The sequence below is a fragment of the Dromaius novaehollandiae genome, chromosome 2 (assembly GCF_036370855.1).
Source record: "Dromaius novaehollandiae isolate bDroNov1 chromosome 2, bDroNov1.hap1, whole genome shotgun sequence".
Classification (NCBI taxonomy): Eukaryota; Metazoa; Chordata; class Aves; order Casuariiformes; family Dromaiidae; genus Dromaius; species Dromaius novaehollandiae.
Window position 1 is genome coordinate 97,684,427 of NC_088099.1, and position 243,793 is coordinate 97,928,219.

At 41.1% G+C, this 243,793-nt stretch overlaps 5 protein-coding genes and 1 long non-coding RNA gene across 15 annotated transcripts; 3 read left to right on the plus strand and 3 right to left on the minus strand.

Annotated features, from left to right (window-relative positions):
* Positions 1 to 60,910: 60,910 nt before the first annotated feature.
* RNF144B (ring finger protein 144B) lies at positions 60,911 to 157,649 on the minus strand. 3 transcript variants are annotated; one of them, XM_064506977.1, is made up of 8 exons: positions 154,973 to 157,637; positions 102,330 to 102,518; positions 87,529 to 87,633; positions 78,684 to 78,744; positions 72,015 to 72,219; positions 70,725 to 70,869; positions 68,903 to 68,992; positions 60,911 to 68,701 (listed from the first exon to the last, which is right to left on the minus strand). In XM_064506977.1, exons 1-8 carry the CDS (start codon positions 155,381 to 155,383, stop codon positions 68,561 to 68,563), a joined length of 1,347 nt encoding a protein of 448 aa, XP_064363047.1. In that variant the 5' UTR covers positions 155,384 to 157,637; the 3' UTR covers positions 60,911 to 68,560. The 3 variants fall into 3 exon arrangements, with proteins under 3 accessions (XP_064363047.1, XP_025969131.1, XP_064363048.1); XM_026113346.2 differs by lacking the exon at positions 154,973 to 157,637 and adding an exon at positions 119,905 to 120,296; XM_064506978.1 differs by lacking the exon at positions 87,529 to 87,633 and having other exon boundaries at positions 154,973 to 157,649.
* Positions 145,183 to 154,963, minus strand: LOC112991068 (uncharacterized). The gene is made up of 4 exons (XR_010387816.1): positions 154,634 to 154,963; positions 146,144 to 146,224; positions 145,742 to 145,854; positions 145,183 to 145,277 (listed from the first exon to the last, which is right to left on the minus strand). It is a non-coding gene; the product is annotated as an uncharacterized LOC112991068 (long non-coding RNA).
* Positions 157,650 to 160,121: 2,472 nt separating the features above from the next.
* Positions 160,122 to 182,117, plus strand: DEK (DEK proto-oncogene). Of its 3 annotated transcripts, none has more exons than XM_064506979.1 (11): positions 160,122 to 160,357; positions 162,208 to 162,354; positions 163,933 to 164,034; positions 164,515 to 164,624; positions 168,292 to 168,386; positions 171,139 to 171,259; positions 172,422 to 172,604; positions 175,609 to 175,741; positions 177,967 to 178,115; positions 179,416 to 179,484; positions 181,456 to 182,117. In XM_064506979.1, the coding sequence occupies exons 2-11, from the start codon at positions 162,219 to 162,221 to the stop codon at positions 181,564 to 181,566; spliced, it is 1,209 nt and encodes a 402-aa protein (XP_064363049.1). In that variant the 5' UTR covers positions 160,122 to 160,357; positions 162,208 to 162,218; the 3' UTR covers positions 181,567 to 182,117. The 3 variants fall into 3 exon arrangements, with proteins under 3 accessions (XP_064363049.1, XP_025969049.1, XP_064363050.1); XM_026113264.2 differs by having other exon boundaries at positions 160,123 to 160,357; positions 180,438 to 182,117; XM_064506980.1 differs by lacking the exon at positions 160,122 to 160,357 and adding an exon at positions 160,588 to 160,718.
* A 4,171-nt stretch (positions 182,118 to 186,288) lies between these two features.
* Positions 186,289 to 215,656, minus strand: KDM1B (lysine demethylase 1B). Of its 4 annotated transcripts, XM_064506975.1 has the most exons (23): positions 215,386 to 215,656; positions 215,170 to 215,235; positions 214,668 to 214,719; positions 212,418 to 212,520; positions 211,483 to 211,607; positions 209,561 to 209,650; positions 208,638 to 208,749; positions 207,725 to 207,841; positions 206,842 to 206,880; positions 205,548 to 205,752; positions 204,168 to 204,352; positions 203,076 to 203,252; positions 202,145 to 202,219; positions 200,806 to 200,943; positions 199,186 to 199,357; positions 198,033 to 198,160; positions 196,412 to 196,543; positions 195,644 to 195,718; positions 194,648 to 194,764; positions 193,518 to 193,643; positions 191,926 to 192,048; positions 189,807 to 189,959; positions 186,289 to 189,166 (listed from the first exon to the last, which is right to left on the minus strand). In XM_064506975.1, the coding sequence occupies exons 1-23, from the start codon at positions 215,639 to 215,641 to the stop codon at positions 189,083 to 189,085; spliced, it is 2,850 nt and encodes a 949-aa protein (XP_064363045.1). In that variant the 5' UTR covers positions 215,642 to 215,656; the 3' UTR covers positions 186,289 to 189,082. The 4 variants fall into 4 exon arrangements, with proteins under 4 accessions (XP_064363045.1, XP_025968526.1, XP_025968552.1 ...); XM_026112741.2 differs by lacking the exon at positions 214,668 to 214,719 and having other exon boundaries at positions 215,386 to 215,454; XM_026112767.2 differs by lacking the exons at positions 214,668 to 214,719; positions 215,170 to 215,235 and having other exon boundaries at positions 215,386 to 215,451.
* On the plus strand, positions 215,501 to 226,423 carry TPMT (thiopurine S-methyltransferase). Of its 3 annotated transcripts, none has more exons than XM_026112779.2 (10): positions 215,501 to 215,632; positions 215,958 to 216,118; positions 216,867 to 216,959; positions 217,935 to 218,067; positions 218,306 to 218,358; positions 222,446 to 222,520; positions 223,276 to 223,361; positions 224,387 to 224,431; positions 225,236 to 225,321; positions 225,657 to 226,423. In XM_026112779.2, exons 2-10 carry the CDS (start codon positions 215,979 to 215,981, stop codon positions 225,657 to 225,659), a joined length of 714 nt encoding a protein of 237 aa, XP_025968564.1. In that variant the 5' UTR covers positions 215,501 to 215,632; positions 215,958 to 215,978; the 3' UTR covers positions 225,660 to 226,423. The 3 variants fall into 3 exon arrangements, with proteins under 3 accessions (XP_025968564.1, XP_025968581.1, XP_064363051.1); XM_026112796.2 differs by having other exon boundaries at positions 225,660 to 226,423; XM_064506981.1 differs by lacking the exon at positions 215,501 to 215,632 and having other exon boundaries at positions 216,044 to 216,214; positions 216,867 to 216,937; positions 225,660 to 226,423.
* Positions 226,424 to 226,889: 466 nt separating this feature from the next.
* On the plus strand, positions 226,890 to 230,205 carry NHLRC1 (NHL repeat containing E3 ubiquitin protein ligase 1). The gene has a single exon (XM_026113419.2). It carries the CDS (start codon positions 227,298 to 227,300, stop codon positions 228,447 to 228,449), a length of 1,152 nt encoding a protein of 383 aa, XP_025969204.2. The 5' UTR covers positions 226,890 to 227,297; the 3' UTR covers positions 228,450 to 230,205.
* Positions 230,206 to 243,793: the final 13,588 nt, after the last annotated feature.

Here is a 243,793-nt window from a genome sequence, read left to right on the forward strand (position 1 = left end):
TGACTCTACAAATTGCTAAGCATTCTCTAGGCTTACTGCATTTACAATTTCCCCTGCCCATGCTCCAATCTCAAAAAGACCCAGGGTGCTTCTTCCCTCATACTCATCCTGCGCTCCTCCTACCCCCCACAAACGCCTTTGTTTATTACCAGATGACTCACCATTTGTTTATACATTATTTACTGCCAGACATCTCCCAAATAAATGCCTGAAACAGGACATCCACTGAATCCATGTACAGCGGGTGGAATAAGCACTGAAGTTCAGATTGCTGCATGCCATCATAAACCACTCACATAATTACTTTGTGGGAGGATTTTCATTTTATCAGACTAGCGAGACCAACAAAAGTAACATTACACAGGCATCCATCTCCTTGGATCTATATGCATTAGAAAAGCACTGTCACATTGGAGAGCTGCTGTTGAGTGAGTGTTAAGGTGAAAATGTGTATCAGTGTGACACATCACAGCCTCCAGATATTGAGAAAGACATTTCAATAAGGTCACATGTCTAGCACCAGGAGACATGCAGCTCCTTGCAACTCTTAGAAATGACCCAATGCCTGAAACAGACAGCCATTTCGGGGAGACTGACATGATATGATTTTATGCCCTGTATTAAAACACAGCTTCCCCAACTCAGGAGGGCTGAGAATTGAACTCAATTCTATTTCCACATATCTTCTGCTGAAGTCATTGCATAGAAGTGTAGGAGCATTCACTGAAAAACAGTGAGTCAAGTCTTATTCAGAAATGAACACACGAGTGGAACAAAGCATGGGTAACTTGCAAGGCACTTAGACTACCATACTTGTAGATTAAAAATATGAAAGAAGCATAGGAGACATGTAATGTGACTGTGCAAATATCTGGCCCATGTAAACCCAAGTTCTCATTGCTGCTGTCATCCTTCCAAATGTTATTATGTCTTCTCAGAATTAAACTGTAAAATACTCTGAGAGGGGAACATTTCCTACTTTGGTCTTACACAGCATCTAGCAGCACGAGACCCAAGCCCCAGTGCTACCAAAATATAAACAATGTCTTGAACATTTCTGTTGGGTACATGTTTTATTGCTATTGTTCTTGTTCAGCCTAAAGCAGGGGACACCCAGACGAAAACAAGATGACAGCTCTGAAAATTTGGAGCTTTTGATTCTCCAGCCGCTTGCACTGGCCTCACTGTGCTGCTTCCCACGGCATCATTCCCATTTACCAGGATGCAACACAAGGGCTGAACCTCTCAGTTTCACCAGCCACCACTCATATACTCAGGGCCACTTTCTCTTCCCACAGGTAAACATCTTTAGTATTTAGCAAAACTATATGCATACAATGCTTGCCATACTGTTCACACAGGAAATCAAAACTGTTTATTTTTGTAACAGGCAAATTGTGGGCTAATTTATACAGATGTATTTATTCAGTGACTCATTAACAGTAAGTATCAAGAACCTAATTTACTGCAACATCAGCCCACAGATTGTGGTAAATTATGTTACACAGAGAAGCAGGACCCACGTCTGTCAGAACTGACTTCTAAGTTGAGGTTTATTTTTAGCACCATTTTACAGCCAGCTTTCTCCAGCAGGATGGCTTCTGTTGGTATTCTCAGCCAATGGTGCCCTACTGATCTCCAGGTCTTTTTTTAATTTATTGAATTATTCTACAATTTTTCATATGAACAAATGGAAGTGGCATATAGGGTCCGAGTGCTTTCAAAAGCATCTCAATAGAATGATGCCAATAATCCTCTGTCAAACCAAAAAAACATTGGTGGGGTGGGAGGAGGAAGGGAAATATTCTAGTTTGATCCAAAACGGTTTTAAAAGTTAGGTTTACTTTGCACAGTAAACAAATGCAAACCAATATTTTCTTCAACTCCAATTAAAAATATTTTTCTTTAAGGCGTTTGTAAAACAGAAGATAAGGGTCAAAAACCCTCTAGAGAAGTGACTGTTCTCCTCTCACTCAATGGTTCAGTGGTCAGACTATTCACCCTGGAGACAAAAACTACAGAGTCAAGAGGTTTCATGTACATTGCCACATCTTGGTGGAGTGTCCCGAGAAGTGAACTAGGAAGTAAAAGGTGATCCACAGTGATCAGTCTAACCTGGAAAAAAATATTTTTTCCAGCTGAAATTATTTAGGGGAGGGAAAAGAAGGAGAAAGACAAAAAGCCCAGCTCTGATCGCAACATGAACACTCAGAAATGAAAGTCCCTAAAATGAGCAGTCCCTCCCAAAGTCTTCTTACTATTCCAGAACAACATCTCTTGGCTTGGTCAAATGCTCCAAGAGTTTTAAAACAATGTGTGTGTGTGTTTTGAATGCTGGGTTTTTCCTCTTGTCCTCTCTTGTCAGATTTACACATATGAACTTCAGTAGATGTATTCATTTATTGCTTGCACTTAAATTTATCCACAGAACATAAATGATTAATAAATATCCATGAAGAAGACTTCTGTATCAGTCAGATCAAAATTAATAAAACTGATCAAGTATCTAGGTGGGTGTTCCACATGCTTTGATTTTAACATTATCATAGTTCATACTCTTCTGAATATGTTTTAATGTATTTTGAATGTGTTGTGAAATGCTTTTGTGGTCTCTTGCCACTGCACCCTGGTGAAAAACGCCCCCTGGTTAAAAGTGTTCAAATAAATTACTAAATCCAGCATGAAGGAAGAAAGCAGAAATTGGGGAGGAGGAGAAATCAGTGTGAGGAGAGAATATATTCTTAGACACAAACTCGCTTGCATAATACTTTGTTCAATAGATCCTATTTTTCTTTAGTACTGAGGGAAGAGGCTTTTTGCAGATTAGAGCATTTTGAGCATTTGATGGAAGGCAGGGAAAGTTTATTTATAAACAGAACTGCAAAGGAACAATAGGCACTAACATCTGTAGTCACTTGTGAGTTATGTTTCTGTCAGCCTAAGAATATGAATTATTTCTGTGCAGACCGTCTAGTTCATCACCAAGTCCAGGTCAATGAAAGTAAGAGCCCCCCTGCACTACCATTATTTGTCTTCAAGACTAACCCCATAAAAGACAATGATTTTTTTTTTTTTGACGACAGACATATTGTATTTCTGAAGAGCTTTTAAATCATGAAAAAAATCATTTCCTCTCTAACCCTTCTTTTTATCTCCACAGAAGGTATAAAACAGTGCTCCACCTGCTAACACTCACAGACCAATAACTTAAATTTTTGGCACTTATTTATAGGCTGAATAGATCTATCCACACCTGCTTTTCCCTTAATTAGTTGACTATCTAAAGGCTGCAGAGTGTATGCTGCCAGCTTCCTGTACTAATAGGAAGATCATTTAGGACTGATATAAGAGCATTAAATAAGTAAATAAATCTCCTACAGAAAGAGTATCAAGGAAAACATTAACACAAAGTGGAGAAAATTAACAAAAAGTAAGAGGTGATGACAAGGTTAATTATCTCTGCCGCCCTCTTCCCCCCCACCCCTTTTTTTAAATCAAGCTGAGAAACATTTAAACCTATTAAGGTCTATAGGGTGATAAATAAGCAGTGCAAGGCCCTGATCCAGTGTCATTACACTACTTCCAAGGAGCTTTGGATGACTGCTGAGGAGATGAAATCTTTAGCCTCCTCCCACTACACATCTTAGAAAAAGAGCTATTGTGGTGGTAGGAGTCAAACTATTATTAGATTAGCTATTAGCCAGAGTGAACAAAATGCTTAAGAGAGATTTACTTTCCATAGTGCTATCAGCTGAGTTGCTGGAAGAGTAGGCGTTTAAAGACTAAAATGACAGGAACATTGTAAGCACCTAAACAGGCAGGGAATGTTTTTCAAATAATACACTTGGGTCTTATTTTGCCAGGCTTGTAACATAGGAACAGTATTGCAAATATATATCTCCTCCTTAGCTAGCGCGTATCCTTACAAAAAAGTTAGTCTTTCATCCCCAGACATGGACCATGTCCACTACTGGAGTCCAGGCAACACCCTGTTGGACTTGCACCCAACCCATTTCAAATGATAGATCTGGCTTCAAACAAATGCTGTAAGTTACACAGAAGACAGTGATTTTCTACAGTGCTCTGCAGTTTTTAAGTTCTTGCCTTAACACATAGGGTACAGCACCCAGCACAAGGAGATCCTCATCCTTGTTATATCCTCTAGACTTTGTCGTAATTACGAAGTCTGGTCCTGCCGCTGCTCAGCCCTTTCAAAGTTTTATTTTTAGGAGAGTAGCTCCAATAAAGCACTCAAGTTTTATTGCTTCCAAGGCTCAAAGAAAAAAATGCCTTGTGGTATATGTTAGGACAGGAGGAAAGAAAAACTGTATAATTAAATACCTAAGGATGAAATAGAACAAGTAGGAGAGTAAGAATTAATTACTCATCTGAGAGTTTGCTTTGACCTACAATTCTGCAGTCACACCTATTTTACTATTATGTTTCAATAACCCATTTTGTTCTGCTCTAAGGCTCAGACCTGTGATATTACATTAGATGAATTTCCCACGTTGTTCTTTTCTGTTTGGGAAGTGGTATAATTATAGCGACTGATTTCAAGAGCAATAGTTTGAAAATGTTGCCTGAGGCGTACCAAAGTTCCATGACTTGTTAATAAGTCACTTCTCTCCCAGGGGCTTTTTTTAGCTGTTTCTTGAAATAACGTTAGTGCTTCATTGCAACAATTTCCTAATATTGTGGGTATGCTGAGAACCAAGAATACAAAGTGATATATTGAGTGTATTTATTGTACTGGAATGCCAGTTTCATTCTCATTAAGGTTGAGAAACCCCTCCTGTTAAGAGGTAGATCCTTCAGAGCAGTCTAAAATCTCCATCTCCTCAGACTACTTATGATTTTGCTGTGCGTCAAAAGGGCTTGTTTGTCATGCAAAGTTGGGGTCAAGATGTCTCTCCAAAACACACTACCCCTACCTCTCCAAGGAAGCAGTGCCGTAGTTGCTATCAAAAGCTTATGGCAGGCCAAGCCATTGCATACTGAGTGGCTTGCAGTCCTCGTCTGTGTAAAGGCTGACCAGGATGGCCTCCAAGCAGGAGTGAGCTGGGCATCATGGTCCCTGCATGGAGCCAGGAAAGTCCAGCCCCCTCTCACCTGCCAAAAAGTGTTTTAACACATCTTGCATCTATCTGCAAGTGCCTCTAGCTCGCTCAAAATCTGAACTCCAGGGGGGCTCCAGCCCCAGAGGGGTTTCAGGTCCTTGTGCAGACCCGGAGTCCCAGTTCTTCATCTTGTGCTGCATCAACACAGGAGCCAGAGTTCAAGTCCTGGGTCTGTTCCAAGAACCAGACTTATAAAAGAAAAATCACAGGGGCTTCTAAGGTATTAAAGTCCTAATGGCATGGGAGAGGGACCACACCAAAGATAAGGGCAAGGATTACACTTTGCCCAAAACATAGAGGAAAAAAGGGGAGACTCATCAACCCACCATCATAATCTTCAGGCTGTTACAGCCACCACAAGAGAAAATACTGAAGACTTGGAGACGCAGACCACATAATTGAATTCTCTTCCTCTTCTGCTAGCCTACAAATATTTCGAAACACAGCTATAACTTCCATTCTACTGTAACAACATTTATTTTGTTACACAAAGAAAGAATACAGCCACTTAATCATAGAACGCTGTTTTCCTCTTTAGTGAAATATGTCTCAAGTAAGAACCTACATGTTAATTTCAACTGCTTAAGTCATCACTATTTTCAACAACAACAAAAAATTCTATTACTATTGAACAAACCTAGGAAATTCACTGACAGATATCTTTGTTATCCAAAAGTCTGGGTTGTCTAGTAATACTTAATGCTCTGGATAAGCAATCCTTTGGAAATAAGAAAATTCAGCTGTATGGTATACATAAATATAACCTTCCCCTGGCCTCAATTCACCTATAACACATTTTCTTGTAGACAATAAGGAAAGGGAAAGGCTTAGGACTACTGTGGGACAGCATCTAACACCTTTCTTTTGCAAATGCTAACTGAGCTGTAGGTGCACTGTACTGCACAGAAGCTGTGCACACCTACTGCTTGCTCAGATGCATAGCCTATAGCAGCATCTCAGCCCATCAGGAAACTCATGAGCTAATATTATCTTATGTCTTGCTGCCATCAAATCTCCGTTGCTAGATTTTGTGTCCTTGTTACAACCCAGTGCTGAAATGAAGTTCCTGAATTCTCCCAGGGACATACGTAACATTTTCCTCTGTACACATAGACATAGAGCTATGCGCATTCAGCATCTCCTCTCTCCCACCCCCAAATTTTTTCATATTGTATTCCAAGCTCTCCCAAACTCCAGTTAATCCTCCCACTGTTCAATACTGCTGCAGCTAATACAGTGACTGCAGCTGTAGTGGTTGCAGATAGTTCCCGGTGAGCCTTGCCAGCTCCAGGGGGACAGAGGAGGTTTTATTCGCATGTATCTTGATTCTCTGCTTCCTGGATTTGAATTTTCCACTTGGAAAGGTCTCTGCTACAACTGGGTTAACTCTACATTAATAGGGATTTTTTTGTCAAAACTCTTAGAGCTTCTTTGTGTTAAGATAGTTATAATAACCTTCAAAGATTTGATTTGGTGTTTTTAGCTCCTCACGTTGCATAACATTTCTAGAAGCAAACTGAGATCTGTAAAGCAAATTACAAAGTCCAAGTACTGGCAATGGTCTAAGCTAATACAAAAAGCTATAGATGTGATTTGACTGATGCAGACATCTCTTTACAACCAAACACAACTCCACAGTTCCACAGGATGCAGCGTCCCTTTAGTAGGGACAGGGGAGGAGGTTCTGTAGCTCCTTGGACAGCAGGAGTGTCACAGGCTCATCGTTGTTCGTGGGCAAACTTTCAATTTCTACTAGGAAAATCCTAGTCACTTAAAGAAACAGCAATGACAGTGCAGCATGTTTGAAAGTCCCGCCAGGGCTTGTGCTCCAAAGTACCTCAGTGTTGTTCCCTCTTCCTTCCTCCCCAGATACCCCCACAAAAACAGCTCTCTATGTATCTGAAACAAGTGTCTCCCTCCTCCTCTCTGGCCTCAGGGGCAGCCCCCAGATACAACCCAATCAGAGGGGATGGTGAAGTCCACCTCAGCTTCACGGCACCTTCCCCAAGAGCAGCCCCTTGGAGCCGAGGGGACAAGTTGCTTCCCATGTGCCACCAGCCACCACCATCCCTGGCCCTGTTGTTTGCCGGGATCGCACAGGACTTGTAGTCGCACAAGTTGAACCCATGACGAGCTGCTCCATGCTGTACAAGCCCTATCTGATGTACAGCATTGTCACTTTTTATCCTCTCAGCCTAGGTCATCGCATGTCCAACATCTAGAATGAGTGTCTAAGGGCCTGGTTCACTGCCTCCTTCAGTCTCCAGGATATACATCCACACAGTGTGCACAATCAGTGTCTTCTTAAACGTTATGCCAAACCAGAAAATTAGGACTTTATGCTGGTGGTTTTGCATAATTTAAGGGTTCTCCCTCACAGCCCCAAACATTATACAAATGTAAACCCCCTCAGCACCAAAGACAGTAGTGAACCAGGTCCTGCAGCCTTTCCTTTTCATCTTTTTTTTGGCTGTAGAACATTATATAACATGCAAAGCAGTAAAACATATGGCCCCATCATTCCTACAGAGATGAGTATAGACTGCCAGATGCCCCGGCTAACCCTGCAACAGCTACCGGCCACATAAAGGGAATGAGCCCATTGGAAAGCTTGCAGCATGCTATTCCTAGCCCTAGCCCCAGCCATGAGAAATGGCGAGACACCCTGCTCCCCCAGCCTCCCTGGCTGCCCTTTTCCTCGCTGTTGTGCTAGTTCACTAACTCTCCAGTCACATAATGAAACTTTCTTCCCATGTAACCCTGCATATCCTATGTACATACAAATACCCTAGAGGGTATTTATAAATTTCCACCTAGAGGAAAGGCTAACCTGACATGGCAGCAATTTGACCAGACTGGGATGTTTGATCTCAACATAGCACAGCCTCACCAAAGCTATTATATGTGAAGTACGCTCACCCACACACATACAGTAACTTTATGCTGACTGCTTTGCGGAGGCTTAAAGATAATCCTAGCTTGAAGTCACCTATAGTATATATTAAAGCTTGGACTCAGTTCTCCTTTGTCATCATGTAAGGACATGACAGCCTTCACTAGACCAGAGGCTAAATGATGTAGACAGGGTAGTTCATATTGACCTTGATCAGAGGTTGCTCATTCAGCAGCATAGGAGCAGGTCACAACTGGGCCAAGCTGCCATTTCTCCAGGATGACCCAGTTGTTTCGTGTACCGTGGGGTACATGTATTTCTTCTTGTTTGTTTCTTTCTTAAACATCACTGGGAAAAAATCCTTTATCTATTACAAGATGACAATTGATAGACTTGATGAACCCTTTTGAATAAATAGGCAGGAGCAAAAGCTATTTTTCTTAGGGGAAAAAAAAAATCTCCCACATCCTCTGTTTCCTACCCTATCCTACCTCAATACAACTTGGATTTTAATTCCTCAACTAAAGTGCTCAGCTTCTGCATTCCATACAAAAGTTCTTAAGTAGAGACCTCTTTTTATCTATTCCTACAGCTGCTTCTTGCAATTACATTAGCTATCTATTTATTTTCCTGCTTGGAAGAGAGGGAAAAAAAAAGATAGTCAAACCAAGCAACTCACCATTATGTGTCTTAAAGTGTATATACACTTTTCCTTAAAGCTCTGCAAATTCTACAAAGCTTCATCCCCTTCTTCCCTTAATAAGGCTCATTTTAAAGGGCACCAATATTCCCAAGGAAATGGTGCCTTCTTCTCTTACTGCACTAGAAAATGCATTTCAAACATAAACAAGCTAGCAGCAACCATATCTTTGTTTGGCAAATGGAGTAGTCTCATCACTTAGTCGTGTTCGTAGCAACACACAAAGGAGTACTCGGTAGCCAGGGGTAATAGCTGATCCCATAATCTGGCACTAACACTTAGAAAGATTAATTACCCTATTAAGATCTTAGACACTACTAAGAAAATCTTTGTATAAACCTTTTAACTCACAACAAATGCAGCATATTTGGTGCCATCAGTTTGTTGCACAATAAAGGTTCTCACCCTCCCACACTTGTTCAGTTTTGTCTCTGTCTCCGGTACTATATAAACACACACACACGTGCTCACACATAGCCTCCCCCCCCTCCTCCCCCCCCCCCCCCCAAATACAAAGGAATAAAGTACAAGTATGTTTGGAGCAGATAAAGTAAAAACTCCTTCTGTCCCCAAATTGACTGCCTGAGAGATTAAGCAGTAAGAGCAGACACTCACTGATTCAAAGGCTGCTGCTGTGTCAGAAGCCAGAGGCACCTAAGCAGATTCAGGTTGTAATCCCTACACAAATTATATGTCCAAAAATATGAGGAGGGTTAAATTATTAAAGCATGTGATCAAAGACACCTTCTAAAGTACATCGTTACTGATTAGCGCCATCAGATGCCAATGCAAAATAGCTCGTCACCTTGGCATGGCCTCCCACTTCCACACTATCTCATTCTCTCACTCTATTCTTCTCTGCCACGTCGTCGCCAGCAAGAAAAGCCGCAACAGTGTGAACAGACCAAGATAAAGCAAACGTGAGTCATCCAGCAATGTTGAAGATCACAATTATTGCCCTGGCTACCAATAAGGTGATTGCATATGATTAACATCTCATACAAGATAGAAATGCGCGCTTCCGGCACAGCCTGCAGGGAAGTAGATGGGTGCTCTCCTAGAATAAAGGCAAGTGGGAGGAATAACGCTCTACCTGGACCACACTTCCTTTATTCATATCCGGGGGCAAAGCGCCAGGCTTTTTGCTCGGGAACAACTTGGACTTCAAGTCAAAGATATGGTTAAGCATCTCACAGTCCTTTTCCAGGCGAGGGACACTCCTCAGAAGAACGTTCTAAAATCTTTGATACTTCTGTCTTGTAAAGGTTTCCTCTTACAGGGGATAGAAGGAACATCATCTTCCCTAGAGCCTATACGTAGAGGGCATCAACAGTACTTTTATATGGCCAAAAAACTGCCGATGCTACAAAGATCCCATCTGCTTTGATGTGTCCCCTCTGAATGCTTGTTGCCTGAGCTTACTATTTTGATTTCAAATTTTATCTGAAAAGCTGACCTTGGGAATGTACCAGTAAGCTAAAAAATAACATACACATCCCAAAACATTGTTTTCCTATTGGTCATCGCAGCCTTTCTTGACAATTGCTGGGTCCAAATTCTCTTTGCCTCCATTTTTTTGTTGTTGAGGATGATTTCATCCATCAAAGGCTAATGTGGAAAGGCAAGTGGCCGTTGCTACTGGTACCCGGGAACATCCAGTGCAGCTACATCTCTTCACTGGGAGCCTGTCTGAACAGCTCTTGTTGTTTACATCAGGCAGCAGCCACACAAGTAGCTGCTGCTTTGCAAATCAGACCCTGATGCCTGAGCAGAGCTCACCACATTTCCAACACTTTATCCATAAACACCCTCAGTAGGATATAACCGAGCCGAGTTGTGCAATCACGTTGCTTAGCCCTTGTTCATATAAGCAGTCAGTGACATTATTTGTACAAGCCTACTCTGAGGATGACCAGTTTCTTCCTCCCTGACATCTGGTAGCTTTTGTGCTACTCAGTGGCTAGGACAGAGCGCAGTAACTCTAATATCTTCCACTGCCTATCCAGGTCCCTTTCAGTGCCTTATGGCCTGCACTGCTCCTGTCGCAGTGATTATGGAGACAGCAGTTGTGCTGTAATTAGGATCCTCATGGGCCAGCCAATCTGAATTAGCAGCAGAGGCCAGCTGCTCCACTGCCAGCAAGATCTTTTTGGCACACCTTCCTCTTCGTCACTCTTTCCCTCCTAGAATCCATCCTGTCTTCCAGATCACTGGCAATCCTCAGTTAGGCTTTCGTTGAAGAAAATTGCCTCTTTTTCACTGCAGAACCTAAGCTGCTTGCTCAAATCTTTAAAAAGCACCACCTGTGCTTGGTGTGGATGCTTGAGAGCAAAGCTGCATGGGGAGCAGATCTTCCCATCCTCTGTCACCTCTGCTGCCTGCCCCTGGTCGAATGCTACAGATGCCTGGGGCTTCCCTGAGGAGGGCTGAAACCCCAAAGCACTACCCCACACTGCTAGACACCGTCATATCTCACTTCTGCAGCAGCTTCCTGCTGCTGCCACCCTTGGATATGCATGTTTCTTTTAGTGTCAAGAAACAGGGCTGGCAGTGTCTTCTGTATGACTGTACTCTTATCTTTTTCCCTTCCTGATATGATCCAGGCAATTACAAATGGGACTACCTCTCCAAGTTACACTTTGAGAAGCTCTCACTAGGGTTTCATCTTTTCAGATTTGATGTTCTGCAGCATGTCACTTTTCACTTTTGATTTGTTACCATTTCTTTGTTTTCCCTCTGTTCACACTTGAGCAATAGGCAAGCCATGGTCATGTGTATTCCTGGTCAGTCTTACTTCCTTTTATTATTGAGTTATTTACACATTATAATGAATTGTCTTGTTTTTTTCTTTAATTTTAAACATTCTTTAACAAAAAAAAAAAAATCCACTGTCATCCCTCAAAAGCAACAGACTCCCAAGAGGTGGCAGTGTCTGTGCCTACAGTGCTATGAGGCCATCGTGCTGTGTGACCATGGCCATCATATGAGAACCTAGAACAGAGATATGCCCTTGGTTTTCTTACAGAGCCAATAGCTCATTCTGAGATACCTGTTTTTGCCTTTCCGTATTTTGCAAAGGAGGTGACTAAGCAGACTAAGCAAAAGACACTATGGCTAGTTTGTGCCTTTCTGGTGAAGAAAGCTGAGCTTAACTTGCTTCATAAAGCCAAGTTTAAGGGTAATTGGTAAATAGTTACAAGGTTTTATGAAAGTAAAGGAGGTTCTGAAGGTGTGAAAGGTCTAGTACTTCCCATAGAAGCTAGCTAGATTAATCTTTATATTCCAGATCCTAAGTTAAAATTATTATTATCTTTCTCCTAAATTAATTGTAAAATAGATAGCATAGATGCTTTAAAAGATAAAAAGCATCTATGGTGCACTGCACCAACAATATCCATGAGTTAAAATTTCCATCACCATTTCTTTTTGTTAAATTTCCATTTTTCTTATATGCGTTAGTGAGTCAAAACAGTCCTTCCTTTGATTATACTAGAAATTCTTCATTTTAGAATGATTTCATTTATTTAGCCAAACTAAACTGGCCACATCACAGATTATGAAGCTACATAAGATATAAGAACTGATAGGTACAATATTTTGAAGGGGAATATATCTGGGGAAATAATGCACATATTTCCTCTCAGTGCAGGATGCAAATGTACCAAGGATGGAATTTAGTGTGCACCATTCACTACATGATACATATTAAATTCTCTGTCTTTTACCTGCTAATTTAGTTACCACAGTGTTGGGATGGGACTTCATAGCCACTACATTGTAATTTCGCTTCCCACAAAAATTATCCAAGAGAACCTGGCTAGAACTTGATGATGGCCCTGAAGATGTCCAAAGTTTGCCTTGCTCTTATGGTCCACCTGCTTCAACATATATGGGGGAAAATTCAGAGCTTCCCAAAGTACAGCTCTGAGACTGATCTTAGCAACCTACAAAGATACATACAAACAGTGATTTGGAACTATTAAAGAAAAAAGAAAAAAAAAAGGAGGGGAGGGAAAAGGGGGAGGGAGTGGGGGGGAGAGAAAACCCACCTACCAGGTTTTTACCAGTTCCTCATAAAAATACCAAAAGACTATTTTGCTGTCTTGCCTGAAGTGGATGTTAGAGATGATAGAAAAGCAGCACAAAGGGGTGCTAATTCCATGTAGTTTCCCTCCCTCTAGTGATGGAAACAGAGACTGCAGTTCACTTTCCATGTGCTTGAAGAAGACAAGAGGAGGCAATAGGGAAACCCCGTGCAGCAAAAAAGTTATTTCATCTTGCATTATGCTAGAGGAGGAGGCTGACTTTTCAGATCAACGTCCAGACCCAAGCACACGAAGTGTGTGCTAGGGGACCACTACATCCAGAGACTGGCAACTCAGAAGCCCAGTTATCCCATTTGCTCTTGCAAAGGAATCCCCTTTGCAAAGATTTAGGGTCAGAGTTGTTAGCTCTGACCCAAGACACGCAAAAGCACGTCTCATTACACAGACAAGAACAAAACAGGATGATATGTGCGAATCGCACTGGCTCTTTCATTGCATTTTGTCTGGTTTTAATGATTGCAGAACTCATAAAAGAGCATGTGTCTTTGCGACACCACTTGGCAAGGCTTTTCAAATATTTACAAAATGTATTTGGTATCCCCTGCTAATAATAGCCCAATAGGTCCCCAGATAGAGTGCTAGAGACTGAAGCACTCTTGTTCTGGCTGTTATTTCACAGCCTTGCTTCACAACGCTGAAAGACTTCTCAGTTCTTGTAAAAGGGTAAAAGACGACGAGGAAACAGATTGCAGAGGTTCCCGAGGCTGTTATTTTAGGAAACACTGCTTCAGCCGTGAAACCGCACACTTTCCCCAAACCAAAGTTGTGTGAGGTCTCTGATCCTTACTTGCTTTTTTGCAGCTTACTTGTTAAAACTAAGAACAAAAAACATTAAAAGCAAATAAGCTAGCTGGAAAGCTTTCTCGAGCTTGCTTTTCTGTAGAGAAAAGTATTGTGACTTTGACCATCCTGCACTTCTAACACAAGATGCCAAAAAAACAAGCAAACAAAATCACAGATTCAAATACCTCCATCCTTGGAGATGAGCTACGCAACTAATGTCTACTTATACAATGGGCAAAACCCAACCCTCACCCATAGCCACAGGTCAATCCCAAATTTCACAGGGCTCATGGAGAAGAGCAAAGGCCTACCTGTCTCTTATGCTGTGGGCCCTGAAGTCCCTGCTGCACTAGGGAAAGGAAGTCAACAGTGTAAATCCTCTATGAAATCCCTGCGGGACAAGGGTGGGGTTCCACTTTGTGCCAAATGCAGGCCTCGTGTGGGGCTCCCATCCCACCTAACATCACCCAGAAGTCACAGCTCTGGGGGCTCCAGAGCTCGCTGCAATGCCCAGATGCACCCCGACATGCAGAATCAACAAAATCCAAACTCCAACAGGGCTGATTTGCCCCATTTTCACTCTTCATTGCTATGGGTTAAAGTTAGAGATGGGTCAAGCCTGCCCAAGCTCTGGGCCTTGCTTGAAGTAACAGAGCAGTTACCCATGCAAATAGGATCCAAGGCTGGGGCTGTATGATCCCTTTCTTTAAGCAACATTCAGTCCTACTCAATCTCAGTTTGACTCCAACATGCAATTAAATGTTGTCCTAAGTGGAAACGCTCTTCTCAGTTGGGCTCCAAACTGCAGTTTTCCTGAAGTACTTTGTAGGAGCAACAAGCTGAAGAGAGCTGCTGCGGTCAGGCACCATGCCAAAGGCACCACCACCAAAACCCTACCCTCTGGTGCAGCCCCATGGCAAACAGGTAGGCCCCAGCATGAGTTGGCAAGAGAAAGTTTCTCATCCAATGTGCCTGCTTTTGGGAGGAGGGAAGAAGGGAGAGGCAGGAGTCACCACTGTGTGTTGGTACCAGAAATATTAATAGCAGTGCTCAGCAGTAGTGGGGGAGCCCTTTGGGGCACATCTGGGACTCTAGGAAATTTGGACTGGGGCCAGCCCCAAAGAACTCATGTCTCTCTCTGATTTTCAAGAGTGCCACAGCACTGATTCCAAAGATGCAAATTTACTTTGCATGAAAGTCTTTCATGGAATCGTAACAGCAAGGAGATTCAGTATGTGTGGGCACACATATTCCTTTGGTGGTCCATAAAAGCAAAAATGCTTCATTACCTAGGATCCCCCAAGTAGGACAAGCTTCAGAAACTGCCCAGAAACCCATCATACTACATTTGTTATCCCCTGCATTACAGCGCTGTCTCAAGTTGAGGCCAGAGTTCTTTGAGACAGAGATGTGTCTGCCAAAAAGTCTCTAAAGGAAAATCCACAATAGCCATGGGTTTGTGCCCTTCCTTAGGTCACAGTAAATAGCACAAAGGGAAGGGGGAATACTTCCAAACAAGTCTAAAAAATTCCTTTAGCAGCCAAAGCATATGCAACATTGACACCAAAAAGAAGCAGAGATGCACGTGCCAATTAAAGGAAAAGGATTTCTAGGAATAGCTTAGTTTTCTGAATACCTCAAAAATTAATTTGAAGAACAGAAAACATATGGAGGATGACCCTAGGCACATGTGGATGTTTCCAGGAGGTATTCAAGGACACAGCAAGGTAGTTTTTGCAACTGCAGATCACCTCAGATGGGTGTAGGGTACATCCGTATTAGTCCAGTGATGTCTCTGCACACTGTCTTAATTCAATGTGATGATGTAGTGTTGCATAAGCAGAGATCATGCAGGGACGTTCAAGTCTCATCCCATCCCCACTCACCCCCGACCTTCCTGCCCACCCAGACCAGCACTGGCAGCCCCACACATAGCACGGAGCAGCTCTGGCCATCAGCTCTGTTGTCCTCTAGTCAGCTGAGCTGGGTCTTGGTTGATTTGATTCACATGCATTGTAAGCCCTGTCCCACTATATCCTATGGTAACTATTTACTGTGGGCTGTTTGCCCAAAGCTGTGACTCCCAAAGCTTCTGCTGGTGGCTCCTGTTATCCAGGATTGCTCAGCCACCACAACCCCTCAAGACCTTAGCACTTAGAGGGAACAAAACCAAAGGCCCACCCACCATCTGTGTAATAAGTGACATGCCTGCATCTGCATCTGCCTCTGCATTGGCCAAACCGAGTCTCTGAGGATGCTCCAAGGGTACCACCATAAAGCCAAGTGGCTGCCACGTTAGGGGCTGGAAACCCCAGGGCCTCCAGGCCATGCCTATGGAGGCACTGCACCCCTCCTCTTCCCCACCTCGCTGTGGTCCGAGCCATAGGCAGCCAAAGACAGTGCACTCCACATGCTTTTGGATGAGTTGATCTTCGCTTTCTACTCCCAAATTGAAGAGAGGAAAAAATAATAATAATAGGAAGAAGGCAGAAGTAGCCTCATGCCTCATTTTAGCTCAGCTCTCCTTGTGGTAACAAGCACACGTACAAGTGTGAAGGTAAATGCGTGGGGCAGATAGCAGCTGGAAAACACACTGACGTGCCTGTGGGTTTCTATATTTTCACTTTGCAATGGTTAAAGCATTACTTAACAATATTATTTTATCACAGCAGTGTTTGACAAACCAAGAGCCATTCCTGGTTACTAGATACGGTCATTTTCTACACAGATACTGTGATTTGTCCTTCAGAAAACTTCACAGCCTTGTCATGAATCTCTATGATTTACAGTACCTGCTGCTAGCTAGAGCTCACAGATGGAGTGCCAGTGCTCCAGACTGACAGTATGCAGCCAGTAACACTGAGTGGGGATGTGTCACCTCTATAAAGGTTGAAAATAGGACAAAAATATCAAAGAACAGAATAAACTTCTAGGAGAGGCTATTTTAGTGTTCTAATATGAACATTCAGGCTTAATTTGGTATTTTACATCAGGCCAATTAGACACCCACAAAATGACACAAGACTGGTTTGCCATCAATGAGCATTTGGGGTTCATAATTTTTCCCATCAGTACAGTCAATCATTTGTTTTTTCATTGTCAACTTTTGGATATTTTTCGGGGGGGGGGGGAGAGGAGGGGTTAGGGAATATTATCTTAATGAGAAATTAATTAAAACACCATCAAGAGACCCTGATATAGCACCCAGAGTTGCTCAACCAGGTTACTCACCATTTTCAAACACCTGAATTTCAAATTATCTACTGCAATCAAAACAGTTACCTTTGCATAACTAGGAGAGAAAAGACTTTCCTAGATTTTAGAAATACGGATTTTTTTTTGTTATATTATCAGCATTTCCAGGGAAAGAAAAATATTGATAAAATTGATTGTGGGATTAACTCATTACATTTAGTTGTTCAACAAGGGCATACAGTGCTCAGAAGGGTGGTAATTGGGCATCAGTGCAAGTCTCTGCTACAGCTGTTCTGTAAGCCAGCACTTCTCTGCTTGTAGCACAGACTGGAAGGGGCTGCATTCCTGTCTGTCATGAGTAGATCACTTTAAAGGTGATAAGAATGTTTTGACTCTTTCATCACTCTTTAAAAATGTTTCTTAAGCATTAAAAGCAACGGAACATTTAGTTTTGAATTTTCCTCCTCTGTCCAGCCAAGACTATTGTCATCAAGGATGCCAGAAACATCACATAGGTAAAAAGAGAGAGAATCACTAACTAAGGAAAACCACACCTTATAATCCCTGTACCTGTAATATGACTATCAAGGAAAGCCAGCCCTCCTAGGAGTCTAAGCCACTTCCAGCAGGCTTCCCGACACACATTAGGAGATATGGACATTAAGAAATGATGAAAAGTTTTCAGTAGCCTCTCACTTGGGGAGAGGAGGGACTCACAAGATGATACATGCAGGTGGTCATTTTATGGACCATAAACCGCAGAAAAGGAGAATTGAAGAGGCTGCGGTAAGTTTGGAGAGACACTAGGGAAGGGCACTGTGTTGCCCCAGTGGGGAAATACAGAAGCTCCTCAAGCCAAGACCTCCTCACCACCACCTCTGCACACACCTGCCTGTGTGTGCCTGGTATGGAGCAGAGCCATGACATTTTCCAGTGATAACTTAAAATGGCACCTCTAGTATTTTAACATGCTTACACTTTTTTAATTGATAGTCATACAAACAAGTAACAGCACGACAAAATAGATGGGGGGGGAAACGAACAAAACAACACGCTCCCCCAAAAAACACCCCACACTGTGCACACAGCCACAGGAGAGGAGGCCACAGATGGAAGTGCCCACGCAGACTGGAGGTACAGTGGAAGATCCCAGTTTCTTCTCCCTTGTTGATTTTATTTAGAAATGGTCAGTTTAAAAGGAAAACACAAACTGCTAAGGAGAAAATTTTCTTATTTTGTACATGATCTTTCTTTGGGAGGTTTCAGGTTTTTCCTATGAAACCTCCTGGTTCGTGCTTCCATTTCCCTCAAATACAACCATCTCCATGACTCTTCAAAACTAAAAGGATTTAAGTTCCTATGAAGAGAGTAGGGAAGGGGAAGTTCAGCTTTAGCTTAGCTTTGACATTAATAACCTGAGCCCTGGAGAGGAAGCCCCTGTGTTCAGGCCTCTCAGCCAAGGTCCGAATACGACAGGGCGCCGTGGCACTCTTGTCTCCATCACAGCGTACCCGTGCGCTAACATCATTCAGCAAGCCTAGAGGCAGAGCAGTAATTTAGAAGCATATTAGTGGTCAGGACAGGCAGATCATTATCCTATCTTGATCAGGAGCTGTTTAATAAGCCAAACTGCCCAGCCTGCACCAATACCCAGCCTTTCCAGCAGTCGAGCTCCAGCTTTCCCTCTGTGTTGACCAAGGGGCAGTCAGGGCACTGCTCAAGGACATCTACCGACTGCTTGGCGTGTGGCAAGGATCACGCTGTTACATGAGCAGTGCATCCAGACAACAACTTCCATAGCACTGGAAAGACAGATTAATGACAAGTGACAGATGTGCTGACAAGTGGTGGACAAATTTATTCACTTTATCAGTTGCGTGACATTATCATCTGGCAGTCCCCACTCCAGATCCACCTTGCCATCTGATCTGACCCACCCTCCATCTGTGCTAGGGGTTGCACAACTGACACAGTAGAAGACCAGTCTTTTTCCCAAGGAATTTCTCTCTCTCTCTCTCCCTCTCTCTGTCTGTCTGTCTGTCTGTCTCTCACACACACACACACACACACACACAGAGTAAGAAACCTACTGCTGGCACCTGGGTTACAAAATCCTGTTTTTAAGACAACTAGCTGGAATTGAAAAGAGGAAGAGGAGGGAAAAAAAAAAGACAGAGAGAGACAAGAGAAAAAAAAAAAGACAGCTGTCTTGTAAACTGAAGAGCTAATTTTCTGCCTTGTCCTTTAGGAGAAGAATGCCTTCTTTGATTATAACCTAAGCAGATTTATGAGAGTGAGGTGCCCACTGCTACCACATACAGCTGTGCATCTCATGTATTAAGTCACAAAGCGCTTGAACAGGCTGTGGAGAGGGCAGAGGGGAACCACTTATTTTATCTAGCAAAGAAGGAGACTGAGCTTTTGCCAGTCAAGAGCTGGAACCAGCCACCCATTTGGCCTGTGACAAACCAGGTGCAGACAGCTGACTTGGGAGCACGTTGTCAAACTCATGCCAAGGGGATGAGCCAGTGCTGGTGCCAGGTTTGGTTCCCATGGATCTCTGGTCCAACAGGAGGTCAGAGAGGCAGCAAACTTCAGTTTGCACCTTCAGGAGGAGGAGGTTCAGGGGATGGAAGGGGTCAGCAAGGGCTCAGTGAGAGGGGGGCAACTTGAAGGAGCTCTGCATCCTAAAGAGACCTTAGAGCAGCACAATTTCCCTAGGAAGCAGGTAGCTTTTCTTTTTGTGACCTATTTCCCAAAAAATAAAAAAACAAGTAAGTTAAGCGGTGTCCTGGTGTCATCGTTTTCTATTCTTCTTACACCTTTGGCTTCTCAATTCCAATCTTTTCTTTAAGAAAAAAAAAAAGCCTTGGAGCTACTATCACATGTTTTTTAATGGCAGAAGCTTTTTGCAGGAGACCAACAGATCAGTCAAGCACGAGACTAGCCGTTTTTGTGACTCCCATTAACAGCCTTCTTGCCCTGAAAAGCCTTCATTGTGCTCTTTCCAGGCAGCAGCCGATGCAAAATTCCAGCATCTGACAAACCCAAAAGGATGGGTGGCTGGAGGGGAAAGGGGAAGAGAAGGGTGACCCTCCTAAATAATTTTTACAAAGTGACTCATCCTTTCACTGACAACATTCACATCTCCGCTCCTGCCAGCTGGGCAGCTGCTCTGGCCATGTGAACAGTAAGGGAATGTTTTGTTCCAAAGATGGGAAAAGGGGGTGGGGGGAAAAAAACCCTTCTGTGTGCATGTGAGTGTATATATGTGTAATTGCTGTATGATTTCAGCTATTTTGACCTAATAAGAGTTACTACATTAGTCACCAGTCTTGGTACGAACAGATGGATTTGTAAGAACTTAAAACAGACAAGAAAAGAAAGGAGGAAAATAAAAAAAGTGATGAGACATGCTACAGACCCTAGGGCAAAAGAATGTCCCTTCTGTCAGAGGTAGGGCGCTCCCGTGAAAAGGGGCCTGTGACCTGTCCACACTGCATGCGGCATCCAGGGGCACATCTCAGGCCTGCAGCACACCACCCTTATTCTGACTGGTGGTTTTCTGCCTTCATGCACTAAGGTGCCAGACAGGTTGAACCAGGAGACCATGGTCTTCTTTCAGACAACCAGAATTAACTGCTCTGCTTGCACTGAAAAAGTTTCTCTTAGGAAGGAAAAGCACAGCCATTAGAAACCGTTAGATAATGGTTTCTTTAAAAACCTCAGCATTATTGTTGCATCACAGTATCAGAGTCCCCAGGTCTTCATCGTAAACCTGCAGTCCAAGTCAGTAAGGCTTGCTTGGAGCACAAACTGCTGCTTTTTGTTCAGAGGGCATATCTGGTGCCTGGCTGATCAGAAAAGGCATGGGAAGGCATCAAAGCAGTTTCCCTTTCCTACCCTCCGAAGTCTCCAGATCAGCCAAACATGAGCCCCAGATGCACAGGATTAAGCCTACCATTAGAAAAGAAGGCTCAGAAAGTTACATTAGAAATGTCATTCACACCCCACTTCCCACAGCCAATATTTATTTTCCCAAATTGGAGCAGGCAGGCTTTACTGCCATCATACATGGAAATTTCTCCACTAAAACATTTCTTAGCCTCCCACTCTTCTTTCTTCCTCCATATTGTGCCTCATGCTTTTCCCTCCAGACACCACCTTTTTGCACAGGTCTCTACTGGCTCCATTGCCAATGGGGCAAGACACCTCTCCTGTGTACATGTCTGGCACCAGCAACCCTGCACAAATAATGTGTTTGCAACCAAAGACCTCCACCCAAGCCAACAGGAAAGTTCTCGTTGGCTTCCACCTTGGCATACCAATTCCCACATCCCTCCTCTCAAGCCACTACCCCCCTCCACCTTCCATGCCCCTTTTTGCTCTTCCCCTGCCAGCTCCACATCCTTTGTTCAGCCAGTCCCACATACCTGTATCACAGCATTTACCAGAGTATAAATACAGCCCTTCCTGCACAGGGTTGAGAGCAGAGCAGGAAAGCACAGAAGAGGAATCAATTGAAACAGGTAAGAGGCACAGGCACCACAACTGCTTTTGTCTGTGGTGATCCCATTTCCAAAAAACGTAGGAACACCAACAACAGCCCTGAACATCTACCCAAACCCCCACTCAGCAAGCAGAGGGAAAGGGAGGGAAAAAGGCTTCTTGTGCTAACACACAGATCTGAACTTCTGTCACGGTGTCCCAACGCACAGAAAACTTGTAAGAACCTGCCCAAGCACTTACATTTTCATTTTGAAATAAAAGGAACGAATTTGGGAGCATAAAGGTTTTAAATTGTTGATTGCAAGATTTGCATGTAGCCAGAGTATTGTTTTCTTCTCCTGACTCCCTGGGTAGCAAAACAGAAAAATTATATGTAATTAAAACAGAAACAGTATCAATTAGCTGTGATTCTCTGAGCTGGGGAAGAGTAAACCAATGAGGAAAGACTGTTCTTATCCTCTGGCAGCCTCATCACATCAAGATTATTCTGAAGATATCTTAAATCCACTTTAGCATAAACTGCACCAACAATATTTAAGAGACAAAAGTGCAGGTGGAGGGTTATTTACCAACCAGCGTAATACTCGATCAAACATATCCTGATGAATTAGCTTGATTGCCAATACTTGAGCTCATTTCATTAACGTTACATCCTTGTCCTTCCTGAACCCTATTGTCCCAGATGTTTAAAGTCTAATCCAGATAGGAGCAGGCTTATCTTCTACCTCTATGGAAAGTGCCCTTCGCTTCATCACTTTTTTTTTTTTTTTATTGAGTACATAAAAGACACCCAAGAAAGAAGAGCAAAAGTTAACAAATTACTACATCTAATCACCTGCAAAACTCAGGCACTTAAATAATGACATAGATTCCACAAAGACATTGCCTATATAATTCTCATCAAGTAGAAGTCTTTCTATTTCACAATAATGATTGTAATTCTGACATAGAGGAGTGTTTTATTCCATCTGAAAAATACTTAGTTTCGATATATGCTTATTTTCTCCTCTGTGATACTAAGTGAGAAATTGCATCAGTTAAATCTATCCATTGATTCACTGTAAAAACAGCTTGCTTGTCATTATTTCTTAAGAATAGTATACTATTGAACATACAAATCAGCAGACAGAAGTATAACATTCTTGCTTTACATTAAGATTTCGTACGAGGATTTGGACTTCCACCTAAACCTGATGCAGGTAGATATTTCTTTCACAAGAAGAATTCCCTACATGCTCAAAGTGAAGCAGATGGTTAAATCCTTTGTTGGGCAAATCCTACTTCTTGACTCAGCCCTTCATGATTGTTGCCATTCATCAAAACATCACCTAGCGCATCATTCATTCATCTCGTGCATACCATTTAGTTCAACACTGAAGGGACTAAAGCAGAAGTATATACAGAACACTTTTGACAAAAAAGAAAAAAAAAGACCCATGCAAAACAAAACAAAAAGATCACACCATCCACAACAACCACCATGCAACTGTATTGAATAGTCACCATTTGACAGTTCAGATCTTTTATTTGAGTCTCTAGCTTCCAAAAAAGGAGAGTGACCTAGCTGACTCAGCAGACTGATAGCTTCATGTATAGTTTTCACTGAGTTTCAAAATGTAGGTTATTGTAACCATGGACTTGCACAGGGTTTGCCCTATACAGCAGTGCTGATTTGTTTTATTTCGCAGGGCCCACGGTGCTATGAAGAACCACTTCTTCCTGCCACAAGGGTGGTTCATTTTGTTTTGTTTTACTGGTCATTTTAGCTTGATATTAACAAGCCTCATCTAAATTCCTTGTGAACAAATGAGCAAAAAAACCTGTTCCTCTAAACTCTGGGTATAATCTGCTGCTGTCCTGCTGCTAGCTTGGGGGCTCGTGGCTGTGTCAGCTGCGCATCTCGGGGCAGAAGGGAAACATGGCCGCAGGATGCCGAGAGGAACCATTATCTGCACTCAGGTTGGCCGAGTACTGTGAGTCCTGTCTGTCCTCCACCATGTCACGGTCAGGATGTGCCACCTCCGTACCACCCGTCAATGCCCTTTCAAACTACTTGCTGAGTGGTTATTTATGAATAATTCTCTTAGTGCTGACACACTTTATAAGTTGGCTGCAGATAATCAAAAAATAGGGGAAAAATACAATTGCAACTAGAATAATTCATTGCTAATTATTCTCTCAGGTCTAAGAGAGCTGCTGACCTTCTCAATACATGTCTTTTAGTTAAAAGAGTACAAACAGATGCTGACCGTCATCAGAGGAGCACTGATCTATTTCCTGAGGAAACACAAGTGAGAGCATAAAGATATGACCAAACATATCCCAGCCAGTCACACATAGTCATTGAGAGCATTTTCAGAAGTGTTTGCTAACCTCCGATGTTTCATACCGGGGCGGGGTTTCACACATCAGAAAATTCAAGTGCACTGGTCCTGGAGCCAGGCAACTGAAAAGAACAGAGGACATAAAATGAGTGGGTGTTTCAGATAGTTTCAGCCAGTTTGTACGTGTTATTTGTCAAGACAACTTCTGGACCATAGTTACTCATCATTTGCATCAAATTTTAAACCAGGGACAGCAAAAAGCGCTGCTTTGAAATGTGACACCACACATCACAATTTAATGAGGCCTCTAGGGCTTCGTGGAACATAGCCTCGTCCCCCTGCACATATATACTACTCGCACAGTGAATCAGAACCGAGAGCATCTTGCAAAGCACCCCAGAGCTTTATTTAAAGGAAAAACTATGATTTGTCAAAGACACTACAGCTCCCTGGAAGGAACAAGATAGTCTTTTCTGAGTATTTGTGCTTGTGGAGACTTAAAGATCCTTGTCAGGAGTGGAAAATGGAATCTTTCTATTTTTTTAATCCTGAACAGCTAGTCATTTTAACGGTGAGATTCCATCAAAATCATTTTTTCTTGACCCGAAAGGGTATATACATATACCCTCTGACAGAAGTGAAAAGCAGTTAAGTCGGTATAGATACTCCATTCAACACGCTCCTGATCAGAGATGCCAACATTACATAAAGAAGGGTATTCATAGCATCTTCTTAGAGCAATTTTAGCCATCCAGCTTAGACATTATTCACTGCACCTAAACTCAAAAACCTAGGTTTCCTCTTCAGTCTGTGGAGCAAGGGAGACCGACTATGGCCAGCTCTGGCTGCCTCCACCAGGCTAGGCTAGATGAGGACCATTGCTCCCCCATCAAGCACCTTCTGGGAAATGAGTTAGTGAGTGCTGTGCGACTGACCTCATACAAGTAAACCCATCCTCATGCTTTACCATGCATTTCAGTTCCTAGCTAACAGGAGCAGGATTAAGTGCTCAGTGTAACCCTGAAAGCACAACAGGGGCTAAAATGATGGAATTGTTGCATACTCTTTTACCTCCAGGCTTTGGTGAAGAAAGAACAGCAATTGCAGTGATGAAGTTCAGATTTTACCCTTAAAAAAGGAACTGACCAAAATGCCTTAGCGCTAATCCAGGTCTCTTTTTCCTTCAGAGGCTTATCAGATCTGTACGCACAGCTCTTAGCTTTACATTGGTGCAGACTCAGGGGAAATACTTATAAACCTAAATGATGAAAACACATGAGAGCATGTTGCCTTTTTCCAAATTCTGTCTTTGGATTCTGTTCTCTCTTTTCATATGCAAGTAATTTTATTTAAGGTTTTTTTTAAAAAATGGGGGGGGGGAGAAAACAAAAAAGGAAAAATCATTAATCACAGAATAGAGACAGCATGTAGTCTTTTCCACTGTTATGGACACAACCTCATTTATTTATGGGTTCTACATGTATGATATTTATATAAACCACAGGAACTGCCTCTTTGTCCAAGTGCAGACAAAATACAGCAGTTACTTGTAGCACCTCATTGTGAAAGATGGTACCTTCTCCTAAGTATCAGGCAGTTCCATTTTACTCACACAGTGCTGTTTTAGGAATTTTTAAAGACTGACTCAAGAGCCTACGCTGCCACTTATGTGTCCCAAGCAGAGAGCTGGAAGGACTCACAGCATTGCCAAGTCTGACAGCTCCTGTGATGGCAGGAAACTAAACTGCTGAATTGCCTTTTTCCAGTCATCCAGATGCACTTCATGTCCCGTACTGCAAAGGAAGGCAAACAAAGCCATTCAAGTCTTCAGCATCCTGATCACACATATCATTTTGACTGAGCAGCAAGCAATACAAAACCAGCCATACCATCAGAGTACAGATCCCCCAGCCACAGCTTTGCCACAAAGGACAGCTAGCAAGGACTTTCACAGGTCAAAAAAGCCAAAACAGGAGAACATGTCCTAGAAATTACACAAGAGAAAAATCCTTCCTAGCAAGCAATCAGGGTGAAGCTCAAGACCTGTTCTGCAGCCTGATGTCCTGAAAGGGATCACAGCACTGCCATCACGTCTGGGGAAACCCTTATTTCCTGAAGGCCCACAAAGATACGGATGAACGAAGGGATCCTTCCCAGCAGCAATCAGTATGTCCGCACGTAACCTCACAAAAGGAAGTGGTGGGGGGGAAGAGAAAGAAATACACTTTATTTTTAAAAGCTGCAAGTGAAGCTCTTTTCTATTGAGCTGCTCTTGTATTTGTGCATTAGCCTTATTCACACATGCAGGAAACTCTCTCTGTCTCTTATCAACAATAAACTCATCTAACTTCAAATCCCTGCCGTTAGTTTTTCCACAGAAGCAGCTCTGGAAAAAGTATCTACATTTTCCAAATATAAGTATCTATACAGAGCAATCAAGTCATTCCTCAACCTGTTTTTGATACACTGAATGCATTAAACACCTTGCACCTCACAAGCACTTTTTCTTACACTCTTGTCATCTTCTAGCTTTTCTTTAGATTTTCTTTGAATACCAGAACTGATTCTCCTAATAGTTCAGAGATGGACTATACTCTTTCCAGTGTGAGCTTAGACAGCAGTCTTAAGTACAAAAAAAGGGAACATCAAGAAGAAAGAAGTTACTTTTCCTGCAGGTATAGTATGCATAAGACTATTTGCCTCTTTCTAAAACAAAAACTCTTTTACGTTGTAAGCATAGATTGTCATCTACTTTCTCAGGTTATTAGATTGCATTTGGCTGGATTCAACCTCTAAGGCTGGAGTGGGAGGCAGAAGGAATAGCAGAATTAAAAGCACAGATCACCTGGGCAGCCCAAGTAAGCAGAGCATACTTTGAATGCCTGTCAGCAAGACAATGGTGAATTGAATCGGGGAGGAAAAGTTTACTCAAAAGCATTAGAATGAAATCAGTGTAGCTTGCACCTCTTCAAGGAAAGCAACTAAACACTTGAGTTGAAAATAGAGGACAGAGACATGCAAACAAAACAAGTTTCCCCATTTAAAAAAATAATAATTTCTCACAAGACCGTAACTTCATTTATTCCTGACCATTAGCAGAAGAAGATACTAGAGACAGAGAAAGCATAAAGCAAGAAGAGAACAAGGCAACCTACTACTGCTTTTCCTAAATCTAAGGGCAAAACTAAAGCTCCTTTAAAAACAATCACTTACCTAGGACTTTTCCCAGAAACACTCTCTATGCACAGAAGCATCCTACTTCATGCAGGTAACAGCAATGAAGATCCCATTACAAGTACCTGTCTTCCTCACTGCAGACTTCTGTGATCATAAAATCATTAGTTTCTGGATGCAGTGTGCTTTATCTTTTGAGACTATTCACTTTTACTTCATCTTAAAACTCTGCTTCCTTTTGTTACCTTTAATGCTCTGTTTGCATATTCCACATTGTTTACAGAGCCAGCTGAAAAGTTCTTGGGAGAGAAGGCTAAATTTCACTTTTGTGTTGCCATAAATGTTATCTATTGTACCTGGAGAAGCAAAATCCAACTCTTCCAACATTAGAAGAGAAGACTTAGGAGTTTTGAGGAAGCTGGGACTGATAAGTGAGGTTTGGGATTGCAGATAGGAAATGCAGTCTGTCTTTTGCAGGAGGGGAGAGTGGAGAGCAGAGAATAAGTGAAGGTTTCAGAGGGTAGGATGAGAGCCAGGGGTTAAGAGGGGCCAAGCTTCCTGTAGGGGACCAGAAAGGACAACCTTCTGTAGAGGTCCTTCTGTCTTCTCCCAGTCTGTCCCAATTGGAGATCCCTCCCAGCCATTTCCCTAGTCTTTCATCCAGCCCCTTTGCGACTAGTGTCCTTGCTCCCATTCCTTTCCCTCTCATTCCTCTCCATGTGCCCTATAGACTGCTAGAACAGAGAAAGCTCACAGGGTAGCCTGAAGTCCTGGAGATCAGCATTTGTCCATCTTAGTGGCGCAGTGACCTCGACATGTTCCCACCTTCTCACCATGGTAGCGGTGGTGGCCAAGAGCTGGGCAAGGGCAAGGGAGGGGCAAGCTTCTCATTTGGTATGGGCAAGGCAGGCAGGCAGGCAGCCACAGAAACCTGGTTCCTTTTGATAAGATTTTCTTGCAGGTTTTGAGGTTTGGTTCGTTATGGAGGAGGAGGGAGAAGTGGCTTAAGACAAAAAGGCTGGATTTCCTGGATTTGGAAAAAGAAAGATACTGTGAGCCCTATAAGGCATGCCACACTTCTTCCTGCATCTGAAAAGCGCATGGTGAGGACCTCCAGCCACAAACACCACACACTGAACCTGGGTGCTGCTACTGCAATAGCAATGGCACTGCACAGCGAGGGAGGAAGGCAGGTACCACGCAGGCATGGCAGCGCTGCCAGCCAGCTACTGCATGCTGATGCTGCTGGATGCTGCTCTCTCTATTAATAGGGCAACAGCTTCCTGCTCCTGCAAGACTTGGAGATGTTGTGGAATAAAATCAGCTTTTCCGGAGACTGATGAAAATAGAAATCCAAGCTGCCTAAATCTGCAATGGAAATTTCAATCAACATCACGTTTTTATATAAAATGTGAACTCTATTCTGGTCCAAAATGAATTGATTAAAGAAATCTGATATACAAATAGTTTTTTTGGTCAGCTATTAGCTAGCTCCAGTGGAAACATACAATTACTATAAAATTAGCATTGATCCTCAGAGATCCCAGGCTCTTACTTATTTAAAGAGTATGCCAAAGATACCAGCAATCAGAGCAGTGCACAGCACAGAGAAAATAAAGAAGCACTAGAAATTCATACAGGTAGAAACTCTGTCTTCCCACTCCAGCCGTTTCCGACTGGCACACATGTGTCTCCCAAAGAGTTAATGTTCAATTGACCAATAAAGTGTGACTGATTCATTGATAACACAGAGCGTGCGGCACTGCCTTTGGGAAAGGAAGAAGCTCTCTTGAGAGACAAGCAAGGCAATTGTTTGCTTTCTCTCATGTTCGCAGAGTGCCCTGCGGTAACCCTTGTGCTCTGAAATACTCATATTGGTTATTTCGAAGTTGGGTGCAGAGCTGTGCTTTCCCATGGCTGCCACTAATGACTTGCAGCTGTTGCTAATCTGTGCCTCTGATTTCCTTTGATTACTATGTGTATTGATGCCTGTGGTAAATAGGCATCTGCCAGGTGCCAGCACAATCAGGGGGAAAATATAAAAAGTTCCCTGTTTCAAATTCAATGTGACATTGTGCTTGTTGAGAAGTGGCCATTTAACTATTTAAGGGGAACAGTTTCCTGGGCTCTTTGCTGGCCTCCTAGCTACGGAGGAGATTCTTGGGCATTTTGGTGACCGCAATTCCCCTGTTCCCTCTCCCGAGCCTCATCTGTGAGGAAATAGCTACAGGGAGAAGCTGGCAGCTAAGGGGAATGCCCTGGCCACATGCCATCCTGCAACGGGCACCATTTTAGTGACACAAGTTTGGCTCTGCTTTCCATGAGAGCAAAGGCTCTGCAAGGCAACCTGTCACCCAAGGCACAGTGTGATGGTGCCACTTTCTTGGCCCCCTTGAGTAGAGCCGGCTGCTGGGAGCACCCAGTTTTGTTCCTGGGCACACAGGCAGCACTTTGCTCCTGCGTTGTGCCGTGCTGAAAGACTACAGAGCACCTCCGCTCACAGTCCCAGTATAAAAAGACTGAAGCAGCAGCAGCTTCCCACAGTCCATTAGAAAAATATCTGTCATGCTGGAAACCAAGGCTAATATTAGATTTTCCAGAAGGAAGCATAAGGGCTCACAATAAGGACAGAAACATCCCTAGAAGAGTTTCCCCAGTAGGCCTCTGCAGCGTGACCTGTTACCAGCATTCGTTGTTAAGAGCTCTCATTTTGCTTCAGCCCCAGAGCCCCTCCAAGCATTTTCTGTAGGCATCTCTCATCCCCCAGCATCACAGCCAGCTGAAGATGCCATGCAGCTGCTCCTCACTTCCATCCATCATCCTTCCTCCTGGTAGCAGGTAATTATTTCCAGATGTTAATTTTCCAAGACTATCACACCTGACCCACATTGTTTGCCTTTCATTTGCACCTCATGCACTAGAAATAAATAAATAAAACAAAGCCTCAGAGATGAGCTGGTTATATGCAACTGCCAAAGAAAGGAGCAATCTGCCTGCTCCAAAGGCTGCTTTTGCAGTTTGTTTCCTCAGTTTGCGTGGGTCATTACGCATTTACATGTCAGGCAGTGGTTAACGGGCAGTAGTGTGCATGTGCAGATGTCCACGTCACTCACCTGTTTTGCCTCCCTATATTCCGATCCTGCTTCCCTATATGCTGCAAGTTGCCCCAGGCCTGGGAGGGAAGCACAGCAAAGGATATAGGCACCTTGCTCCTAGTAATGCTGAAGGAGAATCTCAGGCAGCCAAAAGATTTTACTTGCACTAAATACGGATTAGGCTTGGTCTAATCCGTATTAGAAAATAAGGGGTGCTCAGTTTAGAAGAGGCCAGTGAGGTTTCAAGTGAAAAGCCACAGGATATGTAACTGCAACAGCTATGTTCTCTGGAGCAGAGTTATAGTTGTATGTTAACATTTGAGATCTCCTTCCCATCAAGAAAAAAAGAATGCTGACAATCCAAGTCAGATATCCAAATATCCCTGAAGCAACCAGGGGAAAAAAAAAAAGTCATACAATATTATCATTTGAATTAAGTCTTGTGGAAATTGGTAGCTCTAACTTCTTTTCAGATTCCTGCAAGAATTAAGCTAAGCATACTCATCTTCCTAAAAGAATATAAACATAAGATGCCTTAGAAATTAAAGTGAAGTGTGCTCAGGTAAAAGGGGAAAAGCTGGACTCTGTTTCAAAGTGCAAAGATGACAGAAGGAGTTGCAGACAAGTTGATTCAGGTGCAGAGGGATACACAAATATATCATGTGAAGTACCCTGGTATGCAGCCTTCATGAGGAGTATGGAGAATGGGGGTTTTAAGCCAGGGTACAAGCTACAGGAGATAGGGATTTTGAATGAAGATACTGTCTCCTCAATGTTTGATTGCTGTTGAGTTCAGGAAAATAGAATGTTATACATGGGAGGTACAATCTGATATTATTTGAGTACCTGAGTCTTTCTTCTATCAGTCTTTCTTCCTAGCTGGAATAATCTTAAAGACCTCAATTTTTGGTTTGGGTCATTACATTACATTTAGCCTACCTGGCAAGACCAGGCTGATTTCCACAATTGTCATTGGATGAGAGAAGGTGAAAAGTCCTGTTACCACAAAAGTCCCTCTCAATGTTCCCCATTTCCCCTCTTTTTAGTGCTTCCCCAATGTCAGCAGGCTGCTGCTAATTGGTGCCTAGAGCACCTCCATGCACTGGCACCGCTCATGGCAACAACACACTGAAAAAACACTGAATATAGAGCAGAGCCTCAAAACCTCAGCCAAGGAATAGATCGTGCCCCTTTGCTTTTAAATAACACTGAAACTCCAGTCCTGTTCTGGGCTATAAAGTAAGTCCCTGCACACTCTCAACTTGGGGGAAAAAAGGACATTTGGAAAGAACAGCAGAACGCAGTTCATGGCACTTTCCAACTGGCATGTTTCAGTTCACTTCAGAAAGTTGCATACCCTTGCTCAGATGTGGCTGGGGACTAAAGGGGGCAGGAAGGTTTTACATTTCCCGGCTGAGACTCCCAGAGGTTTTGCCAAGTACTTAGTAAGTTATTTAGAAGGAAAACAAGAACCCCAACTGGGCTTCTCTTTTGTTTAGGTCCTGCTCCGGGCTCGGGTACCTGAGCTGGCAGCTGCATTTCTCTTTAATGGCATAAGGGAGAAGGGACATTGATGCTGCCATCCCTGCTGGCATATCCTGTTTCAGTAAACGCGCATCTTGTAACTAGGCTGAGTTAGTCAGCGCTGTGTTTTCCAAGGGAAAGAAAAAAGATTTGAACTTTGGCTTGAAAAACCCACCGGAAACTAGCCATTGCCTAGAACGTAGCTGAACCGTTGAGGCTGGCTTTCATCACAGCGAGGTTTCCGAGGGGAAAGCATTCAGTGGATTGGGAGCAAGGAGTTTGCTCACAATTTACAGTTTTGGAGGCCAGGTTTCTGCAGCCCTGAAACATGTGCGTGCCACCCATCCTGCTCGAAACCTATTTGCAGCCTGACACCTCCTTTACTGGGGCCATGTCTCTGTTCCCAGCTCTACATCCAAGCAGCAGGGTACGAGGGTGCCAGAGGAGCAGCTGAACCCTGGAGGAGGAGAGTGGGCTCCCCAGCCACCCCTTCACACGCTGGCAGCAGGGCGCGCGGGAGGCTGCAGGGCTGAAGACGGGCCGAGCCGAGGCTCCAGCCTCCCGCCCGACGTGCCTGGTGCTAATGTCCAGGGGAGAGGACCTGCACCGGGGAAGGCTTGTGGAGCGTGTCTCCCTCCTCGTCACTATCGCAAGGGACAAGATGGGACCAGCTGATGACTCAGTCTGTCCCTGCTTTCTAAACGTGTTCGTGTGGTTACAATCTGCCGCTTGAGTATTGCTTCATCTAGCAGGCACACCGGGCAAGGAGCACAGCAGAGCTGGCCAGCACATCAGGTCCTGGTGACACTAACAACTCCTTTTCAGGCTGCCACATGCAATTACCTGGCGGAGCCTGCAAGTCCGGCATGCTGGACAGATGCGCTCTTCGGCTTGCCACTCTAATCTCTTCCCACCTTACCTAGGGACAGTTATAAAGATAAGAGGGAGGCTGGAAACTGTTACTGTATCAAAGCAGATCTGTTGTACCCACATTTTGTGCAGTTCTATTGTATTCTCCTGTGCTTGCTCTCTATTTTTAAAATCTAAGCTAGGAAAAATAAATTACTCTTGACCTGAGAGTGAAAAAGAGTTTTCTTTCATACTGGCATCTTAACTTTATCTGATAATGAGACTCCAGTAATTTCCTTGAGTTTCAGCTGCAGCAGGTATTGAAACACTGAAATCTTTCTTCCCTGATTAATGGTATTAGGCTTCTAGGGAACATTGGCACTGCCACCGAAGCAATGTTCCAGCCGCGGGGGACATCAGTAATTCACAGGTAATCCTAAGCTCACCTGCGTCCTTGCTTCCTCCCCAGGTACCATCTCACCCAATATTTTTTAGGCCACTAGCACTGCAGGAGAACGTAACTTCCTAAATGTTAAAACTGGCTTGAACCTTATAAGATCTTGAAAAGAATAAATTTCCAAGATCAGTGTTCTTGTTTTCCAGGGTTTCAAATCCTTGAGGATCATAGTTTTAAGACTTTCTTTGCAACCAGGAGAGGATTTTTTTTTAACTTCTTTTTCAGATGGAAGCTGAGATTTCCATATAGTCACACGATTTCAGGAACCAAGCCTAGCAGAAGATTTCCAAATATTGACCAAACCAATGGTAAAATCACACAAGTGAGCGGCACTGTTATTCTTTGTCCCCTGAAGCTGCAGGCTGAATCTGTAAGAGCGACTCTGTGCAGCGCTCCCTCAGGGAGTCGGACTTGCGCTGAAGGCTCTGCCTTTTTTGCACCACTCCTGTGCCACTTGGCCAATTCCTGAAATGCTCTGTGGTTAACGCTTTCCCCTCATCTGAATGTTCCCTGTATGAAGCAGGACCACTGATCACTGCCATCTTCAAAAATAGCCCTGGCGAGCCGGGATAGGGAGAGTTTCTTGCGTGAGGCTGCTGAGAGCTCCTTGGGGAGCCCTTGGAGGGCAGCCTGGCTGCCAGCTGAGGAGTTGCAGCATGCTTGTTCTCCCTCAGTGTTTCCAGCTCTACCTTTACGTTACCGGGAGAGGAATGCCTTCCCAGCCCACGATCCAAAGCACATGAAAAGTCAATGTGAGCCCTTCTATCAACTTCAACAGGCTTTTGATCAGCCCGTTAGGCTTCTGGTCAAACATCTAACATCTGTGTCATCCTTGTACAAGTGTATCTGCATATGAGGCTGTAGCTGCATACAGATTGTGTTAAGAGTCCTCATCATTTTTAATTACATAGACTCCATGTCTTCTCCAACAAGTTTTCGGGTAACATATCAAAGCTAGCAATGAGCAAACTGTAAAAGGTTTGGTTACAAAGTTGTCTAACAATTCCAAGAGCCGAGACTTCTATTTTGCAGTGAATACTCACCCTGCAGAAAGTGACCCAGCTACTCTCCAGCCATGTTTGCAGACAGGAGACCATAGTCAGTCACATGCAGAAGCAGGCACGTTTTTAACAGAGAAGTGGAAGTTGCATAACTGATACTTACTATGACGGTAATGGGTAGCTATGTTATAGAAAGAATAATCTAGACCCTTTGATGATATTTTTGAAAAATTGCTAGTAATTTTGGTGCCCAATTGGAAATAAGTGCCAGCTTCCAAAGGATGCTGAATAGCTCTTCTCCAGCAACAAGATCCCTCCTCAATTCCAGGGGCTAGACATCAAAAAAAAAAAAAAAAAAAAAAAAAAAAGGCAACCCAAAATTTACCAATTGCTTGGCTGCAGGATGCCATAAACATGTTCTTTTTCAGCCCTGAAGTAACTTTCTGAGATGAAGCTGTGGGAAAAAAATCCATAAGTTTTTGTTCTATTTCCAAATGCTACATGTATCATTTTTGCTGATGCTCATGGACATGCTGCTCCCAATGTCTGTGCAGCCTTCAGTAACAGGTCATGAAGTTAACCTCAAGTCTGTGACAACTGCCTGTCTGCCAACAGCAGACGTCAGTTACACACACTTGTATATAAACCTACTATTTGGGTATTAAATAAGCTTTCAAAAATAGTTTAAGTAAATTAGTTCCTGACATGCTGCACATCTTGAGCTTTCCATTTGTGGCCTTTCATTCATAAGTGATCATCCACAGTGTGAAAAGAAGCACACTTCACTCTAATTAGGGAGGAGCTAATTATCCTCCATCAATTAGATCCTACAACACTTATCTGTAAACAGTTGCTGGAAAGGTACATAACAGATTAGTGACTGAAGACCTAATTAATAAGGAATAATGAGCTCCTTCCTGCATGAGGTGAAGGAAACGTGCTCTCACTCTTTGAAAAGGCCCAGTGGTAATAGCCATAAAGCTGACCAGAAATGTGGCAGGAGTCATTTCATACATACTAGTTTTCTAATTTTTATATTTAATTTGCAGTGTTTGCTTTACTGACTTAGCTGAGCAGTAATGCCGTGTCACTCTCCATCCTGCTGACTTGATTGTGCCTTCCTGGCAAGTAGGCACAGAAATGCAAAACCTATCCTAAGGGGAGAAGAAATTTTGAATGCTTTATGGTGAGCAGCGACCACAGAAAAAAATACAGATACCACAAAGGACTCTCTCTTCTAGGTCTACTTTGCTGCTAATTCAGTGGATTTCTCCCCATTCTGTCTTCAGGGCACACAGACATCAGCTGACCTTTGTTGCATTTGTAAAAGTTTTCATGCACAGAAAGATCTATTAGTGCTGTGTTTCCTCCTCTTCACTTCTCCAGGCTACAAAGACTTCTTCCTCTGGGTCAACGTTTCCGAGCCTTGCCTAGCCTTCTAAGCCTTGTCTCACCCTGTTCTTATTGCCATCTTTTGTCTCTATCTGTCTTAAAATGTGGTTTCCATAAAACTCTTTACACCACCAAAGACCTAGCAGTGCAGGGTAGAGAGGAATACTTCTCTTCCATGTTCTACCAGAGTAAGAAGTAACTCTTTTAGGACAGAATCCATGTTTCTGATTTAGCCTGAGGTGAGAGCAAAGTGAGCCCCACACTGCCTAAGGTCATATCATTCTTTTCAGTTTATCATACTATTTGTTCAAACACCCAGTGAATTAATGAAAGAAATGGAGATATGGATAGAGAAAAAACATCTGAAGGACCCCAAAAAGCGTCTTCCGGGGTGATAGAGAAACGCAGGTCACTTCTCTCTGAATACAGCTACTTCCAGACCCAACCAGTGATGATTTCCACACGGACCACAATTGCTAGCTGATTATAAGACATTTCCAAGAGTATGACTCAAGACAGTTTATACACATTCACTGCTTTCCCCTTGACCATTTGAATGACTATCCCATCAGAGAAGGGAATTGAACTGCTTCAATATGATTTGTTTGTGACGAACCCACGTTGGCTGTTTTTTTAACTACTTTTTAAATCTTCTTGGTACTTACAAGAAAGACTGTTAAATAATTTGTTCAAGCATCTTCCCAGGCATTGATATTAGGCAAACTGGTTAAACATTTCCATGGTCTTCTTTCTCCACTTTTTTAGAGATAGGTGTCATGCTGATTTATCATCAGACCTCTGAGATCACTGAAGTGAATTTCTTCTTCAACTTATTCTGCTGATCTGAATATAAACAACTTCTGTAGCTTTTACTTGATTTTGACCAGATAGATATTTTCTTCTAATAACTGAAGCAAGAAAGTGTTGAAATTTTCAGCCCTTATGCATCACCTGCTCTTTGTACTTTTTCATTAAGTTATAGATGTATATTTTCTTCAGTGTATTTGTAGAAAAGTTGTATCCTAGGCCTCTTCCTAATTGGTTTTGCATGTTATTTTTTTCTCATTGTACCTCAGCATGGTTTTACTGTTTTGTTGTAGTCACTGTCAGTAATGTGTATCACATAATTCCCTTTGATTTCTATGTCTTGGCTCCTGATGCAACTACATTCTGCTCTCCTGCTCGGTTTCCTATCTTTCTTTCACATCAGGATAGTTTACCATTCTGCTTTTGTTAACAGCAGTTTCAATAACAGAGAGTTCATTTATCTTCAGGATTATCTTCCCAGAAGACTCACATTTACCTGCTTCCCAAGCTTGTTGACATCTGCTTTTTGAAGTTCATTACCCTTTTTCTGCTGCTTTCACTCCTTTCTTTTCTCAGAACAGCAATTCTATTGTTCCATGGTTGCTTTCACTCCAAATACCTTCTACTTTCAGTTTATCTCTGTCCATTCCTCTCTTGCAGAGGCAAATGTTAAAACAGATACTGCTTTGAGATTATTAAAACTATAATTCCTGTGCTTGCAGAAACAGGGAAGATGAGCAGACATGCAAAAGCATGGAAGGATAGTCAAGCTCTGGTGTTCAGGCACCAATATGTCTTTGTTACGGACAGCTGTTACCCTCCATCCAGTGGAAGAAACACATGTCAGTTTGTGGTAAGGGGAAACCCAAATCCTGGAATCCTTTAATAATTCTTAAGTTTATCAGCTATTTAGTTAAAAATACCTGGAAACATGTATTTTATATATCAATAAATTGTATCAATCAATAATCATACAAAATTTGTCCTCGCCCAGATCAAACAAAATTGTACCCTCTTCAATTCTATTTAAAACCTTTGAAAAGTTAGGGAAATAAATTATTCTTGAACATTCATTGGCTGAGGCTGCACAGGAGGAAAATGGAGCAACAACAACAACAAAAAACTCTCAGACGTCCAACCCCAGGAAAATACCCTGTTAGTAAGTAGCCTTCTCCTGTTACTTCAAGAATCTCAACGAATGATCACAAGAGTACAGATGAACACATAGTTTCTAAGGCTGCCTGGGCCCAGACTATTTAGAGCTTTATACAGCGCTAATTGTGTATGGTACGAGGTGCCAGGATGCAAAGACATGTTCTGGCTAGGAGGAGAGAGGGAATGGAAGGGCTTCAGTGCAGCTGCTAGGCAAAACAGGTTCCAGTGAGCTGTTCCAGTGCATTATTCCAGCGTATACAGTCATTATACAGGCAAACAGTTCTTGAGAAATGTGTAACTCTGCACATGCATCTACTACACCAGTGTGTATCCTGGAAGGGGCAAAATGGAGGGATCAATAACGATTTAATGCACACAAAAGTCATATACTGAAGCTTCCGAGTGGTTTTTGGAGGAAGGAATGTAAGAAAGAGCACTGTTAATTTTCTGGAAACTTTGAAAGGACCAAATTTAGAAAGAAAGAGAGGAAATGGAGGGAAAATGTGCTGCTTCTCAACATAGTGATCTGTTTCTTTTGCTGAGTATGAGCAAGGCCTCAGCTGGAGTACAATTCTCCAGTTTTGCACATCACACCCCAGGGAAGATAAGAACTAACAGGAAAGTGTTTAGCAGAGAACTGCAGGAACAATCAGAGGTCTAGAAGGCATTGCTTATGAGAAAAAACAGATTAAACAATGCCAGGTTTTTAGAGGAGAGAAGACTGAAAGCAGTGAAAAGTGTTTGCAAAAAATAGATTTTTTTCAAAGAAATAATCTGTTTTTCATGTCCAGGAAAAGGAACAGTGGTACTGCAGCACCACGCCCGTGAGAAAAATTCAGGTTAAACAATAGGAGTGGGATTAGTATGATAAAACACAGGTGTCTACACTGTAGGCATCTTCTGCTGAGCAAGTCAATATCAGTACAGCCAGTGAAGATTAGGGTGAAGATTCATTTTATGCTTCATAGATGACTACAGATGAATTTCACTGTCAGCTCTGCTGAATGCAGAGACTAGGTATCCACTGACTATCACGGGAGCCTGCACAACTAGTTCAGAGTGAGCAAGAAGTTGGCTGAGACGAATCCCACCACAGGAGGAACTACCCAGTGAGGGGAGTTAGTGTAGGAACAGACTGCCTGGGGAAAGCAGTGGGATCTTCACCCCTTTGAAGAGTGGTTAGACAAGCCTCTGGCAGGAAAGGCCCTGGAGAAGCCAACCCTTCTTTGGGGCAAGCAAAGAACAGTAGGTGACCTTGTGAGGTCTGTTCCAGGCCTCCTCTTCTACATTGCAATCAATAAACAGGGTCGGTCATTTAAGGTGGAAGATTTATATTCTCTGCCCAGTGCTCTGCAGCTACTCTGCTCCTTTGAAAAGTTGCTCACATTTGTTCATTGTCAGTGACTACTGCAGCAGGATTGCTTTTCTACAGATTCACAGACCCATGCAAAATATGGGCAGCTTTGCCAAGAATATAATGACCTGTATTTGTCACCATCAGTGTACCAAGAATCTCTTAACTTCATTTCAAGCAAGCAGCCACTCACCATGCCAGCAGCAGTAGCAAAATGTATGATTGAGTTGAAATAAAACTTCTGACTTGCCTCACTTGCAGTTAGAGAGCCAGGACAGGTAGCCCACAAATGCTGTTCAGAGCATATGGCTGGCAGGCAGCAGCACAGCCAAAGAGTGATGAGAGATGCCTGCATTAACTTACAGTCCCTTCTTAAGCTGTATTTTAGGAATATAGCCTCAGTCTGCAGCGTCTGAGACAGGCTGTGCCTCATCTGGTCCATGCGGAAGAGAAATGCTGATGGGTAGAAAAAGGAAAAGTCTTTGTGGCTGGTCTCCTGAGGAAGCAAAATGTATGTGAAGGGAAGGGAGATGCAATGCTATGACACAATCTAAGCATGTATGATGCCCTAGCAGGCAGGGGGGGCATTGCACCACTACAGCAGACAAGCAGCAGATCAATGCAAAAGTCATGACATTTATTCACGTCATCCCTACCAGACACCAAAAAGTGCTGCAGAGAAAATGCAGGAAGGATTCCCAAAAGGGAGAAGAAGAAAAGTTTGGGTCCATGGAGGAAGTTTCATTCCAGGTAGCAGAGACCAGCACTGCAGCGATTTCTAGTGCTACAGTTAGACGGCACAAGGCACTCGGGACTTCTTGGGACTCTCATTTAACTGGGAATCAGGCAAAGGTGTTAACAGGGCTTGAAATACTTTTATACCAAAAGAATGCCCATGTGTGTCAAGTTGAGGGTGGCATTTATGAAGCTTCTCAGTAATAAGACAGGTAAACATAAAGTGATTATAAATATCTATATATTTAATATAAATATATATAATATATAGTTATGATAGCAACCTGTTTTAGGACACAAAGTGGAGAATCCAGAAAACACCACCAAGGGGGTTAGGATTACTGCTTTAGGAATTTGTCCCCCTTTCCTTGCCAAAAGAACTACTGGATCAGGGACAAACCTGATGGTAAACAACCATTACCTTCTGCCTCCAGGGCACTGGAAGAAAAGGGGGATTAGAAGTGCAAAATCATTCTCGTGTGTATGAAAGCGAGTGTTCCTTCAGACCTATAAAGAGTCAGGGAAGAAGTCACAAAGCCTTGACTAAATATTATCGTCAATATAGGAATTCTGATGTTTAAAAGGACCTGTAGGGCACCATGATCCAGTAAACAGAGAGAAGCTGGTCCCTTGCCACCAAGCAGAAGAGTGAATCAGTGTGCACAAATCACCGCAGATGCCGCTGGGTGATCTTTGCATTGCATGAATGCTCTGGCACGAATTAAATCGACCACAGCATTAACAACCTACACAGTGAGGTCTATTCTCTTTCTGCATCTATCCACCACTAGAGGTCATAGCGTACCTCTCCCTCTAGAGAAGGTCGCCCTCAGTTACCCTGCCAGTTACCGCACATGACAAAAAATTGCATACTTTTAAATCAAACTTTCTGCCTGGGGAGTTCCAACCCAAATGATAATAAATGACATGCAGAAACTTTCAGGGTGTGATTTGCCTTTCTTAGCATCCAATGCTCAGCATGGGGGTTTTAGGTTTTACACACAAAGATGCTCCCTTTAGCAATCTAGCTTGGGTTTCTTATCCAAGTTATATCCTCTGCCATCCTTTCAAGACAAAGCTAGGGTGTTTAATGTTTTACTCATCCACTTAATTCAAGCAATTTCAGTGGATTATAGTTTACCCATGTGCTTACATATGTGCACACATCCTCCAAAGCATGCACACAGAATTTTCTGCGTACCATGCAAGTAATGTAAAGCATTTTCTTGAGTATTTTTCGTTAGTTTTACATTGAATTTTGAAGTTTTTATTTCAGTCCTAACCCCACTGGTTGTGAAGCTGTTCTGAACATTTGACATTCACTTGGTTCCCAACATGAGGAAAAGCTGTTAATGGACTTTCCTATTTAAGGTAGTCTTATTCTCTTTTTTTTCCCCCTCTCCCATGCTTCTCTGCCCCAAACAGGACTTCACTAAGGTCAGCATTTGATTTTTTGCAGGGGGAGGTGGGGATCATTAAAGGCTGGTGATCATCTTGATGTCTTCAGCCATATCATAGGAGGTAGAGGGCAGGCGCTTGTTGAGCATGACCTCTGCCAGCGTCTATTCCCTAGGTCCTTATTCTAAGCAAATGGCAAAAAGTAACAAGGAAAAGCTCTGGAAATTTGAAGTACTGGGATGCTTTGGTAATTGCTAGGAAGATATGGCAAACATTGGAATTTGACATCATCAGCATTTAAGACTTGTGAACCATCAGTTAATAAACTTTGGTTAGGTGCTACTGCTCTTGTCAAAATACAGGGATACCTTTTCCGGGCACTCAGAGTAGCTGACTCCAACCTCCTGTATCACACAGGCTATTGACTATCATGTCCTGAGCCCAGTTATTTATGGTTGACCTATATCATTGCTTTAGTTTGGGCATCTCGTCTTGATCTGATGACTCCAAATGATGGAGAATTCACCATGTTCCCCATTCCAGCAGTTAAATACCCTTCCTGTTAGAAATTGCACCCTGTTTCTCATTCAGACACGCAGCACATGTGTGTGTAGTATTTGGGTAGTGCCCCATGAGAAGCAGTCTTTTCTACTTTGTAACTCACAATCATTAAACCTGCCAGGTGGTGTATGCCCAGGGTTTGGTATCTGTGGGATAGATTTCTACAGACTACCCCACTGGGAGTATCCAAAGGTTAAGATCCTCTCTTTGCAGTGACTCAGTCTTCAGTCATGGCCAGTCACTCCACCAGGGCTGAGGATACAGTCGGCTGGCCTATAGTGCCTGAAGACAAGTCTCCAGAAATAAACTCTGGATGTGGACGTTTCATCAAACTGCTCTAGACTGGGACTAAGGCTGGCAAGTTGGTGCAAGCACTCCCAAAGGAGTGAAGGAGCTGCCCAGGAGCACCCGTGCTGCCTGTGGGAGCCGGGGCCGGCCCGGCCGGCAGCAGGCTCTGCCCCTCCCCGCGTGCCGCAGCACGCCGAGATCAGCCCTGCAGAGCGGGCACAGAGCCCAAAAGCTTCCGGGAGCAGCTCCCATGCTTCCCACTGGAAGAAAATCATGGCAAAACGGGAATTCGTCATACTAGAAAGGGCTTTATTAGTTACGTGGTGCCCTGCTGTGTGCCAGGGAAGGGAAAGGTCAGCCCATGTGCAGGCAGCAGGGGTGAAAATGCAAAGCGCAGCAAAGTAGGACAGCTGCTCACCTTGTGGAAGCACGCTGCTCTTTGGAGAAAGCACACCAGCAGCACCAGTTTTAATGTGACTTTCACCATCCAAGAGAAGTCTGCAAACCTCCAGGAGCTTTTTGACTTTGCGTCTCTTCGACTTTGTACCTCCCTAGTGTTCAAAACGCACAGCAAACCTGTCATGGCAAAAGATAGATTCACCTTCAGAGAGAGGAAGGTGCCGCTGCCTTCTTATTAGGCCATCTGATCCATGAGCAGCCCTGGCTCCAGACTCCCATTTCCACCAAAGTGCTCTCCCAGCTCCCTTAGGTCACACAAACATCACTGGCGTGCATTAAAACAAACCTCCAAACTCCAATGAAGGGGACTATCATCATGAGTTCATGGGAAATAGTCTTTAAAACATTATAGATGGATAAACAGACAAACACCACCACCTTTAAGACCATAGCGCATTTGTTCTCTTTTTAACAAGAGATCATTAACCTTGTTTTAAAAATACACAGGTTGGAGTGCAGTAGTTTGAGCATTATATTCCTTTTTGGCTTCACACACTGCCCTTGGTGACAGCAGTTTACATCCTATCAAAGATTTAAGCTCTTCTGGGATTATGGCAAGGTTTTCATAATGGTTGAAAGCAGGGGTCACTCCAAGTAATTACTGCTGCTGCCCCCAAGGACAGAAGAAGCAGAAATGATTTATCACCATTGGCACCACCGCTCCCACAGGTGCCAGGCTATGAGAGAGAGACACCGAAGCAGCAGTAATGGGATACCTGCAGTGTTTCTAGGTCTCTTGCTCTCACCAGCTACAGTTCTCATAGTGGGGCTCCCTGGGAAGCTTCAGGCTAGGAAAGGGACAAAGAAAAAGGACACTTAAAGAAAAGTGGTATTGCAGTAGTCCATTTCCATCCCTGCTGTTGAAACCCGCCATTTGGAGGTAGGCGTGAAGACTGCTAGGTGCTAACATGATGCAAAAATGATAGTTTTACTGCGGATATTTAGTGATATAGCCCAAAGGTTTGCTTATCTGTATCATGTCTGTTGTGGAATGAAGAGGCCACAGCAGTGGCACACATGAAGAAGCCCAAGTAAACTTTTCAGAAATGGTCTCAAGGTTAAAAAAAAAAAAGAAAAAAACTCTTCATCGTGTCACTATTTCAGAATTAATAAATGGATTCCCAAGATTATGGTGAAATCTTGGCCTATTCAAAACCCATAGGACTTTCTCCCTTTGATTTCTAGAAAACTTCATGGATCACCAATTGGAAGTTTGGAAAGAGTCCAGTTTTAAAAACTAAGATGAACTAGAATCCTGTTAATTTCTTAGAGCTGGGAGGGCTGAAAAATCTCTGATCACAATGACATATACTGACACAGTTGACCAATGCTCCGTTTGTCCAAATCTTTAGTCTTCTCTACACATTATATAGAGAAAAACAATCATATGGCTAATAGACAGTTGTTGCTAGGTGAGCCTTAAACTATTGAAAGCTTTGAAATGAAAAGGCCTTTCTCCCTTTCTAATGAGATCACTGCTGTTTAAACAGTACTCACTCAGCAAAGTTTTTATCAGGTGCTTTTTGCAGTGTCAGTATGGACATTGCAAGGACATAATTATAAAGAAACACAGCAAAAAAGTCGAAGCAAACCCACTCTGACCTGGAGCAGTAATACTACAGAGAAAAAAAAGGCCGTTCTAATTTTGTCTCTACTTTGGAAATAACCTTGTTTAATGACAAATATGCTTCATGAGTAATTGCCCGCTGAAATCTCTCTATAATGCCCAAACTCCCCATAGTTATTTTGGAGAAGATAAGAAAAATAGAAAGATGACAATATTTTAGAATTATTTCACTGCTGCTTAATTCTAGAAGCCTAGTAGTCCTGTTTGCAGCCGGACACTGACAGCCAGGTGTTTTTTGTCTTTTTTGCTTACCCCTGGAAGTCACTAGATGGCAGCAAGAAACTACACTTTGAAGCCTAACGGGCTGGCTCCTACCTGGGGGGCCTCAAGCCCCCTCTACTCGGGAAACTCATCCTTTGGGACACGGCTGCTACATGCTCTGGTCCAGCAGCCTTACAAGCCAAACAACATCCTTCGTGCATGCCAAGTTCAAGTAGATCGGCCCCCAAAACCTCGTAACCAAGGCAAACATGGCTGCTGCGGCAGGCCAGAGGGTCAGCTCCCTTCCCGAGTGTCTCTTTCTGCCTTCCTTCATCCCATTTCGCTTTCCCAGCGATGGCAGGAGGTGTGCGTACAGGCAGCGGGGAAGGCGTGAGCTGGAAAAGCTCTTCAGCCATCTGCATCTCCCCCCCATCCCGCACCTCCACTTGGTCACCTCCTGCAGGAAATGCCACCTCAGATGGTCTTTCTGCCATCAACACCTGGCAGTTTGGGTAGCCATTTTTTCCAGGCTGTGTGCAGAAACAGCAGGGGTCATATGTGCCCAATGTGAAACCTCCGACAGGGTGCTTTGCTCTGCGTTCGGTGGCCTATCCTCAGTCTCCAGCAGTCCCTCCTCGGTGGGCTGTGCATTTGCACCTGAGTTTTGTGTTGCCGCCCCAACCCAGACCCCTTCCCAAGGTGCCTCCTGCCCTCCCCTCCGCCCACAGTCCCAGCCTTCACCTGCTTTCTCCATTTCTCCTTCCCCTCCGACTGGACTGTTTTCTCCCAGCACTAATTTTAGATGGCCTTTTGGGGAGTTTTCCCCACACATTCACTGGCCCTCAAGGTTTTACTCTTCTTGTTGAGCCCACAGGACTTTATTTTTTCTTACTAGCCTTTCTTTTACCTTATCCTCTCTATTATAGCCACTTTTTCCCTCTTCTGTCCTTCTGCTGATTTGCATCACAGAATTTCCCCCACTTACTTGCTCGAGGTCAGCCCTGCACCCGGACACAGCTCAGGAGAGGCCCTTGCCGAGGGGACCTGCCCGAGCTGCCCTGCCGCACCAGGGGAGGCCGAAGGACAGCCCCAAATTGGCACAAGCCACTTACTTTATTTCACTCCACTTTCAGTGTTTGTTTAGACACAGAAGATGCCTTTTGTGATCTGAAAGACCATGTATTATGCAACGTTTTCCCATACGATATCGTGTTACTGTTCTCTTTTAAAGAGGCACAAAGGTTACCTCAATGCAGCGAGCCTCCCCATACGTCCGGCCCGTGGTAACACGCTGTGTACATCCTATCCAGGCGCATAAATAGCAACAAGGGCTAGGCATTTAAAATTGATAGCAATGAACTGGATATAAACTCTCCTGTGCTATAAGAGTTAGGGGAGCGAGGCTGCCCATAGACCCATTTTCCCAAGCTCCAATTCCTGTGTGCAAGCACCAGGCTGTGCCACGCACGACAACCGCTGGGCACTTCACATGCCTCTCGAGGCAACAACAACCTCCTGCCCAGCTTCAGAGCTTATTTTAAGGGCTTCCAGCTCTGCCCGAGAGAAGACAAGGGGGTATATTGGGGTACAGCATGAACTTTCATGCTCTGTTTTTTATGCTGCCTGTAAAGTAATCAGGATGGGATAGAAGGGAGGTGAACCTTTGGCCTACAGCAGTACTCAGGTTCATGCCATGCAATATAAAACACATATCATCTGTGGTCACTTTGGCAAGCCGCCTGCCTCCTCCTTGTCATTTCTGTGTTCCAGTAAAAACTAGAGCAGGAAAGGCAAGCAAGGAGAGTGCAGAAACATGGCCAAGGACGTTGGTCACAAGAAGAGGGGTGCCGAGCTGGGCGATGGCCTGCATGGAGCAGCTAAGCGGGAAGGGAAAGTCAGGCAGGAGGAGCTAGATAACCGAGTAGGGATTTGGATGAGGTATGGTCAAATGAAAAGAATACTGAGGGTGACAGAGAAGGAGAGGCAAACACATGGGGCAGTTTTGTTGATGTACAGGGGAGAGAGGACAAGCATTTGTGCAGAAGAAAGAAAGAAAGAACATGCCTGCAAGATGGCTTATGCAGACCACTGGTGCCATCTCTAAGCCTGTAAATGACTTTGAGCCAGGCTTCCCTGAGGAAGGAGACTGGTTTTACATTCCCAGGACTTTTAGCAGGTCAGTGTTAGCTCTTCTTTTTCATATCTATGGTTTTTGAGCCTCTCACATAGACTCAGACTGACCTACTGGATGGCAAGGACTTAAATAAATAAATAAATAAAATATATAATTTTTTTTTTTAGGTTAGAGTCTTAAGTAATCACATGCCTCCAGAGCTGCGGCTTCAAAAAACCTAATCATCTTATATTGCAACACAAAAATTGCTAGAGTCAGCCATACCAGAACGTAACCTCATTCCCAGCAGCCTGCCGGCCTGTCCATTGTAACACCTGTACCTGTGGCACGCAGCCTGTCACTGGCACACGGGCTCTCTAGCTCGGGTCCTGCATCCTCCCACTTGTGAGGACGAAAACTAGCATGGCTTCATTACTATCTCAAGAGAGGTATTAACTCTCCTGCATAAGCTACACTAGGATTGCAAAACAAACTGTCAGTTGTCTGGAAATGGCAAGCCAAGATTGCTTGCTCTGATTTAACCATGTCATATATCGCGTGCATGTGTGTAGAGTCAGCAGTCCCAGATGTTGGCCTAGTAAAATCATCCCATTTTGGTCCTATATGGTTTTCAGACGTACATATGGCTTCAAGAGCTCTCCCATGTCTCCAAAACTTTCCCAATATTGCCCAACTACAACTGGAAATGCCCTGTTCCCTGCAATCCTGGGCTACAGATGCTGTGCCAGGCCCACCCCACCATCCTGGTGTCACACTCCTGCCCAGGCAGAGGACTGCTCACACAGAAAAACCCAGAAAAGCTGAGCATCCTTCTCTCCGATAGCTCTTGCATGGCAACCAGAGTGCGGCCTGAAACCTGCTAGCTAGCTTCCTGTACTCAGCCACTGAAAGTAAATAAAAAACACACCAACGGTAGCTGTTCCCCCAGTTTAATACCCATAATACCCACCTTGCAAATCCTTCACTGACAAAAGGAGAGATGATGAACACCTCTTAGCAGAGGAAGGATGTTATCTGATGTACAACCAAAGCTCAAATTACGATTCCCTTTTGATGTCTGATATATCTTGCATTATGTGCACCTAGTCCCCCTTTTCTGTGCTCTCCTCTCCCCAATACCCAACTCCTGACATTTATGCCGGGACCCCAAGTTCGAGGAAACCCTGCAGCTCATCTTCCCCCTGCTCTGAGGAACCAGCACCTGCTGTTGCAGGAACTGACATCCTCAGCCAGCAGCCTTTTGCAGCAAGGACACACCTGGCCAGGACTAGAGACTTAGTGGGGGGATTTGGCATCTCTGAGCCGTTTCGGAGTCCCATTCCTAGAGCAGGTGGTAGGTCTGTGAGAGCTGGCAATGCTGCCGACAGGCTAAAACTTTCAGAGGTCATTCTGCTAGACCCATGCTTTTTACCTGACAACTGCACAGCCATGGCCAGCAACCCTTTGCTCCCTCATTCCCTTCTTTTCTCACATTGCCCAATTCCTTTTCATCATTGCCCTGGGTTTCTAAGGATGAAAAAAATGACATAGATAAAGCAAAAATAGGAAGAGACTCCTTTTGTGCTGTCTATAAGTGCTTCTCCCTCCTTTCCCTCCTCTCTAAGGTTGCTTTCTCCCTCTCTGTTAAAGTTTCTCCTTCAACACATACCCTAGTGATTTTGATGGTGCCCTCAGTCCCAGTTAGTCTGCTATTTATATGGCTCGCTGGGGCATTTCCAGATGATCATGTCCAGCGAGAAGCCCCCTTACCTCTTGGGTTGTGATTTCACCCATCCAGTTTCTTCCTAACGCTTAACCTAGCCTGCTGCAGCACAGGCCTGCTGATATTTGCACTGAATTTGCTAGCAACAAGTAAGCCTCGGCCACCGCAAGCCTTCCTTTCCAATCCAATGGCAGGCCCAGGGAGCCCTCACAGACAGGAGAAGGGAGTCACCAGCATTTCCAGGCCCATCAGAGCCTTCTCTAACAAGAAAATTATTCAGGTTTTTGGCAGGGAAAGGATAACATCCAACCAGAACCAGGGCCAACCCAGAGATAAATAGGTATTAGTTTTCTGAAGGGCTGAGTACAAGCTACCTTCATCAGCTTCATTTAGCAACTGCTGGGGAGGTCAGGCCCCAGCTCTCACTGCGGCAGCTGTTCCTCCGATTACAGACCACACAGGCAGATCTGGCTGTAAAACAGTGCTTGCCTGAAACCCCCAGGTTAAGTCTCTGCTCTGCGCTTCATGGAGGACAACTGCCAGCAGAGAGGCAAGATCATTAGCGATTCCCCTTAATCCTGTGCCTTGCCATCACCATGCAGCCTGCAGAAGGGGGAAAGAAGCAAAGAAAAGCCCCCCAAAGAGCCCCCTAATGCAGCATGGAGATCAAGGTTATTTCAAAACTTGTAACAGGTCTGTTCCTGCAGGTAGTAGTGGAAGTTTCTCCCCCACTCCAGAGAAATGGCTGAAACATTTCAGAGCCATCCTTTAATTCCAGTTGAAAGGAATGAACTCTGCTTTGCTTCTGCAGAGCCTCACACATTGCAGCTGAAGTGATCCACAGGTGCCCAGCAATAAATTTGTTATCTCCACTGATGGAAAGTCATATCACCCCAGCAACTTAAACCATGTTTAAACATACCAGATATTGAAGGATTTGGAGACTGTAACATATTTGCATTGGCTGAATTTACTCCCCATCTCCCAAGAACCACCCCTGTAATGCAGTTGGTGAGGGGAGTGAACGTTTAACTTAGCCATACAGTAAGTTGGTGTTTTTTACCCCATCGCTTCAGTCAAAGGGGAGCTTGCTGTGACTGAATCGACATATGGCCAAACCTCGTAAGTTCATGCCTTTTCCATTTCTGCAATTGCTGAAGGCCTGGGTGGCCTTTGCTGCTTTCGAATGGTGAGCCACTTTGCTGCTTGCTGGTGGCTCACACAGCCACCACCCCCTTCTACACCTCTCTCCCCACCTGCCCACAGCGAAGAGCTGACATCTGGCAAGCCCCATTGGCCAGGCAGCGAGCCCCAGCACCACCATCTCCCAGCACGTGGGCCAGCTGGAGAGTCTCCCAGCATGGGCAGGCCTCAAATGCCCTTCAAACCCGCATAAAGACCTACACACTCAGTGCAGATAGCCTCTAGACATGTCAAAATGTGTGATCGTGATGGGACCACACCTTCCAGGAAGGGTTGTCCTACTTTTTGGAGCAGGAACTTGGCTCCAGCTGACATCTCAGCTCCACCCTCCCTCCTGGCCATGCACACAGCATTTTCAGGAGCAGGGAGGAGCAGAGGAGGAGAGCAGGGTGGGACGGGGATGTTAACCCAGCTTCCCGTAATCCATAAAGGATTCAAAACACATGATATTCAAGCCAGGGTCCAGCAAGTCTTGTTTTGTGGAAAGAGTTCAGTGGCGAGGGGTCAGCTCTGGGAAACTGCATCCAACTGAAGCCTCCATATGGGAGGCTTCTGACTGAAAACTCCCCTTGAGAGGTTATAGAAGGACAAAGAGATTAGATATCGATTCCCAAGACCACCAAAATCATACTGCTGTGTCAGCACAAGGCTCTTCATTCCCTCATTGTGCTGGATCCAGAGTGCAAAAGGGAAAGGCCAGTGCAGTGCAGGCCCCGGAGACCTCCCTCGATCGCAGGGCAGCGGACACCCTACACACCACCCCTCTCAGGGGCAAGCTATGATTAGGTGTCATCTTCCGACACCCAGCTCAATGACATTTGCAGATCTCCATCGGGAATACACATGGTGACCTCTATTGCCCACCTGTCCCCGAGCCACTGCTCTGCAACGCTTGCCTCTCCCACCACTTTACTTTTTTGTCCCTTCCACCTCTGATGCCCAGAAACGCTTGTTTCCTCCAGGAGCAGAAACAAGTCTACAGACGTCCATGCAGCAGCTCTTTCTCAGCAGAGACTGAGCAACATCCAGGGAAGATCAACTAAATCACCTTGTGAAATCAGGTTGCCACAACTTCACATCATGCACACTGTGCATCCGATGGTGCCCACAGATTTATTGCGTTGCACTTGTGTCATATACAACAACAAAAAAATGGCAGACTGCCTCATCAGATGCAGTATTTGGCTTTTCTTTTTCTTTCCTCGCTTGGACTTGTACGTCTTTCCGTGACTGCTTTCCTGAAGTATGTAGTGTGAATGAGATGCAGCAAAAAACAGAGCAAATGCTTTTAAGCAAAATCCTATTTAAAAATAAATAATCTGTTTGCTTTTAGTACAACAGCATCCACTTTCTAAAACAGATCTTCTTGGGAAAGAAGCTATAATATATGCTGCATTATGCAGTCCACAGGATATAAAGGAGACTTTCTTCTCTCTCTGTCCTCCCAGGCTCTGGGAATACTGCAATCTAATGACACTACTGTTAGACCCACAATCTAGTGCCAGGTTTACAGAAACTTGGCACTTTGAATATGCATAATCCAGTAAAAAAAAGGCAGGAGAAAGAGGGAGGGCAGAACTTCAGACAAAACGGTTCAGTCATTTCTGAGAATGAGTGCTGGAGAAAAACATGATTTGCAGAGATGAAAAAAGCCTTTGGTGATACTTATTGAAAAGGTTTATCTCCTTCAAGCTCCGGATCACATCAGTGGGTTGGGATGCATCAGTGGGTTGCCGGACCACACTCCAAACCCCCCTGTACAGCTGTTTGCACCATCATACAGGTCCCCTCACAACCCAGGGAAGAAAGCCCTCCTAGTGCCCCAATCCTGACATTTCCTGACAAAGCTATTGAAATTTCAGCCTTCGTATTCTCCGAGCAAAGTAATATCCTTCGTAGTGCCAGTGCCTTACCCTCGCTCTGCCTCTTCAGCCCTTGAACAGTTGCTGTATGTTTCAGTCTTGCGTATGCTGAAATGTAATAACTTCTGGGAAGAAACTAGTCGTCTCAGTTGTTGAGATCACAAAAGGCACATAAATAAATAAACAGATAATGACAATTGCATTAAAAAAATTATGACTGTAAAATGATAATCTATAAATAATGGTCTTTATAATAACACCTCGGTTGCCAGACCTGTAAGTAGTCCTGGCTATCATCGGCACTAGTACTTCACTTACGACAATGACAATTACAAGCATATATTGTTCTGTCCTTATTTCTCTGCATATGGATGTGTGTGGGAGGGGAAATAAAACCATTTTCCACCAGCCAAGGCAGACTATCAGCTTCTGCTTAACACCTTATGGAAGTCCTCAGAGCACATTTGATACAAAACCCTTAGTCTAACAAGGACTTGCCTTCCCTAAGGACAAAGTGGGATCCTGGGGTATTTTGCTGGTGCTGCAGGTGGGCTGCAGATGTCCCCCCACTACCAGGGGCCTGTGTCCAGGTGTCCTGGGGTGGGGGCACACACTTCCCAGCCAGGTACCACCACAGCACAGCCAAGATGCTCATGCTCTGCTCTTCCCCTTGCCCTCCCACCTGCCCAGTGCCAGGACCTGCTGGAGCCACCTAGCGCACAGACAGGGAGCAGAGCAGATCATTATTTATTGCTTATATAGCAAAGTCACCATAAGACTTTCTTTTGATTTTAACTGGAAGGCGAGATGCAGCCGTGCATCAGCAGGGTCCATAATGCCTCGGCACTGCCCAGATACAGCCACACCATGATGGGGCAGGGAGGGCAGCACGCCACCGCCGCAGACTGCATCGGCGCAGACAAGGGTGCTGGAGGGAGCGTACACAGCCATGCTCCTTGGCAGCCGCCCTATTGCGCTGCTCTCCCTTAGGCTTGCTCTCCTACCAAGGGTGGCACGTGGGCATAAGCCTGGCACATTCTTTAGTGGTGGCACTGGGAAATACATGAGGGCTCAACGTGAGGCACAACCCCAGACCTAAGCCAGAGGCAGCCCAAACCCAGGCCACAATGGGGAAGTGTGACCAAAATGCTTGAAGTGATCACGAGTGCCAACAGGAGTTTAGATTTAGGATTTTGCTTTTCATTAGCCAAAACACATGCTTGATTCTTGCTGAATTACCCCCTGTTGTTTACATACATTCTCTCTGTCTTTGAATTATTATTATTGATCCCATATGCTTCAGCTCTGGCAGCTGAACTGAGTCATTTTATCAAAATTAGTGTAAAAAAATTATTCTTAAATATTATTTCCATAATGTTTTCCACACATGCATTTGCCTTTCTCTACTGTAAGCATGTTTAAAGTCTTTTTCCCCTTTCTGCACTCAGGTTTGTGTTCTTCTTCAACCCATTGCCCTATACAAGTTTTCCATGTGCTCTTATCTAGCAAGAAAGCCTTTTATTCATTCCCATTTAACAAGAGTACTCAGAAAGGAGTCTATGCATTTTTTTGGAGCTGTCCATGCCTTTCAGTTTCTAACGCATTTTGGCAGCAAATGAGATCAAGAAGAATAAAAATACCAAAGGATAACCCAAAAGATGAAATCATTGTGGCTCCACCCTTTAAGTGGATTTCACAGCCTGGAGCTGCCCCAGGGCCTGGGGCTCCTGCACACGTCCCGCTCCCCACGGTGCCTCCGCACTTCCCATCTGGGGACCAGTCCTACTTGGGGGAGCGGTCCAGGCCCCGTGATGCAGATGGGGTTGCCACTGAATTCACTGGGACCATGATCAACCACATTTATGTGAATGCTCAGAGAAGCCCATGGGGACACACTTCAAAGCAGCATTTCACAATTTTTGTTTTTTCCTTTTTTGAAGCAACCTAAAGGCTACAGAAGCTCTTTGAAAAGTATCCCATGTCTGTGTTGTGTCATGCTTTCACATCCTGCTGACTATATACGTCACTTCCTCCTTCCTCACTGACTTTGTTTCCTTAGCTGTATGTATGGGACTGGCTCTGTGGGCTCTTCTACCTCCCCCCAGCAGGGTGGGGGTTGTTTCTTTGGTTTTTTTTTTTTTTTTTTTTTATTATTATTATTAACTATACTCATTTCATAAGCCATATTCCAACGTCTTACAGACATCCACTGGGCCACAGTTCAGGGAACACCGTTTTCAATATAATGTCCTACTGCCTGATATATAGTACAAGAATAGTGTGAAGCCCAGTCACCTAAATTAGAAGTATTTTCCAAGGCAATCACATCCTTCCTCTGTTTGAAAACCTTTCTTTATTTCACTCTACTAATGGCATTTCTTTATGGACAATCATTAGTAGGGTGAAAAAGTGCTCTCGCTTCAGGTTATCTGGATTTCTGTAGGACAAAGAAATGACCCAAGCAAAATTTGGTAACCACTATGCTTCCCTTAGCATCAAGCCTGGCCAGAAGAGAGTAAAGGAGCCTATGCTTCCAGGGGGCTGTGGGACAGGTGAGGTGCACAGCCCAACAGGGCAGCCCTCAGGTGTCCTCTTGCAGAGGGGGCTCACACAGCACAGCTTTGGCAAAATGGCCTGGATAACAGGAGCTGTTAGGATGAGCATGCGGGTGTAACAGAGGGTGCAAATGGACACCGAAAGGGTGTTTGTTTGCCCAAAATCGATAATGCTGAAGTGGAAGACAACCATCAGCCAAACTAAACAGTAGCCAGGGAGTGGTGTGGAGGTTTTTGAAGGAAAGAGTCAGCTTGAAAATAAGAGTAAAGGGAGGGAGGGTGCATGTGCATTAGCAAATGGTGGCGAGCAGCATGGGTGCACATGGAGCTGGAGCACCCATATCTCCTTGGGAGGGGTGGGCAAACAGGGGAACCTGCACTCACAGGAGAGGGAGTGCAGGACTGTATCCCCTGTTTGAGCCTGCGTGGGGAGGGGTTATACGTCGTTAGTAAATCACTTTGAGCCCTATTTGGTTTTCAGCTATGTTAACTGAGCGGGTTTACCCTGCAACATTCATTCTTTTAGGCTTCCTGTGGGGCTTTGGAAGGGCTCAGAGGAGAGGGACATGCCCTGGGGTCCCACCAGAAACTGCTAGGAAACAGCTTTTAGCAGCGCTCTTATGGGCATGATAGCTCCTGGGAACAGCAGTAGTCAGGCATCCCCACAGCTCCCAGGCCCCCCCCTCCTCACCCAGCACCTTGCTGGGTACACAGTCTGTGAAAAACAACCCTACATGCCCCATTTGGGCTCCCTCCCACCCTCAGCCCAGGTTTCAAGAGCTGAGTGGGACGACACCAGAAGGCAGCTCCTGAGGCAGGGACACTCCAGCTAACCACTGCAAGGTGACCGGCTGACTCCTCTGTGCCACCATCCAAGTTCGGCCGCTCTCAGACAGCCCATCAGGAGCCAAGTTTTTTGGTGCCCCAGACACCATGCAGTGCCCCATGAGCTGCAGTGCACAAGGCCACCCAGGAGCCTGACCACAGGCAGGGAAGGCAGCCTAGCACTCAGAGGGAGCTGAGCTGAGTTTCCTGGAGCCCAGGACACTGGGAAAAGCTAGCCATGACCTTCCTGGTGCCTGGGGGTTGTGCATCTTCCCAGGTGACCTCCGCAACCTCAGACCCTTCTCACCCTTTTCCTTCACCACCAGCAAGCTGCCTGCCCAGCAGTTGCTCCTTGCAAAAGCCATAGCATGTTGGAGGCTGGGCACAGCACCCCACAAAAGCATCAATGCAACAGCAGGAACACACACATCCCACGTGAGGATTAGGGGCCAGGTCACCTGCTGAGCCTCCACCCCTGTGCTTAAGGAGGCAGTCCTCAGAGAGCTTATTTCCAAATTGCTCTCATTTTAAGCACACAGCTAGTTTTACTGGCTAATCTAGGTGTGATTAGGGCTTGGCTGAAAGGATTTGCTTGTATGCAGGGGGAAGAAGTGAAAGGAGCAATCGTGTAACAAAGGTCTCCTTTCGGTTCGCCATGGGAGGCCCCTGTCCCATTGCCATACAAGTGATAAATGAGGCCCAGCTGAGCTCCCAAGCAACAGCACAGCCGCGCAAGGAAGGCAAATTTATAACCTCTCACAGTGCTCAGGCAGAGTGGCTCTCTAGAGTAGCTGGGCTGGATGCCAAATTCAAATAATCTTGAACTACTGCAAATTGTAGTCTCTCCCCCAGCTGGCATTTTGCCAGTCCTGTTTGTGCTGGAGCTCAGTGCTCCCCTGTCCTTGACTGGCCTCCCACCATGTCCGAGGGCACGACAGTACACACACAGCTCGGTACCAGCTTGGGAAGTGGGGAAGAGGTGCATTTCTTTTCTCCTCCACAAACCTTACATGCTGAACCATAACATTACACTTCATTTTGGGGGCCTGCATAAATGCATCAAGACTGCAAATTGAGCAGATTGATTCTAGGAGGTACAAATAAGAGCACCCCATCCATTCATGTCAGGTGTGTATGATGTTAAACCTGCTCCCAAAAAGCAGTGATTAGACTTTAAAGCTGAAGTGGAAGCACGGAAGCAGCAGATAAGGTAAAATATCAGGAGAAAAGTCTGAATAAAGATGATGGTGTCACCAAAGCTTGGATGCAAGTTAGACATCCTGGACTTTGAAGGTGCCTTAGCCAAGCACCGCTGCAGTGCACCTGCACTCAAACAGCCCGACCACAGAACAGGCGCTTTTATCTACAACTGTGCGAACAGCTCTACCCCTTCTGTGGGGAGAACGAACAAAAAGAAAAACCATACGGCACTGAAATCTGGGTGAAGGAGTTGACTTCAGTGAAGAAGATACTCACCCACCTCTGTCCAAAAGGAGATGACTTTTGAAATATCGGACTTCTCTTAATGGCTGGAATTAGTAAGATTGCCTTATTGACGAGGTGGATTTTAAACAGGACCTCTTTAGCTAACCAGTGGGCAGAGTGTTTTCTTTTCAAAAGCTGCATGTGATACAGACTGAAACCCTAGATTAGAGAACTTGGAAAACACATCTATGCAGTTCTGCTCTTCTGAGTCATGGGACCTGCCCATAACAAGTGCAGCTATTTGGGGCCCACAATGTGTAAACTCAGAAGGGTGAGAAGGTCGGAAATAGGTGAAAAGAGTCAGGAGGGGCAGATTTTCTGGGGGTGGGGGGGTCAATTTGATAACACCAAGGGGATAACTGAGCTTTCCCCTTTTAATACAGAAAGAGAGAGAAGAGACAGAGAAAAGAGAGAGAGAGAAGAGAGAAAGAAGAGAAAAGGAAGCAACATCCAACCCCCCCACCCCCAGCTTCCCCCTCCTGCTCTGGGAATCTTGGGCACCCAATGCATTAATTTACAAGGACAATGGCTACATATAGCACTACAGCAACATGAGCTATTTGTTTAGACATTTCAAAGCTGATTCCAAAAAGAATAACTTTATCACAGGAAACCATTACTATAGAAAACCACTTACCATAGGAAACACCATTATACAATTTCCGGAGAGAAAGGTAAAGACTTTCCTGTGGCCCACCTCCCCAACCCTCCCCACTGCATACCAGCCTCTTCCCGCAGCAGAAAGCCCCAGACCACATCCACCGCGGGGACTGGGGTGGGGGGAACACAGCCCAGAAGCAGGGCCGGTTGGTTTAAACCAGCACCAACCCACAGCTCTCAGAAGTGCTCAGAGGTTTGCCAGGCCACTGCAGTGGCATCAGCCCCTGCTGTGTTTCCTCGCACAGCTAGGAAGGAATTCAAGCCACGCTGCATCCCAGAGCATTCCTGTTATCACTTATATGATGATGTCCCCAAGGAGCCACAGATTGCCACCTCGCTGGCTGTATCCAAACTTACAGATGATGCTCCAGGAGGCCTCAGGTCTCTTACATTTTAGGGGTTCATATTCTTGACCTGAGCAAAGTCAGAAGTTTCCTTTCCATTCTGATTATGTTAAAAAAAAAAAAGAAAGAATTAATGAAAAAAATGCCATTGGCACTATGAAAATCGCACTATAAAACTACATACTTAGTTTAATTTGGTAGTGAAAGCATTGTCAAGTTTATGCAGCTGAAAAACCACTAGGAACACCATCCCTTGCAGGCAATAGCTAAACATGCAAAATATTAAGCCAGCAAAGCTGAGTCAACACCACCAAACACCACCAGACGAATTCCCCTCACCCTGCCGTGCTGAGGGCAGAGCAATAGAGCTTAGTCGAGCCACTGCTGAAAGGTCCCACCTCAGCCTCCCAAGCAAGCAGACACATAGTTCTACATAGACAAATAGTCCCTTCCTCTTTCCAGTCACATATCTCACTGCAGCATATTTACCCTTCCACCCAGGGTTTCCAAGGGGACTAAACAAAAAACCTCCAATGAGAACATATACAGTTAAGGAAAAACAACAGTTTCCCAGAAGACACTCACTCAAGCCACCCTCAAAGTCCCAAACTACTTTCTCTAATACCTGGACATCTACTCTTAGGCACCTTTACAAGACAGAGCCCTTCTTAAACAGCCTCGCCTGCTAGTCCCAGTCTTACATCCAACCAAGTAATGGGGTGCTTAAATATATTCACAAAGGAAAAGCCAATGACTCCTAAGGCAGCTGCCCCACACACTTACTTCCAGGACGAGCTGCAGCAGGAGCAGCAGATGGAGGTGCCAGGAGTCTCTTGCCTGCAGTGAAAGGCAGCAGCACAGAACACTACAGGTCCATGCGCTCACCTCAATTTAAATTCAGTATGCTGGCCAAGACCCCAAAAATTCCATTACTGGCTAACTGATCAATCTTCAAGGCTTTCTCGAAGTCTGACACTTTGACATTTGCATAGATCTCACAAAAATGAAATTGCCAAACTACAAACTGTGCCTGCTGATGGGCTGTGCTAATAAGAGCATTAAGAATGATTTTTGGTTTCTTTACTTCATGGTAGTACTAAGGACAAATCAAGTAAATTTTGCAGCCTGAGAAAGATCAAGGATTCTCTTGCTCAGAGGCTTCACTATACCCCTGTTGGGGAAACCCTCTGCAGCCTCAGTCTGTAAAGTCAGAGTTCATGCAATTTTCACTTTTTGGATAAAATATAGGCATATCTTTAGGCAGATGTAAACACTGGACTGTCACACACAAGTTTTGCTACCTCATGGGTATTCCAGCACAGCCACTTACTTTAAAATGCACCTATTTTAATTGCTAGCCCTGTTAAGGTTCAATTTGGGGAAAAGAATGACAAGAAGGGCTTTTTTGTTGTTGTTGTTGCATATCACAGTAAAGATTGGCAGCCTCGAGTTTGCAGGTTGGACACCTGTGAAACTCAGTGTGTCAGTGACTGGAGATGAAGCTCACTGCATAGGTGTTAACAAGCATCACGCCAAGCTCCATGGCAAGAAGCTTAGCCAGAGCGGTCCTGTATGAGAAGTAAAGCTGGTAACAAATGGAAAGTGTTTCCTATGAAAAGTGTGACTTTAGGTTGTTGGGTTTTCTGTTTTGGATTTTTTTTTTCAATTCTGGGATATCCCGGGGAAACACAAGGACTTTTATTGCTATTTTCAGTGCTTTCTACTTTCCAAAATCTAAAATGTTTTCAGATTGGAAGGGCTGTAGAGCTTGAAAGAGAAAGGAGTCCTCTGGCAGGCATCAGGCTCAAAGGTCCCTCAAAAATGTAATTGCAAGGGCTCGTCTGCCTGGGGAATCAAATACCCCATCACTAGGGAATAAAAACACAGCTGCTCAACACCATAAGCCACATTAACCACAACTACCTTTGCCACGTAACCGAGACATCGGAGATGGGGGCATAGGTGTATTAGGTGTCCTCTACATAGGGAAGAGGAGGCACCTCCAACAGGCAGTTCATCACCTTGTAGAGGGGCTCCTGTCTCTCCCCATTGGCTGCCATGGGAACCTACGGTGACCTGTTTCCTCACTCCGACCCCACATGTCGGGTGGGATGAATCCAGACCTTAATGCCCACTTTGAGCATAGATAAAGCCGCCCACCGTGAGAGCGCTCTCCAAGGACATCAGCAGAGAGGGCTGCAGGGGAGTGAACACCCCAACAAGGAGTCACGAGCACCAGGAAGTGTGACAGAGCAATTATAGGGTAGACAGGCATCACCCATAGGGTCATGCTGGCTCAAAACACCGACCCACTCATTGAGAGACCAAAGGAGGTGTTTTACGAGAATGACATGGGTGATGCTTGTCAAACCACAGAGACTTAGTGGGCTGAAGATAATGTTTAAGTTGCATGTTGTGGGTGTGGGTGGGTGGCTGGCTGTTATAAAAACACAAGTTAGGAAGGTGAATGATATCTTTTGTAACCTCCAGAGGTGGGAGGTGTTTAAAATCCAGAGTTATGATCATAAATAACCATGATATAAGAGGTTTTGTTTGAAAAAAAACTGGCCTTCATAACAAGGTCAGGAACTAGAAAAAAACTGCATGTGGAAGCTGTGATCAAATCAAATTTGAAGCCATTAACTGTTTTTTTGAAAGTTTGTCAGAAGATGTCTAGATTGGCAGGAGTAATTGTGAATGCCAGTACCCCGTGCACATTAAGTAAGTTAATTTAATGTGTTAACTAGTTCCCATTTCTACTGAAGAACAAGTGCAGATAGAAGAGGGTACAACTACACAGGAGTTGTGGGGCATCTGAAATTTCTAGTTCACTGAAAATTGCTCAAAAATGTCAACTTTTTATTGGAACAGGGTTTTTTTTCTTTTTTTTCTTTTTTTCTAAGTTTCCAGGTGAGGATCCAGCAGTTCACTCATCTACCAAGTCAGAAGCCACATCTTTTGCCCACCAGTCAGCAGCTGGTAGACTGGCAGGGTACCAGGCATGTTGGCTGCTAACAGCTGGCTTCCATCACAAATTTGACAGAATAGACATATTCCCACCACAGCTTTGGTTCCTCTAAATCAGCAAGATCCTCTGATGGAAAACTGCTCTGCTGGAAACATTCAGTCTGCTGCAATATGTCGTGTATGTTACTGTAAGGACTGATGTGTTGTGACTGGTTTGTTGCACATTCAAAGAACAAAAATAGAACATTGGCTGTAAAAAAGTAAATTAATAAAATGACTGTGTTTAAATAAAATAGCATTAATGCTGAATTTACTCTGGACAAACTGGTAGGGAAAAATGTACAGGCCTGACCTGAAATCTTGGGGTAAGATAAACACCTGCTGCATCCTGTGGGAAACTCAGAATGCAGCCAAGATTGGACATTTGAATTGAGGGAAACCTCAAATTTCTAGCAAGTCTCTAAGCAAAAGATGCTGCTACTAACATAGATAAATCGTAGGAGGCACACCAAGAGTATGGTGACAATGTGGCGAAGGCAATGTGCAGGTGAAATAGCCTTCTTAGCTCTTCTCCTCAACGCACACCCCAAAAACATGCCCTCAAAGCCAAAACTCTCAAGATCTTTCAGATAATATATTGAGGTGAAAAGAACCACAGATGACATGTTGGATTTTCAAGGGCTGTGTCACCCAGGTGGAAAATCTTCTGATGCTGAGTAATCGTTGCTAAGTTAGAAATATTTAGTAATAAACATTGCTCTAATATTTGGTGCTTAAAAACATAGCTGTGATTGTCTCTCATAAGCACTTTAGGGTAGGGGTATGGGAGAGAACAACGAAGCACGTATACCCAATGTTACACGGCTGGGTTTCATTATATCTCTTGGAAATGCAGAACACAAGGGCTAATTCTGCTGCAAAGACAAGCAGGGTTGGAGAAGCAAAAGAAGAGAAAGGGAGCTTTGAACCAGCAGACGTTTTCTTAATTCGGCCTCCCACAGATCCCCCACAGCCTGGAGTAGCTCAGGCTCCTCCGTGTTGTTCCCAGTATGCCCCAGTTCCTGGCCACACTCTCCACCAGGCTGTGAGGAGCCAGAGCATATGGTAATCCTGCACCCTACCCACAGAGAGAAAACAGCAACATTGCTACGGTTTCAGCATGCCACTGAACCCACATACGGGAACTAAACCAGAACTTGTCCCACTCTCTTTAATGGGTCTTCATGAATCTCTGAGGCTCTTATGTAACCCAGAGGAGTTACTGCATATAGTTTGATTTCATTTATTTTTTAAGAAAGCATTTAAGATTCAATATTCTGATTCTACCTCTTCTATCCTCTTTTGTCCTCAAAATTCCTGTTAAGCACCCCAGATGCACTTAAGTTGTTTCCATAACATCTTTTACCAAATGTTCATAGAATCTGTTCAAAGGCAGTAAATTGAGAATTGCAACAAAATGAGGCAAATGTCTTTACACGAAATTTTTAATGTTGCACATACTGCATTTTATAACATCAGAAGAAAAAAAACCCAAAGTAAACCTCAAAGACACAAAATAAATATATACTTTTATGACTATATGCAGAGAGAGTGCAAAAAACTGCATCTGTAAAACGTTTAAATGTTGAATCATACAACAAAAATTTACAAAAGCACTTATTTCTTTATACATGTCAGCTTTCTTTTAAAACACAAAAATATTTTAATGAATCTTACAAAGATCAAACCCTTTTGCCCTTCACCAGTATTAAAGTGGTGAAGAAAGTCTATTACCTGGAGGAAAAGAAAAAACCCAGATAAACAAAATGTAAGCCTAAACAGATACCAAGGAAACAATATTTAGACACTGAAGAGGAGTTTAGCACTGTGCATGGCAGCGCAGGAGTCAAATCCTCCTAGGCCATGAAGGCTGGTCCTCTGAAGAGGAGTTTTCTTCCTCCCATTGAGACAAACTCTTCTTTACCATGGCGTTCACCCAGCACAATACTGATGTGCCCTGTTTCCTGCTTTTACCAAACCACTGCTTTATTTCAAGCACTGTTGCATTGTAAAGTAACATATCACGTCCAAGTAGGAGCCCTTAAAGCAACAAGAGCTGGGAGCATTAGCACTGCAAATAGCCTAGCTAAACTCAGCACCGCTTGCAGTGAGCAGTCAGGTACCTGCCTCAGACCGCGTAGCACAGGGGTCCAGGACTGGCACCTATTCAGGTTAGTGTTTCGAACTGCACTTCGGTATCAGATCTGGACACTTTAAATTATACTTTTTTTTTTTTAATAAACATGTTTTTTCAGAAATACGTTACACTGTGGCAGTAGGAGTTTTCCCAAGGTAAGTGACATGCTTGGCACCCGTGATGCCAATAAAACCGTGTGGTATCTAATAGTCCTGTCTTTCCTCCTAGACTTGTACATCAGGCAAAATGATGTTTAAACCAGCTGAGTTGCAAGTAACTGGTTTGAACTGAGGTTTCTCGGAAACCGAGACAGGCCAGTAGAGCAGACTGGAAAATGAAAGGAACAGAGATTTGCTGTGGGAGTCAGGGAGTTTTGGGGGCGGGTATAGAAAGGACCAGCTAGAGAAAGGACTTGCCACGCTTGTGCCTGGGATTTCCCTGACGAGACCCTGGGTGAAGCACAGGCACAGCGAGACGGTACAGTGACACAGTATGGCAAAGCTCCAGCCCCACTCGGTTCGTGCCACACAGCTGATGGCACTTGTGAAGCCATTTTGAGCAGTCCCATGGGCCCCACATCTCCTGCACTTGCCCTGGCTAGCCATAAAGCACAGGCAGGTTCCTGAAATTTAGGCAGCTCACTGCACATGTGCTGTAGCATTGCACATTCAACCTGTCTGGGATCTCCCGGCACATGGCCACCAGAAGCTGCTGCTTCTGTTTGGACATCCAGAAGGCACAGACAAATGACCAAACTCCTTAACTCTCAGCCAGGAGAGAAAAAAAAAAAAAAAAACCTCTTGGGCAGAAGAGAAAAGGGATGGGGAAAGAACGTGGTCATGTCCTCTTTAAAGCTGCGGGACCATGTCAACCAGCATCATCCTGTATAGCCCAAACTGTGACAGTCAATAAAATTCACTGATAAAGAAATTACTTTTTCCTAACAATAGAAATTTGCCTGGTTCAAAAAAATGACTTGGGAGATCATAACAAAACACACTGAGCTAACTAAAAATATATAGTTGTAAACATCTACTGTGGACTGCACCAAATATTGGGAATTTACCTTACAAAGTACACAAGGACCATCTCCACAGAAAGCAAAAGAGGAAGGGTTTCCATTATGGACGCAATTGAAGTAAATATATTACATGATAAAAGGAAAATATACTTCAAAATTAGTATTTCATAATTACAAATTATAAATTATAGATGAATTATATAAATTATAATCATAAATTATAAAAATGCATTGGTTGCAAATAAATGAGTTTAGGGCCACAAAATAGATATTTGGGTTTCCTGTTCAACAAAACCATTAAGCATTTACTTCATTACTAACTGGAGGACAAATACAAATTTGACTGAAGTTTTCTGGAATTTTAGCAATAAGTTCACCTTCCTGCAGACTGCAGAAGAATCAACTCTCCCTGTTGTATGAGCGGTAAATTTTCTCATCTTTATCATAAGCCACATAAATTAGGGTCTAATCCTACATATTTACACAAGAGAGACAGCTCACAAATATTCTACAGCTAACACAATCTGTTAAACTGCTTTATGTACTTCTAAAACTATCTTATTGTATAAGTATACCCTAGCAAGTTTCAGGGGAATTGAGTCCCTAAAATGTGAAACTGTGCAACAGAATCTTTTTTGATTTATATAATAAAAATACATATACAGGATGTAGATTTTTTTTCCAGCGTGTTTCCAAAAAGTCTACTCACCAGTAGAAGCATCGCTCATGTGAAGTCCAAAAGCTGTAGGGATCCTTTGCCTGAGAGCTTCAGCAAAGCAGTCCTTATTTAGGTATTCTAAGACAGCATCTTAAGTCTGAATAAGGTTTTCAGAACAAGTCAAGTTTGATATTTCTATCTTTGGTCATTATCTCAGCATCAAATTTCTTATTAAAACCTATGAGAAAACTGTTGCAAGGTTTTTATCCTCACATAAAGAAATACACTAATTTCACTCTAAAAATCTTTGGCCTGAGATAGGGGATGAAGACTACCATCTTAAAAAGGAATTTGTCTGAGAAAGGTAAGAGAGATGGGAGAAGGAGCTTACAGTGCAAAACAGATTTCAAATTTTTAAAGTAGCAGGCACTACAACACAACCACTTACTGTGGTATCAGAGAACAGAGCAGCCAAAAGGTGGTTTCACTGTTCATTTGTGGAAGTGGAGTTGATTTTTGTCCACTTGCATATCTTCAGACAAATCAGAAGATAATATCCAGTTTCTCCTTATTTATTCAAGTAAAATCTACATACATTTTAAACTTATCTTTGGACTTCTTTATCTTATGCTATGTTCCTGGACAGTTAATAGTACATAGAATTTAACATCATTTAAGTACGGTAGTAACATTAATTACTGTAACCCCTCTTGCCCTTCTATGAGGTAAGAAACCCCATGCACCATTAATAAATAATGAATTACTGAGCTGCAGCATTGGCTATCTCCTACAGTTCTAGAATAAATATTGAAGAGAACGATTTATGCTATAGTGTGAGAACTATTTACTTTTTATTAACAGGTGGCTTGCAAACAGGTATTATCATCTTCATTTTAACATGAGGACCTGAGGAGCAAGGAGTTGGATCCTCAGCTGCATTTGACACAGCTCCAGTGACTGTGAGGAAATTACAGTGAGATATCTGGCCACTGAGATACGTGGCCAGCTGCAGCGCAGATCCAGTTTTCCTACACAGGCCTCTAACTTTAGGATCTGATCTTTTGACATCTAGAGCCTAACTCACAGAAGGGCTGCATGTCCCCCGTTCAGAGGGAATAGACCACTTGTCACCTTTGTTTTCCAAGGACTGCATTTGAAGACATGAGCAAAGTTCCCAATTCAAAAGGCCAAGGCCTGTCTCAGCAGTTTAAGGCCACATGGCAAATGGGTGATGGAGCCAGGATGGCAGCATGCCATAGCCCCCAGTACCTGGAGGTACTTGCCCTAAAGCAGACATGAACCCTTCCCCATGTGCTACCTGCACACCAGCCACCTGCCACAGGAAAAAGAAAACAGACAGTGAGAGCGGTGAGGATGAGGCCTAGGACTAACATGCACCGCACATCACGCAGATGGAGTTTGAGAGGGTGGATTTACAGCTACATTGATTTAGAAGAGTCTGAAGTGGCCAGAGTCCCAGTCATCTGGGGGTTTTTTCTCCCTATATTTCTGTCAGCATTATTTGTCACACTTGTGATATGTTTCTTATAATGATCATTTGTCTCATAAAATTAAAAAAAAAAAAAAAAAAAAAAAACACTGTAAAAATGTCCTTGCTAAAACAGTTCTTTGGAAACCCGGAGAGTGTGACCAGTTGGGGCAGGATAGCTGCCTTCTGGAAAATGAGGCAAGTGGGCCCTGCAGCTGCCTGCGCTGCCACACGCGTTCGGCACCCCTCGGCAAGGTTAGAGCATCCTAGGAACTGGCCAGGTCGGGGCCAACCTAGGGCACGTGCTCAGATATCCCCCTGAGCTGAAAAAACAGGATACATGGTGCAGCACATGCAGCCTTTTAAAGAAAACTATCTTAATAAGATTTCTAGTTTAAGCTCTAAAGGATTTTTAGAGCTGTTTTCTTGGTCAATTTGTTATGTTTACACAGCCAAAGAAAGGTGTGCCTGTAGTTTGTGATATCTGAATCCAGTTTTTGTGTAAAGACCCCCAGCTAAAGCCCAGGCCACTGCTAGGAGTCAGCACACAGGCTCTTTAGCTGCCTAGATTGTCACTCTGGCTGTTAGGCTGTGCTAACACCTGGATATGGTATTTTTATTGCTTTTGGTACCCCCCAGCCAAGCTAAACTGGCACCATCAGTGAAACAGGCACAGGGAAAAGGCACACCATCCTTCTGCTCTGTACGTAGTAGCCTCTGAAAGAAGTTACTTGCACTCAAACTGAGAAGTTAATAAAAACCAACTGAATAGCTTTACTTTCCCAAACTTCACAGCTATACACATGTGCAATGCTTTCATAAAATATTGCCCTTCAAACCATTAAAAAAATTCCTACTCTACGGAGAGTTTGGCATTAAATTTAGACAACAGTTAAAGAACTGTAAAGGGCAGGATTTGTATCACAATAAAAACGGTGACCTTAGGTCTATTAGTGTATTCTGGGCAAGATACTGCCTTCAGTTACATTTCTTTAATGGAGGGAAGAACTTGGCACTTGTACATAAAAGCAGTATTAATGAAAAAACATGAGACACCTTCATTCCATTAGGCATTTTAGTAAAAACAGGACAAGGGAAAAAGGAAGAGGACAAAGAAAGAAAGAAAGCTAGCAGAGAGTGTACTGGGCGCAGGTAAGACTACAAAATTTGAAAAATCCATGAAATTTAACTAGTGAAGAACATTGGTACATCACAAAGCTGGTTATGGTCAAAGAGACTGTGCAGGTCCTATATTTTTGTCCTTCAGGCTTCCTTAAGGTAAGATTCTCTACTGCAAGTTCATAAACTGACAATGACAGTAGTGCCATAAAAACGTAGGTAGAAAAATAGTGCAAAGCCAAGGGCTGGACACTTTAATCTGTCACAAGTAACCCCAAGCACTTCCATTACTGCTCTTAAAGAAAACACATACAGAAAATATTATCCATTTATTACAAATCGCAGTTGCCTGCATTGCACTCTATATTTAGAATGTACTGACTACCTTTCTGCTTCCCTTCGAAGCTGCGGATGGAGAATAAATACCACCTTCCAAACTAGCAAGTGCTGCCTGCCCTCCAGTCGTGACTGGTAGCAAAGTTAGGCAGCATTTACGAAAGAAATCAATTGAAAAGTAAAACAGACGATATCATTTAAGGCCTTCATCCCTGCTAGTCCGCTCGACAGACTACACTTTCGTAAAATAAGAACATTTACCGCTTCTGGTAGAGTAACCAGAGAGCGGAGTTAAACAAAGAAGGTCACGTTTACGGCTGCCAAGAAGACAAAGTTCCTGAGGCTCGGCCAAGTGAAACAGAGAAGCTGTTCCCTGCAGCATGCTCCTGGCGCCTCGCGCTGCGTGCGTGCACAAGGGCAGAGCAGCGCGTGGCCAGCCCGAGCCAACTGTCAGGCTGAGCATCTTGTTTAAATCTCCTTGCAGCCCTTATCAGAAGGGGTTTGGAATCACAACTGGTTATAGTGCACACTCGTATCACTTCCCACAGATATCAAATGCACAGACAGGAGTCCCGAACAAAAGCCACCACTGGCCAGGGTTATAAGGAGCACCAGCTATTAGGGAAATAAACTCCAAGGGGCAGAGTCCAGTCTTAGCTACTCCTCAGTAAGCCTGGAGCAACTCCAGCTCTCCAATGAGGCTAGTCTGAATCTGCACAGGCATAACTGATACCAGGGTCTGAGTCGGATCGGTGGTGAGGCACCAAATTAAAACGAAGGGTGCATTGAAAGACAGCCTTTCAGATCCAGAGTAACTAAAAATCATTGGTAACAGAGTTTGATAGCCTTGAGCGGGACGGAAGAAATATCTACCAATGGATGGAGCTTATATTTACACAGCACTTCTTAAGTGCTCACTTCAGCAAGTCCATGGAGTTTAAAAGAGGAGGTGGCTTAGCCTGTTCTGAGAAAGAGTTTTCAAGGTTCTTCCTGCTACCCTGTGTAAACTGTTAATAATATACTGACTACACAGAAAATAAATTGTGCATTATTCACTCTGTCTGTATCTACACACATACAGTCACTCTATATGCACACAAACAATATCCATATACTGTATACAAAACAGGAGATGTACCATAGTCTTTCCTAAAATATTAGATTTATGGTGAGTTTACTACACCCACGTTAGTGACAAAAGTTATGCCCAAGGACAAGGCAATATGCATACACCAGTATTCAAGGAAGACATGCCATGAAAAAACATCATCTTTCCTAAGGTAGCCCAGTCTCTGAAAAGAAAGCCCTATCTTAGAAATAGTTTTGTTGTTCTTTACTTCTGTAATTCAGATGATTAGTATGAATCCCATTGATTTCAATGTCGTAAGCACAGAATACTGTTAGAAATTTCTTCTAATAACAATAATTTTTTGATACTACCAACAACAAGATGAAAATGTTTTCACTACTGTTAATTGAACCACCTAACTAATGTAATTAAATAAAGTTCATGTTGCAGTATGAATTATTGGTTAGTGACACAGAGCACTTCATGCCAATGACATATTATACCAGGGGTTTTTTAAAAATATAGTTCAGTACCTGTGTGCATGTATATATTTTCATAGAAAATCAGCCCAAACTATTCCATATAATAAACTTAGTTATGAAATGCAAATTATCAGAATTCCTGTCTTGGTAATATGTTCCCTTCAAAATTCCTATAATATTCTCCAATTCTTTCAGGTACAGGTGAAAGGAAAGCTATGGCAGACAGCTGACAGGAAACTATCAAATGTATTTTCTTAAGTTTGTTACCTTTAACAGGACACAAGCTAGCAGGCGGAAGAAATCAATAGAACCTTTCTCCCTCTCTCTCCTTTTATAAAATACCCCAAACTTTCTGAGAGATCTGAGTGTCACCGAGATCCAAAAGAAAGCATGGCAGTAATGATTAGGTCTGCAAAGGTAGAGTAATGCTGCATGATCAACTTATATGCAGCTGATGGAAGATCTAAAAGTTCTAGCAGTCTCAAAAGGTGGCTCATATTTAAGGTATGAACTACTGAATGGTGTCCTGTTTTCTTTTTAAAAAGCATAAACATATAGCACACATCCTGCACAAATACATTGGCTTTTCCCACAGAGGGACTTGTTAGTGATAGAGTAGCCTGTCGAGAATAGGCACTTATCCCAAGAATTGGTTTAAAAAAAAGGGGGGGGAGCATTATTTGGTAGGTATGGCACCAAAATCCAACCATTGTGCTTTCTCACATACATATGCTGTACAGAAGAAGGCTCAAACAGACACAGAGTTTTAGGTTGTTGGTGGGCTGTGTTTTTTCTTTTTGCTTCGGCAAGATTTGCAAATGCAGCAAATGATGCATGGAGACGCCACAAGCAGCAAGGGAGAGGTCACCAATGCTATGATACCTAACCCGACGAGGATCCCCACAACCTGAAAGACATAGAGGGGAAAAATATCTATTTAGCTAACATGGAAAATAAAATGTATGTGTGTGTGGACAAGCACTGCATAGGTCACAAAAAGTAGTTAAAAGCCTGGAAATAATCAAATTATCACAGTCCTTTACTGAAGGGTAAAATTTCTTTGCTTCTGGCATTTGTGATGGCTCTGCTTGGCTGGCTCTGAACCCACCTGCGTTCTGTTCCACATCACCGAAGCTCGCGAGTGGCCTAGCTTGTTCCTGCAAGGGCCTTTGTCGTAATGTCTTAAGAATATATCATTCTGAAAAACAAGAGGAGAAGCTGTAAGAGCAGATTACATTAACCTGGGGAGGTGTTCAACACTGGACTGGAAATACAACTTTCCTGACACTGCTGCAAAATTATGTGCTGCAGACAAGTTCACCTGCCTTCCAAGTAATTTTCTAAACAAATTTCTTGCAGTTTCAAAAGGTGTAGTGTTTGGGGGACCTGAGCTACTGTATCCTGTCTTCTCTTCCTCTCTTTTAAAAAGCATAAGCATACGTATATGCGCTGCACAAATACCTAATCTGACTCTGCACTGTAATTTGTTGATGATAAAGAGGCCTGTAAACATCAGGCGTTTCTGAAAGCTAGCAACCTGTGAGATTATCTTCCTGAAGTACTTCTACATTCTGTTCTCCTGCTATCCCTATACTTTCTGGTCATTGTCTTCCTAGACTTAATTAGAAGATTTAAAAAGTAGGAAATCCCTGTTTCTTGTTTCTTTTCCCAGTGATATTTATTAAACTATAGTTTATCCTAAAAAGGTAACCTATGCTTTGCATTACCTAGACAGTTGCGCTGTAGCGTGAGTACTGCTTTCTCCTTCATACTTCATCGTTACTCTTCCATTCTGTGAGCATTACCTTCATTTAAACCTGCAGTCCCTTTAACCTTGCTCATTTAGACAAACTGTTTGAAACACCCAGCTACAGTCTCATTTTTTTCCCTCTTGAACTGATTAAAACTTGATAAAGGCATGTCTGCAGAGTCTGCGAAAATTTGACAGTCTTCCAGTTCAGCACAGTGTTGAGCAATCATTGTGTACAGTATGTACTCTGAGGCAAGCCATAAGACTGATGTTGAAAACACACTCACACATACAAAAATGGGACACAGTGCTAAGCAAAACCTGCTTAGCATGCTGAGAAAAGGAAGGATGAAGAATGAGGAAGTCTCATCATTTGCTAGCTGTGGAGTAAAAAAAGAAAAAAGAAAATCCATGTAGCATTTAACATTATTTTATGTCAAGTGCTGGTAAAGTCCTTTTCACACTTCCACAGATGTTACTGATGACTGCACCAAAAAGGGAAGCGGGCATACTCACAAGTGCATTACATCTTTTAGTCTTAATCCTGTTAGGAAACTCAAAGTCCAAAAGAGTTCAGGCTATTCAGTGTCATTTGAGAAATGCCTAGCAACCTGTACTTCATCACCCATGTTCATAATTCACCACTTTTATCCTCAAGCCTACTAACTAATTATTCCCTTCAGCAAACAGAGCACTACAGTAGTACTACAAGAGGAGACTTAGTTTACACAAGCTCTTAATGTACCCTCTTGAAACCAGCCCCTTTGTCCAGTACCATACCCTTTTTTGGACAGGCTGTGATTCTTAGGGTTGGAACAGGTGGAAAACATTTATTTCTTTGACTCTCAACCAAACTATTTTTATCTACAGAACCGAAAGAGGGACTCAGAAAAATGTAGTGCTGGAACAGACTACCAGAAAGCAACCAGTCTGTCCCACATCTTTCAAAGAACTATCATTGGACCCAGGGACGTGGCATTTAATCCTTTATGGAAAAAGGATGGTGATATAGACAAAAGCACTGGATAAATGAGAAGAAGAAAATGAAGTTAGAGGCTAAAACTAGCCAAGATATCCACTCGGATACTGACGAGTTGGTGGAGAGCTTGTAGAAGACCTGAGGCTCTAACCCCAAACCCCTGCTACCCTTTATCTAGAAGCGTTCTCCTGTGGCACTTACATCCAAGTTCTGTAGACAGTACCAGCAAAATGTGTGCTTGCAGTTCTTGCACATCATCTGAGCACAGCCTTCATTTCGTTCAATATAGATCCGACAAACAGGGCACTGCTTAATTGGTGCCTCTATCTCCATCCCAATAAGTGACCTAGAAGAGTAAGGAAACATAATGTGAAATGTGAATGCAATTACTGCTCATACTCAGCTCCACTGTCTAGTGTGTGTAGTACTTATTTTCCAGAGTGCCAGATATTGTAGTCTTAATGTGCTGAAAGTGTGAAGCTTGGCAGTAGACTATGCTGAAGTATACTACTAGGTGTAAGACTATTTAGATCACGTAGAAGCAAGAGAAGCTCAATTCCTTTGGTCTTCTATGCTACATAAAATCAACATTCACTATAGCCATGAACGTATCACAGACAGCATTAAAAATAGCACTTTTTAAGAGAGCTTGCATAATTCATTAACAGGACTGGATTATGAGACTCATAGCACTGTTGTTGTCCAAAGAGAATAAACTTAAACTCCACCAAAGCCAAAGATCAAACCTGGAGAAGAAAAATTATAGGGAGAGCTCTTTGGCAACTCCTGTTTGATAAAGTCTGCAGCAAAGAGAATGCTTAGATTTTAAGTCTTTTATTTGTTGCAAAAAATGACAGAAACCTTTTAACACATGACTGAACTCAATCTGATTCTGAAAACAAAGACGGATGGTCACAGACGTTATATAATTTAAAAACAAAAGTGCTTTCTTTCTGTAGATTAAAGGCTTATGCATCCTTAACTGTAGGTTGTTTACACTTATAAAAAATAAATCAAAATTCTCACTCACACCAAATGAGACATTTCACACCACTTTGCACAAGAGTTGAGCATCATCTATACAGAGATTTCATAAATATTTAGCAGGAGTGAATTCTTAACCACAGTAAGAGCACTGTGTGGATCCAGTTATATTAGTATATTGGGTATTCTGTACTGGTAAAAGTCATAATTTTAACATGCAAACAAGATTTGGTGGGCTTGGCCTGCCTGAAGTGTCAGTGAAACCCCAAATTTGGTAACTACCCAAATAATAGTAAAAATAAATAGTAAAAAATAAAATATATAATTAAAAACAGTAAGAATTACACTGAAATTACATTTAGAAAACACCAGAGATGGACAGCATTAGGAATGCACCTAAGAAGCTGGAAGAAGGTCACTCCATGAAACTGATGTGAGGTACTGAATTAGCACCCAGTGCCAAAAAGAACTGGAAGATCACAAGGTCTCCATGGGTTTTCCTCTTACCCCTGTTCAGTTGGTACTACAGTAGTTTGGTTGTCCTGGCACAGGTGCTCTGGGTGCCATGCCTCCTCGCAGGATGAGCAGAACTTCAGGTGGCAAGCCTGACATTCAACCAGCACTGGCTGTCCTGAGTCACTTGGTTCAATATAGCACACTGCTTGGCAGTCAACTGCAGGGCACCACGTTCTCTGGGGGTCCAAATGGACTTCTGAAATGTAAGTGAGAAAAAAACTGTTTACACAGTCCCCTTCTCACATGGACTTTTGAAACATAACAGAGAGAGAAATAAAATTGTTCATACAGTCCCCTTCTCATTCCAGTGGCATTTTGCTTAAGTGCGTAAGATCCGATTTGGTGCTTGTGTAAGGAAGCGGAAGCCCTGCATGCCTACTTCTGTGGGCATCTGAGCCTACTCTTCTGCTTTACGCAGGCCTAGAATTATGTTCTGCAAAGGCAGCTGCACTGAAAGCATCTCAAGAACGGCAATACGCTACATTGGGCACATTCTTCATCTTTTTTCCATCAGAAGTTTAAGCAATGTTAAACAGGACGCATCAGGTACCATTCACCATCTGAATTCAAAAGCACAGCTAGCAGAGACCCACTGATACAGTTTGCTTACTCATTCAAGGTGTCACTTAAGTCATCTGAAACTCTGAAGGATGAGAATAATGATTTACTCCAAATCCGCTTGTCTGTGACCTCAAAAAGTCATATAAAAGATGAACATAACTGCTGCTTGCTGAAAAGCATGTTCCCTTTATAAAGTGAGGGCAATGAAAACCATTCCATGTTTTTCATGTGAACAGCAGGACAGTCATTAAATTAAATCAAGTCAGTTTTTGTGCTTTATTTCCCCTCACCCTCTATCTACAAATTCAGATTAATATTCACCTCATTAAATGATCATTATTTGTCAGACATCAGATTACTACAACAACCAAGACAAAATTATGGGTGTAGACACTGAGTTACAGAAATTATTGCACAGTGGTATATAGTAAATGTTGACTCTCTCTCTCGCTCCCCAGCCTTTGTTCAAGAAATTTGGACTTGCAGCAGAAACCCAGCTGAAACGCACTTGTTCTAAGAGCTCCCGCTGTATGTGAACTTTATACTGCTCATTTCCATGAGCAGAAACCAGAAAACCACATGCCTGCAGATCTTGCCTAGAAAAGGGCTGTCATGGCTGTAGGACCTACCTGCATCTCCTCCTTCCCTAAGAGCCCTCTGGTACCACCACTAAAAATAGATGGAGGGGATGTCTCAGGAATGGGTGGAAAACCCTGACTGTGACAGGGACAAGCTTCTCCTCTATTTCCAGCAGATAAAATATCACCCCATTTGCAACAAAGGGCATAAAAGGGCTCAGCTCCTTTCTAATAAGCCAAACCACTATATTCCTCCTGATAACTTTGAGGTTCTTTGAAATCGGGAAAAACATTTTAGAGTTAATATCCCTCTCTAGTTGACACAAACATATTTCAACTTCATCCACCCAGAACACTCAGAGCATTCTGCTGGTTTGGGGGTGAACAGTAAACTCGCACCAAAATAGCTCAGTTCATCCTGAAACTATTCAGAATGATTTTTGACAGACACTTGGAGAAAAAAGCTACTTTTAAATGACCATATTAACAAAGGCACCAGAGGAGGAGTAACTGGTAACACCCTTCTATTTAATAGCTGTAAGAGCAGACATGTAGGAGAGAGATTCAATCTACTCCCCTGCTTGAGGCAATCTGAACCCCAGTCTTGTCAGAAAGTGTCCTTTGGGCTGGGATATCACCAGTTCCTGGGCTTGGACTTCAGCTTCCATTGATGTTATTCCAATCTGTCTGTACAGAAGTGGTGGGGGGTGATGCTCACCTGAGAGATCAGATGACTACTAGGTTAGGCAGTCACGCTCAGTTTCTATCTTCCTATTTCTATCTACCTACTTCATTCTTTTATTCCGAATATGAAATATTTCCAAAAGGGCACTGCAGAAATGATTCAGAAAGACCCACTTCTGATTATTCCAAAAGCCTGGACTTTCACGTGAGAGGACAGACAGACAAGTTGGAATCTCCATCAACAAAAATTAGCACCCAATCTCTCATATTTAAGGTTAACACATTGGCCACTGTGGTAAGGGGTGCTATGCCTGGGGCTCTGCTGAGCTCACTTATTTTGCCTCCTTCCTTTTTGTCTAGGACGCTTAAGTGAGGAACCAAGTGAAGACGATTGTCTGCTTTGGTGGTGCAGGACATGCAGGCAACTCATTGTGACTTCAGATAATATTTAACTCTGTGTCAGGGTGCTCTGACAGATCTGGAGACAGCTTCCACATCCATGGAAAAGGCTTTAATCTGCAATTTAGGCAGTGCCAGTAAAACACCTGTACCATCTATCTCCTTCTCTGGCCATTTTAGGAATCTAACCCCCTCATTTCCCTCATTCTCTTACATGTGCTTCCCCTCCCCTTTCTCCTACCAAAAAAAGAAAGAAACAGCTGTTTTTCTCAAGACTGAATGAAAGACAGAACAAAATAGTTTGTATTTTCATGTGTGTGGAACGGAGGGAGAAAAGGATGGGCTGTACTGCACACCCAAACGCTTTTTAAAAGCAGTGCCCTAAGAAATCATTATTTCTGCAGCTTTCCTCAGTGTGTCTCCAAAGATGGGCTGAAACAGGTAAGACTATGCCCCACTAGTGGCTATTGCATTAAAGTCATCACACGATGTGCTGAAATGCGAACAAAAAATGTATTTTATGCTCATAAACAGCATTTAAACAAGTCAAAGTGCAGTTCCTGCAGATAGCTGTTTAACATACTCAACTTTGGAAACCTAAGTTCTCATATCCTGTTTTTGGATGAAGGACAAGATGTCTGGTTTTGACATTCACTGGGAGGAGAGGAGCAGGGTTGTAAATCTTACTGATTTTTACAAATCTGTTGCAGCAAGATGCAAGTGATGCATGAGATGAAACTCTTTCCTCTCCCACTTCCTTCATTTTACAAAGAATCTACAGATGGTGTTTTGCAATCCATGCTGTCTCATACTGTTTGCTTACCATGGAGCACAAATGAAACCAGAAAAACCTTAAAAGAAGCAGCCAAAAGAGAAAGGAAGATATCATATTACTCTGACAAGCTGTTCAATTTTTTGGTTAGGGCCATTTCTCTCCCCAGCCTTTCTCCAGCCTCCCTGCAGCTGTTTCAGCCACATTCACTCCACTCTAAGGAGGAAAGTCTTCCCAAGGAGTGCCAGTAACCAGAGCCCCACAGGCAGGGATCTGGCCCATTTTCACAAAACAAGCAAGTGAGCAGGTGAGACGTGGGAGACAGACTGTGGAAATGCAGCATCCTGAAGGAAGGAGAATTTATGGCTCAGGAGAGGTAACCACTGAAAAGATAAGAAGCCCACGTTTTTTACAGAATATTAGGGAACACCTCTCTCTTACGTGCTTTTGGGTCAGGCATAAAATGGAGGTTCTCATCATTTATCAGTAGGCTTATTAAACAATTGTCACTAGAAGAGAAGTACAACACATACATCTTAGCCACATCCTATTCCTCTCACTTTATTTGGTTGTTTCAGATGGCCACATCATCCTTGTCCTAAACAGACACATAGCAGTTCCTGTTTCTGCTATTAAAATAAACTGCATGGGTAGGTCCTGGCTGGACACAGATATGTCACAGATAAGAAAGCTTGCTTTAAGTCTGAAAACATCTATGTTCTGAGAACACAGGAAACAGAAGACCACAGAATATTTTCAGTGTATTCCTAATTAAACTAAGCAAGTGTATATATAGATGAAAGTGCATGTCAATTCATTCTTACAACTTTTTAACCCAATATTAACTGTTCAATATCTTAAAAGCAAGGAGAAGAAGACTATTTTATGAAACTAGCTAAAACAGAGGGGCTGGGGAAAATAGATGAGCTTCTGGGTGTACAAGTCCTTCTTCAGGTCTTTGGAATTTTCCTAAAAATTCATCTTTTGATAGAAATTTTCTGTAAGGGTGAGAAGCATTAGCTTTACTTGAAGACTGGTGAGGAAAGACTATAAAACAACAGTGAAAGGAATTAGCTATGAAGTTGGTGACTAGCATTTCTATAAAACAAAGAGGATGCTGAAGCAAGACAGAGTACAGAACAAAGTTTTAAAACAGACTGATAGGAAAAAAGTAAAATTGGGAAAGAAAATAAGGAAATGCACCTATATCTCAACAGGACAGAACTGAGAGAGGAAGGACCTGGAATATAGGAAGCGGAAGGGTTTGAATATAGGGCTCTGTTGTTCAGAGCAAAAGTAGTGAAGGATTCCCTAGTACTTACCTACTTTAAAAATCAGAATTTGGCCTATAGCCAAAGATCTGGAAACCCCATTGCTCTCCATCTCTTCTTCTTTACCACGCTTACTCCTTCTCCCCCCCACCCCTCCCGAAAAAAGGTAGCTAACCCAAAACCCTGATACTCTTCCCCAGTGCCTGGTCTGGAGAAAAACCTAAAAGCTTAGAAGAAAAGGGAGACCAAAATACTTCATATATAAGTTTTTTCTTCATTTTTAAATAAACCCTGAAATGTTAGTATTATATGCTGCATTTCATTTCCTTGAAATGTCATCTGTAATTAAGTAATTCAAATGAATTCATGGTCCTCAGAAGGTGCTACTTGGCTAGGCTTCTGGCTGACTTCAGCTCTGGCCATCTGACTGTATCCTGACTAGAGCCCAAATGCCTTTTGGGAAACGTCTGTGGGTCAACACAGAGACAGGTGAACTGCTTTTGCTGCTAGGTCCAGGGGCCATGGCTGAGTTTGATTTAGGGCTGGTGTGAGAATGGATTAGGAAGCTACATATTGGCTGTGGTTGCCCCTGAGAGAGGTTAGGGGTAGGCAGTAGTGACCCAGGCTTCGCATAGCACTAGGTTTGAAAAGGGCTAGGTTGCACTAAGGCTGATCCAGACATGAGGACGTGTCAGACCTCAGCTGCTGGGAGTCCTGAGGCAGATATCAGGGAGAATTCAATCTCAGCAGAAGCCATCAGCTAGGTTTATTGCTGCTTTCTGAAACTGTCCATCAGGCCAGAGTAGGCACTGGCAAGGGCAGGCAGGCACAACTGGGCGAGGGTCAGGGCTGAGAACAGCATTTCTGGCCAGCAGAAGCTAACAAGCCAAGTTCAACTGATGAGTCCAAAAAAGTTGGGCTGAGGGGCAGTGCTAAGTCTGAGATGGGCAAAAGCTATTGCTGGGGTTGGGATTAGTGCTGCTGTCCAGGTCAGAACTTCAGTTAGCAGGAAGCTTTGTTCCCAGGCACCAGTAAGCTAAATTTATTGCTGGGGACAGGCAAGGCCAAAAGGCTTGGTTTAAGGCTGCTACTTGGATGCCAGTTATAATAAAGGAGAAAGGATAGATCTTAGAAACATTATAAAGAAAGTAGTGGAGGTGGAAGGGGATTTGTCAGACTTGGACATTTAAAGCGTGAAGGAAAAGGGAAAGATTTAAAAAATAGACAAGTTACAGGCTTCTGTGAGTGGGAGACAGTAAAAAAAACCTGATACAACAGGGAATTGAGCAAAAGATCATGAGTTCATGTTCTAGTTATGGAGGAGGAGATACCAGGAAATCATTAGCTTCCCAGTCTTCAGTTTAAAAAGTTCTTACATAAAACAGATTAATGTGTTATAAGAACGCCTCTCTTTCTTAACCCTTTAATATGTTGATTTAACAAGCTCTGATTTCCACTGTCTATTACTGTAGACAAGCCACTGCTTTGCTTATAAACTGAAAGGACTTCCTAAGGAATTAAGGGCAAACTAGAAGGTAGAATGAGAGCGAGAAATCAAGAACGAAAGTGGTGGGGTTTTGTTTTTGTTTTGTTTTTTTTTTTTTTTTTTGCCTGCGTGCTTGCAGACTACAGCTATAACCTGCATTTGCCCAGGAACTCTGGAGTATACTTGAGTACACTCATCTTGTTGTTTTGCATTCCACTGCACTTCAAGTCAGATGAGGTGCTGTACAAGCCCATATATTCTTCTATTTGACCATCTTTTAAAATGTATTACTGTGCCTAACTTTTAAGAACCACTGCATTTTTATGCATGTTCGTAATTAATCTGCAACTAAGCATCTATTTAAAATGAAAATTTCAAATATACTAGAAGAACACATACAAGGCTTCTGCAAGAGAAACTCTCTTGTAGGGATGCTTGCAAAAATGCCCATCAGACAACAGGGTCTGTCTCCCTCAGTTTTGGAGATCCCTATGGATGTATGAAAGGGCTATGTGAGCCCTACACCCCAGAGCGAGCCTCTGGTACCTCCTCTAATTCTTCCTCTACAACCATCACCTCAAGGACCCAGGATGAACACGCTGCAAGAAGGATGAGGTAGGCTCACACACATAGCCTGAGAGCATTTCCCACAAGCTTAAGTAAAAGTGTTATATTTCAGAAAGGTGCTGTTGATTCTGTTCCACTGAAATCATTTCAGATTTGGCTACAGAGCAGAGTCGGACCTAGTGATCGTAGTTAAACTATTTCAGAACAAAGATGTCGCATCAACCTCTTCCCTTACTTACCCAACAGGCTTTGTCTTAAGGCAGAGAGCTCTGCAGTATTTAATATTGCTGCCTCTGCTGACACTTTAAAAATCAAGGTAATAGGAAAAAAAAAGGTTCGCACCTCGTTCAAATTTCAGTCTCTTGTATAACTGAAACTGGTCAACAGGTACCAAACAGGCAATCTGAAATGAGAAACGAATGGATAGGAAAAATGTTAAAAACAGAAAGACTTAGAAAAAAACTAGTAAGCACCATGTTCTACATGCCTGCATTCCTGAGCTGGATCTCAAATCCACCTTCTTTTCCTGCCCATTTTTCACCACCACATTCCTCTGTACCTGGCCTTCCTTCTCCAAAGTGTAAAGTAGTTCTTGACCTCTCTTCTTTAAGCCACGCAGCCCAGGAGTTCAGCCCATATGTTTTTTACCATGCACAGGAAAGCCTTCTTTGTGGGTTCTATATTTATTTCACGTTCCCCATTTTGTTTCATGTTGGTGTGATGTAACGAACACTGACAGATTGCCAGCCCTGGAGATTGAAGTCTGTTATTTATACACAAGAATACAGCCAAAACTGGAAAGTCCCTCATTAATGTCTCCCCATGTTAATGGCAGGGGTCAGTTACCTCTCAGGAACGTAGAAGCTAGTCTGGTTTCCATTTTTTACCCATGTCATGGCTTTTTGGCTAAGATAGTTAATGCTGTTGGAATTTACCTTAGAAACACACCAGCCCACTGGGAACTGGACTGAAGTTAAGAGATTGAATTGGCATAGACAAACAGGCTTTGCCAATATATTTTATGCATCACCATAATTGGACTAGCAGCTAAAAGGCTAAAGGCTCTATTTTCAATTAACAGTCTCTGTAAGAGCACCCTATTTAAGACTAATACACTGTATATGGTCTAAGGAGGTGTTAAAATAAAACTTCGTGGCCTCTCAGGAGCTGAGTTTATCACATTCAAAATCTAACTTCATTCTATTTGATCCATTCATAACATTGTACATTTTCTAACAACACTGAAAATTTCTCTTCAGCTACCTCACTGCCCTTCTCTTCTACTAAGAATAAATCTAGACTGATACCAATATAAGACCTGATCTTTTGAAGCACTGTGAGACAGTAGCTCAAAGTGAAGGGTTCTCAACCCTCATATCCAGTACCCCACTATAGTCCTTCAGATTACTGTAAAAGGCAAAATGTTGCCCTCAGTGAAGCAGAAACTGGCCACTGCTATCCTCCTGGGTTGTGCTGCAAGGCATTCACATGAGAAGAAATACAAAAACCAAGAAAAAAAAAAGCTGCTATTATGCTGTTAATACATTTTGCTTCTATAGATGGAAAAAGAAAAGTAAAGAATATATTCATTTGTATATTATAAGAACTGAAATCACTTTAAGATCTCAAGTAAGTTGGAATTAAAATTGCATTTCAAAGGTACATATGTGGATCATTTATTTGACCTAAACCAACATCATACAAAAAATAATGCCATTGATGTCAAGATTTAAAGGTGCTTTAAAGGTGCTTAAACGATTTATAACTGAAGGAATAAGAGGATTTGATAGCAAACTGTGAAACTTTAACAAATCTTTAAAGAATGTGTTTTTAGCTTAGTGAGTGAGTCCTAGGGGTCAAAATACTGCTTTCATTCTGAATTCTAAGTAGAGTATAAAACATTTTTAGTATTAAAGTATTTTTATAAGATAAACCATATTCCTTCAACATGGCTCTGGGACACAGTGAACTTCCTGGGAAATTCTTCACCTGTTCATCAGAAGTTAGCTGAAACATTCTTGGGAAAAAAACAATGAAATCTTAATCAAACAAGAAAAAAAAAGAGTGAAGTTTAGCAGCTTCAGCAAAGAACAATACCAACCAATAAAATTATATAAAATACACAAAACCCATCATTCTAGTATTGCCCACTCTCCCCCGGCAGGTGGAAATCTAAATAGAGTTTGGAAAAACAAAAAACAGTCATCTGTTTTTCTGTAGCTTGGTGAGCATTGGCAGCTACTTTAAAATTTTACTCCATTATGACTAAATTAAAACAGTGAGTCTCAATGCTGTAAGATTAACAGCCACTTGAGGGGATAGTTTAGTTGACTGGGTTTTTTGGGGGGGATCTGGGGTCTTGCTCTTGCTTTTACAAATAAATTTTCAGGGTCAGTTTTATTGAGCCCAGAATTCCCCATGTATTAAAAATCAGCCTTTTCATTTCAGTGGGAGCCAAGTTTTAATGTGGATTTCAGTAAGTTGTAGAGTTCGTGCAGAGAGCTTCCTTTCCATCTATTTAAAACCTGAACTTACCATGCCAGCCTTTCCCACTGGTTTCATCTAGCCCCACGCTTCTTCCTATGTAGCCTCATCACAGCCCAGACCCCCCTTCCCTGCACACAGCTCCAGGCGCCGAACAAACACAGCCCATCTCTTCCGCCACAGACTCTCCCGAGCTTTGAAAGACCTACTCCTGATATTATCTGCATGGAAATCAATCTGAAAGATGCTGAGCTGAAGCCTCTCACAGACTTAGTATCTTTATGCCAGAGGTAGGGAAGGCACAATCTGCGACTGCCTGAATTCAGAGCCATAGCGAACCTGTACACAAAACTTCAATTTAAAAAAATTAAACATGTTAGTATCAGGTCCCTGGTTATCATAAAGCAGCAAATCCTTTCCTCAGGGAACTTTTAATCTCATTTACACTTAATAGTGAAGGACAGCAATAAGCACAGCATGGAAATTAAACATTTATCTCCTCCTACTTGGCATCAGATTCTTGATGTTCACATTCATAACATTTCTCCAACCCCACCCAAGAGTCCATCCCAAACACCTCCTCCCCTGCACAGCTGTACACACCTATGGGTTCAACAGACAATGCAGATCTGGGGCAGGAATCAAACCAGCAAAACAGCTGGTGGCAAAGGACCATAAGAGAAAAAACATGAGTACATCACAAAGCAAGACACTTCTTATTCTTACTCTAGGTTAAGAAATTACTCAATGTAACAATGCCATCTGAGAAATGTCACAAGAAAAGTTTTAGGGCTATTTGTTTAATACTAGGTTAAAGCTACAATAAAGACCTCTGAAGAAAATGAGAGATTAGGGCTCTCCTCTCCCAAAAAGATGTTGATTTGAGACCTAACCAGACTTTTGCAAGTTGAAATAAACTTTCAGTTTTTCTATACAACTTAAGCAGCTTCTGCAGTTATACAGTACTGCTGTTACACAGCACAGTTTTACTTAAGAACAGCAGCTTTCACCTGTAGTAAATAGGTCAATGGAAAAAAAACAAAATTTTGAAGGCTCATTACCACAAAAGGTACCAACTGGACTCTTGCCAAGTGTCCAAAAGGTTGCCTGATATGGTACAGTAAGTGGTGATGTTATTACTCCGTGAGATAAAGGAGCAAAGAAAGGAAAATGAAAGGGTTCAAAATAACTGGGTCCAGTTTACACAGAGCCAGACTGCTCCCTGTAACTCGAGCAGTGCAGTAACCAGGAGCCAAGGAAGAACAACTCCCCTGTTTTCAAACACTGGCTACCACAGTGGAAAGGGAAAATCCTTACTCCACCTATTCTCAGGCTTTCAAGGAAGATGCAAGCAGGCCATCAGGAAAAATGAATAGCTCTTACTTCCTTTCACACCCATATGAATCAAGCCTCCATCCTGCCTAGAGAGGGAAGTTCATCAGGACAAGCGCTTCTCTCTTTAGCAGATGCCTAGCAAGGACAGATCTGGCACTGGCAGCATCAATCAGGCTGCCCCAAAGGGTTGCATTGCCAATCTCTGCTAAAAAAGAGGCAGTGTCTAATTTTGCAAGGAATGCAGAACAGGGGCTGGGGAGGAGGTGAGAGAGTTGCGGGGGGGTATCAACCTCCTTGTTGTTGGGAATTATCTCCTCTCCTTTCTTTACTAGATACCATGTTCACCAGTTTCATCAAGTAGATCCTCTCTCATTTAGTGAACAATGAAAAACAATGTAAGACTCTCACCTGCTGCCTTTGGATTTATTTAAGAACTGGTAAACAGCAAGAACAAAAGTTTTAATTTTGACCCTGAAAAAGAGAGGTCTGCTTGCAACATTTTCTCACCTGCCTCCCCATTTTACCATTTCATTCACCCCTAGCAAAATACAAACTAGTTTTCAATTTAAAAAAAGAACTGGTATTTTAAACTGACTCCCAATGGTTTGGTTTTTTTTTTTTTTTTTTTTTTTTTTTTGCTCAGCTATATACAGAATATAACAGAATATAACGCAATTAAGAATTTTAAGATCTGGGTCACTGTCCCATTTCAGCATCTCTTTACAAGGAACTGAGAGCCCTGGACAAGGTTAGCACTGGGGTAGATCAGGCACTTTCACAGGCAGAGGGAAGCTCAGCAGAAACTGCCCTGAATGCAAAGGGGCAACGCTGCCTGCCAAACTCAGAGGCAAAAGGAGAGCCCAAACCAGGCTCTCTCTTAGGGCCTGCTGCACCGTTTTAATCCAGATCAGATTACATGGGTCACGGGCATCAGCTCTGCAAGCTTCAGAGCAATGCAGGAATCAGAAACAGCAAAGAAGCACAAGCCCCTAGACGTCACCTCCATGAGCACTGCATTAGAAGGCCCTGCGTGTGCTAGAAACATACCCGCTTCGTGGCTTCCACTGGTGGTTGGATTTGCACCAAGTAGAACCATTTCAAATCATGATAAAATACCCCTTATTTAGATTAGGTCCAATTAAATCAATGGAGCAAATTCCCCGCAGAGGCTGGAATATTCGAGATGGAAGAACTCTGCGCTGTTAAAGAGAACTGCATAACGTAAGACGTTACTTCCACCTCCTGCTTCCAGGAACGAATCCAAATCAGTTTTGTTTATTGTACTATTAGACCTCAAAAGGACAAACATCTTGTTTAATGAGATTGTTTTTAAACTTTCCTTCTTTGCACAACCAGCTATTTGAAATAGAGCCTGCAGCCAAAACCGCTGCCTCCCCACGACCAACACCCATTAATTCGACTTTAAAACAAGCTATACTACAAGCAGCTGCGATCTTAACATAACAGGTCAAGATACGACCTAGGATTACACTTGATTTCACGTGCTCCAGCGGAACGATTCCTTCTGTTTGAATGCACTATTTGTCCAAAACAAAAACTGCCAAGGAACATACTAGCTTCAGCCAGATTTTATTATAGAAGAAAACCAGGAGTTTTAAAAAACACATTTTGAAAATATTGCAAGGTACAGATTTTTTGTTCAAATGATTCTTCTTGGTTTAAGAATAAAAACCTGAAACAGTTTCTTCTGTTCCAGAGAGACACAGTGTTCTAGCTCACAAAAAGTAAAGCCTTATCTCCGCAAACCTCCTATACGCTGCACATAAGCAGTACTATGCCTCTTGTAGAGACACTTCCCTACTTCTCCTAGTTGTTAATTTCTTGATGACCCATAGGAGAACAAATTCTATCACCTGTTTAAAATTTAATGTTTTGCCCAAACAAAAAGCAACGCAAGGATGCATGTATGTCAGAATCAAGTCAAGTACCGAGAAAAGACTCTAACAATTTAGTACTGAATAAGAAACTGATTAATTTTACTGAGAAGATATGACACACTTTCATTACAATGAAGACAAATAGGTCACTGGAAAGCACTGAACAACTGTTACACACCTTGAATAAGGACCTTCGCAGAGGGAAGTAAAGGAACTTTCATAATTACGACATGCATTATAAGCTGTATTATTAATCCTTCAGTTTCCTCAGTGAACAGGGCTCAATCCAAAATGCATTTGAGTCAATGGAAAGGTTTTTCTTCACTTTAAATTATGCCCAAGTTCACCTTATCTCCCTCATGCAGGCTAGGGCAAAAGGCATTTAAAAAGCAAACAAGACAATTGTGTTAGCTAACGCAATTAGACACAATTTAGCCCAAAGTATAGAAACCAATTTAACACCACTCCCATGAGAAAGATGGTTCAAACTGCTATTTTTTCTTCAAACTGTAACTGCACCTGATCAACTTCAATCACAGCAGAGACTGAAATGGACACAACCTAAAAAATACACCTTTTCAAAACCCTCATGCTAACAGGGGGACATGGGGGGAGATGACACAACTATTTTCCCTCCCTGTACAGGCAACAGTTACAAAATTTTCAGGAGAAAAATATAGCCTACATGCATATATTAATATATTTTATTGGGATCAGAGAAGGAACTTTTAACTACACAAGTATAAACAGCACTAAGGTGTATCCAACTGAATGGTAGGGAAAATGGCTAACAGACGTATGTTATTCTTCATGGCACTGTTCTGGTGAGGAATCTTATCCTCCCAGAGGCTGGAGACCAAAAATCCAGACTCTCTGGAGGCAAAAAGGCTGACACTTTTACGTCTGGAGTTTCAGACCACGTAATGAGTAATCTGTAATTCTAAATAGTACTTCCATGCCAAACAACAGTCATAATTAATCTTATTTTTTACCATCTGAATGAGGCTCTATTCTTTAAGTAATAGCTTTCAAAGGCCACATTTTCTCATGGAACAGTCTTTACAGAGACTAAAAAAAGCATACAGAGAGCTCATGTCATCTATAGCTTACATATTAACCTTTCAAATTAATAGAGACATTTGCTTGGATCTTTTAGGTATTCTTCATTAAAGAAATATGTATTTAGTAAAATATATACGCAGTTCATTTCAACCAGGCTGGGGGCTTGTTTGTTTGCTTGCTTTTTAAGCAGAAAGTCCATGCTACAGGTGCATTGCCAAAAGGGAGCTTCAGAACATTCATACATTCACAAGCCATTAACGCACATCTTGGGTTTAGTCACTCAGCCTCTAGGCCCCCAAAAGCACCCAAGGAAGAAGCTAATGGTCCATTAACACATGTCCTGGAACGTGCTCCTGCTTATTAGTGGGAAATATATCTTTATAATTCCTGTATTTTCACAACCCTAGCTTAACAGAGTAGAATTCTTTGTACCATTTGGTAAGTGTTTTTGAAAACAGCATTTTCAATTAAGGCTAGTTGCCTTCAATCTGGTGCGACAGGTGGGACATTGTTAGGGCCTCTCTGTGTCTATGCAGACGAAAGAAGGAAAGGAAACAGCTGACTGCTTTCCATGATCGCTGGGTTCAGCCAAAGAAAAGTTCCACCATATGCCTGCACACTGTACCAAATGTAGCTGTGACTCCCAGGCCCTGATTCAGCTAAGCACTCCATCTCAAATGCATGCTGGAGAGGAGGCCATGTACTTCTCTGGAGAAAAAGTATTCTTGGTAACTCTCTCCAACTCAGTGTGAGGTGTTATCCCCATTCCCTTATATTAGCAAAGCCACAGAACCTGGGGTTGTCTTCTGCACAGCTCCTCTGCACTCCTTCCCTGGCCAGAAGTGATTCCCTACATCTGCCATCACTGAGATCTTCCTGGCTCTGTGGCAGAGCAGAGAAGAAGAGCACAACCACCAGCCTCACCAGAACAAATTAAGTCTCTAATCTGAAGCCAAAGCTTTTGCCTCTCTATAGGTCTATCACTTGCATGCCTGCTTGGAGGGAAAATCCCATTCCAAAATGGATGGAACTGAGTTTGTCCCTGAATGCCACATCCCCAGTAGAAAATAACCAACCTGAAATACTTGTGAGAAATAACTTAGCTATTAGGGCCCACTCCAATGGCTTTTACTGCAAAGCACAAAGATTTTTGAAGGCAATGACCACTACTCACATTTACCAGGGAATTCCACTGCCAACGATTGCATTTGAATAGGATCAGATACATGTAGCACAATTATGTCAGTTGTATAGATTGGGCTCAAGGATACCCAGAAGATAATAAATTGCTTTTCTGTAGTTCAGGGATGGAGATCTGATTCTCCTTGATTTTCTCCCTGCACACAGATACAGGGAGAATGCGCAAAGCAAGGCAAAATCTTTTGTGGTGGCTACCACTTCTCCGTCCGTACTCCCAGGCCCAGCAGGGGCCTACCTGGCTCTCGGAGCAAGCAAGAATAGCTGCAGGACTACATCAGATTTTCCCTCAGTTTTCCATGGCTTTCTAGATGCACAGAATAGCTGGCACCTATAAAGGTTCCAGCCAGGCTGCCAACAGCTCCTCCCCATGTCATGGGTTTGGTGCTAAGCCCAATTTAGAAACTTTACAACATCTCTAAATCAGGCAGGATGCTGTCTGAGCATTGCTGAGAGGCCTTTAGATAGCAGGGCAGGGGCATTTACAGGCCTCCTGAATCCCTTTACACTGAATGGTGTAGGAAGGTCTGAGAACTACATTTCCTCCTGAGCTTCTCTATATGCAGCCTTCAAATTGAGCCTTCATGTTGCTCTAGGGGATGGTGCACATGCTAGTGCAACAGCTCTGCATCAATCCCATTTCACTTCTGAGCCCTCTCCCATCTCTGCCTTGTGACTTAAGGCACTTTTTTCACCTCTTCAGACCAACTTTCACCCAGTGTTGTGCAATAACCTTTCTTTCAATACAATTATACAGTCTTAATGTTTTTCTGTTGCAGCCCAACAAAAACATGCGGGAAGAAATCCTGGCCCTGCTTACAATCAGTATGAGTTCTTGCCCTTGGCTTTTGAGAGGTGCTAGAATTTCAGTGTTTATAGTCAAATCAAATCTGATTTAATTGACAGTACTAATGGAGATTCAGCAGTTCTGGGATACAGGGTATTCTGGTTAAGTCACCTGCATGGGTAATTCAGGGGTTGTCTGGATGCCAAGTAAGATTTTCCTCAAGGCACAGGCGGAAAGAAAAAAGAGCAAAACCCTTGAAAACATCTGTTTGCTTCTAGTTTCTCTTGTCAGTCAGGCTTCTTGCCAGAAGCTCATTAAATGTAATTAAAGCAGGGAAAAGTATATGATCATATTTATTATGTAGATAAAGAAAGGAGGTTAGGAGGTTTTATGTTAAAAAAAAGAGAGAGAGAAGCGTTGATACCTCTGCTTCTTGTAGGGTCCCATGGTTCAAGCATACCATGTCTGGACAAGTGATAGGAGAGCCACAACCTTCTTGAATTGCCAGCTGCATGTACTGTTTTAGGCACTAGAAACAAGGAAAGAAAAAGAATGATGGAAAGTTACAGCCCACATGTTGGTAACACACGGATGCTAGAGATACTGCACAGCTACCACTTCCACTTCCTTAACTGGCTGTCCTGAAGCTCCAGCACACAGAAAACATCAATTATTACAAGTATGAATGCTACAAGCCATTGCATTGGAAAGAATGCAACAAAGAACAATTAATTATGTACGACTTCATCTGCCGAGCATTGTGTTTACCCAAGTCAGCAAGTCAGATCTGTCAGCACTAATGTCTAGACTCCACTAAACTAGGGTTGGGGGATGGGGGGTGCTTTCATCCTACTTGAACAGGCGTTGCTCTTTTCTGTTTTGTCTTTCCTTCCTCATTCTTAAAAGACTCTCCATGATAGGAGACCTTAGTTACAAGGAGGAGACTACTGTTCTCAGCTACATAAAAGGGGGAAGAGGATTGTACCCTGGCTAGAAGGTTAACCTGCTCTAGAAGATGTGAAATGATCAGTTCCCGCCTCCCGCCACAAGTCCTCCCAGAGAGATCAGGTAATTCCCATGATTTACCATCACCCTCTGGTCTATTGAGCAAGAGTTTAAAGTCCGTTTCCAGCATGGAGACCTTCTTATGAACGTTTCCACGTTGTTTCATTACACAAGAATAGTAGGCTTTTCCTCCTCCCGCTGTATTTTACTTGGCCTGCCAGTTTCCAATATCTCTGATTTGGATGTTAGGGGTCCACAACTCCTGTCTATTTCATACAATTTATATGGTCTTCGGTAAAATCAAACTGGCAGAAAACTAGTGTAACAGGCTACAGAACAATGCTCTTAAGTTTTCATCTCAAAACTACAAAGGTAAGAAACCAAGCTGACTTCCAATTAAAAAAACCCAAAAATCTGGTTGGAAAAAAATGAGAAAACATACAGCAAATTCCAAATCACTGCTAACAAAATAACAAGACATCGATTTCTGGCAGATTTTGGTATCAGCTTGCATAGTTTATCTTAAATGAAAAACAACATATTTTATGAGCAACAGGACTAATGAAGCTTTGTTCCCCGCAGACTTTTATTACAAGTCCATGTGGTAAACCTCTCCTCCTTCTCAGTACTGCCAGCTTCTTCCCCTACCGCCCTCGCACCCTTTCCCCCTCCCCATGCCCCCATCCGGCTTCCGCCTCTGAGGACAGCTAATAGGTTGAGCACTACCTGACTGTCCCTCATTAGGGCAGCTAATTTGGGTTTCCCTTTCTAGGCCCCGGTCAATTTTCTAGAAATATGTAGAAGTGTAAAGTCTTTGAGACCTCTGCCTGTCTGCCAAGCTGGACTGTCAGCCCTGGTAAAGCCCTGGGACTCTTCGCAAACAGTTTTTCCAATATTCATAGGCATTCAAGCCTACATTAGTTTGGATCATTCTGATAAGGCCTTGCATATTGTGTTCTGATTAAAGAAAATTTCTCATTTGTATTTTTATTGGAAAGCTGGTGTGCTCTTAAATGTCAGGCTGTTTAGGAGTTTTCCAAAAGGAAAAGAGGTTTCCTTATTATTCTGTCTGTCCTTCCACTGAAATGTCAATGTCCACACCTTTTTGGTTAATTCTGATGAACTATGGAGAGAAATTACTTCAAAGCAAGTAGAATCTGTTTCACTTATTGGCATTTTAAATGAGTTTACTTTTGATTTGTAAATATCTGTAGCATAATTATTTAGAACTTTATAGGGGTATAACCTCAATGGTAAGCTTTAAACATTTAGATCATTAAGCACTTATGGATTTTGATCCAACATATGCCCCTGTGAGAAAGCAGCAGAGCAGGCTGTAAAGAAGAGATCGTGCAAGTAGTATGTGGGAGGTGGGGGAGATATCCACAAGTGAAGAGCCAAAGGAAGCCTGTCATTAACTGAAGGCACTATTAGCTACCCAGGGAAAGTCAGCCTGGATTTAACCAGGAGCTATCCCTTTATCACTCCCTGGTTTGTGCCTGCAGCCAGCACCCACCAGGACTGACGCCAACAGAAAATGCTGCCCTCCAGCTCCTGTCCCCAAAGCCCACACACATTGTATCATGCTGGATACATTCCTTAAGTATGCGGGTGACGCTCCAGCACATGCTTCTTGCATCTTGCTCCCGCCACTCAGGGGAGACCTGGTTATTTTCTGGATCAAGTCACATATCAGCACTTGGGGAAGGGGAATGTTCTCCTCCAAAGCATTTGGCTTGCCTTAATTTGTCAGCAAGCATGGGAGAACAACCTTTTACTTTTAGTGAGATCCTGGCTTCCGTCTCTACTAAATATCAGCCGGCGTCCCAGAAATCTGTTCTGACAGCATGATGCAGCGAACTCGTATTCTGGGGGCAGCTCAGGTCAACCAGTTACCAAGCAAGGACAAAGCCCGAGGAGTTACTGCAGGCCTACAAGCAGCCCAAAGGCTTGTTCTTAATTTAGAGTTCTAGGACAGAAGCTCAGAGCACTGACAATTATCCTTCCACAGAAGGACAGGCATGAAACTCTTAAGTAGTTTCTATCCGCAGTGCGGATTTTCAATTTAATTTCTACATACAATATCTAAACCATTAAGGTTATCAAGCCAGAAGAGCAGAGGTTTCTGAACTTTGTTAATGCATCTGGATTCTCCTCCTCTTCTAGCCCAATGCTTAACTGTAGGGGAAGCTAGCAAATTGAGGCTTCTGCTGTACTTTTAGAGGGTGCTGTGCTTTTAGGGGATGAGTTGGAGAGATTTTATAACAGGCTTCTGCAGCACCATGGACCTTCACATGTTTCACAGAAAACACCCCCATTAAATAGTTTCTATAGATATTAAATATTTTGCCTTAATTTTCTGGCCTTGGAAAAGGGGATTATGGGTGCAATTCAAGAAGGTGGTGAAAGGACTTAAAGGTGCTGGGAACCTTGAAAGAAACATTTAGCATTTATCACTGAAAGATTAAGCTTTTTACCTAAGTCCTCATCTAAGTTTGTACATGAACTAAGAATTGAACATCTTGCCTTTCCCTCCGCCCTGCCCTTCACAAGTTAGCAGCAAAGAAGAGATGGTGGAAAATTACTAAAATTTTAAAATGCATCTTGACTTAAACAGCAGGACTGTTTTTAGAGAGGTTTTATTATTATTATTTACAGCTCAGCTGCTACTTTATCATCTTACTTGAAAAGTGGCAAATAAAAGTAGCTGAAAAGATATACAAGCTGTAAATGTGATGAAAAGAGGATTCAATGTTTATACAATGAATCATGATTCACTTTCTCAGCAGTATGCTCTCCTACACTAGGGAGAAGAATACATTATATAGATACAAAACAGTAAAACTTCTAGTGCTTTTTGCCTGCAAAAATCAACAATATCCCAGTTAGAAAAACCACGAACAAATTACGTACGCTTGGTCTACGAATGAAGGTAAGATCAAGGAACTCAGGCCTCTGCAACACTAGAGTTCCTCAAAAGGATCTTACTCCAGGCACCCAAGAAATCACCACTTCTCAGCACCCGTGGGCACCACACCCCTGTCCACGAGCAGTTTCCCGCAGCGCGGCAGTTCACGAGCACAGGGCACAGTCAGCGGCTGGAGCGGCTGCAGTGCAGGACCTGCGGCTTTCAGAGAGAGTCGTACCACAGTTGCATTGTCCCCAGCCAGAGCAAGTCACCTGTGGCTACCTTCCCACCAGAAAAGCAAGGTTTCCAGCAAAGCTTCACGTAGTCGCGCCAGAGTGGTTGAGGCAATAGGATAAAAATTCATCGAGGCCTCACTGAACAGGTTTGAAACCTGCTGACTACAGATGAATCAAAGGAATTTTAACTCCCAAAGCTGCAAATGCACCTTAATCAATTAGCATTTTTCTTGACCCAGATTTTACCTGACAAGCAACTATACCATGTACATATTTGTTTGTATTCTATGTATGACACAAAATCTGATGCAACTAAGGAAGAAGGATCGATTGAAATGTGACAATATAATTCCACCAGCAAAAATCAGTGCATCTAACAGAAGGTCTAGGTGCTAATCTAACTTCATCAGCCAAGTTTTGCTCCTGTAGGACTGCTGTCAACTTCAGTGGAAACTATACTATGAACAATGTTACCCCCTCATCTGAGATTTATAATGCGTAATGAGACCTCTTTCAAATAGTTTGCTCTCTAAGCATTTTTGGGCAAGAATTTCTTTTTTTCTCCCCTTGCTATATTTTTGTCTCTCAGTCTGTCAGCTTCCCCAGTTTAATGAAATAAGATTAATATCCATTTACCTACTTCATAAAACGCTACTCATGAATATCTAGTCAGTTAAGGCCTGTAAAGTACTTGTATCAAATTATTATAATACATGCAACATACGTGCATGTGTTTTTACCTTACAGGACTTGTAGGAGAGATTACATTTTAGTCAAATATTTATGTACACCCCAAGTACACATTCTCCTCCTGGAACTAACAGGCTGTAGAAAGTACGTATCATAACAAAAGGAAATAATCTTGAAAAAAGCACTGAAAAGCCCAGTCCAGCAATACACAAATAACAAGAATTCCTTTCTCAGTAATAAAACACTTCCTGTAAGCTTCAAGAGTGTTTGCTATGGTCACCTGTAAACTCTAGGAATATAAAATTCTCTTTAGGCTATTCATAGATTCTTCATTTCAACACTTCTCCCACGTGCTGCTCTAACTTTAACTTTTTTTTCCCCCAAAGCATATTGTATGGAAGGGATTTTTAAAATACTGACTAAAAAATAGAAGTCTGTTTGGCAATGTATTTAATCTGCAAAGAGACCATAGCAGTTCTGCATTTTAACTTAGGAATTGGTTCGAAGTATAACTTTAGTATTATGTTGCTAGGTAATGAAGTGACAAAGGCACTATATCCCTCTCGCTGCAAAATCTTATCTTTCTATTTAAAGCCATTTTCAGATAACCTTCTCTGTACCAGAGACAAAAGATGAATCTCAGTCATTCCTACATACTGCTTTTTCCAAGTATGTTGACATGTTCCATTACCTTGCTCTTCTCCCATCTGTAGGCAGCATTTCAGCTTTCTAAATGCTACCTCATTTATTTGAATATGAAAGTATGAAATGAAACCACATATGTGACATGACAAAATCGAACAGGTAGTTTAAGAGGGATGGAGGGATGGCTAAGAAGAAAAAAAGCTGAAAGGTTTGGCCTATTTTCCTGTCAAATGCTACAAATATTGCAGCTGACCACTGTGTAGCAGGTGATACAGAAATTGTAAGACTTTTTTTTCCTTTCATTAAACATCATGATTACTGTGAAAAGGAAGGAAAAAAGAATCTACAGTATTTCTTAAGCAATATTAGACCGTGATCCACACTAAACTTGAAAATGCAAGAAATGAATGATAGTATTCTGCCAAAAGAAAAAAGACTTTCCAATTAATGTATAATTTGAAGAAAATTTCAATTTCAGAAAATTTAAGAAAACCTCACATTTCCATTTTAATATCAAGACTGATTTAAAATGTTAAATCTCTCAAAATTGTATAGGTTTTGGGTTTGGAGTATTTTAGCCTTGGTCTTCTGGCAATCTCAAAATCTGGGTGGGGGAGACTAGAGAGAGAGAGAGAAAAGACATAATTTTTCAGTTGGCACTCCAGGGGTCATGTGTATGTCTCATCTTACGATTCAGAAGAGATTAACATATAGACCTTTAGTTTTCATTTGGGTTCTCTGTTCGTGCAGCATTCATGTATTTTTTTTATTAAATAAGAAATAGCTCTCATTTCTTTCTTACCATTTGCAAAGGTCACCTATTTTCCAGTGCATACACATGACAATACACTAATACGTGGTATTGACTTCACTGGCACTGTAATTGTCAGAACTTTAAATATTCACCACAGTAACTGCCTGATCCAACCAGCATTTAATCAATGGCATTGTGTATTTAATTAAGTGTTTAAAAAAAAAAAAAAAAGCCCCAGAACCAAAACAGCACTCATAGTGCTTCTGACAGATCTACATAAAGTTTCATAGTATGTTCGTCATTGCCATGACATCTGTGCTGTTGTATGTTCAATCTATAAAACGGACCAGTCACTTTCAGTGTGTAGTATATGTACTCCTAAAATCTCCCAAGTATTTCTCAACAGGTCTTAAAAAGAGAGAAATCAAGCATATTGTCAGTTGGTTTAAGTCGTCTTAGAGGCATCTGCACTTCACTTGGGAAAAATTGAGGGGCTTTGCCAATTGAAAAAGTTAAAAAAAAAATACACCACAGAAATAGCCATTTATGAATTTGTTAAAGATAAACTTAGGATAGGCATGGTTTAAAGCAAAAAACAAAAAACCAATAAAGCACACATTTGTATTGCTCAAGCTGTACTTTTAACTGTTAAGGACCAAGTGCAGTGATAAATGAACTTACTTTCAAACAGATAGTATATCAGGCCACATGAGAGCCTTATTGAGAGAAATGTTTAGAAGAAAGTGAAAAAATGCCCTTCTAGTCTCAAATGTGATATTGGCATCTTTTAGCTAAGCAGAAGGGGAGGAGAAACATGAGTGACAAGCATTTTTTTTTTTGTCATGACCAAATGACAGCATCAACAAGGCAACATGACAATGGCAACCCTCCTGCTCCTCCACAAGCCTTTCTTTTTCTCCCCCTCCCCACAAAGCTTTCAAGTATGCCTGAGAAATACACTGTCATCAGTTTTATCTCATTGGATCTACCTCTCATGCTGCTAGACTCTGCTCAGATACACACTCTAAAATCAATTTACACATGACTCTCCACAGCCTGGCAGCCTTTCACAAGAGTCAGGGTAAGGAAGGGGTAGGCTCCTGGTAATCTATGCCATGAAGTGGTACAACAGCCACTGAGACCAGGGAAACTCACTACTCCAAAACCAAACTAGCTGTGAATACAGGACCACGAGGCTTGTCACTGGACTGTCTCTGTTACTGCTGTACTCCGAGGCATTGACAATTACTTCACATACACGTCTTCATCAGTAAAACAGAGATGACATCTGCTTCACAGAGGCACTGCTGTCACAAGACATTCTGGTTGCCTCTTCCTCACCTGTCTCCCCCATAGCTCCCTCCTTTGGCCACCACCCACGTGCTGCCACCTCTGCTCATTTCAAAGGCATGCAGCCCCTCTTCCTAAGGAGAAGCATTTCTCAAAAGGTAGTGGTGATGTCCTTTTGGTACCCCTGCTAACTCTGCCCAGGGTGTGATTCTGTCCAGAAACACATGCAAGAAGTTCTGAAACCATCTAAAATACTATAATAGTGCTATGGGTTAGGTGCCAATATTAGCAGGTGTGGGCATTTTCTTTTTCATGACTTTAAAACAAAGCTATTTTGAGACATTTCAAAAGTCAAGCTGGTAAAAAAAAAAAACCAAAATGTCAGAAATTGACAGCTTGGTACCTGTGGGTGGAGATGGAAAACAATCTGAGGTGAGCTTTATATAAAGTAAGTGGGGCATTGCAGCACAACGGCTATTTCAGAATAGGAGAACACAGTGTTCAGCCGCAAACACATGCGGGTGTCTCCTCGGATGGGGAAAAGAGGAGAGAGAGGAAGAGGGGATTGAATCCTCTCTTGAAAAATAGCACTAAGAAAAAAAAGAGCTGCCAAAAGCTAATGTTCCACAGATGAAAGCAAATCCAAATTTTCCCTTACTCTTAAGTTTTATTAAGTAGTCTTTCATTGGAGTATGCATGTACATTTGTTCCATTTAGCAGACATCCCACACACTGTGATCCACCACCCCCTTGTCTTTGATCTACACAGTCTCCTCTGCTCTGAGGCTTTTCTTTCCATACTTTTTGCTGATGATGCTGATCTTTCACGTCACTGTCTCCAGTTTGCCCAGTGCTTTTCTGCAAAAGCAGTCTGAGGCTTCACAGCACTATGGACAAAACGTGAACACCATTTTGCCATTCAAAGGAGGAGAAAGGGCAGGACACAGCTGCTCCTGAAGGAGTAAAGGAAGAAAAGGAGCCTTGGAAGGTCCCGCTGGTGAAGTGCAACACAGAAATTCCTATTTCTATGAGGGTTTTCCCTTCCCCTCCTGCAAAAGTAGCTGTCACAGCAGCACACAAGCTCATCTCTCAGTGGCTGCAGCTTTCCGGGGCCCTGGCCTCGCCAAGCAGGTGGCTGCTGAGGGCAGCAGGCTGTCCAGAGCAGCAAAAGAGTCATCTTCAATGTCCAGCCCTGGTCCTGCTGTCACACACATAGCTATAGCAGAAAATCTTGTTCTCCCAAACCTTCGAAACTAGCAGCAGTTGCACAGAGTGTTTCATAAACCAGAGGTATTTCAGCTGCTCTGAGTGGAGTCTTGCATCCTAGTGAAGAGAATAAATAAAACACCTTTGCTGGAAATGGAAAGATCACCAATTATCGCACACTTCAGTAGCATACAGAAGAGCAAGGGAAGAAACCAAGGTCTAAAGGAAGACAAAGTAGAATTGTTCTAGGCCTCTGCCTCAAGGAATCTCTCAAAGTTTAAATGTAGCTCCCATTTAAAGAAAGAAAAACTTTTCAATTTGAATTTGTTTGATGCACTGATTTTTTTTTAAGCAAAATAAAATTCAAAATAAATCTAAAAAAGCTTGGAACCATCTGTTTTAATTCAAAACATACTTTTAAAAACTTTCTGCTTGTAATAAATTGAAGGGGGGAAAAATCATTTCATCTTATCTTGATTGACTACCTCCGAATTTTTCAAAACTGCCAGCAAACAAACAAAAAAGTCATTAGAAAAGTCAAATTTCATCATAAAACTCTACTTTCAGAATATTCAGGACGGCACAGAAGCTACCTGTGTTTCTATTCAACTTTACACATTGGCTTCACCTTTTAAGGTTGCATGAAGCTTAATCTCATTTAGACTGGATTGTGTGTGTGCCAATAATGACAAACAGGTGGATCATCACTATATTTGTTTTGCACATTTTTTAACTCAGTTACCTCACACTCTTCTCAGAAATACAAGACCTAACAAAGAATTAGCTTGGAAAAAAAGAAGGATGAATCACGCTAATACTGCACAAATGTGTACTAACAACACAGAAGCAAACACATAAAATTATCTTTTGTTTTCACAGTTTGTTGTATGTGGTCTTAGGCAGTTCAAACCACATTCCAGTAAATAACACACAATATGGATATAAGCTGCTGCTTGACACCAATAGCAGCAATACCGTTTATTGTTCAGCTGGCTCACATCAGGAACCTGAAATACTTAGGAAGAGAGGGAAAAAGAGCAAAGACAAAACAGAACTGGCCTGTGAAGGAGAGGCTGACACTGGCTTGCTGACACATTTACTGACCCACAAAACCATGTTCTCTGTAACAGCACTGCACTATTTTATCCTGTCATCTTCTCCAGCAGGACAATCCTACCAGATCTGGAAAAATTTCACCTTGTTTAGTGCTTACAGGCTACAGACTCACCCTGTGCTTTCTGTAAGGCCTTTAATAGCTCCAGACATTGTCCATAAGGTATTTTATAGCGTTCCAGCTACCAGGATATTTCTAGCATGAGGAAGGGAGGTTTACGTGATCATACTGCTCATTGGGTCTCCCAGCTGATTTCCAGTTTCAGCCAGCTTTTGGAGTCTCTGAGCTGCATGCTTTCCTGCCAGTTGAAGAGCACCAAAGCCCGGGCAAAGAGACACTCCAAGCAATGTCCCTGCCAAAGCAAGGCGAGGAGGAGCTGGCCAGTCCATTCCTGGAGGTAGCCAGGCAGCACCACCTCATTCCAACCCCATCAGGGCCTTCCTGGCTTTTGCCCAAGGAAGGGGCAGCAGGCAATGTCTGGGACAACATGGACAGGGAATATAGGAACAAAGGATACAAATATATGGGAAACCTGACATAGTCTCAAAACGAAAAACCAGACTGGGCAAGCATCTGTTTTCTTCAGTCTTTTTACCACGACAGAATAACTTTCTGTACCACTGAGTTTTACACATTTTAACATGACAATTCCATAATACCTTTTCCCTGCATAAGCGAATGGCCCACAGTCTTACTGATGCTTGTCTGCAAGCAGCTTCTCTACATCAGACAGAGGAAAGTCTGCAAGCAGCTTCTCTACATCAGACAGAGGAAAGGCCACTTTCAGGTCTGATATCGAGTATCCCCACAGGGCTACTCTGGGATTTTTACAGCACTGGAAAGAACGAACTGTCAGCTTGTCCCTGTACTAAAAGGCAAATAGTTTTAGATGCAGAACTGCTCATTTGTATTCAATAGCTCCTCTGGGCTCAATGTATTTGGATATTTGGTAACTAAGAGTTTGCTTGTTTGGTAGGCAAACAATCTTCCAGTGACATTTTTCTAAGACATCTAGAAACATATCTAGGAGTAGGTTTGCTTACCATATATGGTTCATTTAGCACGCCATAAACAAAGCAGAGGCTTCTGACACCTAGAAATCGTAAGTGTATTAACCAGAATATAATTCATATTAATTTGCTTTGGATCCAGATATAAGTGCTGTAAAATACTGTATTTTGTAAGACTGTCAGGACATAGCTAAACACAGAGTATAATCATTTTATGTATGTACGTGAGCAGTGTGAAAACCAAAGGGGCAAAGACTTGTGTCACTGAACATAGGAGGCACCCAAGGAACAAAAAGTTTCAAGACAAGACAAGCACAAGGGATTGCAAATAGGAAAGACATCCTGCCAAACACACAAGAAGGATAACTGGCCAGACAGAACAAACAAACAAAAAAAAAACCCAAAAAACAAGATAAGCTGTATCAGGAACAGATGAGACCCTCTTTCCTGGAATGGGGCAAGTAGCATAAAAACACGAGGCATAAGCAGCAACTGGAGAAAAAAAGGCGGCAAGCTGGCCTTGTTCCTCTTCTCTCATCGAGGAGCCCCTGGGACCGATGGCCTTGGCCTCGGCCTCCATGACAAAAGCCACCACGGGCTGCAGCCATCAATGTTGTATACTCACTGCTAATCTACGAGTTAAAGACTAACGGTTTTACTCATGTAGTAACAATGATTAATATTGTGCAAGAACTAATCACTAGCACAAAGCATGCTGCTGATGAATGAATTTGGTAGCTTGGTTTTAAAGTCTGAAACTGGCACGATCTGTCAGTCTTCTGAACACTCCCATCACAGCAATCTCAAACTCCCTAGTGGATGCATAGGTAGGTGTTCAGTTACAGCAATGTGCACCACACCATGGCACTCCAAAAAGGTTTTATGGGTACAGGAAGTGACCTGAATAATATGAATACCTCACAGCATCCCTGTACAGTCCTCTTCAGAAACACTAAACTCAGTTGTACTTCCATTTGAACCTAACATAATCCAAACTCAGTGCAAGTAAGCCATGATGCACATTATAGCCATTTCCAGATTCTTGGGATGTGTAAATGTTTGCTTTATCTCACATTCAGTGAAGTACTTATGCCAACAGCAACAAATGTTGCAGAAATGCAACACTGGTATCTCTTCAGACTTGATCGGGCTACCAAATAACATGGCAAGCATGTCCTGCAAAGCCATCTGATTTTTCTTCTCTGAGCAGAGAGAGTAAAAAGATGTTTATAGTTAGTTGAAAAAACTCCTGTCTTAATAGCAACATTCCATCAAAAGGCAAATATACATATAATTAAATGCAGTTTACTTACTCTGGCTAGAATATGGATTTTATGAGGTATAATGTTTATTACAAGAGTTTCTAAGCTGGAAAAATATCTGTACATAATTCTAACTCATTTAAATTCCTTAGTTTTATAGGCTACAAGTGAAAAGGAGATATTTCCCACAATATGCCCAAATAATAACAATTTCCAATTATCCCCACAGTTAGAAATGCTGTAATGAAAACCAATCATAGGTGCAGATCTATTGTTAATGATTAGTATACAAAAAAAGACCTCACTCACAGACCTCACATGTATGACAGAACAAAAATTAAACAAAACTAATGGTTTCATCTTAGAACAGAACACATAACATCCATATCTCAAACCTCTGTTTCAAATTTAATACTGCTCTTGGGTCTATATAATTAGCCTTAGTGATAAAAAATAAAAATAAGCTATTCAAGCTGAAAGCACTGCTAGCTCAAAAACTAACATGGACTTGATCCTGTAGCTGAAGACTGAGCTATCACCCCAGTAACCATCTTAAGGACAGTGTGAAGGTAACTAAAAGCCCTGGAATGGGTGGGGGAAAAGTCATGGCACTGCATATCGGCACAGCTACTGTAAGGCTGTGCCCCGAGCTGTCTCCCATGCAAGCTCTGGCACAGAGGCACTCTGCAGCCATATGCTTCCACCACTGTGCTGCAACACGCAGCTCTTTGGACACTGCCCAATGCTACCAGGGACAAGCTAGTGCAACTCCCACTGCCTCCCACAAGCTGCTCTGGGTTCAAGATGGAAAGGCATATATGCAGACTAAAAGTTTCCAGAGCTTCCCTCATTACAAGATGCAAGAACTTCCTGCATCTCTCACATCAGCACAGACACATGCATTGGGAGGATGTTCAGATGGAGATCATCAACCAGACCTGTGCTACAGGTGCCAGTTGACCTTCCTCTCTTCTCCATCTTGTTTTTAAGAGTGTCTCATATTTCCCTTTCTCTTAAAGACTGCCACAAAACATTTTGGTGCTTTTCGAGGCCCACAACCTGCAGAGGAACGCTCACTGAGCCTTGGTGTCACGCAGTACGGTGCTTCTTCATGGACGCTGAGGAACTGCAGGGAGCCAAGGCAGGCTAGAAGCTGTGCTGCTGCCAGCCCACCGGTATTCACATCCATCTCAGCACACGTGGCAAGCTACAGGAAAGGAAGCAGGAAAGGACAGAGCATGCTGCACAGGCAGTGACTCAGCCCTCCAGCCAACCTTAGGCACCTGCAGTCTCAGAAACAAGGAGAGAGCAGCTGCTTGACGCCAAAAGCCTGACCAAGAAGGAACTGTTCCTTCCCTACCCATTCCTGAGATCATGCCCAGGCAAGGCACTCGCAGAAAAAGTGGGAAGCAATTGTGAAAGAGGTAAGCAGGCAACGATAGCCACACAAAGGGTGGACACCAAACACGAGCACAGCCAGGATATATTAAACCCACTGAAATATGTAGAGCGTGTCTAAACACATCTCCTAGCTGCATTAAGTCGTCACTTATGGTTGGCTCTAGGCACAGACAAAGCCAGCAAAGATCGTGGACAGAAAACAACTGCGGCTGTACTTTCCACGTCTCCAACATCATGCCAACTAGAAGGCCAAGCTCACAGCTGATGGTCTTCCTGCTACTGGACAGGGTTGGGGTGTATGTATGCGGTGGCAGTTACAGCACCGACAGGGGACAGGTAGGGACTGCAATCCTACCTAGTTGTCGCTGCCATCTCCCTTTAGCCACTGCCCAGGAGGAGCAGAGAGCCCAGTTCTGCACAGCACAATCTTCAGCAGTCCTCCTCCCTTCCCCAGAGGGGAAAGGATTCCTCTGCCCAGCTAACACTGAGTTTAAAGTAATGCACTATCAATCATACTAAACCAGAGTCACTGAATTCTTGGAGAACAGTAAGACTACAAACATATTAACATTTCCACATTTTTAAATTTAAAGCAGTTATCTTCACACACACCTTTTAGTCACGTTTTCTTAAGAATTAAGTATGTTACAAACTAAAAATGTGAAAATGCTTTGTGGAAGCCGGTATGGAAAAGAGACTTCATGAAGTTCAAATAAAAAAACCCGTATTAATCAATCTTATCCTAGTTTTTTGAAAAACACTGCTAGATTCTTATCTCATTTAAATTGCCCTAAATTCAGAGCAAGTGAAGTTTGACACAAGCCAGCTTAACAAATACCTGATTTCTTCCAAGAATTCAAACAATCAAGCACAAAATTTAAAAGTACTTGTTTGAAGCTTATCCACTTTTTTTTTTTTTTTTTTTTTAATAAAACCAAATACATTTATCATTGGGTAAAAAAAAATCCAACCTTGCTCCAAAGGCTTCTAACCTGCTTCCAATATCCATTATTCAGGTACATCAAAGTCACCATGGCCAGGTAAACTGCATCCATTTTTCCAAGGCTGACAAAGAAACCAGTAGAGTACTAATGCCCATAAGATCTTTATCAGCTTACTCAACCTCAGTCTTCATCATTCCCACCAGCTTTATTTGATCTGAATTTGCCAGGAGAAAAGTCATCGCTGATAGCTATAGGCAATGCATGACCTGGGCAATGTCTCTGCAACATAGACTGTGTTTCAATAGGTCAAGGTTCATTTTTGTTTTAAATCTCCTATGTAATTCTAAAGAAAAAAAGAAAAGGTCTCTGACTACTCAGAAAATGCTAATGGGGAAACAAAATCCCCCAGTCATCCTATGATGTTGCACAATTTTGCTTCAGAAAAAATAAATACTGTGATTGCATATGGACTATGTATGTGCTCTGACAGTCTTAAAACACATCTTTTTCCCCCAGACATTTACTACTGGAATTTATTATTAGTTGTTATGGGAACTTCTGTTAGAGTTACAAATTATTGAAAGCAGAGTGACAGAATTCTTTTAAACAAGGCAAGACAGATTAGCACCAAATGTTCTTCAGGAAAGCGTCCTCTATCAGCATGTATAACACAATTCTAGCAGGGGATAAGCAACACCATCTCACAGGTCTATCTCTTTTTACTCTGTTCCTATAACCTAAAGGCACTGCTGGATCTTACCGATGTGCAAAAGATGCAGCTGCATTCCTGAAGAGTGGTCATCTTATCCAGAGAATATTCACAGAGACACAGCTTGCAAGTGAGCAGGGGCTCCAGAGCTAACTCTCCAGCTTTTGACTCGTCAGCTGTCATGGTGTGAGGGCAAGCCTTCCCAGCAGAACCCATCAGCTCATTAATGGTCCACTCAACCTGAAAAGAGAAATCAGCAGCTGAAACTTCATGTGAGCTGTGTAGTGACTTCATTGATTTGAAAGCCTACAGCTCTGCACTTGCACACCCAAATGTACTACTTTGGCATCTTGGTGCCAGTCTCACACTTCAGGCCATTTAAAATTTACCAAGAAGATGTCTGAGAACCCAGAAGGCCCAATCTGTGTCGATTCTCAGAGAATATTTAACTCGCTGGCACAAAGTGAATCAGACAGACCATTTCTCAACTTAAAAATAATAATACAGAAAATGGAACTCACACAGATGACACACTACCAGTGTTGTATGCATGAGTGTTGTATGCAGTACCAAAGTCCTCTGAGCAGGGATATTACTTGGGCTAATGCATTATTAGTTTAAAAAAAAATATATATATAACTATATGCGTGCATATTTATGCAGACCTAGGATAAGATCCAAGTAACTCTTCCCAAATGAGCATCACTGTGCCTGTTCCACTGACTTAGTCATACCCCCCACCATCACCTCTATAAATCCTTCGGTCTTTGCTGCACCTGCACAGTTGCAATAGGTGTCTCCACTCTCAATTTACATCCAGCCTGGTAGCTAAGGGACTCCCTTGGGCAGTGCAAGGCCGTGGCAAGCACAGGCTGTGTGCCTTCCACTCCCTAAGCAAGCACTCCAACATTTAACTTGTTATATAAGTAGTAGGTACCACAAGCTACATCTTCTTTGTGAGTTGCAATTAAGACAGTGAGTTAGCAGTTCATCTTGAGGGCGGTAGCAAAAGCACCTAAAAAAGGAGACTGCACATCCTACTTTTGTGTGGGGTAGGAACTTAAATCCAGAAGAGTAAGCATATTTCACATATATTCCCCTCTTCTAATTCTTTTTTGTTGTTGATGTTTTCTGACTGAAGCATTTAAAAACACTGCACCAAAACCACAAAAAGTTTCAAGATCCTCATTCTCACCGAGTTACACTGAAAGAGAAATTAAAAGAGAATATTCTCATGCTTAAGCTGAAACAACAGAAAAGAAACTTAAGAGATGTTATTCACTTCAGAATAGACAGTGGGGTGGGTACAGCATTTAAAACACAGGGGAAGCTATTCCCATCTGCAAGAAACTTGGCCTGACTTCCACAGACTTGCTTCTGAATACACGTAACTGAGGGCAAGAAGACCTTCACACACACGTTTCTTACAAGCAGAGACCTGGTGGCCTGCTGCGCACAGCTGTTTTGACCAGTGCAAAGTAGGAATGCAGCTCTACTTAGTCTGAAAAACTGCATGGCGAATGGAGGCTGCCTGAGTGTGAAAGCAAAGAATCACAACGCGTCCATGTGCCTGTCAGATCTGACATCTCATGAGACAAACAGGAGAGTTGAGCCCTTTGGTCCACCTCTACCTCCCACCCTGCAGTCCTAAGTGCCCTCGTGGCAGCGCTGTCAGGTCGTATTTGGCAGCATGTCACTGCTGCCTTCCTGCTGCTCGGGGAGCTGCCCTGCCAGCTGCAGCCAGGCAGTGCCCATGCGACACGCTGCCTGTGCCTGCAGCACGAGTCCCGGGGACCAGAGGAAGAAGGGATGGTGCTCACAGAGCTGGAGGGGACAGCACGCACAGTGCCATGCCCCACAGTGCTTACCCCACAACCTGACACATAACAGATCCCCCTCCCCAGGTCTGCCCTGGGGTCTCATTCCCTACAGGTCTGAAGACTGTCTTTCTTCAAAAAGCTGTGAAACCATACCAAATCTGAGTGGGAGCATACTTGCCTGGTTTTCATTTTGACACCCAGTAGTTTCCTAGCTTAGCCTGACAGAGAAGCCTTCAGATGTCTCCCTCGAGATGTCTCTCTTGTAAGCGCCCAGTTTCATGAGATCATAGCCAAGATTCTGACAACCAAATCTCTGGCTGCTTATCCAAAGCAAGTTCTCCCTTTAATAGTTTGCTATCACTAGTTCAAAACACACACCGCACCCACATTATTCTTGGCTCAGTCCCCATGCTACCATGATGTTCCCCACGATTCATTCCATACAACTGTAGAGCTGGAATTTCAGCATTGCCAGAAGCCCTTGGAACGAAGCCTCCCTCTGAGTCAGAAACTGCAATACTGTTCTGTAATTATTGCAACAGAGAAAAAAAAGATCAGTGAGTCAGTGGAAATGCTATGGCAGATCAAGAACTACCTGTTATTTTGAACTACATGCTAGACATTATCTTAATATTTAGGAGATTTATAACACATTTATTCAGCTATGCTTTTCTACAGCAGCTATATCCATACAGCTGCTCACCACTAGGCTACACAGACTTGTCATTTCTTCATTTATATGATAAAAGGTAGCAGCATTAAGAGGAGTGATGTAAAACAGAACAAGTGGGAGTATTTCAGGATTTGGGACTGTAAAATGGATACATCTGTGAACAATTCCCAAATTCCCAATTCCCTTATTTTTATAACTGAAAAGGTTACAACCCTGCACACTTCTATTAAGAAAGCAGGAGAAAGATGCAGGTGTATGACTGAGGTTTGGGTGTGGGGTTAATTTAAGATAGCCTAAATATGGAACTCAATGCAACAGCAAGAGAGTTCACCAGTGCAAAGAGCAGGCTCCTGATATGCCAGTGTGCCTAAGTAATGACCAGATGTGACAGTGTGATGGTTATGGGGACTTGTTATGATACCTCTGGCACACCAATCCCCCGAAGAGTGTTTGCAGATTAAGTTCAGCATTGATCCCTTTCTCACCCTCACCTCTCCTTCTCTCGCACCAGGATGTGAGAGTGAGGCAGAGGTTCTCCCTAAAACAAGCACCCTGTGGAAATCTCCAGCAGGTAACACAAAGCAAATGTGCTGGACCAGAGAATCCAGACTCCAAAAAGGCCCAGGCTGGCTGACCTCACCACTGCCTTAATTACCCCAGTGAGGTTCAACAGGGTTAGAGTCACTAAAACAGCCATGCCACTTGCCTGCACAACACCTGGAGGACATATCGTGGCCACCACCAACAGCATCCCTTCCATACTCCCTAAAGAGCCAACTTGTCCATAAACAGGTCTCCAGGTCAGGCTGGCATAGGCAAAGCCTTTCTGTTTGCAAATGAAAACCTATCTGTCAAAGAGATAGCAGATGCACGGCCTGCTTGGCCTACTCCTTTCCCCAGAGCAGCCCAACAAACTGATCTCCGCTTTGGTCCACCAGAATTGCTACTCCTGCTACTGACAAGGGAAGCATGCAAGGGAAGGAGTTAAAGGTTATGGAGAAGAATAATTCTATCCAACAGCAACAGCACTCTGAAGAGAAATCAGACCTAGAGAGGACGTTCATACCCCGTGATCAGATCAGACAGTGGAAATGATAGGGAGAGAAGTCTTTCCTCCAGTCCTTGCCCACTACTTCTTCTCCTCCTCTTTCCCAACACTTCAAGACACTTTGCTCTGTCCCAGAGCTCTCAAACCATCACTCCAACTTTCCTACCCAGGCAAACTGAGCTTTCCATACACTGCAGAGAAGCTGTGAAGTTCCATCTCAGCTGATGCAATTTTATGGCTTTCACTTTGCTAGGCCTAGTCCCACAGACTATCATTAGTTAATTATATATCTACCGGCTGGCTTTACAGTAGATTAAAATTCCTGCTGTAATTACAGATGAGTTGCCAAGAGTTTAAGTTGAAAACAAAACACCTTGGATGTATGTGTTGTGCAGGGGAAGAGGGGGACATTGAAGAATCAGTTGAGCACAAAGAGGAAAAGAATATCCCATATTTAGGTTTTATTAATAAACATGACCTGATACAAAAGTAAATGGAAAGTCTCTGAAAAAAATGGACCCTCACATATATGAAATACATTTCTAATGACTAATATCTTCCCTTTCATACTTAGTCTTCACACACAAAAATAGCTTATTTAGGACAGAATCCCCAATAAAGCAAGAAATGTATCATTAAAATTTGAGCAAACGAATACAGCACAAAACTCCTCACAAAAGCTTCCCTGAACAACAATAAAGGCTCATGAGATATTACAGAATAAGGATAAACACATCTCAGGGACACTTTAACCTGGAGTGAGATACTAGACTAAATTCTGCACCAGTTAAAAGCAGTGGCAATGAAGGGTCAAACTGGCCCCACTGTGTGTGTAAACACTCATGACTTGTAAAGACCAAAGATCCAAATTTTCCCATACTTCTGTGAGCTATGTACATGCACACACATATACAGATGACATTCCTTTTATGTTGCACATGACTTCCAGGAAATGGGACATATTTCCTCAAATTGTATGCCTCCCACCCTACCAGGAAAAATTCTGTAAGAACACTTTTCTTTCTATGTGTCTGATATTAACAGTGTTGGTGCTATAAGGCATGTAAGGCATGAGCAGAAATTTGAATGGATGTGGATGAACTAGACGGAGTCAATCCTAGGAGAGTGTCAACTGCATAGTCACCAGGAGTGCAATTTGCTGAGTGCTCAATACTGTCAATGTTTCTGTTTTGTTCAACTGCCTGCAGACACTTTTGCTTTGTCCCTGGGAGGTGACAAAGCTTCATGCTTTCACGTAGCACTGAAATGTCTCAACAACACCCATACGCAAGAAAACATAAAAGCATACTCAAAACAAAATGAAAAAGGCCAGGTGGATGGGAGGATAAGTACAGGCAGATGCACTAACAGGAAAATAGTAGAGCTTTTGAGGGTAAAAGAAAAAAATAAAAAGAAAAACACAACAAAAGCATTGGAGGGGTACAGAATTTGTTCACCTTAATGGCTTCCTGACACCAGGCTGCCCAGTGCCTTGTTTTGGAAAATACTGCCTGACAGCAAATATCTACTGTGCTTGCTTTCAGGGAGTTACCGGTGGCAAATCTTGATACCAGTGTCCTAAAGTGGAGACTATTAACCACCACAAATATGCTGAAAGGGCTACATTTATTCCTGTGGGTACAGGACAGAACGGATTATAGCATCGGTCATGTTTTGTGGCCACTCCACGTCAAGAGTTGAGACAGACACATACATCCCCTTTGGGAAAGGCTTTCAGTGTCTATAACATTGAAATCCCTTCAAGGTACTCACTATTCACATATAAAGGACAGATGTTTCAAACTGCATCCTCAAGTGCTCCATGGATAGATGTTAAAAATTTATGTAACCTAGGGCTAAATCTTTCCCCGTGAACATGCACTATAAGGCAACATCCTTGTCACAACCATACAAACAAACTTAAGACTCACATAGGCCTGCCCAGGTGCCTCAAACCAAGATCATCAGGCTCAAAGAACAAAAGTTCCTCTGTATGTGTGATGGAGCACAAAGCCACAAGTACCCTACACTGCAGCATCGAAGGACATTGTCTGTTGTGCCTGCAATCAAGTCATTGTACTTAGCTAAAAAAGAAAAAAAAGGTAAGAACATGGCCTTCATCACTTAGAAACGTCACAAAAAGTCATGAAAGCCTTCTGCGCTGCTGCTGGAGGAGAATGAACAGATTATATTCAGCATCCTAAGTCATCCTTTCATTTTTCAAATACTGCCTCCCATAACAACAACAGCATTCTTAGAGAAGCTAATTCAAGCCTTGTATTGGCAAACAATTCTGCTGAAATTAGTTGAGTTCTATGCTTTTAGCTCTATGCTGAGTTTAAAGGAAGTCAGGAAACGCATAAACATGAGATACATTGCTCCAGGAAATATTCACTGGATGAAAAGGTTGCTGTATGTTTTTTTCACTTGTAACGAAACCATCAATAATACAAAATAGATGAATCAAAGCAACGTATTTTTCATGAGAGCACTCACAGTTTGCATTTACATAGCAAAACGCACAGCTCTGTGGTACTAACGGGAGCTCAGGTTACTTAGACGTTTCAGCAGAAGCATAGAGAAGTGAGCAGAGGAAAGCGCAGAGCACTCTGACCCAGCCCTCATGCCATCACCCAGCAGACACCTGTGATGCATCTTCACAGCTCCGAGAGCAGCCAAAGCCCAAGCTGCCTACAGACTCTGGTTACCCTCATACAGGCAGCTTTCACAGAAGGGATCCACATGACAACTTCACATTCCTGCAAAGACAGGGAAGAAATCTGCAGGGATGTATCCCAAAAAGAGGGATGTGCCATGTCCAGCCCAGCTACCCTGTGTGCTGGCATGCCCCTTAGCCCATCCTGTGGGGCAGGGTGGGCCCTGACAGTCCCCTCTGCCCCAGGACCTTCCTGGGCTTGCTATAAACTGGCACCAGATATAGACTTGTATACACACCATAGGATCATAAAGAGGTTTGGGGTTAGATTTAAGATCATGTAGGGCCTAACACATGATATAGTGCTTCCCTATTTTATCAAAATCATTTTAATATCAAAACAAAAGTACTTACAGCACCTGTGTTTAAGTTCCTCTGTGAGGTACCAGGATTCACTCAACCTTCCTGGAGAAACATTTGCAAACACTGCAGTTGTTTCTCATACCTTAGAGATTTTTGGAGTATTCCACCCATTATGAAATGACCTCAATTTAATGTGAAAACTTGTTTTGATATAGCTTAACTCAGCATTATATTTTGTTTGCCGTAACTAAGGTTACCACTTAAAAAAGAAAAAAATATAAGAAAACTACCTGAAAAATATAAATGTTCAAAACTAATGCTAAAAATCAGGCCTTTGGAGAAAATGAATCATTATAGAAAGATTTAAAAAACTAAACAGAATAGTATTAAGATTATGGGGTCAGATCACAGAAGATATAAACTGAGCTATGAAATTAGGACATGTGAATACAGCTGACAGAAACCCACATGGTACTTGCAATTTCAACAAAACTGTATCATCCTTACCAGTTTTACTTACAAGTCCTTGGCTGCCCTGTCTCTCAAGACAATGTTTTCAAAACTCAGTTTTAAGGCAGCTTCTCTAAAATCATCAGTTCTGCACAAAGGCTTGATCCAAATCAAGCATACTAGTACTTTCATGGTCTAATCGACTGGACCCTAAAACACAATGCATTAATTTCTCCTTCTTGTGATAGGTACTGCCTACACAGAGGTAACTATCTAGTCCATACAGCATTACTTATCAAGCACTGATTCAGTAAGGCTACAAAATATACAATAAAAGCTCCAGTTTAGGAAACCCTCCACATTCACAAAGGACATTTAATCACATGTTTAAATGCTCCTGTGTATCAAAGTCTGAATGTTTTTTCTTTTTTGCACTGGGATCATGAACAAGTTACACAAGTGCTGTGGTCTCAAAAAAGCCATAAGATCCATGGATAGAAGGTCTAATTTTAAATACATTTTTTAATATATTCAGAATTACTGTTTTACATCTATGCCTTAATGCAGCAAGCAAGCCAATGACCTGATTACAAGTATGTATAAAAGAAACCCAATTTTGGATTACCATAAAATGTTGCTAAGCTGAAGTATTAGAGAGAATAGAAGTCATTCAATATCCGTTCTCTTGGAGCAGGGCTTAAAAAAGTCAGATGTATAATTTTTCATGACAGCCTTTTGCACTGTAAAATTTTTATTTTAAGAAAACTTGTTTTAAGAACAAGCAGCCTAAGTAAACATGCTGTCTGGTACATGAGAACACACCAAGGGCAGTTTCTCTCACTTGTTCTCATTGGAATGCCTGAAAAAAGTATGAGCCCTTGAGCTCATGAGTATTTTCATACCATGCTAGCAACAACAAAAAAAAAAAAATGTATAAAATACTTTGAAAGGAATGTAGTTAGTGAGAAGGCTCTGGCACAAAAAAATGTAACGGTCTTAGACTGCGCTAATTAAGGATATCATCCAGCTTCCTGTCAGGTATTTTTATAGTAACATTTTCAAATGCCTAAAGCACTTACTGAACAGCTTCCCAAGTCTCACATGTATCCAATAACTCCAAAACATTCTAATAATCAAAAGGTTTTTAGGGCACATGTAAATCATGACACTCCACAACTCTGTGAGGCACACTTGTAGGGCAACCCTGCCTCTCCACTGTACTGTGCTACTGCAAGATAGAAACAACTCGGAAACTTCAGAGCACCAGTCCTTCACTGCAACTTCTAGCAACCCTATGCCAGTTTCTCCTCAGAAGGAAAGGTCCTTGCAAGAGGACCATGGATATTAACTGAAAATAACAAAGCAATTTTTTTCCCCCCAAAACAGATGCGACTCATTGCAATTGTGGGAATCCTTTATGTGTTTCCTTGCAACACTACTTTGGAATAAGTGAGAGGAGGAAAAAAAAAAAGTGGGTTCTTTTTTCCCCTCCATTCCTAAAAAGCAGAGAAGTCAAGAGAAAGGGAATCCAATTGCTAATGGTGAAATAAATGCTGTTACTCTCAGCTGACAGACTGCTAGGAGAAGCACTTTCAGATCACTTTCTCATAAAGCCTGAAAAAGAAATAATGCTGTTAGTAAACCAAAATACATAAAAACAAAGCGCGGTATTCGTATCTTCTCAATCCTGACATGAAACACAGCAATATTTACTGAATCTGTGAGGATAGAAGTAAGCCTTTCTGCTGAGGTCAGATGATCATATCATAGAAGCAACTAACTTCACCAGTTCTCCCAGAACTGTGCTTGAACTAGGACATATCTAAATTCAGCATGCAGCACAGTTGACATCGGCAGGCCCAAAAGCAATAGACCAAATGCTCCCTGCATCAGACCTACTGCACATGAGCCTTGGGCATGCTTATGGGCATCAAGCTGGGCACAACCTAGATGCATCAAACTTAATATGTCCGAGCAGCTTGATGGTGCAGCCCACTTGCAGCAGGCTATCGTATATGCCTGGTCCCACAGACAGCCAATAGCAAAATTCCCCTAAAGTCCTATATTCAGCCAGACAGTCATAGAGCTGTGCCATGTTCATCAGCACGAAATGCAGTGAAACAGGCAAATGGCTGCTATACAACACAACCTGCGTATTTTGGCATCAAAAATTTCCAAATGTTTCCAAAACACAAAGAAACAACAAATCTTACTGAGCATAATTCCAAGTATTAGTTACCAGAGTAAGATTAGACACTAAAGGTTATCTGAATAACACCACCATTCCTAATGATACTATGCAACATCTGTTAATGCTAAGCTACAGGGAATTTCCATCCAAACTACTTTAGCGTACTTTATTTATAACTTCCTGTTGACAAAAGGTGACATATCACTACTTAAAAAAAATTAAAAAGCACACGCTCTTCATAACATTAATGACAAAAGCAAATGGTAGGTCTTGTTTGTTGGCCACATGAAGGTTTTTGATAATTGTAGCCTAGTAAAAGGAATTGAGCTCTTGAGAAGCCAAGCAGGTTGGTAACTTGGCCAGATGTTCTAGCAGAAACAGGAAGTTTACTGCAACAAGTTACCTTTGATACAGAAAAAGAAACATTTACTTTTGTTAACTGGGTAACAAAACCTCGGGATATGTTAACTCCTTGGGCTGGAATGTTTATAGTTTAGAATAGGATGTTTTCAGAAGATATTTCTGACATCGGCCTGTTCTAACATCAATGATTTTTATGATATTCGAAACTCATACTGTTAAAGTGAAAGCGATGTAACTGCAGGTGACAGAGGGATCACTTTTATTTGTTTGCTCGTAGTATGTTCTCTTCTTTTAAGGGCAAACCAGCTAAGCAGGCAGTTTCCTCTGGCTGGAGAGGGCTTCTTTTTCAGGAGCCACCAAGGCTGTGCTTGGAGAGAGCAGTGTTCTGACTGCAAGGTAGGGCAGGCAGGTGAGTGCTGCTGCAGGGATCCCAGCTCCTACAGTCCAAGAAAGCAGAGACCAGAGCCAAAGCCAGGCCTCAGAGGTGACAGCAAGAAACTTCTTATGGCCAAAAAGTGTGCAGAATTTGCCACAACCCAAAGAACCACTGAGCTGACCAAGCCAATCAAAGAGATCCCCCATGGAATAACAGCATATATTACAAATATTTAATGTAATGCCATATATTGAAAAAATAACATATCTGGATATTTATTTTTAGAAGGCACTGCCTGAGGAATGTTTTTTTTAAAGCTTACCATAAGATGAAATCTTTAATATCTCTGTCATTCCATTCTGTCAGGTCAAAAAAACTGCGAGCTTATAAGATTATCCTGTTATGATCTTGTTTATTACAAGCATCAAAAAAGCACCTTTATGCAATTTTAGATTTACATGAACAGAAAATAAAAATAAGTTCATTTTCCTTTTATAATAATTTTTGCATGACTGCTCAGTGAATTGAACAGGTGCAATGTTTTAGTTTGACCCTATCTGATCTGACATTACAGATGAACATGGTGTTCAAGGTAGCTAAAATAAAAAAAGTAAAAACACTGAAACACTGAAATGTGTTTGGATCACAGACAGTTTTCAATGACTTAGAAAGTGTGGAGAGGGAGAAAGGAGAACATTGTCCCGTGGTACCTTTCAAGTCTCAGCTACAATGCCGTACAGTGAAACAAAGATTTGGAGTCAAGTTTGAAGATTAGACCATGGGGAAGTCACTATGGCCAATATAAGCATTTTCCATTAAGAAAACAATGTTTAACTAACTATGCTGGAGTTTGATGAGAAGCAATATAGGATCATTAAGAAGCAATAACATAGGCTTGGACCCTAATACGAGTAGATTGCTCTGAAACTACTAAGCACTTCTACTCACTGAAGCAACTCACAGTGCTCCTCACAACCGCTTATTAAACTACTGCAGGTGTATCCCTAGACCACTCCTCTGCCAGTTTCTTGAGAGACAGGAGCCCTACCAAAGTAGGCTGCCATAGGGAACAAAGAAAGGACAGAGCACTGAGTAAGTCCCAGCTGTGGCTGAATCTGCAGAGGCAAAAAAAGGGAAATAAACTGTAGTAACAATCCCCTAAGTTTCCCACTGCCCATCCTCTCAATATCCAAGTTTGCTCCCCTTCTTTGCCACCCACCTGCACAAAGAACGATGAGCACAGCATGCCAGGGCACAGCTCCTTGGAGCAGCCTGGCATATATGATTCCTTTTACACTGCCTGTTGCCCCCGCTTGTCCCCATCAACTCCAAGGAGCAGCACTCAAGGTACCCACCTCGTTAAACAGGATGCTGCGAGTACTGAGCACTCCCAACCTCTGGTATGTTTCATATACACCCTACTAGCAGAAGCTGCAAACTGTGCTAGAATAACATAATAGCTTCAACTGCAATTTTTAAATTGCCCATATGTGCCCATTTTATATAAACAAACATGTTTAACAGAGCATGATCTTTTTTGCTCTGCATCTCATTAATTACGTAAGAGAAACCTGACATTTTCTTAAACGTCAGTCAAAAAGCTCAACAGCAGCTCAGCAAGGTTGGGCTGAAAACACTGCAATGCAATAATGCCTCATTGCTGCCTTGTCCTCTCCCACCTGACTTTCTGCATCCACCTTCTGTCCCCATGTTTCTGTCTGTAAGCACTCACAAAATGCTTTTTGCCTGTATAGTGTCAAGCATAAGGGACACAGTATGTTTTGAAAGACCCTGTGCAACCACTTAAACAACCAGATGCCACTGCAAGACAAATTATAAAATACAAGTGTGCATCAAATGGAGTTGGAGGTTTGCATTCATCATTCCCTCTCTCCAACTCCAAATTTCAACCTTTACTACAGAAATAATTTCAGAGGATAACAGAAAGTTATAAACATGTAAGATTTCAGCCTTGAGAGCCTTAATATCTTTAACAATTGGTTAGTCTCTACAGGATCTTAGCAAACAAAGTTTAAGTCCTGCCAACGGGAGTGCTCCCAACGGCTCCAATGGGCCTCCTTATGTGAGGGAAGATGAGCAACTAGGAATAGTTGCAGGAGGCTGCCCTACCTCCAGGCACAAAGAAAAATGAGCATCTAGAACATTGCACTGAAAAAAATTCATAGCTGTGCTATGCTGTAAGGGGAAAATCTGACAGAAACCATAGCTTTCTGGCAGCTGATCCTTTAATTATGACCACGACAACTAATGCCCCCGAAATAGGCATTCTGTTGACTTTGTTAAATAATTAGGAAAAGGAGTTATGGCAAGAGTTCTTTACTTCTCCTCTACTCTTCTCCCCACAACTGCATGTTTCCCTCATTCGTTGGCCCATCATCCTAAAACGTGGGAAGCTAAGGCACCGAGGGAGTTGAAACTGGTCAAGCCATGTACACTACTTTGGTATTTGCAATGAAAACATCAACCAATCCAAAAAAACCCATGCTCTTAAAGTAGTATCAGCCAAATTTAATGTATATGGCTTTGACTTCACTCCTGGCAAAGGTCATGACCCTCCTTCCCCCATATTCTCCCTGGAGAGTGTAGATGGAGACTCTCCACCACTGAATCCATGGAGCTGTGAAGAGGCCAAGAAGGTGCAACATTGCATTGTCTCAGTTGTGCAAAACTTCAGCAAGTAAGTTCCTGCTGACACTGCAGGTGTTATCTTAGCCCTGTGCTGTGGAAATGCCACTGGGAAGGGTTCCAGGGTCAGTGGTCAGCTGAGAGTCCTTTGCTCTCAAAGAGCTTCAACTGAGTGCAACAGTAAATAGCCCACCAGATCTGATAGTTTTCCCTGAAAGAAAAAGACTGTATTTTCCCCAAAACTATAGGGACTACATCTTTGTAACCTTCTTTTGGCGGGAGGGGGGTAAGGAAAGGGGGGAAAGAAGACCACCTCATTTTCCTTCACCTTCTCCCCACCTCCACCCATCACAGCACTTCCAAAATTAAACACAGGCAGAACACATGAACCTTCCCATCCACCACTCAGAAGTAACCCGTGTCAGCCCATGCTACACAATTTCTGCTTAATCCTGGAATTTTCTTTGCCTGCAAATGATTAGCCTGTATAGCAGCTGTCATTAAATGCATTTTTTTCTATGTACATAGAGTTTTAGAATAAGTAGTTTTGAATGATTTGCAGCTATACATATACAAGAACAAGGAATTCACCCCTAAGCCACAGCGATGTATACTACACAAAAGCACAAGTAAAGGCAGCCCCAAAGGACCCATTTCAGCCCCTCGATATACAGGTACAGCTCTCCTATTGCAATGACTTCTCCTTTTTGCAAACATACAGTGCATATAAGCATTTTCCAATCTTCATATTTACTCACTGGCAGTCTGAAGATACAGTATCTTGTACAACCAAACATAAATATCAAAGCATCTGTCAGACACCCAGACAGAATCCACTCTTTGAGTAATGACTCACATCTTACACTTTCCCTCCTCTCCTTATTATTACAGCGAAGTAAAAGGTAGAAAAGCTTGCAACACAGACCTTTTCAATTAACGGGGAGGAATGTGAGCATGACAGTACAATGGTATTTTTCTCCTTCTTGTAAAAAGTAATTCTGTACTCTGTTTATATCTCCTAATCAGCATCTCTCGTCTCTCCTTCAGACAAAAAGACAGTGCGTGGAACAACTCCTCATTCCTGGTGTGTCTACAACGAGCAGCTGCAGCATTATGCTGATGTGTTCTAGCATGCATAAACCCAAACACACAAGCTGGACTTTTCCAAGGCAATGTGTTGGCTATAGGTTTCATAAACAGCACCTCTCGACTCCGCCATCCTCACTGACATCAGCTTCAGACTAACATTTAAAAAAAAAAAAAAGACTTATCCCATTATCCCAGTTCCAGAGCCTCATACACAGTCGCACTGTGACTCACTCTATTGCCCCTATTTATGGTCTTTGAAGCCTGTCAGAAGAGTACAGCACTTCTCCTTTTTTTTTTTTTTAATTATGTTTATATAAAAGAGTTCCTTGAATACAACATGCCCGAAACTGCCTTACTTGAGGGAGGTTAACAATTCTGCAGATTTAGCCAGATTCACATGGCTGAAATCATTGTACCTACTGCTGGTTGTCTTTGGGACTTGGGAGACACTGACTCTGTCAGAAACACAAGACACAAGAACACTTTTAGGTTTCACTGTCAAGTGGCCCAAATTCCACTCAAGTTAAAACTGCACTTGCAGACACCAAAAACATTCAAAGAATCAGGTAAGGTGATGGCATTTCTAATCACAGTACTTGGCTGACTCCTGTGCTTAACCAAGGGATTTTCCCCTTGAGGCTGCGCAGATTCCCCTAGAAATACAGTATCTCAGGCAAACCACAACCTTTTCCCTTTAATAAAACAGAACAAGGGGAAGCAGAAATGGGGAACAGTTATGTCATTGTAGGCAAGTATCTATATATGCAAAGAGATCTAAGAAACTACATCAGTAAAATATTTGATATATAGCTACATTTTTCATTTGAAAGTGTCCTTGCAATACATTTAACCTAGTCATGCTGTCATGCTTCAAAATTTCTATTCAGCAATGTTGCAGTCAGCTCTGCTCCTCACAGAAAGAAAAGTTGAAGTCCCACTCCAGTAGGAAGTGCAGGATGAGGTCCTTTGTAATTTGATATCTTATCTTTTTTTCTATTTTTGAAAGCTTTAATATCTGCTAACAACGATCTATTTTATGAATGTGCCCACTCAGTTCCCACTGAACTGAAACCATTTACAAGAGTCACAGAGAAAGTTTACTGAATACTATTTTCTTACTGATCAGCACAAAGTTATTTGGCACAAGCACCTCTGTAAATATTTGTCCAAGACTGGGTAAATTTGCAGTGTATGATGGCCCTCAGACCTGTTCTTCTCTGTTGAGTGAAGAGGATCATAGTCTAGCACTGGAGCTCAGCTGTGCTTCAGCAGAAATACAAAATGATAGAAGTCAAGCTTAGTATCCTTGCTCTCTCTCTCTTCGGATTTGTTCTTTTTTGTTTTGTTCCCCTTCACAAAGAGTTTTTTTTTTTTTAAAGAGATGGAATGAATATAGGATTATTCTTGGCTGTTCTGGGTAATGAAGAAAGTTTGTGAAGTGCATTACACATGGCCTAGCTTTGGCATGGGCAAGCTGGCAGGAGATGGGGAAACTGTATCCACCTCCCGGGGAGCACTCAGGGGAAGAGAACAGATCTGGAACCCTTCTCAGCCTCATGCAAATAAAGATCCGTTTTGATATGTGCAAGGAGGTCCAGTGGACTCAGTTCGTGGTGACACTGGCAGCCTGCCACAGTATTTTGTTCATATGTGCTTGTGACATACACAGGCCTAAAGCTGTAATTATGCTCTCAGGTTTCACAATACTACCAGCCCAAGAGATATTTATGGATCCGGTATGTATGATCTATAGGCATTGTGTACTTTCAGACACATCTAAGAAAGCTCCCTGCTCTAGAAGGGGGACAGTAAGTCTTTAGAAGTTTAAGCTACTCCTCAAAGCAACATACTCCACCGGAACTCACCACTAAAATTCACTGAAAGGTCTGGACAAGGTGGATTACAAGCACAGGACTCAAACTTATACCATAGATGTTATCAGAGGTGTACTAATGAACTGGGAACTAGGTTAAGTATTAGCACTGCCTGTTTTCCTGTAAAGTGAGTTGCTTCTTTCCACAGTTTCCACAGTTGCATTTTAAACTTATTAAGATCATAGTAAGGACAAATTTCTTTCCTCCTGCAACAGAAAGGAAAGGTCAAGTAACCACTTTATTTATTTATTTTTACAAAGCTTAGGAAGCATTAGGTAATAGTGCAGTCCAAGAATCTTGCTAGAGAGAAACAACTCCATATTGTTGGCTATTTATATTATTAACTTTTACTCCGAAATATACCACCACACAAACAAAATCGCTAAAATGTCACCACCTGTGCGAAAGAGGACAGTGACTGGCAATGAGAAGCATGCAGAATACAGTTCAATATGGGGAGCATAAACCATACAGCCAAATGCTATTCCTAGTGAAGTTCAGGGAGGTTTCCATGCCCTTGTAAGAGCAGACAGCACTTTGTGTTAAATAACCCCATCATACAGTAAGGTGCATGGGACAAAAGGAGTCTGATTCTTGTCATACTGGCTTGGCCTTGGAATAGCTCCAGTTTATTCTGAAAAGGAATACCTCCCACTTTACCACAGCTTTGGACACTCTGCAAACACATTCTTCTTAATATATAACCTAAAGAATTGTTTCCAACAGCGTAACTACAGCAAACCCCTTTTCAATGTACTATTTTTCCCCCCGCAATGCAGCTTACATTCACAGAGAGAAGGGTTTCAGCCACTTTCATACTATGACAACAACCCATACGCCCACTCATATTTTCAGGCATAGACAAGTCCTAAGCAGGAGGAGAACCAGGCCAATGTATTTGTTTTGGAAAAAATTTAAGGACAGGATTTTGAAACTTTTGTTTCCAGAAATATTGGTATTCCAAACCCAAAGCTTGCCCTTAACCAACAGCATTTGCCCTTCAGTCTGAGCGCAGCCAAGCATATCACGTTACTGTGCCTTCTCACAGTCAGTTGTAAAGCTGCACAGGAGTGTTTCAGTCATGGTCTATATCTGCACTAAAATTCACTTCAAAAGCATTCAGCGTCTAGTTAGCAAGAGATTGAGAAGTTACACTACACTGTTTTCCTTAACTATAGTCCTTTTAAGTGTTTTACTGTTTAGACTACTCCATGAAGGAGGACATTTGATATAATTGTGGGAAGCAGAATACCTTTGTATTACAGAAAATACAGAGGCTTATAATAAGCCAGTGAAACATCTTTATTACCGAAGCAGTCTGGTACTGAGAAAGCCTTATACTGAGCAAGAGGGAGCAGTACGAATGTACCAGTAAACATGCAATTTTCTGTTCTATTTAGTGTTAAAAAAAATAATAATGCACACCAGGAAACAAACATATTGTACATTTAGTACATGCTTACTTAAACTCCATAACCCCAAACCCTGAACAGATTAGAAGTGCACATTAACACTTGTCATACAGTGTATTTTTCCTCTACAATATCAGCTGCACAACACTGGGACATAAGAATGCTTTTAAACCAGGAAGAAATCTGTGCATTGCAAACTCAGACTCCCCGCAGCCTAATCAAATGTGTTTTCAGTATGAAGTGAGTTCTTGTATTTAAGCTACAACAGATATATGACTGATAGTATGCTATCTTAGCAACTGCTTTTCAGAGATAGTTTTAATACTGCAGCATTTTCAAACAGTTCATGCAGATATTCCTTTAAAAGTTACACTGACAAAACTATTTTCACCCTTTTGGAAAATACTTGATGACTATTTAATTTTCTGTGTCTTTAATAGTCTGGACTCCAATATTTCCTTTTTGTCTCCATTCTAAGCACCACACGGTTAAAGATTTTAGCCAAACCACATGTAACATTTTTATTAGCTCTTTAATCGTACCATTTCTTACCTTTGCTGTTAACTAAGCCTTTTCTGTTTTCTTCCATTATAGGCAAATGTTGGTTTTCTGTTGTTTTGGCTATTTTTTGCTTTTAAGGAAAAAACAGCTATATTCCAACATACCTTGAAAGGAGAGTAGCAGCATTCACTCCCAGCAGTTTGACTTTTCAATAGCTTCACTCACACTTCAGTGCTCCCAAGAATCATGTCACAACCACTGTAGCTTACAATCAGAAGCAGAGGCAGATTTCTCTCGCACACCCTTTTCCTCTTCTCCGTGTATCTGGCAGCTGTACACTTTATAGGACTGTAACAGCACTTGTCTCCCAACCCTTTTGCCACTCTGATAAATAATCTTCTCCCTGCTATTAAGAGCATGCTGCCATTATATCTTAAAAGCACGTCACAGCTTGTATGCAGTAGCTGTGAGAAAGCTGCATTTATTTATACAGGAAGCTTGAGTACAGCACTTCCTACTTCCCATCTGAGTCTCAATTCAACTGCAGGTGATTACTTAAATCCTGTCAGATCGCAGCCAACACATACCCTAACCTTCCTATTTTGGATATCCATCCTGCTTTTAATTATAACTCCCATCTGACCCCTGACAAGATAAAACCGAAAGAGAGAAAGCATTAGGTGTGACACTCAAAAACCTCCCAATTGCCATTTAACCTGTTTTAGGATAGCAATTTGTGCAGCAGCTGACCTCTTGGCAAATGATGCCTGAAACACTGTTGACTTCTGCTTACCCCCACATGTGAAAAATGTGATCTAAAAGCAAAGTGATTTCTTCACGCTGGAAGGGAGTCAAAATCTAAACTCACAAACAGAGTATCAGTGTAATTTCAAATCGGAGTGCTTGACTGTGCTCAGCTTATTTCATCAATACTAAATTTTGACTCCTTAAGCTATGAGTTTATGCAACAGAGGTTAGAAATTCTGCAGTTCTGTACTCCATACTTGGGGAGAGATGGTGTGATTCGCAGGAGCAGGTATTATGCTGTATGACACCAAACCCTCAAAAACTTTTCTCTTCCTGCTATAGGAAATGTACACACCCACAGATAAGAAGTACAGATATATCATGGTGCTGTGGGTGTAGAAAAACAGAGGGAGAAACAAGTATAGATGCTAATCTATAATTTTCTTATTATGATGAAATAAGTTTACTTTGTACTTCATGCAGTTATTGCCAACATTTTGCCTTCAGTACTTTACTGTGGAGATGATGTATAGGCATTTCTTTGGGGGTATACGGAAGCTCATAACTGAGCTTCTCATTTTTTTCAGACAATTATATTGCATCAGAAGAATTTAAGGAAATGCCAGAAAGTTTGTGCAAGTTGAATTCAGCTTCCTTGCACCTATGTATTACAGCTTTGTTTGAATTATAAGATCATATACATTTTTCTCCCTTGGAAGAAGTACAGACTTTACCAATCTACCTGGCATTGGGTATTTTTGTATAATTTTGTACCTGGGGAAGGAGGTATAGTACCCAGAAAAAATATAGCCATTCCAACATGTGGAATCATGTTGATCCCTAAAGTGTTCATCAGTGAGATTAGGTCATTTAGAGCCACATAGCAGACGTTGCCACTTGAGCTAACAGAGCAATTCCTAGCAGCAATAGACTTTCTTCCTCAACAGGGACCAGTCCTAGACAGTAGGCAAGGAACACTTGGGTTCAGAGCTGTATGTTAGACTGAAGAGCAGTAGTGAAAATGTGGAATTCTGTGTTCAACTCCACAATTAGAAAAGGAATATCCTTCAATGGCTAGATTTTTATCTTCCATCTATTTTCCAAGTGGCAACCAACTTCACCCTCTGTCACTGTCTTTTTCACTAGCTCCCCTCTCTTCTTCCTCTTTCTGTACTAGCTCTTCTTCCTGCGACTTCTACTTTTGCTGCTATGCCTCCATCACACAGGTACTTGTTAGGTAGCCGGAAAAAACACAGCAAGAAAAATCTTCCTGCTCTCAACTCCTGTGTCCAGTGCCACAGTGCTTCAACAGCAAAAGCACAACTATCTTCAGAAGGAGAGTGGTGAGAGAGGAAGGATAAAAGAAGTCAAGTCACTCATACAGGTGTAGGGATAATGGGAGAGTGGTCCAGAAATGGAGCGGGGGTTCCCAGCCAGTAACAAGGGCAGCAATGGCATCTGGCTTGGTACTTTCTCCTTGCTGGCCCAATAAAACAAAAACAGAAGCTTCACTGCAGTAGCCTCCAGCAGCCAGGAGAAACAATTGCAAATAAAAGCTAAGTCATCCTTCCTTCAGTTACATGATCAGTCTTGTTTGCTTCCAAGGGACCTGCTCTTTTGAATTATGAAAACTAGATTAGTCCATTAAAATGCTGATAAATTCTGGAAACTTCAGCTGCAAACAGCACATGATAATTTTTCCAGTGTCCTACTATGTATCTCTGTGCATGAGAGTTACAATTTGACTGCACAAACATGCAAAACTGCTGCATGTTCACAGCAAAGTTAATTTCCCTTAAGCATCACAGAATTTGTGAGAAACATTACAAATGTTCCTCAGGCATTTAATTTTCTGGAACATGCTAACTTGTTCAAGTTTCAAGCATTTCACTTCTAGACTAGCAAGTCCTAACCTGTGGTCCCCAGCTTTACATACAGGGCAATCACTCACTGATACTCTGTGGACAGCTGGCTATTCCCCTCCTTCTGTCTTCACTTCTCTGCTTACCTAGGATCTTCACAGCAAAGAGGAGTCCAAGATGACGTGGTGCTGTACCAGAAGTGAGGCCATAAGCACTTGAGATGATTGATATTGATGATTCTTTCCATTGCCATCACCAAAAGCCCTGAGCTGGACTGTTATGAGCTATTCTGTCAAAATGATTTCCTTACCAGCTATACCTCAAACTCAGGTACCTTATAATTTTACGGAAATACATCTTCTTGGCAAGCTACTTTCATGAAGTGTTATGAGTCATGATAAAATTGCTACCCACCTGAAATCTGTGAATCTCTCAATCCAAAATGATTGATCTCCCTTTTTAGCCAACAGATAAAATAAATAAAAAATACCAGTACAGAATGTCACACAACGCCAGTCATGTCACAAACTAATCCCTGCCAATTTAATATTTTCTTCAATCACAGTGATACAAAGCACAATTAATTTTTTGGACACTCATAACTGATGCTCTTATAAACTTGGGTGTGGGGGAATCCCTGACCTGAGACAATACATGCCAAAATGCAATATCACAGTGAATTTTCACTTGAGTTAATAGCCTGAATAAGAGTAAAGGTTGATTACTAACGTTACTGTGTCATCCTTGCAGCTACTCTAAATACTTACAGAATGACTAAGCCACCCTGGCATTAACTAAAATTACTAATTAATTTATGAGGTAGTTGGGTAAAAAATAGCATGACCACTGAAAAGATCTCTCACAGCCCACAGACTACTATTAACAGCATATGAATACACTGAGTTAGTGTAAAACTAACAAACAGCTTCATTATAATTCTATATAAAGAACTAGGAACAGCTCTAAGGGAAGAAAAAAAATTGCCACTACCCTGATTCACAACTATTCAATTAATAAGAAAGAAATAGCCCGCCAGAATTACTATCCATAGGTGTAAAACAAAAGCAGGTTTTGTGACAAACTTTCTAAACTCAGGGCCTAACACCTACTCAGCGAAAAACTTGTCTATACTTACTTCACTCACTGTACATGAAAATTACCTATTTCTCTACATAAAAATGTATTTGTGTACGTAAGAGACGATATCACAAGCAGAACATATCTTGATGTGTAACATAACTAATGTTAAAAACAAAACAAGAATTTTTTTTGTCCACTAGATATACTTTTATTATCTGAAGCTGCAAGTACAGGGCCCCTAATGTCATGAGCTAAGAATAGTTTTCTTCAGTGGGAAACTATTTTAAAGGGGGATTCCACCACCAGAAGTCATTTGCACTAGCTTTTTGAAGCTAATGCCTTAAAAAAGAATCTCTATTCAATATATATATATATTTATATAATCACCCAAAGAATGCTAGAAATTAGATGTTGGTGTAAAAATACAGAGCTATGTAATATTTTGTGTGCATACAAGCTTTACTCAGAATAGCTACCAGAAAAAAATCAAGATCACGTCTTTTCCTGTTTAAATAACTCTATTGTTCCACAATTCTGACTTGGTATGCAAGTCACTCTCTGACAAGCCAGGCTTGAATTCTTAATTATTCCCTTTAGCTAAAACATACTAAAACTTTATTATAAGGTGTTTTGAAGTGAAATAAATCAAATTAAATTATTTTGAAAGAGTAGTGGGTACAAGCCTAAAGAGCTTTTTTTTTTTTTACAGTAAAAAAGTGAGTGGGATGGCACACTGTCTACTGAACATTTATAATCCTTATTATCTCAAAACATTTGGCTTTGTCTCAGACAGACACAAAGAAAAGTGGAAAGGTGACTTGCAGTCACCCTGCTCTATGAATAAAGCAAAATGCAATATTCATTAAAATTTGTTGGCACAGCAGACCATCTCGAAACAAAACACAATCGTATGGCTTCCACAAAACTCTGTTTCTTCTTTACAGATATTTTTTTCCTGTGTTTATAATTTGAAGTACTTCCTGACATACTGGAAACTAGCTGTTGGTATTTGTCCTGTACAGAACAGTGCCAGATGAAAGAACATAGTCTCACCAGAAAACAGTAAGAGGACAGTCTGTTACCCCAGAAGGACCTCTGTGTTTGGGGTGCCTAGAGATCTTGGCTTAAAGACCTATGCCAATGGCTTTGACAGCGCATTTGGGGGATTCCAGCATAATCTGGCTTCTTGGATCCTGCCAGTATTAACAGCAAGTATATTTACCTCCCCTGGAAACCCTGTTCATAGCAGAGCTCCACTAGTAGTGCCATCAGGAGCATGGTCTTTGTCGCCAGCAACCAAACAGCTCTGCCAAAGCTCTACAGAAATTGTTAAATTCCTCTGGCTCCTGGCCGATCACTAGGGCTGCTCAGTTGCGTGAAGAACCAGCCAGGGAAAAGAAAACAAGCTAAGCTGATATGCGTCTGCCGTAACTAAAATGCTGACAAGTTGCCACTGAATGACCAACAGCCTGCCCAGGAGCAACCGGTGCATCCCCCTAACGCAGGGCCCATGTAGTCATGCTGTTGGAAACAATTCTTTCCCCCAAAGCAGCACCCCACCACAAACTGCCAGAAAAAGAATAAAACCAAACAGCTTGCCTTGCTCGCACACTCATATGTAATACATACTGATATCGAGCTGCTGAGGTCTTCTGTGGATCAGGTAACAGGTGAGAATTTATAACTGTCAGAAGAGTAATTTATAAACTAGCATTCACAGGACCACATTACATATGCACAGAGGAGACACTGAAGCATTCCTATTCTTCTGCTCTCTCTTAAAGTAAGCAGGCATTTTTAACAAGAGTGTATAAAGACTGCATGGGAAAAACTTAAGGCTTAGCTAAATAAACTTACGGTCTATTAACTACGCTCACAACTAGCTTCAGAGCATGGCACAGGCTTTAAATTAGGAACAATTTTTTTTTTCCTTTTTGGCTATGTGCCCAAAGTGACACAATCTGTTCACTTTTAATCAAACGCTTTGGTAATGTACCTAGAATTGCAGTGACTGCAGACATCAGAATCACAATCAATTTAAAAACTGAGAGGGCAAAACCACACTGGCAGCCAGGACAGGAAACTTCTTCTCTAACAGAGGAGGTCACCAACCTGTCCTCGTAATGAGAAAAAAATGTGCACGCAGTTTTCATTCCTCCATTTCTACTGCTTCTTCTGTCCTGCCTCAAACTCTCCACTGCCCTTTTTTGGAAATATTAGAAGTCAGCTTTATTCCAACCTAAGGCCGTCTCCTAGGTGATGGCATTGCCCTAGCCTGGTGTGGCTCTATCTACAGGCTTAAAAAACAGCGAGGGGCAGGAGGGGAAGGCAGCTTAATGACGTGTTTCGGCCCAGACCTCATTGTTTTAACTGTATCTGCCAGTATGGGAGATGGACAGGTCAGAGATGAGACAGAGATGAGGCACCTAATTTTACGACAATTAAAGCCAAAGGCAGGGGCTTCCACAGACGTCCAACAGACAGGACCAAGGTGTGGAGCTAAAACATCTTTGATTCACACATGAAATTACCCCTTTTCTTTAGTATCTAGGCAAAACAGGGACTTACCCTTTGATTAATTTAGGGTGAGAAATGGCATCCGAGTTGTGAGGAGTTCCTCCAGTAGATTGACTGTGCTTGGAAATTCTGGAACCGAAACACACCCATCTAGGAAAATTGAGAATTTGTCCCTTTCTTACAACATTCCTCCCCTTACTTGATTCGTAGAGGGTTTTTCCCCCTCTCTTTCTCTGTTCCCCTCATCTTTATAGTTTCCTTTCTCTACCCTAATTTACATCTCACCTGTTTATGGTGAGACCAGATGAGGAAAGGTTGGTCCAGATACATTTTACTCCCCATGGAATTTAATCATGTGGCTACATAATCTCATCTAATCGAGTGCGACACCATAGGGCTGTTTGAGTAAGCCTGTCTTTGCCCTGGTGTTTTAGGCTGGCCACCTATGCAATTGCAGCATCCTATAAGGACACATTACCACTTCCCAGAACAGCAGCAAATTCTTAAAACATGCTCAACTGTTTGCTGGCAGTCATCTGATCATACCACAGCTGTAGTAACAAAATCCAGGATTGCTCCATACTCAGGTCCCTTGTTAAGACAGTGACAAAAAAATTTCCCCATCTACTCAGAGCAGAGAAGAGAGGAATTACAACAATCTCCTTGAAGGAAGATGTTTAACACATACCACATAGCAAGTGGTTGTTAAATTCAACAATCCCCACATTAGCATAGCAGGAGCTCAAAAATACAGAGATTGCTTTCTGCGTGCAAGTGACATAAGGATTTTTTCAATTGCCCTCAAAAGATCTGGGTTTTTTTTAACTCCCTGCTGTTTATTTTTGAGTTTCTTACATTCAAGTGCCAGATAGGTTTATTAAAAATATATACTTTTTACCTAGTAATGTTTTTAAAATGTTTTATAAAACTATATATATCATTTTCAGCAGACTCTCTAGATAAAGGAAGAGAAGTTTTACAAGAGCTAGGAGGAGCAGAAGGGCAAGAGGCATACCAAACCTTTGCTTTTCCAAACACTGCTGAAGTCCAAGTAGATAGTGATTTCTGCTTCATTACTATCTGCAGTCATTGAAGAAATGACAAGGGAACTCATCTTTTTGTTAAGTATGACTTCATTTTCAAAAATTCACTGGCTCTGTTTAACTCCCCTATACTTATCAGGAAGAAATTTAAATAGATTTTGATATATCCTCCAACTTTTCATTTTATATATACATATGCATTTCCTGTGGTATGACAAAACAAACAAGTTAATGACGCCTGGTTTCTAATGATTTGTGTCCCTTAAACTCTACTGAATTTTACCACCAAAAGAATAACCCCAAATTATTTATATATTTGTCCAATATCAATAAATTTGTTCCCAGAGAGAATCACTTTGCATCATATGTTATAAACAAAGCTTTGAAATGTGAACTTTGAATCCATGTATATTGCACGAGTTTTATCTTTCTGTGATCAGGGTACACGGATTCAAGGATGCATTGTGAAGAAAACACATACAGTGAACTCTGCCTACTTGTAAATAACTAACTTTTCTCCCTTCATTATCCTTGGGATAATTGTCTACACACTTGTGATTTGCAAATCTGGAAAGAAGGCAATTTCCCAAGTTATAGGGCAGTCACAGGAGTGGAGATGCTGCATTGTGGAAGATGAAAAGAAGGATTTAGACAGGAGAAGAAACAACTGGTCCACTTGCATGAAAAATGTTATGACATCTCTCACTTCCCATATGACTTAAGTTACTTAGGTCAGCTCCCACTCTCTATACAGGAAGGAGATAGTAAGAAGTTTCCAGGATCTTGCAATCTGCCAAGGAGGTATGAAAGAACCTGAAGGTTAAGGAGAATCAGGGGCCAAAGGTAGGGAAACTATCTGAATCCCTTGAATATGAAATGAACTGCATGAAAAGACGGAGCATAACAGTCTCCTGTCTCTCTCCCAGCTTTTGAGTCATTCACAGAGTACATTTACTATATGGAAAAGAAGCAAGAGAAAGGGAGGAAAAAATCATACACGATTTCAGAGTATCTCTAACATTGCATGAAAAACATACAAAAAAGCGCTATTTCAATATAACATATTTTGCTAATTGATTGTTTTCCTTTCTATGACCAGCTCTTAAAATAACCTTTCAAGTTATTGTCTAACTTCATGGGTTTCTGAGCAACAAAAAACGAAAAGCTGACAAAGAGCATTCCATCGCTTCCCCCAAGAGCCTCATGCAGAGCGAGCTCAGTGGTGGACTACAGACTTGTAGCATCCCCACATCCCTGCTGGCGATCACAAATGTCTCACCATCCTCTTGGTGTCCCAGGGAGCAGCTGCCACAGGCTTCAGCTGTGAAAGCAGCAGGAAGCACCTTACTGGGTTGACAGAACTAGAACAAATACGCTGCTTCCTACTGAGCAAACCTCAGAGAAATTATCCAGTACAACTTGGTAAAGACTGAGAAGTCACATCTGAGATCCTTCTGAAATATGGTTATAATCAGAATATGCCAAACAAACAGTGCTTATGATAATGGATTCTTGTCTTTGGTTTAAAAAAAAGTATCAAATCACGATGTAATATGTAGCATGTAGCATCCAAACTTTGTACATGAAAACAGATTTTGGAAAGCAGGAGGGGGCAACTTATTTCCACTATGATTGTATCCTTGATTATATTGTTTTAGGGATTTGAGGAGTTTCTAGCAGTTGTGTTTTACTGTTCTTTCAGGAATAGTAATTTGTCTGCCTTCAAGCAAAATGACAGGAAGCATGAATCAAGACTGTTTAAAAACTAGCATAACAACTTCCTTTGTACTTACTGATAACATTTTTGTTTTGTGACCTGAGTGGATGTTTGTGTGTGTGTTCACTGTGGGAAGTCTCCTTCTAGTGACTCACCATTTTGATGCAATATTTTACATAAAGCCAACAGTTGATCTATTATGTCATTTCTTCTGTTGTGAATGGGATTAGGAGGGAGAGAAGGAAACTGAAAAACACTGTAGGAAGAATAAATAAATTGGATGTTTTACAGGAAAATAGACAGACCTTCTGCTGCAGTTAATTTCCACTAAGTGCAGCAGAGTACAGAGTGACTGGAAATGGTGATGGTGCAGGAAAAATTACAAGAGTCAGCTTCAGCTCTTTGATTATCTCTCCAGCAAGCATCGTGGTTGTTTTAGCTTGCTTAAACTAGCAGCAAGCACCCAAGAAGCCTTTATCACTTAGCGATAACCAGAATGCGTAGCACTGCAAATACTATGAAGTTTTGAGCTTGGACACCACGTAGGCCAAGAGGTCCATCCATCACTCTGTCCTGGTCCAGACCATCCAAACTGTGTTACTTGAATTTTATCAATGTTTAAGATTTCTGGCCTGTTAGAGTATTCCCAAAGTCATGACTAAGACCTCTGCTGCCTCTTTACCATCTTTGGAGTGGGCTAGAAACCCCCCAAAAATTTTATCTTTTCAAATGAAAATTCTATGAGAGTATTACACAGTGCTGGTAAAGTTAAAATACTGAAGGGCTTGATTGTTGTAGAAGTGTTCTCAGGCATGCTGTTGAAAGAAAAGTCAATGAAAAAATGACTTTCCTCATCCAGAAGGTATTGTAAACACCTTTCCTTATTCAGAAGGTATTGTAAACTATGATTTTTCTCAGGAATGAAGATTTATTAAGTAGATTTTATGCTCTAAACTTGTATGTAAGAAATTGTTTGGTGAGCAGCAAAGTTAATGAAGCCTGGTTTCTAAGGATTTGTGTTCCTTAAACTCTATTGAATTTTACCACCAAAATAACAACACCCAGCTACCCGATAGCCTTTACAATACTCCCCTGGACCAGGGGCAGTGCAAGCTATGATTTGCATTTACCCACATACATGCTGATTAGCCAGCCTACTGTATGAGGCGGATTTGCTGACTGGATGCTAACAGAAAACATACAACCATGGTGCGCTGCCTGCCTTTTTTCATCAGTGGCTTGAAAAGTTGTCAAGGGGACTGACGAACAAACAAGGTAATCCACGTGAGCTTTACTTCCCTAAGAAATCAGGCTAAGTGCAACACAACTCAGTTCCCAAGCTTCAAGGCTTAGAGTGATGATTTCACAAAAAAGTGGCATAAGTCACTGCACTCTGCAGGGATACTCTTAAGACTTGTGACTATGTACACAGCTAATATGTTTTATGGTTATCTTTGTGGGTTTTCTTTATTTATATCTTTGTGTTTTCTAATATGTTTTATGGTTATCTTTGTATTACACACAGTAAGAAGCAGAGGAAAAAGCTTTCAAACTGTGTGGCATATTTCACTCAATCTTGCCTTATCTAAGGAAGACCAGTAGAAGCAATAAACAAATGCCATAAACTATTTGAATTCTAAGTGTTAATTTGAACAGTTCATTTTTCCACATTAACTACACCCAGTTCATATATTCTAGATACTGCTGACCATCCTCAGGAAGAACTGCCATGAGAAATCACCTTCAGTTCTTCCCACTCCTTCCTCTGCAATGATCTTGCTTGTGCTTACACCCTACTCCTTTCTTTTCCAAAAAACAAACTTTAACTTTTCTGTCTACAGAGTTAGCAGTTCCATCCAGCATCTCCCCTTCAGGACCTTAACATCATCATCTTTTTTCTCATTTCATCTCTAACATCACTTGCTGCCGAAACATACAAAATAACCTTGAGTAACCTGTATGTGGCCTGTATCCTTGACCACAGCACTTACTCCTACCGGGGACAGTGAGCAAGCTGAACCCCTGGCTGTGAGCTAAGCAAATGCCTCCTCTGCAGAGGATGCTTGGGAATCCAAACCAATGGCAGTAGAAGAAAATAAGCCAATAAGGGCTGCTAAGACCAGTGGTCTGAAACCTGGCTGCAATTCGCACCTGCAGAGAAGTCATGAGATCATGGGAGTCCACTGATACCTCTCATCTCTGAATCATTCCCTGAGTTCTTCCCTCCAACTTGCCACCTTCTTCTCCTTGACTCTTCAACGTATGCAGTGTGGGAGTTGATCTCAGCCACTCAAAGACTTTGGTAGGCAGTTCCTAAAACCTCCTGACCAATCACCCCTGCAGTACCTGTCTAAAACTTGTCTAAAACTACTCTAAAAATTCTAAAGCTTTAGCTCTTTTCTTTAGAATAGTTTTTTTCCCCTCAGTCAAGAAAAATCCAAATATCCGCTGCAAATACGACAGTAGTGTATGGTTTTTTATATCTATAGAAATATATAACATGCTCCAGTGTGTTTGATCTTGTTTTTGCCTTACAGACTTTCTATTTGAAATGTGTCTAACCAACAATTTTTCTGTTAGCATATACATCCGAGTTCCTGTTCTATTGGAAATAAAATATGCATGACTGTTATATTTTTATGCTTGTCATTAATGCGTGCATAGGATTATCAGAAGGTAAATCCTTTAGTTAGTATCTGCTTGACAATTCCTAACTGCTAACACTTCTACTGCCAGAATGGGAGCAGTGATAATAGGTTGCATTTCGTAAGACTGTAAGTTTAATTAATTAGGTAGCTTGGTATCATTATGTTTTATCTCATGGGTTTTTTGCACCCTGCTCCAAACTGTGGTCCCCCTGTTAGTCATCGTCCAAACATGCAGGGAGCTGTGCTGTCACAAAGAGCTCATGCCTGCAATCAGAGACAACAGGAACAGTCATTAAACAAAAAAGAAGGAAAAGGGAAGATAACTGCAGTAAGATATAAGCTACCTTTGCATACAGTGAGATCATTCAGGACATTTGGCATTTCTCCTTCAGCCTCCCTCCCTCCCCATCGAGAAAATAAAAAGCTGCAATTCTTGACTGATACATAACTAGTCATCACTGTTGACTGACCACACATAGATGTCACAAAGAAAGTGAAGAATCTGAAGGAAGAGAGGATATTTCTCTTATGAGTAATAAGAGAAGATGCTTTTATATAGGGGGCTGCACAAAAGAATATGATAATCACCTCAATGTTGACATTGTTAGCAGAAGAGAAGACAAGGGAGCAGCAATGACTTGTGAAGTCCCTGAAAAGCATGGATGAGAAGCAGCAACACTTCAAGCTGGAGGGCTACGGGATAGAGGGCACTTGGCATGTGGCCCACCATAAGAACTGAATATACATAGCTGAACAGCCACAACCGCCACCGCAGGATGGTTCCTGGTAACACCCAATGCCTGAGAAACACTAACGACTGAGACCACACACTTCACTTCCTTTCACTATTTCCAGAATTGCTCACTTTGTCATTTAAAAAAAAAAATGTGTTTTTGGACAGATTTTATGAAGTAAGGCAGAACACTTTTCCAGGCCTGAGAGCCACATGAAACACTTCAACATCAGTGAATCACAAACATTTCTCAGACACCTGATTTCATCACAAAGCCAAAGGTTTCTGCATGGGATTAACTGAAGTGAAATTGTTGGGAGATTTTTTTTCCCCTTTTCATCTTTTATCAGTTCAGCCACAACCCCCTTCTCCTCCTGCCCTTCCTCCTCCCAAGTCATCACTATTCAGATGGATCTGTGAAGAACACGTTTTAGTAATCAGGAGGGTGCTATGCTTGTTTAATCATGACACAGATATTGTCAACACCTAACTGTGGAGGTGCTTTTGGCAGGGTTTATATTTTGCTTTGTAGTCTTTCTCCACAATGTGCGCCACTTTTAATAAAGAAGCCATTTTACTGACATTTGCAAATGAGAGGAACTTTCCCTGGCATCTGTAATTACAGCTTTGGTAACCAATCGTCCTGGAAAATGGTATGAAGAACATATTCTTGGAGTGATTAGCTCTCTTTTAAGGCTAGCTGGTAGCCAGAAACAAACCAGAGACTAAATACCATGAAATCAACCTGAGCTCCACAGACCATTTTGGAATAACAGCTCTTGGCTGATCAGCTTCCTGAAACACAGCCACAGAATGAGGCAGAGATGTGGCGCTAGGGAGCTCTCTGGCCATCGGCGGGGTTTGCAGCTGCCAGGCAGATGGGTGAGAGACAGTGACTCGGCCCCTTTGCCGAGTCACACACAGCTCCACCTCTCCTCAGATACAAAGTCCCAAACCAAGCTAACACAAACAATGGCAAGGGATCAGCTACTCTAGTCTTTGGCTACACGTTTCTCCCTTTCAAAGTCCAATTGAGCCATTTAATAATAATCAGCACTGCCTTTATCAAAGCCTGCCTTTATTCAAGTAGTAGATTCTCATCACCAGCAGAGAGAGCAATTTAGGCGTAACACGCACAGAGGGGTATTCTGCTCACCACAAGGTCAGATCTCCTCTTCGGCATTGCCTCACCGTGCTTGTTGACTCAGAATCTTTTTGCCTTCACCAGTGTCACAGGCTCCAAGAGTCCTCCTCCATTTCTGACTCTTCTCTCCACGTGATAACAGTTAATCTGCCATTGTCCCAGCCAGCCCATCCCAGCCAAGCAAGCGCGACTTTTTTTCAGCCCCATCATACTGACACCCTCTACAGGAACACCAAATCTGCCCTCTTGTGCACCCCCCGGTTCTTCAGCCTTTTCTGGACTGTGCTGTATTTGCAGACCTCCTCACAGGAAAACTGCTTCTTGTTGGATAAAACTATAATAAAACCAGCAACAGCTGAAAGCAAAGTCTAACCTGAAAGTCTAATTGATCACATGGTGCGTTATCAATACTTGGAGCATTAGACAGCCTTTAGTAAAGCATAAACGGCTATATACTGTGATCATACAACTGCATTAGTTGTCTTTTAATATCATGAGCAAATAAATATGACTGTTGCTAGTGAGCTTTTGAACCTCTGTTAAGGCAACTAAAGCACACAGACACACTGACAAGTTTTGCCAGGCTTTCCAAAGGAAAAAAAGCTTGATAAGGAGACCTCTGCTCCTGCACTCCACCTCCTTCTTAAAGCAGCTGAGCAAAGTGCTTAACACACTAAGTTAACCTGAAAACCACCTCTGACCAGTTATTCAATGACTCCAAGACAAGCAAATATGGAATACTTTAAAACACAGTTTATATTTAATATTATCCTAACTAAGGGGAATAGTCAAGAAAATATGAGATTACTTAGTCAGGGCTACCACTCTACAGAACTAGAAAATATTAAAGAGATGAGGAAAATTAATAGGTGTTGTAATCCCTCGATAATTTCTTGCATGAGGAGACTGGAAAGAAAGAAAAACACGCTGCTGTGTAAAGAGGATAAAATGACTGAAAAGGTGTGTAATGAGGACCAGTCATCTCAGGGTTTAACACATTCTCTCTGCAGTCCCCACCAAGCACATTCAGCACCTAAACTTCTCCATCATACACAGAGCTCTCTTCTTCCCAGTGTCCTCCCACAGCAATTTTCCACCATCTCCTCTCCATGCCCTCTCCCATCCTAGAGTCACCATCCTCATCCTCCCTCTTCCACCTAGCTCTTGCTGTCTTCGTGCTTGCATTCTGCAAACAGAATGAATTAGATCTGAGCTCTGCCTCTTCTAGTCTGGCAAAAATTGCTCTGTATTGGCCAGTGGGTCCCAATGTTATTAGAGGGAAGACTGACAGACAAAGGTACAGGTAGACAGGGTGACTGCACACGCTGTGTTTCCTTCAGAAACTAAAGATTTTCTCTCTTCTAAAAGATATTGGCATGCCACTTGGTGTTCTTTTTCAGGAAACACATCAGAGAGTTCTCAAAAAGTTCACCTTTCAAAAATGTCCTGGTAAAATTATTTACCATTGGGCCACTCCAGCTTTTGAAAGCTTATTCAGACAGTTAAGAGAACAAAAACAACCAGTGAGTGTGTTGCTGAGTTCTGTGGATTTTATAAGAGCCTTTAAGAAGTCATCTAGAAGTATTAGTGTTTCTGCCTCAGACTTATGCCCTCAGACCTATCTTACGCCTACAGAAAGGCCTCAGCATGACAGAACAGCTGTAGCTCCAGGATGCGCTATACAATTCCTCAAAAAAGTATGGGCTTGTGGCAAGTTACTTGGTTTCTTCTAGCTGCGAGAGATCAGGGGGGATGTCAGCAAGAGATTTAACATGGTTTTGGCTGCTGTTATATGAGATACCTAAGTATCAGTCAAACCATTTTTACATTTGTATTTTTAAACTATGTCATGTAGCCTAAAGCAAACATTGGTCTGTGGAGGAAACATGCAAGCCAAAGTAAGTAAGTATGGACTCTTGACACAGCCCACATGGGTAGCTGGGGCGAGCCTGAAGTATCCAGCATTACTCGTGAATCTTTGGACAAACTGTCCCTTGAAGATAAAATAAAAGGCAGAGGAGGAAAAATAGGGACACAGCCCTAGATATACTCCTCAGCTAGGCTTGAAGCATGTGCCTGTATGTTTTGCACTGGAGTAAAATTTATTTTTTCCCTCAGCCCACAAAAATTTCTCACTCCCAGCTGAACAGGCTGAAAACTGGGAGCCATCACCTTTAGATAAAAGAAAAAGAATCATATCTACATATCTATCTATCATAGGAAAATATCTAGCTGTGATTATTGCAGCCAACACACACTTTTTGAGATCCCCAATAAACTGCATTTCTGTGAAAAGGGATTAGCACTAATTACTGGTGTTTGTATAGCTTAGTAGACTTCAGAGGACTTGATAAACTTCATTAAAACCACTGAACCACAGACCTCTTCAGCATTTCCACCCCTACTGGTATAGGAAAGTAATGGGAATTGGTTTTTGGTCTGTTACCTCCAGATTTTATGGCATAAACGTATAGATCTTAAATTACACTAGCAAGAACTAAAGAGAGCTAACCTGACTGAGCTCAAGCCTTCCAAAAGCACTATATTTTGCATTCAAACAAGGCCTAATCAAATAGAACTAACCATGACACAGAAAAAAAAGAAATTATTTTTAAATGTAAAGTCCCTTTTCTTTTCACTGTGCATTCAGTCTGCTCAGCGTAGTGCTAGCACAGGCTCCCCTTAAATCCTAGACTGCATTCATGGGATTAACTGCCAATTATATCAAAGGAACCTTCTATTTGCCAAATTATTTGATACCTGGCTGCAATTTGACTAGCCAAGTGTGCTTTGCAAGCTTGATGAACTGTGTTGCAGCCTATGCTATTTTGGTCCTATGATAGCTAGAAGTGGCAGCTGAGACAGATCCAAGCCCGTCATTTTCTAATCTAAGTCACCACATGCACCATTTTCATCAGTGATGAAAAGCAGAAATACAACAGCCGCTTGTGTCTTAGGCTGAATCATGTCTTTGGCCATATAGTTTCCAAAAGACATTTTAATAAAGTCTAGTGTCAATATCTCTAATTCTTTTTACATGTAGCACTACACACACGCACTTAACACAGACCCTGCATTCATCCTCAAAGAAAACTGAAAGTACTTTGATTCTGGTAATTGTCAGCCGTAACATCAACAGCGTATAGGGAAGGAAGCCATGGTATCCTCTGTGGAATCACTTCAAGGCTTCTCAGCAAGACAGGCAAAAAACAAATGTCACTGCCCTGAGGATAGGAACAAATTAGGTAATTCTGTCCTCAACCCCAGGCTAGAAATATGTAACTTGGTAGCAGCAGCAGAGCATGGGCAAAGGCAGGGCAGGGTGCTGGGAGGGCATTTAGGGTGTGTGGTGAAGTTATTGGACTCCGGGGTGGGGGAAAGTTAGGAGGGACTCCCAAATATCCCTGGGGAGTGGATGCTAGCAAGGAGTTAGAGGGTTGTGTGTGGGGAAGGTGGTTTCGGAGCAGTCAGGGAGGATTTGGGGCCATAGCATATTTCCTTCTCCTCCTCCAACCCTTACCTCCCTCCCACCGTCCTCCTCCCAGTCAAACCTTGGTGAACTGGACTCCTCTGCCTATCGGTTTTTTGCACTGTATCCTCTTTCTCCACCTCTTTAGGGTTCAGGGCTCCTGCATTGAGCTCATCCTGACCCCTAGCAGGCAAAGCACCCTAATTCCCCTCCCCTCACCCTGAGATAGCTTTCTGCATACATCCCTCTTCTCCCACTTTCCTCAGGAGCTTCTGGCATGAAAGAACAATAATGGGAGCCTGTTGAGACTTGAAGGAGAGAGAATTATAAAACAAACCAACAATTTTCTTTCCTGGCTTTGTTTGCAGGCTGTTTGTTTGCTCACTTAACACTTTGCTCACCATCAGCCAGAATTTTCCCTGACCTGTTTATCCTTTGTTGTAAATTCATAGCCTCCTTTCAGATCATGGATATTTTGAGTCATCAAGTCTGCAGAATCTGAAAGAAAAGCTGGATGGAAATCTATGTCTCTGATCTCGAAACAGTTCAAATAGGTCTCCTAACCTTATGCCCAATATGCCATTACATTTCTTCTCTTCCAAAAATTCTGCTTGGAGGCTGAATGTTTGGAAGAGAACAACTGTACCAAGGGCTAGTAATAAGACATATATACCTGTGACTGGAAACAGTACAGCAGGGTCATGAAAATCCAAGAAAATGGGGCGTTTGACAGCCAGAGGAAGTCTCTCATGTAGAATTATTCTGCTACTGCCAATACTATTTAACACAGAAAAATTTACATTGGTTTCTAGGATATTGGTCCCACAAAACAACTATCTCTCAACCTATCTTTCAAGTCTCATTTGCTTCTTTGATGATTGACTTGCCATAGGGAAAAAATGCCCTTCATTTTTCTAAACAAGCAACCTACACATTATTCTCCACAAGTTCTTCTTGAAATGAGTGCGTACATTTGTATGTACATAAAAGCTTTGAATTTCAAATCACAGTTTTATTAATTTTGGTGCATAATTTCAGTCTTCCTCCTGACAATATAAAATTATGCTGCGTAGAGTGATGTACCATAACAACTAATTCAATTTGTAATGTCTCTCCCTTTTTTCTAATAGCAATTACTTTCTACAACACCACAGTGTAATTGAAAAAACACTAGAACAAAGCATGCACAAGAACAAAATCAAGAAGATATATGAAAAAATACATCTGATTACAAAGACTATGTAAACTGAGACAATGAGATCACTGTTCCTCTAGAGCTTCTAGAGTAATTTTATGGCTTTTCCCATCTAAATAGAGCAGGTTTTTCAATTCCCCCCACCCCAAAGAGTATCAGTTAACAGTGGAATAAACACACTGGGTCAGAATTTCAGTCAGTGTAAGATGACAGTGCCTTTCTGGATGGCACTAGAAATTCACACCAGCTAAGAATCATTCTTGACATCCATGAAATGAATAATGTCTGACCCTTTTTGGAAAGCAAGTATAAAGCTATTGAAGAACACTTCCAAACAAGTATACCTACACTTTACACTCACATCTTCATACAGTGATTATGTGCAGTAAAAAAAAAAAAAAATGCAGATTTGGGCTTCATAATGCAAGGGTTACTATAAATTAACTACCATGTACAGAAAGAAATGTGAAGGTGAGGAAGATAGGGAAGCAAAAAGAAATATAAACCAGAAAGTTATCTTAAAACATACCATTTGGAATGGTAACATGAAAGAATCTTGAATAGAAACTAATCAGAAAAATGTATAAAAATTTAAAACCAGTGAGACTAGGACATATAAAGGCCCTACTTCTCCAAAACGCAAATACTTTTTAGATAAAAACAGGCCATACTTCTCTTCTTTGAAAGACATTAATTTTATTTTTTCTCAAAAAAGAAAATCTTATTCTATTCTTATGAAAAATTACATTTTTGGCTATTTAATTGAAGATAGCATACAACAGTGCCTCATACTCTTCTTCAATTATAAACATGACATCTTATTATTTTGCATTAGTCTAAAGAGCCATCTAGTGTTCACCTACAGCAGGTGTAATAAGCTATCCCAAATGATCTTGCAAATTTCTGCCAATCTGCTCTACCAAATAGCTCTAGTTAGCAGAAAGTAAGCAAATTTTAGGCATTGGACGATACATCTGTATGAAGAAAATCATTTTGTTTTAAATTTGAGAGTTTAAACTGTTTATCACTTTGTCAGGAGAATATTTCTATGTTACTTTCTCTATAAAGGATTAATGAGTTTAAAAAATGTTCAGCTAATTATTAGTAATAATACTCAATGATACATATTTGTTTATATATAGAAAGAGAGCCTTCAGGCCTCAAAATAAAATAATCCTGTCATTCACTCATCACTACTGAAAGTCAGTGACTGATAAGTATTGCTATTGTCTCTGAAGAGGTATTTTTCTATTAGAGCTTCTGTCGAGTACAGTTCCTGAAGGGCCATCCAATTTCATTTTAAATAATGAATTGTAAAAACCTTCAGACCATGCTGCAGAAGAAAAAGCAATACCAGCTTAAGATTCCTAGCTCATCCACATGCCCCATTCCCTCAGCTATGTCAACAAAACTGCCTTTGGAGATGAGCTATTGACCACACCACAACAGCCCATGGCTGTTGTTGGCACAACTGGTAGGGCAACATGGTGCGATGTGGGCATGTGACTGAGCTGCCAGAGACTCCAGAAAGTGAACCTAAGGGGACTATGCCTTCAGGTTCCCTGTCTGCCAGCTCAGACAAGACTGTAACCCACTCCTCCACTGAAAAGAACTGGAATGGTTGCACCCACAGAGAACAGGCTAAGGGTACGCAGGCCTGCGACAGCTTGAAGGTAAGGGAAAGGGGAGTAGGAAGTGACTGTTGACATTGGCAGGGAACAGCCATATCATCTCAGGATGACACACACCAACTTGAACTGTGTTTTTGATATACAGAAAACCATTTCGCTCCTCTGCAGTATGGCAGCATTACAGCAGGAATATAGCAAGGTCTGCAGATCACAGGGAATGTGTTTCTGATGAATGAAGACCACACCTGTTTGGCTTTTCTCCCCATGGGTGTTCATGCACAGTGGCTAAAGGCTACTGTTGTCTGTTCAAAAATGGCCAGGATGGCCTCTGCTGGCAGGTGCAAAAGCACAGGAGAGGTATGCCCAAGCAGGGACCATCCACAGCCACATACAGTAGCTGCCAAAAAACAAATGACACAAATTCATCCACATGCACAACATAAGCCCTTAAAGTGCACTGCAATGAGGCAGTGTCATATTCAGCTGGACAGAGCTAGATCACCCAACAACCTTGTTCTCACCATTTTGCTGACACTCTTGGAACAGCCCCCAACCATCTTATAAGTGGGCTCCCTAGAGCTAGACAACACAGAGTGAGTACAGCTTTCCACAGATAAAGCAGTCCAATGTGATCCATTCTGTAATCTCCAACACCTTGAGTTCATGTTCCTGGAAACATCTATCAGTACAGTATGCATTATTGAATCTTCCACCTCATACCAGTAACAAGCACTATGGATTTCTCTGTAAATGGTGGCTGCCAGAGAACAGTAATCATCCTGTGAAAGCTTTTTCCAAAAAGAAACTGGTTCTTACCCAAGAGGCTCTAACATCAGAATGAAGTTAGCACAGAATTATAACTAGATTCCGTTTCTCATTCTAAGGTCAGAAAGCTACTGTTGGATACCCTTAACAACTCTATTTCACCATCTGCCACCATGTTCTAGACCTGCAACTAAAATATATTATCTGCACTTAACATTTAAGAAACTACTTGTGTACTTGAAAACATATGCCAAAGAATTCTTTTTTACATTGTCCATTACTGATATCATGTGAAATTCCATGCCCAGACTCCTCAGGCACCTTTCAGAGAAGAAAAAAAAACAGGAAAAAAAAAAGCCTCAGTACAGTTTTTCTGAAGATCTACCTATCATGTGTTGATAGAAGCACAGACTGAGCCTTTAGCCTTGGGTATAAGCAAAAGGTTTGAAATCACACTGCCTCTATTGGAGTTATGGAACATCTCAGGAGAATATGAGTCTACTTCATCTCCTACAATTCTCCCAGACCCCACTATGCATTCGAAATTGTCCAGAAGCTGACATCTCTAACAGCTATGCCAGGAATATGGAATATGTATGCCTAGAGGGTAATGCAGCAGCAAAGACAAGACATTCATGTTCTTTAAGCTGCAACAGCGTAACTTGTATAGACAGAATGGTTACACTGGTACTTCTGCATCAGTTTAATTAGCTTTGATGTAGCTCTTTTAGGTGCATTTAACCGAGATTCTCAACCATTTCTTTTCCTGTAGGATACTTGTTCTCAGCAAGAGAGGCATTTCTTCATCTATGCCAAAGTGTTTTCTTCAGGGAGATAACGCAAAAAATAGCAAAGAAAGAATTTTGACTTTTTAGTCCTGCATCTTTCAAAATTCATAGTAGTTTTTTATATCCACTGCATGATTGCAACTGAAAAAGACCAGGAACTGTAATGTTGCACTGACATAAAAGCATATATATTAAATAATCATAGAAAGAATGACATCAGGTTTCAATAAAAGCTTTTTTGATTTTCAGAAAGCACATGCAGAGTTTAGAGAATAAAGTCTGAGGGCAAAGACACCCCCTCTGACATGACTGATATTCATCCCCGAGATGGTTAAGACTGCCATTCCAGAATCCCTTGAATTTGCTGTAGCCTAATGATATGTCATGTACAACTAGAAATGCTGCTGAAATAATGGGATTAGTAAGCATAACATCAGCTTTCATCTGAGTTCTCTTCAGCAAGCCAGATATGTGAAAAGTCACCTTAGTAACTACTTGCCACTCTTCCATTAGGAAGACTATGGAATATGTGGAACTATCTTAACCCCACCAACGACACACTTATTTAAAGGATTCTTACTTCAGGGATTTGAGTGGATATTTTTGTGAGCAGGTACTATAAGAACAAAAAGTGTGAATTATTTTAATTTGGAATGAAAACATCAATCCGATGACTTGAGTTATATAACATTTGTACAAAAGCTTTAAAACTGTTTATAGCTTCCTTGCATTAGCAGAAGCTTGTTATCTAAATGTAGATGAAATTTTGTTTCCCATCAGTATCAATAAAATTATCAAGGGATAATATGCAAAAGGAAAATACATAAAAACCTGTAGCGATTTCAAGTCTATGATATGAGTCTATCAAGGTCATTAACCACAAGGTCAGAGTACATACAATTTTATGAAGAATGGCAGTACCAAAGAGGAGAACCTTGTTTCCCAGAGGCAATTCAGTTCTACTTTATTATTATTATATTTTTCCATGTAAATTAGAGTAACATTATCAAAGTCACATTATGAATTCCCTCTTCCTGTAACCTCTGTTAAAAAATGAAAAAACAGCATGAAAGAAAGCAGACTGACACTAGAGCAAATTAATTATGATGCTCTGACACAGGCGATCAGATAGTTTTATTATATTAATGATAATATAGATTCATTTTAAAGAACTCAACTGGTGCTACTTCATGGAGGCTATAGAAGCAAGAAGGACATTCTGTTAAAACAAGCAATGATTTCCAAGGTCAGGAAGGAACTGAGCATGCCATTATTTGACAAGAATATTTTCATATACTTCCGATGACCCGAAATCATGTTTGATAGCTGCTGTCAAGTCAATTGTCGCAAATGCTGGTTTCATTTTCACCATGACATAGCCCACAACTATCACCTAATCTATCCCTTGAGAAAGACACAATATTATATATCCAATTTATTCTATATGCCCCCCCCAAAAAAAGGTCAGGGTAAGGACAAATACCTGCATTACAAATCCCTACTGAGAGCTGTCTCTTCAGAGGGCAACTTAAGTGAGCAAGATGATTGCCTTCATCTGAAAAGTGAAAAATGTAACACGAATGTGCATCTTTTGCAAACACTGCAAAAAGACTGTAATTCTGTAGTTACAAAGATTACAAGTATTCCTACTTTTACAAAGTACACTGAATAGAAACCATTGGCGAGATATAAATTCATGCTTTCTATTTCACACACCAATTCTCTGATCAACAATTCTTTTCCAGTTCTCAAGAGAGAGTTCAGAACTCAACACATTTTCCTACTGCAAATCAAAAAGGCTTACTGATCCTGTAAGATTCTACGCTGATCTCTTCAAATGTCCCTAAACCTTTTATACCACAAGAGGAGGGTTTTTTTATACTTGCCAAGGGTTCTTCCAAACCACTTCAGGTGAAATAAAAGTCTGACAGCAAAAATTTTATGAGCATTTCCCTTAAAGTCCAGCCTCTCCATAGCAGCATAATAGTTGTGAACAGAGTTCCCAGGCCACAGCAAACATGGGAAGCTGGATGGAAAGCTACTTCAAATCACATGCAGCCCAGAACACAGCAGGCAGTTTGCTGCCCAGTGGCAGTTCATGCAACTGCCATCATACTACTTGGCAAAAAAAGTTTGTGGACCTGGTACACAATGTTCATTTCTAGTTATGAAGGTTTTAAAAATAGTGTCCACTAGGTCTTCACATACCTCACATGGGAAGCCACCTGGATTACATGGAATTAGAATGCTATATGTGATACTAAAATTCAGCCCTTCAGAGCAGATAATAATAGTAAACCAGTGGAAACCTAGCAGCCGAAGTCTTGGATCTCCAGAGATGGATACAATGTCCATCTCTAAAACAGTGGCTCCTTTCCTGGTCCAGCAGCACTTTTCTGAGCACCAGGGGCTGACTGCAACCTTTCAAAGACTTCAAACAAGGGCAATTTTAATTCCTTGCATTTGGAGTGCTGTCCTTGATAGCAATATATGACATGACAAGCAATATTTGTCACAGAAGTCTCTAATTTTTAAATAATATTATTAAGCCTGATTCTATTAAGTTATTAATCACAGTCTTGTATCTATACTTGTGCTTGTTACAAAAATGTACTTAAACCTTTATGTTCATGTCTCAAAGCAGACATTTACCAGCACTGACAAAATGAAAAAAAAAAAAAAGAAAAAAAAAAGAAATGCTAGAACTGAAAGCTCAACAGATTAAAACACATGAAGTTTTTTGTTCTAAAAGAAACATAAATGGGAAAGCAATAGCTCCTATTTGGGAACTTTTAATAGTTTTTTTTATAGCACTCATAATAGACATTTAACTAAGTTTAATTTAAAAAAAAAAGGAAAAAAGCAACAACTGCTCTGCATAGTTGTGCAGTTCCACAGGTGCTTCACTGCATACTTTAACATCTCCCTCTGACAAGGCATGGGTCTCTCCTTCCTTCTAGCAGTTCTCTTGCACTGTATTCTGTCTGAGATCCCTCATCTTCTGACAGCAATAGGTCACTGAGAAAACTAGTGCTTCTTTAAACTTCATCAACATAGAAATGCCATTTTAAAAAGTGGTACAAAAAAAAGATTAGTGTCTCTTTCTATACTGATACCAGGATATTGTACAAGTAGTAGTCTTAAACCCAAAACACATTACTGAACAAACCATTCACTAGTTCACTTCTTCTAGCTATTATGTAATCAAGTTATCTGTGTTGAGCTTGAACTAACTGCTTCATATCCCAGGCTCTTCTGCCAGAGGGCCAAGGTGGGAGAATGGACAATAAATTGGCAACAGTAAGTCATTACTCTGTGGCCTGCAGTTACCCGGGGGAAGAACACAGAAAGGCAGCAGCTCAGTACATCCGCAGACATCAGTATTCTGGATGAAGAGGGCACTCAGGGCCACAGGCACGCTCTTAGTCACAACACACATCACACCAACCCAGCTTCTCCCTTCACTGGATGTTTGAATGCACTCCTATGCACCCTCTTATACGAGAGGGATCTCATGAGCTCATGGAAAACAAGAGGAACACCAGAACTCCATTAATTCCTAGGGAGCTACTCAGAGTGAAGTATTACATGCACGTAAGGACAAAGAACCAGAATACAAACCAAATGAGGGGACTACAAGCTAATGAGCATGTAATCAGTGCTGAAGGGCACACTCTGCAGTCTATGACTTTTTTAATGCCTGCATTTTATAGCTTTTGCAAATTAACACTCAGCAGGCTGGTGGGATTCTGAGTCATCTAAGGCATAATATAAATGCATTCAAATGTCAAAACAACTAAGTATGGGTTCCAGTTTTTTTGAAGACCCATTTTTTTAATGGCAAAATAGAAGAAATCACAATCCTGGTATGTCCACTCTTGACTATATCAAAACCTAATATTTTAGTCAATAAATAAAATGTAGAATTAATATTATACCAGTTTGCATTTGGTCTTAAACTCTCAAAGTCAGCTAATCTATGTGGATATTGTAAAATCCTATGATTAAGATTGATTTTATAGACAATAAAAAAGAAACATTTCATAACAGAACTAAAAACCTCAGGTATTCAAAAGAATGAAAAGATCCAAACATAGTATTTTTCTTCTTTTTATTTTGTTAATGACAAAATACTTCTGATCCTATATTTTCCCTTGATGCACAAGAAGACTTGTGGCTCCACAAGGAAGTCATTCAACTGTGAGGAAAGAAAGAAAAGCACTACTGAATCAAAACTTATGCTGTTATTTATGTTTTTTATATTTTTAGAAGTCATGTAATGCCTCCAGCATCTTCCAATCCAGTGTAAATGTGGGCTTCCCCTGAACAAAGCACCCCAGTTTGCCTCCCTCCCCACACCCTTCACTTCTTCATCTTCCTCTCTTCCAGATCTAATAACTGCATGGCCACAAAGTAAGATAATCCAGCAAGCTCGTCTGGCAGAAAACTTAGTCAATCTCCCCTAAACCTCCAAAAAAAGAAAGAAGAGTTTCAATTAGACCAGTTTACTGGCCTTCTCTTGCCCCCTCACAATTGCTAGATCTAAGATGAAGGAAACAGAGGAAACATATGAATGGGTATAGAAATGAAATGGAAACCCACTCCTTTTGGTGGAAGCTGCAGTTACACCAGTGTCCAGCCACACACTCAGCTAAAACTGACCTTAACTTGAAGTTGCCCCTGAAAAGGATGGTCTCAACTTCTCCCTTGTGCCAGAACAGCACTAGTGTAGCCAGATGAGCTGCTAGGTCTGGGAGCTGATCAGAGCCCTAATCCTACAGTGACCAAAAAAAAAAAAAAATCAATTCTTTTCGAACTGGATCAGGTCTATTATCCAGCTAATCACTGAGATAATGAATTCTACTAACAGCATAAAAGAGGGTGATAACATGTGGTGAGTGGGCAAGGGGAGGTGACAGGGATACCCCTGCCAGCAGCAGCATAAACCTAAATTGGTTTCAGTGATTTACCCAACTGCCCAAGAGCTGAGGTAAGCAGGGAGAAGAGCTCCATCTAGTGAAATTAACAGGGACAGATACCCATGTTTACCGTCAGAAAACTTACCTCTGTGTCCTACTGCAATGCGTGAGCATCTAGGCAGAAGTGATACTTTGCTGGGGTTTATGTTTTCAGCGTCCATCCACTCTGAGGAAAACATTTCATACTATTATTTTTTCTTCTAACAGTTCAAGGGATAACCTAACACAATGGTCCTGCTAAGGCAGTGCCACTTTTCCACTCAGGAAAGCCAAGCTCTCTTTCTAGGTCCATTACTATGTAATCAGGAACAAATCATTTTATTTCACTGTATCTGTTTTTCTCTTCCCTCATCTTACACTGAAAGCATCTGGAAAACTATTGCCATATGAATGCACAACAAGTGTACACGTGCCATATGAATGCACAATAAGTGTACACGTCCCCTCAGCCCATCCTCATCAGTTAAAAACAAACATAAGATAGTTTATTTTTAAAATACCCTATACATTTGCATTTTTAAATGACCTGAAACACATGAGTTCTGCTGGATTTTTTCAAATGTATGTGAAAACTTCGGTTGGCATAAACAAATATATACAAGCATACATTCTATAGACTATTTTCCAGAATAAAATGTAATGTAGCAAGGCAAAATGGACCAGTCCTCAGCTCTGGTTGTATAGGGTGTAAACAAAGGCAGAGACAGCTAACAGAATACAAATATGAAAATAAGCTGCATTCGGAAAAAATTTGTTCAAGTCCTAACAAATTATAATGGTGAAACATTTACATAAGCAAAATACTGAATAAAATAGATTAAAGCTCTATAAACGATATGTACACTAGCCTTGACAGAAGAATGCCAAGCACAAAACCAGGTAGCCTTACAAGAAGAGAGAAATTGAAATCTAGCAGCGCTTCCAAAAAAGCTGTTTCCAACTGCCCTGAGCTGTTTGAATTTGTTTTCAAGACTGTTTTTCTGAGGTCAGGAGCAGGATCAGTGCCAAAGAATATGATCTATTTGGTTACTCAAAGGCAGTATTTAGTTTGGGAAGTATCAGGAATGCTTAAGGAGGGAATGTTTTTTGGTTTTTTGCAGGTTAATACCAGGATGAGTTCCAGATTACTGGGACTAAATTACAAGAGAAGAAAGTGATGTGTAAGTACATCAAGGTCATAAAGAAGTTTAACATGTATTGTTACACACTAATTTTGAAGAGTACTCAGAATCCCAACCAGAAGCACATAAACTAGAAAGATTCCACACAATCATCCATATCAATTTATATAGACTTCAATCAGAACTCCAGAGAAGGAAGAGACTGTCTTATCCCACCATGAAACACATTCAAAATTTCCTCCTGCACACAAACAATTGTTTGCAGGATGGCCTCACTGCATGTCTTTGGCATCAGCGATGTCCACAACATGAGAAACAGACTTTCATACTGCTTTGAGAGCATGGAAAGATAATCAAGTGTATGTGTTCCTGTGTGAATGGAAAAGGACTCCCAGGGCTTGTCTATGCAAAGAAGCAACTCTGCATTAGTTGAGGGTATGAATTCACAGCATACTAACTCCTTTGGCATACAAGTTGAACACCCCAGGACAGTGAACTACCTCACATTTAGCCCAAGTCAGGAATACCCAAACCAGGAGCCAGCATGGAGTGATGGGTGTCGTGTACACCCACTCTACCTTATTCCATGGTAATTTCTCTGTGAAGACAAACCCTCGGCATCAGGAAAATAGAAACCTCAAGAAATACATAGATCTAAACAATTTAACTTATAGGCTACATTTTTGCAGATTTCCGGGAGAGAACACACTCCCACTTCACAGTTTGTAGACAGAAAGCTCATTCACACAGGGACTGTCATGCTACTGAGATAAGTCTTGCGAAATCCTGCTGGGAACACTGGAGATGTTACCCCTTTTTGCTGCCTGCCTCACTTTCTGCCAAAGATGGTCGTTGCTGCAGCAGCACAGGAAGCCAAGTGTTCATGCCTCAAACACTCCAGTTCACAGTCCACCACATCTCCTTTCTCTGAATATAAAAGCTCATGCTATACATCATCTGTGAAATACCCCAGCTGCAGAGCAAGCATATATGTTGTTCTGCCACTCTTCACCCAGCAGCCAGACATTTCTGGGAGAGGGGCAGAACAGAGAACTGGGTATTGTAACCTGGCCAATCACCCTGCCAAGATTTAGTAGGGCTTATTAGCCAGAGCCTTCAGGAAGATTAATTTGAATAAGCTTTTAAAATGGATTAGTTAAACCATAATTAGAATTTAAAAGTAACTTTAAAATGCTTTTAATTTACATTAGAAGCCAATTAAACAAACAAATGTCACTTCTAAATAAAAGTATCCATAACAGATTTGAATGTGATTTAATTAATACACTTTAGAAGTTAGCTCAGATTCATCTTGCAAAATGTCCTTGCAGTTAATTTGGAACAATATTTCTGAATGTTCCCACATATGCAAGCCCAGAGACTGCTATTCATTCTCTCTGAAGCACCAAAACACAGTGAAGACAGAGGGCCATGTTTAGCACTGGGCAGGAAGGTAGCTGTGAAGAAGTATGAAGTGAATGCATTCCAAGCTGGTATTTTTGTAAGGTGCTCACAAGAGTGACAAAAATTATTCTGTGTTTAGCACATTTTTCAGCTGAATTACTTAACCAGATGAAAAGCCAAGATATGTGACCTCCTGTGCCAAGTAAGGTCACATATCTTTATTATAGAGTGTAAAAGTGAGATGCTACTCTGAAAAGAGAAACTTCTGGTGAGAACTCAAGGTGAATACATTTGCTAAAGCATAATTACAAAGGAAGTTAGGCATGCAAAAAGATTTATTCTAACAGTGGTCAGATTTCTAGGAAAAAAAACCTATTATACCACTCTCAAATTATTGACCATTCTAGTGCTGGAAGTGCATGCTGCACACCAAATTCTTCTTTGGCAATTCTATTAATCACACAAACATACACACACACAAATAATTATATATCTAAACATGTTAAAGGAAAAACAGAAATGATACGTCTAAATCACTGTTGCAAGGAGAACCATGACATTTGTTCTTAATAAGTCATTACTTCTATAGTTAATGCTAGACCCTGCTTTATTTTTCAGTATCTGCATTCCCTCCCAGCAAAGCTTGGAGTGGATGAGACACAGTTATATAGGCTTAAACTTACAAACTGAAGCGACATTTACACATGTCAGAAGTGATGCATATAAACTCTAGGGAATTAAATCTCTTGACCTGCATACTCCCCTAGCTGACTTCAATCATAGGATACACTGGCTTCCAGCTTATACTATGGGCAAAAAGACTTAACAGAATAGCTTTATTCAAAACTCTTTTAACCCAATGGGAAGGACTTTAGCAGGCTTTAGGCTAGATCTTATACACAGTTGTAAACTAAAATTAAGGAAATTTTTAATCTTAAGTACACATTTACTTTTCAACACCAAAGTAGGAAGTTTTTACAAAGAAGCAGATCTGACGCCACCATACAGTAATTTTCTATACAGCTTTAAAACTTCTTACAGAGATACCAGCTGTTACATTACTAGTTAAGTCTACACTCCTGTACACATCTGCACATAGCTTTAGGTATGTGAATATTCCCTCTGAACTTGGATAGGCAGATCAGTAACTATTCTCACAGCTATTTATAACACCAGAATTTTAGGATCTGTTCCTGAGAGATGACAGGAAGATGACTTGTCACTTCAAACAGGATGCTCATGTTACAGAGCCCATGTGTGATTGAGGATCCTGTAATAATGCTGCAATCCACCACCAAAAAGTCTAATTCTCATCAATAATAAAAGCCACTTTACACAGCGGGTCTAAGGATCTCCTTCAAGGGCTGAGTTTCCAAGAAGCCTTATCCAACAAAAGGAAGTGGCAAGTGTAACATGTGCTAAGGTACTCATGCTAATCTACAGCAGTTTAAAAACACAGCAACACAAGCCTTGCTACTTGGTAACAACCACAGTAGAAGTCTTTCAAGAACCAAATGTTATAGAAAAACTAAGAATAAATTAGAAACAGATACCGGATTTTTGAAATATTTGTTCAATCTTTTATTTCCAAAGTAACTAAACCCTCAATGAGAATTGGCCAGGCTAAAAACATCAAATTTATTGTTATTTTTACATAACAGCAAACTCTTTCCCCAGCTTTATTTAAAATTGGGAAAGGTATATAATTTTAGATTTTATTAACCAAAACCAGGCAAAGGATTTTCCCACAAGCTTTCCAAGAAAGTCAACCTCTGGACTAAAACCAAACAAAAAAATTCAGCAGGAAAGCAGACTGTTTCATTAAGCTGCAAGCATGCAAAGACTACATTCAGAGGCAAGACCATGGTGAAAATTCTTATGTAACTTTAAATTTAGCAGGCCACTACAGACTACTACCATGCAATTTATTGCAGATAAACCAAACTGAACTCAAGGCACGGACATTATGTGGCCTAACATACTGTGTGCTATCTACTTATATATATTTTTCCTATATTAAACTTTAATATCAAGAACAAATGCTCAAAAACAGTCAGAATGTGTTCTAAACCACGAAGACACTTATGTCCACAAAATTATACACTTTTTTTTTCCAAAAAGCTCTAGAAAATTTCAAAGAGGCACAGGATTTTGCTAAAGCTTACACAGGTAACATTTTTGCCAAAATCAAAGGATTTTAGTATATTTATAAGATAACTACTTGAAGAAGCTAGGATATTTATTATGCAATTTCATAGGCTCTATTTCTTAAAAGTTGAAGCAATATAACAAATACCTGCAACAACAAAGGTTCCATAATCAGAAAATAATGAGCTTGAAGTGTCTTTTCGAAAGATTTTTATCAAAGCTGAAAAGACTGATATCTGAAGCATTCCAGAAACCTTTGTAGAATATGATCAAAACCAAGATTAATTTCATGAATTTTTAAATCCTTTAAAAATGATTGGGAGTGATACACATCTCAGACACTGAATCATTCACAAGATTTATGGGACAGTTCAACATGGGGCTAAAAAAAACATCTTAACAGATACATTGAACAAATAACAGTTTTTAGGTTAATTTTACATTTCAAGATCTTTCTTAAAATCTGCTTACAGTGTACCTAAAAGCATGGAGGGGGATACAGGAGACATCAGACCTGTGGATATTTTACTATCACTAACAACTCTTTGCCTTGAACAATAGGACACCAACAATAACAGTTGTTTGGTTGTTTTTGTTGAACTCTTTAAAAGCACAATTAATATATTCTCCTCAGTCACTCTCAGAGATTAAAGCAAATAGTTTTGTCGCATTTTTGCCAGCAAGACATGCATAATAAAATACATACATGTTCACATACACAGAAAGGAATGTCTGGAAGTGAAAAGTCATCCAGTGGGGTTGCTTACATTGGACATATGTACGTCTAATATATGTATGGTTACCTGTCCTTCAGCTTTCTGCCACAGCTCACAACCTAGTATATCAAGGCAAATGAAAACTGGCGTTATTTCATTATAACATGTCAAGCTGTAAACTATAGTGGAACTGCTGCTCCATAAACAGCAGAACCATCCTGGGAGCAGGAATGAGTATCACTACAATCATCTCCAGATAAACCAACCCTGTCAGTGACTAGGAGTCCTGTGGCGCTGCACAGTTTGATCAGTCTGCTTTGCTCTTTTCTACTGATTTGTAGGAAAGATGTTGTGAATTTCCATTTTTCGCTGTCTAGGTAGTGGATAGGAATCAGTAGACTTGCAGTCTATCCCCAGTTCTGCTATATTCAGTGACATTCTAATGACACTATTCCTCATTTTACTAAGCTACAAAATGGAGAGGGAAAAGAAAAAAAAGCTCTTTTGACTTTACATGAGCAGCTATCCCAAATTTGTGGTCTTGGAGGTTGTTTCATTTAGAAAAACAAACTTGTGGGAAAGTCCAGTATTCCATTAATAGAAATGTATTGATTTACAACAAACGTATCTGGAGCTGAAGAGAATGGGCTAGTGAAAAAGACAAAAGAAAGAAAGAAAAAAAAGACATTTTCCAACTAGTTTTTGAGCTGTTCTGTCAATCAGTATTTAAGCCGTGTGTGTGTATGTGTATATATATATATACACACACATATACATACAGCCCACACATCGGGTAGGTTCTTATCTTACCTCCTAACATTCCTGTAAGCCAGATTGCTTTAACTAGTAATTACTGAGATGTAGTCTTTCTTTTACTTCTGTTAAGGAAAAATCTTTATCAGAGTCTTCACAGCTGCTAATCAGGAACGCTCAGTTTCACGGCTTTCTAATTTTTCCATATCAGGATCTCGTTTGAGTGCCGTATATAATGGCACATTTTGAAACGATGGGTTCTTCAGACACTGCAGGAAGCAGCAAGTGATTCAGTCCTCCCTGTTAGCCTAAATAGACCCTTTCTTTTACTCTGGTTCTTAATTATTATTGTATATGTAATGGATGCTTTCTAGCATGTCAAAGCAAATGTATCATGTTTCAAACTTTAAAGCAGAGAAATCAGTTGAAATTTAGCTGGAAAAATGGTAAATGAAAAAGAAACATGGTGAAGAAATGTAATTACAGAAGTGATGATCGCGGACTTTTACCTTTGTACAACATTTAGAAACTAAACAAGGGCTGCAGCTCAGCAGAGACTTCAGAATATTTACCTTACCTTTGCCCTTCATAGGATAAACAGTTCTTTGAGTCTCACATTCAAAATTAAGCCTTAAAACATATTTCTTCTCCAAAATAAAAATACTGATAGCAAAAGCAGTACCTCAGATAAACTTTATCCCATTTGCTTCCATTTAAAGTAGCATGACAATACATAAGTAACTTTCAGTCAGTCCATTTCTAACCACTCAGATGTCAAATTTCTGTACATAATAAAAATGGAGCACTTTCCCTTTACAGATGTCAATAATTTAAAATATGTCTTTGTAGGTTCTTACTACGCTGCACACACAATGTAGTACCTAAATCCCCCTAATGATCCATTAACACAGAACAGGATCAATCCAAGAATTTGACATACAAAACAGTAAAACCTCTGGCCCATGCTAAACCCTGACAGCTCTCTATAGGCCTCCTATAACTTCCCTTGGGGTCCTAGATCATGGTAGAGCCCCTCTCACACTGAGGGGAAGCTAGATACAGAAATCTGTCTGAGGTCCAGCCACTAGGGAGGAAAAAATTTCTATATTTAAGATTATTAAATTTTTCTATATTTAAGTTGTCTCTGTTTCAGAATGTCATTACTAGAATTCTTTAAGAACTTTTTTTTTAACTTTAAAAGTCCTTCTCATCTTGACTTTCCAAGGCTATTTATGTGTGTGCACATAAAATAGTTTCCCTAAAGCTTTTCGTTCTGTCATACCAGAATTTCCACTAAAAAGGTCATCAGAACTAAATGCGTATAGCTTTCAGCCACACAAAACAGTATTGTGGTTTATTGCCTCTACTAAAAACATGTTAAATCTATACTTCCAATCTTGCAAGTCCTATTAAAGAGGAGAATCAATCATATTGTGCATTATCCATTTACATACAAATCCTGTACTGAAAGTCAGGATTGAACTGACAAAATTCATGAAATATGACAGAAGCTATTGAACAAATTCAGCATCCAGTTACAGTCATGTAAATTACAGTCATGTAAACCTGGAATAACAGCACTGGAGCAAATGGAGTTGCAATGATGTAAAGCTAAAGGAGCTAAGAGCAAAACTTGGCTGCCTGGCAATTACTCACTTTATTGAACCTATAGTCTTGGAAAGGTCCATTGAACCTAAAGCCTAAAGGGTCAAAGAGTGAATAACTTCTGAGGAAAAAAGTCTAGAAACCTACTATAGAGAGGTGAAATAAGGATAAGTTATTTGCTTCCATGCTGAATTTTCTGGATTTTGTCAGTTTAAGCCAGGCCATGGCTATTACTTTAATATGCCACAAATATTTTCAGTGTGAAATTCCATCCATTTAAAAATAAGACATGATTCATAGAGGAGAATTCATGTGGCAGGCCCTGGCATTTTTAAGTAGCCTGAATACAACGTGCATGTTTAACCTCTAAACAATTTCAGTTAGGATTTAATTTTTAATATATAAAACTTTTTTCAACTTTGGGCTGTGACCACTTGGAGACTTTAATATTTGTTTCTGTGTCTGGTTTATATACAGAATATATACAGAATATACATTAAGGGTCCAAATCTGAAAAGTCTGGAGGTGAATCACAGTAGTAAGTTCTTCATGGCTTAGAAGCTTTTGCAGGGTTGCACTCGCACCTCACATGTGGCAAAGCATGACTGGAGAAGAGGTATGTGGAAAATACTTTAAAACACCTATTAACATTGCATAGAGTCTATGTTTAAATAAATGTTAGATAAAGAAATTAAAACCTTACTCAGGCTTTAAAATATTACTTATTTTTATAAGCATGTAAAATGAAAACCTCACTGTGAATAAAACTGCCACGCCACCGCACTTCTTCAGAAAACAGAGCAAGCCCTCAAGCAAGCCTGCACTCACAAGCAGTTTCATCTGTACAGCTCCGAGAGCCGAAAGGATTTGCTCGAAGCTACCAAAGCCGAGAGAAGCTCCCCTCTTTCGCACAAGATAACGCAATTAGCACCCGTGCCCCGAGCCAGCAGTCACCAGCTGCTCAGCAGAAAGGCGGGGGTGCAGGAACCGGCCCGCCTGGCGCGGGCGAGCGCGGCTCCCGCAGGTGCCCGGGGACGAGCCAGGGCGGCCGCGCCGCAGCGGCCCGGAGCGCAGCGCCTCCCGCCGTCGCGGCGGCCCGGGCGGGGGGCGGCACGCCGCGCAGCCCCTGCCCACGCCGCGCTTCGGCATATGCATCAACTTCCCTACCTTCGTCCTCGCCCCCGGGCTGGGGCGGGCGGGCCGCGGGGTTTTAAGCCTGGCGGCGACTTTCTCCTGGAGGCGGCGCCCGGGGCTCCGCTGGGGCCGAGGGGGCGACAGTATCTGGCGGCGAAGTGACCGGAGAAGCTGCCGGGAACCCCCGTCCGCACTCGTTCCTTCCTTCCCTCGCTTTTCTCCTCCCCCTGGGCATCTGCCTCCGGGCCGGGGAGGAGGCCAGCAAGCAGGAGCACTGCGGCCGGGCCCCCGGCGCGCCCGGGCGGGGAGCGGAGCGGAGCAGAGCAAGCGGCGGAGCTGGGGGGTCCCTGCCGCCGCCGAGGCCGCTGCCGGCGGCGCACCCCGGCGCCTGTAACTCAAGGCGGCGCTGCCGCCGCCTCGTCTTCTCACAAAGGGCAAATTCATTTTACATCGCACGAGCGCTGCGGTGGAAGGGCTCGCTGCCTGGCGAGTCCCACGGCTACTGGATGGTTGCGGGGGTGCAGAAAGAGAAGGGGAAAAAAATCTCACTCCGAGAAGAAAAGCCTCTTGTCTCCTGGAAAATGTTAGTTTGCATCACATCGTGTCGACAAATTTTTATTATTAAGATCACCTTAAATTATCAGACAGCTACAAAGTTTTTCCATGTTTGTTCGTTTTTTTTAAACCTAGGTTGCACTAATTACATTGCAATCCATTTCGCCCAGTTCAGCAGCTGGGAACCGACCAGTCTCACTTTCCAGCATAACTTAGTGAAGAGCTCTAAGAGCAAAACTGTCTCCTTACAAAGTAACACTACACGTGGAAATGTTTCCATTGATACCATTTTTTAAAATGTGTAACTGCAAATATATAACAAAACCTACAGACTTCACAAAAAGAAATGTACAGCCTCAAGCCTTAAAGTGTGGATGAATAGACAGTGTTCCTTTTTCTTAAATGCAAGTTACACAACATCTACATACTTAACTGGCACATACACGCGCTATTCATTGCAAAACTAAGTCAAAAGTACCAGGAGGCTAGTTACTGAGTGAGCATTCATCATTGGTCAAATTCTGTCTTATAGTAGCTGCACTACAGCAACCATCCTGCTAACTGTCCTTGAATAGAGCAGCATGTGGAGCCTTGAGATGAAAACCCTTTTATGTCTGTAGGCTCAACGTCAGCAGAGAAATGCAGAAGTTTCCAATGCTGTCACTTGTGAGAGCTCATCCGTCCAGAGTTCCCAGGTGGTGCCTATAGCTCTGAATATTTCATGTAACACACAACAGCTGGGTAAGCTTTGTACAACACACAGTAGTAGATGTTTTTAAACACATACAAAGCAGTCTTTTCCAAACAAACCCTGCAGAATGTGATGTAACTTAACTTCATGGTAACTGCATGAAGCAGGAGGAATCCCAACACAGATCTCAAGTCTGACAAAGTTCAGTTTTGTCATTCACACACAGCTGGAAGATGTGCCTTTATGTACTATTTTGACTCACTGTCTGTATCTGATGTTTCTTATTACTTAAGAATACAGTTGAGTCTTTGCATGTACTTATCTTGAAATATGTCCAATATAAAGATTTCTAATATAGGGTGAAATTGCTTACACCAATTCATATCTACAAGTCATTTCATGTTTGTGAGAATTTCTATTTACAAGGACAACTAACTCTTAAGGGCTTCTTAAGAGTAAGAAACAGATGAGGAGTTCAGACGATACAATAGCCTGCTAGTCCACAAACACCTAGATGTGAAACAAAAAGGGGAACACAAGATATTGTCCGAGTTGAGCAGACCCCCTCAGGAAACACTTTGCAAATCAATTGTTTTTGTCAGTCAAAACAAAGGTAAACTATCTGGTACAAGTATGCAGTGAGCATTTGGAGACATTCAGCATAAGTGTTATTAATCGTACTACAATTTAACTACACAGCGCTCACATAGTTGTCAATTTTATCCTGTTTTGCAAATTGTGTTAATTAGCTCAATTATCAGTTCATATTTTGATTTCTGCTTTCACTAGTGATTATATAACATTTAGATTCAAAAGCCATGTAATGCTTCTAATGTTAATAAAGATGTACTTAGCATTCATACAGGACTTTTCTCAGCATTTCACAGACAAGCCACTTTGACATTTCCAGGAGATTTGCAGCTATATTACTGTTTTATAGACAAACTAAAGTGTGTGTATGTATGTATGTGTACATATATACACACACATATATGACTCGTACAAGGGCACAAAGCAACTGTACCTACATTATTACAAAGCAGCATCACATAATTTGTTGCTGTGGCTTTTCACTTTATGAAGAGAATTCCTAATACGAGTTACTAGCTACTTATTTTGATGCAGGCCACTTTCTCTGCTATCTACAGATGATCTTTTCTATAATCTTGCTCACAGAAGATGTGCTAAATTGTGCGTTGATGGCAGGACACTGCAGTAATCAGTCACTTTGAAAACAAAATAAATGCAGTCCTGGGGGACTTTGTACACTGCGTGAAGCCTACAATGCTATTCCCAAAGGCTTCTCAAAAACTACTGTATGCTTGATGCCAATAAATATTGTTAGCTACACCACTATGCTGAAATGACTAAATATCTGTTTATATTAATTAACAGATGGTGGTGACCATGTTTGAGGTAGCATTGGCTGGTGCACTGTAGCATGCAATACTAGCATATAATATACAGCGTATTCAAACATGCTAGCTTCTGCCTTTTACAGCACCTTCAAACCATTTTTCACCATTTAATTCCGTTGAGTTAAAACACCTAAGAAACACACCCTTTGATATTTAAGAGTGAACCCAGGGTACCTCCAAGTTAACTGTTTCATGGAAATGGAGATAGCTATCAAAAATAAGGAAGTGCATGTCCTGCCTGAACGTTGGGACTATTGTAGTAGAAGTGCAGGCTATAGTGAGCAGCTCTTGCAGTAATTCTGAGGCCCTCTTCAAATCATTGCTTTCTAATGGAGTTTTCTTCCAGAATCAAGGCTCTTATTTTAAGTTGCATTTAGTACCATTCACTATACTAACTGCATAAACACCTTAGATGATACACACATTTTATACCAATCTAGTTATCTTATTTGGGTCCTTCAAATCTCAGCTGAAACTGAGAATTAACTTCATCAGGTTACATAGAGAGAAGACAGCAAGACAGAAGTGTCAATACAGTGAAGCATCCCGAAACAGTGTATTGTTAACGTGCATTCTTAGTAATAGTAAAAATGAGAAGATAAACGAGATTCAGTCTCTCTTCTTGAATGCTGCAATTTCCCTTTAATACATAGCTAATTTCCTTTTTTCCCCCGAAATTGCCCCCTTCTTCTCTCAACTCCTAGCATTGAGGATTTTTTCCTAAAAGTCTCCATATTGTCTGTTTTCTTTAGGAGATGGAACAACTGATTATCAAAACTGTTAAGGGCATACTGAAACTGTTCCATAAACTCATAAATTAAAAGTATGCCATTAAGAACAGAGAGAGAAGGTTCCAAAAACAGAATCAAGAAAGGTTAGTTGTCATATTTGTTGAAGTGCTGCCAAAAGAAACCTGGAACAAAATATAATTTACCTGCACTAAGAATTTATCAATTCCTAAAATACTGAATTACTTGGATGTTTGCGGGTCTGCCCGTTACTATAATGATATGTCTTCTCTAAAGGGATCCATGAAACCATTATCTTCTATTTCTCCCCAAAAAGCAGCTCTAATGCGATATTGGTAGGCCATTAACATAGCTAGTTTAATTAGGTAAATCATCTCCATTGAGTAAATATGTCCTTGTTTACAAGATTAGGGTCTCATTTATCATCACAACCCGAAGCACACCCTTCAGATGTTTTCTGTCTTAATTCTGAACTAATCTAAACCTATTCATCTTACAGAAGGCAGTCTGTTGTCTTCAAACATCTGTCTTGTGCCATTTGTGTAGCCTATGGCTTAATGATGAGATACTTCTGCCTCCTTATTGTATGCTAACTTCAAGCTTTTCTGATTATGTATTCTAGTAAATAGTTTACATTTTCCTCTTTAAGACCACTGCCATCTGTGATTTCACCAGAAAACTTTAAGGAAAGGAATCTGCATTTCCATTGCTTAAATTAGAGGTAATTAATATATATTGCCTGGACCTTCTCTTTGTATGGAGTATTTTCCCTATTCCCGAGTTTACTGTTTTATAGTACTTACACTACACATTAGACTTCCTAGTTTTATTGGCAGCTCTACATTGATTACTATGTTTTCTGCACAGCTAAAAGGTCAACAGTTAAAAAACAGAATCATGATTTCTTTTTTATCCTTTGACTTCTTACCCCTTAACTGCTGTCCCACCCCCAGGGTAACAGCCACCTACCTACGGACAAAAAGCTCCTGTCAGTGCAAGGTGGCCTCAAGACAGTCATCAGCACTGACTAGCTCTGGCTACTTCCTTCTCCAACACCTTTTCCGAGTACTCCTAACTCCTGCTGCGGGCACGCTGACCTCAGCCAGGTCTCTTCTCCGGCCTGAACAGCGTGCCCTGAGCTCTGGCAAGCCACAGCGCAGGGAGCGGGACCAGCCCTCTGCTCCTCGGTGCGCACACGGCCCGGCTGTGAACGCCGCACTCTAAATGACCAAGCAGAACAGCTCATTCTTCTGCCCCGGCTCCTGCTCCGCACCCAGTCGCCTACCAACGGCCGCTTTCTTCCGTTGGCCGCCCCCCTCAACCCCACGCGCCGGCACTGCCGTCGCTGCCCTACGCCTCGCAGGCGCCCGGCGAGCCGACGGGAGACTAGCCCGTCACAGCAAAGTGCGGCCGCAAACCCTTTCGCGTACCCGCGAGGGTGGACGAGGACACGGCCGGGGCGGGACGGGCGGCACCACACGCACCGCCCTCTGCCCCTCCCCCCGCGGAACCAATGGCCCCGCGGTGGGGGAGGCGCGCGCGCTGCCCTCCCCGCCCACCGACCGACCCACCCACCCACCGCCACCCCGCGCCTGCCGCGCGCGCTCTGACGTCACCCCGGAGGCCCTCCCAGGCCGCCGCAGTCAGGAGCATCCACACGCGCACACGCGCATCCCCGTGCCCCCCCGCTTCCCTGCGCGCGCACCCTTCCCTCGCTTGCTGCCCCCTCCCCACGCCACCGGGACGGCGGGCGCTGATTGGCCGCCGCCTTCCCGCTTCCTTCTCCCCTTTCGAGAACCCGCCATTTTGAAAACCTTGTTGATTCCGGGAGAGAGAGTGGCGGCGGGACGTGGAGCGCGCGCGCCCGGGGGTGTGTGTCCGCGCGCCAGAGCGCAAGACAGCGCTGCCCCTCCCCCTGCCGTTTCCCTTCGCCGGTAACTGTCGCCTCCGGCTGCCGTTAGTGCCGCGGCCGAGGAAGGAGCCAGGAGTCGGGGCTCGAGTTGAGGTGGGTCCCGCCGCCATGGCGATAACGGTGCCGGAGGGGGCGCTCCCGCCTCTCCCCGCCCCTCGCGGCGCGCCGCGGCCGGGCCGGGCGCCTGAGGAGGCGGCGAGGGGAGGCGAAACGGGGCCGCCTCGTGCCGGGGGCGCTGGTCGCCTGCCCCGGCCGCCTCCCTCCCCAGTCCTCCTCGAGGCTGCGGGCTGCCCCTGCCCCCCCCCCCCCGGCGGGGTGTTTCCTGGGTGCCCGGCCCTGCGGAGGCAGCAGGGAGGAGCAGGAAGGCAGCTGTCCCCGTTAGCCTTGAACGTCCGCTCCTCCGGGCGATAGCTACCGTGATCGCTTTTCTCGGCCTTCGGCTCTCCGGTCGGGGGCAAGTCCATGTCTGATCGGTCCTGGGCGAGGAGTGCGGCTGTGCACGAGTAACCTTCCGTGGGCGGCTTGCGGGATACTCTGTCCTTATTTCTTCTCTCCCGCGGCTGAAAATATCCCCGATTTGACTGTCTTTAACGGTGGATCCCTGTGCGTTTTTTCCCTAAGCAGGTCGGCCTTCACTGACCTGGATGCTGAAAAGGCAAAAGTCTCTTACTCTCCTACTTTCCTTCCCCGCCCCCACTGAAAGGGGAGGGGATGACAGTTTGTAGTACTTCGCTTACTTTTCGCTTGTGTGAAAAAGTAAAATTCACAGAGCACTATCGTGAAGAAGTTGAATTACTCTTCCTGTGTCAAACTGATATACTGGCAGTAACACCACCAAAGGAGAGGTCTTTCCCCCCCCCCCCCCCAAGTGATTTAACCAAGGAGAGTAAACTTTCTTTTTCCACTTACTACTGGTAATGTAACTCATGTTTTCTGTCATTTGGCATGTTGCTGTTCTCTGACACCTGCTAGTCTTGGATGTGTGCAATGGATTTGATTGTTGTTTATTGAGTGTGAACTCCTGCACGTATATTGGCTTTAATATTGGAACAAGGTGGTTAATCATATGATCCTGCTTCCCCCCCACCCTCCTGAGCTTACACAACCAATGCTGTATTTTGTTCCAGATGTGTAAATGGTGAAAAGTTTTAGAAGCTGGAGTCATTTTAATATAAATAGTGTGCTTGTTTTCCTGTCTTAGATAGGCATTCCCTTTGTCATCAGGGAAAGTAGGGAAAAGACCCTCACCAAAATGAATTTTTTAGCTTTAAAGTTAACATTTAAGCTATTTCAAATATTAAGAAAAGACTCTGCTTAAATATGCTAAATATGAAGTGTGTTTTTTGTTTTTTGGGGTTTTTTTTGTAGGCTTGCAGGTTAAAACCAAAAAGCATTTTCAACACCTAGGGTGTCTTGCAACTGTTTTTATTTGGAAAGCAGTGTTAACTTTTCCATGGGATGCTCATAATTTTTTTTTCTGTAGCTTGTTAAATTTATTAGGAAACTTGTACTCACTGTTAGTTAACTGTGATCAGAAATAACTGCTTGGTTTGTAATACAGTGCACTAAGATTGTGCTATTTTAATACATTACAGTTCCTAATAGATATGATATCAGTTGCTTTTAGGATGTTGGTTTAAGGTTGGGTGTTTCTGAATACTTCACAAAGCAAGCTTTAAGACTGTTGCATGTGGAAGGAACTGATAACTTCTTAAACTGTTTTCAAGCAGGTTAGTTGCAGAATGGATGACAAAACTGCTGAAGAAATTTATATTCTTTGTATGCAAAATACTTGTTTATGGCTTAAAGAATGTGAGCAATCACAACAGGAGTACTATGACATGACTTCTACCATACAAAGAGATTTTTTTTTAAAGGAAGATCCCTGTATTTCTCATGTATAATATTATATTGTTGGTGGTTTTCCTGACTGCTTTTTACAGAACCAGACACCATGTCTTCTGTTGCTTCGTCAAAAGAAGACACAATGTCGTCTGAAAAAGCAGATGAGAAAGAACCTGAAACTGAAAACAAAGCTGAGGAAAGTGATGAGGATGAAGAGGATGAAGAGGAGGAAGAAGAAGAAAAGGGTACATCCATTTCCCCAGAATGTTTTATCTTTTAAAAAAATGTCAGGCTTACTGATTTCAGTCTCCTGTGATCACAGAAAATTGTACAATTATTGTTTAGGAGAGTCCACAGAACAGCTATCTCTTGGACCATAACCCACTTCCCAGTAGACTCTAACAGAACAGTCTTAGGACTTGAAACCACAATGCTGATGTTCCTCAGGAAAGACTGAAGGAATTGCCAGCATCCTGAGTTCCTGCGCTGTGGTGTGTTTTGTTGGATAAACTCCTAGATGATTGTAAGAGGCAGAGTCCTATATTGAATTAGCTGTATAAAAATGCATATCCAGAAAGAATCCTTTTTTTGCTAATAACACATTGAAATGATCCATGTTTGCAAGGGAGAGAAATTTAAAAAGTCTGCAGAATAGCTTAGGAAATAATACAGATGTCTTTATTTGCTTAACTACTGTACATTATTTTACTGGTTGCCAAAACTTAACTATAGAAAAAGTATTTCCATGTAACTAATTTTATCTATACAAATCATAGCATATCTCTGCGTAAAACAATCAGAGTTGTTAATCCTGATATCATAGGAGAAGCAAGCAAGCAAGGAAGATTTTATGCTGCAGCATGTAATTTAAGAAGGTAGTCAAAGAATACAAGACTTGATAAGAAACCCCTATGCAAAAATGTTTCCTTCCATAGTGAAGTTTCTAGGCACCTATTTTGCAAATGAAAGCATCTGTATAAATAGAGCTACAGCATGGGAGAGTGAAAACTGAGTCACTGATGGCCTTGGTTTCTTAAAGGAGCTGAGTTTTGTTTTCAGGAAAAACAGCAGAAAAAGATAGTGCAGTTTGGGAGACAGTAGAGTAACTAGAATTAGGTTTTGACCAATAGGATGGATTATGTTTGTAGTTAAACTGTTGTATAAGCACAAATTGTTTTGCTCTGTTTTCAGCAGACACGTATCCAGTTTTAATTACATTCATACTCATTGTGAATCTGCTTTCAGCTGTTGAGGCCAGAATAGCCCAGCAGTTCAGCACTAAAGATAGTGTGAAGTGTGATTTGAGGTCAAGTATTTCGCTGTGAGATGTTTAGTTTTGTGAAGGCTTGAAGTTTTCCTCTTGGCATGTGGTATCAATGTGGTAAAGTGATGTGCCGCATATAGAAAACAAAATCAAAAGTATCCAGTGCTAAATTATAAAGAATTATTGGAATAATATTCTTGTGGTATTTGTGATGCTAGTCTTGTGCCCTGTAACGTGCTGCACTGCACACTATATTGGGTTTCTGAAAATGCATAGAGCTGCAATCTCCATGGTGGGGTGGAGTACCCTTTAGGAAAGGTCCAGTCTTCCCTTCAAGGTTAGGTTGGATACAGAGCTGTCGTCAAGGTTTAGATTCCAGCACACAACTCCTTGAAGTCCCTTTGAGCTCTTAGCCAAAGGTTTGAAAGTATCATAGTACTTGGTTATATCACTGCCCTTTTTTTGGCTTGTTATTGCATAGAGTTGTATTACCCATCACTGTGGTGGAATCGATTCATCTCATGAAAAATACGATGTTTAAGGAAGCTGTCTTTTGCAGAAAAGAGTCTCATTGTTGAAGGAAAAAGAGAGAAAAAGAAAGTAGACCGATTGACCATGCAGGTGTCCTCCTTACAAAAGGAACCTTTTACAATTACACCAGGTAAGCTTGTCCTCTTGTATGGGAATTTTAAGTGCTGTGAGTAATAGTGAAACCTCTTAAGTGATCAGGCTTAAGTTCAGTCTCACCTACAAAAAAATTAATGGAGTAATAGGACATTTTAAAATAGAAGGCTATTATAGTTACACCAAAACCCTTTTAAACATAGAAATTATAGAATGTTTAAGGTTACCTTGAGTAGGAACTTCAGTATCTAGCCACCAATAAGTAAGGCAGGGGAAACTAGAATTGAAAGAAATGCCAAGTCTGTGTATCCTTGTCTAGGTAGTTTCAGGTAGAAAAAAGGGTCGTTATCAAGATGCCTAATTGATAGGAAAAGGCTTGCTTAATATTTGACATAATGTCTGATGCTATGCTGAAACAATTTGTTTGCTTTTTTAAAAAACAATAGATATTTGAAGTTGTAAAGACGTAGGTAAACATGAATGTGATGAATCACAGAACTGATTTTAACTCTTTCAGGAAAAGGACAAAAACTCTGTGAAATTGAAAGGATACAGTTCTTTTTGAGTAAAAAGAAGACAGATGAACTTAGGAACCTACACAAACTCCTCTACAACAGGCCAGGCACCGTAAGAACTTAAAATCAATCCTGTCTTTCTATTAGTTCTATTAGTGAAAATGTTTCTAGTATAGTTTTCTATAACTGCACACATAGATCTGCTTCTTACAAGCATCATTTATGGCAAGCTATATAGGAAATGAATGACTATTACAGGAACAGTTAATTAAGCCCATAATTTTTCCAATTCCTGTAAATTAATCCCTTTCTAAAAATCCTGTGGAAAGGTGTACTGAATTATAAGCCTGTTTGAATATAGATTTTTTTTTTCTTTTTCTTTTTCCAAGATTGGTTTGCCTTATGAGGACCAGTTGGAAATAATTTATGGGCCACATGCTAAAAATTGCTGACATGCAGGTTGTAATTAAAATACTTGAAGTACAAGTATTTTTGCTCAATGTAACTTCTGTATTCCTCAATTTCTTTTGTGTTTAATACCTGTATTAGTGGGTTTTACTGCATTGCTATTTACCAAGTCAGTTTCCCCTTCCCTTTGCACAGAGCAGTAGAAAGTAAAACTGTATGTAAAACTTGAATAATGATTTCCTCATATTTATCTAAAATGAGACTGAATTGAATTATTAGTTTAAAACTCTTATCCTCTCTTTTATATCTAGAGATAAACCTCAAAGAAAACATGCTAGTAAATCTTTCTTGGAACCTTTCATATACCAGTGATCATGCCTTAGATTTTAGCGTAAATATGACCCACTTTCCTTGCTATTATGGGTGAAGTGGATATAGAGAAACTAAGGCAGATTAAAGTTTACCATTTCATTACACTTGTCATACTTGCAGGATTTTTTTTTGAAGCTTAAAATCAGCTGGCACAAAAACCAGGGACTGAATAGTACTAGTACAGATGCATGCTAGTCATAATGTCTCAAACCACTGTCAAAAATGCAATAATTGTTTAAATGGCAAAGCAAAGATCTGCTGTCTCAGGTAGTCAGAAAAAGGGAGAACTGCTTATTCTAATTAAAACTTATTTTTGTGAATTATGATGTTTAGTCAGCGTGGCAATAAACCAGACTAGAGAATTTCTGACTCAATGCATGCAGAGGTTTGCAAATCTCTAGATAGTTCTACAGTGGAATTTCTTTGTTAAGAAAGGTGGAATGACAGAACCATTTCACTTTCTAGCTAAACTAGCTTTATAGTGGAAAACATCAAACTGCATCCATTTTCTCTTTGAGACCACTAACACTTTTGGTTGAAATGCTTCCCTGGGGATACTTTCAGTATCAGTTTTAAGGTAAGATACTGAACGTGTGATTTCTGTCAGTGGCTTTTACCATGATTAATTTGGGGGTTTTTTTCTTTTTCTTTTCTTTTTTTTTTCCTTCATACCTTCTTCATTTGGAGGTACTGGGATACAGTTGCCTCAGGGTCCTCCTCTCCCTCTTTAGATTGCACACCTGAGATAACTGATTTAAGAGAGTCTCTTGACTAAGCAACACGTTACTAAGAAATTAATATCTCAATTATTAATGTTATTATTAATTACTAAATTGATTACTAACAATTAGTAACCAAATCAACTAATAGGCACACTGCTATTACCAATTTAACATTATATAATTTTGCACATAATTATAAAACTGCTATTTATCACTTTTTAATCTTATTAATTATGCGTAATTGCTATTGACATGCAACTTGTCACCCTTCCCTCCTGCATCAGTTAGTATTTGGGTGCAGTTCCATGCCTCTGTTTTATTCTGACACACTGCATTTTTTAGATGTAGACTTGTTGGAGAGTCTAGCCAGTTGTTCAAGGGAATTGCTTTGATGTCCTAGTGGGTTTGAGTCCTTAGGTCAGCTTTGCTACCTTACACAGGCGTCCGTGCACCTGCTGTTCAAAATTTGGTATTTCTTGTATCATTACCTGGACAATCTCTGCCTTATATGGTGTTATTGATATGGTTACCTAGGTGCAGGTGGCCTTGCAAGGTTTTGTTTCCCCAGAGGTCCACCAAACTCCCCTTCAATTATCTGGTTCATATTGGTTACGTATTCTTTACCTTACTACTTAAGACAAATCAGTCTATCTTAGTCTTGATTTCCATACCTCGTGCCAGTGAAGTACAAGTACTTTCCTATCATATACAGAGACAGTCCACATATCAGAGTAACATTTTTCATCCTTTTGGGGGGCTCACGCAGCACCTGCTATCTTAGGCACCTGATTACAAATCATTGCCCTTGGTATGTTCTTTGGACAATCTCCTTGTTTCCTGCAGAGGCCTAGTATACCTGCAGGACCTCTTGCTCAGATATCAAGTAGCATCATCTCTTGAAGTGACTGAGATAGATTTCTCTCACTTAAAGGTATTTTTCAGCTATGCAGCTTCTTCAGTTTTTTTATTGTGAAAAGTGTCTCTCTTAAATATCTGTATGTGTTCTGTTTCTAAACTCATTTTACAGTGGCACCTGTGTTCTAACCTAAAATATGATATGTCCTGTCACTGGTTGACCAGAATCAGTATTTTACAGACCTCCTTTTAACCTGAAGTTATTTATCTCTGTTTTTTTTAGTAATATTCAGAAGAATGTTCCTAGTCGTAAAAAAAAAAAAAAAAAAAAAAAAAAAAAAATTCTCTGATAATTGGATATGTTGAGTTTTGACTGTATTTTCATTATTTTTTTGTGAAAACCAGGCCTCTGACCAAAAAAACAAAGATAAAGTATATTTATTTGCTGAAAAGGTATTCTGCTTGGAAATATATCAATATGCTTTCATCTTAAATTATATTTAATCAGAACTGCGTGTAATTCAGAATGCTGTGTAGTGCAGTGAAGGTCTGATGGTGTCTTGTACGCACATTCTATATGTGCTTTGGAACATATTAACATTTTTAGTAAAATGTACTGATACCATCTCTAAATTTTCTTTGGGTGTTGAATAAAAATTCTTTTAGGAAAAGGAGCCTAGCTTTGGTAAAACTGCAAAGTAGTGGAGAAACATCAGAAACAGAATCTCTGAAACTATTGAAAGTGATTTTAACGTTATCAGGAATAATTTGAAAAAATATCTGAGATATACATGCTTTTGGTTTTTTTAACTTTTTTTAGTAAGAGGAGGTAGAAAGAAAACAAAGAATTCTGATTATTTGGGATCTTGGTGGAAGCAGTTTTCCCGTTAATAAGGGCTGTCGCAGTGAAAGTCCAGTCCTGTTCTGACTGCAGGTATAATGTTAGATCTTGCAAATTGGGTGGTGTATAAATGCAAAAATAAATTTTACCATGTAGATGGTAAAAATAAAGTATGCTGTTCTGTAGCAAATTGTATTATATAAAGTGTGCAGCAGGTTACATGTGATTGCAGTAGTTCAAATCTATAAATAATTACATGGTTATGTTTTAAACAAGCTCTAAATGGCAGGTGAATTTACCGGGTAAGTTATTGTAAGGAATTAAAATAATCAAGATCACAAGAACTTAGTTGTTACAGTCTAGCCGTTATGAGATAGATAAAGGCATAACCCATATAGGTTATTTTTTGAAAATGATGTAACTTTTGGTCAACAGAATGTTGGTTTTAGATTAGATTTTCTTATATGAAAAGATAAGTTGAACAAACATAATTGTTTGAATTGGATGAAATGTTTTAAACTAATTGAATGAAATCTTTTAAACTACTTGCAATGGAAAGTAATTTGTGTGCTCTGTTCCAGGTTGCTTCCCTAAAGAAGAATGTGGGTCAGTTCAGTGGGTTTCCATTTGAAAAAGGAAGTGACCAATATAAAAAAAAGGAAGAAATGTTAAAAAAGTAATGGTCTCTATTACTACTTAATATATTTCGACTTGTTATATACACTGTTATTTTCAAAAGTTTTCTTCAGACAAATCTAAACTTTTGGCTAAGTGGCTGTTTTCTAGAGCTCTATGATCTGTTCCTGAGCTCAGTTTAATCACACAAACTGATTTTTAAGATAACTTGAAATGTATTTAAAAAATAGTTAAGTTCTGAACATTTTCTTCACAAGTCCTGCAGATTTGGGGTAATGTTGCCCTCCACCGTCCTCCTGTCTGGTCTCATTATCGCATGAGGATTAGCAGATTATTCTGACAAGTGAGAGACAACCTTATCTCCTCAGGGCAAGCATAGCATTGTGAATGTATCACAGTCAGTTCTTGGTGCATCATCTTCACTGTTCTGTGCCTTGAAAACTTCCTCTTTCAGACTCAGAACCAATGTTGTTTATTGTATATTTAATATATGGTCTTATTTCTGAAATTGTTTTCAAGTAAATATATTGAACTATAGGAACTAGTGTAACAACTATTTATTTCTGTATTGTTTCACCAAGTAGGCTGCTTCTCTGTGAAAAGAGTTGCTGCAACTTGGTTGTGAGTGGACTGAAAGTTTAGAAACATAAGCCAGTATGGTTGTGACAAATGAGAAAGCTAATAGACTTTATCTGATTGATAGTGGGAATGCTTTCAGAATCTGGAATTTGCAAATCTTGCTTCCTTGAACGTGCAGGTTTCTAGGATTAGTCAGATTATGAAATATCCATGAGTCTACAAGACAAACTGTGTTAGGATGGCAGTTTTGGCTGTTTGCCATTGGTTGTTGGTTGGATAATGTTTCCTCTTTTTCTGCAGCAGGTCATGCAATATCACAAAATAAAGTATTTTTGCATGTTTTGTCATATGACTTGTATGAAAGAACAGCAAATTAAGTTTGTTACCCTTTGATCTTCAGCAAAACTTCCGTATTTTGGAAGCTGGTTGCAGTGTCGCTCTTTTTGATCAAGTTGCTGAGTCCTGTCTACTTATGTTATTGTAAGCTTTGCTGCTGTTTATAGCTATATATGAAACACTGCTGATTGGATGATTAATGTTTTCTGACTGCATGGTTGAATTCTGCCCACTGGACAACTGCATGTCATCCTGTTTTAACAGCATTGAACAGGATAAGCTAAGGACAAAATTTCATTTACAGAATCTTACAGTTCAGTCTATAAATTAAAAAAAGTGAAGGTTGAGGTTGCTGTGTGGATTAAAGGAGTTCTTGTTTTGTAAGTCAAACCTACTTGGTATGGAAGTTACTTATTCCAAAACTGTGTGAGCACTTGTTTGTTCCTCACTTGAACTGCATTTTAATACCTAGCTGTATATTATGTATGCTGTATCCAGAGACGTGTCTTCAAAGCATTAAAAATACGAAAGGATTTGGAAGGATTCTTAGCCAATATTATTTCTAACCTAAGTTAAAGTACAAGGACAAATGCCGTCATGGACAAATGCCATATATAACACAAGTCATAAGGAATTTTAGTAAAAGCAGGGATAGGACCATAGAACTCTAAATTCAGTATGTAACTTACAACCAGTTGAAAACAGAAACTTTGATGCTATGCAGCCTTTAAATCTGTTAAGGTTTTAAGTGGTATTAGATCTGTAGTCTTAAAATGTGTGTGAATTCTTTGGTTCTATAGGAACACCTCACAAGCATTCACTGCATCCCCAAAAGATAAGCAGGAATGCTCTTAGCATTGATACGTTTCTGCAGGGTTTTTTTCCTTTATCGCCTTGTCCGGAAAAATGATTGAAGGATTTTGACTTTGTTGTTGGAAGGATGATAGATGAACTATATTTTGAAAAGGAGAGAGGCACCAAACCAACTAAACTCTCCTCTTCCCATGCCCTAAAACATGTGAAAACAAAGTTGTTCTGTCCCCTGAAAGATCTGTGACTTTAAAGGGATAGTCTGAAATTAAATCCTGCTTTAGAGAAGTTGTAGACCACAAAAAAGTTGCATTGATTTTTAAATAGACAATGAAAAGTGGGTTTCCTTTGGCTTTGATTGCCAGAAATAACAATGAAACTAATGAAAAATAATAGAAAAATAAAATCTACCTTTCAGGCAGCATTGTATAAAATAGGTGAAAAGGAAAGTGTAGACATTTGAAATGAGAAAAAGGTAGACTAAGTAGCTTTTTGGAAAGCTCATTAAAGTTGCATTCTGATATCATAGCTTTATAGCACTTGCCTCTTTATTTCCACTTTATTCAATAGTGGTGATAAAGTGGGAGAACTGATTCAAGATCTGGGAGGAATAGAGGGGCTGGATGTTTGAGTTTCTCTCTTAACCCTCTATATTTAGCTGACTTACATAAGGGGGAAGGAGCCAGAGAAAATAAAGGGAGACCTTCTTCCTCTTCCCACCCCCTCCTTAAAGTTCAAGTCTTATATTCGCAGGATTTATTTTCCAAGATTGATCCTTTCCAATGTGATAACTGAAGAGAGAGGCTCTGGGGAAGAATTTTTAGTAAGACTTTTTTTTAGTATCCTACCTTATACAGATGTGGATTTTTAATTCTCTTTTTTTTTCTTCTTCTTCTTATGTAATCTGGTGATTTTTGTGTGCTTAAGTATACATAGGACTGGGAATGTAGTTAAGCATATATATATGCACATCTGTTGTCAGGTTTCAGATGCAAATCAAGCATCAGCAGCTTCCATGTGTTGTTTATGATGTGATACTGAATCTTTTTCTTCCTTTTTTCTTCCAGGTTTAGAAATGCAATGTTGAAAAGTATCTGTGAAGTTCTTGATTTGGAGAGATCAGGAGTTAACAGTGAACTGGTAACCAGAATCTTAAACTTTTTAATGCATCCGAAGTCTTCGGGCAAGGTGAGATGCAAGTTATGCTCGTTTTTATATCTCTATTCTGGTGGGAAATGCAACTCTCTATATTCCTTATTACTGTTTTGTTTACCAGTGATGATACAATTACTCTTCTAACCGACCAAATTAGCAGTGGCCTCTTGAAGGAGAGCAGCTCTTGAAAGAGAGTAGCAGGCATTGTTAATGGGACCTGCTGTAGCTTGCTGTATCTCTTAAGGGTGAGGACTTTGATAGAAACCGTATGTTTACATGTAAGAGCACCCATGGTACACTGTCAGTGCACAAAAACATAGGTAGTCAATACATGAAGCTACTTAGAGGTATAAGTATCTTCTGCTTTGTTGGTGAGTGGAGGAGACTAGACATACTGTGTGAGCAGGAAAGAAACAAGGTGTTAGAGCAAGGAACTAAAACATGAAAGTACAGGAAGAAAGCTTTCAGATATATATGGGCATGCTATAAGTTAAGTGTATGTGATTGCATATGGTTGTCACAGAATAGAATTTGTTACAAGGCTGGAAAAATTTGCTTTGTCTTTAGTGTATGCTAGTGCAGTAGATCCAGATTCACAGATTATGTAGCTATATCGATAATCTCCTGGGACCATCAATTTTTTAATCTAAAAGCAATACTTAATTTGCTGAACAGCAGTCTGACTATTTAAACTTACTTCCAGGAAATTTTGGTAAGTAATAGGAACAAAAGGTCTGCTGCATTAGAACACTGGTAATGAGCAATAATAAAATGCAGTTTTGCGTAATACATAGCAGGATTCCTGCCTGTAAATCTTCTGAAGACTTGTCAGCTAATTTGTCGCCAGGACAGAAAGCTTGCTTTCATGGGTTGAGGAGACAGAGGTAGATAGATGGTTCTTTCTTGTCTCCCTACCCTAACCCCCAGCCTAGGAAGATCTGTTGGATTATGGGGGCTAAAGGGGAGCTTAGCTTAGAATTGAACTTAAATTTCATTTTAGTCTCTTCTCTCTGTCCTATGAATTTCTGCTTACCTCTACATGTTGTGGCCTAAGTATAGTAGATACAATTATTCTGATTTTTGCCATGAAGACTTGGAGACTTTCATCTTTTTTGTTATTCTTTCACATGATTTGATTTGTTTTTTAAATTCACTTTTGTATTCTTACTTGAAAACGCACATTCGTGTTTTTCAGCCATTGCCAAAGTCCAAAAAAACACCAAGCAAAGGTGGCAAAAAAGAACGCAGTAGCACCGGAACAACGAGAAAAACAAAACGCACCAAATGTCCAGAGATCTTGTCAGATGAATCTAGCAGTGAAGAAGATGAAAAGAAGGAAAAGGATGACTCTTCAGAAGAAAAGGAAAGTGAAGAGGAGGTAAGCATATTTTTTTGTTGTTGTTCATTTTCAACATGTGGCTAAAAACGTTTTTCTGTAGTTTGTAACTATGTGGTAGTTATTTATTGGTAATTCTTGGAAAGCACAAAGTTGGGAGATGAATGTTATTTAACTGAATTAATGGTTTGAAAGAAAAATGTGGAAAAGAGAGGACATCTTCAATTTCTAAGAGATTATCTTAGGCTCTTAGTATATTGAAATTAGAGAATCAAGAAGATAAGAGGCAAAGGTTCTGATTTGTGTACCTTATAAAACCACTTATTATATGTCATTGGGCAGCCAAGATTTCAAAAGTAATCTGTTGCATTTCTTACTATTTTGTGATAATTTTATACATATAATCTTCTTAGAAATTCCCAATGTCTTTTTTTTTTTTTTTTTTTGAGTAGGGTTTGATTAGACGCCTAGGGCTTTACTTTGACTTCGGTAGAGGTCCCTGATCTACTTAGCTGCATTGTTTCGGGATTTGGGTTCTACATTTCTTCTGGAGTTTGTCATAATCCCTCTTTTAGGTTTCTGTGTCTTCGATTGCAAAAATAAACTGAACAGTATAGTGAGTGGCCATACCCAGATCCCTTCAAAACTCCAAAGTTTTCTCACTGTGGTGTATTTTCTGTTCTTCTGTATTGTCTTTGAAACTTTTTTTTCATCTTGTATAATAAGAAATGAAATGAACTTTGTTTTTAAATCCAAAATACCTTTCCTTGTGCACTCCTCTACAATACTGTACTTATTCACAGAAGGTACACAAAACATGGAGTGCCAGTACAACTGTATGGACAACACTGGTATGTCCATGTATCTGACGCCTGAGAAAGAGAAATGAGAAAGAGCTACAGGCTCCATCTTACCCCATATTTTGATTTAGATGGGACTGCCTTTTAGCCTTAATTGGAGCCCTGTGACAAACAGCAATTAGTAAACTGATGTCAAAGGAAGTGCTTTATGTAAGCTACAGAAATTTTGGCTGTAAACTGACCATTATTTACTTGGGTTATATTCCATCTGTTGCAGTGGAAGTGTGACAGACTATTAAGTAAATAGTCTGAGCTAGTAGTAACAAACTTCTGTTGGAAAGCAAATTCATGCAAATTTCATTGTTTATGCGAACACTGTCATTTTTGACGAGTGTTCATTTTAATGTAAAAGGCTACATTGATTTTTATTTCCCTGAATTCAAGGAAGTTCTCCAAGTTTCCATAAAACTAACCTAATTCTTAGGTTGTTCCCCCCAACCCACCCAATGGTGCGTTGAAAGAGGGCTCAAATACAAAAAATTAATTTTATATTTGTTTGTCCCTTCACTGGTATAATGTTCCTACTGTAAGGAGAGGCTAGCTCTCAGAGGCAGGAGTTGCTTTTCAAGAATTCGGTTGTCTGTTTAAAAAAAGAAAAAGGTAAGTGGGGCTTACCCCTCCTCTTAACTGTTTGGGGTTTTTTGTTTGTTTGTTTTCTTACTTTTTGCAAGAGGCAGCAGCTGAATGTACTGACATTCTTGGAAATTGAAACTGTCTCACATAGAGTAAAAGCTGAATTATTATTAAAACATTAATATGTCAAATTATTTCAAATGTAGGAAATGATGAAGTGGAAAGTGTTTGCCTTTCTAGAACTCTGAGATGGCAGCATTTTAAAAAAAAAAATCAGGCTTCTGACACCCTGTAGCACACTGCAAGTAGAAGACAGCATATCTGCTTTGCTATCCCAGGCCTGCTGGAATCGTGGGCATGGAGTGGCTGGAACAGATTGTCCTCAGAGTTATGTGCCTCTCTTGTTTGAAGCTCTTGTATGTTTTTAAAAAATTACTTTAAAAAGCATGGTTGTTTTCTTATCTGGAAGCCAAAAATACCTAAATCAGTTTTGTGTGCTGAGAGAACATAATTTTGTAAAAGCTCAAAGATGAGTGCCAAGTTAAATTTCTGACTTTGTAGCGGATGGCTTTAACAGGAGTTTGAAAGCTGAAAAGTTTGAAACTAAACATGTATACCTAAAAATGTATACATCCTTGAATGTATTTTCTGAATTTCAACAGTGAAGGTCTTAATTCTTCAGTTAGCACTGCAGAACAAGTGCAACTGTAACTGAGCAAGCCAGTATAAGCAAATGTACTGTGGTTTAAGTTCTGATTTCCTGAGTTGTACCAGGTGCAGCTGAGAGAAGCAGTGAAGAGTAATATGAGCTAATCTTAATTTGTTTAGATGTCATATTGTTTGCTCAGTTGACCATACTGTTATTTTAAATACAAATTAGATTACTGACTTAGTAACTACTGTTAGTTAATTTGTTTCCTTTTATGTTGTTTGTTCTTCGAAGTATGATTTACTCCTGGTCAATATAAAAGTTCCGTGTCTGTTTCTCTGAGGGAAGTTTTCAGACTATGTGTGTGTATACTTAATTTGCACACAAAATGCAGTATGGTAATATATGTATGCCATACTTACTTGATGTTCCCAATTTCTTCTGTTGATGTTATCTTAATGCAATGATCTTTTGGGTTTATTAGCCACAATAATTGGCTAAATTATGGTTTAGCTAATGTGGTTATTTTCAATTAGTGCAAGAAGAATTAGCTGTGTATAGTCTTTGAGAGCTATAGCATCTAGAAATTAAGATAAGTAATCGAACCCAACATATCGTGTCCTTTTTTTAAAGGAACTTCTTTGGAGTAATCTTACAAGCTTCAGGACTAATTATGAATGGGAAGTTGTAGTGCAACCAAATTGCGAATATCATCAAAAAGTTCTAGCTGTTTGAGCTTAAGAGTCTATATGGCAGGACAGTAGGAAAATTAAAAGAATACAGAAATGATCTTTGCTGTCATATTCTACCTATGATATAAAGCTTGAAATTGCCAGTAAAACATCATAATTAAATTTGTTGATTTAGTTTGTGTTAACAGTAAAGGTGGTTTTCATTGCTGAAAAGAGGTGTATGGATTGTTCAGGTTGAAAACAGCATTTTAATCTTCCATTTTTCTTTACAGCCCCCTAGGAAAGCATCTAAAAGAGAAAAATCTAAAAAGATGCCTTCTAAAACCAAGAAAGCTGTGAAGGGTGCTAATGTCAAGAAGGCAGATAGCAGCACTACTAAAAAGAGTCAGAACACTTCTAGAAAAGGTAAGTGCTTTAAATTTTTTACCACACACTGTCTTGTAGCTTAACCTGAATGCTAACTAGAAAGCAAGCTTTTGCACTTCACTGTGAAGTAAAACACAATTTGCTGAATTGCTGGTTTGCTACTTGTGGCTTCTTTCCTTGCAGCAGTGATAAATGACACAAAGATTACACAAAACCCAAAAGAAACAGTGTGCGCTGCGCGTGCGTGTGCATGCTTTTTTTTTATACATATTGTGTGTCTGTATACACATACATATCAGCCTGGTACTTCCTTCTGCTGGAAGAATGTTAGTAAATTTGTAGTGGTACTTCCATGGTGACTTTACATTAATCTTATAATTAATCCAACATGTGCGCCTATGTACAGGAGCTTGATGTGGTTTTGTTAGCGTAGAAAGGGGTTTTACATGCATTCTGTTGCTCTTGGTTTCCTCATATCTGAGGATGCAAAAGGCCGGACATTCAGTTCCTTAATAGCTGTGTGGAATGTAGCAGTGTAGGTGGGGACAGACTGGCTATGAAGCAGCTTTGCAGGAAAGGACCTGAGTGCAGGGGGGATTCTCATGGACAGTAAGTTGAACCCACCTCAGCAGCGTACCCTTGTGACAAGGAAGGCCAACAGAGCTCTGGGCTGTTTAAGCAAGTGTGTAGCCAGCAGGTTGAGGGAAGTGATTATTTCCACCCTGTTCAGCACTGGTGAGACTGCATGGGCAGTGCTGTGCCCAGCTTTGGGCTCCCCAGTGCAAGACAGACGTTGACGTGTGGGTGCAAGTCCAGTGGAGGGGCCACCAAGATGGTCAGGCGCTGAGGCTGAGAGCGCTGGGTTTGTTCAGCCACAGGAAGAGACGGCAACAAGGAGCTCTCACTGCTGTCTGCAGCTACCTACTGGGAGAGCATAGGGCAGACAGAGCCAGGCTCGTTTTGGAGGTGCACAGTGATTGATAAGGATGGGAGGCAACAGACACAAGTTGCTGCAAGGAAAATTCCAGCTCAGTGTTAGGCAAGAAAAAGGTTCACCATGAGGGTGGTTGCACTGGAAGAGAGGCCCAGGGCAGTTGTCACCACCACCACCTTGCGACATTCAGAACTCAGCTTGGCAGGGCCCCGAGCTGCCTGTTCTCCATTGGCCGCCTTCTGGACTTGGGCCACATTATCTGCAGAGATCCCTTCCAACCTAAATTCTGTGACAGTGTGAGATAACAGCCATGTCCCTGTCACAACTGTGGTAGGAGTTACTGATGCAGCATTATCCACTCTTAAGTCATAGTTCATTTAACGTCAACACCAGCATATATGTACCTTAGCAGAGACATCAATTCAGAGTCTTAACAAAACAGTCAAACTCTGAGGCATAGTAGTATGCCAAACTTCTCTCCTCACCTTACTCTAAACAGAGTAAACTAGCCTGTGTTGAACTCAGTTTATCTTCAGTTTGGCTGTTGGTAGTACTAATGGGGCTGACCCTATATGCATGTGCCTTATTTTGTCATCACAACATAGATATAATTTCTTTTTCAGTGCTACTGCATTTCTGTTTTGCATAGGTTTGTGGTACAAAAGTCAGAATGTTAAGTTAATCATTCTGTAGGCTCATTATCTAAATTATTAGGTTTCTACTCTGAATCTTTATTGTTCGGGGTGTGGGGGAGAAAGGAACTGAATGGATGTTAGAGTCATTCAGTCTTTTGTTTTGCTGCTGAAAAAGAGTTTAGGAGTGTCTCCTTACTGCTGTGCCTTTCACTTCTGTTTTAATGCTTCTCTTCATTTGTTGTCATGGTGTCTCTGATGGCACATTCTGCTGTACGGCATCATGAAATTACAAGACCCTAATGGATCCCCACTGCTGAGGGGAAAAAAAAATACAGGCAAACTCTTTTTTAAAAGCACAAGTATGCATCTTTTTAGAGCTATCATGCCTCCATTTAGAGTTGTTGTAATAAGCCTTTTTTTATCCTGATAGATTGAATTGATCTGTCCCATATTTTTTAGAGTACGTGTTGATTTGTAAACTGACAGATGGTCAGCAACTGTGTAGATTCGTAAACAAATGCTATACTGACAGCATTAGATTTATTTATAAATTGATGCTCTGGCAAGATATCCATTTTAAGGGAGAATGTCTGAATCAGATGTTTGGGGAAAATTCTGGTGACTTTTGTTTCCGAGGAAGAAAGTAGGCAAAATTAAAGACTTCTCTTACAACTCAAATTATTCTTCATATTTAGAGAGTGAATCTGAGGATAGTTCAGATGATGAACCTTTAATTAAAAAGTTGAAGAAGCCACCTACAGATGAAGAGCTTAAGGAAACTGTCAAGAAGTTGTTGGCTAATGCAAATTTGGAGGAGGTCACAATGAAACAAATTTGCAAGGAGGTAAGCAAGCTTGATTTTATAGTCTCTCTTTTTAGGCAGTTGATTGCTTATGAATTGACTTTTGTCATCTTGTTTCATAAATCAAGGCTTACATTCTGCACAATGCTTCAGAAACTAAAGTAGTTTTGCACTGATTTATTTGTTTGCCAACAGTTATATAAGGAGAGCTCTAATGCATACAACACTGAATCTGCTCAACATTAGAAGGGGAGTCTCCAAAGAAAAATCAGTTATGTGAAAAGTGGCAGTATTACCTCCAAAACAGCTGCCATGTCTTAAAGTGAAAATACTTGAGACATTGAGGCAGTGCAGCAGCCTGCTGCTACCAAAAGGGGAGGTCTATGTCCTGCTCTCTGATGCACATTTCTCTTGCTCACCTTGCTGTCATTCTTGTAGCCTCTTCACAAGTCCTTTCAACTCTCATCTACTAGCAAAAATGAATAGTTCTCAGTTGAGTTAGTGAGTTGAATCAGTTCAGGAAAGAATCCATTGAGTGCCAGGACAGGCCCAGGAAGGGGGCAGAACCATGTGGCCAGAAAAATAGGGAAGAGTGATCAAAACACAGTGATACTGTTACTTTGACATTTTTTACAGTCCGTTAACTCATATGGTTATTTTCCTGGTATTTCCAAGAAATTGTCTTGAGAAAATAACGCTGGAAGTTGTTCTTATGAGAAAACAGTATGTTTATAATCTGTATAAATTTTACATGTTGCGTTCACAGTCCTTTCAGGAAACCTGAAATTTGGTATACTGAAATAAAATTTTTTACATTGGTTGTCAATGTTAGCATCCAGTTTCTTTTACCTCAGTTATCCAAGTAATAATTGTAAAATAGCACTCAAATATGTTGACTTTTACATTACTGACCTGGAGAATCACAATTTTAGTTATTGCTAAAAAATAAATAGGCTCTGGAGCTTGGTATTTGTTTAGCTTCCCGCACTAATGCAGACGGTGTCTGACTCCTTAGAAGACGTGTAAGGCAAACATTGGAAAGTTATTATTTGGCTGACATGGCAAGCCAGGCCTTCCCTTTTTTTGATGCAAAAACTGTATAGTACCAGTTTAGTATGTGACCAAACAAAAAAATCTGTGTGTGCTTAAATACTTACTTGGGCAAATAAGGGCATGCAAAGGTTTGTCATTTTCCATAATTAACATTGACTGTTTTATGTGACTGGTAATACTAGAAGCACCACAACACTTTCTGCTCTAATGTCATTTAAGCTCCTTCTATTAATGCAGTACATTGAGTGGAAGTAACTTGAGGTTTTATCTTTTATTCTTGTATTTTTAGGTGTATGAAACCTATCCTAGTTATGATTTATCTGACAGGAAAGACTTCATTAAAAAAACAGTCAAAGAGGTAAAGACTTTATCGTTTAGAATATTTTCTGTATTTTTCTCAGCCTATTGAAAATTGGCATAGTGTTACACTAGTTTTAAAAGTCTGCTTTATAGTATTGGATGTATCCTAAACTGTAATCTTCTGATAAATCTGAATTCTGGCTCTGGATTTTTGTGCTCCTCTTCCTAAAACAACTGGTCCAGATTATTTTTCTTTTTTTTCTTAGCATACATGTCGGTACTCCTTTAGTTTCTTTAGTAAGCAGAACTAGAAAGCTATCATAATTTTTAATGAATTTAACATTTTTATCTCTGAAAGCTATGCCTTTTATAATTACAGCCTTGGCTGCAAGTTGCCCTGAAATCCATGCACTGACCACATACATATGTATATAACAATGCAGGAGGTTATGTAAGCTCTGCAGAGCTGCAACCTCTAGCAATGGGAGAAGGCCTAAGAGACTACAGATCCATAGAGGCTTTTTTCTGTAGGTGTTCCTGATACCACAGTTGTTATGGTGCCTTTGCGTTTACTGCACTGAAGATTAAGCCCAATGCAATGTGCTCATGACAAAGGCGTATTGTCCAGGCTGTGGTTGGTAACTTTCAAGAAAAATTTCAAGCAGGATTATTTTTGTTTGCCCCGAAACAAGAAATGGAACTGAGGAGCTGAAGTTCATTTAGTAAAGTTAATAAAGTAACTTTTCTTTCTTGTAGTTTCATTTGCAGATGTTGAAATGATGCATGGTTATCTGTCTGTTTATGTGCTGTACATGCATGCATACATCTGTCACTATCAGCAAAGGAATAAGAGTACAGTCTGTCTATGGCAGGGATGTTTTTGTTGTTTTGTGATAGCAAAAATAGTATGTGTGTCCTTGATAGTTGTGTTCGTGATAGCCTCTCCTTTAACATCAGACTATAACTAATTGAATTGACAGCAGGGAGAAACTAATACAATTCTCATTTCAGTTGATTTCATGATCTGATTTGACTGTGGGAAATGAAGATTCCTGATTTTATGTTCCCATGGATTTGAAGATCTGATAGGCACCAGCAAAAGGAATGTTTCTTACCCTTGTGGTATTTAGTCAGAACTGATTCTGCTGATATAATGTCAAGAGTGTTGATGTAAATTGCTTTGTGTATCTTTTAAAAAAAAACAAACAAAAACTGCATTTGATGCAGTTTTTAGTTCAACGTACTCGAGTTTCGTGCATGGCAATAAATGTTCCCTTTTTTTATAGTTTTTGTACATTTTGAATTGCTTTGTATAACCAGATTCACTGGAGCCATCATAGCTTTTTAGTGTGCGTTACTAGCTTGCAGAAGGAGATTTTAAAATCAAGTAGGATGAAAACTGCTTATCTGCACATATACATGCAGAGCCTGGAATATTGCGGTATTGGTTATAAAAAAAAAAAAAAAAAAAAAATATTTTGAATACATATCCATTCTGAAAATAACAAGAGTTAGTCGCATGTTAATCTCTTTTATATTCTGATACATTCTACAGATGCAGAATTATTCTGAATCTAGATTACTGTCTTGCATGTGTAGGCACTGTGAAAACTGTCAAAGCATGGTAGCTAATTTGCATATAGATGTTATTTTTGTACTTTTAAAAAGCTTTCTGTTGTGTATATAAAGTTATTTCAGTTTTTTTTGTGCAAATCAGTTTTTTAATCTTGTTATCTTAGAGGATTTATGACACAAAATGTCAGTTTTCAGCAGTGAGGCTGTGATGAAAAGTGGGATGCAGAAGTTTCATGAAGGCGATACAAAAGAGTTGAGGTTTTACTACTTGTTTGTCCCATGTTACCTTGTACAGAAACTAAACTGTAGTTTTATACTTAAGCTTTTCAGTGTTAAAACTTTGTACAAAAGACTGCAGATGCGTTTGTTTCGATGGCTTGACCTAGTAAATAAAACTCCTCTGAAGGCTATAGGAAAAATTTCAAATTTGACTTTGAAAAATCTTATATTTCAGTGTCTTGACTTGATGACCAAACTTCACAGAAGTGGGTGTCCAAGAGGTACAGCTGGGAGGCTCGATAGCTTTGGAAGTCCATACTGGGGCCTCCAGATCAGGCACCACTGAAGGGTGTGGCTAAACTGTACTTAATATGGGAATACTCTTCTGAACCATGGCGCCTCAACATGGGCAATGGTACTTTAAGTCTGCAGTCTTGAACTTTGGCCCACAGCTTTTTGGATCAAAATGAACACTTCGTGTGAAGTTTTGTTCTCGTTTCGGTTTCTGTTCTCCATACGCCTTGTTGCTAATACGGGATGTCCTACACTTAAAATTATGAACTGCTAACTGATGCCAAAGTGTGGGCTGCTGTTAATGCCATGAGCAATGAATCCCTCTGACTGTAGTATTGCTAGAAAGACAAAGCATATTTTTTTAAATTTTATTATTGTACATTTGAGAAATTAGAGTTCATAAATGATTTAAATTCTGAAAATGTTCAGCCAGTCAGACTATTAATCTTCACATACTTCTCTAATTTCTTTGAGTGTAATCATTTATAATAAGGCTGGATATAACAAGTTTTTTGTATTCAATAAATGTCTTTCACAAAAAATGTAAATCAATGTTGATTTAACACTTGCTTACACGTACAGTAAAAAAGTATTCAGAAACAAGGATGTTGTCTTTATCTCATCTGGAAGAAATTTCAAGTCTAATTCATCAGGCTTCTCTACTTCTGAGGCATTTTTGCTGAAATGCATGTCCTTGCACCAAAGTATGGTTTTATGTCTTCTGTGTTTTGGTTTTTTTATACTAAAATAGTTCGGGGGGGGGGGGGAAGCACTTCCTAAATTGCATTTAAAAACCTTAAAAGGTTCTAAGCCCTCCTTAAAAGCAGCAGGCTGCTTGTGTCAAGCCTTGTTGGATTTTCAGCTGGATCTTCTACAAATAATGTAACTGCCATGTGATTTTTATGTAAATATATCATTCAGTTTTAATTATGTGGGTCCAGAAGTGCTTTTAAGATTAGTGGTTTTCACACACAAACATTTTTTGTAGTAAAAATTCTAAGGAGAACTGTTACAATGGGATAGTGTGCCTCTATTCATTGTATGTATTACCTGCAGCTTTAGAATTGCATTGATGGAATGTAAATGAACTTAGCATCCTTCAGTACTTTCTTTAAATTGCTTAACTACAACTAAGTATAGTCCTCAACTGAGAAGAAACATCTGAAGTGAGCTGTTTCTCTGCTAACACATGCTAGTCTGGCCGCAGCTGATACATTCCAGTTCTTTGTGCAGCTGGGGGAAAGGCTGCAAGACGATGCTTGAAGGTAAATAAAATGGTTTATCCTGATGCTATTGGATTAAAAAAAAAAAAAAAAAAAAAAAAAAAAAAAAGCTGATCAGTACTGTAAGTCCTATACAGAGATACTCATAAAAATAGGAACTGTCTAACTGTATAAAAGGCAACTGAATGAAGTCTTAAGTTGCATACCTTAAAAAAGCTTAAGATTACATTCTGACAGTAATATTCTAGAGAAATCATTCTAATATCTTGATTGCTTAAAAACTTTTACAGAATAATTCCTATGGTTCAATGTGTTTGTTCTTCTGTTCAGTTAAGACTTTGTTATTCAGTATTTCGGACGGTGACCTGCAAAGACATGTAAATTAATCTGAATGACTTGCTTATATAATCAAGGGGTTTTTTTTATTATTTTTTATTTTTATTATCAGCGAGCTCAGCTCTTGAGGTCAGAGTGTATGGGCCCCATAGAAGAGAGAACATGGAGGGCCAGTTGGGGAAAGGGAGGAGTAGAAATTTGGAGTAAAGAGGAGTTAGATGTCTTCAAGCTAACAGCAGAATTGGAGTTGTACGTTAACTCATGGTATACTGCTCAGGCATGTCTTGGTTCGTTTAGCAAGTTTGGAAGACACATCTGTAAGTACTATTCTACTTTTTCCAGAAGTTTTAGTCCAATAGCCCGCTTGGACCTGAACAGGCTGTTTGTAGCATCCAGGCTCTTTCTGCATTACCCTGTTACAAGGCACGTGACAAAGCAAGACCTATGAATGGCTGGGTTTGGACTACACGGCACTAAGCTTGGACTTAAAAATAAACCTCTTGGGGCTTAGTGCTTATCTGGTCAAATAATGTTCCTGGCAGTCATCATTGTGATTCCTATGAGGCTTATTGGCTCTGTTGCCATTTTAGAGACTGGGTAACTCATGACTCTTTGGGTAGGTCTATTTTTTTTTCTTGCTTTCAAATAAGAATGTTGACTGTAATCAAGTAGTTTATGATGAGCTAGATGAAAGCATTCCTGAAATGACTTTTTTTAAAAAAAAAATAATTTTGGTTTTCATCTTCTAGGAATAACAGTGGAAAGACTAGAAGACAGCGGAATGCTGTCTGAAAACTTGTAATGAGAAATTCAGTAAGAGCAGTTTCTCTTACTGCAAAAAAAAAAAAAAATTAGCATGCTTGTGAGCATTCAAGATGCTTCTTGTCTTCCCTGTTCAAAGAAATGTTTCTCCTGCCTTCGAATTCAAAAACATTTCTAAGACCCTATACCTGGAAGTTGTAGGTTTAAAAATTGCTATCCAGATGGACCTTGACATGGAGGTCAGGATGGGTTTACTGGAGCCTCGTAAAGTTCGACAAAAGCAAATGCAGCATCCTCTATCTGGGTTGGAATAACTCCATGCAGCAGTGTAGGTGTGGACAGACTGGTTTTGAAGCAGCTTTGCAGGAAAGGACCTGGGTGCAGGGGGGATTCTCATGGACAGTAAGTTGAACCCACCTCAGCAGCGTACCCTTGTGACAAGGAAGGCCAACAGAGCTCTGGGCTGTTTAAGCAAGTGTGTAGCCAGCAGGTTGAGGGAAGTGATTATTTCCACCCTGTTCAGCACTGGTGAGACTGCATGGGCAGTGCTGTGCCCAGCTTTGGGCTCCCCAGTGCAAGACAGACGTTGACGTGTGGGTGCAAGTCCAGTGGAGGGGCCACCAAGATGGTCAGGCGCTGAGGCTGAGAGCGCTGGGTTTGTTCAGCCACAGGAAGAGACGGCAACAAGGAGCTCTCACTGCTGTCTGCAGCTACCTACTGGGAGAGCATAGGGCAGACAGAGCCAGGCTCGTTTTGGAGGTGCACAGTGATTGATAAGGATGGGAGGCAACAGACACAAGATGCTGCAAGGAAAATTCCAGCTCAGTGTTAGGCAAGAAAAAGGTTCACCATGAGGGTGGTTGCACTGGAAGAGAGGCCCAGGGCAGCTGTGGCATCACCCCACCTTGCGACATTCAGAACTCAGCTTGGCAGGGCCCTGAGCCACCTGTTCTCTGTTGACCACCTTCTGGACTTGGGCCACATTATCTGCAGAGGTCCCTTCCAATCTAAATTAAATTTTGATTCCCAGAGAAAGAGTGGAAACTTTCCCATTTAATCCTGATAGATTCACTGTTTGAACAGCTTACCAGTAAAAGTGTAATTTATACATTGCTTTGAAACTTTTAATGGCTGCAGGATAGTGGAGTAAGAGTAATAATCTCATACAGGTACTGCCTGGTGAAGTTTAGAGGCTCATGTTAGGCCAAAACAGTTTCAGTGAGTGTAATGATCTTTGACTAATTTATGAAGAGCTACCTTATCAAAAAAGCCTTATCTCAAGAAGCAAACTTTGTTAAGTCTATTCTTCTTATGGGTATTAGGATGGCAATGTTCCCACACTTGCCTTGCCTTTGCAAGGGGATTTGCTCAATGGACTGCAGTCATTTCTGGACTTACTGCTTCATGTTCATTTGTGAATTAAGTTTTAGACAGCTGAGCTAACAAGAAAAAAATATCCCTTGCACTGTTGTCTTGGAGGTCTGTGGGTTTTTTCCAATGAAGTCTACAAATCTGTATGTTATTTTAATTAGCAGTATTAAGGTTAGTCTTTTGATTCCATTTTAAAGATTGTGTCATTGTTAGAATTAATTGTTACTGGTTTTCAAGAGCAGTGTCTAATGTAATTAAAATCATTTCCTATAGGGAGTTAGCATTAGGAAAGCAAAACAGGTCTCTAAAATACAAACTTTTTAAAGTACTAAAAACTTTCTAAACTGCTAAGGAGGTGTGCCAGGGGGAGGGGAAAGCAGTGAATCTTCCTTCCATGTAGGAATGCTTTCATGGTTTTGGAGCTGTAAGTGTTGCTGCTTTCAAACAAATATTGGAAAGGGGAAGGATTTTTTTAGTTGCCTGTAGTCAAGTATACACAAAATGAACATGTAATCACTCTTTAGCAAGAACAAGGTAGGCAGCAGGGTTATCAGAACTTGTCATTAGGCAACTACAACTTTTAGGACTACTCTGTATTTTAAAGGTTTTGGGTATACAGTCAGGCTTGCACAGGTATATGTATGCTTACAGTGATCAGAGCTAGTAGGAACCTTTCAGGACCATGATCTTAAAAAGTGTATGTGCTATAGTTATTCAGTGAAAAGCATTACCTGTTTCTCTAGTGATTATCCAGCTATTTTAAGATTATGGCCAGTGCCTCTAGGGAGTTCTCATTTTACCTTAAATTTCCAACTGGTAAGGAGAACAATCTGATACGATCTTACAAATGCTTTGAAACATTTGAGACAGAAGAGACTGACTTTGTATTATGCTACTGGCCAAGTAATAGCAAAGTTAGTGCCTATAGCTCAGAGATGGTTCTAGAACAGCACTATTAAGGAAGTGTCTGAATACAGGTATTTGCTAACATGATATCTTGGGGCAGTACCAGATTTAACAAAGGTGTAGGCTTAGCCACTAGTTAAATTTCAATAGTAATAATAATACTACTACCATGAGCATCCTATGAATACTTTCCAGTTTTATTCTGCTGCCGTAGCATAGTCACACAGAAGAGTTGAAGTGGAACAGATCATGCTCTGCATTCAAATATTTTTGATAACATTTAAACAAATTACTCAAAACATTCCCCAGTTCTTTATTTTCAGGGAATAAATTATACACAAAAGTAAAAACACATACATGCTTGAAATAAAATTTGACATAGGTATTTAAAAAATTTGGAAACATTAATTAAAGAATGAAGTCTCAGAACCAGCCTGATGTTCTTATACATTTTAAACGAACGTAAATTAAAATGCAACATACTCGTTTTATTTACTCCCCAAACTTAAGTGCAGCACAATACAGTTTAAGTGCCTTTTAGCACCAAAGTAATATACAAATATTTAATAGACTAGACCATTGGTAAATTTATCATTTATTATCCTTTTTTAGTGCTATAAGAAGTATGCAGCAGCTAAAGCCACATATAACAGAATATTTGTTCATGTCCATCTCTATTCTTTAGAGTATAGCATTTATCTACCTCATAAGTCATGGAGACATATAAATCCCAAAGTACAAATTAACAGCATGGAAGCAGATGCCTGAAATAAAGCGTGTGCATACAAACGTCAATGGATTGCTGAAATGGAAGCTGAACTTGACTTTCCAGACAGATCGTACTTAAAATTTAATGTGTCTATGTGTTATAAAGTTGACTGAAGTTCTAACCAACGTCAGCTGGAGCAGCCATTAAATATAATTAACGTTTTGGGCTTGTAAAAATAAGCTTTTTACCACCTTCCTAAGCTGCACTCCTGTTAATTTTGTCATCTATGGTAAACTTGGAAAGAAACAGGGAACTCAAATGTGCAGCTCCTGTAATCTTTACTAGTTATGTTATAAACTCACCTGTAATATGTGAAATTAACAAAGTGCAAATGATTCCCAAAAGCAAAATATGGAGTTTGATTATCTTTTATCATCAGAGGATTTTGTCTTGCTTCTTATAATTTAAAATTAACACCTGAAAATGTTTTAAAACTGTACATATTAACATTTATGTAGAGAAAAATTATGAACAGTTACACTTTTCCAATTAACCCATATTATTCAGCTTTAAGAAGCAGAACAGAATATATATCTGAAAAACATCTAGTTATATAAACATCTTCACCTTGTAAATTAGAGATTAAATAAAGATATTTAACAAATATCATAGCTAATCTAAAAACAAATTATTAGGTATTTTAAAACTGGAAGAAATGCTTTTATTCAGTAGGATTTCTTAACGTTGCTTGTTTTTTTTTTTCCCCCCAAAGATACAGCTTCATAGAAATAAGCACTGTAATTCAAAGAAGCTTGGTGTGTCGTTGTTACATGAACAGATTTAAAAAAGGAAAGAGCTGATGCACAAGAATGAGGGGGAGAAAGACTAAGTGCTTACTATCCTTCCAGGAAACATGAGGGCTATGCCGTAAAGTTACAGAGAAAGTGTGGGGGAACAGAAGTAAAAGTTGGTTTTAATTTTTTTCCATTAATAACCTTTTTTAACGGAACAGTATTACAACCAATATTCTGGTTGTGCCTGTCTTATTTCTATTGAAAGATAGGTACTTCCCCTGTCCCATGGAAAAGTTATTAGAGAGATGCTTAGCCCTTACTGAATTACTCCCTCAAGTCATTTTTAATAATACTTTAAAAAAAAAACTTCAAAGTGCAAACTACCTTGTTTCAGCCCTTCATAAAAGTGTTAATATTTTTCCTCATTCATCTTTACTTATTTTTTAAATATGAAAGCTGAATGAGCCATTAAGAACTTAGAGTTCTTCATCCCCCACTGTGCCCTCATAATTGTATCAGTAGATAGTTCATCTACTCAGCCCAAACTAATTTGAAAGTTCAGTTTCAAATAAAGTCATAGAAACAATATTTTTAAGCTGTTCTACATGATCAGAAGCACTTACGCAAGTCTAAACTTACCCTATTATTGTAACAAGGAAATCTCTGAATAAATAGCAGAGAATATTTCAGTGAAGTTTTTACAGTAATGTAAAAGTTCAATTTTTCCTTTCAAACTTTAATTAGCTCCAATAACCCTTCTATGATTGCACTGTAAACTGTTCCAGCAGTCTGATTTAAAGGAACAAACTTGATATTCCAAAGCCCAACTTGTGGAGAATAAGCATAAGAAATATTATAGAAGAGGTTACTGATTGCAAGTAGAAAGAATGATAGCTGTGTTTTTCTTAAAGTAATTCTAGAATCTGCCTAGGTTATTCAGGCTTTTGGGAACAAGTTTCAACTCCTATGAACATAATCAACCTGAGAAGCACAGTTAGTGGAAAAGCCCTATCATTGTTACTAACTGCCAGCATTTTTTTTAATGCCGTACATTAATATTGTTTTAATCTGACCTTCTGAAATGAAGGTCTATAATAGTATGACTTAAGCCATACAGAAAAGGACTCCCAACAAAAGTTCCATTAGCTAAGCTGCATACAGTAAGTTTGCCAGGGACTCCAACATCACTCTCACTAGTAATACCTTAAGGTGTGTGTGTGCGGGGGGGGTGACAACAACAAAAAAAACAAACGAAGAAACAACCAAACAAAAAACCCACAGCAATATGGATCATCAGGCTTAAAAGGGAAAAAACAAACAAAACAAACAGGAAAAGGAAGATGAAGATTTTATCTTCAGGTACCATATACTGTTTAAGCACCACTTAGGAGCAAATAGGAAACTTGAAGATAGTTTTGCCCACAGAAAACAATCAAAAATATATCTATAAACACAAAATTTCAATACTTAAAATGCTGCTATTTTGCTTGCTTCTCGAACCCCACTCAAGTAAGCTCCTGTAACGGTCTGAGGAAAGTGTCTATTTGTGGCCTGTATTTTAAAAAAAAAAAAAAAAAAAAGTTTTGAATTGTTTCTGAAACAGAACAGATAGTTTTAATTTATATGTTCATTTATATTTTCCTAAAGCATATACTAACAACTAAATGTTGTTAAAAGCTACAGAAAGTTCCTTACTAGAAAGAAACTTAAGCAAATATTGTAGAATTTAAGAGGAAAGATTTTTGATTTTTGGCAACTTCAAAATTTGCAAGCAAGTCAACTAGCAAAATGTGTAGACTGTTTTGCTATCTGCACGTTAGTGAGGCATGTAAGTACTGTTTCAATACAGAATGCACGTCTCATCAGCAGAATGCATTTGTTATAGCTGTGTTATACACAAATGAAGTAGCAGGAAATTAATTTGACCAAAAATGTGAGTGAGTTGTGTGGTCTTGTCATATTCTACACCGAGTGGTTACATAAGCCACACGTGACCTGACATATTTGGTAGATTTTCCATGCCCAACACTAATACGTCTAAAGTTGTCTATGTCAAAATCGAGAGATATTAGCATATTTGTGTAATACTACTTCTGTACTACCTCTATATTAATAGTGTTGGTTACAAAAAGATTTTTTCATAAGACATAATTTCCCAATAACTTTAATAAATAATAACTAAGATACTTACCTCACCAGCAAAAAAAATTGTGCCTTGTATGTCTTCAGCTATAATGTCATAAGCCTCACCACTGCCTCCTGTTTTTACAAAACTATATGCCATTTGGAGCCAAGGGTCTTTGCTCCATCGAGTAACAAAAAACTTCACTGGGTCAGGAACCTCCTGCATAATCAAAATAAAAGTTATGCACTACAAAGAACAAGTTATATTTGCATAGTATTCTGTTATAAGCAGCTTCTTGTAATCTTTTCAGAGTATGCAGTATTATTACAATACAGATTGGAATTTAATTTTGGAATTTAATCCAATTTTACTTGTTATGCCACTAACCACCAAAAATAATTTTGCTTGCTAGACTTGCCTGATGTCTGAAACAGGAATTACACTGTTCTGAATGCAACAAATCTGGATGTTGTAATATTCCTAGAGCTACACGTGAGGGGGAAAAAAAAATCCTCTCTCAAAATACATACATACTCTTCCAAATAGATAAGAGGAATCAGTTTCCCAAAGAAAATACTAAGATCAATATTATTAAACATGATTGTGTGTATACACGTTTGTGTCATGATGCCTTGTAAATTCTAGCTTGTTAAGTCTCAAAACGGGATCAACATTTTGCAGATGATTATATTCTGATGGAGAAATAATATTACTTGTCTAAGATCAGCTGGTTTGAAAACTACCCTTAGGGAAAATACAGAAAAAGTCAATGTCTATAACTCTAAGCCATGACAGTAATATTTTTTTATTCTTTATCATGTTTCAGCATATAAATCCCACCCAATTCTACCAGAAGGAGCCCAGATAACAATTGTATGAAGGCTTAATCAACTACAGGTGTATCTTACTCTTGAAGGGCTTGTGGCATACAGAGCAGCACCGCAATTGTCTCTTATACAACATGTGGCATCAACAAATCGACAGGTATTTCCATTCAGGTAGCACCTAAGAGACTAATGCTCAAGCAAGCAAAACAACAGCTAGCCAAACAGCTACATATGGCAAGTTACATGGACATTCAGGAAAGAAGTTCTGGAATACTTTTGAAAGCTACCTTGTCTTTGAAAACCCTGCTGCAGTGTGGACACGTGACTGAAACCACTGAGATCAAAGATCTGTTTGCTTACCCGTACATTCTCAGGAGATCAAAGTAGCAGGTATGTGGACTTACCTTGTACATGATTCTGGTAGCTGTAGAGCTAAAGTATGTTTTCCAGGAAAATTCACACTTTCAGATTCCAAAGTTTTTTGGAGATCATCACCCTTAACATCCTAACTATCATTAAAACCTGAGAGATCAGCTATGAGCATTAAGACCAAGTATTCCTTGGGACCTAAGTGCTATAAGTAATTCTAACTGTAAGATGTTCCAGTCCATAAAGTGGAATGCAAATAACATTGCTAAGTGATAGTCCTCTGCTTGACCCAGATTTAACTAATTTTCATATTAGTTGCTATCCTGATGGTGAGCTGGAGGGCAGGGAGTTGAGAGAGGGGGAGTGAAGGGATTTTTTCCGAATATTCTTTTATAGTCAAGGATGTAAGGCCCTTGACAGATCATCTTGCCCATACCTCCACCCCAGCGCAGCTCAAGCAAGGCTGCTTCCCAATACAGGAGTGAGTTTGGGGTTTGTTTTGGGGGATTTTTAGTTGCTTTTTACATTGGAGGAAAAAATCAAATTAATCTAGCTTAAAGTCTTCATAATGGATTAGAAGCAGAGATGATTGATTTAAAAAAAAAAAAAAAGTTACAGCTAAGTAAGAGTATATTGGTACTACCTGCCTAAATTCTGATTTAAATTAATCGCGCTTTCTAAAAGTGCTTTAAAGAAAAATCTATTTCTGCTTTTCCATTCAATACCCTTTTCCTGCAGCTCAGACCTATGATAGCTCTCAATTCACATTCTTCCACACAACAAGAAACCAGACATGATGTTTTTATTGTATCTCAAAGGAAGCATATCCCTTCAAACATGCACAAAAATAAAAACAGTCTAATATTTGAAGGATTTTCCTATACCTCTTGAAGCAATATAATAGAAAGCTCATACAACTTACAATAGGTCTCCATTTATGTCTGTTAGCAAGTTAATTCTTCTCGTTTAACGGAATAGTTTTCTCTTACCTGCTCCTTAAAGAGCTCTCGAAGTACAGTCATACACTGTTGCAGTACTTGTTTATCATCTAAATTCTTAATGGTTGTCACAGCATCTCCAGTGACCACTGACATTAAAATGCTTTGTTTGCCCTAGAAACAAGACATTAGCATATCAAATCACTTCCAAAAAAAAAGATTACTTTTTTAAGAATTTCTTGAAAAGTCACTTTAGATTACTATTTGCCCCAAAGATTTTTCAGCTGGGAAGTAACTTGTGCTCTGGTGGAAATCAGTTATGATACCTTAGAATAGAAAGTTCATCTTCTACAGTTTGCATGCTCAAATTACAAATGTCCTCTGGTATCTAGTTCAAGACAGATCTATATCATGTGAAAGTCAGCCCTTTTACAACTTGCTGAATTATCTGAAAAAATCATATTTACCTATTTAAAGGCTATACCAAAAGACTTGGCATTTAAGTCTTTTTTGTTGTGACAGACCTCTCAAGCTCCAGTTCCTCTCCAATTTCAAAAGATGGTAATAAAGAGAAGCCATTTAACAACTAGTTAGATATATTTTGGATTAAGCCACTGCTAAGTTCTTAGCATCAGATTTTGGACCAAGAGATGAAGTCTCTGCTACCACTCAGAAGTTTCAAAGATGAAGTGGTGACTACAGAATAGCACAGAGGTTCTCATCTCTTTTAAAGAATTCTCCGTCTCTTATTTATAAGGCAAATCCACTTCTGTTAAACTTGTTAATTATCAGCAAATTAAGAATTATATCTGGTGTGTTTGGAAAGCACCAGTTGGGCATACTGAACTTCATGTAGAATGAGCTCACCACTATTGAAGAGGAAGCTTCTTTAAGGAAAGTCATAAGCAGATACAGATACTGTAATAACAGAGCACAGTCTTCACAGGATGGTTTCTTTTGGGGTAAGCCATAAAGTTACAAACAGGCCTTTTAATTGCTGTCAAGTAATAAGCTGCAGTAGTTGTAAAAGCATGAAAAGGTAAGATTTGAATGTTTAATGTGTCTGATAGACACAGGAGGGGAAAGAGAAACATGCTATCAATACACTGGTTTGAATTAGCTTTAAAATCCATGAATTTGGAACTGACTTCACAGACCTCAGTTTCATTCAAAACCTAGTCTCTGTCTTTTCTTCTGCCACTTTGCATCTCACATAGTCATTCAGGCCAGGGCAAGCGAGTATCAAATATTAACCGTTAATAAGCCAGAACGTTCATTCTTACAAAAATTTTAACTGGTTTAAATAAGGGAACAAAAGGCTTGAACGGGAAGTGACTGGTAGAGACTGGTAGTCTTTTTCCTGTATTAGTACATCTGTAATGAGGTATTACAGACTTGTTTTCAGAATAGCTTTGAAACTTAAAAAGAGCATTAACTTACTTCCATATTATTTTGTGTCCAAACCTGGAAAAACATTCCCATTTATTACAAAGAGGTATCAATCAGCTTTTTGCTGAAATACTGCTTCCATTTCTCATTAACAGTAGCAGAAAAAAGAAATCTTTCATTGTTCAGTAATTATTTCACCTAGATTTCAAACTGAATTTCTGAAAAGCCAACAAAAAATACAGAGCATGTAATACCTGTGGATCCATGTCATAGAAAACACTGAAGAGCCCACGCTGGCTGGAATTGGGTGGAACATGACCAAAAAAATCAGCTCCTTGAATTTTGCTGTCCCAAAATCTGTACGGAAATTGCAAGGCAATCTGGGGGTAGAAAGGGGGAGAGAGGATCAAAGATTTTCATACCTCAAAACTCACAACTGCATGGTATGTTACCTGTTCTTCCAGTTCTTCTTCCCTTTTCCCTTCAATTACAGACACCCAGTTGTACCAGAGGGTCTCAACAGAGAATATCTGGGCCTATTCACCAGGGGGACAGGGAGGGAAATGAAACTGCTGAAGTCTCACAAATTGAAAAGGCACAGACAGAATCAAACTCAAAAGTAATTAGCTGTGGAAAACATTTGGGAAATTCAGCAGAGAACTTTTACAAACTCAATGTAGAACTCAGAAATCCCCCACATGAGGGTGGGGTGGGGTGAAAAAAAAAAAAATCACTGAATCTTGCCCTTGAACTTCCACATTGGTATAGTACTATTTCTGGCATTACTTCTCTTGCTGTTTTGTTGCAAGTACATGACTTACTAGGGATCTCCTCAGGAAACACTATCTTTTTGCACTGGGAAAATACATTTGACTGGGAAAATACATTTGACTTTGGTCAAATTCACAACTTTCAGTATTCTTGTGAAATAGTTAATTTATGAGGTCTAAAGGAGCTCGAATAAATATATTCTGAGAATTTGGGAAAATCTGAGACCATTATAAAGGCTTGTTTAAAACTAGGTACAAAGAGCTCAAGTCATGAAGTAATATTCCACAAACAATTTCCTTTAAAAGTGACATTTACGTTGGGAATTCTAAGCAAAAGAAAAACATGTTATCAAAGAGATCATTTTGCTCTTCTGGTCTTTTTAATAATAACAGAAAAAAGTAGCATCTGAGCATGATGTCTGCTCCCATAATCCTTACTTCTCTGCCCCACCCCCCCAAAATGCACGTACCAGGCACATCACAGAAGATTTTGGCTAGAGAATACAAGTAAAAACAAATACGTAAATCATAAGAAATATGCAGCAAAAGCAACAGGGCCAAAACAGCTAATGTTTCTTTGCACAGAAACTGAAAGGTAATTTTAAATTACATACCTTCTCAATGACTCCTGCTCCCAAACTATTAATGGCTTTAATTTTTTTTTCTGACAATGGAGGATTAAATTGAATGGCATTCTTCTGAAGAAGGGCCAGTGGTACAGTGACTAATACCTGAGGAAAAACAATTACAATCACAACAGTAGCAAAAGCTGAACACAACAGTTAAGCTTAATAGCATCCTCTTAACTATCTTGGATTATTCTTGTAGGATGCAGCCTAATACTCACCAGGCAACTCAAGATTAGTGTCTGATTTTACTGCACATTAATGGAAAGCACATACATTACATTTATGTGAGAACAAGGGTCTCAGGTCACTGGTTTCTAAGCTATAGTCTGTTGAATTGCTTCCAGAGTGGCTAAACATGCTACTAATTTTAATATCTCCTGTAAATTATAGTCCATGCCTATCAAATTAACAAACATGTCTTTGAAGGGAGAGAAGATGGTCATCGGTTTTTTTTCTCCTCAAACCTCTAAAATCTGTTCAGTAACATTGTTGATGTCAATCCAATCTTGATCAAGCTTATCAAACTTAAGCAGCACAAAGCAGTGGGGAAATCAGGAAATAAGGGAGACTGAGAAATATGAGGCATCAAGTCCAGCATCACAAAGGGAACAATTTAACAGCACAGATTCACATGTCATACAAGGTAAAGCTGAGTAGGGACTGTAACAAAAAACTGGAGCTGTCACTTCAGAGACCAGATAAAAATCCATTTGCTGCTGCCCTCCCCCTTGCCTTTCTGGATGCCTGGAGAAGCTGCTGAGTCCTCTAAGTCAACAAGTACTCAAAAGTCAAATATGCTCAGTGAAAAATAGTCACTAGGTCATCCAAATATGGGTCATTAGAATGTATGATTTTTTACCTTTTGGGGGAAGAAATTGGACTAAATAGTATTCTGAGAGGGGAAAAATAAAGGACATACTACGATCAATATTGTTCTTGTGTCCCCTATAAAAATCCATATACTTGAAGCATCATGGGTACCTTTTGGGCTGTCCACACTGTTCCTTCTGCAGTAGTAACCTGTACTTCTTCACCAGAATAGTCTATACTGTGTACCTATTGAAATACAAATGCAAAGAGATTATAAAACAAAATCAGTATATAAAATATAAATTCAGACAGGAATAGCTAATTTAGCACCAGTCTGCAAACTAGATATTGAAGGATACAGATTTCCAGGCAAATATTAAAAGAAAGAAAAAAAGAAAAGAAGTCTTTATGGAAGCTGATTAAAAAAAATCATCATGATTCTAACATATCAGCTCATCATATTATAACATGTTGGTTCTCAAACTCCTCAGACAGGATTTCCAGGAATAGTATAGTATTCATTACTAGAAATAACAAGCTGCCAACACAAAAGAAGGAAAATAATGGTATCCTTCAAAATTTAAGTTAGTTACAGAAGTAGATTTTCTATTAGTGTACACTTTTGAACAGTGTTCAAATACAAATACTAATCCAACTTTAGACTGTATTCCTAGGATGCAAAAATACAGCTGTGTTTTCAGTATCAGATTTAATATAAATAGTATCACTCAATGATAATGGCAATGACAATTCTTTAATTTCTGATCAGTCAGAGATTTAAAACAAAAAATACTGAAATTGTCTTCTCTTTTCCTAAAGACAAGTTGGAATACTCAAAGGACCCGATTTGCCAGGTGGGAAAAAAAAAATACAAAGGATATGATTTGATGCTTCAAGGCAAACCAAGCCAGGCACTGCATCAACATTTTCCAGACTTACTGGAAAATTCAGCCGGATGTCCAGCCCTTCTGCCAACGTATCAATCACAGTAGAATATCCCACAGTTAGAAGAGTGTGATCTCCAGCAAACTGAGCAAAAAATTCATTGTGGTCCCATGAACGTGCAGATACCTGTGGACAGAACATAACAAGCTGTCCCTACTGCTGAGGCAACATGGGCACTTTGCAGAAGTCCCACAATTTAAAAGAAGCCACCCTGTTTGCCCTCACAACTGGAAAAAAAATTATGTCACCAGAATATATGGCAACGGCAACAAAAATAAACAGCTCATTTACCTAAGGCACTATATGCCATGTAAATTGCTGGATTAAGAAGTGTCATGATATAGTTTGGTCACTGGCAGGTAAATTATCTGCTTGGTACAGAAAACAAGGGAAGTAGGAGAAAAAGATCAGGTGATTTTGCAGGTATTTATTTCCATTTTCTATCTGTAGCAAAGAAATCAGACTTTACAGTCTTAAGGTATCAAATAAAAACTGAAATATTTTATTTCCCAACATTAAGGGGAAGACGAGATACAAAAATCGAACGAATTTTTCTGGCACTTTGTACATTCTTCCAAAACACATTTCATTGACCTCCATCCCCCCGCCCACACCAAAACTCATAGTTGGTACAATAGCGGTATTTGTACTAAGCAATCACATCTTGACAGTCAAAAATTGGAAGATCTCAGACTGCTATTCAAATCCTAATCCCTATCACTGCAGATGTTATATTTTTATATATATATGTTATATTTTATATATGTTATATTTTTAATTTTTAATTTGAAGGTAAAGTAAGATAAATTTTAACATCTTTCTTATTATCCCTTGGGTATTCATGAGGTGTGAAAGCTTGACAGATCAAAATATTTCACATTGACTGAGCTGGTATAGCACTATCTTGCAGATTTTTGTTATGTTCTTATATGCTTCTCAGTTCAGATCACATTTGTGCATCTGCACATATCAGTCATTCCACTACTACAATATATTTGTCCCTAAACAACCCAAGCAACAGGACTGAGTAAATATCAAAGTTTGATATTGTTTGCACTGTGTTATTTCTTGAACCTGCTGGGAATCAAAATTAAAAGTGAAGTCACAAGGAAAGCCGAGTATCACATAGTCAACAGAATACCTAGGAGTAGTGAACTGGGGCCCACCGTCATGCTGTTGGAACACTTCAGAAGTTAAATGCATTTATTCTCAAGATACCTAGCAAGGTAGAGAAATACCTCAGTTTTTAAACACAGGACTGAGAAGCAGAGAAGTCACACACAACATCTGAGGAGGATCAGTTCTCCTGTGAATCCTACTGCCCAGAATCTCCGCAGAATGCCCTTTTCCACTGCACCAGCAACTCTCAACTTTTAACTTAAAAGAGGATCTCAGTGGAAACACGTCAAGAAATCCCACTAGGTTGCCTAAGGAGGTGTTGGAATCCCTGTCACTGGATGTTTTTGAAGAAAAGGTCAGGGATACAGTAACAGTTTACAGATCACTGATTCTCCCTTGGGGCCGTGGGATGGATCATATGACTTCTCAAGGTCACTTCCAACCCTATTTTCTATGAAACTCCACTATTTCAAAACACAGCTGTCATAAAACTCACCTGAGAGAGATTGGTGCCACAGGCATACTCCAGATTACTGAGATGGAACTGTAGTACTTTTTCTTCCAGCTCACTGAACTGGATACCAGACTCCTGAATAAAGGCTTTATAGATCTCTTGTATTTTCTCTGTACAAGAACATGTTTAAAATAAGAATGTAGTGAGATTCATCACAATTCCTATCACATCACAATATGCTGTTCTGTGGATCACAAGATTTTCAAGGTTATTACCAGTATCTAAGCACTAAGATCTTTTTCTTCTCAGAGAAAAACTACAAGATTTCTGTGGTGATAAAACTCAACTTTCTTGTTTAAACATAGGTTTCCTTAGTAAAATCCTTTTCTTCAGAAAGGAAACATGTACCTTCAGGGAAAAAAAATGGTAAAAATGATTTCTAAGAAAAGAAGATAACAGCATAGTTGGGATAGCCCACTGAGACAGGACATAAAATCATTGTTTACCTACCATCAATATACAGTTGATGATATTTCAAGGAAAACATCCTTCTCAAGATAACAGAGAATCCTTCCAAAAAAATCCTGTTTAATTTTTACAAAACTGAAAGGGCTGAGAAATTAGATCCAAAGTTCACAGAATAACATAAGGATTTACTAAATTAGTCTTCTTATACCTATGCTGAAAAGATTTGGGAGGTAATCACTTCTGAGCAAGATTATATTTTCTTGTGGAATATACTGGCATGCTCTAAGCGTGATGGATGGGACCACTTTTGCCAGCAGAAGGCTTTGATCAAGCTCTTAGATTAGTCAAAAAGAACAGAGAGTTATGGCTAGCTATGGCATGCTTCAGCAATTTAGAAGCAAGTCTTTTGAACTGCTGTTGTCACTGGTTATACTGAAAAAAGCTAAATCACGAAAACAAGATACTACATCAAAAGTAATACATTGTTATAAAAGCCTTCAAATTAGGCTTCCTTAAAAGTTACATGTGACATTTTGGTCCAGGTGTTATGATGATCAAGCTCCCCTTGTCATTAATAGAGCCAGGTTTTCACTGTTGGATTTAAGGCCACACATACAACCATACACTTCTAAGAACATATGAGGTAAAAAGAAGTAGATACGAAACTCTAATTCCAGTGATTATGAACACAGCCACGTGTTCATGGTTAAAAATGTATCTCACTTACCACCAAGAGGGACATCATGATGTTGGGTTTTATCTTTTCTCCACTCAGAGACAACATCCAGGATGGCATTGAAATGAAAGTCCATGCGTTTATCAATAGTGGGATCTGTTATCCTTCCACCTTCCTGGATCAAGTCACATCTCTCCCCCAGTTTGTGCATTTTAATGCCAAGCTTAAGAGAAAGACATTTTATTGCTTTTTAAGCATGGAAAAGCTAGAAGTTTTTCAAAGTTATTTAAAGTTAGATGGATCCCTCAGATTTAAGCAAAATCACTTGAAAATATCCAAGACTTTAACTAATGTCAAATTAACTCAGATTTTCATCCTCTTAAAAATTGGAGTACCAAAGTCTCTTTCCCTTCTATCTCTCAATTCTCCACAAATTCTTTTTTTTTTCCACTTTTCTATCCTTTCCTATATCAGGGATTTCCTGAAACCTCACCTCCAACTTTCCTATCAAGCCAGGGGCTAGTACGTAGATGTTGGGTCTGGTAATCAAATGTGATGAACCAACGTGTTCTTCATTTACACCTCACTCTTATTTTCTAGTTGTCATTAATATCAGTTATTTTGCACAACTTTCTGCTGACTGATGCCCAAACAGTTCCCTGCAATTCAGAAATTACCAGTTATTGCCAATTTCCTTAAGCAAGCAAGCAAGCAAAGGAATGATTTTGAGTTAAACCTAGTATCTTGCTCTGCTTGTTCAACTCATGAAACACACAAAAAATTAAATTAGAATAAAGACTTTTTAATGTTCTACAGAGTCAGTCTGGAGAAAATAGCAAAAATGTAGCACTGACTTCTTCCTAGTGCCTTGTTACTTAGAGCACACTCCAATGTTTTTCTCATATCCTCACATATCTCTAAGCTGCTGCTCACCACTGCAGATCTCTTCTCAAGATACAGTTGTACTTTGAATGAAAGATGACATCAATGACCACATAGGGATGAGCTCCCAATGTGTATTCAGAAGTCATTGCTCCTCACCTCATAACTAAAACATGATTTTAAAAAAAAATACATTTTTATTCTTCATGACACTATAGAGTGCTAAACAGTTAACACTACATGCCTCTCTGAGCAAACTCCTTGCTCAAGTTCCACTTGGACAAATTCAGCTTCCTACCCAAAAATCTAGTGCATTGCATTTTGCAGTGGCAGTTGCTGTACTTTTTAATTGTAACTTATGTAGAGCTGAACTAGAAATAGAAGCCAAAAAAGGCAAGTCTGCTATAGAACTATGTATTAAGACAGCATAGCAATAGCCTCCCACAGTAAAGCCCTTTTCAGTTCCAAGGATTTGCCTATACTAGTGTCATCAGCCTGCCAGGGACCTGTTACATCACTATCTCCAGAAAAGGGCAAAAACATGGTTTCTTGTGGTTCTGAAGTTGGAGTTGCACTGTGTTGCTTTACAAAGTGTCCCTGAAACCATTCTACAGCCCTTCTCTGTCCACAGCTGTTACCAAAGATATGATACCAACATGAAGTTTATTTACAGCTGGGTTTTAATCATGTCATAAATAAAGACTCCCACCCTTATCCACCCACCCGAGCCTGGCTTTTAACAACAACTTTTTCACTAGTAATAATGCATGACCACTGCAGGGAACCCACTTGCTCACACATTAGTGCCATTGGGTTGTTGACACAGCCGTTGACGATTTGTGCTCCTCTTCCAACAGTGACTCCTTTGAACGTCTTATCATCCCACACTCGACCACCAATTCTGTCTTTAGCTTCCAGGACAATGACCTAGGACACAAACACAGCTTAGTAAATTGTAAAATTTGATTATTTTAAACATACTTCTTCAACTCCAGAGTGAAGGAAAAAAAATCAAGTAATCCAGCAATGCTAACAATCTTAACATTTTATTTTTGGTTTGTGAATGTAGTTCTTCCCTTTCATTTATGCATTTAAATTGTCTTTTAGAGGTTACCCTTTGAGACATATACACATAAAAACTTAAAGAACAACCTTAATTTTTTAAAAAGCTAAAGACATATCATTTATGAAATCTCAAAACTGGAGGTTAAGGCATGCTACAGGCTATTAAACACAATGATCCAGGTGCAACTTCCATCTGAGGAAGTCCATGAACCTTTTGGAGGAGTTTATTCCTGGGATATATGAGAAAGGGGTATTCTTGGAATATTCCCACTATTTTTGCATACCTTCTTCAGCATCCACTACTGGTCATAGCCAGACACAGGATACTGAGCTGGATGAACCTTTTTGTTACTCTTACTTGTTTTTATTATCTTTTTATTTTTAGAGAAAGGTGTTTCAAAGCAATGGTTTAAAAGTGTGTAATAAATTTACAGTATATTTCATGTATAAAAAAATATTCTGCCAGTTGATATTTACATATTTTACTTCAGGAGAGCTTGCCACAGGACATGATGTACCAAAAAGCATTTCCTTAATCACCAGCCCCACAAACATTTACATGAATAAGGAGTCCCATAGATTTTCATAATACTCCAAGGTGTAAAATTATGTCAACATGGAAACATTGTGGGGTCAAATTTGCAATGATAAATAGAAAGGAGAAGGGAAATGTGAGCAATTTTAGATATACTTGCTTTAATAAACAGATTATACAACAAATAAATACAGTAAAGTGCACAAAGCAAAGAAAATTTCCTCTTATTAAAATAGCCGTCATAGTCCAGAGTCGCATTATTTGGATGTGAATATCCATGTCTCTGCTACCCCCAACCTAAGTCTACATAAAATATTAATTGCTTGCTTTGTTGAACTTTAAATACAACTAAACACTGGTTTAACAGTAGATGTAGATTTACTCAATAAAACCCCAGAATTTACAAATGAATTAGGATGCTCTGTACAGAGATATTTATAACAGGACTGTCGTTTTCTTCATTTTGATGAAGAACACTTTCAAAGTAGGAGTCTGATTTTTTTAATTATGCATTCTAAAGTTTCTTACCTTAATTCCGAAGTTGTGCAGTTGTCGGGCTGCTGCTAATCCTGCTGCCCCAGCCCCAACAATAATGACAGATTTCTAATAATAAATAAATAAATAAATAAAGTTTGAGCTAAAGGAAAAAAAAAAGATCATTTCACACATTTTTCTTGCTAAAGTTAAAATATCCACAGGTTTCAAACGTTTAGGCTCTCTTGTCCTCTAAAGTAATCAGCAAGAAAAGGCCAGTTGTAACTTTGAGGATAGTTACAGTTTAAGCCCTTTAAAAGCAGATGTCTCTACTCATTTTATCTAAAACATTTGAAGTTGTCAAACAAGTAATACAATCTAGAGCATAGCACTTACCTTGTAACGACTTCAATCACAAATGTAGTTGACCATTAAAAAGCAGTTTATAAATTAAACACACATACAAATACACTTTCCATATATAAAGCAACTTACTATTTCTACATTTTCCATTACAGAACATATTCATATGGTAAGTTTCTGTGAGATGTCATATAAACTGCTACTCAAAAATATGTACCCTTTAATCACTGTTCTTGCAAAACAGTATGGAATAGGAGTTTCCTCACCTATGGAAGCGCAGGTGTATTACAATGTTAAGCCATGAGAAGACCCTAAATGTACTGCATGTTTTTCACGCAGTTTCCATCTGGCTGAAGAGCTTACGGGAAGCACAGGGACTGGTTTCCACAGATTGTAGTGGGAACAAATACCTTGCTAGCAAGAGTCCATTGTCTAATGTTTCAATAACCATTGAAGGCAGATGAGAACTGTGTGAAAAACATGTAACATGTCTACTTTTAGATGCAATTCTGACATGGTTTGAATGACAGATCATGAGCAAAAAATCCAAAACCAAAAATATATGATATGTGCCATTTAGTTTTATAGCACTAATAACATAGGGATTATTACAACTACTTACATTATGATATTCTTTAGGAAGGAGATACTGGTCAGGACTGACTGATAAAATCCCTGTATTAATTAGCCCTTTCCTTGTCATAAAATAAAGTATCCTCTCCATTTCCTGTACACAGCGAATACGCACAAGCCCCCGAACAATGATATGATGAACACATTTTTGAGGAGTAAGAGCCTCCTGCAGAAGGGAAACAAAAAAGGGAAGTGTTGGTAGTCTAATATTTTCATGTGTGTACAACATATTTAAACTGTAAGTCAGATGTTAAGGGTTAATCATGAATCATACAGGTTTCTGAGAACATTTAAAAAGTTAGGATGTGGAAGATTTTTGCCAGCCAGCTTTACAGAGTATTGTCAACAGTTTATCTCTTCCAGCTTTCCTACAAACAAAAAGCTAGATTATCACAGCAGAAAAGCACGAGTCTACAAGGTACTCCTGCAAACTCCATGGTTGGCTCTATTACTACAGGAATGGTATTGAAATGCATCAAATGAAAATGAATTCATTGCAGAAATGCATCCAACTGCTAGCGATGCTCACAGGTGGCACCTCAGCAAAACTGAAGTGAAAATAGATTAATATCCAAAACCTTCACACATTAATAGACATCTGTATCTGCAAGCTTGCATATGTGAAATTTCAGCGGGCTCTTGCTTTCATTTATATTAAGTCCAAGTAGAAGCAATTCTATTGAAGACAATGTCATAGAGCTACCAGAAGCAAAAAGGCAATCACTTGCTATTCAACCTTCACATGGGGAAAAAGAAATAAAAACACTAAAGCACCCACTAACACTGTTTAGAAATGTTCAAGCATCACTTTAAAAGTTAATAGCTGGGTAGATGTAGCAAAGTTTTAATACTTTGAAAACTTTTGCATTTTACTGCAAGAGAATCTTCTTGGCATTAAACAAATTTAAAGCTTTTTTATTATTATTCTCAGAGTGGACTTTCAAAAGGATGGGAGCAATTTTTGTGCTGCATAAGGAGATGACTGAGAATAAAGTCCACTCCCTTTGCCCCCTTCCCCCCAGAAGCTCCCCGCCCCCAAAAGTACCTATTACCTGTAAACAAAACAATTAACATCACTTACCTTGCAGTTTGTGTACCAGAGAGCCAAAATCAGGTTTCTCAAAGCCAAGTACATGGTAGGGTCTCGTGAATATTCTGGGAACTCATAGAGCTCATCCAGTTCCATGACATCTGGCCTCACACAAAGTGCTTTACCACATTCATTGGGCTGGTAAAAGGGCTGGAAGTATTTGTTCATCCCTGCAACTGAATAAAGACACACAGTGAATTAGTCATACTCTATTGTTTCTTCCCTGTCCCTCTAAGATGGCCCATTGACCTCACATACATAAACAAGTAATGAAGTATTTGAATCTCTAGCCACCTTTACAATGATTTCATTTGTATTATTCTCCCTCTTCTACCCTCCAGGCTGTGCCCTCTTCTACCCCTCCAGGTAGAAGGGTAATAATTAGTACCCTTCTACCTGATGTGTCGTGGCTCTATCAGACCTTACCTTTTGTAAGAAAAACAGTATGTGCCCTCAGGTACCATGACGAGTCTAACAAGGGACAAGATCTAAACTCAAATCTGAGGCCTACCACTGGTGTTGCAAACAGTACAGGTTCATGCAGTCCTCTGAGCCCCTTTCATCTTCAACTCCCAATACTGCCCGGAGTGGACAGAAACTAAAAGTAATCATCCTCCATATGCAGTATTGGTAGCTCTGTGTAATGCAGCTAGTTTTCTCCCTGTTTGTTAAGCAGACAGGTATCTATTGAATAGATAAGCAGATTTATTGTCAGCACCTAAGGAGCACAAATCCTGCTAGGATGCGGAAACTGAACTTTCCTCAAAGCACTCACTCTGAGCTAGAATTGAGGTATATCAATAAGCATGAGCATGGAAATCCTGAATTACCATTTTTCCTACCTGACCTGTTTTGCAGATCAGTAGAAGATTTGCACTCCCAGGCTCTCAATCTCACAACTGTCATTAGCAAAGAGTTAAGCTAAAGAGAATCTGAGTGCCTTAAGGAGTCTAGTCCTTTCTCCAAAGCCCCAAAGATCCACAATATCGAAACTAGCAAAATCATGGGGGGGTTTTTTTTAGTTGTTTTTTTTTTTAATAAATCCTCATTTCCTTAAGAATGCAAACAACATTTAAGTACCCACATGTTAATTTCTCTTTTCTATCAACAAATGATAGATGGTACTCAAAAAGCCTATGCAGTCTGTGCTTACACCTAAAAGAAATGCCATGAGAAATGCATTACCTTTGGTTTACAGGCAAGTAAATTATGACGCAGAAGTACAGAGGCAGTCACACAGAGGGTGTGTATTAGTGCTGAGAAAAGAGCCAGTGTTTCTGAGTCAGGAGCATTATGTGCCTTAGAAACTCAGCTACAAGACAAAATTTACCACACCTATTTAAGCAACAGAGCCCTGCAGATGGCCCTTACCAGTCAAATTAGGCACGCTCTTTAAGTGCTCTAACTTCACAATGTTGGATTCACCAGGTAATCGATTAGTGCTGGTACAGGATGGACTCATGCCCACGCAGTCTGGATAATATGCAGCTAGAAAGGGAGCTGCCACACTGTCTTTCAGCAAAGGAGGGAGTATGAGCATGGAGTACCACCAATGGTCTGAAACTTCAGCCACTCTCTGGCCAAGCGGAGAAGTGAAGGAAAGAGGGGAGAAGAGAACACGTCAGTACTTGGAAAACGTTGGAAAATGAACCAATTCCCCCCTCCCTCCAAAACTCAGACCAAAAAGCACTAGAAGTACCAATCTCAGAATTGCAAGTCATAAAGACATTTTCTCTCCCTCTTTCCCCTTCCTCAGCCTGACACAGAAAACTGTAGCATTAACCTGCTCCTCAGAAATGAGCTGAAACTTCACAAACTCCACACCCTTGTGGAAAGCAAACAGACAAGACATGCCATAACAAGAAATCTATGCCTCATGAGGCCCTTGATAAAATGTTTACAGTTGTTTATGCATCCAGAAATCTGAACTTAGAAAAGTCCAAACTCACTGATCAATTTTACTCAGATTCCACTATCCCCATCAAAGACCTTCTAAATCCCTAGCAAACAGTGATGATTCAGCCTTGATTTACAAATCAAAAATGCATTAAGGAAACTAAAACACAAAGCTTCCACAAGAGTCAACGGTAATTCACTTGAACGTTTCCTGGGATAGGGGCACCTCAGGTACACTTGCCAACACCGGCTTATCAATCAGACAAAAGCTGAAATGCAGGGTTACATTATTATAAAAGCATTGCAACACCAAAGTACACCAAGTATAGTTTTGTGTTACGAGAGGGAAGAGAGAGAAAACATGTTTTGATGTTCTTGTGCGGTTTCAAAAAGAGATGACTAGCTTTAACTAGGATAGAAACAACCTGAAAGACCTGCAAATTTTGGGGAATGGATTTTTATTTGAAAGTTGGCAATTGAATGCTGTCTTGCCTGCTCAAAACGCAGAATTAGGACTAAACCTCAAATCACAGAAAGACACCAAGAACACCCAGAAAACTATTTTTTATAGGAAGCAAAGAGAGGAAAAAGAAGAGAAAGTAGAAGGCAGCCCTAGGCTCTGTTGCAAATAGTGTCTGACAATTTCCTGAGCAAAATGCATAAATACCACCATAATTAGCCAAAGGACTAAGAAAAGGAAAGACATAGGCCATGCTTTAAGGTTGCTTTTATACTCTAGGACAAACGATGAGGAACAACCACTACTCACCAAGTCCTCAGGCATAGAACACTGGTCCGAGCCCTCAGTCTGAAAGAAAAGTGAATTATATCAGTACTATTCTTAAGCTATACAAAAAAAATTACTATTTTTTAATTTTCTATGCAAACAAAAAATGTATTATTGTTAGCTTTGTGTAGGACAGATGATTACTGATCTATCTACTCATCAGACATTAAAATATACATCCTGTTCCAAGTGGCTTAGTGGAACACTGAAAGAAAAATAAAAGGAATGGAATTTTAGAGAAATTCTGGAAAGATTCCACATTTTCCAGAAAGATTTTTCCAGTCTAGACTAAAAATAAATATGAGATTTTTTAAGAGTATCTTTATCACAGAATTTCAAGCTGAAATGTTTACCCTTCCACTTTTCATATGGGCAGCATTTGCATCTCTTGTTTCTTACTATATAGATTCTATGGCAGTATAAAGACTCTTTGAAATTTCAGGAGTTATCTTCCTGCTAAAGCCAAAAATGTTCATTTTAAGCCCCAAGAAAAACTTGTTAAAAATTAATAAAAGCTCATAGAACTTTTCAAATGTTTTCCTCAATAGTGAAGTATGCTGAGCAAAATAAAACATTTGAGTGTAGGTTTATTTTGTACATACTGATATCTTTCAACAGCTTCAAAATTAACGATTTTACAACTGACTGTGCAGACAAACAGTATTCTGAATACTTCTGTTTTGACATTTTCACTCAGTAACAAAGAGTCCAAACAGCTTGTAGGGCTCTAATCATGCAGTTGTCCAGGCCATCAGAAATTGTTCTGATATTAAAAATATTAAGCAAAACAAGAAGAAATCAATGTCTGCAAACAAGAAAATCAGCTTGCAGTTAGTTTCAATATGAGCAAAAAGATCTGTGTTACCTTAGTAGAATTGTTCAGTTTCATACCACATCTGTAGGTTTTTGCTATTTGTGGTGTCAGCTGGATTTCCTTTGTCAGCTGACGCCATTTACCACATTCTGGCTTTGTGCATTGTACCTACAAGTTAAAAAACAAACATGTTTTTACTTGTTACGGTCTGATCATAGATAAGGTTAATGAAGCATGCTAACCAATAAGAAAGAAGGTAAATGTGAGGGAAGCATTAAATACATGTTAAATACAATTGTTAAATTGATTCCCATGTAATCCACATGTCACAAGCAAGACATTTGGTATTTGTAAATCTTGTGCCAATCTCCCATGAGAGAGTAAATTTCACCATAGAACCTAACTCCAGAATTAATTCTACATCTGATTACTACTGTCTTTAATGGGCTTTGCAAGCATTACTTCAAAATGGTGTTGTTCACCTCTAAAAGAATACTTCCTGCCATTCCAGTCTTTCCTTTTCTTCTACTCCCTTTACCACGGAAATAGAAAATCTATTTTTTGGAAAACGTACGCACTCACACTTTCCTTTAGGCATGCTCTCTTTTTGTACCATGTCTTATTCTATCTGAACACTGCACATCCAAGCTGCTACTTCACTGAGAAAAAAGAGAAGGCTGTCCTCCTCTCTTTGGGATTTGGCGAAGATCTCCAGCAACAGAGAAGCTGACCAGAATTATGATCTTGAGCCTTTCCCCAATGCTCTAATACCAGAAAGCTCCTGTGAAACCTCAGCTGACCTGCTACCTGATTACGATATTAGAAACTCTTTCAGAGCAAGAAAGAAGGAAAAGATGGAAAGGATGGAACAGAATAAGGTAATTTAAATACCAAAACTGTATACTTTCTTAAACTACCATCACATTGAAATACACCCTAACCCACAAATCCCTCCCTGTCTTACCCAGTAAGGAAGCTGTTGATCAGCCATGAAGGCTTTTGGACTGGGCTCACTTTTACCATTACTTGTCCAAATCCTTTTCCAGGCAGTATATTTCTCATAACCATCTTTATGGCTAAGAAGACAGAGAAAAGAGAACAGCAATCAGTTAGAAAACTGAATGATCCAGTTCATTTTAAGCAACAGCTGTTATTCTAAAATTAAACATTTTATATAAGGACAGAGAAATGAGACTGAAGATAGTCCTGTATTTTTCCTAATAAAAAACAGAGACAGTCATGGATCTTATGATAGTGATAAAGAGCATCCTGGCTGCTATGTCCTCTTGATAACAAGCATACATTCGAGCATCTAAGATCCGGGCTGAGTTACACGTACCGCTGCGCACATGACCACCTAAAAGTCTTAACAGAGCTGGACTCAACTCCCACTCACACGGAAAGCACTTTGGAGCCTAGAGCACTCTGTGAGCGTGACCAGTATCTTCACAGTCACTGAACTGCAAGAGTTAATCATAGGAAGTTAGTCATCTGCTCACTGATTTGGTTTTACAAAGATGCAAGGTCTCCTAAACTCCTGTTGTAAAGTGAAATTACCCTATGAAGGAAATATATTTACTTAAACTATTCTTATTAGTTAAAATTCTATGATACTATTTTAAAAAAGAGGAAAGCTTTAGAATAACTGTACAGACAAAACAGCCTGCTTAAAAGCAACTGGTTTAGTTCGTGCTAATATGTATAAGTTGATCATTAGCCCATACAACACCTGCCATTTTCCAAGCAGCATCTAAGCCCCATTTCAAATAAAGCAAGCCAGAAGACAATCGTGTGTGTGTGTAGATATACAAGACATTTCAACGGTTGTGATGTCTGCCAAATTTTTAATAAGCACTGAAAAGGCGCAACCTTAATTAGCAAATCTACCTTCGGTAATAGTGGTCAAAACATTCGTTGCAGAAGTGTTCCCCACAGGAAAGATGATACCATCTAGACGTATACCCATTTTTAGCACATCTGTAACGCAGGAGACATAGAAATAGCATTATGATACATTTCAAAAACCTTCCTATTGACAATAGCACCTTCTATGACGTGAAGAAAATGCTAAGGACAGAACAGGGCCATACGTTATATTCATGAAGTTCGTACAAGTTGCCTCGTACAAGGCACTAGTCTTATAAATAACAATTAATCAGAGGATCGTTTCAGTTGTCTCAGAGATTTCCAGTTTCCAAACAGAGCAATGCCAGATACAGAGGAGCCAAAACGCACACAATGTGCAGTTGCGTAGCTCGTCTGGAGTCCCACAACAGTCAGCTGAGCCTGTCTTTAGTGCCCTTTAAGCAGATAGTTCCTGAATGTGAAATGTGCTGCTTTTACAGTCCATGCTGTGACACGCTGAGCATTTTCCAAATGTACAGGAAGGCAAAGTTTCTCTCCATAGGAACTTACGGTTCCCTTAACTTGTTACATTTTGTTCCAATATTAGTGCAGGGTGGGAGAGAACATTTCAATGAGTCTTTTTCCTGTCTCTGACTAATCAGTTCATAAATCATTACAACACCTATTCCCCAGGATAATTGACAAAACTATAAATGCAAGTCTGAACACAAAACAGATGTTGCCTATTTTTTACTGTGACTGAGTTGGCTGCAATTTCAACCCAATGAGACAAAATCCTGAGTAAATAGTTGCACATTTATTACCCTCAGAAAGAAATATATGTTAGCAATGATTATATTCATCAGACAAAGCATTCAGTCCAGCACTCTTCATTCAGAGAAAACTCTCATTAAACTCAGTGAAATGTTTCTCTAGAGATAAATGTATGAGTGGTAAAAAGCAGCGACCTAAGCTACTAACTAAAGCAGCTAGCCACGAAAGGACCTCATCTCAAATAAATAATGTCAAAATTATGCATTTTGTAAAACATTAAAATATTAAAATAAAACTTTGAAAAGATGTATATGGAATGTTCATCATTTCCTAAATAAAAAAAAGTAATATTACTGACACCAGTTTATCAGGTGCTCATTTACCAACCAGTCTCTTATCAACAGCCAGAAGAGTTGCCTTTCCTATGACGTCATTAAGGCACTGAACTGATACCAAAGAACGATTCACATATAAAACGATCTAGTGCTCCATTTCATTGTCTTATCATTGCAAAATAATAAAAAAGGGAAAGTTTGTCTTCAGTAACGAGGGAGGGAACAATGCCATATAAATACAGTCCACCTACTGCATAATGAGGTCGAACATGCTGTTTATTATGGACAGATCTTCTCCCTATCATAAGACATTCAGTACCTCCAGGTTCAGAATGCAAAAGTGCTTGAATAAGGTGCACAAAGGTATGAGCTATTTGAGACAAAATGGTCAGATAAGTATTGTTGTCTTCCAAAACCTAAAATTTCTAGCTCAGAATCTCACTGAGGATTGTAAAGCATTTCAACAAAGGAGTGACAAAGAATTTCTGCAGTAAATGCTGGTTTCATTTTCCATCTTAATGGGAATGGCTTCCTCTGATTTCACAAAAATGCTCTCGGTTTCACAGAAGAAAGGTGTGTGCCAAAAGACGGCATTAATAACCTAAGTAAGCTTATTCTAAAGAAATTCTATATCAGAATTAGCAACTATCACAAAAAAAAGCTACCAGCAAAAAGAATAATTTGTGACACTTTCCTGGCATCTTAAGCCTGCAAGGAGACATTTAGTACCTTTCAGTTCTCCCTGCACATTTGGAAATGAAAGTTTTTTCAGAATGTATTTAAAATTCTAAATCTCAAATGTAAGTTCAGGAAAGTCCATGAAAAATACAGGTGGGCAAATAAAAAGAAGCAAACCTTTCAGCTGCACTGGCAAAGCAAACAGGACATGTTGCAGTGCATCCAGCTTTTTCACACTTCCTATACTTCTTCTCCGATGCTTCGTCATCATCATCTGCTGCTTCAGCTGCTTTCTTCTTTACCTAATAAAGAATAGCTGAAATCTGACCACAAATGCGCTTGCTACACTGTGGCTTTCAAACTGTTCTGTAGTTGGTGGCACAGCTTCAAACGGTTAAAATGATACAAATCAAACCTTTTCAATCCATTGTGAAATAACTGTATCATGAAACTACTGTCAAAGTAGGTCAGTTTTTACCAAAAAAAAAAAAAAAGCTGGAAATATCATTTAAAGCTAAAAATGTCTTGCCTTAGTCTAACCGATGCTACTAAAGAAATTATAAGCAAAGCTTCTAGTTTAAATCATGTTTTAAACTACATCACATGTGAATGAGTCAAGCCTCATACATTCATTTTCTCTCCCCTTCAGAAAAACAAAATCTCTTCTTCACGTACTTATTGGTACTGACCAGTGGCGGTAAAGGTATGTCATCTGCTCGTCAAATAAAATAACAGCTGTTTGTTTGGTTTTCTGCTTTGTGGACTCCAGATACAAAGTTATGTACGAAAACACTCTTCTGGGCCTCAAAGGTGCTCTGTATTGCATTATTTTAGGCTTCAGTCTAGATGAGCAAACGGACTTTTTTGGCTCCATAGAGATCCGTGATCATATTTGGAATACATCCGGTATCTACAGGTTCTACGAAAGATCTGCCTTTTCAAATATTGTTTATAAATAAGATACTTATTCAAAGAATTAACTAATTCTCTCTCTCTGCATAACTACTCTACGATCCAAAGACTCCACATTGAAGCCCTCTTATGTTTTTTAATGAAAGTTAACAAAAAGAACAAAAGTACAAAACCATGTATTTTTAACTCATTATAAATACCTGTCTTCCAGAACTCCTCAAAGGTAGGTTGTCTGGAGACTGGTCTGAAGAACATGCCTTTTTTTTTGTTCGTACCCTTCCAGTTGACATTGTATTGTTAGATCTGCAAGAAAAGGTAAACAGTAGTTTAGGGGAAAAAAAATAATAATTGGTTGACTTTGCAGAGCTGTTTAATTACCTGGACAGTTCAGCCACTCTCATCATACCACTTTTGCCAGAGTTACCTAGATAAGAATCTGTTTAGCTTGACTATTAATCTAAGAGAAAAATGAGAATGAGGCATTTATGGGGAGAGGAACGATAATATTATTTTAAACTATGCTCAGAGTTAAGATTAGATCCTTGAGTACATCTTGACTGGCTGTCCAAGATCAGCACACGCTGGATTTCAGTAATCTGATTTGCATTACATGAAGACCTGGACTAGAATTACCATTGGCAAAGAGAATAAGCATCAGCTCATAATGGATGCTTTTAAATACCACTCTTAGTAACACTCCTCCTGCTAACTGCTGATTTATTGGTAGCAGGAGATCTGCGGCGTAAACCACCTTTCCAAACCACGTACTGAAGAGAGATTTAAAACAAGGTGAACAACCAGTTCCAAGACTTGCACCCCCTCTGATGAAAGTACATCAGAATTTAGCATTTAAACGACTGTAGTTGCATTGCAATTACAGGTAATCAGAATATTGCAAACTTAGTAATTTAACATTCCATAGTAGAAAAGTTCTACACCACGAGATAGCTCTGACTAAGTTGGTAGAAACAAGGAAAAGACCACAGTTTATCATGGAAGCTGGAAAGCATGGAGGGTTAGAAAGCATGCCACAGAAATAAGAAAGCATATTTAACACACTATTATCAAAGGCATTCTTTTTGCACGGAATAAAATACAAATAAAGAGAGCCTAGAGGAAGAACAAAATCTAAAAGCACTCCCCCATACAGAAAGGAAGTGGAAAAAAACCCCAGCCCTGTACTAGTTCACTGATCTGGGCTGCACTGAATCATGAACGTGACCTTGTTGTAGTAGCAACCACTTCTTAATTTCTACATCTGAGACTCTCCAGGTGTCTCTCTTGCTACCAGGCTGTGTCTTCCTTGCCCGAGCTGACAGTAGCGGACGCGCTAGCAGGAGCGACTTTGGTGGCTTTGCTAAAGGCGAAGGTAGCAGGAAGAGAGAATGACATCTTTACAAAGTTTCAAGTGAAGCTGATGTGAATCAAGTAAATGGGGGCATTATTCTCCTCTTCTCTCAAGAGGGAAGAAATTGATTTGGGAGGGGAGGGGAAAAAATCACAACACGTTATCCACATAAGTGAGAAGAGAAAGGAGCTCAGACAAGCCAACACAAGAATTAACTTCCTTTTTTGTATGCAAAAACAGTTAAAGCCTAATTGTGGGTTGGGGGGAAGTGAATTAAATTGATCTTTATAACCCAAAACCCCCAGCATCACTGCACCATAGATTACACCACTGTACGTGGGCAGACGGGTTTGGAGAGAAGAGAAAGGAAAACCAGCCAGTTTCATTTACAGGAGATTTCCTTAAACTACTACATAACACCGCAGTAAACGGTGATTTTTTTCCCCTGTAGCCTTCCCTCTGGACCAGAGGCACAACACTGTATCTCTTTGTATCATTTTATTTCCTTCTGCTAGATAATAGGCCCTAAAACTGTTGCCTTTGTGGTCCCGGCCCAGCACTGCACTACCTTAGCGCTGGGCCAGGTACTGGCGAGCACGCGCCTAGGGGCCTCCAGGCGACCACGGGCCACAGCCGCCGCAGCCCGCCGACCCGAGAAGGTAAAGGACAGCACAGCTGCTTCATCGCGGAGAGGACGTTAGGAGAAGAAAATATGACAGCCAACATTCACTGAAAAGTTTAGTAGAAATATTTAAGGTTCAGACAGGTTTTCTGTTTTGAAGGGCAGAGGCCATTCTTATGGCATCGCGGGCATATTTTTGCTATAAAAAGTATTGGAGGGGAGAGCGAGTGAGAGAGCAAGAGATCAATTTATACGTGTAACTGTCAGGAGGCCCCTTGCTTCCACTTGTACGCAACTTTGTCCCCATTTCCCCTCCCAAAAACAAACAGAAAACCAAAACCCACAGCTTTTGAAGCAACAAGCAAACACTGCTTACTTTACTAAGCTTTATATGACTCTGCATCCTATAAATACAATCTTTCTGGCTGAGAAAATAAGCCCTTTAAAAGAAGAGAGAGAAAGAGAGAGACACACACATACATAACACAGTGCGTCACATTCTGTAGCATTTCATCCGATTGCGCTGCGCGGCCTATACGGGAAGGCATTATGGGGTTTACGTGCACAGCTGACAGCAAGTTTGTCTTAAAAAAAAAAAAGAGAGAGAAGGGGGAAAAAAAGAAAAAAAAAACACGCAGAGGAAACGAGAGGAGCTCGGTAAACACGGGTGCGTGGAACCAAGCAGTGAGCACACCTTTAAAACTCACCCTCGAGTAAAAGCGAAAAATGCTTGAGTCAGCACAGCCTGACAGCGCCCCCTCCCCAAAACAAGCAGCCCCGGGGGGGGGGGGCGGTCCCTGACCCTATTCCCAGTCCCGGCCGTGACAGCCCGCGGCCGGGGGAGGGGTGGGACGCGTGGGGGTGTCCTGGGGGGCGGCTCGTGGGTCTCGCGTGGGGCAGTCCGGGGGGGGGTCTCCCCGGGGGGTCTCGCGTGGGGGTGACCCAGGGCGGGGGTGGGGACTTGCTGCCGCCCGGCGCTCACCTCGGGCCGGCTGAGTCGGGGGCCGGAGACCACATTCACGCGTGTCCGCGCCGCCTCCTGCTAGAGCTGCAGCGGGGGAGAAGAGGGAGGGAGGAGGGGGTAAAGGGGCGAAGGCGCGGGGTGAGGGCGGCCGCGCCGACCCCCGCGCAGCGCCTGCCCCCGCCCGCGGCGCGGCCGGCGGGAGCCCGCGGGCAGCGGTGGAAGGGGGTCACTCACCACCACCGCCGCCGCCATCCCCGCTACCATCCTCCTCCTCCTCCCGGTGCCCAGCACCCTCAGCCCGCCTCCTCCTGCCGCCGCTTCCGCTCTCCGCGGTGCGTAGCGAGGGGGCGGGCAGCGCGGGGCGGCGCCGACCGCACCGCACCGACCGCACCGCTCCTGCCGCCGCGACCCACCGCCACCGCCACTCGCCCGGGCGGCCGCGCTGGGACCCCGCGGGTGCTCCGGCCCCCGCCGCCGCCGCGTAAGACATATACAAAAAATTATTTTATTTTTATTTTTTTTTCTCGCCCCCCCCCCCCAGCGGGGCGAATGAGGTTTCCCCGCGGGCGGCGGCGCGGAACGCGCCCACCGCAGCGGCCGCACTCGCGTGGGCTCCGCGCCCGCGTGGGCTGCGCGCAGGGAAAGCGCGGGCAGGGCGCGAGTGCCGCCCGCGCTGCCGCCGCGCTTGGGTGGCCCGCAAAACACGCTTGCTCCGGCTGCGCTGCGTTTTCAAGAGCCTTCCCGAAATACGGTCCGAAATTCTGCTCTCCCCCTTTTTTTTCTTCCTTTTTTTCTTTTTTGCACAGGTGCTGCAGCCCCTGGGAACAATGGACGGTGCAGCAGATGGAGCCGGAGTCGTGGGCAGCGTGGATGCTGGGGCGCAGAAGGAACGGGTGGTGACAGAGGAGGAATGGCTGCAGAAATGGGAAGCGGGCAAAACTGGATTTCACAAGGAACAGGGGCACCCGTACGTGATCCCACCCTTCTGCCTGAGCTCTTTAAACAAACGCCGTGAGATGAATGACTTGACTCATTCATGAAACTCGTGGTAAAAACGCAGCACGTAAGAAGGAAAAACTGTTTATACAGGCACAGCTTGAAACTAAAATAAATACAGATATTTCTGTGACCCACATTTGTCATAAAGCAGAGAAAAGAAAGGGTTGCGTCGCTTTTACAACTTCTACTCCTTTAATTGGGTTTTAAACTACAAAGCTTAAGAGCTTCACTAAAAATCTTATATCTTGTGATGCAAAAGCTCTGCATTACTGTCTGTGAGCTGTGCAGCTGGGGCCTACAGCAACATGCAGGGGGCATTGGAGCACTGGAAGGCTGGGGCCTAAGAGAGCAAAACCAATTACATGCTCTTGCAACCAATGAAAATTAAGTTTCAGACATATATAGGTGATTTGGTCGATACAGAGGTTTAATTATCATTCCGTTTAAGTAATCTAACGTGGCCCTTTTAGAGTTGGTGCTAGGAAAAAGCTGCACTCTTTCCTAACAGAAATTAAATTTACTTTGTTTCTAAGTAAATGGAAGATGAAGGTTTTTATTTCTTGTTTTTATTCCTAATTGCATTGAGCAGCTTGAAATAAGAAGTACAGTTTGTCACGGAGTTTGTGTGTTACCTGTCAGGTCGTGTAGTATTTGGCTTTGAACATGCCAACACGCATAGTCCCAACGTTAAGTAGCAAATATCTTTTCTTCTACAGGCTTCTGCAGAAGTATCTGGATATTCTTTTAAATGGCCGGAGAGGACTGAGGATATTTTTCCCACTTTGTGGTAAAGCAGTAGAAATGAAATGGTAAAACACAGAAAAAAAATCCAAGTTGTTGTGGGGAGAGAGGAAGGGAGAGGGGGACATCCCAACCCTGTAATGGCCAACAGGGACACGCTGCATCTCTGCTGGCAGCAAAGCAGCGTTACGGAGCACCGGAGGGAGGAGGAAGTTTGGGTTTGTTTACGGACTTTTAGTATAGTAGCATAAGTAGGCTGGTTAAGGATTAACCTGGAAGTCCTCCTCATTGTCCTGAGTCCGCCTTGGGGAGCGCTGCGTTTGGCACAGGCAGCATGGCTGGAGCCATGCCCCGATAACCACTGCTTTCGGTGTGAATGCCGGCTTAAACTGCCCACACCGAGGTCAGTTGTGCCAGAGCAACTGCTTGTAGGACCAGGTGGCATATCGCACTGGGAGAGTGATCTGAATTAAATAAAATTTTGTATTTTTTTACTTTTTTGGCTGGCTTATATTTATAACGTGGGGCTGCATAAGCCAGCGCTGCTTCTCGGAGGTGGGGACAAACCTTGATGAAGTGGCATCCTCGCAGAATCAGGTTACCCACGCTTGTCACGCGTTACCCTGCTGACAGCTGCTTCCCAGCGCAGCCTGCGCCCGCATGGGCACCATGGTTCAGAGCCGGACGCGCCAGCGTAGACTGATGTGGAGAGTCCTCCAAGGAGCCACCTTTCTGTTTTCATCAAGTCCGTAAAAAAAAAAATAATAATAATAGTAGTAATAAATGAATTATCAATGGAATCTGAATAAAGCCCGTAAGTCCCCATCTGAGTGGTGCCAATTTAAACTTGGGTCACAGGAGGGAGGTTTTCGATAAAATGTGAAAACCCCAGAAAGTCAAGCTCAGGCATACCAATACCTCCTAAACCAGGGAAGCAGGAGGCGTTTCTCTAACACATACGTGCTGTTGGGGAGATGTGCGCGTGCTGGCGGCCCAACCTGGGGACCTCGGGTGACCGTGGGTGCTTTCTGTGGTGTGCACAGGCTGGCCGACATGGGGCACCGTGTCGTCGGCGTGGAGATCAGCGAGAAAGCACTGAAGGAATTTTTCACCCAAAACGGTCTGCCTTATCGTGAGGAGCCTGTGCCAGGGACTGTGGGTGCAAAGGTGTTGCAGGTACGTCCCTTGTGTTGCCAAATGGTCTAAATTTGAAGCCTGCACCTAAATTTCAAGCCTGCAGCGTAGCGTGCTGTAAAATGGGACAGCTGCGTGCCTCGATGAATCGCCTCTAGGGAGGGGGGCAGGAGAGGTGCCTCGGAAAAGGAAAACTAAAACTGGTTTTCACAGTTTCTCCCCATTAGACCTAAGTGCATATTTATTTCACTAAATGCTGTTTCCCTTGCTTTTATTGTAGAGCGTGTCTGGGAACATTTCTCTGTACTGCTGCAGTATTTATGATTTGTCCAGGTAGGACTACACAGTGCGTTCTACAGTTTTCTATAGTCAAACATGCGTTAACACTGTTAAATTATTTTATCTGAACCAGCCGTAAACATTTGGAACAAGCCCTCTCAAGAAAACTCCTATTGACTTGTATGATAAATGCGAATAGTCAGTCTTCCTCAAAAATTAACTCGGTTGTTAACTATTAGATAAAGATGTGAACTATGTATCTTTACACGGGCTTGTTCTAAGGTGTCATATGAAAGTTATAGAAAAACATGTCTGCTTTTACAGTAAAACCAAATTATGTTTAATGCTATTGATGGATTCTAACAAGCAAAATCCTAACAGAGTCCCATATTCGGAGCAGCTCAGTAAAAGCGACAAGAATAAACCAGAGGTGTCTTCTTGGAAAGTTTTTCCTTTAACTATCTCATTAACATATGCATAGGTATGCTGTATTCATTGATTAAGTACCCCCTGCTTTACTTAACAGGCTTTTCTCAATTGGTTATAAGTATCTTACAGCGCTGCAGTATTAGGTCGCTATACATACTGTACTGTCAAACAAGGACTTCACCAGTATCTTGGCAAATGAGGCCTGACTTATTGATGTCTTCTAAGGGATCCTTGGTGCTCAAATGTCCTTATTTCCTAGTTAAAAGGCACAACGGAAAATGCCAAATACTTAGTACAGTCAGCACTATCAACTCCTGAAAAATGTTTGAATCTGTTGTTGTGTGTGGCCCCAATGTTTTTTGGTGGCTTTCCACCTATTTTTCTGCTCCAGGTTTACCTGCTGGGGAATCTTGAAAATCACCGAGTTGTACAGAGACTGCAGCAGGGCTTACGGCTCTCTCCAGCCTCTAGCACAGAGGACTGTGTCGTAGACGTTACTGCATTTAGCTTCTTTCCTCTTTGCCAGGAGGTTTCTAGTGGTGTTGGCAATGGGCACATTTAAAACATGCTCAGACCGAGGCCAGCGCTGGGGCAGCTGGGGCCTGGGGGGCGTGCAAGAGGGCTGTGTTGTGTCCGTGCTGTAAGGCGGGAGCATGTCTCGTAGGGAGCTGAAGGTGACCCGAGTCCTGCACCGTGGTTCCCCCATCCTGCAGTTCGTACTCGGATGCAATTTTCTCTAGAGTCTAAGGGTTCGGTGAGGTTTTGTGTGTTGGCTTGCTTTTTGTATAAAACAACTGTCAGGAACAAGTTGCTAATATCGACCTACAGCTGTTCAGTAAGGAGGAGGTCAAGTCTTAGTCTTTACTCAGACAGCCCTTTCAGAGCTGCTGGAAATACAGGTGTAATAGGTAGTTTAGGAAACCAAAATACGGTGTTTACTTTATGATACTCATTTTTAATCTGCATAAACTGGAAAAAAAAGAGTATTCACTACTGATACCAGTCTTTTATACAGTAGACTCACTGCTAAAACTTTTGCTGGCGTAGCTGACTCCATTTGGCTTGAACAGTGCATATCTAACTAGTCCTGCACAAACAGATGCCTTGGAACAGATGGGCGGTATGTGAAAGTGGCTTTGTAGATACTGCCTGGTTTCCTCCTTGCCCTTGCTGTGTAGATTGCTTCAAATCCTTCTAGCTGCGAGTTGACATGTTGCCCAGGGAATGCTCGAGATTCTTGTCAGCAATTTTTGAAAAATTCAATTCTAAACTTAGTAGCAAGTAGCATGGTAAAATCCATGACTTCCATCATAACACAGTGGAATAACACTATAAAATAAATTGAAAAATATGTAATTAAAAAAATTGTCAGTGTGTATTGCTGGATCCAGTACATAGTGTATCACCCACAAAATAAATGGGCAGATACAGGTTCTGGGCACGTGGTTCTGTACTGGGCAATCTTATAAAGAATTTGAAGGTGAAATACGAATCTTGTTCAGCAGTCAGCAGATACCTGTGACTACAAAAATGCACACACTGTTCTAGTTTCTATGTACAGGCAATTTGATTAATTACCTAGTAATTATGGAAATCAAACTTCTTTCACTCTTGCTGCGGTTGGTCTGCAAGCAAATGCTTTTGATCTCAATGCTGAGCGTTCATTAGACAGGAGAACTCAGATGTGCTCGTGACCTTTGTCAGAATGAGACATTTCAAAGACTTTCATTAGTTAACGAGTAACAGGAATTACTGCTCTTTGTGGGAACTCTGAGAAGTATGTAAAACAGTTATATTACACAGCCATTGTAGCTCCTAATACAATTATGGTTACCAGTCTTTCAAAAAAAAGAAAAAATCCAAACCAACAAATACTGTATTAACTGAAACTCTTAAACAAATGTGGAGATAGCAATTCACAGCTTTACTGCCTAAATCCAGTGGGGTTTCTGCTGATCTGTGGATTTCTACTTTACATGTAAATTTTTATTAATCCTTGTAGTACCTAGGCTGGCATCGATTGTGCTAAACACCATATAAATGTGCAACAGGAGATAATGCAGGGGGCTAGAAGATTGGGTAGGGATCCAAAAAAGGTACATCCACCAGAGCGCTTCCTAACACCCTGGCCTCATCCTGCCTCCAGGTCAAAATGAAAGACAGGCACACACCTTTTCCTTCCCCTTCCCCATGTCTTGCTTTTTGTCAGAAGGAAATTGGGATGTGCAGGACCCTGGGACCAGGGCAAGGTTGCAGCACAAGTCTTCCCGCAGCCTGCTGCATCTGCAGGTCGCTGGCAAAAGCAGAGGGGAGTGGAGTACCTGAAATGCCTGTGCAGAGCCAGCACTGTCCATGCAGAACCAGCACTGTCCTTCCAGTTTGACCAGATTAAAGCTGGGGAGAAAAACTAGGTGCAGAAAACTGCAGGGACTTCCCTAAGGTCACGTAGCTGGCCTTCGCCACACAGAGGGGAGAATGGGATCCAGACCTCGGGCTAGGTTTGCACCTGCCCTGCCAGACTTTGCTGCTTTCCCCTTGCTCTCGCTGCACATTTCACTGTCTCTTTAAAAAAAAACTCCTTTCAGTTAAGACTAGGTATCTAAATTAGATCCTTAGTCTTGGCAAGCTTTAAAAGAAGTCAGGACTTTAAAGCATTATCATGTCTCATCACAGTAGAGTGGGAAATACAGGATCAGTGTATAGGTTAGATGCCAAAAATTTAGTGATGCTGTTGCAATGAGATGAGCAGCGTATAGGGAGGAGCAGCAAGGGAAGAGGTGATGCAACCAGATGCCGACAGACTCTCCCATTAGGCAAAAAGGTATTGTGCAATTCCATACCGTATTTTCCTCTCTAGGGAAACTTACCTCTTTCTTACTTAGTTTAAAATTATGCAATTTGCTTTATTGCTACATTACTCTCTCAACTCCTGTTTCAATAATTACCAGAAATGAAACTCTTCCTTCCCCCCGCAACATCCCCATCTCTAGCGTCATCCTGGCTGCTCTTACCAGCCATTAGCAAAGGCAGTTCCCAGTAGCCTTGGCCATTTGCAGGCTTCGTGTGGTCACTGAAGCCACCTGCCAGCACATCCAGGAGCAAAAATAGTGCTTATGACTATGTTAGACCGAGGCAAGTAGCAGTGTAACTTAGCTCTTCTCCCATTAAACAAATTTCAGGCTGAAGCTAACTGTCCCAAGCATGCAGATGGAACAGATGTGTTCCACGCACTGCTGGGTGTGTTGAGTTCATTGATACCGATGCAATGAAGTGCCTTCCCTAACCTGCATTTGAGATTGCGCATGATGTTAGAAGGTGGCCGAGAACTGGGGATGTCCTGAGCGTATGTTAGTGCTGTCTCAAGGGTCACAGCAGGGTTCGATTGCCAAAAACCCAAGCTTGTAGCCCAGAAGAGAAACGTTCAGACTGCATTTCTTCCTTCCTGCCTTGTCTCAGCACCGTTAAGTGATGGGGAAATGCTGAGCAATTCCAGCATCTCTGTGTCCTCCCAGCAGGGCCACGTGCCAGGTGGATTTCTTGAGACCCAGTTCATAATGCTTTGGATCATGAAGATGCTGAACTCTAACAACAAATCAGCTACTGGGGTATCTGCACAGCTTGCTGGAGATTCCTCGTGACTCTATAGAAGTATCTGAATAAAGATGAATGTACCTTTTTGGTATTTTTAAATCTTTTCCTCATATCCCTGTAGTGCAATTGTTGGCAAGTTTGATGGGGTTTGGGACAGAGGAGCTCTAGTAGCTGTGAATCCATGCGACAGACAATGGTTAGTAATCTCACTTTGTTATTATTTTCTTTCTTCTAATGTATCTGGTGATTATGTGTTTTTGCCTTCTGCTACTTGTCAATGAGTCCTCCTTCATTCCTCAGAGTAACCTAAACAAGTTCTTCCCTACCGCAGGCGTCAGCTGCCAACGCAGAGCACTGTACTCTAGATTTGTGAGCTTCCTTCAGGAAGCCGTCCTGCCTCTTGGTGGGAAGATGTGTGGTTTGTTGCAACCCAGCAGAAGCAGAGCTGCAAGTCTCATCTGAATTTTATTATTTCCTTTTCACTCCATCTGCTTCTCCTCCCTGTCTTTGTTCTTCTTACCCTCACTTCCCTTTATTTCAATTCTTCCTTCTTGCCTATAGCCAACCCAAATTTACTTTGGTCCTACCAGCAGGACTTTTTAAGTGGATATACAGTCTTGAATTCACAATAATTTTAAAAGCTCAGTACTGTATCGTGTAGTAATTCTAGACTGTGGCAAAAAAAATCTGTTTTGGCTGTTAGCTGGGAGACTAATATGGGGAAAAAGAAAAATGGTTGTTTATGAGAAGTATACAGTAACATTTATTTGAGATGTTTCATGTGTGGCATGAATTTCATGCTTATATATCTCTGCTTATTTTCTGTGCAGTTCAGTTGAACTTGTCTCTGCATAGGAATACATCATATCACCTTTTTGTTGAATATTTTGATTGGTATGCTTAAATGTTTGTACAGTTCCAAAATAATAGAATATAACTATCTCCTTTCAGCTATGCCAGTTTGATGATCTCCCTAATGGAGAAAAGTTCTTCTTATCTCCTCGTTACTGTTTTATATGATCCAAACAAACACAAAGGTAAGAACTTTGCGATGTTCATGTTTTGATTTTTGCATGCCTTAATATAAATTGTATACAGATGTGACTGATATATTAGTATCTTCCTCAGTGCTTTTATCAACATGGCTATGTTAGCAGATCATGCCAATACAGTTGTTGTGCCAAAAAATTTTAGATGTTGACCAAGCTTGAGACTAAATTTTTTTTTCTGTGGCATCCAGATGTGCTAAGAGCAAGTGGAGGACAAACATGGTATATTAACACAATGAACAATTAAATTTTAATGCTAGAAGTTTAGAGTAACACACTGTATGTCCTGTCCATCCTAGGGACCTTGAGGCATTCCCAAGACCATCTAACTATGATAGATCTTTGGTTTACTCAATACTTGCAACCAAATGTGTTGCCCATCTTGTGCCTCCCCTCCAACCGCAACCATGGGTCAGGTCTGAATATGCCTGGAAAAGGTGAAATTCTGTAAAGACATAAAGTACTTTTCCATTTCAGAACTTTTATTATATACCAAAGTTTGGGGGGAGGGGTCAAGATTTTTTGGTTAATAATTAACTCTCAAAAGAAATTTCTTGTTGCTTTTGGTTTCCTCAATTATCCTTCAAAGAATAAGTCCTGCCGTTGTTAACCACAACAGTTTAATTCATTGCTCTCCCTCCCATTATTCAGCTTTTTGCTTTAATTATGCCATTATAGTATAATGGGATTATTGGCTCGATTCACACACAGCATTGACAGTGGTCATATCCACGGCATGGTCACCACCTTCCTCTCTCCTGACAATATGGCTACAGTGGTAAAAGTCTGGAAATAGTCCAGCCGTGACACCTGAAGCTGTCCAGTGGTGCACCAAGGTGCCTTGCATTCTTGGAGATGTGGTTTTCTGGCTGCTGCAGAGGGTGGTACCCCCGGGGCCAGACTGCAGGCCTGGTGCTGCACGCGGTGCGGCTAGCGCTCCAGCTGCAGTAGAAAACACGCTTGTCTCCTCCCTTTCCCTTCTCTCTGATTAGTTTTACCCATTTTCTTTCCAGGCCCACCATTTTATGTTCCTGAATCTGAAGTTAAAAGCTTGTTTGGTAAGTTGTCTTTTGGCTAACTGTTACGATTTTTTCCAAAACACACAAAGGTGTTCATGCGCTTCTATCTTACCCTGCGGCAAGTGATACTAAGTCATTTGTTTGCTTCTTGCGTAAGAGATGGAATAATGGAAAAATAATAGGGAGGAAATAAATACAATTTTACCAGAAGGATGTTATTGTTAAGGAAAATTCTCAGCTCTTCAAAAGGTATGAGGAAAACGTGTCACTCATAAGACGGACATGAAAGACAGCCTCTTTACTCCCCATGGCAGCTTTTCATCCTCGTAGGATTCAAAGGGCACTCAGTGGTCTTGCAGCTTCGGTCTTAGTCTTGTTTAAAGATTTTAGCTTTCTCTGCACCTCATCAGCAGCTACCGCAGTTTTAATACAAGGTCTTTGCATATTAGTTCTACAGTTTCTGCTGTACTTTTGGAGCTGAAGAGGAAAAATAAAATGTTCTGCTAAAGGAAACGTTAAACATATAACTTAAATCCACCAAAATAAGGAAAGTCAGAATTATTGCTGGAATTTCATTTTAAATGTACTTCTCAATATGCTTTGATATTGCACTCAGTTTTTTTAAGTTTATGTCTTTCTGAGACCTCCGCAGTGTCCGTGCACAGTGCGTTGTTGGCACTGACAGTTGCATCTCACTGCAAGGGAGACTGCTAAGTTCTGCTCGGCCCTATTGTGTTAGGCATTGTGACAAAATATAAGTTGTTTTTTTTTTCCCCCCCTGACAATTTGCATTTTTTCTGTGACTTACAATACAGTAATACACTATCATTTCTTCCTTTTCAGGCAACCAGTGTGAAATTAAGTGTCTTCAAAAAGCCAATGAGTTTACAGATGCACACAGAGAATGGGGACTAGATTATTTTCTGGAGGTGCTGTATATACTAAAGTTTGTACCTTGATGAAATTAATCAAAATAACTTACTTCTCACCTTCCTTTTTTTAAATCTCACTTCTTTTTAAAATCAGACACATTTCTGGGCACTCTTAAAGCAGGCTTCGGCATATGGAAAAATGTCTGTGGAACACTTTGATCTTCTGGTGATTTTTGCTTTCAAAGTGAAGTCTACTACATAACTGCCTCGACTGTCTTTGTGTATAGCCTTTCGTACACTCCATGCATAAATAAGCATTTTAAAAGTGCATCTTTTTCTTCTAATTCAATTAATCAGAACTAAAGAAAATGATCCTTTTCTGTGGTTGCCAGTAGGTGCTGTCTGTCTGGAGCTATGCAGGTCTACCTTAGACACTAGCAGGCCTGGGAATAACGGCAGCGGCTCTTCAAACACCATTTCCTGTAACGCTGGCCTTGCGCCAGTAATGGCAGCTGGGCAAGAGAGGCGGAAGCTGGCGCAAGTTGTTTCTCCCCGTCCCTGTTAGTCATGATTACAAGCCAAGAGACTAACCGGCAATGAGCAGACAAGAAAGCTTGGCAGCAGCTGCCAAGGGGGAACTATAATCAAGTGGGAAATAGGTCAGGGAAGTGAAGCAGCTGATGATAAAGCAGAGAGCATGGGGAGAAATGTTCCTGTGTCTGCTTGTAAATATGCTCCTCTCTTCTGCAAGAACATAGTTGCAAGTAGGCAACTGGAGGTCCTATGTTGCAGGAGGGGTTCAAGGAAAGGCTGCAGAGCTTTTGCACGTTTGCCTGGACACAACCCCTTCTTCAAGGGTCTTCTGTTGTTGCCTTATGGACACTTTTTTGCAATTTTCAAAGTTATAGAATTTGGGGGGTTCATTTTCAGTTTCTGGTCAGTTATTTACAATACAGAAACATTCCTTATGAGGGGCCTCAAAGGGCTTCCTTGCCCTAGCCTTCTCCCCTTGCCGGTTTATTTCAAAACAGATGGAAAGGTATGATTGCAAGGTAGTATATTGTCATTTACTAAGGCTAGAATGAAAATAAAAGTTGTTTGACTTTCTAAAAAGTGAATGTGACCTCTGAGCTCCAAAAATATCCCGTTCAAAGCTTTATCCGATTGGTCTTCTTTTGACCAGGCTTTGCGCTTCATTACAGGTGTTGCAGCCCAAGGGCTGCATGTATGCTTTTAGCATAATAGTCCCCAGCCTCGGGCCTGTTACAACTCTTTAATATTGCTCATAGCTCTTGGGAGCTGCTGCCACTTCAGGACAGGTTGAAAGAGGGGGGGAAAAAAATGTTGCTTACAGCACATTGCCTGCTTGTAGCAATATTTTTACTCCTGGCCAGTACTGCAGCTACTGAGTTAAAACATCTCCCTTTTTCTGTCCAGATTTTTTTTTTTTTTTTGAGGTGCGTTATGAGAGCTGTTGAAATTTATCTTGGACTATCAGATATCTGTAAATCTGATAAAGGCCAGCTGCTTAGCACGGGGCTGCTGCGTGCCCAGGGATACCAAACCTGGGGGGCCGCGAAGAAGCGACAGATATTTGACAGCCTGGTGGGAGCTACGTCAGATGAGCGATTGTGGGATGTTTAGGATGGATCCACCGTGTATGTACTCTGCCTCCCCGTTATTTAGCGGAGGGAACCGGCGGGCAGCCGCGAAACCGGCCCCGCCGGAGCCCGCAGGAGGCAGTCGCCGCCTCGCCTCACCCACCTCCCGCGTCCGCCATTTCCCCGCCTCGTCCCTCTCGCTCCGCCCCGGTCGCCGCCATTTCCCCGCCTCGTCCCCCTCGCCCCGCCCCGTCACCGTCCCCCGCCATTTCTCCGCCTCGTTCCCCTCCGTGGCAGCCATGTCTCCGCCTCAGCCGTCGGCCCCGCCTCGTCCCCCTCGCCCGCGGCAGCCCTGTCCCCGCCTCAGCCCCCTCGCCCCGCCTCAGCCGCGCCCCGCCGGCCCTCAGCGCCCGTGGCGGCGGCGCCGGGCGGATGGCGGCGGCGGCGGCGGAGGAGCTGGGCCTGCTGGAGTGCAAGGTGTGCTTCGAGCCGTATGGGCTCAGCGGGCGGCGGCGGCCGCGCAACCTGCCCTGCGGCCACGTCCTGTGCCTGGGCTGCGCGGCGGCGCTGGGCGGCGCGGGTCGGCGCGGGCTGGAGTGCCCCTTCTGCCGCCGCGCCTGGGGCTCCGCCGAGACCAGCGACTGCCTGCCCCTGCTGCAGCTGCTGGAGGCGGCGGGCCCGGCCGGCGGCCTCCCTGCGGCCGTGGCGGCGGCGGGCCCGGCCGGCGGGGCCCCGGCGGGCCCGGCGCTTCGGCTCGCCCTGGGGGGCTGGGGGGCGCTGGTGAACCCCACCGGCGTGGCGGCGTGCCCGCGCTCCGGGCGCCTGGCCGTGGCACACGATGGCAAGAAGAGGATCAAGGTGTTCGGGGCGAGCGGCACCTGCATGCAGCAGTTCGGGGAGCGGGGGGACGCAGGCAACGACCTCAAGTACCCGCTGGACGTGGCGGTCACCCTGGACGGCCACGTGGTGGTCACCGACGGCGGGGACCGCTCGGTGAAGGCGTTTGATTTTGAGGGGCGGGGGATGCTGGCCGTCAGAGAAGGCTTCTGCTTGCCCTGGGGCCTGGACACCACCCCAGAGAACGAAGTCGTTGTGACCGACTCGGAGGCCGGAGCCCTTTACCGCTTGACGGCTGACTTTGGGAAGGGGAAGCTGAAGGAGTCGCAGATGATCCAGTCCAAGTTAACCTGTCCGAGAGGGGTGGCAGTCTGTCAGGTGTCAGGTGCCATTGCGGTCATAGAGCACCTGAAAGCTAAAGGACCAAACAACAGCAGCACCCGAATGAAGATATTCAGTGCAGACATGAAACTCATTGCCCAGATGGATACCTTTGGGCTGAACCTCATTTTCCCCTCCAAAATATACGCTGTGGCAGTGGCTTTTGACAAAGAGGGTCATATTATAGTAACGGATGTCTATAACCAAGCTGTATTATGTTTAGGGAAACCTGAGGAGTTTCCTGTGTTTAAGCCTATAATCAATCATGGGCTTTCATATCCTGTAGGACTGACTTACATGGCAAATAATTCCCTCGTTGTTCTAGACGGTGGTGATCATTCAGTAAAAATATATAGCTCTGCCTGAATGTGTTTAGATTTTTACTGCTATAGATTCGTTCTGTTTTAGGCTGTGGAGCAAGCTAAGTTACGGTTTTAGTAGACAAGTAGGTGGGAGGTATTTTCTGGCCTTTGAGTGAAATTGCCCTGCTTGACCAACGTGCATCAAAGCTCTTGCCCCATCTGTGTGAGCAAACTTGACCGTTGCAGGCAGTACTCAAGAGTGAATCAACCAACCAACCAAATAACTTGGCATTTTAAAACTATTTCATACCTTGACAGCCAAACATTTTTATGTCGTTTGGCAAATAGTACCAACATTTGGAATGGAGTAATCAAAGGCCTGCAACTGAGAGAGGGGATGATGCAGCTTTTGTTTACCTTTATTGGCATTTAGTTTTCATTACATTCTTTCTTAAGCAGGGAGACACTCATGAGAGTGATGGAGTGATTTCTCTTTCCAGGATTTCTGCAGGAGAAAGGAGACTGGCTTGATAGACCGACAGACTAGCTAAGAATAGCTAATAACCAATAGAATAGCTAAGGTCAATTGTGATAGAGGAGCTGCCACTGATAATGAGTTATATGAAATGAATTGGTGCGTTTTTTCCATAGTAGGGAAATTACTGATGGGTACCATGAAGGATGAAACATCAGTGAGGCAAAGTTTGGAAGATGCACTGTCATCATTACACTTCAAGGAAAAAAAAATTTTCCCCCATGGCAGCTTTCATGGGCTACAAGTTAAATATGAAGAGTGAAGTTTTAAAACATGCTAAAAAAGCACAGTCTTAAGATTTGAAAATATCTTGATAAATGAATATTTGTTCTCTGTACTAGGTTACTACCACCTTTATTAGAATTGTACTGAAGCACTTGCACTTCTGTAAGGTGTAAGTCTGCATCTGCATGCAGAGATAATCTTGTGTGTAGTTACCAGCAGCGGCTGGTAAGCTTTCTCTAAAAACTTAAAGGTGTTTAGATCCCAAACACTTCTGCATATACAAAAGTGAGTTGTCCGTCTTGCTAACACAGGTATTCTTGCAAGATTTCCAGTACTGTCAGCATCTGTCTTATCATTAATATGATACTTCTATGTCCAAAACTTCAGGATCCAGCTGAAAATTGGAGTGTTGGTGAGCAGTAGAAGGGAAGGAGGGATGTGAGCCTATTCTTTTCCAAGCAGATTTAGATCAGTTTATATTTTCTTGAAAAGAGTTTCACTGTAGGCATTAATTCTGTTGCCTTATTGAGCAGTGGAAATTAAAGTATATCTGAATTATTTAAAAAAGTTTTTAGCACCCCCACTAAGTAGTCACTGCTGCATGTTCAGGCACTTATTTGCTGCTAAAATAATTACTTAGATTGTTCAGCACTAAAAGGAAGTTTGATATAGATACAAATGCTCTGTGAGATAGAGACAGGAGGTGAAAGTTGCATTCAACTTTTATGGTCACTTATTTATTCACAGAAATTATGAATGAGATGCTTTCTGAAAGCCACTTGAAATCAACAGGTGGTCTTTCTATCAGTTAATTTTTAATCTGGCTTCTGGTCTTACTTTGAGGGCATATAATAACTACATGTATTGTCGCACCAGCTATTTACCAGTTCTTAATTTAATGTGGAGCATTTTTAGCCCTCTAATTCAGACAATGTATTAATTTATCTTATGTTGATATATGTAAAAACAAAACAACCTAACCACTAAATGCAGCTATTTGTAAAGGTTAATTCAATGGTGATGTGCCAATAAAGACGGATTTGTTTACTCCTATACTGAACAGTTTAGTGAAAACTCCTCATTTTTATTATCGTGAGTTTCTCTGTTACCATCCAATTTCTCTATTTTAATTGCCCTATAATTTTTTTTTTAATTTGATGATATCCCCCTAAAGTTGTTGTACGGTGATTTGTTGCTATTGCAAAATATGTGGACCTGCATGCACACTTGCTCTTTTCTAACCTTGTCTACTGCCAAGCCACACAGTAAGTGCCTTTGGTAGGACCAGAAATACTTGTTGGATATTCTGCAGCAGGGGTTATACTGCCCTGAGTAGAATACCTCCTGGGGGGTCAGGAAGGAAACTTACTGAGAGAAGCAGCCTCACCTGGATTATATATTCCTTTCTAGATGCCAAGAAGACACCTGTCTTTGAAGGATGTAAAAACAACTGGATAACACTTCCTTTGAGGAACTGCTGTGTTTCTGAATGCATTTAATACCATGGATGCTTTATTCATACATAATTAATAGTTTATAGCAATAGCAGCTGTGGGACCTGGATACTTCCTCTGAACTCCAGGCCATGAGCTTTCACCTCCTCAAACTTTCCTGTGCACCAGGATAATAGAGAGCAGGAGTTTGTTTTTGTTCCTGATCTCATGGATGGGCAAACTTGTAGTGTCTACTGCCAGATTGGCAACTTCACAGCAGCTGAAGCGCTGATTTTCAAATATTTGACTTGTGCTGTTTTGAAATCCACAGCAATTTTCATTGTTGTCCATTCTGTTCCTATCTCCTTTGGTATATGACTAGAAATCACTTGAAGTTTGGGTTTCTAAGCAAAATAAACATTGTGCCTTTGTTCCACATAGTCTGCACTATGCCGTTTCCAGCAATCTCTGCTTTGCCTAGTGCTGGCAGATGTATGCTTTTTCTGTGAATGATGCAGCTGTTTTCCTTCTGCTATAAAGCTCAGTGCTTAGCCTCATACAACACTGCATCAGAGAAAACGTTGAATTCTGTCTTAATTCATTTGGTTTGGGTGTCTAAATTGAAAAGCCATATAGAACTATATAAAACACTTATTTAGAGTTGTTCAGCGTATAAGGGAAAATGCAACAGTAAACCTGAAATCTTTCTTTTGTCATGCAAGACAATTTATGAGATAATGGGGGATGGGGACCCACCAGTGTGTGGGTAACAAACCAAAAAGCTTTGACTTTTTTCCTTACTCTAGCCTTTCTCTTTATGCTCCCCTATAACTATTTTAGATATGTTGCCTTCAGGATGATACTGTTAACGCAATCTGTTTTTCAAAGGCCTAAGGGACGAATACTGCTCCTGTCCAGCTGGAAGTCAGTCGGAATTTAGTCACAGATTTCAACAGAACAAAACTTTGGTTCTGAGAGGATGGCAAAGTGTGAGGAACCCATACTTGAGCAGATATAATTAGGTCAGTGATGCTTTTGGGGTCTTGCTGGGCATGATCAAAACAGGGATAGCTAAATAGGTCCTTAACCTCGGAAAAGAGAGCTAAGGTTTTCATCTAGACTGTATAATGTGGGACTGTGTCTACTCACTTCAGTTATAATTACGAGTGCATTTTTTTAAAAAAAGCAAAGAATCTAAACTAAACTTTGAGTAACTCTCTGTACCACATGCTTTATCAATTTTCATTAAAAACAAACAGATATCATGGACAGTGTTCCCCTAACGTCATCTCTTCAGCCTACACTATAGATTGATATGTCTGTTGTACACACACAGAAGTTCATATTTGATTTATTTTTAAGGTCTGATCTCAGGTTGCTATTGCTGCATGAAAATACACCAGGGTAGTTTTACAGTGTCTAGCAATAAAGAGATCAGAGGAGTTTCAGAAATGTGAATCTAAATTGTGTCCTATAGCATAACTATTTTTTGTTATTCTTTATAATTTTATTTATTTTTTGAAGAAAAGATACAGAAAAAGGTATAATTTACTTTATTTTGGCCACTGGCTGCTAATTCCCTCTAGCTAGCAACTGTTGCTGTGCACATCAGTTTGTTGTTTATATTTTCATGAAGTGTGCCATAACACCACCATAGCGCTTTAAAGATAAATTGATTTCAAATGAAGAGGAGATCTCCTGTAATGTCTAGCCCCTAAACTACTAAGAGTTTTACAAATCAGGATCCATCTAAATGATGGTCTTGAATATAGGAAACCTTTCCATCTCAGAAGGGCTGACAGAGATGTAAAGCAACTTTCCCCCATATGACGGAGGAAAAAAAGTTGAAGAGAAAGATACGAAGGCATTCTTTCCGTGGAAGTGTGCTGCCGCTACGTTTTGGACTCAGCTAGGCAGTTTCTCTAGGAGATGGAGACGTGCCCCTTTTGGGCAGCTGTACAGACAGCATCACCACCCATGTTTCATGTGGGAAGCGTTGTTTCAAGTGCATTGAAGGGGACAGAATTATGGCAGATGAACAATTATGGAAGAAAAATAGTATTTTCTCAAAGATACCAAAATTAAAGAGAGATCAAAATCATCTTAAAGATATCAAAATTAAGACCTAATACATTTTTGAATGAGGTTGTCTCTAACATTGCTTATTCTTTGTATCAAACAAATACATTGTTCAAATAAATGGCCTTACAGCAATGATAAAAAAGGGCACAGAGGGTAGTGTTCTCTTATAGACATTGTGCATCGTGTTTCAAATGTGGCACAGTTTTTCTAGTGGATGGTCATTAGCTGATACTGCACCTGGGCTTTACTTTTGAATTTGCCTGCTTCCAAGCCTGCTGGATCTGTGCAGCCTCACTCTCCTTTTTTAAGAGATGCTCCCAGTCCTGGTAACCCTTGTCTGATCCCTCTGTGGCTACCTATGTCAAAGCGCTGTCCAGCTGCCCTAGAACTGGGGGAAGGCTGGAATTAGATGACCGACAGGAAGGAAAGAAGTACATCCTTGCTTAAGCACAGTCTGACTAGCTCCCACAGAGCAGTGAGTTTGGACCAGGACCCTAGAAGTGGAAACTTCACTCTGGACTCTTGTTACTCCATAATGATGAGACCTGTGGGGCAGGTGTCCCTCTGTCACTGTCATTGGCAAGGCCCACTTATACTTTAATTCTCCAGGGACCACATGTAAATTAAAATGAAAACACTAGCTTTGCTCTCGAATTCCTAAAACCTTTGCAACTTTATTTTCAGTAACATCAAGAGGCACTGCCTTGGAAGAGAACAAAAACTTATGTCTGTAACCTGTTGTGTCATTGCTAATCTCTGACAATAAACTTGTAGCTTCAGAATGGCTATGAAGCATATAGGTCCATCCTGACCTCTCCTTCCTGAAGTTTGGTTTATGATCCTTAGTTGCTGAAAGAGGAAGGGAAGAGCACATCCTCTGCTGCTGTTTGGGTCTAGTATCCTGGATGGACACTCAGGCCTTGGATTTTGGGGTCTGTGCACTTTTTTGACATCCTGATTCTGGTCAGATTCTGGGTGCTTCCTCCTGGTGGTCAGGAAGATGCTTGCCTGCAGGTTCTGCAGAGATGTGCAATGCCATGCTCTCCTTGACTAGACCTTTGCTTACCATGGGCTCCCTAAAAAACATGTCAGTAGTTCATGCATGCCTTTTCTCAGAGGCCCAGCCTTATGGCCTACAATTCACCTTTAGATCACAGCTTGCCTACACAGGAGCACAATACAACGGAAGCAGAAAGATACAGATTTTGCAAAAGGAGTTCCAAAACTCACATTTCATTCAGGCAACTCAGAAGAAGTGACAGATCATTCAGGAAGTGACAAAAGCCAGAGGCCTATCCTCCATATAGGACAGTTTAAGTTTACTGGTAATAGGCTTTTCTTCCCTCGTTACCTTCAGTTCCCCTATAAGTAGACCAGAGACCTTCATATTACATCCTCTGCCCTACTCCAGAAAAGTCTGGGGGTAAAATGACTGGTAAGAGACAGGTTCTTTCATAACTTGTTCTTTTTTTATTGTGCAATGTCTTGGTGAGCCCTGTCCATCTCCCACCCTGACAATCGTTTCAGTTGCCAGCTCACTTGACCCAAGGGGTTCTCTTGGTTTGACTAGTTGTGCCCAAAAGTGCTGCCATCTGAACAGAGGATCTTCCAGGTTGAATGCATAGCCTCCAGCAATGTGAGGGGCTTTTTCCTGACCCATACCAACATGTTTTAACTTTATGTGAAGCTTGCAGAACCAACACAAAGGTAGAAATGCAGCTCTGAAGACAAAACAGAGACTGACATTGTATAGATATGTACAGAGTTCAATATTTCAAGAAGAATTCAAAAATTGCGTGTCACATAAATAGCCACTGACTGTAAAGAGGAGTGGGTCCAGCAGATCTGAAATAAGGTATCAGTCTTCCTGCCATGTGGTGCCCCAAACATCTCCATCTCATTGGAGATGAGCTGAGGACATTTACATTTTGTCTAACTGTTCTTCAGCAAACTCATTATGCTAATGGTTGCGGTAGGGAATTATTACCCTTAACTGCATATGAAAATCCCAAACAGACAATTACACAAGTGTAAATCTTTAAACTTGAAATATGTTAATCCAAAGAATAACCCATCTTTCTTTCCCCCTCTGCCATATACTGATTTGGGCTTGACGTCAGTCAGAGGGAATATGTAACAGTTCTATGTTTCTCCATCAAAGTGGGCATTGACCATGCCTCCACTCCATATTACATTTTAAACTTCAATAGCTCAACTAAATGTGCTAGTAATATGTTTAAATTTGATACTGTGTTACATAAATATACAGATACTCTCTAGAGTGCTTCCTTGGTATAACCTCTGTGTGATTTTCCTGGATGGCTTCAGAGCTAATACAGAAGAGGCTTCTGGTAAGCAGATGATGCTGCTTTGGTCCACTGCTTTCCAAGAGATTTACAGGTTTTTTTGAACTTGGCCTTCCAACATCTTTGTGAGGCAAACACAATATAGATGTTCTGGCTCTGCAGTTGCACATATGAGAGCTGCAAATCAAGGGAAGCCTTTGGCAGATATGAGACTAGATCTCAGACTTCCTGTTACAAGGTTAGTGCCTTAATGAAGGAGAGCCTGTGTTTAACTATCCTTTAGTCTGGGATTTGCCCTCTTGCTTTTGTAAGGAATTTTGACATTTTACTGATGATCTTGTAATTATTAATTCCTTTGGTGTTCCCTATAGATCATGAAATCTGTCATAAATTTCACAGTGTGTTCTTAGATAATTACTCCCAGTGTACTCCACAAAGCCGTGTAGTTACAGAGTTTGGAAACACTCTCTGAGGAGGTGTACTGCTCCATTGCAGTGATCAAGTTGCTTATTTCATTTTGAGGATGGAAAGGAAGAGAAGATATTGACTCTGAAAAGGAGAAAAAGAAAATGAAGGGCGTCTGTGGCTTAAATAGAAGGGGAACTCCCATGAAATTGGAGCATGGAGCACACCCACCGTCCCAGTAAAGGGCATGCATTCTTAAGACATGAAGCATTTCCGTCTGGAAAATGGGCAAGAAGATAAGGGAAGGGCACTTTCCTCTTGATTAGTATTGAACTCTGGCAGGGGAGTAGCCTACTTTTAAACAGATTTCACAGCCACAGTTAGGCACTTTTCAGATGGTAATACTTAGAACTATCAATCACTTTCAACTCTATATTTGTAGGACAATTGCATGGGAACTAAACATTTGGAGCAAACTAAATATTTCACAGAAGTATACTCCCTAGAAATAAATAAATGCATATATAATATTTTTCAAAAGGCTCCTCTTATTGTAGGTAACTTTTGCTCTTAGGTGAGTACTATATGGGGCAGTGTGTTGAGGTGAGAATGAAACTTGTTTTCATTCAATATATTGGTTTTTTAATCATGAAAACATGGCTAGTCAGAAGATTCTGTAATGCATTTTAAGTACCTAGTCTAAATATAGCTATATTCTTTGTAATTAATTAAAGGTAAGCAATTTTAAGCAGGATATAGGATTAGGGAGATAAAATTACAGCTTGGAAAATGAAACAATTTATTCTGAAGAAACTGTGAAACTGTAAAAATGTAAAAAAAAAAAAAGAAAGAAAGAAAGAAAAGAAAAGCCTGTCAAAACTTGCCTTAAAAACTTAAAGTACAGAGAAGATGATCTTGAAAGAACTGTCACACCTACATAATCTCAGAGGGTAATCCATTTACTGTCATTTATTCCAAATATAAATAGTCAAAAGATGAAAAAACACATTAAACTATTATGCTCACCCAGCATGATTTCCTGCATAATATGGACAATGGAATGTAACCAGTATTAACCAGTATTTAGTAGTGACTTCTTTTAAAAGAAAGAAGTGTCCTTTACTAACACAGTCCAAGAAGGTAACCTAAGAAGAAACATGATCTCATCAGAGACAGCTCTATAAGAGAGATACCAAAAGATATTTGACAGATTAAATATTAAAGGTTTTAAATAGTCTCCATATGAAAAGGATATGACTGTGTCATAGTGCTTAATTAGGTAGGAAGTAGGGCCCTTCTATGAATCTACATCAATTTTCAATTTTCAATTCAACTTCTACATCAATTTAACTTTACAGCATGACATTATAGAACCTAACGTATTTCAAATATGTAGGTTCTTTTTCTCTTCTTATTATTCCTTACAGTGACTTGTTTGAGTAGAGGCTTGGTCTTTCATAAATAGTTTATCTGTGCAGTCATGAATACTGCAAATGGAATTGACCACATAAATAAACCCTGCAGGACTGGGCTTGAAGTCAGGGAGATTCAGGCTAGCACAGAGATTTGCCCTGGAGAAGTCTTTGCAGCAGACTTCATTATGACAACTTCTGGGCATGCTGGTTTGGTTTTTTACATGCCAAAAGTCCTGTGCATGTTTGTAAGTTATTATAACTAATTACGACTTTCTTTCAACACCAGAAATCTTTTGCCAAATGAATTTCATGTAATGCTTTGGTTTTTCTTGGTTTTGTCGCATACCGAATACTTGTATGCTTCCTAACAGTCCATCTGACTGAAGTGGATCAGTACAACACCTCCCTTTGGGGACGTGCAGTTGCTCAGTAACCAGCAGTTTGGGATGAGACTCACTCTAAGCTGTCATCGGTGGAGGACTTAAATGTGAACTGCTCTTGCAAATCCTGAAGAGGAGGTAATTGGTCTTAGCCAACAATTTAAGATAGTTATGGAATGAAGTTTTCATAGTGGTAAAGAGGACACTGTAGGCTCTAGTCCGCAAGAAGACTATGTGAAAGGATTTCTAAGGTTGTTGGGTAGTTAACATCCTGTCGTTTCCATTCAGATTGAGCAATGCAGACCTTTAAAGAACAGATGATAACTGAACTGCTTTTTTCCTGTTATAGAAAAGCAAAATTGAGGTCGCCCCAAACCGAGGATTAGACCTTGGGATCCTATGTAAGATCAGTTATTTTGTGATGTTCATAAAGCTGTTTATGGATGGTATTATCATTAAAATGCAACTGATATGATTTTCTCATGTTTGTATTATGTCAGTAGTACTGAGATAAAAACCCAAAATATCCATTTAGAAAAAATGTACCTTGAAGGCAGAAAAAAAAATTCCCTTTCTCATATCTCTTTCATCAGAGAAATAAGAGCCATTTGACCAAATTATTTTCAAACATTTATATCTAGCAATGGACTTTCACCCTTTCACTTGTGTTGAACTTGAATCTCAAGTCTTTTTCTTGATAATAAGCCTAAATTTTTTATTTCTTAAACTCATCCTGTTATTCCTATTTTTGACTGCTGCAGAGACCTCACCCATTCTTCCTAGTTTGTGTTTAGTTCCTTAAAGTGTTTTTCAGAACTACATTTCTCATTAGCCATTGTTTAGTCAAAGTCTGTGTGTTTGCGCGTGTGTGTGTGTGTGTGTGTATGTGTCTGTTCACACCACTTTGATTTCAGAAGAAGCATCAATCCACTCAGAGCTTCAGTCTGTGTTTTGGTTTTGCTGTGTTTCTTTTCTAAAACAGCCTTTCATCTTTACTCTCAGATTAAAGGGAGGAAGCCTCAGATCACAACATGAATGGTGGGAAAGCACTTAAATCATTCAGGGAACGTGTTTCAGAGAAAGGTGTGCAAGTTTTATTGAAAGAGAAAAAGGGGTGAAGGACTGTAGAATTGAAACCACATGCAGACTAACAGTTTTAGGAACCTTTCTACCCTAGATCACCCTGTGCAGCTCCATATGTAGTAGTGATTATGTAGGGAAAATCTAAATTAGGTAACAAGTCACTGGCATTTTTATAGTTGTCTGCAATAGCAGCAGACCGGTCCCAATGATCCAGAGGCCTTCCTGTGCTGGATTTTGAAGATGACTCCTCTGAGTTTCACTGTCAAATACTGGTGTAGACTCAATACTAGGAACTTGGAAGCCTGCATAGGCGGTCTTTTTCTCTACTTTTTTCTCCTACAACGAGCAAACTTTTTTGCCATTCCATTAGCTATGAATTAAAGAGGATGAGATCTGAAGTGAAATTACAATAAAGTTCTCCCAACGGTTGCAGCATGACAGTCTTCAAGCTAAAAAGGAGAGTGTGATCTGTTGCTGAATACTTTTCTGTTGATTATCAGATGATTGTATTTGAAATATTTTCTTCAGGCAAGAGAGAACTGTGTGTGGTGGCATGATCGGATGTTTTGTTTTTTAAATAAAAGGTCTTGAGTCTTGTTATGCGCTTTTATTAGCACCTTCAGCTCTTGTTTTCACCTTATACAGGAAGTGATGAAACCTGTCAAACTTAATGGGAATCTTCCTGTTGACTTCAACAGATATTAGAGCGGATCCAAGATCTGCGCTGAACTAACTTCCTCATGTTTTAACAAAGGCAATTCCACCTCCTCTCTCAAGGCTTTGACTCACTCAGCTTCCTTAGATGCAGACCTCCAAATGTTTACTGTTCTCCTTTCCACTCTCTTTCAAGAAGAAAGAGCAATAGCTTCTTTTCTCCTTCACACTTTGGGACAATACACACACTTGGCTAGAGCACATATTGCTGGCACCACTAAGAAATAATTGCATAAGGTCAAATTTTGGCTTGGCCAGCATGCTTACTAGCTCAGCTTACTTAGTAAGCAAGCTTGGTGGAGTCCTTGCACCCTGCCCACCCTCCTCCCAGGAACGGCCAAGAGTGGCAGAGCCCAGGTCCCAAGTGTTGCAGTAGGCAGCCAGCACAGTTTATCTTCTCTCTGAAAGCAGAAAGGAAACCAACAGGGTGACTGAGGATGAAGGGTTAATAAAAATTCTGCACTTCTATTTTAAGAGACTGCTGCCACATATCAAACTGTTTGTGTTTATAGCTTTCCTATCCATCCCCACTGACCAGAAATCATGTCTCCGGAAACAGAACCAGAGTGTTGCTGAAGGTTAGACAGACTGCATGCACTAACCGAGGAGTCTTTGAGACTGCAGACTCAATATTTCTATCTGTCTTGATCAGCTCTCTAGTAAGACGTAGATTTGCACATAGCAAATGCATCATACTTATTGTAATGCGCTAGACAGTGTTTGTAAACTGGCTTCCTGATCACAAGTGTCCTTAGTCTCGATTCAGGATTCAGAGTCACAATAGACCCACAGGGATCTGCTTGAGTCATACTTGCATACCAGACATTCCTTTTAATAATGATGAAGGGGGCGAGAGCTTTCTGGGGTAGGGGGAATAATGGAAGGGTTGTCCTTTCCTTCAATTCCTGGGGGCCCGCCTACTGATTTAAATTGTAAATAATGTTAGAAACTAGCTGTGGCAGTTAGTTTTTTTTCTTAGGATGAATATCTAATTTCTAATAAATATATAAAGTGGAAAAAAAGGGAAATTAATATGCTTAAAGCGCATGTCTTTTAAACTAATTTTCTTATATCAATCCCTTTTCAAAAGTTATTATGTTAACAATAGGTAGGCAATATCACTATATTTCCTTTCATGCCTTATGATCTTACTTTCATATAAGTACAAATCTTCTTTTCCTTTCCCCTTCCCTTTCCACTACCATAAACTATTCTTACCACTGTCATGTTTCAAGTGTGAACAGGAAGGTGTCTGGCATATGCCCAGCAGGGTCAGCAGAACACGTTCCCTGCTATCACAGGCTCCTCAACTTTCCTAATAGTATCAAACGCTTTCTTAAAATTAACTAGGTTTATTGCTTGCACTTCTGATTAAGAAGTAATTCATTCCTCTGGGAGCTAGAAATCATCCAATTTCCAAACCAAATCTGTTCACAGATAGCTTATATCCTTTTATTCTTGTACAAATGTTTTCCGTTAGCTTAAGTAGCATCCTGCTTTTTGACTGGTCTGAACAGAGGCATAAACAACCATATCCCCCTCTCAGTCTTCATTTTGCTAGACTAAACAAGCCAGACTCTTCTAGTTGGCTCTGTTTGATAAGATTTGTTGCTCCCCAGTCCTCCCAGTAACCCTTTTCTGGGTCTGTCTGGTTTGAACTCCTCTTTCCTAAATGCTCCCATAAGATCTGTATCAGGTGAACTCCCACCAGCGCTTTTCACCATGCTGTCAGTACCTCCTCTCTCACATAGGAAATACGTGAAGTGATACAGCCCAAACCACATATGCTTTTGTCATGGTACCACTTTGTTGTGAATCCAGTCTGAATACTCATAGACTTACTTTCCCTGCTATAAATTAATTAAGGAAGCTACTTGAGCCCTGGGAGGCGGGAGTGGGGTCCCTGTGGCCAAAAAGGGATGTCATACAGTTAATTGTCATCAATTGCAACACAAATGTAAAGAAACCAATCAGTATATCATTTCTTTCTCTGACAGCTAAGGAATGTGAGCTATACAGTTCACAAATAGCTGTTAAAGTAGGGCAGAACAGTTACCTAGTTCTGAGGTTAAGATTATAAGGATGTTAAGTTCACTGCCGTAAACCAAATCCCTCTTAAAATGACAGAAGAGTTCCCTTTGGAGTCAGGAAAAATTCCAGTCAGACTGCCACAGTGCAGGAAAATGCACAACTGTTTTAGTTTAAAGCTAATGAATCAGTAAATGTATTAAAATTTTATTTTATAAAGATAAGTTTTTTCTGCTTTTGTTTCCTTCTTTGCTTCCCATCAGTTTCCAGGCTATAGGTGCACTAGTTTGATTCTAACCTAATTTATTTCTCTTAATATGACTTTTCATCCCTAGGTGGCAATGACCATTAAAGTTCTCCCAATAAGTTGAAACTATTTCTTCCTATTAAGTGATAGGAGACAGGGAATAAAGCTCCCTGCCCTCTGTTCTTAAGTGAGTTGAGCAAAGGGATTATCCTCTGCAGAATGTTAGTGTAGTTAAATGTAGCTAAAATTAATCAGCTGCTTTCACAAATAGGTTAGCCATATCCACCGGGCTGCATATAGCGCTGAAGTTTCTAAAAGAGGCTATTGAAATATTGTATCAGAGGCAGAGACAAAATGTCTGGTCTGATCAGGTGAATTACATTGGATATTATTTTCCCTCACAGCAGGAAACATTTCAGCTTGATGGAGACATGACTCAATGTGCCTTGGAGACATTCAGTGTAATTGTTCACCTTCCATTCCAGAGTGCAATCTGCTCTCGTTTATCCAGGTTGGATATGGAGGCAGAGGTGGGGAGCAGGTTAGGACCTCACCTAGGTAAAGCAAAACAGATCATTCAAAATATATGTAAATTAGGCCGTAAGAACAGGTTTGGCCTATTCACCACTGAAGAAGTCTATAGGCCAACTCTGTTCAGAGCTGGCATAGCTTTAAACAGTAGTGCCTGTTAAAAGCAATATACTACACAGGAATCTAAATACACAGCCGTCAGCCACCGTATGTAGTTTTGAGCAGCAGTGCTCCAACAGGGTAAAATTTTGGTGCATGTATTCTGCATTTATTCCTAACATTGACAATTAAAACACTTCTTCTGTGACACTTTTCTTTTGGAGTGTCAGAACAGCATCTGTCACCACAGCCCCTTTCTAGATCCAGAGTGTTGCCATAAATATGTTGGACACAGATGATAATTTTCTTGCCTCCAGCACAGTTTTGGAGAGACAGTCAAAACAGATCTCTGATAAGGCAGAGATGGCAAAAATCCAGACTGACTAACATCCAGCTTGAATTTGGAGCAAAAAGGAAGTGGAAAAGCAGTCTGAAAACCTAGCTGAGAGCATTGGGTAAAATCTTGCTCTCATGTAATGTGTTGTAAATTCAAAGTACTTCTTCAGGGGGGTTATCCTTGAAGCCCACTGATGTATATGAGATAGAAATTTGGTTCCAAGTGTACAGTTACGAGCAGGGCACTTGCCTCCCTAGGTCCTCTCTAAAGGTTCACATTTTTATTCAGTGAAAAAGGCAGGTTTGTGTGCAAACCAGAACATTAATTTATGCATATAAAGTCTTATTTCTATATAATATTATAACAGCCAGATCTATCTCCTATATGCTAAATATTATCCTAAAAAAAAAAAATTATCCATCCTGTCTTCATCAACATCAGTGGAAGATTTATCAGTTATTTTGTGCTAGGATTTCTTCCTATGTTTCTTCCTAATTTAAAAATAGTACATTGGATTATTAGCCTTAAAAATATCCATTGGTGTCATTTTATGGTATTTGTTCATTTTACCTCTTTCTCCCAGACTGGACAATGCTGTAAGGGGTTCTGGGTTGAAAACAAGTTTTGGTTTTCTTGTACATTTTAATTTAAAGAAATGCTCAGCAAAAATTAGGAAACACAAAGAAAACTTTAGTTTTGGTCAATCTTACAAAATCTGTGGCTTGGGTTAAATTTGCTCTTCAAGAGCTTCAATGTAAGCATCTTGTAGACTTTGGGTGCTGCAAAATCAAACACTTTGTTTTTCTTTTGACACTTTCAATATTGAAAGAAAGAAAACATTGCTTTGCTTTCCAGCCTTGCACTGCTGCTACCTCCTCCTTTTCTCTGGCTCCTGTGACACAAAATGAAGTTAGATATGCTGGTGACAGCATGCACCAGTCAGGCACAGCGAGTATTTGCTGGGCACATTGCTGACAAGATGGATATTCTTGGCAGGCATCATGACATTTCTCCCTGCCTTCAGTGGAAGAAATGAGGTCAATGGAACACTCTGCCCTACCAGCAGGACTTCAGGGATTAACTCTGGATGCCCAGTATCACTCCCCAGCTTCTATGTCATTAAGTATTACAATTGATCCTCCTGCTCAGAATATATGTTTTTCTTACACTGGAAAGACATGGACATGACTTAATGTCAATTCACATTATCTCTGTTATGCCTTGGGAAGGTGAGGAGCAATTGGAGGATCCCACCAGAATTTAGTAAGGAGTGTGATATTTTCTTTCCTGTCCTTATTGAACTGTGGATTGATGGACAAATCCATGGAAATGCTGAAAGGGAAGAAATAAAGATGAAATAGATGGAAAGTAAGAGCTGGACACAGGTTTTATCCTGCCCTCACTGAAGCTGCAAAATTCCCTTCGACTGCAGTGGTGCCGAACCAGAACAAAATATGGGGGTGGAGGAAAGCAGGGACTGGAAAAGAAAATCAGAGAAGCATGACTTCAATTGATTTTGCCCCTGTGTTCACACCTTGTTCCCCTCATCTGCCTCCAGCCTTCACTTTCCCTGGCTCTCATCTTTACT

What these genes read in the sequence shown, in the direction of transcription:
- RNF144B (XM_064506977.1), bottom strand. Translation starts at nt 155,383, where the DNA reads ATGAATTTGCCCTTTGTGAGAAGACGAGGCGGCGGCAGCGCCGCCTTG. An exon ending in GGACCCTACAAGAAGCAGAG is followed by an intron (nt 78,745 to 87,528) that starts GTATCAACGCTT and finishes TTCTCATTTCAG; the next exon opens with ATTGCCTGTTTGGTACCTGT. An exon ending in GTAGTACCAACTGAACAGGG is followed by an intron (nt 70,870 to 72,014) that starts GTAAGAGGAAAA and finishes TTACTCTTCTAG; the next exon opens with GTCACTTATTGGGATGGAGA.
- DEK (XM_064506979.1), top strand. Translation starts at nt 162,219, where the DNA reads ATGTCTTCTGTTGCTTCGTCAAAAGAAGACACAATGTCGTCTGAAAAA. An exon ending in ATCCGAAGTCTTCGGGCAAG is followed by an intron (nt 171,260 to 172,421) that starts GTGAGATGCAAG and finishes CGTGTTTTTCAG; the next exon opens with CCATTGCCAAAGTCCAAAAA. An exon ending in TGAAACAAATTTGCAAGGAG is followed by an intron (nt 178,116 to 179,415) that starts GTAAGCAAGCTT and finishes TTGTATTTTTAG; the next exon opens with GTGTATGAAACCTATCCTAG.
- KDM1B (XM_064506975.1), bottom strand. Translation starts at nt 215,641, where the DNA reads ATGTCTTACGCGGCGGCGGCGGGGGCCGGAGCACCCGCGGGGTCCCAG. An exon ending in TTCCTAAAGAATATCATAAT is followed by an intron (nt 202,220 to 203,075) that starts GTAAGTAGTTGT and finishes ATTTATTATTAG; the next exon opens with AAATCTGTCATTATTGTTGG. An exon ending in GAGAGCTCTTTAAGGAGCAG is followed by an intron (nt 189,960 to 191,925) that starts GTAAGAGAAAAC and finishes TTGATTATGCAG; the next exon opens with GAGGTTCCTGACCCAGTGAA.
- TPMT (XM_026112796.2), top strand. Translation starts at nt 215,979, where the DNA reads ATGGACGGTGCAGCAGATGGAGCCGGAGTCGTGGGCAGCGTGGATGCT. An exon ending in AAAGCAGTAGAAATGAAATG is followed by an intron (nt 216,960 to 217,934) that starts GTAAAACACAGA and finishes TGGTGTGCACAG; the next exon opens with GCTGGCCGACATGGGGCACC. An exon ending in AGTATTTATGATTTGTCCAG is followed by an intron (nt 218,359 to 222,445) that starts GTAGGACTACAC and finishes ATATCCCTGTAG; the next exon opens with TGCAATTGTTGGCAAGTTTG.
- NHLRC1 (XM_026113419.2), top strand. Translation starts at nt 227,298, where the DNA reads ATGGCGGCGGCGGCGGCGGAGGAGCTGGGCCTGCTGGAGTGCAAGGTG.